Raw genomic sequence first — 288358 nt, 5'->3', positions numbered from 1 at the left:
TTGTTTTTCCCTTACTTTTACCTATTTAGAAAAGTTTTAAACTGTTAGCCAATCGGGTTTTAGTTTAAATTGTGTGGTCTGGCTCCAGCCAATGGAGACAGGACACAGTAGTGGGACAAAGTGTGTAAGGAATAAAAATTGCTTCCCTCCTTTGTTCGGGTGTGCTCTCACCATTATTCCATCTGTGATTAGCACCCTTTCTGCAGAAAGTAAAGATTGCCTTGCTGAGAGAATTCAATTTATGTTTGAGTGCTATTTCTTTGCAGCACCAGGGAAGAAGCATTTACATATAACATTCCCAGACTCAAGGGTCCGTCTATGTTTTATCGACTTGTGAGCACGTGAAATGTGTAAGGGTATGTTCAGGGTTAAGCTTGACAGACTGAAATGGCACCAGCGGATTTCTCAGCAGCAAACCTACTGGGAAACCGTGTGGACTTTTCAGAAGAGGCCGCTGCTGGAATCCCCACCACACCTCTCCTTGGTCTAATTACAGGAGATGTTCAAGGGATCTAATGTGAGCTTTCTTTGTAAATCAGGCTGCAGCTCCAGAGATGCTGATCTGAGTGTGCTGCGTGGTTAATTGTGGCTAACAGGAAGAGGGTGGACATATGCCAATATTTATGCAAATAGCAGAGCTGCTCGGGGACTTTACCTTGGGGGACTTCAGCTCAGCATGGCCAACATCCAAAGACTTCAGGCCCTGCTTTCACAGGGCAATTTGGATTGCTCTGCAGATTGGATGGAAATAAATTTTGCATATCAATGCTAATGGTGTCAAGGGTCCATAATCAGCCCTCGTGCTCCTAATTTTAGACCCAGCAGCGCATCTGTGTGAAAGAGCAAGTTGGGAATGCCGGTGGAACTCACCCTGCTGGGAGGCTAATAGCTCAGCTGTTCACCTTTCTTGGCATCAGGAGAGCTTTGTATAGGCATTGAAATGTGAGAACATCAAATCCTTAAGATGCAGTCTAACGCATCCCCTGAAAGCCTAGAGTTTGCAGATTCTGCAAAGCAACTGGCATCAGTCCGGAGCCCTGGAAGCATCAGTTGATGTATTGTGAGGATCACTCTTAAGAGATGGGGGAGAAAGATACGGTGTCAGGGGTGGGGTAAGATAGGGTGTCGGCAGTGGGGTAAGATAGGGTGTCAGGGGTGGGGTAAGATAGGGTGTCGGGGTGGGGTAAGATAGGGTATCAGGGGTGGGGGTAAGATAGGGTGTCGGGGTAGGGGTAAGATAGGGTATCGGGGGTGGGGTAGATAGGGTTGGGGGGGGGTAGATAGGGGGGGGTGGGGTAGATGGGTGGGGGGGGGGTGGGGGGGGGGGGTAGATAGGGTATCGGGGTGGGGGTAAGATAGGGTATCGGGGGTGGGGTAAGATAGGGTTCGGGGGTCGGGGTAAGATAGGGTATCAGGGGTGGGGTAAGATAGGGTATCAGGATGGGGTAAGATAGGGTATTGGGGGTGGGGTAAGATAGGGTATCGGGGGTGGGGTAAGATAGGGTATTGGGGGTGGGTAAGATAGGGTATTGGGGGTGGGGTAAGATAGGGTGTCAGGGGTGGTGTAAGATAGGCTATCGGGGGTGGGGGTAAGATAGGGTGTCGGGGTGGGGTAAGATAGGGTATCGGGGTGGGGTAAGATAGGGTATCGGGGTGGGGTAAGATAGGGTATCGGGGTGGGGTAAGATAGGGTATCAGGATGGGGTAAGATAGGGTATCAGGGTGGGGTAAGATAGGGTATCAGGGGTGGGGTAAGATAGGGTATAAGGATGGGGTAAGATAGGGTATCGGGGTGGGGTAAGATAGGGTATCGGGGGTGGGGTAAGATAGGGTATTAGGGTGGGGTAAGATAGGGTATCGGGGGTGGGGTAAGATAGGGTATCAGGTGGGGTAAGATAGGGTATGGGGTGGGGTAAGATAGGGTGTCGGGGGTGGGTAAGATAGGGTATTGGGGGATGGAGTAAGATAGGGTATCGGGGGTGGGGGTAAGATAGGTTATTGGGGATGGGGTAAGATAGGGTAGCGGGGGTGGTGTAAGATAGCATATGGGGAGTGGCAGGGGTAAGGGATAGAGCAGCTTCACTCTGGGGAATGCTCACAGCCACAGCAGTGTGAGTGCACCAGCCAGGAACGGGGCCAGCACGTGCAGCATCCACTGAGTCCTTGCCTTGTACTGTTCCAGTCCTCCACTTGCTCCTCACGTTAAATCCTCTGTCCAGACACAGCTTCCCTGGGACCCTTGCCAGGCACAGTGCCAGCGAGGGCTGTTCAGATGAAGTGCAGCCCCCATGCCACAGCCCACCCTAGACAGCCAGCTGCTCCTCGCCTGCCTCCTCCATCCTCCAGGCTGCATCCCCTGCCCCCAGCTGGCGCTCTTCCTGGGCTGGTGGCTCACCTGGTGGTTGCTGACTCTTGTCCCTGAGGGCTCTGAGCCTCTCGGCTCCGTGTCTTTGTCAGGCTGCAGGTGCAGCACTTGCCCATGGAGAGTAACATGAGGTATGGGGCAACCAGCACCTGCCCATGGAGAGTAACGTGGGGTACGGGGCAACCAAGGGCTCCAGTGGCTCATTTGAGTGCCTGCACTTTTCTCTCTGCCTCCACTAACTCTGGGGCTACTAGAAGATGAAGACAGCCCAGTCTTCTTATCAGTGTTGGCTGGAACACAGTAGTTCTGGAAATGCCTCCCGTCTCCTGCATTTTGGTGGATTCCCTGAAAGCAGAAGTTGTAAGGGAAGCTATTAGCAGGGTGTTAAGAAATGACAGTGAGTCAAGAAAGACAATAAAATATGAGCCTTTCTTTAAATGAGTGAAACAGGGCTGTGAGGGACTGAATTGTCAAACCCTTCCTGGGGAGCACCGAAGCCCTCCTGGGGAGCACTAGATGCCTTCACTCCTGGGGAGCACTGGAAGCCCTCAGTCCTGGGGAGCACTGGATGCCTTCAGTCCTGGGGAGCACCAAAGCCCCCAGTCCTGGGGAGCACTAGATGCCCCCAGTCCTGGGGAGCACCGGAAGCCCTCCGTCCTGGGGAGCACCGGAAGCCCTCCGTCCTGGGGAGCACCGGAAGCCCTCCGTCCTGGGGAGCACTGGAAGCCCTCAGTCCTGGGGAGCACTGGAAGCCCTCAGTCCTGGGGAGCACTGGAAGCCCTCAGTCCTGGGGAGCACTGGAAGCCCTCAGTCCTGGGGAGCACTGGAAGCCCTCCGTCCTGGAGAGCACTGGAAGACCTCCTGGGGAGACTTGCCGGGGCCCTGCTGAGTCCTTCCCAGCACCTGGAGATCCCACGTTCTCACTTCTGCAGGAAGATGCTGGCATGGCCCCCTGAGTGTCCATGTCTTCTCAGGGGACGGATGTCTCACAAGACGGGGAAGGGACATTAGGTGGTTGGGAAGGGGCCACACATCTTAATCATGCCCAGGAAGCCACAGGCACCACCAGGTTCCACAGGACACAGCAGAAAGGGCCACAAGTTCCTCTCCCTCTGATTTTCTCTCTCTCTTAGTCTCTCTCTCTCACCCCTGTCTCTCCACCTGTCACCATGGCAACAAGAGCACACACTTCCCTTTCTCTTCTTCACAGTGTCAGAGCACTTGTGTGGGAGCAGCTGAACTTCATCTGACCACCGATCCCTGAGGCCACCTTTATTATAACTATGGGAAAGAGGTCAGAGGATCGGGAGGGGGAAAGCCACCAGCTGCAGAGAACTCTCCGGGAGCCCAGCCCGAGGCCACATGCTGGGGCCCCCTGATGTTCTTGGAGCCACACCAAGAAAGGAGATTCTAGGAAAGGCCTTTACTGCAGCCCTCAGCCCCCATGATGGGTGGACATGCCCCTCTCCTGGTGGTTGAGGACCCTCAAGCTGCCCAAGGGAGCCTGCCAGGGTCCAGAGCATGCCAGGGCACTTGCTTGGAGGAGGCAGGTGGGTTCACCTGCTTCTTGGTCATGGTTTATTCCAGCTCAGAGGGGGCTATTAGTCTTTGGCAGCCTTGCCTAACAGTACCCAACAGGAAAGGAAAGGGTATCACCTCCTTCTCTTGGCATCTCATGAGGGAGACAGAGAGAGAAAGAAAGGGAGAAGAAAGGAGGAAGGGAGGAAGGAAGGGAGGAAGAAAGGTTAGGAAGGAAGAAAGGAAGCAGAGTGGGGGGAGGGAGGAGGAAAGGAGGGAGAGAGAGAGGAGGAAAGGAGGGAGAGAGGGAGGAGGAAAGGAGGAAGGGAGGAGGGAGGAGGACCCTCCTTTGGACTTCCTATCCTTCAGCATCTCACTCTGGCATTCTGGAAGTTAAACTTATAGATGAGAACTTTCTCCATGAGAAAAAATTCTATAGAAGCCACTGTTAAATAAGGGAAACAGGGAGAATTTGTAACATGTGCCTAGGAAAATAAGGCAAATTCTCTATTCTTTAACAAGCATACGTGTGTCTGCTGTGTGCCTGGCAGGTGCAGACTCTAGTGGTGAACAGCAGCCAAGGAGCTGCGTCCCCCACCTCCATGTTGCCTCAATGCAAACAGAAGACACACACTTGAAGTGTTCAATGTATCTTAAATTAATTAGGAGTCTCATAAAATGATGCAAAGGGCCATAGGTTCTTCATAATGTTTTTTACTTATTCAATAGTTTGCTATTAAACACCAAGATCAGTCATAGATTCGTCTCAAATCATCAAGAAACCCAGATAAATCTGTATTCTTTCCCTATTTGCTTTAAGTCCCGTCCCAGCCTGGTTACACATCCAAGAGAAATGAATTTGACTCCAAACGCCTTACAGTGTAAAATAAATATTCATTGACAGCTTTCCTCGGGGCCTGTGAAGAGAAGTCCCATTATGTACCACATAGCAAAATTGTCCCCCAGTTCCCACATTAATCTTCCCATGGTCCTGAACCATGGGAAGCTGTCCGAAAAGCCCCTTACACACACACACACGCACACGCACACACACAGTCCACACAGTCCACACACACACAGTCCACACACACAGTTCACACGAACACACACACAGTCCACACACACACACACACACACACAGTCCACACACACAGTCCACACATGCACACACAGTCCACACAGACACACATATGCACACATGCGTGCACACAGTCCACACACACACGCATGCACAGTCCACACACGCACAGACACACACATGCACACACGCATGCACACACACAGTCCACACACACAAAGTCCAAACACATGTGCACACACACACAATCCACACACGCACACACAGTCCACACACACACACAAAGTCCAAACACATACGCACACACAGTCCACACATGCACACATGCACACACACACACAGACACACATATGCGCACACGTGCACACACACAGTCCACACACACACGCACACAGTCCACACACCCACACACACACACAGTCCACACACACAGACACACACATGCACACACACACACGCACACACACATACACAGTCCTCTAAATAACAACCCGTCCCTCAATTGCTTCTCTCCTCTTTCTTCCCACACTTTCTGGCTGACACCATGAACCCTTAAAGCACAGCCAGCCCCTGACCTCATGGGAATACATCCTCACTCTGATTCCCGGGGTCTCCTGGGGAAGAAGGAGAAGGCAGGAGACAGGCAGAGCACACCTGGGCTGTCACACCTGGAAGGGACCCGTGTTCCAGGGCAGGATGGGCTTCCAGGATGCACCGCCAGAAGGCTGCCTTTTCCCCCTGAGGCTGGGGCAGAAGGTCACAGTGTGGCAGCCCTCCCTGCATCCTGGGTGCCGAGTCTGACCCTTTCCCAATGCACGGCAGCCTCACCAACAAAGAGCCTCTTCTGGGTGAGCAGGAGGGCCAGGGAGAATTCTGGAGAAGAAAACCATAGAAGACATAATTTATTACAACCAAGTAGGGATTGTGAAACCACATTTGCAAAATGATGACAGCAAGAGAAAGGCAACAGAGTTGAGTCCATCTTGCTTCTGACCTGCAAGCTGTCTTTGGTCCTTCCTCAGTGTAGGTCAAGCTAACTTTGGCAGGAATTTAGTTTAGTTTAACCTCAAAGCAAAGATGATAATAGCCCTTCCCAACCCTAAATTGCTTTTGTAAAACTAATGATAGGTCACGAGGTTGGGATGATGAGAAGGGTGTGAATTCTGATAAGCTGGGCATAGTGTCTGTAATCCCTTACTGCTCAGGGGCCATGTGGACGGAAGCCACAAGCTTCATGACTCTCCCCGCTGCTCCATTACATAACTCCACCCCTTTAGAACCTAAGATGGTTTTTTTTTTCCAGAGTTGTTTTTCAGACTTGACCCTACCTGGACTCATGACTCAGCTGATCCTGTGGTCCCACCCAAGGGTGGGCTCAGCACATGAGGACTGTTTTTCTCACCCCATTGTTTCATCTCTAATCAATCAGCAGCACCCCTTCCCTAGCTCCCTGCCCACAGACTTGTTCATAGAACCCAAACCTGTGAGCCTGCAGGGAGACTGATTTGGGTGATAAATCCAGTTCTCCCACGTGGGCTGGCCTGGCATCAGTTACACTGTCTCTCCTGCAATGCCGCCTTCTTGGTTGATTGACTTTTCCCGTGCAGCGGGCAGGAAGTACCTGCTGGGCCATTACAATTGTGCTGCTGCAGGGCCCATGCCCGAGTCATTTACTAGAGCTGTAAAGACTCAGAACAAGTCCACTCAAGCCACTCAGCTCCCTCCAGGTGCTCTTCACCGCCTTCTTCTTGTGCATAAAGTTAGGATTGCGAGATTCATCCTGCACACCCATTTATTAGGGAAGAGGGACCAGGGGGGAGCCTGCATATTATCTTATCAATCAGCATGTTACTTTATTTTATCAACAACCAGGCACAAGGTCTACCCTTTACAGTGTGTCTGGAGAAAACAAAACATAAATTCAATGGGTGTTGTCTTGAATCCTAGAGGTTTAGTTCAACCTACATGAAGGTAGGTGCCTCGCTTGAACTGGGGGCAGGGAGGACCCTGGAGGACAGGGCTGTCCGAGCAGCGGTGTCGATAGTGAGGGACCCTCCTCTCTAGGGCAAGAGGTTTGTGTACAAATTCTTTCCCTCTGGATACCTCTGGCCTTTATCAGTGTCTCCTTCATTCAACAAAAGACTCCTGTAGATGCTGGAGATGAAGTGGAGAGAACAGACCTAGTCTCGACGTGTGGACTTCACACACCACTGTAGGCATCAACTAAGCGGGTGGATGCCAGCACTTTCTCACACTGGGGAGGCCCCACCTTGAAATCGCTGTGATGTGCTTTACACACATTTGATCATCTGATCTTACAGGTAATAGCTTGGGGAGTGTGGCGCACATGCGGGGGCAGGACACACAGGTGTAGTGGGTGGAGCACACACATGAGGCTGTCGGTTATTAGGTAAGAAAGCCAGGACAGCAGAACCAAGGGCCCTGGATCTGGCTGGACTCTGTTTATGACCTCGTCCCTGCAGGGTGCCATCCTGGCAGGTGTGGGAGATGCTCAGGGACACAGGGAGAGCCAGGACCCTCTGTGTCCTGAAGGAGCATCACTGGTGAGAGAGACATGAGAACAACTGCACTGAAGAGCAGAAAGGAAACGCCAAATGAGAGTCTACGGCACCTGGGAGATGCTGTCGACTCCCAAGTCACAGACTCTCAACCTTCTTCCAATTTCAGTCCCAGCAGTGGAGGGCAGCGCCTGGAGCACTGCGGGAGGCTAAGGGCGTTGCTGACAGCCAGGCAATAGCTGTTGGCCCACCTACCCACAAGAACCCCTGAGCACCAGGGTGGTCTGCAACTTTGGAGTCACAGATGATTGAGGCTCAACATAAATGGGTAAGCACGGCCAAGCGCAGCCTGTAGGGACCCGACGCCTACGTGCACCACGTTTTGGAGCTGATCCCAGTCTCTGGCAAAGAGCAAAGCAAAATCTCCCCAATTACATTGTGGACACTGGTGATGATATTGGATACAATGCCAGTTGGGATGTAATGAAGGCTGTGGGCTCCCTGCCAACCTCTGCTCAAAAGTGAAGACTCATTTCTACTTACAGAAAAGCAAGAACCCTTTAAGTTAAAGGTAAATTAGCTTGCTCTATTTGAAACACTGCCTCCTTGCTCAGTGAGCTGATGAGAAGTGTTTCCACCCACCCCTACCCCCCACCCAACAGGTGCAGTCAGTGCTGGAATTCCTTTAGCATCACAAAACCAGTAATGAGCCAGCCCCTCCTCCCACTGCACCCAGCAGAGCTAATCCACCGCGCTGTCAACAGGCGGGGCACACTCCAATGGGCCCAGCAGGGAACAGAGGAAGCGCTGATTGGGGCCAATGACAATATTTTTCAATTACTCATTCCTTGTGCTTGGGTAATTCAGTCTAAGAGACCCTAGGGGGGTGCCTTGTGCTGTCTGGGTGCCTGGTCCTCCTCTCCAGGCCTTGTCTGGTTCTTCTCCCAAACCATTTCCTAGTCTGATTCTTCAAAGCAGCACTTTACTGGTCAGTAGAACTTAAGCAATAGAAATACAGTTCAATTTTATTTGTGATGTCATAATGCAAGCCACATATATAATTTAAAAAAATATTTTTCCACAGCCACATTTTTAAAATGCAAAAAGAAGCAGGTGATATTAATTTCAATAACATTTTATTTAACTCAATAGATCCAAAATATTTTTATTCCAACATATCATCAATATAAAAATTAGTAATAAAACAGTTTACTTTCTTTTATACTAAGTCTTGGGAATCCAGGGTGCATTTCAAACTTGAAGCAAATTGCAGTTTCAACTTGCCCCATTGCAAGGGCTCAGTAGCCTCACAGGTCTAAGAAATTGCTCTCCACAGTCGTCTGCTCAAGACTTTGCAGTGGCACATTCTTGCTTCTTTGGTGGAGAAGACAGTGGGTTGTGGAGTCACACCATGTGGACCAAATCCTTCCCCACCTAACAAATGGGGGGCCTGGAGAGTTATTTCACATTCCCATGTTGAGTTTCCTCACCCGTAAAAAGAATATGATACAGTCAGGCCTCTGAGCCCAAGCTAAGCCATCATAACCCGTGACCTGCACGTATACATCCAGATGGCCTGGAGCAACTGAAAACCCACAGAAGATAACATTCTACCATTATGATCTGTTCCTGCCCCACCCCTCTCTCCCTTTGCTGACTCCTTTTTCAGACTCAGCCCGCCTGCCCCCAGGTGATTAAAAAGTTTATTGCTCACGCAAAGCCTGTTTGGTGGTCTCTTCACATGGACGCAAGTGACAAATACTAGTTCTTCCTTCATGGAGCTGACGTATCATGGAGCTTACCTCATGGGAAATCCTCAAATGAGTGCTCCCAAAGCCTACGGGGCAAGACTAGGACATGGTTCTCCCACGTTCTTGGTTTGTGGACATGACAGGAAGCCCCCTGAAGCCAGGGATTCCAGAATTCATCAGTCCTCCTGTGCCCTGACCACCCTCACATTCCTCTGCTCCTCCCCAACCCCAATCATCCTTTCCACCTGCTGGTCTCATTCTCCACCGACGTCATCATTTCCATGTTGCCCTCACCCCACTCTCTGACCTTTCTCTCCTCCTATTCCACCCCCACAATTTATCTTGCTGTCTTCTCATAAGGAATTCATGTGACATCATGCCGACAAGGTCTTGAAGCATGCTGACAGAACCCTACATCTCACCTCTGTCTGTTGCCTCATTCTCCACGTGTTCCAGACCACAGGGTCTCGGGTTCCATGGCATGGAAACTAACACAGGGACAAGCAGCTTTCCCAGATAAGGCTTTTATTTGGAGGCTTGTGCTGAAATGCAAGGGAGGCAGTGGAGGTGCAAGAATACTCCAGCTGGTTCCCAAAAAAGAGCCAGTGGGGATTTTTTTTAATTAGGCAAAGCATGGGAATTGACATCAGGAGTAGGGTATGCAGCTGGACTGGGCAGTGTCCCTGAGGGGTAGGGCATGCGGGTCAGCATATCTGGTCACTGTGGTTTTCTTGAGTCATGGGCCGCTTGGCCATCTGTCTGGCAGCAACAAGGCTGTGAATAAATCACGCGGCATTTCTTCCCGAGGTGGGACACTACACAACCTTGGTTCGAAGTTTGGATTTCCTCAGGCCAGTTTCTGGAATCTATTCGGTAAAAGGTATGGCTAAGCATTGTTAGAGCACAGAAGAACTTCTGTTTTCTTTGTGCAACTAAAAACTCGGGGTCGGTGGTAGAGTGTCAATGAGGTGCCTGTGTGGGTTTTGTGAAGAGAAGAAAAAAAGGAAAAAATACATTTGAAGGAGTAGTCACAGCCCCTCCTACTATCTATCTTGTATGTCTTTTAAACACAGGCACCTGTCCCTCCCAGGGGCTCCAAGGACTCTGGTGGATCCCACATCATTAATTACTGAGTCTGAATGAATGATGTACACAGGGTGCGGCATGGTGGTGCCTATAAACATTTACTGTTTAGGCGTGAGCTCCTGCAGATAGCATCTGGACTGAACACTTTAGTCACCATTGAGCACACAGAACCCACATGGCTGTGTCACTGGAGACAAAAATAGCAAAAGCCTGTTGGTGCAACTCTGCAGGACTGTCCTGGCACTGGCTGCCAGAGTTAGTACAGATCCCTGCAGGTCAAGGGCATGCCAGCTGCAAGTTCAGGGGTCCTCAGGCCACCCACACTTCTAACCAACTGGCTAAACCTGGAGGCTTCCCATGACCTTCTAAGGCATGATAATTCCCTGGAATTACTCACAGAACTCAGGTAAGTACTGTGCTTATGGTTATAGCTTAATATGAAAGAATACAAGCCAGGACTAGCCGGATGAAAAGGTGCATGGGGTGAGGGCTGAGAAGGTCCCAGGCGTGGGGCTTCTGTGTTCTCTCCCTGTGGAATCAGGATGTGGCCCCTCCCCAGCCCATCGATGAGTTCAACAACCAGGAAACTCCCCTGAGCCTCAACTTTCAGAGTTTGTCTTGGGGGTCCATCACACAAGTGTGATTAGTTGAATCATTAATTAGTCATTAACTGAGGTCAATCCAGCTGTGACTAATTGAACACAATCATCAGTTCCTATCTCTTTTTTGAAAGCCAGGCTGAGATACCTTCGCTTAAAGCTCCAACCATGTCATCACATGCTGGCCTTTCCACCATTGCCAGTCCCCCTCCCAAGACCATCTGAGCCGCTGAGTGGTCCCAGGGTCCAACCATAAATAACAAAGGTGTTGAAACTGCAAGAGGTTTCTTGCCCAATGTGCAGCAAGTCAATATACGGAGACTCCAGGTTGCAGTGGAGAAAGAGACTGAATCACAAGGCAGCTGGAGAATGAGACAGGAGGAAACCTCAAATCCACCTCCCCAAGGAGTTTGGGGCTAGGGATTTTAAGGAGTTTGGACAAGTACTAGGCTAAGGTTTGGCTGGGCCCAGTGGCTCACACCTGTAATCCCAGTACTTTGCAAGGTTGAGGAGGGTAGATCGCTTGAGCCTAGGAGTTTGAGACCAGGCTGGGCAACATGGCAAAACCTGGTCTCTACAACAAATATGAAAAAGTAGCCTGATGTGGTGGTGCAAACCTGTAGTCCCACTACTTGAGAAGCTGAGGCAGGAGAATCGCTTGAGCCCAGGAGATGGAAGTTGCAGTGAGCTGAGATTGCATCACTGCATTCTGGCCTGGGCAACAAGACTAAAACCCTGTCCAAAAAAAGAATAATAATAAAATACTGGGCCAAGGTTGGAGATGGCTGATGGGTCAAAGAGTGCAGGGTAAAGTGGTGGAAGGTGGTGAGTGAACTGCAGCGTCCTGCTGTTTTGGTTTCTCTGTGGGGGGTCTTCAAACTGCCTGGCATCAGCATTTTCTGCTGGAACTCAGGACCTGGAAAACATCTTCAGCAATTCGTCTAAGGTCAGAAATCCTATCTATAGGAACAACGGAGCTGCAAATCAATTCTGAAACAAAAGCCTTAGGACTCTAAGGTGAGGAGCCCTGTCTACAGAAACAGTGGGATGGAAAAGGCCAGAACCCAGTGCCACGGGACTTTTGGTTAGTAAACAGCTACAAAGGAGTGGGCCAGGGTGCAGCATCATTAATGCTTAATTATTTCTGTCTGGAATCCAAATGCAATTCTCGTTAACCTGTCAGGAGGGTTTCAGTGTCTACGTCTAACAGGAGACCCAAAGGGTTTAGAAACTCCCTCCCGGAACTGGGGATAAGCACCACACACATTATTTATTACACAGGCTTCAAAATGTATAGAAAACTGAGTTTTTGTTCACTCTCACTTCTAGTGTAAACCAAAAATGCAATCCTAAGCTTCCCAGTCAACTGAACAGACCTCCACTGGGCCAAGGGAAATCTGAAAAACCAAATTCCTGGCCATGACGGGAAAGGAGGTGGACAGGCCTCGTTAATACCCACTTCCTCTGGAGCTTAGGCACAGCTGACCAGGATTAACTTTAAAGTAGAGAGCATAAGACTGACAGAGTCTCTGTGACGATATCAAATTTCAACCTGACTATAGCATCACATGACAGATAGCGGGCTCCAAAGGAAATCAAAATACTTTACCCCCAAATCTATTTCTTTGGCATTTGAAATGGCCCTGCAAAGCCATCTCTTGTGGGAAATTTTCATCTGTAAAGAATCCCCTTCCCTTTCTAGGCCTTCTCCAGGTCCAGGAGAGATGGAACTAAGAGTCTGATACCTTTTAGTGTCTGAGACATTCCCCACCCATTCTCTCTGAAGCCTGCCACTTAGAGGTATCATCTACACAACAAGAATCTTGGCTTCCACAACATCCCTTATTTTAACTCAAGCATTTCTTTTTACTGACTTCTTAAGTCTTTATACAAAGCTTACTTCTTTCAACCAACTGATAGTCAGAAAATCTATGAATCCACCTAGGACCTCAAAGTCCCTCCCTCTTCTAGATATCCCTCCTTTCTGGGCCAAATCAAAGTACACCTTGCATGTAGTGATTGATGTCTTTGTCTGTAACTTCCGTCTGCCTAAAATGTGTAAAACCAAGTTGTAACCTAACCACCTTGGGTACACATTCCCAGCACCTCTTGAGACTATACCCTGGGCCATGGTCATTCATCGTTGGCTGAGAATAAAACTCTTTAAATATTTTACAGAGTTCGACGTTCTCACCAACACTAGTAAATCAAAAATTATAAGTTCTCAGTTCTCTCTAAATTTATGAAATAAAACTTACAGACAGGTATGCACATTTTAGTATTTATTATTAACAGTAATATTCCCAAAGTCATTGAGAGAACATAGTTCCCCTAAGTAACAGACGATAATGTTGCATCCCTTTATACAAATAAAAATAAGGAAAAGTTGTAGTTCACACATATGTGTGTGCAACAAAAGTCTTGTATAGAAAATTCTAATAATGAATATATTTTTGAGTCTAAAAACATTTCTCCCCCACATTGTAAATAAACATCTAGCAAATAAACATCACAACTACAAATAAATAAGATTGTGCTCCCATAAATATCTGGTGAGGTTATGAGTCAAATGGTTCCTATTACTACTTCATTTCACTGTGATCACATTATGAGAAAAGCAAAGGAAGAAAGAATTGGTGTAGGAGATCTGCAGGGTTCTTTCCTCTCAGAACCACCGCAGTTTAGAGTCTTATTTTCCTGTTAGAATGGAAAGTTGGATGAAAAATACTCTACAAACTGGAGGCTTTCTGGCAAGTTAGGAAGTTCTAAACTTTATGCCTTTTGATGATTATAATTAACATGTGAAATGTCTTTCAAATTTCCTCCTGAATATCCTTTATATTTGTCCTAAGGCTTCAGTCAAATCATTTTCGGTACAAAACACTAGATTTTCCAGCTTCTGTGACACAGCCTCTCTCTGTTTACAACGTTTGCTTTTGAGAGAAAATAAATGTCACTTTCTCAAGGCTCCAGTTTACTTGAGCTCCATTTCAAAGGATGTTTTTCTTGGTATATGAATATTATTCAAAACAGGAAAACAGGAGGTTTTTTTCCTGAGGTCTCCTGGGGGTATATACACTTACCTGTAATTTTTACAAAATGCAATGTCAAATAATCTCATTAATGTATGGTGTCTTCTCCATGCATGGGATGGTACAGTACAGAATTGGGTTAAATAACGATTATTATTGTCATGTCATAGCCTCTATAATCTTTTTGATCAGTAATAGGAATTTTTAAAAACTATTTTTGCTGTTACTGATGTTTTTCTTTGACATTTCTTGTAACATAATTGAAGTGAACAAAGAGAGGATAACACAAGTGAAAGTGTCTGTTGAATTTACTCCTATCCCTGGTGTAACGGTGGTCAAAAGGGCACAGCACTTTGGTTAAGGTTGTTGACTACTGACACATCAAGCAGCAATTTTCTTCCATGAATCTGCATAAATACATTGGGGAATATGGTCCTGTTCCAGGAATATTGGTCTTTTTGAAAACCCTATAACTTAAAGAAAATTCAGATTAAGCTCCTGGCAAAATTCTTGTCTGGAAACATCCTGCAGAGCCGAGCATCTGAAGCCAAGTCAAAGCAGCCACCTAAAAGCAGGAAACCGTTGCAAAACCCGGGGTCTTAGGAGGAAGCTCTGGACTCGTGGCTTGGACAGGAGCTGGGTAAGAGAAGTACTCCTCTCTTAAGTGATGCAGTCTTTTCTAGAATCACTAACATTTCATGTGCTTGTGCAAGCAGGTCATGCAACCAGGTGACTCTCCTGCTATCTCTTCATGCAGCCAGCACCTGCTTCCCACCAAGTTCCCTTCCGCCATCGTGGAATCCATAAGCTCATAAGCTTGCTGTCCTTCTCTTCCTTCTTTTTTAAACTTCAAAGGCAGTCCACAGCTTTATAATCGTGGAAAGTTTCTCGTCTGAGAATAACTTTGACTATAAAAGAATATTAGTATTCGATACGCAGAGCCCATGCTTCCTTGTCTGGCAACCCATCTGGCTTCGCTGCTTTGGTGTAAAAAGAAGACCCACCAGCCACCGTGTTTCCTTGCATTTGCTTTCAGATTATGCTCAAAGACTGTCATCAATAACCTGGAAAACGTCTCCTCTCTGACTGTGGAATTTATCAAATTCATGAGAGACAGTCTTGAATTACTGCCTTTCAAGAGATTTTTGTCATGAAATGAAAGTGGAATATAAGATTTTTCTCCACAAAAATTCTCTTGCTTTTTAGTGAGTGAGTTCTTAAGTGTTTGCTTGAACTTCATACATAAACTTCACTTTGGGGAAAAAAAAGAGGAACTTGTTCTGGGAACAATTTGACAGGGAAGAGGTAAAGTCCTGGCTCTCCTACTGAATTTCCTGGCATCAGGTGGGTTTGGTGAATTTTCTGGCATCGGTGAGTCACCTGGTGAATTTGCCGGCATGAGTGGGTCATCTGGTGAATTTCCTGGCATCAGGTAGGTTGCCTGGTGAATTTGCCAGCATTGGGTGAGTCGCCTGGTGAATTTGCCAGCATTGGGTGAGTCGCCTGGTGAATTTGCCAGCATTGGGTGAGTCGCCTGGTGAATTCGCTGGCATCAGGTAAGTCGCCTGGTGAATTCGCCGGCATCGGGTGAGCTAAGCAATGTGCTCACAGGCCGCACCATTCCACGCTGGCATGACTAAGACGCCCTCTGTGGAAAAGGCTCATCCTGCCCCAGAAAGTCCAGGGCTGCCTCTAATGTGCTTCCTCAGGCAAATGTCCAGGGACAAATTCTGAACATCCTTTTTAAGAAGGACTCTGGGACTCCCGCTTACAGAGAGGTGAAGTCGTCTACTTTTCCCTGTTCGTGACCCTGAGTACAAGCAGAAGCCTGCACTTATTGTATTACAGACAGAAGGAAAGCAGCGAGAAGAAGGCAGGTGACCTGCAGACTTTGGGATCTGGGGAGCAACACGGAGGTGCATTCCCTGTGCTTTCTTTTTGCCTCACGCCTCCCAGACGGGGAACTGGAGAAGCCAGCAACCCGGAAGTGCCAATAGGATGGAAAATAACTCCTCAGCCGGAACTTGCTCTCTTGTACCAAAGGATCAGGAAAAAGCAGCTGACCAAGACCCAGGAACCGCCTCGATCCTTCCCATGCAAGGTCAGGTGAGGGGTCCACCCTTCACCCTCACCAGGCTGCTGCGAGGCACCCCAGCCTCCCACTGTGATGGTGTCAGAGAAGGCTGAGCTGAGAGTGGGGACTTTCATCTCCAGCAGATATAGGTAATACCACTTTCCTCACCCAGGAATGCTGTCAGGGGAGACCATGGCTGGACTCCCACCACCCTCCCCAGCAGCAGGAGGGTGACATTCCCTGCCCTCCAGCACTGCGTAGTATCTGTGGAGGACTAGTGGAGAATAAAGACTTTTGCTGTTGCCGAGAGATGACCAGGCCACCCCCACATCCTGTACTGTCTGTAGAGGTCACATGAGGCCACTAAGGAGGAATGTCTATCTCTCCCAGGCACTGGGGTATCAATGAGCACCCCAGTGGGGAGCCAGGATTGCTCTCCTCACCTATGCTGTAATAAAGGCCCCCCTGTGTGTATTGATGGAGCTCAAGTGGAAAGATGGATTATACCCTCACCGAACAGTAGCAAAGTGTCTTCTCCTTCACCTGCTGGAGGGATGCCAGCTAAAACCAGCCAAAACAGAAGATCCAAATCATACACAGAATCTCATAATACCCCAAATGACCAGATTGCAGTAGAAAAATCACTCATAGGAAGAAAGAAGAATATTTCAAAGCAAATTAAAACACAAAATGTGTAGATGTTGAAATTGAGATGACAATGATGTTAGAATTACCTGACAAAGATTTTAAGTCAGCCATCATCAAAAATGTGTTTCCATTTATGCAATTGTGGACAGATTTAAGCAAAAAAACAAAAAACGAAACAAAACAAAAAAAACCCCAGAAAGTTGCAGGAAATAAACGGCAGATTTATAGAAGAAATAAAAAGAAATGTTAAGGCTAGAACATACAATAACAAAATGAAACACTAAACCACAGAATGGGGGGGGCAGAGGGAATAATCAGATGATACTGCACCTGGAAGACTGTTTGCCACTTGAATATAGAACAATAAAATTACCCAATCTAAATAATAGTCAGAATATAGACCAAAAAAAATGAACAGAGCTCCAGGGATGTAGAACAATAAAATTACTCAATCTAAATTATAGTCAGAAAATACACACACACACACAAAATGAACAGAGCTTCAGGGCCTGTAGGACAATAAGAAAAGTTCTAAAGTTTGTGTCAACAGTCCTGGAAGAGAAGACGGGAAAGGGTGGGTGGGGAAAGTACACAAAGAAAGAGTGTCTGAACACTTCCCAAATTTGGCAAAGGACAAAACTCTGGATTCAAGAAGCTGAGCAAATCTTAAATGGGATAAACGGAAAGAAATCCACATTAAGACACATCGTAGTTAAACTTATGAGAAGCACAAACCATAGTAAATGTGTAAAGACTAGAGACAACAAAAACATTTTAAAGGCAGCAAGAGAGCCAGACATGGTGGCTCACACCTGTAATCCCAGCACTCTGAGAGGCAGAGGCAGGTGGATCACCTGAGGTCAGGAGTTCAAGACCAGCCTGGCCAACATGGTGAAACCCCGTCTCTACTAAAAATACAAAAATTAGCGGATTCTTTATCAGAAGCCATAAGGCCCTAAGGAAATGGTTGGACAGTTTTCAAGCACTGAATGGAAAGAAACATCAACCCAGAATCCTATACCCAGCAAAATATATCCTTCAGGAACGAAGAGAAAATTAGAGTGTTCGAAGACGATAGAAAACTAAGAGAAAGTATTGCCAATAGATTCCTTCACAAGAATGATTAAAGGAAGTTCTCTAGACAAACAGTAAGCAATAGAAGAAGAAACCTTGGGACACTAGGAAAGAAGACAGTGTGGTCAGCAAGAACAAAGCAAATACAATAGACTGCTCAGCAGCTTCTTAAACAAAACAAAACATAACTACACATTTAATTGCTGTATGATGCAGTGCACCCTTGGACATTCATCCCAGAGACATGAAAATTATGTTCACATAAAACCTTGTACATGAATAGCCGCAATAACTTCACTAGTAATGGCCCCAAACTGAAACCACTCAAATGTCCTTCAGTGGATGTGTGGTTAAACTAACCGTGGTAAATCCATATCATGGAATACTATGCAGCAATGCAAAGGAATAAATTTTGTGGTTTTTTTTTTTTAGATGAGGTCTTGCTCTGTCATCCAGACTGGAGTGCAGTGGCACAACCATATCTCACAGTAACCTTGAACTCTTGGGCTCAAGGGATCCTCCTGCTTCAGCCTCCCAAATATCTAGGAGTAGAGCAATGTGTATCATCATGCCCAGCTATTTTTTTTTTAAATTTCATATAGACAAGGTCTCGCTATGTTACCCAGGCTGTTCTCAAAGTCCTGGCCTCAATGGATCTTCCCACCTCAGCTTCCCACTGTGCTGAGATTACAGACATAAGCCATGACACTTGGCCCAGGAAAAAATTATTGATACACACAACAACCTCCACGGATCTTCAGGGAATAATGCTCAAGGGAAAAAAAGCCAGTCCCCCGAGGTTACATATGGTATGATTCTACTTATACTTAAAATGCTAAAATTCTAGGTTATTGATTGCCAGGGGCTGAGGAGGGGTGGGAATGAGTGGATGGGCGCGGCTGCGTCACAGTATCCTGAGCTGCATCCTGTGGAGATGAAACTCTTCTGTGTCTCGGCTCCATCAACATCCATGTCCTGGTTATGATCCATATTATAGTTTTGTAAGATGTTACCATCGAGAGAAACAGGGTAATGAATACACAGGACCTCTCAGTATTATATCTTAAAATTGCATGTGAATCTACAACCATCCCCAAATAAAAGGTTTAGTTAAAATTTCAAAAAGAGAAGAAAAAAGAAAACAAATCTGCAGATACCCAAAAACTCTGCACAGCTCCTGTGATGGTCAGTTTGCTCAGATGGCATTGTACTGAAGCCTGTGTTTCTAAGCTGTTGATTCCTGGCAGGGTGTCAGTGAGGAGAACTTATCAGTGATGCCTTTACTGACCTAAGAACAAATAAAACAATTGGACCCATGCTGAACTCAGAGAACTCTCTTGCTCCTAGACTAAAATGGACTCCTGCCTGGCAAATCAAATTCTAGAAGCTCTAAGTCTATCGCAAATGGAAATTTTTGCAAATCAGCATTTTCAACACTTACTGCCACAAAAGGAAAGGCAGATCAATTGGATGTCAAAGGTGCCTGGTGGCCAAGGCTGAGCACCCCCGACTTTCGCCTCCCAGTTCAGCCCAGTCTAGGAGCCTCCTCATGTGCATTTTCTTGTGTGCATTACGGAAGTTGCTTTTCAGTTTTCTTGTCCCAAATCAGATTTGTGTCAATTATTTCACAAGATATGGGAATCAATTTTCACCCAAGAAAATGAAAGCAAAATGATGGCCTACAAAATGTAGTCATTTGTCTTTATTAAAGATATTCATGCCTGTTGCAATAAAGCAGAATTGTATGCACGTTGCTATGAGTATGACTAGGTAGATTCTAATTTTTCTCAGAATCTCTGAGGTCCATTATTAAAAAAAAGTGAAGAACCACTGCACTTCTAGCGTTTTATAACTTTTATTATCAAAATTTCCAAAAGGAATTATTTGCAAAGCACATTTTAGACTATCTAAATACTATGCACTTTGAAACAAAAGAGGACAAAGTTGCCGCAGTCCTCAGAGAACGAAGGAGTGATGCATTCGGTTTGGAGTGAATTTATGCAGGAGGCCCAGGAGTCCTTGATTAAAAGTGCGGCTCAGCCAGCACTATCCTAAGTACTCATCACCTTTCCTAGTGAGCACGTTCAGGTCTTCAAGACATTGACACCAGTCTCTACTTAAAAATGGCTCGACTATAAAATATCAAAAATGGAAAGCTTTAACTCTGGTAATAATTTCCCTTTCTTGAGTATGAGCTAAGGACCTAGTCTCCCTCAGCTATAAAATCAGGGGCCAGCTGAGTGATTACCAAGGTCTCCGGGTGCTAATGCTCCTCCCCATTACCTGTCTCAGAATGGGCCACCAAGCTCCTGCTGGCTCATTAAGCAAGCTGGAGTCAGGCTCTCTGTGACTGGGTAACTCTGCCTCTGCATTCGGAGGGCTGAGGAGTGAACCGTGGCTATGCTGGGCTCCATTTCAGAACACGTAGCTGCACCATTTCCTGAGTGTCGGAGTTTAAGGCGTAAGAAGATGGGCAGGCAGAGAGATATGGAGGTCGCCACTGCAATGGGTCAGCACGCCACCTGTCCCAGCAGCTACTGATAAGCACTATGCTCTCAGAGGGACAAGGATCAGACTCCCACTTCTCATCCAAAGGGCTCCTTCATAGAAGCCCCTGGGACTCCCCACTTCCCCCTGCCCATCCCTACACAGATATCCTGTTTCTCCCAGACGTATCACCCGGCCTGGACCATCTCACATCCCAGCCTCCTCCTGCAGAGCTGGAGAGCAGCTTGGGACACCCTCTCAGAGTAGAGAGGAAGGAAGGTGGCAGCTGGGAGTACAAGCATTCCTTAGGAATGCAAAGCCCCCACCCCCACTTGCCATCATGATCCCGGGGCACGCCAGATGCCTTCTCCTCCATCTCAGAGGCCTCTGTCTGAGCCTTGTGCTCCCACCCTGCGTATCCTGAAGCAACTCACTTCCCTGCCCATGTGGCCTCCTCGGCCTGGAACTCCTTGGCCTTCTTTCTGTCCACCTGTAAAACTCCTACATGCACCTTGAAGCCCAGTTCAAACACCACCTTACTTAGAAAGCTTTCCCAGATTACCCCGAGATGGCCCATGTCCCCTTTGCCACTTTCAGGGCATTCCACTCACATCCTTGCCACCTCAAAGAGCGTCCCTGAAGGCAAACACCTGTGAACAAACCTGACTCTGGCTCTGGACTCAGCACTCATCAGGGAGGGGTTCCAAGGAAGGGCTTCCAGGAGAGGCTCTTCAGGCGAGAGACTCCAGGTGAAGGTCTCAAAGTGAGGGCCTCCGGGTGAGGGCTTCCAGGTTAGGGTATTCTGGTGAGAATCTCCAGGTGAGGGCCTCTGGGTGAGAGCCTCCAGTAGCTGGTGTCTAGACCCCAGGCAGGAGCATTTGGGGTGTTCTCTGAAGGAAGGAAGGCCACTGTCCAGATCCCTGGAGCCAGACAGCACTACTGTGGCCAGCTGAGGCTGTGCTTTGGGGCTGGGGTCTGATTCTTCGCTGTCAGTGGATGTTCATGGAGGAGGCATCCTGTGTGAAGCATGCAAGGCCCTGTGAGCCTGAGCCTGCTCATGGGTCTAAACAGGGGCAGTTCCCTGCCTCCCAGGTCTATGGTGCAAACCACAGCCGTGGAAGCCCTGACTCCTGTGCCCAGCCCCAGTGCCCTCCTTCTTCCTGCTGAGACAGAGTCGAGGGCCATGGCAGGTCCCCGAGGCATCCCAGACAGAGGAGGGGCACGGAGGCCCAGCAGGAGGGTTTCAGAAGAGGGGTAGACCCAGGGGCTCAGCTCCAATCTCCCACCACAGCAGCCCCAGCTCCCACAAGCCTGGGCCTCCTCGCAGGGCTCAGGGGCTTAGTGACAAGAGCTGACCCTTCAGGAGCTGGCACTCAAGGCCCTTCCTTAAGAGGCACCTTTCTCTAGGTGTAACACAGGAGCCGCCAGACCCAAATGCCCCTCACTCTGTGCAGGACAGACTTTGCAACCAGGGCCCATCATCCCTCACGCAAGGCATGTGTTGCAGGCAGAACTGCATGTACAGACTTGGTGGGTGCAGGATGGTCTTGTTTTGTTCTCGCTGGAATCACAAGGCCACCAGCTGGTATCCTAGCAGTAGCATTTTGGAGGTTACAAAACAGTTTCCTATTTATTACCTGAATGAATCTTTGTGGTAATTCTATCCATTTTAATTCACAGGCAGAAAATGAGATTCTAGGCCATTGTCCTCCCCACCCCCACTTCAAGCCCTAGGTCAGAATCTACCCTGGGGCCTCTGCTCCTTGCTGGCTTCTGCTCAACCTCCTGTCCTCCTCCCAGGCTCTCATCATCCTGCCAGATGGATCTTCTCAGGGGAGCATGTGGCCACCGCTCCTCCGAAGGCACCTGGGCACCACCAGGCTCTTTGGAAAGCACAGCCCAAGCCCAGCAGAGAGACATAGTGGCAGCCCCAGAGGGACAGCAGTGAGTCCTTCTTTCCCTCCGAAACTGCCCCTTCCAGACCCTTCAGCAGCTGAATCTTCCGCAGGGGTAGATACTTAACTTCCAAGGAAGAAACTAAAACAAAACGGTGATTCCATCATCAGCATAAAATAAACAGAATAACAATAAACCGTGAAAGAGAAACATAGACTGAAAGAAGCAAAGATCTATACCTGTGTAATGATGTATAATGAGATGTTCCTTTAATCAATAGGAGGCAGAATGGAAATCTTGGATTTTTGCAGAGGCTGCTAAAGGCTGCCGTTCTGGTGGATGTGATTTACGCCACAGTGCTGGGGTCTTGAAGCTCTAGCTTGCAGATCCCCACTTTACCTCTTTATTTTAAAGAACTCGTATTGCTTTCTTTGTCATTACTCTTATTTTTGGAAAGTGATACATACTCATGTGAAAGTATGAAGAAGAAACATTTTTTAAAGACCTGTAATGCCATAACCCAGCGGTAAGCACTATTAAATCCATCTGCATTTTCTTTGTCTTATGCCATATATTTACATAATTGAGATTATACTGCATGTGCAATTTTATATCCTAACTTTTTTTCACTTAATATTGTGCTGTAAAATTTTCTACAAGTCGTTGACAATTTTAAAGAAACATTTTAATGGCCATGTAATTATCTACTGTATGATATAGCACACTTTAATTATTTCCCTAGTGTTGGACATAAGATTTTTGCATTTTTTCACTATTATGGGTAATATTCTGATGAGCACCTTTGCAAAGAAGACTTTGATGGCTGATACGGCTGTTTCCTTAGAAGAGATACAAAGAAACAATAACTGTGGAATCTAATTATGCAAGTCGAGAGAGTTTGAGGCAATTAACCATCCGCAAGTAGCAGGAGCTTTGCTTCCCTTCTCCCTAATGGGTAATGGCTATTATCATTACTTTAAAGTTTTCTAATTTAATAAGTAACAAGTATCTTACTATCATGATAAAGTGTCTCTTCCTAATTACCAGAAAATTTGAATAATTTTTATGTTTGTCAATAATCTCTTTGTAAATAACCTACTCATTTCCTTCAGTTCCTTTTCTGTTAAGAAAAACAAAATGCTTTTAATTTATTGATTTCTCTTGAGTTTTTGTCACTTAGGAAATTAACCCTTCTTTATGCCAATTAATGCTTTTATTTGGAATATTCATTTAAGTCCTATTTCCTAAGTCTGGCCCCTGGGTTGTAAATCTTTTAATATGTTTTTGAAGTGATATTTTAAGGATCCACTTAATTATATCCAGAAGACAATAATTTTCCTGTGATCTATTTTATTGTTCATGTACTTCAAAGAAATAAACAAAAATCAAACACAACATTCTTACCATCCATGTATCAGCTAATAATCTCCTAAATCACCTCATTTTGCTATTTTCTTTCCTCCTCTGTCCTGTGCTTTGCACTTAGTGCCATGGGACTTTCATTTTGGTGTGATAATGTGGTGTGAGGACTCCAAGCCACCCCCTTTTTAATAACAGCATTTACTGATATATTACATTGACTAATGTATCTCCTCCTAACTGATTTGTAGTTCTCTGATAGAATATTATGCTGCAGCTGGACGTGGTGGCTCACGCCTATAATCTCAACACTTTGGGAGGGCAAGGCAGGTGGATCACTTGAGGTCAGGAGTTCAAGACCGGCCTGGGCAACATGGTGAAACCTCTTCTCTATGAAAAATACTGAAATTAGCTGGATGTGGTGGCGTGTGCCTCCAAGCTACTTCGGTGGCTGAGGCAGGAGAATCGCTTGAACCCAGGAGGTGGAGGTTGCAGTGAGCCGAGATCACAGCACTGCACTCCAGCCTGGGCAACAGAATGAGACTCCGTCTCAAAAAACAGAAAAAAGAGTATGCTCCTGCAGGTAGCTGAGTCTATTTCACACTATTGCAGCTACCACAGGGTTACAACATTTTAAGACTTTTTTCATAACTGTCTCCAGCTGTTCTAACTGGTTCATTATTCAAATACATATTCTCCCCAGCCTAAGCAATCATCCTATGGGCATCTATGAAAGAAAGAAAAGAAAGAGCTTCACTTCCTCTTAACTGCATTTACTTTCTTATACCTGACTTGCAATTATATGGGAATGGAACATTTGAGACAAAATAAACCTTAAAGGCCATCCAGACCAACTCTTAAATAACATCCGACATGAAGCTTCAGCTGTTGCTGACCACCCCACTGGCTTTCTGCCGGCCAAGTGACCCACTCTGTCTTTGGCAGCTCTCACAGTGCTTGGGTCTTCCCTACTGCTCTGGGGCTATCCACACCCACCCAGACATGTGCCCTCCAGAGCCACGGAGAGTATGTGGATACCTTCTTCACGAGAACATGAACAAGATTCTATGGAACCAAGTTGGAAAATCCCAGTTTCCAGGATGGACTCTATCCAGATGCAAGAATCGTGCATGCTGGGAACTCTTTTGCTCCCTGTGAAGCAGGCTGGCTAGCCTCCTGTTGGGATCTGGTCTAGAGAAGAAGAACAAAAGCCCTTTACTCAAGCTCTAGCTCATCTAACTTTCAGCCAATCAGCAACAAAAGACCCTAGACACTGTTAACCACAAGTTCCTGCTTCCATTAGGACTAAAACTCAACTTATAGTTAGCCCTTCCTCATTGTAATGCTAAAAGTCACACCCAGAGGTGCAGATTTAAAATACTAATGCTACATACAGTGTATAGAGAAGTGTATTAAATCCCTGCCCAGGTGCTGAAAAGGATCCTCCTCTACATGCTCTGATGTCTCCCTTCCCTGTAGGAGAGTCCTATCTGCTTTCAGAGAGCAGCCCGTCCTTCCCATCTGCAGTGCTGACTCCATTGTGCACAAGCTAAATAAACTTTTCGCTAGTCTCTCTTGATTCCTATCCTGGGAGATTGCAAGAACCCAGGGCACCAGAAACACTTGTTCCACTTAGAAAATGTATGTCCATGACTAGAATCATAATTTACAGCATTTTTCTTCATCCAGGCAGTGCAATGATGGATGAGCCTGGGTAAGCAAATAAGGTTGTGAAAATGTTATTTGTAATAACAGAACGTAACAAATGCAAATATAGGCAGATGAGGAAATCACCCTAAGAAACCTCCAAGTGTTGTTTCTCATCAAGAAACCTGGACACACTCTTTTTTTTTTTTTCCTAGACAGAGTCTCGCTCTGTTGCCCAGGCTGGAGCGCAATGGCGTGATGGCTCACTGCAAGCTCTGCCTCCTGGGTTCACACCATTCTCCTGCCTCAGCCCCCTGAGTAGCTGGGACTACAGGTGCCTGCCACCATGCCTGGCTAATTTTTTGTATTTTTAGTAGAGACACGGCTTTACTGTGTTAGCCAGGATGGTCTTGATCTCCTGACCTTGTGATCTGCCTGCCTCCACCTCCCAAAGTGCTGGGATTACAGGCATGAGTCACTGTGCCTGACCAGACACACTCTTTTTAGAAGTCGACAGTGACATATACAGCTTATCTGTGTACTGTCTTCCAGCAATATCACTAACATGATAAAATCAATGCTGCTGAAAATACAGGAAGAAAGGTTGCTTATTAAAAAATAATTTAGAGACAGGAGGATTGCTAGAACCCAGTGTCAGGCCCCTGAGCCCAAGCCAAGCCATCGCATCCCCTGTGACTTGCACGTATACATCCAGATGGCCTGAAGTAACTGAAGATCCACAAAAGAAGTAAAAATAGCCTTAACTGATGACATTCCACCATTGTGATCTGTTCCTGCCCCACCCTAATTGATCAATGTACTTTGTAATCTTAAATACTTTGTAATCTCCCCCACCCTTAAGAAGGTTCTTTGTAATTCTCCCTACCCTTGAGAATGTACTTTGAGAGATCCACCCCCTGCCCCCCAAAGCATTGCTCCTAACTCCACCGCCTATCCCAAAACCTATAAGAACTTATGATAATCCACCACCCTTTGCTGACTCTCTTTTCAGACTCAGCCCACCTGCACCCAGGTGAAATAAACAGCCATGTTGCTCACACAAAGCCTGTTTGGTGGTCTCTTCACACGGACGCCCAGGAAATTTGGTGCCGTGACTCGAATCAGGGGACCTCCCTTGGGAGATCAATCCCCTGTCCTCCTGTTCTTTGCTCCGTGAGAAAGATCCACCTATGACCTCAGGTCCTCAGACCGACCAGCCCAAGGAACATCTCACCAGTTTTAAATCCGGTAAGCGGCCTCATTTTACTCTCTTCTCCAACCTCTCTCACTATCCCTCAACCACTTTCTCCTTTCCACTCTTCAATCTCTCCCTTCTCTTAATTTCAATTCCTTTCATTTTCTGGTAGAGACAAAGGAGACACGTTTTATTCATGGACCCAAAACTCCGGCGCCAGTCACGGACTAGGGAAGGCAGCCTTCCCTTGGTGTTTAATCATTGCAGGGATGCCTCCCTGATTATTCACCCAGGTTTCAGAGGTGTCAGACCACACAGGGATGCCTGCCTTCGTCCTTCACCCTTAGCGGCAAGTCCCGCTTTTCTGGGGGAGGGGCAAGTATCCCTCACCCCTTCTCCTTCACCCTTAGCAGCAAGTCCTGCTTTTCGGAGGGGCAAGTACCCCTCAACCCCTTCTCTCTGTGTCTCTACCCCTTCTCTGGGGAAGGGGCAAGTACCCCAACCTTGTATCTCTGCATTCTCTTCTCTCTGGGTTTGCCTCCTTCACTATGGGCAACGTTCCACCCTTCATTCCTTCTTCTTCTCCCTTAGCCTGTGTTCTCAAGAACTTAAAACCTCTTCAACTCTCACCTGACCTAAAATCTAAGCGTCTTATTTTCTTCTGCAATGCCACTTGACCCCAATACAAACTCGACAGTAGTTCCAAATAGCCAGAAAATGGCACTTTCAATTTTTCCATCCTACAAGATCTAAATAATTCTTGTCACAAAATGGGCCAATGGTCTGAGGCGCCTGACGTCCAGGCATTCTTTTACACATCAGTCCCTTCCTAGTCTCTGTGCCCAATGCAAGTCATCCCAAATTTTCCTTCTTTCCCTCCCGCCTGTCCCCTCAGTCCCAACCCCAAGCGTTGCTGAGCCTTTCTAATCTTCCTTTTCTACAGATCCATCTGACCTCTCCCCTCCTCGCCAGGCTGAGCTAGGTCCCAATTCTTCCTCAGCCTCTGCTCCTCCACCCTGTAATCCTTTTATCAACTCCCCTCCTCACACCCGGCCTGGCTTACAGTTTCATTCCATGACTAGCCCTCCCTCACCTGCCCAGCAATTTATTCTTAAAAAGGTGGCTGGAGCTAAAGGCATAGTCAAGGTTAATGCTCCTTTTTCTTTATCCCAAATCAGATAGTGTTTAGGCTCTTTTTCATCAAATATAAAAATCCAGCCCAGTGCATGGCTCATTCAGCAGCAACCCTGAGATGCTTTATAGCCCTAGACACTAAAAGGTCAAAAGGCCCTCTTATTTTCAATATACATTTTATTACTCAATCTGCTCACAACATTAAATAAAACTCCAAAAATTAGAATCTGGCCTTAAACCCCACAACAGGACTTAATTAACCTCACCTTCAAGGTGTACAATAATAGAAAAAAGTTTCAATTCCTTGCCTCCACTGTGAGATGAACCCCAGCCACATCTCCAGCACACAAGAACTTCCAAACACCTGAATTGCAGCGGCCAGGCGTTCCTCCAGAACCTCCTCCCCCAGGAGCTTGCTACACGTGCTGGAAATCTGGCCACTGGGCCAAGGAATGCCCGCAGCCCGGGATTCCTCCTGAGCCGTGTCCCATCTGTGCGGGACCCCACTGGAAATCGGACTGTTCAACTCACCTGGTGGCCACTCCCAGAGCCCCTAGAACTCTGGCCCAAGGCTCTCTGACTCCTTCCCAGATCTTCTCAGCTTAGCGGCTGAAGACTGACACTGCCTGATCACCTCGGAAGTCCCCTAAACCATCATGGACGCCGAGCTTCAGGTAACTCTCACAGTGGAAGGTAAGCCTGTCCCCTTCTTAATCAATATGGAGGCTACCCACTCCACATTACCTTCTTTTCAAGGGCCTGTTTCCCTTGCCTCCATAACTGTTGTGGGTATTGATGGCCAGGTTCTAAACCTCTTAAAACTCCCCAACTCTGGTGCCAACTTAGACAATACTCTTTTAAGCACTCCATTTTAGTTATCCCCACCTGCCCAGTTCCCTTATTAGGCCAAGACACTTTAACTAAATTATCTGCTTCCCTGACTATTCTTGGACTACAGCTACATCTCATTGCCGCCCTTCTCCCCAACCCAAAGCCTCCTTCGCGTCTTCCTCTCATATTCCCCCACCTTAACCCACAAGTATAAAATACCTCTACTCCCTTCTTGGTGACCGATCATGTACCCCTTACCATCTCATTAAAACCTAATCACCCTTACCTCGCTCAATGCCAATATCCCATCCCACAGCATGCTTTGAAAGGATTAAAGCCTGTTATCACTCGCCTGCCACAGCATGGCCTTTTAAAGCATATAAACTCTCCTTACAATTCCCCCATTTTACCTGTCCTAAAACCAGACAAGGCTTACAAGTTAGTTCAAGATCTATGCCTTATCAACCAAATTGTTTTGCCTATCCACCCCATGGTGCCAAACCCATATACTCTCCTATCCTCAATACCTTCCTCTACTACCCGCTATTCTGTTCTGGATCTCAAACATGCGTTTTTTACTATTCCTTTGCACTCTCCATCCCAGCCTCTCTTCGCTTTCACTTAGACTGACCCTGACACCCATCAGGCTCAGCAAATTACCTGGGCTGTACTGCCGCAAGGCTTCACAGACAGCCCCCATTACTTCAGTCAAGCCCAAATTTCATCCTCATCTGTTACCTATCTCAGCATAATTCTCATAAAAACACACGTGCTCTCCCTGCTGATCATATCCGATTAATCTCCCAAACCTCAATCCCTTACAAAACAACTCCTTTCCTTCCTAGGCATGGTTAGTGCGGTCAGAATTCTTAGACAAGAGCCAGGACCGCACCCTGTAGCCTTTCTGTGCAAACAACTTGACCTTACTGTTTTAGGCTAGCCCTCATGTCTGCGTGCAGCGGCTGCCACTGCTTTAATAGTTTTAGAGGCCCTCAAAATCACAAACTATGCTCAACTCACTCTCTACATTTCTCATAACTTCCAAAATCTATTTTCTTCCTCATCCCTGACGCATATACTTTCTGCTCCCGGCTCCTTCAGCTGTACTCACTCTTTGTTAAGTCCCACAATTACCATTGTTCCTGGCCTGGACTTCAATCCGGCCTCCCACATTATTCCTGATACCACACCTGACCCCCATGACTGTCTCTCTCTGATCCACCTGACATTCACCCCATTTCCCCACATTTCCTCCTTTCCTGTTCCTCACCCTGATCACACTTGGTTTATTGATGGCAGTTCCACCAGGCCTAATCGCCACACACCAGCAAAGGCAGGCTATGCTATAGTACAAGCCACTAGCCTGCCTCTTAGAACCTCTCATTTCCTTTCCATCATGGAAATCTGTCCTCAAGGAAATAACTTCTCAGTGTTCCAATCTGCTATTCTACTACTCCTCAGGGATTATTCAGGCCCCCTCCCTTCCCTACACATCAAGCTCGAGGATTTGCCCCCACCCAGGACTGGCAAATTAGCTTTACTCAACATGCCCCGAGTCAGGAAACTAAAATACCTCTTAGTCTAGGTAGACACTTTCACTAAATAGGTACAGGCCTTTCCTACAGGCTCTGAGAAGGCCACCACAGTCATTTCTTCCCTTCTGTCAGACATAATTCCTCAGTTTAGCCTTCCCACCTCTATACAGTCTGATAACAGACCAGCCTTTATTAGTCAAATCAGCCAAGCAGTTTTTCAGGCTCTTAGTATTCAGTGAAACCTTTATATCCCTTACGGTCCTCCGTCTTCAGGAAAAGTAGAACAGACTAAAGGTCTTTTAAAAACACACCTCACCAAGCTCAGCCACCAACTTAAAAAGGACTGGACAATACTTTTACCACTTTCGCTTCTCAGAATTCAGGCCTGTCCTCGGAATGCTACAAGGTACAGCCCATTTGAGCTCCTTTTATTAGGCCCCAGTCTCATTCCAGACACCAGACCAACTTAGAATGTGCCCCCCCCCCAAAAAAAAAAAACACTTGTCATCCCTACTATTTTCTGTCTAGTCATACTCCTATTCACCGTTCTCAACTACTCACACACGCCCTGCTCTTGTTTACACTGCCGGTTTACACTGCTTCTCCAAGCCATCACAGCTGATATCTCCTCGTGCTATGCCCAAACTGCCACTTTTAGCTCTTGAAGTAAATAAATAATCTTTGCTGGCAGGACTGTGCTGAATCTCCTTAGGCACTCTCTAATCAGATGTCCTAGGTCCTCCCAATTCTTAGACCTTTAATACCTGTTTTTCTCCTTCTCTTATTCCATTTAATTTTTCAATTCATACAAAACCGTATCCAGGCCATCACCAATAATTCTACACGACAAACGTTTCTTCTAACAACCCCGCAATATCACCCCTTACCACAAAATCTTCCCTTACCACAAAATCTTCCTTCAGCTTAATCTCTCCCACTCTAGGTTCCCACGCTGCCCCTAATCCCGCTTGAAGCAGCCCTGAGAAACATCACCCATTCTCTCTCCATACCACCCCGCAAAACATTTTCACCACCCCAAGACTTCAACACTATTTTGTTTTATTTTTCTTATTAATATAAGAAGGCAGGAATGTCAGGCCCCTGAGCCCAAGCCAAGCCATCGCATCTCCTGTGACTTGCACGTATACATCCAGATGGCCTGAAGTAACTGAAGATCCACAAAAGAAGTAAAAACAGCCTTAACTGATGACATTCCACCATTGTGATTTGTTCCTGCCCCACCCTAACTGATCAATGTACTTTGTAATCTCCCCCACCCTTAAGAAGGCTCTTTGTAATTCTCCCTACCCTTAAGAATGTACTTTGAGAGATCCACCCCCTGCCCCCCAAAACATTGCTCCCAACTCCACCGTCTATCCCAAAACCTATAAGAACTAATGATAATCCACCACCCTTTGCTGACTCTCTCTTCAGAATCAGACCGCCTGCACCCAGGTGAAATAAACAGCCATGTTGCTCACACAGAGCCTGTTTGGTGGTCTCTTCACAGGGACACGCATGAAACCCAGGAGGCCGAGGTTGCAGAGAGCTGGTATCATGCTATTGCACTCCAGCCTGGGCGACATAGCAAGACTCTGTCCAAATAATAACAATTAATAATCATAACTTAGAGATACTATATTCTGTGTACTTCCTCACTTTAGTTCACTGAAGGAAAATTCAGGGTTTACCAGTGATTATTCAATGTAAAAAAAAATGTTGAGAATTTTAAATGCAAACACTTTTACAGAAACACAGAAATGAGTAAGAGTGATTCTCTGCCCTTGTGTGTAAACAATTGAAAATAAAACAGAATTTGACTTTAAACTCCCTGGGGCAGGGTCCATGACTCTTGTTCAGTTTGTGATCCACAATTACTGGTATACGAAATGTACCCAATAAATACTCAGTGAATGAATAAAAAGTAGATTTCCTTATATAACCCAGATCTTTCCTGCTTACAAATGATGCCCACATCCATTATTTTGTTTGATTCTCCAGCAATGAGGTGGGAGGTATGTTTGCTATCCCACACAGACCATGATGCACAAGCCAACAGCAGCTCCATGGAGACCTCCCGGATCCCCAGTGGCCTCTGCCCTCACCCCACACTCACCAAGAATCTTCTGTGGCAGATGCGGTGGCTCCCTGGCATCCTTGCCATGAGAGGGGGCATCCGGGCAGTGGGTGGCCACATCCTTGGAAAGTCTGTTCAGTAAGTGCATGGCCTGGGGGCAAGTCAGCTTTGTGGGCTCATTGGAATGAGCTGTTCCTCTGCATCTGCAATTCTAGCCTAAACCTCTACAGAGCCTCAGAGTCAACCTTGAGGCTTCACCAAGGTGACACCCTGGCAATAGCCACACGGAGCATCCGGACCCTCCTTCCAGTAAAATCCCTTTCCAGGGGCTGTGTCCAGACAGCAGGGTTAGGGTTCAGGAGGCCCCTTCACATCGGGCTTGTCGTGGATGGGGAGAGATGGGCAGACAGAGTGCTGCTTCTTAAAAGCTCCCCCAGGGGCTCACAGCCCCAGAAAAGCAGGACAGGAGGAGAGGTGTGCAGGCGGATAAGGAATAAGCTATTGATCAGCTCCCAAACCAATCTCACCCCCAAGCACTGCTTTAAGAACGCTGGGGTCCAAGAAGAGCTTGTCATAAAAAGGACTGCACATAGCATTAAGTCTAGAAATTAACAACATAACCCATCGCCATCACTGAATTCTGCCCGCACGCAGACTCAGGCAGAAATAGCCCTGATTCGAATCCCCTGTTTTCCCCCGTATTGTAGGAGGGTGCAAGGCGGGGTGCTGTGCCCACGGCATCTTCATGACGAGTTCTCACCTGAGTGCAGGAAAACAGTGTCCTCGGAGCACGTCTCCCTCTGCCAGGCAGGCGCAGGACCTGTGCGTCCGCAGGTGAGACAGACGTGGCACTCATTTCCATGTCACCCTCTGTTCTCCAAGGAATGGGGCTGCCGGGGGAGTCTCCACGGTCAGTTTCTGGACAGGCCTGGGATAGCCCTGACCGAAGATGCTTTAGTCGTGGCTTCTCCAAATTCCAGCACCCTTTCCGATTAAAATAGCAACAAAAATGCTTCGTTAAAAAGGAATTTATAGTAATGTCCTTGGTATAAAAAAAAAAAAAATTATCAGCCCCAAAGCTAAGCTCCTACCAAACAGGAAAACCTATTACGGTAAGATGAGGCCCCAGTCATCTCCGGCTTGGCAGGCGCAATGGAGGCGTCAGCCCGTGCAATCAGACGGGGAGAAATAGAAGAGGGACAGGATGTAAACCCTTTCTGTTTGCAGGAGATATGAGTGTATTTCCGGAAAACCCAAGATAAAGGAGGATAAAACAAATTACTAAACAAACACTGGAACATAACCACACAAAAGTAAAACAAATATAAAAAATTAGTAAAGTATCAGGATATAAAATTAACATAATAAATCTTTATATACACAAACAATGACCAAACAGATGATATAGTGGATAAGAAAACACAAATAGCAATGAAAAGAAAAATACATAAAAGCAAGTTTTTAAAAACTCTACACTTATATGAGAAAAACTTTAAAATATTCCTAAAAATTTGGATTTCCCTGAATGGAGAAGCATCTCCTATTGTTGAGTAGGACTATTTAAAATTTGGGCGGGCGCGGTGGCTCATGCCTGTAATCCCAACTCTTTGGGAGGCTGAGACGGGTAGATCCACCTGGGGTCAGGAGTTCAAGACCAGCCTGGACAACATGGTGAAACCCCATCTCTACTAAAAATACAAAAATTAATCAGACATGGTGGCACACGCCTGTAATCTCAGCTACTCGGGAGGCGAAGGCAGGAGAATTGCTTGAGCCTAGGAGATGGAGGGGGTGGTAAGCTGAGATTATGCCACTGAACTCTAGCCTGGCCAACAGAGCGAGATTCTCTCTCAAAATAAATGAATAAATAAATAAATGAATTAAATTAAATTAAATAATAAAGATACTAGTTCTGGGGGGTTAATGTAAATATTTCATGTAATACCAATAAAAGTGCTAATAAATTTTCTTTTCTGAAACCAAACAGGTATATTCTAAATTTCTTATGAAAACAAATGCAAAATATCTTTAAAAAGTTTTAAAAAACAGTGGTAAAGTCACTAAATACAATAAAGCTTTTGTGATTAAAACAGTGTATTAGTGGGACATGAACCACCAGACCAATAGAAGAAATAAAAATAATTTATAGGCTGGGTGCGGTGGCTCACGCCTGTAATCCCAGCACTTTGGGAGGCCGAGGAGGGCGGATCACAAGGTCAGGAGATGGAGACCATCCTGGCTACCATGGTGAAACCCCGTCTCTACTGAAAATACAAAAAAAATTAGCCGGGTGTAGTGGCGGGTGCCTGTAGTCCCAGCTACTTGGAGAGGCTGAGGCAGGAGAATGGCGTGAACCCGGGGAGCGGAGCTAGCCGTGAGCCGAGATCACACCACTGCACTCCAGCCTGGGCAACAGAGCAAGACTCCATCTCAAAAAATAAATAAATAAAAATAATTTATAGAAATCCATAAATAAACCCAAACACATATGGAAGTTGAGCATACTATTAAAGAGGTCATCTCTCAAATATCTGAGGAAAATATTAACTTTTAAAAATTCACTAGAAAATCTTGACATTCACTTGGAAAATTGGATCCATGACTCACACTATTCACTGGACAAAAAGTAAAATGTAAAATATACGTGAATTATATACACACACACATACTAGGCAACAGCATGGGTGAATGCCTGTTTAACCTGGACAGGTGAAAAGCTTTATCTAATTAAGATCAACATTTAGAAACAATAAAAAAGGTTGATAAATGCAATGATATGCTTTTTAAATTGTGTGGTAAAAATGACTATAAGCAAATGCTAAAGATAAACATCGAACTGTGAAGAAATATTTACAATGCTACTCACGACAGGAGAACACGTGAAAGCTGCTTTTGCTGCTGTTTCTCACCTCTCAGATCGATGCCAATTTACAGCTGGCAGCACTCCGTGGGCAAGGCTGGGGGAAGCCGCCCCATGCAGTGCTGGTTGGAGCAGGGATGTTACTGCACTGTGGAGGGGAATGAGAAGACTTCTAAGGAGGTGACATAAGCATGTGCCTTTGACCTAGAGCTGCATGTCCAGGAATTTCCCTTACAGGTGAATGTCTCCAAACATCAACCAGGGCGTGCACAAGTGTATTCCTTGCAGCAGTGCTCTATGTTAGCAAAGTGCTGGGAATAGCCTGGAGAGCCACAGCGCCCTGGGATGGCGCCACTGCATGGAGGAGGAGCAAGGAGGGGTGGGCCCACACCAGCAGCAGTGGTCCTGCTTCACGCAGCCGGCAGTGGGACAGGTGAGGCCAGGCCCTTCTCGATGGGGAGTGATGAGAGGAGCCCAGCACCGGCAGGGGTGTCCAGGGCAGAAGGGCCAGCCTGGAGTGAGTCACCTCAAGGGAAGCTGATGATCCCAAATGCTGGGCTGGAGGTCCAAAGAACCAATGTCAGGAAAACAAAGGAAATGGGGAAGTGTGTGTGTGGGAGGGAAATTCTGATTTCAAAATGTCCATAGAAACCTGGTGAGCAAATGCAGTGGGAAAACTTGATTGGCTCCTGGGAGAAAAAGCATAAAAGTCATTGCTAAAAAAAAAATAGATGAAACTGGAATGTGAGCTATTTAGATGCTGTTGTTGAGTTAAAGAGTCTTCACCGTGACAGTGGTATTCTGGCTGGGTGGGCAAGGGCCTTTATTATCGGAGATGCACGCTGATGATGACGTATTCAAGGGTAAAATGTCGTGATGTCTTACGCTCGCTCCACATGTCTTCGTGAAAATGTACGTGTGCGTGTGCTTGTATGTACATATGGACATGTATAGAGTGCACAAATGCAACGAGGTTAAAAAGCATGAAGCTGAGAGTCTGTGAGGGTTCATTTTATTACTTGTCAACTCTTCTACAGGTTTATAACATTTTCTAAGTAGACACTAGGTAAGAAAGAACTATCATACACATTTACTTAATCATGGATATGAAAGGTGAGTCAGGGACAATTTGGCTTGGAAGGACAGAACCCTGCAGAGGAGCGAGTGTCTGCGGCAGAGGCTGACTCGGACTGGCAAGGCACCCGGTTCTTTGAGAAGATGCCGTTGAAAATGAACGCAGAGGGCTTCATGGCCCCTTCGAAGTTATCCTCTCCAGCCATAGGCCAAGCCTCCCAGCCCCAGCCCCTGGCCCACTCCCCTCAGCAAGCCTTTCCTGCCTCTAACCCTGTGGCTGGTCTTCAATCCCCAATTAGAGGTTCTTCAAAAGCATCCCCTTCCCTAAGCCATCTTCTTCTAAAATATGCTTGTAATATTGTTCACACTGACCCACATGCTCACGACTCCATTTACACAACAGCTACGTGATGTTGAGGTTTATGTGCTCATTAAAAATTTTTATAGCAAAATAAAATTAATATTTCGAAAAGAGATTATGCATTTAATAATATCTATACCCCAAATTATCGAACATTTGCATTTTCCGGAGTGGGCAGAAGTGGCGTGTAGGGTGTCACTTGCTGAATAAACACACGTCCTGGGGGTCTGTTTTTCCCGTAGTCAGAAAACCTCAAGTCTTGTCATGCTGTGGCCTAAAGCAGAACCTGGCATCTGAGTGTGGGTGGGTCCTCCACCATACGGAGCTGGTCCCCTTGCCGCCCAGTACACACACACACACACACACACACACACACACACACACACATGCACACACATGCACACACACACAAAAATACACATACACACATGCACACACACACACAAATACACATACACACATGCACAAGTACACACACCTGCACATATGCATATACACATGTACTTACATATACAAATATACACACATATCTACATAAACACACATGCACACATGCACACATGCCCATGTACACACATAGCTATACACACATATATACACAAACACACATATAAACATACACAAACACGCACATACATGCACATGTACACATACACATATACACACATACACATGCACACACATACACACATGCACATACACACCTGCACTCACACATCTACATAAACACACACACTCATGCACATGTACATACATACCTGAACACAGACACAAAAAACAAAAACACATACAACAACCTGCAACACATCACACGCACACACAAACACATCACAGTACATACTACACCAACATGCACCATACACATCTAAACACACACACATGCACATGTACATACATACCTGAACACAGACACATAAACATACACACGTACACACATGCACATGTACACACATATCCGCGGGCACACACGCACACACACACGAGTCCCTGTTCCTGTGTTACTCGTTTGTCTGCTGCATGTTTAGCCCACGTATCTCAGGCTGTGCAGCATCTGGTCCCTGTCCTGGGTCGGCTCATGCTGCCTGAACCCTCCCTCGCCTGCCCACTCTGGTCCTGCCTCCGCTGCTATCTACTTGTCCAGGCCACATGGACTGAAGTTTGTCTAGAAAAATGAGAAAAACAGAGAACAATCCTGGGCTGGGGAAGTCTAGAACACACGTGCCTGAGAGCAGCCAGGCCCCCTGGACGGGCGCAGTCCTGACCCCAGGAGGGGCCTGCCCTAGAGCCCCACTGAGCACGTGTGCCTGCCTCCATCAGGGCCTCCAACCTTGTCACTCCATCGGGGGAAAGGGGCCTCAACGTGTCCCTGTGAAGCAGAAGGAACCACTGCAGCCCCTTGGGAGCAGAGAGCTGCCTGGGCCGTGGACAGAAGAGCCCAGAGCCCCTCCGGATGGGCAGGATCTGGATGGGAGGGGCCTGGAGCTCACATGAGGGCCACACACGCAGCCCCCTGGCTGAGTACTGTCAGGCGTGTGGCCCTCCAGCTCCAGACCACTCCCCTCCAGCCTCACTCCCCCTAGGCGAATGCCCAGCCCCGTGTCCTCGGGCAGGCCCCAGCCCACTCTGTCCCGACTGGGCGGCCCTCAGCACATCCTTCCAAGGCCTTTCCGTGGGAGCGCGTGTGCTGCCTCACAGCCCTGGTGGCCCCAAAGCTGGAACTGGACTCTGATTCCCAAAGCTGGAACTGGACTCTGATTCCAGTGCTCCCCCTCCCCAAAGCTGGAACTGGACTCTGATTCCGGCGTTCCCCCTCCCCGGCCAACCCGACAGCCCTGAAGGCACCAGCCCATGGGATCCCTGGAGCCAGCCACGTGCCCTGTTCCCAAGGGGCTCAGGGCAGGGCTTGTCATGGGACAATCAAGAAACCCTGGCTGCCAGGAGTCTCACTCCCAGCCAGACCCCGGTCACAATGCAAGCTCCTGGGCCCAGAGGCTTCTGGGCTGCATTCCGTCCCTGCCTTCTGACTTCCCTTTAACCTAGCGTGCTCACAATGTGCCTCTCTTGCAAAGAAAAATAAAAGGAAAAAAAGAACTTACTTTCAAGTCATCGATATTCTGTGCAACAGCTCTGCAGGGTATCAATAAACTTGTCCAAAGCTGTAAACGTGTAAACTTCTAAAGCAGTAAAGCTGTAAAATCTTGTTATTGGACCTTCATTGCATTTTATATTTTGGGCAGCTGATTCTAAACTCCAGAAAACAATAGGAAGGCTGGTCGACACTGCGTGGTTGGAGGGTGGGAAGGAGAAACTTTGCTGACCAAGAAACCAGCTGAACCGTGGGAGGTTGGACCCAGATGGACCAGCGGACTTTGCACGTGGCTGAAATCTGTCTCACCAAGAGGGAGGCAGGTGTTGGCTCCAAATTAGTTTCATCTGGATGGAAACCAGTCTGCCCAGCATAGTGGCAACCTAAACAACCAGGCGAATAATGCTGGAAATGAAAAGAAATGTGGAACCAGTCAGCTCATGGCAGACGAGGTGGGCCCAGTATGCTGGTTTTCTGTGGCCCTCCAGGAGATGGAGGCTGCTGGGGGAGATGTGGTTTGGATGGAATGCAAGCTTCAGCTGCTTCTCACGTGACATCACCTGTTCTCACAGGGAACTAATGAACGCCATGGCTTATTTGAGCAAAGATGAAGTCTGGTCCCAGCTCCCCGAGCCATTCCTCAGACGCAGCTGTGCAGGGATGTTTGGCTGTGGGGACCTTGCCTTCTTTCTGCCATATCCCTCAGAGGCACAGTTGGAATGAACCAGGGGCAGGGCCTTCTTCCCCTGGAGACTCCCGCAAGGGTGTGAGGACTTGTGGGGAAATCCTTAATGAGGACTCCTTCGTGTCATCAGGTGGGCGATGGCTCTGTCTTAGCTCAGAGCCCTTGTCTTTGGTGGCCAACTCTGGGGTGCCCAGGGCATGGGGGCCGGGAGCCTGGGGTTGGGAGGGGTAGGACAGTGATGGAACTCAGAGTCTGGCAGCTCCTGATGTGGGAACCCAGGTCATTACGTTTTCTCTCCACTTCTACATGTTTGAGAAATTCTATCATGAAAATCCTCCAAGGCCCTCACTCCTCCCAGGCCAGTGTCCCATTGGGTAAACCAAAGAGTTGTCCAGAAAAACTAAGGATAAAGGTTTCAGATGCAATCATGACCTGGTCTAGGTCTTCTGCCGGTCAAGGCCAATCACTGACCTTCAGGGTGTCAGGCTCACAACCCCCGGGGCCGGGCTCCCGACTCTGGGTCTCCGTGCAGCCTTAGCTCTCCCTGCACTGGGCGCACCTGGGTCCGGGCTCCCAACTCTGGGTCTCCGTGCAGCCTTAGCTCTCCCTGCACTGGGCGCACCGGGGTCCGCTGGGCTCCCACCTCCCCGCACCTGGCCGGCTCCGATCTGGGTCTCCGTGCAGCCTTAGCTCTCTGCACTGGCGCACCTGGGTCCGGGCTCCCACTCTGGGTCTCCGTGCAGCCTTAGCTCTCCCTGCACTGGGCGCACCTGGGTCTGGGCTCCTGAGTCTGGGTCTCCGTGCAGGCTTAGCTCTCCCTGCACTGGGCGCACCTGGGTCCGGGCTCCCCACTCTGGGTCTCCGTGCAGGATTAGGCCTCCGTGCACTGGGCACAGCCCTTTCTTGCTCATGGGCCAGGGTGAGTTATTGCTCACCCAGCTAATCATGGCCTGATTAATACTCCAAGCTCAGTTAGTTCCCGAGTTAAGGAACCTAGAGGTAGTCAGAGCCCACTGGAAATGCAGCCTCTCCAAATCCCGGCCATCGTAAATCGCCAGTGCTCAGCCTGGGGGGCGTCCCCTCCCCTCCCTTTGTCTTTGCTCCTAAATGTCCTCTCTGTTGGTGCATCATAGCTGAAAAGCTGATCGGTTTATGAAACACCTACAGAGATAAGCAGGCTTCCTCTAGTTCTGTGCATTCAACAAGGCCTCTTGAAATGACCTTGTTTTCTTCCCCCAGTGACACTTGGAGGAGGTTAGAAGACAGTGCCCACCTTGCAGTTCCCACCGGGATGCCGTTCCCACCAGGATGCAGTTCCCACTGTCCACCTGGGCCCCTGTGCAATGCCTGGCTGGCCCTTTCCAAAGCAGCTCCACATGGAGCTCAGGATGCAGAGCTGAGGACAATGGCAGAAGCGGGGGCCTGGCTGCCCCCAAATTCTGCCTAGGATGGCCCTTCCACCCCTCTGCAACCCACTTCTGCCCATGATGGCCCCTCCACCCCTCTGCACCCCAATTCTGCCCATGAGGGTCACTCCAATTCTCCGGACTGCTTCTACAGAGCCAGGGGATGGGGCTAAACAAACTAAAACAAAAAACTTCTCCGCAGGCCCTGCATCATGAGTCAGGTGAGGGAGAATTTCCCAAAAGCCTTGCAGGAAAAGGCAGGAAGAAGCTGGGCAGCCTGGCTCTGGGGGCAGCTCTGGAGAGCAGGCTTTGGTGGAGGTTGGACAGAAAGGTGGGGTCTCCTCTGTCCTGGCCTGGGGAGGGCAGAAAGGGACCAGCAACTTGTATGGCCAGGGGGCTGGAATTGATCTGTGGAACCAGGCATTGCAAATGAGCAGCCAGGGGCGGACCTGTTGGTGGGCCAGGTGCTGAGCTTTCTAAGCAGCAGGTACAAGCTCTCTGTCCTTGCACTGTTTCTCTGACACAGAAGAAGTCTGAGAGCTGTCGTGTGGGACAGGCTGTGCGAGTTAGGACTCCCCCACGGAGGCTGCACCTTTGGGAGTGGTGAGGAGGGATCTATTTCAGGAGGTTGAGCCTGTGCCACTGCTGAGGCTGGTTCCACGATCTAGGTGCAGCTGGCATCACTGGGGCCAGGAGGCACAGGGCAGGCAGTGATGGGGGAAGACAGAGGGGAGTGGACAAAAGACCCCCTGGGACGCATCCATCTCTTTCCAACTCCAGCCTGCAGCCTGGACGACACAGCTGTGCTGCGTAGATGCGGACGTTCTCATCCCGGAGTGGAGCAGGTGCCTGGCCCGGAGGACAGGTACATTGATGCATGGAACCAGGGCAGCCAGGAGGCAGGACTGGCTGTTACAGGTGCCTACAGGGTGAGCAAGGAAGTCCATGGGAAGGAGCTGAGATGGCACCCAAAAGCCCAAGAGGGCCCAAGGACAGGGCAGCTCTAACCTTGCTCTCTGGGCAGGCACCCCAATTTTTGCCTTGGAGTGAGACTGAGTCCTGCCGGGGAGGAGGCAGTGCCTGCTGCTGGGAGGGTGCTGGGTGGGGATAGGGTGGGCAGGGATTCTGGGTCCCGTGAAGCCACCGACCTCCACGCAGTTAGAGAGCCTTTCGGAGCCAAGCTGTACCCAGTCTGGTTGTGCAGCTGTGCCGAAAAGTACTCTTAAGCCCTCAATATTTTCATGTAACTATGTCTCCAGCCTCATGCTAAAACCACAGGTGATCATGGAGGTGAACACATAGCTAAGAGGCTGATTTTTTTTCTGAAGATATTTTCATTATTTGATAAGGATTTAAACAGATTTTAACTACCTCCCTGGATAGTTCTTTCTAAATGTTTTAATTATAAGACCTTCCTGGCTTAATACATTATACGGTGCATAATCAGGTTATATATTTTCTATCCTATCTCAGCCTGAAAAAATCAGAAAATAGGATTATAATAATACCGCTGCAGGGGCAATTAAATGCAGCAATCATGGTGTGAAGACAGTGCCCTCTCCTCTCCACTCAGGCTGGCTGAGGCTGGCTCCCCATCCCCCATCCCCTCCACAGGCCCTGGGTACCAGCCACACCTGGGGAAGCCGAGAGCCCAGGGTTCTGCCCTGGTTCCATGCATCAGTATACCTGTTCTCTGGGCCAGGCACCTGCTCTGGGATGAGAGCATCAGCATCCACACGGCTCAGCTGTATCCTCCAGATTGCAGTCTTGGAGGCAGAAAGAGACAGATGCATCCCAAGGGTCCCAGCTCCTCATCCCAGCACCTGAGGCACCTTTTGTCCACTCCCCTCTGTCTTCCCCCATCACTGCCCACCCTGTGCCTCCTGGCCCCAGTGGTGCCAGCTGCACCTAGGCTGTGGAACCAGAATCCCGGTCCCTTCCTGAGTGATGATGACATGCTGGGGGACAAGCTTTCCACGTAGTCCCCAGCACATCCCAGAGCCCAGGTCCCATCCCAGGTAAAGATGATGACCCCCTTGGGGGACGAGTTTTCCACGCGATGCCCAGCACTGCCCAGCACTGTCCAAGCCTGGTTCTCTTCTCAGGTAATGATGATGACCCCTTGGGGGACAAGATTTCCACGTGGTGCACAGCACTGCAGAGCCCATTCTGTGCCAGCCATCTCCACAGGAAACTCCTCATCCTGCTCCTGCAGTCTCCTTAACACGGGCATCCTTCCCAGTGGGAGAAGAATCTGAGCTTCCAAAAGTTTACAGAACTGACCCCAGCACCCCTGAGAACCACTAGTGCTCTCTGACCCCACAGGCTCCACTTCTAAACAACTCTGACCCATCCGTGGGCTCTGGGGGAAAACTGAGGTTTAACGTAAGTGGTTCTGGGAGAGTCGCTTCTCCTGTCTAAGCCTCAGTGGGGCATATGAACGGCCCCCAGAGCATCATAAACGCTGGAGGAGAGGACTTACGGCTGTGGATGGACAGCCGGTGCCTGTGCATAGGAAGCTGTCTCTGGGGATTGGGCCTCTTGTATTATTGCTGAGGGGCCAAGAGCAGTGGCTGGATGTGCAGGTCCTCGAGGCAGCCTGTCTGTGTCTTAGCCTGAGCAATCACTGCCTCTCTGTGTCTCATTCCGCCTGTATATATAATGGGGACAGTCCCCTTGACTGTGCCACTGGTGTGCATGAGGATGACCTAAGTTAACACCTTGATCGCTTCAAGAACTGCCGGGCAGTGGGCCGGCCTTTGCACTGCAGAGCTGCATCGCTGCTGGTGTCCCACTGCCACAGGCTAGACAGGCTGAGCTAGGACGGCCCGGTGCTCACATCTGCTTTTGCTCTACTTGACACTCTTCAAGGGCAGAGGCCAAGTCAGCTCCATGTCTGACCCCAGAACATAGCAGGCTCTGGCGTTGGTCAGTGCTCAGTATCTGTTGTGCTAAATCGCCATGTGCGACCCCGTTGTTTGGCCGTCACAGAGGGAGATGAGGTGGAGGCAGGGAATCCAGGCAGCCAAGTGACCCCACTGGAGTCCAAGCAGCCAGGTGACCTCTCCTGGATCCCAGGCAGCCGAGTGACCCCACCTGGACAGCAGTTCCCTTGGTTGGCACCCTCGGTCTGCCATCCCGCCTTTCTGATAAATTGTCTTGGCTGTTGAAGTCCCATTTGGCAGAGGAAGAGTGGATGGAATGAGCCAGAATGAGGAGCAATTTACTGCCAGGCTGCAAGCGCCCACAGCTGTGGAGCAAGGGCAGAGCAAACTTCACTTCCAAGGCACTGAGCTATGTCAACACATTCATAGCGGAACGGTTGGGGCCTTTATGGGCCATTTCCATTTCTAAAATGCGACGTAAGTTGCAAAGTGATGATGCAAATGGGAAGAGATATTTACTATGTGTAGGACTGCAATAAATATTTCTTTTATGTCCTAAATAAAAGCCCCAAATTGTGAGTGTTTTGTGGGCCTCTTTTATGTCTTCCCATTATGGTCCTCGTCTTGTGATTTAGCCAGAATTTAGTGGCAGTGAACATGAGCTACAATGGAGCTCTCTCTGACCCTGAGCACGGCCATGCACAGAGCTTGTCTTTCTGCCAGAGTCCTGGAGGGAGCCCCACCCAAGAAAAACAGAAAACAGGACAGAGACGGGCGGCTTCTCAACATACAGGGAATGCAACAGCCACTGAATGCAATACGCTGATCTCTGCCCTTAGAATCCACGAGTAGATGAGGACTCCTGTTCTCATATCTCAGAGGGCAGTGTATTATATAAAAGATGAAGTAGGCAAAGACTGCGCATTCACAAACACATTGGAATCAAGAGAGCATTTGAATTCTGTTAGCCTGAGCTACAAAAAATTGAGGGTGTAGATCTCTGACTTTGTTATCCAATGTGCATTTTGGAGAAGTGGAGGGAGTTGAAATGGTAGTAAAAATGATTCATTTCTCAGCACACTTTGCCAGAAGGTGATTTATTTTAAAAAGCATATGGACGCCCACATTTCTCCACTTCTCAGGCAGAATTAGAGGACTGAAATGGAGAGATCTATCTCTGATGGACGTGGAGACGAATCAAGCAAAATCACCCACTGAAGCCAACGCTGCACTCTCTCTAAAAGTCTAGAGAAAGAATTTGTCCTCTCGTGGGGACAATCATCCGATTTGTTTCCATTTCCTTGACTTCTAACTGCTTGGGGTAGAGATTATCTCCCCAAATGATGCCAGGCAGGCCCAAGACCTGGTTCCCCAGGAATGAGTCATGGACAGAAGTTTGCGGAATTGACACATCCAGGTAGGGTTGCTGGAGATTCAGAAATGTGGAGGTTCTCATGCATTCTGTCTGTGATATGAACCCTCATGCCAGCCTCCCAGGGGAGGGTCTGCCTGAATAGGAGCCACTGGGGGTCGTATGTAGAGAGAGGCAGGCTATTTTAGAGCAGAGGGGCTGTTCAGAGACACACACACACAGTGCATGCACACCCACATGCACATACACACACACGTGCACTTACTACACACCCACACATGGTGCATGTTCACACGTGTGCGCGCGCGCACACACACACACATCAGTAGGGAGGGGCTCAGCCCCGGTGGCTCCGTGCTGCTTTGCTGGGCCGCAGCTCAGTTCCGGGAGCTCTCCCATCAGGCTGGGGATGCAGAGTGCTTGATCCCAAGCCCTGCCCTCGAAGGCACATAAACCCAAGAGGACATTCTTTTCTTGCTAGTCCAACAAAAACGTTTCTGAAATAAAAAGTTCTGTTTAGACAATCTTGGCTTGCAATCCCGGTGGGCAGAGGAGACGGGGCTGGATCCTAGTTCCAGGAGAGAGGGTGGGATGCTGGAGCAGGTGGCAGAAAAGTCGTAGTTTGGCCCCAAGCCTGTGTGCAGCGAGCTTCCTTCTTTACAGACAACCACCTCACAGGAAATGTGCCAGGTCGTAAGAGCAGAGAAAAAGTCAAAAGCAGAAAACAAGCATCGCTCTGAGTGAACATTCTCCGCCTGATCTGAGCAAGGCATGCATTCTCGGTGGGCGGGACAGTCGGTGCTTATGTAGTTGCTACAGACCTGTGAGTGGAAGTCTTGCTGTGACCCCTGTGTCTGGAACTCCAGCAGAGGGGTGCACTCACATGAGCACACATTCTGCAACGGGAGAAGCTCTGCCCAGGAGTGAACTGAGTTCAAGGCCAAGGCCAATGTTCCTTGTTTCATCTTCTCCCAGCAGATGGAGGCTGGCAGGCTCTGGAGGAGACGGGGCTTGGATTGGGCAGCGGGAAGAGATTCCAGCACGGGGCGGGTATTCAGACCCTTCTTGACCTTGACTGTCAGCAGGTGTCTCTCAGCCTGGCAAGTCCATGGGGCATCCCAGGGTCAGTGGCCCCCATGGGGCACCAGTCTGGGGTGGCCTCGCAGGGCAAGAGCTGGAGTGAGGCTTGCTGGGCCGACGGGGCTGGGAGTGTGAACACAACGCCTGAGTCTCTGGGCCTCTCATACAGGCAGATGTGGTGGGCACATTGGGCTCCTGGCCTGCAGAGCAGGAGGGTCACCTGGGCTGTTCCAACGAGCTTAGTGGCAATTCGTGAAAATGAGAAATCTGACCACGGCTCCTTTTTTCTTATTTTCCTTTCCTCTCTACCCCAATTCTGTCAAAGATTTTAAAACAGCAAATGGCCAAGTTCAGTGGCCAAAGAGCAACCCAACCACCTGTCCCCAAACTGGCCAGTTCCTGCGAGGGTGGCCGGCTGGAGCCTGCAGTCAGGACCTCCCGACCAATAGGAAGGGCACCTCTCTGCCTGAGGTCAGAAGCTGCGGGAAGATCTATGCTGTCCCCAAGAGGTAGTCCCTGCAGGCTGCCCAGCATGGGTGCGGGCGGGGCAGGTGGAGGAGGACTGGCCAGGGTAGAAGGCAGCACTCACCTGGCTGGAGGCTGGACTACTGTCAGAGGGCCCCCGGCCTGAGGCTTTGCCTGATGGATGCTGCTCCCTTTGCCTGATGGGCGCTCTGAGCTGCTCTGAATGAGGGCATCTGGGATGTTGGGAGTGAAAACCAGTGGCCGGACACAGAGCTTCTCTATGAGTAGTAGCAGGATTGTGGCCCGAGGCCGGTGGGGCGGCAGGTGGGGCGGCAGGGAGAGGACTGCGTCCTGTGTCAGGCTGATCTCTGCAAAGGAAACCCCCTTTTCCACTCTTGGGACACCTCAGATTCCCCCATCGTACCAGCCCAGGGATAAATTCAGGAAGGCCACATGGAAAACAGCAGCCCTGTAGTTTAGGCTCAGCCTGCCCATGTAGGAACACTCGTCTTACCCCTATGCCCCACCTCAGCTCCTCCTCCAAATTCTGGGAGCCTGGAGAATACCCACCATCATTTCAGCCTTTTCTAAAAGTGTCTGCTTTGGTTTCAGAGACCGGCTGCCAAGAGTTCAGCGGGCATAGGTGCTGCAGGCGCAGCGTCTGTCCGCGTTTGGGCAGGCTGCCCACTGACCTGGGCAGGACAGAGAGGATGTTGCTATTCAGCTGCTCGTTTATGGAACAGCTTCATTTCGGCACAATCTCTGTTTGTGGGTTATTCTAGCAGTGCCCAGAGCAAAATGCCTGCACCAGGCTTTGAAGGGAATGAGTTGGCAAAGTCATCTGACTACCAACTTTTATGTGTGGAGGAGCTATACCCGCAGAGCGATAGAGCAGCTGTTTTCATTTGTGGTTTGCAAACCAAGGTCGCGGCGGGTTGAGAGTATTTGGACGAGGCGACTGGGCTGGAAGTAATTCATCATTTCAGGATGGCCTGGGCCCTTGCTGCACATTCACACACTGCCTGAAACACACTGCATTGGAAAACCCCAGCGCCTGTGTGCTAAGTCGACAGAGAGACGGTACACAGCTAATTGGCTTTAGAATTCCCATTCCGCTCCAGACAGGGGTTTGTTAGATCGGGAATTAGGCTGTGTGGTGTCTATCTGGCCACACATTCCCCACGCAGGCAATGGATCCATTCAGTCACCCATGTGCCCTCTCTTGCTGAAGAGGTTGCTGACATCCCAACCACAGGGAATGGATCCTGTGTAATGGGATGCAGGGCAGGGGCCAAACGCGAGAATGACCCCGCAACTGCTCCCCAAACTCAACACGACATGAACTTGGATGGGATGGATCAGAGACGAGATGGCCCAGGTCACTGACAAGAGAAAGGTTAGTGACCTGCAGAACACAGTTCCAATGAGGCAGGAGGTGCTCGTGTATCTAAGGAGAGAGGCAGCAATGAGAACGGGAAGAGGGAGCTTTGGAAGAATAAGGGAGAAAATGGGGTAATTGTCCACAGTGCTGACTGAATTGCTGATCGGGGAACAGAACTGGCTCAACGGCTCTGAGGACATGGGCTCGTGGGAAGGGCCACCCCCACGGTAGAGACGAACGTCCCAGACCTCAGCTTCCTCTGCAATGACTGGAGACTCACAGGAGGTGTTGTCTCTGCTCTGAGCTCTGCTTGCCAAAGAGCCTCTGGGCGAGCCTTGTCTTCTTGTGAGGGTCTGTCTGCCCCTAGAAGCCTGAGCAGCCGTCGGTCAGGGCAAACCCTCTGCTTCCCAGACCACCAGCCTCCTCGTCGGAAAGAAAGTGCTCAGATTGCTCTGAGTGCAGTGTGGTGGGACATATCCCCAGAGAGCCAGAGCCACTCTCAGGAGGCAGCTGCGTTATGTCTGTCTGCCTGTCCAGCTAGGGGCCAGACCCCCATCAATTCAACTCCCCTGGGACAGACACTGGCAGAGGTGACTGGGGTATCCAGGGGACTCACCTCTGCAGTGCACTGGGCAAAGTCTCCACCTGATTTCATTCTCTATACCTTGGGAGAAGCTGAAGAGGATCATCGTTGTCAGCGGTAACCTGCTGGGCTATTCCAGACACGCTTCTGTATCACGCTCACCAGCGCCCTCTAAGAGGCAGAGCTGTGAGTGCACCCAACGCGCAGATGGGGAGATGGTGGCTCAGAGGAGCTGTGACAGCTCAGGCTCTCCAGCCCCAGGACCAACACCGGAAACCACCAGGCGTTTACCAGAGCCATGCAAGGCCCTGGGCAGACCACAGCAGCACGGGGTGATGTGGGCTGGCCCCTCACCCCCAGGAGGGAGGTCTGAAGATCACATTTTGTCTGAGATGCCCGTACCATCACTCAGGCTCGTCATGAGGGTGGGCTGCAGCCCCCAGGGGTGTGCCAGAGGGATTGTCTCAGCTGGTGACTCAAGGGAGGGGAAGATTCGCGGGCAAAGGCCTGGAGACGCCGTTTGCCAGGCAGCCACATACAGGAGCCTGCGTCCCGGCCTCTGCTCCCCTCATGATCCTCTTCTCGAATCATGTGATTTGCAGTGGCCTGAGCACGTCCCCCAAAAACTCACGTGTGAAACCAAACCCCAAGGTAATCGTGTGAGGAGGTGGGGCCTTTGGGAGGTGATTAAGTCATGAGGGTGGAGCCTTCAGGAATGGGATCAGTGTCTTATCAGATAGGCACCGAGAGCTCCCTCGCCCCCTCTGCCCTGCGAGGACACAGCCAGGAGGGCCCGGTCTATGAGGAAGGGGCCCTCACCAGACGCTAACCCTGCCGGTGCCTTGATCTTCGACTTCTAGACTCCAGAACCGTGAGAATTAAAGTCCTGTGGTTTTAAGCACCCCGGGGTAGGGTGAGGGGTTATAGCAGCCTGGAGTACTGTGCACTTGTCCGTCTGGTATCCGCCTGCCTCCCCAGGTCCAAGTTCCCCAAAAAGCAAGACCCGCACCATCCTGTTTCCTGCTGGAGCCTCCGTGTTGGCGACAGTGCCTGGCACATCTTAGGAGCTCATCAGTATTTGTTGACCAAATGAAGGAATGTGATCACTTACTGTACTGTCTCGCTTTCCATGACGTACATTGAAGGGATTTTGAGAAGCCCCTGGTTGGCCTGTGTCATGTCTCAGCTGTTCAGCATGGGTCCCGTGCCTTTCAGAGGCAGGGCACCAAAGATGCAGCTGACCAGATGCACCCTGAGGAAACGGCTGCTGCTGGCAGTTCCCTGGGTAGATCTTGTTACTGTCCTCAGAGCCTCGGTGTGAGCGGCCCCCTCCGCCTGGAAGGCTCTGCTCCTGAGTTCCCCCAGCTCAGCCTCAGGACTTGTCTGTCCCCCTCCCTCTCCCCACTTGCTCCCCTCCCACAGTCCCCCTGCACACTCCCAGGCAGCATGTGCCACCCCGTGTGTCAGTGGCTTGATGATCTCTGAGCCGCTTGAGGACCAGGCTTCTGAGGCTCCCTTCCAGCAGTGCCCGGCCCAGGAGACGCAGAGCACACGTCAAAGGAACAAAGGAATGAGCGCCTGCAGGAAGGGACGTTACTTCCCACAAAGCCACAGCCCCGAGTGCCCTGGGAGAGGCCCAGGGTCCAGCGCAGGGTGTGGTTTGCACATCTGGAGTCAAACAGACTTCTGTGCAAGTTCTGGCTGTGTCCTTACTACCCAGACTTTGGACAAATTGCTCACTCGTTCTAAACTTCAGAGTCTTCTGCCAAGTGAGAGTGGGAATAGGATTTACCTCAAAGGACTGTTGAGAGGACAAAATGAGTCAAGGAAGAAAGGACTGAGCTCCACGCCTGGTCCAGAATGAGCATTTGCTCAGTTCCTCACTATGATTAGTATTCGGATTATTTACAGATCAATGGTCATGGTCATTTGGAAATAGGAGCATGTTTCACTTACAATGACTGTGCACCAATCACCTGCAAACAGTGGCTTAAAACAATGACCCCTTTGATTTTGCTCCTGGGTGTGTTTGTGAGCCTTGGGCAGGGCTCAGTGTGGAGCTGGTGTCCGCCCGGCTCAGTGTCAGAAGGTGCCTTCAAGGGCTGGGAGCTGGGCTCCTAGGAGGCTCCCGCACTAGCTCATGTCACCTGAGGCCTCAGCTGGGGCCTCTTCATGCAGCCAGGGCCTCCTCACACTATGGTGGCTCCCACAGGAGAATGTCCTGGGCAAGGAGGAGCCAGGCAGAGGCTGCCTCCTTTCAGAGCCTGGCCTGGCAAGTCACATGCATCCTCCTCGTGCTCTCTGGTTGAAAGAAGTCACCGGTCCCTGCTGGATTCACGGGGAAGGAACCCAGACCCCACCCCTTGTCATGGCCATGGCAAGGGAAGCACGGGTGCTGTGGGGTATGTCCGTGTGTCTCTGTAAAGCACGCAGCGGTGAGGGGGGAGCACAGCCTGCACTGTGTGGATAGACACTGCTGGCCCCACACCTGGAGAAGCCACCAGAGCCCCAGGAGAGGCTGTTTCCACATGGCTTCCACTCCCTCACCTCCAATACAATAAATACGCATTGTTTTAAGATCCCCAAATGATTTCTAAGTGTAGTGCAATTTTTAAAGATTGAGTCTTGGAAAATAGAGCTTGGAGGCAGGAAGGGATTCAATCGAAGACAAAATCCCTAAAACTGTATGGAAACAATTCTCTGTTTGCTCTGAATTCTGCTCTCCCGAGCAGCTGTCCGAATCCCTGTTTCCTGTGCCCCCTCACCCCACTGCTGTCCTCTGTCCCCCACTGTCCCTGTTCTCATGGGGACGGTCCTCCCTCCTCATTGCCTGTGCCCGAGAGCACAGTCACTTTACCAATGCCGATCTTCAAGGGTCTCTTCACGTCGGCAGGCCCGCCGAAGGCACGACTTCATTATGCTGACAGCGTTTTAGAAATAGGAGTTTTTCACCTGCATCACACTTCACGTTCTTAACGGAGAAAAGACAATTAAAAAAAAGAAAGGTAAGTATTTTGGGGGCAATACAACTTCCTCTTATTATTGTTAATGGATTGTTTGAAGCAGATCATTCGAACAAAGCAACAAGAAAATAAACAGTAGCAACAATAAGCATTTAGTAAGAAAATGAATGGAACACTGAACCGCGGTGAAGGAATGTGTCCTGACCACCTGGGAAGAAACGGCAGGGGTGTGAGTCCACGCAGGCTCATCCGTCTCCATCACGCCACGTTCCTCCTCTGGTCACGACTGCTCAAGGCCAGGAAGGCCCAGGGCCCCCTCATCCTCCCTGTGGGGGCCTCCCCACAGAGCAGGGGGTGCCGGGGAGTGGGTGATGGGCAAGAGGCATGCTCTGATGTGCAGAGGGGCTGGCAGATCTGGCAGTACCAAGGAGGAGCTGAGAACTCTCAGGCAGAGAGAGGAGGCCGGGGTGGGGACGGGGTGGGCAGAGAACCCCTGAGCTGAGACCCCAGGGGCAAGTCCGAGAGAAGGGCAGAGTCTGAGAGGAGGGTGAGCGAGGAGCGAGGGGAGGGTGGCAGGGGTTAGTGAAAGGCAAGGGCCCCAGGAAGGTGAGAGGTGGGTGGGCCCAGCCAGCCGACAGCCGCGGAAGCTCTTGGGCTCTGGAGCTGGGAGGGAAGCTTCTGTCCCGTGACCAAGGCCAGCGACTGCCTCTCCTTCCGCTCTCTTGCTGGTCCTAAGTGGGATTCGGTGATTTCTGATGGACACTCTAATAGAATATTTTAGTTTCCTGCTAAATTCTAAGAGGTTATTATCAAGATCATCCAAGTTATGTTAGTGGCATTTAAAATGAAAGTGTAACATGGAAAAATGAAATTATAACCTAATACTGTTTTTCTATAGTATCTTAAACACATACTGAAACTAAAAAGGTTACTTATATCTACAGCTCCCCAAAGTAGGAGAACATTGGAAATGCACTCCCTATGGAGACCGCGTGGGGTTTCAGAGCTCGTTTTCTCCCTGAACACATCCCTAATTACACCCGCATTCCCCCTTCATCTCCACGGCATTGCTGATGGGCCCACAGATGGGCGTGCAGGTAGATACAACCGTCAGCATGGAGATAGCACCATCATTCAGCTAGCCACGACTTTAAATCATTTAATTCCCTTAGATTCATAATCACGGCTGTATGAACTAACACACAAGGCCCCCGAATATTCGGATGAAAAACAAAAATACCTGGGAGTTTGCCTCCAGGCCGGGGGCACCCGTGTATTCCTAAGCACTGAGAGAGTATGGATCCTTCCTTCCACGTTCATGAACACAGCTAGAAGCGTGCCCTCCCCGTGCGTTCCTGCTGACGTCATTTCCAGTGTACCTGTGCCTGGTCGTGAGCATTCGATAATTACCATCCGGGCGACTGTGGGAATGATGGCGGGGAATAGAGGGTCACGGCATTGACGGCCCACAGATGGCCACTCGCTAGGGGTGACGGAGGAGGCTTACCGGAGTGTGACCCCGAACACTGGAGCCGAGCTGTGGGAAGTCAGGGAGAGCAGAGGGCCTGGGAAAAGCCACCGCAGACGCTGCTTCTAGCCCAGGCCTGAAGGAGCGGGAAAGGCCGCCGTTGCCAAAGTCCACGTGGGCTGTGGCTGTAGGAACAGCTCCCCGACCAGAGCTGTGGCCTTGGGCAGAGGAAACAACTTGGCCAGGCAGCAGGGGAGAGGGGGAAGAGACACCCCAAACTCTCTCCCCGACACCCACCCCCCTGTTTCCTGCTGCTGCCTCCGTTGACAGAACCAGCCAAGAGCAGGAAGGACGAGGGCCCAGAGCCGTGGTGTGGGAGACTCTGGGGCCACAGGGCGGGGCAGAGCCCCCTGGGAGAGGATCTTTGGGGACGAATAGAAACTATGGAGCTCGGGCCCCTCACCCCACAGCGCACTCGCAGGCATTGGTGAGGACGGGGCCCCAGCCCCAGCGTGGGAGAATCCACGGAGGCGACGCCGCATAGTTGGCAGCAGAGACCCGGGGCAGTGGGCCGAGTGAGATAACGAGGGAGAGGAAGGGGGAGACGTGACCCACGGAAAAGCTCAGCTGCTCAGGTCCTACTTCCAGAGATAGCCATGAGCCCTCGGACGAGAATCACTGCTTCCACCTCCATCTCAGGCACCTTTTACCCAGAACCACGGACGGGTGAGCCAAGCTTGCTTTTCTGTGGGTTCCAAGTCTTCTCCACTCCGACTTTCTGAGTTGATGAGTTTCCTGCCGACCAGTGCCAAGCACTGAGTGGTACTGACGATGCCCAGCAAATCCCCCAGGGTCCAGTCATGGTTCTCCGAGTCCTCATCATGTGGAATTGGGAGAACTCGCCCCAGCCAGCAGAGCGGCCACCTTCTCCACCTCCTGCTTCAGAGCCAGGAGGGGTGCGCATAGCAGGAAGCTGCGATGGCCTCCAATTGAACAGAACCAAGATGGTGAGCGAACTCTGCCCTTGGGCAATAGGCTCTTCACACTCACCAGCCCGGGGCTGTGGGGATGGACATAAAGATTCCCTAAGGAGGTTACTGAGTCCAATGACCGAAGGGGCCACTCCCACCTCCCCTTGTTGCACCTGGTTCCAGGTTCCGCCTCTTGCAGGCTGCTGGGCTCAGGCAGGCACCATAACCCGCAGGCACCAGGCCCTCACAGGTCATTCCAGACTTTATCAAGGCAGCTGCTGTGGGGTTGGGCACATGGGAACACCACTGAGTTGGGTGGCTCTGAGCTCATGGTTGCAACGGCTTTCACTTGCAATGAATCCCTCGGTCAACCAGACATCCTGCAGGCAGCCCTGGAGATGGAGGCCATCTTGGAGGAATCTGGTCGTGATCACGGTACAAGTGCTTCAGTCAGGGAAGGAACATCTGCCCCTGGGGAGGTAATCGATTGCGAAGAAATTGCTTCCTCATTAATGAGACAATTCCACGTGATCAACCCAGCAAAGGGGCCATCGATGAGACTGAACATTGGCCTTTTGTGGCAGTAGCTCCACCCCCTCCCTGAGCAATTCTCCTAAAGCCCATGCAGCCCCTGCATCCCTGCCCTGTGGTCACTTTGAAGTTGGCCCAATGCGTAAGAATCAGGGTAGTGAGGGAAAGACACGGGCTGATGGCCACAGGACCATTGTCTTCTCCCCTGGTATTAGAGCGTGCCTGGCAAAGGGGATCTCCCAAGCACATGAGACCCGAATATCTCCACATTCTGTACCCCATCCCAACTCTTCCCAGATCTCCTCATCTCTTGCTTGAGGTGGCCACTCAGTAACCCCAGCCCATAAGCCGGTGCTCCCCTTTCACAGAGAGGAGGGTAAGGTTTACAGAGTGGTGGCTTCTACAGCCCAAGGGCACTCACTGAGACTCCTCCTTCACAACGGCCATCAGCACCACTCCTGACCAGGTCATGACTGGTGTCTGGAGCCAGCAGAGCTGGGGGCTTCCCCGTGAGTCCCGGCAAGCACCTTCCCTCCTCTGTCAGTGGGGGACAAGGAGCTCAGCAGGAGGCAGCACTGTGGGCAGGGGCGGGGCTGGGGCCATGAGTTGAGTCTCCCCGGACTGGTCAGGGCCTGCTCTGCCCATGCTGTGTCCACCGTAAGTGAAACGCTGCTGTGCACCTGCGGTTTCGTGTTGGGTGGATCGGACAGCAGCCCGGGGGCCACACAGGTTGTAGTCCCTGGGTATTCTGTGCTCGGGTTGTCAGCCTGTACCAAGGCAAGAAGCCAGCAGCAGCAGCTTTGCAAATGGATCACAGTGGGTGGCAGGAGAGGGCACTGCCTTCCTGCAAAACCCATGGGGTCCCCAGAAGCTTCTCCCTTTCAATCCTGCAGCCCCAACCTGACAAGTGCCAGCAGCACTCAGCGCCTGTAGCTTCCCCCACCCCGACATCCCTCCCTGGTGGCTCTGGGCAGAGTCCTCCTAATGAGACACACTTACTGTCCCCAGCACCCCAGAGTAGGGTTTCCAGCAAGTCCCATCACACAGCATTTCAATTACGCATCTCCTTACACCAAGCCACAGCTATGCCTTCTTCAAAGGGGTGCAGCCCTCCACTCTGGTGGGGAGGCCTTTTCCTTGGATGCTCTCTGGAGCCCTGGGGGCGCTGGCTGCTGCTGTCACCTGCTATCCCTATGCTATTCAGTGATCTAAACTCAGCAGCCTCCAGACTCCCGTCCCCTGGGGTAGATCCCTGTTCAAATCACAGGGAGATCTCGCTTTCCTGATAGCCCCTTGCTGATCCCCAATCGGCACTTGCTCCTCTGGAGTCTGGCTCTGGCAGCACCTTCATAGGTCCTTCCAACTCCACAGGTCATGGCCAGGTAGGAGGGCAGCTCGCATCAAAAATGGCCTAAGCCTGAGCGACGGCCCTGGAACCCCCAGGGGCCACCCAACACGGAAGGTGAGGTGTTAACAGCGACAGTGTTGGGACCAGGGCTGATCTCAGTGAAGAGTGGATCCCACCTTGCCCAATTACATCCTAATAAGCGTGGAAAAAAGTGTTCTCATGGGAACTAATTAAGAAGAAGGTAGGTGAGGAGGCTGTGCCACTGTTTACTAGGGGACAAAGACATTGTATCTGAACACAGAACTCCATAAATCTTGAAATAAATACATGGATGTTTAATAGTTTAAGGAATGCAATTAATTAGTGAAGGTTTTGCCAAACGTGCTTCCACCCAGGACTGCTAAGTATGTTGAAAAGTAAGATTTTGTGTGAGTGGCATTTTCACGGCCCCTACTGCAATCATCAGGATTTTTCCCCCGTGAATCTTTCAAAACTGGGTATCTTTAGTTGAAACACAATTTTGCTGCTTAAGATCATGAGGAATGTCTTAGTCACACGCGCACACACACTGGTTTAAAATATTTATTGATTAAAAAAATTAAAAATTTTTTATACAAAGGTGATAAGAAAAAATCTCATGCAAACTCTGGGCATACAATAAAAATAACTCAAATATTAACATGATGATTTTGTACAAAATAATTCTTTTGAAGTAGGACCGGTGGCAACCAGCACGGCTCCCTACTCCGGGCCAGGACGCCCCTCCGGGAGGAACGCGCGGCCACCCCTGGAAACCTGTAAGTGATCCACGGTCCGGGTGTGGGATGTTCACAGTTGTCACTATGATGAATGATGAAAACCCTATTGCTGCTACTCAGAAACGAGACTGAGACCTAGGGACAGAGTAAGGAATTCCTCAACACCGCGGGAATCCTGGAGGAACGAAGTAATTCACAAAGGTTTTCAGAAAAGTTTTCGCTAATCGTCTTAGGTGATGACACAGATGCCTTCAGATTGTTACGGAGGCTCCCGTTCCTGCTTCCCCATAGTCCTGCAGTGGATTGATAATTTGTGTATATTACAAGTAATTTGCATAATTAAAACAGTGAAGGGATCGACGTATCATGGTGATTAGAAATGCATCAAACTCTGAACGTACAAAAGAGAGAGCTTCAATATGAAACAGTAATCCTCTGAGAACGAAGACCCCGCAGCGCCGGTGCCCGCTGGGCCGTGCAGGTCCCGGCCGCCCCACGCCCGTGTCGGTCTCCACCGTGACCCCCTCGCCCCCGGCACGCCCAGGGCCAACCCCCGGGCTTATTGCATTTTTTCACGAACTCATCTCATTTTCCGCAGCCTTAGTCTGTTCTCCTTGTCCCGTTTCTTAAGAATAAGTATGAACTGGTTGAAAAAATGCTCCTGGTCCTTCCTTTTTTGAACAAGTCGGAACCTCTGATCCCGGCCGTATTTCTCCGCAAACTCCTTAAACGTGGTCCTGAAAAAGAAAGAGTTTCCTGAGACACCTTCCAGAGAGCAACTCTGGCCTCCCCAGAGATCCTGCAGCCGCGCTGCCTGAGCAAGCAGCCAGCCCTTCCACCAGGCCTGGCCGCGGGCGGCAGGGCACCTGCTGGGTGAGCGGCTCTGGCCAGCCGTGCCTGCTCCTCAACGGCGTCCTGCAGGGCCCTGACACACCCTCACTTCCTCACTTGCAGGACCACCTTGTCTCTCCTCTGAGTGGTCTCTGGAAATGAGTGGCCCCCACCAGCCTCCTCCACTGTCTCATGCAGCTGTCACTCCCCCACCAGCCCCCATCACAGCTTTGCCCGCCAGGTCTCCTCTGCCCCTCCCTTGCTGCCACCATGCTCTGCCTGCCACGGTCTTTCTTACACTGTTCCCTCCGCCTGGCACACCCTTCCCTTGTGTCTTCCCCCAGCTAGAGCTGCTCATCATGAGAAACCAGGCCAGGGCATCTTCTTTGGGAAACTCGCCCTATCTAGAGGCTCAGAGAACTGTGACTCCATCACAGCCCTCTTCACAGTGATGAACTTGTTAAACCTCACTTGCGGAATTGGACTCCCACATTCGAATGGGGGAGACATTATCTGCTTCGTTCTCCAATAAACACCCTGAATGTCCAGCCCAGTGCCTGGCAAGTAGTGATCCCCAAACACCGATGAGCGAATCAGAGCTGCCAGGCCAGGTGGTGCCCTGTAAGAAAACGCGAGTGACCCAGCCTAGACCAGCAAGGCTGTTCTCAAGGCTAGGGCAGCTCAGAGGGCAAAACAGGATGCGCCTCTGCCGTGACCAACGTGACCTTCGCAGGCACCGGGCCCTGCAACTTCCTGTTCTCTTAGCCTTGAACTTGAAGCCAGGAACAGGGACAGGGATAGAGGGCCCAGGCCTGGAGCCGCTGGCCCATGCAGATGCACTGGCTCGTCCAGCAACAGTTGGGCGGGGCCTGGCCTGGGCAGTGTGCTCTGGGGTGCGTGGAAAATGTGGACATTCTTTGTCGGGGGATTCTTCTTATTCCCTCCTATTTCTCTTTACAGAGAATTTTATACTTCCTTGCAGACACTGAATTATTGTGTTAAATTATTATAACTTAATAGCTTCTGAAATATACAAACAACAAGATTATGCCGACATGGCTGTTAGAAGACAAGACAAATAATTAGCAGACTCATGCTCGTTTTTGTCATTGAACAATTCGTCTCATTCCTTCCCCAAGGCGCTGCCGTCTCCCTGCTCTCCATCTATGGGGGTGCTTGTTTACACATCTCTGGCAAGAAAAGCGCTTCTCTCTGGCTTCCCTCTTCCTCCCTCCCTCCTTCCTGCCGTCTCCCCTGCCTTCCCTTCCTCCTTCCTTCTCTCCCTCCCTCCTTTTCTCCCTGTTCCTTTCTTCCTTCTCTCCCTCCTTCCCCCTTCCTTCCTTTACTGATGTAACAACCTTGTGTGCCGTGGCTAAGCCACACTCCACCCCTGACCTGCGGGGGATGAGCCAAAGGTCAGACTCACCTGGGCTCGTTCCACGCTCCCCTGGCTAGACAGGCATCTACACATTCTCAGTTAGGGGCTGGACAGGGGCAGCTGCTAGACAGGCCCTATTCTGGGCCTCTCTGAAAAGAAGTGTCCCTGAAAAGAAAGGGAGCCTCCCGCTTCCGTGGCCCCTTAGCCATGCCAAGGGGCAGCACCAGCTTTCTGCTGATGCTGACCTGACGAGCTGTGGTGTGAACTCACGAAGGTCAGCTGATTTACAGGCCCTGGATCTCTGCTCTCCCTCCACTAAGTGGGATTCGGGCCAGCCTGCCATGAAGGAGGTGGCTGCTGCAGCTTTCAGGAAGGAACACCAGGTGTCAACCCCACCGGGCGGCCAACACCACCTGGCCAGGACCCAGTTCCTGGTGGCTGCTCTCCCGAGAGGCGGGCAGGGCTGGGGCTAGGGGCTGTCCAGGAGTGTTCTGGACTGTCCCATCGCCACCATTCCCACAGGCTGCTCAGGACCAAGGCTGAGACGGGCGACCAGGATGGGATTGTATGGCTGTAGGAGGCCACACAGCCCCAGGAGGCTGCTTCTAAGAGGCCCACATGGCCTGCATGGGGATGTGCCTGGCTGTCCAGCATGTGGTCATTTGAATTGTACATGTTTCACTAGGATGCCTACAGAAAAGTAGACGGAAGATCTGGAAAAGTTTTTGAAATGTTGCAAACTTAGCTACTTTTAAAATAAAAAAAAGCTTTATAATTATAAAAGCAATATATCCAAGTGTAAATTTTAAAATAATTTGCTACATTATAGTAAGCATCTTATCTCTATGTGCCCTATAACATTATGTTGTATAGTTTAAATACATACAATAAAATTTATTTTTTAAAACAGCAGGCAATTAAATCTCATTTTAAAAAGAGTCAGTTTAACTCCCTTCTAATTTCTACCACTCGTTTTCCTTCTGTGTGTGTATGTGTGTGTGTGTGTATATGTGTGTGTATGTGTGTGTATATGTGTGTATGTGTGTGTACGTGTGTGTATGTGTGTGTGTGTGTGTCATCTTTTTTAAATAGCTCAATGCATTCCGAATATTTTTTCCGTTGTCTGCATAATGTATTCATGGGAAGGGGAGTATGTGGCTTATTGCTGCTATTTTATCAACAGAGAGAGAATGCTGGTCAAATGTCTTTAATGGTAATGACGGTCTCAATAGCAGTAATGACAGCTATCACTTTCGGAGCTCCTCCTGCCTGCCAGGCACCACTGGGGTCCCTCCCTGCAGCCCCTCACGCCGTCCTCCTAGTCACTTTCTGACGTGTGTGTGGTCATCCTCCCATTTGGAGGAGGGCTCGGAAGCACAGGAAGGTCCAATACTTACCCCATGGCCGGGATAAGATGGGCCAGGGCCAGGCTGTGAACTAAGGCAGAGAAGGGGCTCCAGCACCTTTTCCGAGCCCTTGCCTCCTCCGCCTCTGTCCCATGGCCACCTAGTGGGTGGACACAGCTAAGCCATGGCTAGAACCGAGCATTCTCATGACTGCTTTAACCATAGAAAATCACAAGTTGCAAGCAACGGGACACACATTTCCTTGTCTACATTAGCAATTGTGATGAAGATAATTCATGCTATTTTTTTCTCCATTCAGAAAGTACCTGTCAATAGTTAAGAGAAGTTTTATAAGGATTGTGTAACGAGCACTAACATAGGTCACCTAATTCTTGATCAACCACATCACAGGTCAAACAAAGGAGGCCTATGCCTTCACAGAAAGCATCAATTAATGTCCATTTAAAAACTGATGCTGGGCCGGGCGTGGTGGCTCACGCCTGTAATCCCAGCACTTTGGGAGGCCGAGGCAGGTGGATCACCTGAGGTCAGGAGTTCAAGACCAGCCTGGTCAACATGGTGAAACCCCATCTCTACTAAAAATACAAAAATTAGCTGGACATGGTAGTGGGTGCCTGTTATCCCAGCTACTTGGGAGGCTGAAGCAGGGAGAACTGCTTGAACCCTGGAGGCAAAGGTTACAGTGAACCAAGATCGTACCATTGCACTACAGCCTGGGTGACAGAGCGAGGGTCTGTCTCAAAAAAAAAAAAAAAAAACCAAACAAAAAACTGATGCTGCATCTTCCAGTCTAAAATAAAAATACATTGTTAACCATTTTTATGCTTACAAAACTTAGTTTTATAGTTCTAAAAGTAGTACATGTTCATTACTTTTTATTTATTAATTTATTTTTTGAGACAGAGTCTCACTCTGTCGCCCAGGCTGGAGTGCAGTGGCACAATCAAGGCTCACTGCAAGCTCCGCCTCCCGGGTTTACGCCATTCTCCTGCCTCAGTCTCCCCAATAGCTGGGACTACAGGCGCCTGCCACCACGCCCGGCTAATTTTTTGTATTTTTAGTAGAGACGGGGTTTCACCATGTTAGCCAGGATGGTCTCGATCTCCTGACCTCGTGATCCACTGGCCTCGGCCTCCCGAAGTGCTGGGATTATAGGCGTGAGCCACCGTGCCCTGCCCATGTTCATTACTTTTTAAAGATCGGTCAATTAAAGCTAATTTTTAAGGAAGAGTTAAGCTTATGTATTCTTCCAATTTCTAACATCTATTTTCTTGTAAGTGTGTCTTATTTCATGGAAATAATGCCTCATTTATTATTTTAGTAAGTTTTGGCAACCTAGTTAACTCAGTTCACTTGTCTGGTGTATCAAATCTTCATTTTACTCTGGGACCAACTGTTAAGACATCTGGAACCAAGGGGTGTGGTAGGGGTTATGGCGCTGTTGTTTGTAGTCAGCTTTGCATTTTTGCTTCTTGATCATTAGATCAGAAACTAGACCTCATGAGTGCTCACGTATTGATTGGTTATTTGGGTCAGTCAGGGCTGCTGACGTTTGAAATGCATGCAGGGTAGGAATCAAATGGTTGTGATGCATTTGGTTAGCAAATAGCCCACTTTCCCAGGACTGACGATAGGGACAGTTGGAGGCTCATGACAGGCAGCATGATAGAGGGGAGCCAGGCTGGTCTCACCGGCAGGTGTTCAAAGCTCACACTTCCGTGTCTGTGGAAGGCCGGGTTACACGATTTAACAAAAAACCAACCTGAAGAGTCCTCTTGTCATTGGTAAGTTCCCAGCCCCAGAAATCATCCGGTATATTTCTCTCTCCATACCTGGGAGACACTTTAGATTCCTCTAGAAGTTTCTTGAATTCTTCTTTGGCTAGCAGCAATTTACTTTTCTTTTCCTTGTATTCTTCTTTTATTCTTGTCTTGACAAACTGTTCAAATATCTTAAAACACAGACACAGAAGAAAAACATCGTGAAATTGCATATCAGAAATGAAATCTTGTACTCCAAGCACAACATGAGAAAGCAGCAAGAATCTATGGCAAAAGCTGCTCTTGTTCACAGCTGCTGGAGTTATGAGCAATAGCATTTCAGCACAGCTCTCAAGGATCCAAGCGGTCTGAATAATTAAACCTGGGTCCCCACACAGCCCAGCGTTTCTCTACATGCAGGTGCCATTTCTGGGTCAAATGTGAAACAGCCCTGCTGGAGAAACCCGGAGAATGACTTGGCTGCCCTCTCTGCAGGCATCTGGAACCGAGTGGCGGTTTGGAACCCGTGCTGTAGGCTCCAGTGGTCCTCACTGTGGCCTCTGAGCAGCATCCGTAATGTGCGGCGTCCCACTTTCTCATCACGGCCAGTGGCACCAGAACACAGCAGAGCACTTAGTTCGTGCTAGTCACTTCCTAGGGTGACGTAATTGACATTCGAGTCTCCCCAAAATGGCCTTAACTTGTGGAAAGAAAGTAAATTCTGCATTCTGATCCCCACTTGTGAACCTGGACGTCTGGCGCCTTGGGGAGGACTCAGGGCGCATAAGCGGTCTCTTCTGAGGTCACGGGAGGCCAGGCTGCCTGGGTCATCAGTGCGGAAACAACTGGCCAGGAGGCCTGACCCTCGGGCACTGGGCATGCCCCTGTCTGACCAGAAATGCATCTCAAATGCTGCCCCAAACAGGAAAACCCTGCTCCTCAATGGGAGGGACACACACATCAGCTGGCAGGCAATTCTGGGCAAGGCTCCAGGGCACTTCTCCTGGAACCTGGCAGCCCACATAACGAGATGCAATCTCTTTGTGACAGGCCACAGAACCTCTTCTCTGTCAGAGTGAGATGGATCATTGTTCTAACAAGCGAAAAATAGTCATTTATAGACTACAGAGTCAAAGAGGGACAAAGTTCTTTCATTCCTAATGCTACCCCAAACTCAAGAACGTTAAAAATAAACTGAAGATAAGTGTTTATGCAAAACATAAATAAAAATATCAAGAGAAAGTCCACATAGGATCCCACCAGGCCAATAAATAGCAACTGTGCACCAACCAACGGCCAGGCAGAGCCTAGAATGTGACCGAGGACCAAGCAGGCAGCTTCTTCTACACTCAGGCCAAGTGAGTGGGGACAAGAAAGCAAAGGGTGGGCAGGAGAAAGCCTCGACCCCGGCACCACTCAGCCCCTTCTCCCGAGCAGCTCTCTTCCCACTTGGTCTTATTGTTTCAGATTCCATGTCAGTCGTGGCAAAGCTTTACAGGATTACGAACACAAAATGCCACTGGTCCCCTGAAGATACAGCAGCAAAATGAAACATCCACAGATATGACTTAAATTGAGAATATGTGCATGTATATTTAAGTAAGAATATGACTGGCTTCTTTTTTCTTTTCTTTTCTTTTTTTTTTTTTTTTTTTTGAGACAGAGTCTTGCTCTATTGCCCAGGCTGGAGTGCGATGGCATGATCTCGGCTCACTGCAACCTCTGCCTCCTGGGTTCAAGCAATGCTCCTGCCTCAGCCTCCCAAGTAGCTGGGACTACAGGTGTGTGCCACCACGCCCAGCTAATTTTTTTTGTATTTTTAGTACAGACAGGGTTTCACCATGTTGGCCAGCCTGGTCATGAACTCCTGACCTCAGGTGATCCACCCACCTCAGCCTTCCAAAGTGCTGGGATTACAGGCATGAGCCACCACACTAGGCCATAATTGGCTTCTTATGCCTTCAAGGCAAATAGCAATGTAAGTTCTTAGTTATCTTATATTTAACTAATAAAAAATGAATGCAGGGTTATTATCCAAATAAAAGCATGTGGCTCCATCATTAGCTAGAGTTTTGCTCTATTAATTTTAGACCTAGAGAGAAAGCCTGGCTGGCTGTGGGGTCAGGGCTCTTCAGAAATGCCTGCTTCTCTTTCTGCCTAGAACCTTTTCTCCATCTCATCAAATGCTTCTCTCTTTCCTCTCGCTTTGCTCTGTTACTTTATTTTATGCTGCTATAATTTAACATCGCAGGTTTTGTTTTTCATCCTTAACAAATTATACCAGCTTTATCCAAAGTGGAGCATGACTTTTTAAAAGAGATTCCATTGGCTGTTGTATCATTGCTGTATGTTCTGGCGCAATAAAACAAAACACTATTTGTTGCCATAGAAACAGGCCTGATTCACACTCCCTCGACCCTGATTCTGTGTAGGATCACCCTCTCCTCCTGTGCAGCTCACCCGGCAGAGAAGGGCTGTGATTTTCACACCAGGGGCCTTAGCTTTCCCCATGAAAACGCTGTGTGACACTAGGGCCTGTACAGATTCTATGTCTGATACTTCTAACCCAATTTCTTCCTAAATAGGACCGTGGTCTTTGGATGGGGTCCAGCTATGATATCTTTCCATCCCACTCCTCACATGACCTGCCATGCTCCCCTTTGATGAGGCTGCAGGCACTTCTTCTGAGCGCTCTCTGGACCCTCCAGTGCACTGGCTATGGCGTGGCCTGCTTCCTCCTCTTTCCCACTGGACCTTCTGGGACCCAGTTGCAGGATGTTAGGACAGGCCCACAGTTTCCTCTGGGTGATTTCACGGGGACGTTTAAAGGTTTTCCCCAGGCAATGGGTACTTAGCATGAGCTATATTCTCATCTCAGAGGACCCACCCAGGCAAGGCCAGGGCATCCCAGCCCAGACAGGCCCAACCCCATCAGGGTTGGCATCTGCTGTCTCTGATGATGGCCTGAGGAAGGTCGAGCCTCACGGTGCTCCCTTGGATGAGCCCTGGGTGGGATGCCCACGTCCCCCAGACATCGGGGGGCCAGCCCTGCCCTGCCCATGAACCAATTCCACCCAGCAAGCAGACTGGGCCCCTGTGTTCCCAGTTGTTCTAAGAGATGTGCCTTAGCATTTAAACTAGAATATGTGCAAGGGGCTTGATCATAAACTGGAATTTTCTTTTTGCAGTGGGGATGATTTACTTATTCAATGTTTTTTAAAGGGACTAACGGCCTCAAAAGGTATCCACGGCACAGAGAGAGAACAACTGACAACAGCAAACAAGTCGGTGGTGGCACACGTGGCATGTGCCACGCACGCCACACACAACCCACACGCCACACACAGCACACATGCCACACACAGCACACACACCCCAGATGTCCTGATGAATTTTAGACACTGCCCGGTTTATGGCTCCTGCCTATGTCCTCCGGTGATTCTGTCACATAAAATCACAGGCTCCTTGTTATACTTTTTCACAGCTGATTTTTTTTTTTTTTTTTTTTTGAGATGGAGTTTTGCTCTTGTTGCCCAGGCTGGAGTGCAGTGGCGTGATCTCGGCTCACTGCAACCTCTGCCTCCCGGGCTCAAGTGATTCTCCTGCCTCAGCCTCCTGAGTAACTGGGATTACAAGCAAGCACCACTACACTTGGCTAATTTTTGGCATTTTGAGTAAAGACAGGGTTTTGCCATGTTGTCCAGGCTGGTCTCGAACTCCTGACCTCAGGTGATCCACCCACCTTGGCCTCCCAAAGTGCTGGGATTGCAGGCATGAGCCATTGTGCCCAGCCCATAGCTGAAATTTTTGGTTTTTAAAATTGCAACAAAAGGGTGAAATATGACCAGTTATTAATGTCTATGGTTTTCCTTTGCTATAGGAAAAAATATATATAACACCCAAACTCAGCTAACTGTATTGTGGCATTATTTTGAGACTGTGATAACATATTTCACATATTTTAAAGTATTTCTTTATAGAAAATGAAATTCAGCTAGAAGACAATAAAATATTATTAATTCCAAGTTCTTGAAAGGTTCAAGTTCTGTATTCCAAGGCAGTCAATCCTGGGAGTATGTCACACTGCCTGGCCTACCCCTGAGCCTGCTCCAGTTCCAATGAGCGGAGTGGGGGGTCGAGGCCTGGGAACGGGAGTGAGGACAGAGTGGGAGTTGGTTACAACGAGCAATGCGGGTCCATGTGACTGAGACTCTGTGGGTTCGTGCTTCACTGACACCATCTCAGGCATTTGCTTAAAGGGACCTTATGAGCAGAGGACGGAATTGAAAATAAAATGGCAATTCCCATACCCCCTATCTGGGGCTTTATCAGACTCTGCTGGTGTGAGAAATCCAGTGGACACCAACACGGGGGCCCCTGGTCACAGAACCCCTCCTCCCCTAATTAACTCTGGCTCTTCTGTTTTCAGCAGCTCTTCTTGATAGCTCACTTTCCATGTGCATCATTTCTGAACTCAAAGGGCAAACAGAGGGCAAGACATGACCACACACATGGAGTCTAACTGGGGCAGGAAAGTCCGGACCTTCCAGAGTCTATCTCAGGACCCTTCTCAGACGCGCTCCACGGGCCACACAGACCCAGGCTGTGCCCGCTAATGCTGTCAGACCATCAGTCCCTCTCCCAGCAACAACAGGCCCCTCCTGTGAGCCAACACCATCTGTCCCTCTGTCTGTTTGATATGGAAAGCAGTGTTGGCTCAGAGACCTACTTTGTGAAAAGCTAGGGCAGACCCCTGGCAAGTCTCTCCTTAAAATAGCCCCCAGAGAACCTCCTCTAATCAATTGTGTTTTCTGGGCGGTGTTCTGTAGAACTTCCACCCTTTACTGTGCTGCTATTGTTCTCTGGACCGCTCCTATTTCATCACTATTATTGTCAACCTGAAGAACAAGCAGAAAGAGGCTCTCTGAAATGAAATGGATGCTTATTTGGGAAGAGAGCATTGCAATGGGAATACACATGCCATCGTAAATGACAAGAAAATTCAGGGAGGTAAAAGAAAGACAATAATTTTTAAGGAAAAATAAATGAGAGGATTACATCACTGTTTTGAAATAATTATCTTTGGCTACAGAGATCCGTAACAGGACGAAGCCAGTCTGAGGTTGGACAGGCAGTTGTTGGGCAGGTGTCCTTGCAGAAGTGCTTTTCGTGTGTATAAGGTTGTGATGAGCCAGATGCGGTGGCTCACGCCTGTAACCCCAACACTTTGGGAGCCTGAGGTGGAAGGATTGCTTGAGCCCAGGAGTTCAAGATGAGCCTGCGGAATATACAGCAACCACATCTCTACAAAAAGTACAAAAATTAGCCAGGCGTGGTGGCTGGTGCCTGCAGTCCCAGCTACTCAGGAGGCTGAGGTGGGAGGATGGCTTGAGTCCAGGAAGTGGAGGTTGCAATGAGCCAAGATTGCACCACTGTACTCCAGCCTGGGCAACAGAGCCAGATCCTGTCTAAAATAAAATGTAATAAAATAAAACAAAAGGTTTTGATGGCCTTGTGTGCAAGACTGTGGTTCTCATAGAGTCTTTTTAGTTATCAGGTATACAAGTATGAGAACCCTCTCTTCATGGCCTTCCTCCATTCTATTTGTTAGGGGTTTCTTAACATTAGTGACTTCATTTTGATGCTGACAACTTTCATATTATGTAAGACTTTAAGCATATAAAACCTTAAGGTCTTATGTAAGACCACCTCTTTCACTATCTTTATATAATACCTTAAGTATTTCGTATTTTTAACGTATGATTTATAGTCATTTGGAATGAGGGTCGATGTTCCTAAAATTTACATGTTCATCTTTAAAAGTATTTGTCTTCCAGGGTCATAACCAAATACTGAGATAAGAATAATGACCAGAATAACAATAACCTTCCTCAGTCCCTCTAACTCTTCTGTTCACAAGCTCGCAGGCCACTGGCCAAATTTACAACATGAGGGTCTGTTGCTCAGCAATGAAAAGCTCCCCAGATCCAGGATGCAACAGTCGCTTTCATGCCGCGTCTCTGCAGTCAAAGTGCCTTCCCACCCCGTTACCTGCTTGCGTTCCTCAGAGTTGAGCAGGAGATAGCGTGGGTCAAACACAATTTTGTGTAATTCTTTCTCCCAGGTAGAAAATGCTGATACCTAAAGGAAGATATTCAATAGAGTTGCTGTTAGCATCTAATGCTAAGCCTGAAGCCGCGCTGAAATGATCCGTGCTTAAAAACAAACAAACAAAAACCAGCATTAAAGTACAGTAGATTCAGTGATGTGGTGCAGTGTAAGTGTTAAACATGTCAGACGTTCCAAGAAAATCAATACCTAGAACATCAGAAAATTTAATTTCTAGACTCGTGACTATTTCTTTCTTGGGTATCTTTCAGGGCTGTGTCCCCTGATCTGAAACCCCAATTGTATCTGTGGAGGCGTGGCATTCTGGAACACCCCATTTCAAAAGGAGAAATTATATTTGTAAAAATTTTCAGAACCCCTACAGACCATAACAAAGAGTAACGTCTTGAAAACAGGCTGAGTTTAGTTGATTTGTAATCAAAGTTTAACCTCTTTTAGGTAGGTCATTTTAAAAATAAATTATCTTGTTTGCAATAGTTTTAGACGTACTAAAAATTTGCAAGAATATTACAGAAAGTTACCATATACTCAACCCAGCTTCTCACATTGTTAACATATTAGTAGGCTAGATTCATCACCACTAACACTGACACATTATTACTAACAATAGTCTGCATTTATTCAGATTTCTTTAGGTTTTACCCAATTTTCTGTTTTTACCCAGGACCCCATCACATTTGGCTGCCATATCTCTTGGACTCCTCTTGGCTGTGACAGGGTCTCAGACGGCCCTTGCCATTGATGACCTTGATGGTTTGAAGAGCCCTGGTCAGGTGCATTGCAGGACGCTCTTCAGCTGGGATTTGTCTGAGGTCTTCCTCGTCAATAGTCTGGGGTTATGGGTTTTGGGAGGAAGACCACACAGGTAAATGGCATTCTCACTATGTCATAACGAGGGTACACACACTGCTGACATGACTCTTCACTGACAGTGGTGGCCGTGGTCAGCTGGCTGAGGTCTCCCCACTGTGAAGACCCCTCTCCATGCTGTCCTCTCTGGAAGGATGTCGCCATGCGCAGCCCACACTTAGGGGTATGGGTTGTGCTCCACTTCCGAGGAGGAGAAGTAGCTACATGAGTGACTGGGAAATGTCCTGGCGGGGATACTCATCCATGCCTCCACATTACTTATGTACTCAATCTTTTATTTATATTGCTATGGACTCATGGATATTTAGCCCATGCTAGGGCTGGACTCCAGTCATGAGTGACTGGGAAATGTTCTGGAGGGGTGTGGGAATACTCGTTCATGCCTCCACATTACTTATGTACTCAATCTTTTATTTATATTGCTGTGGAGTCATGGATACTCAACCCATGCTTGGGCTGGACTCCAGTGTGACTTTGCTTCTTTTCCTGCTCAGCTTCTTCGAGGTTGGCCTTGGTGAGCTCCCGTGGTGGGTTCCCGGCTCCTGTGTGCCTCTGACAGGTGCTCATCACTTGGCTTTTTGGGCATCTCCTTAATTTCTGCTACTAAAGATGCTCCAGGCTTATCTTCTGCCTGTCCCGCCTTTGCCCTTGAATCAGTCAATTCTCCAAGAAGCCCTGGCTCCTTTCCTAGAACGGTGTTAGAAACCAAGATCTGTGCACTGGTGTGTTCATTGCTAGTGAGGTGTTGTTGCTTCTAGACTCTCTCAGCTGATAGAGCAAGGGAATGTTTCAGCCATTTAGAACATAAATGCATTCATTTAAAAACATGGACTATGTATTCACTGTGCCTTGGGCCCCAAGCTGGGTGTTGAGGATCCTGAGAAAATAAATCAAGGAAGCCCATGGTCTAGGGTAGCGCCGCTGAGGAGGTAACAGACTCCTGAGATGGCACTAGAGCCATGGCGGAGACAGACCTGGACACTAGTGGGACCCAGCAAAGACCCACAGCAGCCTGGGGAGGTGGCTTCCAGAGTGTGGTGACTTTGGAACATGAATACTCCTTAGAGTTCACAAAGGGGCCTGGGGGGTATTCCAGGACCAGCTGGTAGTGGGGGCAAAGGCTGGGTCACGAACTATGGGGAATGCAGGAATTGCAAGAGGCTGAACATGCCTGGGGGTGCCAGAGCCCATGATCAAGGAAGAGGCAGCGGAGACGGAGGCTGAGGTGCAGGGCAGTCCGAGATGTTAGGAGCCTGGGCACTCTCTTGAGAGACAGGGGAGAGGAAAATTCAGATGGGGCGTTCGTTTCAGGAAGGCCACCCTGGGATCTGGGCAGATGAATACCTGGGCAGGGTCAGGGAGGGGAAGGTAATTGAAAGTTTATGAAAACAACACCCCATTCACATTCTTAAAATATTCTCCACAGAGGTACTATTTCAATAAACACATGCTTTATTTGTATATTGTAACAGATGAATTTTCTTCACTGGAAATTTCTATCTTTAACTGTCAAATTTAAGCTTTTTCTGTAATACCCACGAGCTCTTTTATTGGGTGGGATGACCCAGGGTCCAGCCAGGGATTCTCCTCCACAGAGTGAGAACACGGTGAAGCATTGCTGGGACTCAGGGCGAGGTGGCGACTCTGGGAGGGTCTCCAGGCAGAATGGATCCCTTTAGCTTTGACTGAGTGCCACTGCTGGGACTCAGGGCGAGGTAGCGACTCTGGGAGCGTCTCCAAGCAGAATGGATCCCTTTAGCTTTGGCTAGTGCACCTGCCCCCAGGAGCATCTGGGGCTGTTAGAGAAGCTGTGGGCAGCCTCCACACAGCCCAATCAAATGGCACACACCCACCTCACGGGGACCTGTGCACACCCCAATGGTCCCAGCTCTGTAGGGAGAGAGGATTAGACCCTGTGTGGCATAACGACACCAGTTTCTGGAAAATGTTGGAGTTCTAGAAGTATAATAAAATAATTTTTCAATTAATGATTTGTAGTTTTTGCCCCCGAAGGGATTTATAATCTCTATAGAAGGTCACATAAGCCATCTCTACAATGATTACAACTCATAATGATAAAACCAACTGTGTCATGTCAGGGACAGTTCAGGGAAGGGTGAGAGCACAGTGGCTGGGACCCGGGATGGAGGTGGGGGCTGAAGTGAAGGCTGCACAGCCATGGGTGAAACAGGGTGTCTTTCCCTGCCCTCCAGGTGGGCGCAGGACTTCTCCCAAAGAAACGGTCCTGACAGCTATGGGGACGAGGAGTCCTGTGAACTGCTCCTGATGGAAGCCCGTCGTTCTTGAGCCTGCGTGAAACACTTACGATGCCCAGAGAGGACATTCCATGGGGCCACGACTGCATACGTGTGTCTGACTATACACACACACAAGCACACACACCACACATACAAACATCCACAGAGGCGCGTGTACACATGCAGGTGCACACACATGCAAACACGTGAACACACCCAGGACACGCTAAGATATGCATACACAGGCACACAGGTACACATGCACATGTACATAGTTGCACAAATGCACAAAGATGCACACATTGATACATGCACATGAGTGCCTACACACACACACACACACACACACACACACACAGTATCACCACCACCACCACCAACAACGAAGTCCAACATTGTAGAACAACCAGGGGAAGAAAGCCCGTCAACTGAGCAGACAGCAAGCTACGCATCTCTCTTGAGTCTGTCTATGCCGTGGGACTGTTCTCTAAGTGGTCATGGATGAACCCGGCTCTCCCTGTTTCTGGCTGGTACCTCTCCAGAATGACTCGAATGCACTGGGTTTCCCTGAGCACCCACACCGGCTTGAGCAGACTCTCAGCAGGGAAGAGACCCCAAAGCACGGCCCGAGCCCAGCACTGTCCACGCCTCCTGCTGTGGATGGGCCAGGGTGAGCTCCTGCCTGAAACGGGGCACCTCAGCCCCGGGAAGGCGGCCAAGACCTTGGGTATAAAGAAAAAGGTCACCATTTATAAAACAACGCCAGGGAAAACTAGATCTAACTTCAGTCCCGGCTTCACCAGAAGCCTCTCTGGAGACTGAGAAACTCATCGTGCATTGTTCCAGTGGATATGTCAGCCCTGAGAAAAGGGGGTTCAATTCAAGTAAAGTGGCTGAGAGCTTGAGGATGGCTTAGCCACATGTGGGATGCCAAAGTCCTGGAGGTGGCCCATGCGTGTGGCGGCCCTCGGAGGTGGTCACGGACGGGACAGGTCTGGATTGGCAGGGAGCCTCCGACAGAAGCAGACCGCTGCCTTCAATCTCTAAAACCAAAAAAAGGCTCTTTCAACTCATTTTCCATCCTTGGATCATGGAAAAGGCCAGGGATCCTGATGACCTGATTAAAGGGCAAAAGCTGGCAAAAGGATGGCACCTGCCAAGTCCTGAACTGGAGGATAAAGCCCCAGCCTTGAGAGGGCCTCAGGTCAGGGGCGCGGTCCACGGCCTCTCCAAGGAAAGCTGGAGCCATGCACACTCCCACCCTGACGCTGGGGCTGGGCTCAGCCAGGCACACTCGTGTGCATCTGCAGAAACGTGTGTCTGTCTGTCTGCACCGTCCACCCCCGCCCACCCTCATGGTTCCCTGGTGTGGTCCTCAGGGTGTCCCAGGGACAGCAGCTGCAGTCTCTGCCCCTCAAGGAAGGCTGGGTCATACAGGGCCCCCAAACGTGGCGAACTTCCATCTCAAACACAAACCTGGTTACTTTTGTGAAAGTCCTGGAAGCTAATGTTTTGACCAAATTTGACTGTTAAACAAAATGTATTTACTTTTACTTCCTTATACCTTAAAATGGCCATAATAGACCGGGAGCATGAAGTGCTAACCGAATTAGAGGTGATTTTTCCTTCTGGCTTTTCTGAGTGCAAACGTCCGAAGGAAGGAAGCATCTGTCACAATTACCCTCGTCTCTTGATGACCCTGCTGCTGGACCTTTGAAATACGGTCACGATTTCCTCACACAGCCTGCCCTTCCCGTCGTCCATGCCCCATGGGCAGAGGACAGGCTGTGATTAGTTACCTTGGGGCCTGAGTGGAATTCACTCACGTAAACACATGAATAAAGCTCCTAGGTAACACTATATTATTTCATGTTGTGAAAACACAAAGAAGACAGACAGACAAGCCAGACTGCTCCAAGGTGTTGAGGGCGGCCTGCCCTTGCAGCTGCCAAATAAGACACTGGCAGCCGAAAGGCATCTCCAAGTCCCTTGGTCCCTAGTCATGGGCCCTGCCCCCCAGCCTCTCTTCTCAGCGCAGGCTGCAGGCTGCTTGGCCAGTGTCAGCACCCTCCCTCCCTTCCTGCCATCTTCATCTCTCCTGTTTCTTCCTGCCTCCCCTGGTCTCAGGAAAATTGACCAAAGGCCTCCGCTGGGGCTGTAGAAGTTCAAGACCCCTGAGAGTGGGGGAATGGACCCGGCCACACAGCACTCCCAGTGGCCACATGAAGAGGGTTCAAAAATCTCCCTGGGGCCTGAGCCCAGGGTCTCTGCTTCCAGGGCCGGGGGCTGAAGACCTGGGCCACACCCCTGTCCCTGAGCTCTGTCCAGAATTGCCTGCTCTATTTCTCCAGCTCTGACTCCCACACTGTTCTGGAGATGCCTGCCTGGATCTGCAGCCCACCCGGCCCCTCCTGAGCCCAGATGCCCCAACCTACCCCCAGCGGACTCCTTCCCAGGACTTTCTCCCCTGTCCCCCAGGCCGCCACTGTGCCTCCCATGAGCCCTAATGATGATGCCAGCTGCATGTGGACAGACTTCATTTTTGAGAAACTGCCTGGCTCTTCTCCTTCCCTTTCAACCTGCCCCCCTCTGTGGCCCTCTTCTCCTGGCTTCTGGACTTTGCCTGCTCGCAGGGATGGGGAACACTCCTGGAGCCTGTGGCTGTGGCTGCTCCAGAGTCTTCGACCATCAAAAACGCGGCAGCCCAGGGCAGAATGACCGGGCTCCCACCTCATCCTTGAAGATGAGGCCATTGCCTTAAGCTCAGATCCCTAAAGAAGCCATATGGCTGGCGGGCGCCTGTAGTCCCAGCTACTCGGAGAGGCTGAGGCAGGAGAATGGCGTGAACCTGGGAGGCGGAGCTTGCAGTGAGCCGAGACTACGCCACTGCACTCCAGCCTGGGCGACAGAGCGAGACTCCATCTCAAAAAAAAAAAAAAAAGCCATATGGCAAGGGCCCGGCTGCAGGCGTTTGTTTGGAAGGTGATTCCAGGCAGTCATGGGAATGGACACACGGAAGGAGAGGGGCCAGCAATGGAGGGTGGGCTGTGGGGCGAGGAAGGTGCCCAAATTTGCCCGAGAGGTATCCTTACCAAGGACTGAGAAGCAGGGTTTTTACCTACTGACCCCCGTCCCTCCTCAGTTGAGGGTTGCCCTTGGGGTGTTCAATCCCTAGTGTTTAGAGGTGGAAGTGGCCAGCACAGGCAGAATTCCTGTGAGCCCAGGTGGCCCCGGGTGGACCCAGGTAACTGTGGGTGAGCGCGGACGGGAGGCTGGGCCCACAGGCGAGGCCTCCATCTACATCCCTGTGTTATCCTACCTCGGGGCACATCAACACCTACCCCCATCTTCAGTGCTCAGAGTATTTTACTAACTTTTTGTTTTCCTTTTTGGTGAATAAATGCAATTTTACACGGTTATTCCACAATATAGCCAGCTGATTTCACTTACTTTTGAGGGTTACTTTCACATTAAGGGTAATTATAATCCCATTCCAGAAATTAGACGGGCAGTGCCAACTCCCCAAAGGCACCTTCAAGGATGCTGTCTGCACAGGCACCTCCCCTTCCCTGGCAGCCAGCCTAGCCCTGGCTGAAGGCCTGGTGAAGCTCCTAGGAGGCAGAGCTGCCTGTGTCTGAGGGGAGGGAAGGGCACCAGATGCTACTCATCCAGGGAGACCGACAGGGCAAGGCTGCCCTTCCTGCTGCCTGGGACTGTAGAGGCCTCTGCCTGGTTTGTACCCACTCACCCCACAGCCTTGCTGTCAACACCCATCTTAGAGCAAGGAGAAAGCACCACAGTGAAGGCTGCAGGAACCTTGCTCTGTGAATCCCTCGCTCCAGTGCAGACGTGCTCCCAGGGCTCTCCTGTATAGCCCACCACAGTGGCAGCCAGGGTCCCCGAGGCTGGGCATTGCTGGGAAGCTGGCCCAGGGTCACCCGCAGAGGGACCCCTGAAAAGGACCAAGGACAGCCCCTGAGTCCCTAAGTCAAAATAGAGTATTCTCAAAAGGACTTTCTCTCCTGGCCCCTGGGTGAGCATCACCTACTTGTGAGAGATACGTTGCAGAAGGAAAATATTCTCAATAAAATGTCTCTAATATATTTACCTAAACAGCAGGATTAAATTAATAACCTGCTGTTCAATTAAACTTGCTCCTGATGGACTAAAGTTTTAAAAGAAAGCTTCTTCGGGATTTGTACTAGCAAGGAAAAACACAAATAAAACAAAACAAAACAAAAAACAAACCTGCTGAACCATCATTTACATGCCACAAAACCACAAAACCTTCATCCCGCTGCCCCAGGGTACAGTCCCCATGGCAGGGCCCAAACTCTGCCCTTTTTAAACTACTAAAAACCGCAGGGTCCGCCCTTCATCACTCTACAAGTACATGAATTTCTGAACTGAAGTACTGAACAAATGCAATAAAAAATCTTAGTAATCACTCAGTCCACGAAAAAGTGACCTTTCTACGCCTCATTGTTAAGCAGCTAGAAACCTTCTGGGTTTAGCTATCAAATTCTCCTGAGCCTGAGCAAATCTGCCAGCATATTTTACAAAGCTGAAAAGTCACAAATGGTGGCATTGCTTTATGATATTAGCAGTAAATGTGGATTGATCTTTTCTACTCATGAGCTCTGTGTGTGGGCCACTCCTGAAAATCCTCATGAGACACAGAACTAGGCTTCACCCCAGTCCCTTTCTCTTGGGGTAAACACACAACCCGGTGGTCACTGCATCACATTCAGATGATTTTGCTGATTCCTGTATAATAATCTGAGAAGAAGAAGTTGAAACGAATCACCTACCCTAAACGGGGTAAAAAGGCCCTGAAAATCTCATTAGTAAAATCTCTCAACCAAGGCCATTTGGAGAAATTCAAGAGGCCATGTAAACTGAGTGCGTCAGCATCCCTGCCCAGGAAGGGAAGGCCAGCTTCTCCAGCAGGTAGGTTAGTTTAAAACTGTGTTGGTAAACTGGGCCTGGCTCATTTCCAAAACAAAGAGATGGAAAACTTGGATGTTAGTAAGATAAAAGGAATGTTTATTCCTATTTCCCAAATGTTCACGATGCCTTCATGTTTCAGCGAACACGAGTCATGTTTCCTGCCCGATAATCCAACCAGGCCAGCCTGGCTAGGCCTCTTCAGAAACTCAGAATCACCGCCATTTGCACAAGGACCACGCAGTCTGAGGGACACAGCAGTAAGGACTGGGAAACTGCCTGCACGTGGACCCGTGGGTCACAAAACGGCCTCTGCTGCCTCTCGCCCAATGACACCGCTGAACCTGACCCTGCTCCCAGGCAGGGCTCTCCTAAAAGGTGGCTATTTTGGTAAGACACTGCCACCAGGGCATGTGCCGATATAGGCCAAGTTTCCTGTGAGAGGGCCGCCTAGTCACTGGCTGGACACTTGGACATCAGGCCATCCACCAGGATAAAGAAGAGTCCGTGAAGGCACACGGTGATCACCCGGCGGCACCTCCCCTGGAGCCCCTCCGGGCAGGGCTAGAGTTTTTTACCACTCTGCAGAGACCAAGTTAGGAAAAACTACAACACAGACCCTCCTGCCAAAAGCAGGAGGAAGGCAGGAAGCCCCGGGGGCAGGAAGAAGGAGGGACTAAAGTCTTGTTTTAAAACAAAATTTGAGCCTAGTACAAATAGGTTTTAAAATAACATTTTTTGAAAAACAAACCAGCACCCAGGCGTCCACATCACGCCAGGGCCAGCTCCATACGCGCGCATCCACATCACGCTCTGTGCCCTTCAGCACATGTGTTAATTCAGGCCTGACACAGGGCATTGCAGTCACCAGCTCCCACGCCTACTTTTCCTTCTGGTTCCTTGAGGCCCAGGGCTGTGTTTTACCTTTGAGTAAATAGGTGCACACATTCAAATTCAAGAGGCTTTAGAGGAGAGGTGTCCCTGGGGGTGGGTGGGACCAGCTCCTTCCTCCATAAAATTCCTACGGGGTAAGACCTGCTCAATGTTCCCTGTTCCCCCAGGGCTTAACCCAGACCCAGGACAGCACCCCAGCCCTAACCCTGTGAGGGTTCTTCTCAGACCTCTCTGTTTTGCAGGGAGCTGGGTCCCCATGGCAGCTCCACCCCTGCCCCCTCTCCAGGACCCTGGGAGTTACCAGCTGTGGGAGGGCCAGGAAGCAGCCTGGGGGTGGGTGCTGGCTGCAGAGGAAACCTGCTCTGAAGTCTGAAAGGCCATTTGCGTGTTCATTATAAATATCCTCACACGTGGGGCCCACCACTGCCGTCTGCAGTCAGCCTTATTTTGTGAGGAAATCCAACCGGGCTGAAACACTGCCTCTGGCTCATTTTATACCCAAAGCCAAAGCAGGAAATGATAGTCATTGAAAGGAGATCTGAATACAAATCCCCCCGACCCCCAATTCAAAGTGAGATCTGGAAATCAGCTACACTGAAGATATCCTAATTTTATTTTAAAAAGTCACGTTCATCTGGAGGGGAGGGAGCACCACTAGGTAGGATGGATAACCCCACGGGGAAGCTGCACAGTGAGCTCGGGCACCCGACCTGGCCCAGCTCCTGCAGGAACCCCATCTGCGCAGTGGGTGCTGCCTCAGGCCACCCAGGACCTGGCCCTCCTGTGGACCCCACCTGCCGGCCTCTCAGACCTCACGCCCACAGGAGAAACCACAGAGGCACCTTTCTCCTTTCAGAGGCGAAGCAGGACCTCTCCACTTTGGCTGCCCCTCGGCCTCCACTCACTCAGCACCTGCCCCTCACTCAGCACAACCAGGAACTTAGAAGGGGGAGGCGTCCCTCAGGCCCCGGGATGGTCACTCAGCCTGAACAGGAACTCAGTAAGGAGGACGCATCATCTGTCAGGCCAGGACAGTCCCTCAGCCTGATCATGAACTCAGTGAGGAGGAGGCGACCCTCAGGCAGGGACGGCCACTCAGCTGCTGTTCCCCGGGGTCTGCCGCGGAAGTGCGGCCCCTCAGCGGCTGCGCCTTACCCCTCTTTCCAGCAGCATGTCTCGGAAGTGGGTCACACGCTCCTCCAGGGGCAGGAGGATCTGCGGGGGCGGCGTCCTTGTGCCTTTGTCCTCTCTCTTTGCCTCCTCTGGCTTGGGACTCCCGCAGCCTTCGGTCCTTCAGGGACACAAGACGCAGAGAGTTAGACACACTCATGGGGACCCAGCTGGTTTTTATTGCAACCTTTACAAACCCTCCTTAAGGTAACTCTTTCAGAAGCACAGTCTCCTTGACAACTCTTTATAAAGCCTGACGCGGTCTCCCGAGCAAAGGTGACACGTTTGCTCTTGGCAGGCATGGGGCTTGGCTGTGTTCAGGGTGGGAGGCTGGAATTGAAGCCCCAGCCCCAGGCCCGGCTGCGAGAAGCTGCAGCTCAGGTGCAGGTGGAACCATACACCGGCTGCCAACCGGCATGTCTCCTGGGCAGACCCTCACTCCAGGTCCCTGTGCCGCCCACAGCCCATGGCAGGGAAACCGGGCCTCAGGTGCTGCTGCAGAGATGGGGTCATGGAGGGGTAAGGAGCAGGCTTTTCATCCGAACAATCATTTCACTCACTCATGGCCCCTTCATTCTGGACAAACGCCTAGAAGACAGTTATGCGCAGAACCATCTATGTCCTGAGATCTAACCTCAAAGGGAAAATTCAGTGACAAAGGAGGAGGCTGGGACCCCTCCCCAGGCACAGAGGACAGTGGAGAATGGGATCACCCAGGGGCCCTGGAGAAGTTCCCTCCCGCAGCAGAGGGGTGGCCCCCGCCAAGGCTCTGGACACTGCGGGCAGCAGCAGGAGCTGCACAAGGTGGAACCCAGGGTGGGCAGGGAGGGAGAGACGCCACGAGCTGACCGTGCTGGGCTGGGCAGCTGACCAGCACTCCCTTCCGAACCACAAGGGCAGGGAGGCGGGACCCTACTCCTACGGAAGAAATGCTAGAGGCTCGCCTTTTTCAAGTACCAACTCTCCCCTTTGCATTATTTTAACTGCACGTGGATAGATCTCTTTATGGTTCTACACTGGATTCTAAGAAGCATCTAGAAATACCCTTTGGAAAAAACGAAATGTTTGCTGCTGGAAGAACGTGTCTGGCCAAATGCAAACGCCGTTCTTCTTGTGTCTGGCTTCCCCTCCTCCCCACCCTGGCCCTGCCTGGCAGCAGGTCCGTCGGCTGCCACCCACCTCTCAGGATGCAGCCCGTTCTCCAGGACGGGCAGACTCAACCCACGCTGGCTTGGCACACCCTCACTCTGACCATGCTGAACCCTGGTGGGTCTGCCCCCTGGCCTGGCCCTGCTCCCACACCTACCCATGGCATCAGACCACCCATTTGAGAGCTCCCTCATGTTCAGCTGCACTTAGGTCAAGCTCAGCCAGCAATCATGAAGAGCAGTCCTCTCACAAGCAGTGGCTTAGGGCCTCCTACATTCTGGGGGCTCCCTCAGTGCTTGGAAATGTAGGAATGGCGGGAATGTGCATCTAAAGCCTCACCTGCTCCTTTCAAAACCAGCTCACTCTGGGATCTGGATTGTGAGTTTCTCGAACCGTAGTCTGGGCTTTCTGATTTGGTCTAGAGGTAAGAGTCTCTCCTGGGCCACAGTCTCCCCAAGCTCCACTGAACTTTTCAGTAGGCCTAGGATTTTGAACTTCCATGCTCACCTTTGCATTACCCAATGTGACCAAGAGTCCTGCTAAACTGATGAGCCAGTCTTCCCTACCCTTCCCTTCATCTGCTCACCTGGACACCTTATCAGATTTCTCATCCTCTGCCATGCCCCAGATCTGACTCAGCAAGAATCTGCTGAGGTTGGTTCAGCCAAAACACCCTGATCCCTGAGGTCTACTCTTAATTTTCCATCCACTGACCCCCAACCCTGACCGTGGCTATCAGTTCCTGCTTTTCCATGCCAAATTTGGAAATGAGCCTGGTCTCTTTTCCTCCTTTGTGACAGTCTTGAATATAATCTGTTTTTACGGCTTTAACTACTGTCCAGTTCTGGTTTTGACAATAGCACTGGGGATGATTTTGCCCCAGAGGACATTTGGCAAGGTCTGGAGACATCTGTGGCTGCCACAACTGGGGAGATGTTACCAGCACCTGGAGTGGAGACCCGGGATGCTGTGAAATGTCCTGCAATGCACAGGACAGCACCCACCACGCAGGCTCATGTGGCCCAAGTGGGTCTCCCCCAGGAGGTTTGGATGCTAGGTAGAGATGACACTACTTCCTCATTTGGAGAGGAGGTAAGGGGGCAAACAGGAAAAGGTACATGTGGTCATCTAGTGGCCAGAGCCGGCCGTCCATGCCTCCCAACACGTGCCGAGCGAGAAGTGTTTCCTCATTGGCAGGTCTGTCCAAGGTCCTGGGAAATGCATTAGTCCCATGCTTAGGATGTGCTGAGAATATACGATGCCTTATGTCTAACAAGAGGTTTTCATTCACAGGGGCTGTAATATGGATTAATCCCAACGAATACAAAATGTGCAAAGAAACGAAAAGATTGCTCAGCCCATTAGAGAATTGTATTTAGAGACCAACTATTCCAGGAGAATTTACATTCTCTGCTTCTTATGCGATTACATGGAATTTTGAGAAAAGAATATTACCAGTGGATTTCCAATTGTATCATATTCCAAAGGGTATAATTAGGATTTCCCTGAAATAAATTTTTGTTAGTTAAAAATAGAAATGTGAAACAAGGCCTGTATTGTTGCAACTTGAAATAAGAAGAACAGTCGCGTTCTGACTGCGCGGTGATGATGTGTTGGAGCTTATTCAGCACAATCCTCCGTTCAGGACTGCTGCATATGCCTTCCAAATGGCTATCGGTTCAGTTAGAATCAGTCAAAAGCAAATGCAAACTAGCTAAATATATTTTTGATATTCTTATGGCTGAATGATTTCTGTACCTTTAACAAAAAGTAAATTCTAATACTTTTAGTAAAGATAGCTCAAGCCATGGTTTTCCTGCTGGTAGAGGCAGCGTCCCCGAGGACACACTAATTGGCGTGCACAAGCACTGCAGGTTGCGAGCCGGGGAGGTAGCCTTACTGCATCACAGAAGCCTCGTTAAGGTAACCCATGGATTTGGGAAGTTTTCCAGGTCCAAAGTGTAGGTTGAAAGGGGCCTGGTCTTGGCCAACCTTTAACCAGGGTAGGTGCTCCTGAAATCTGGGCACCATAGCCGTTTGCGGGGGTCCCTCACGCCCAGGGTCAGCCCCTCCCTTCCTTCTTCCCCTGTGTGGTGACCACCCTACCCCTAAGCAGGGGGGCTCTCTTCTCCTGGTTCTGTCCCTTCCCCCAGCCTCTGAGCTTGCCAGTTGATCTGTTAATGATTCGTGTGTGTGTGTGAGCCTGTGTGTGTGCACATGCGTGCATCTGTCCTGTGCTGGTAAGTCTGTAAAGCTGAGGTTTTCTGATTTTGCCCATGTGCAGAGGGCAGCACGTTATCCAGTAAAATACACAAATCCAAGACCCAGTGGAGCTGGGTTCTGGGCACTGTAACCCCAGTCATGATTTTCCCTTTGTGAACAAGACACTTTAATGATCCATCTGAGGCTGGGGGAACTCAGGCTGCTGGGCTGTGCACAACTGCTGTGGGCACAGAGCTCACCTCTAAACCCTCAGAGGCACTTCTCTCCACCCAGATCCTTTCTGCAGAACCATCCTGAGGTCAGAACCATTGCCCTGGCAGAGAAATGACAAACACCAAGCAGTTGTTGGCTCCAGGCTAGAGGAATGGGATGTGTGATATTCAGCTTCCCCAGCCAGGCTGAGGCACCCACCCATTCCCTCGCAGGCTGACACCCAGGTGCCTCATCACAGCATTACCCAGACGGATGGAGGCTCAGACAGCTCAGCTGGATGGATCAAGATCTAAATCTCTACGTGGGCAAATGCACTGATGCCTTCAGCCCCAGCATGCTCCCATGAGGTGGTCCTAGCACTCACTTAGAGCTTTCGTGTGGATTCAGTGAGATGGTCCACATCGACCTCTCAGAGCAACCCCTCCTGCTCCTTCCCTCCCTTTCCAGCTTGCAGGTATGGTGTGTCCACCCGTACTAGGCACAGCAGGGCTGTACCTGGAACAAGGAGCCCCTCACTGCCCAAGGATACTAGTGGGACATGAATTAAACAGTTACACACACACATAAAGCCTCAGCTGCCACAGGTGTGTCAGGGCTGAAATCCACAGTGCAGAGACTGTCAGTGCCAGAGGGGTCCCAGTGGTGGGCTTCTGGTTGGTGTTCCCGCTAACACAATCATTTGAGAGACTCTGCAGAAACAGCAGACATTCTAGTGGACCATGGCTCCAAGACAGAACGTGAAGCAGGGAAGAGACACAGACGCTGACACAGGTTGAGATGGTGTCACTCTGCCAGGTGCTGCCATGCGATGTGGGGAAAGTGTTGACATGTGAGTGCGGACCTGGTTCTGGAGAGGCCTGTCCGCAGATGTGATGAGGTCAAGGTGTTTCTGAGCCTCACAGGTGAGGATGACTTGCTGTACAACCTTGGCCAAAATATGGAAACTCTCTGGACCTCACTCATGGTAAGATTCATGCTTCCGGCCAGATGATCTGAAAATGCCTTGCAATACTGCAATTCTATGATGCAAATGTGATCCTGTTAATTTCATCCTGATGAAATATTTAAACATCTTGACTTTGCCATCAACTTATTAGCTCTGCCTCCCAACTTTGCAGTTCCTATAAATTTGATGAACAGGCCTCCTGCGTCTTCATCCAGCTTGTTCATAAAAATGTTCCACAGGAAGCGCCAGACAGATGCCTCTAGCAGGTCTCCCAGCTGCAGCCCTGCAGATGGACGGCTCCACACACCCATGCCCATAATGGGCTGTGAGGCCTGGGCGTGGGCACAGAGACAGAGATGCCCCCTCGGCCCTGGCCTGCCTCCCGTATAGTCTTGTCTCAGTCTGCAGGTGCCAGGTCGCCCAGCTGCAGCCCTGCAGACAGACAGTGCCACACACCCATGCTGGTGATGAGCTGTGAGGCCCAGGTGTGGGCACAGTGAGAAAGATGCTCCCTCGGCCCTGGCCTGCCTCTGGTATAGTCTTGTCTCAGCCTGCAGGTGCCACACCACCATCAGCGGTCCCTGCTGACAGCCAGTCTGTGGAGGTTTCCAGAGGCTGTGCCAGCCCTCACTCCAGTCTTGTTTTACTCTTGCAGCCTCACTTCTAACGAGTGACTGCACCACACCACACACCGCCAGCCACCCCAAGGGCCCTTTGGCAAAATGGTGTGCTGGGAAGAGTGGATTCGGAACCTAAAATGTTAGACCTATGATATAATAAATAATTAATCTGGTCTTTACTCTCAGTTCTTGGCAGAGAGCTCCAAAAGGTTCTTGGAATGTCCTAAGCACTAGAAATGACCTTTGGTATTCCTGAGGAAACCTCTCCACCATACCACACCTTAGCTGCACTAATGAGGCCACTCACTGGTTTCTTAGTTTCAAGGAAGGGGCTGGCGTGCCAGGAAACACCAGCCCTGAAGATTACAGGGTTGCAATGTCCAGGCCCACCCACCACCTGACATCCAGGGTGAGGAGAGGGGTTGGAGATTGAATTCAATCTTCCCGCCAATGATCAATAAATTAATCAACCATTTCTGTGTAATAAAACCCCAATAAAATCCTTGAACAATGAGGTTCAGGAGTGCGCTGGTTGGTGAACACATTAGCATACTGGCAGCAAGACAAATACAGGGGGACAGAGGCTCCTGCCCTTGGGACCTTTCCCAGTCTCACCCCATAAGTCTCTTCCATTTGGCTGTTCCTGAGTTGTCACCTCGATCGTAAAACCGTAATCATAAGCATATCACTTTATGTGAGTTCTATGAGTCATTCTAGCAAATTATCAAACTTGAACGAGGGTGGTGAGAGCTCCATAATTTGTACCCAAGTCAGACAGATATGAGGGTAGCCTGGGGACCCACTTGCAGCTGGTGTCTGAGGTAGGGCTGAGCCCTTCCCCTGTGGGCTCTGCAGTATCTCTGGATGGTTGGTGTCAGAATTAGACTTAATTGTAGGACACCCAGTTGGTGTCAGAGAATTGCTCTCAGAACTTGGGTGCAATCAAATTTGCTTCAATTGCATTCAGCAGGCATTTCCAAGGGGTCCTCCCAACTGTGGCAACCTGCCTCGTTTCTCTGAGCCTCCCAGGTTGTTCATCCATTACAGAACCCACCAGCCCCACATGGCTGTTATGAGACTGAACAGCACCGCTCACCTGCAGGGGCCTGCTGAGGGCTGCATGGGGCCCCTTGGTTAGCACGTGGCTGCTGATGTCTGCAGCAGACCCTGCTCCAGACCCCAGGATCCCAGGCCCCTGCCCTCACCAGGCTCACATTCTAGAGGGAGGGACAGAGAGTAACAATATCCAATACCACCAAGTAAGTAAGTTGGGTGGTGTATTCAAAGATGCTGGATGCTCAGGAAGTCACAAAAAGCAAACGAATGCAGCTGAGGGGAGGGTCTGAGACCATCACAAGGCAGGCAGGACACCCACAAGCACATCCTGAGAAGAAGTGAAGAGCCCTGGGGGTGTCTGGGAGAACATTCCAGACTCAGGGCTCAGCTATGCAAAGGCCCTAAGGTAGGAGCATCTAAGAATGTTCCAGAGACAGTGGCAAGGAGGCCAGTGAGGAGAGGGTGTGGGGCGCAGTGCTCAGAGGTTTGTGAGGGTCCAGATCCTGATGTCTCTTCACCCATGGCAGGGCTGTGTCCTTTCACTCCCAGGGACATGGGACCCCAGAGCCTCTGAGCAGAGTGACGCATCCTGGCCTCCGACTGCCCTGAGTTCTGACTTAGCGCTGGCTTCTCTGCTTGCCCAGCCAGGGGCCGCTCTGAGCCATGGAGTGCAGAGACAGCTCTGGGCAGCACCCGGGGAGCCAGGGTGGGAGCAGGTTCCTGCCTGGCGCTGCCTCTGGAGTCAGGGCTATTCCTGTCAGGACCCCACGGAGCCGAGACCCTGCCCCTGTCTTCTCAAACGCATTTTAGAAATGTTTTCCTGGACATCCAAGACTGCCCCGTGATGATTTCCTTGGTGGATTTTTGAAAATCATGTGTTGTTCCAGGTAGGGCATGAGTGAGTGGAGGCCACCTGGAGGAAAAGATGCCTGACCAGGTAAAGCCATGACATCAGGCTGTCCCCACAGCGGAGGCTCCTGGAGAGTGAGGGGACACTCTTCTGTCAATCACTGTGGCGTAGACCAAAGTGCTCCTTTCCTTGCCTCGCTGATGCTACAAGATGATGCACATCTGCACACACTGCCTGGCCCTTTGGTCAGGGTTTGACCATCCCATAGATCTCTGGCTTCTGACAGGTCTCCAAGGCTGTAATTCCGGGGCCCGCCGCCAGGCCCCTGAGCTGCAGGAGGCCCACCTAAGACCCAGTAGCATCCGATGCAGCGGGCTCCAGATTCTACTTTCTAAAGGAACAAGGGTCCAGGGTCTCTAGCCTTCCTCTCATAGCATGCGGGAGTCCTCATCCCCCAGGCTGGCCCCACCCCAGCCTTCGTCTTGGCACTGCAGACCTTGCCCTTCTGAGCGGCTTCTGGAATTTGTCCAGCATGGAATTATTGCCACATTTCTGTGAGTCTTCTGAATGACTGACCACCGAGTTCTACTCTCATTGAACAAAAGTGTCAGAAAAATTTATACAACAAGGTGACTTTTTGCAGGTGTGCTACGGTTTTGATATTTTCAGCTCTACGCCATGCAGGAGCGGAGAGCAAGACTTCGAGACCCAAGCAAGGCTGGACGCCGGCTGGCTTGGCTCATCATCGCTGCCTGTCTGTGGATGTGCACTGCACTGGCCTCTACAAGCTCCACCTTCTTTATTCCCCAAATGACAACAACAACAACAACAACAACAACAGGATCTGCATCGCAGGGGTGACCTGAGGAGGGAATGCTGGGCGCTAATGAAATGCATGGTCTCTGAGCTTGGAACCTGGGCTTTCCCGCTGTGTGCTCTGTGTTCTCAAGCACGTCTCTTCATTTCACCAACCCTCCATTTCTTCCTCTATAAAGTGGAAATAATAATAGTAGCAACCACTTGGGATTTGCTTGTAAGAATCAAATGAAATATGAAGAATCCCTTATATCCACGGATGGCTCACTGTGTCAAATCTCCTCCTCATTTCATCACCAGCACAACCCCACTGTCCAGGTGGAAAAACTGACTTAATGCATTTAAGGTATTTAACGCAATGGCTGGTCTAGAAATAGTTTTGATGACAATGATGGTGATGATGATGACACAGTGATGATGGTGAGGAAGATGGTGGTGGTGATGATGATGATGATGATATAGTGACGATGGCCATGAAGATGATGGTGATGAAGATGAAGATGATGGTGATGAAGATGAAGATGATGGTGATGAAGATGAAGGTGATGAAGATGATGGTGATGAAGATTATGGTGATGAAGATGATGGTGATGAAGATGAAGATGATGGTGATGAAGATGAAGATGATGGCGATGAAGATGATGGTGATGGTGATGAAGATGATGGTGATGAAGATGAAGATGGTGATGAAGATGATGGTGACGAAGATGAAGATGATGGTGATGAAGATGATGGTGATGAAGATGAAGATGATGGTGATGAAGATGGTGATGAAGATGATGGTGATGAAGATGATGATGGTGATGATGATGATGGTGGTGGTGATGATTCTTCACCTTCATCATCTCTGGCAGCTTCTGATCATCCACATCAGTTCTCTCCAGGCCGGGTTCCAGTCCTCTGTTCATCTGGAGGACATCTCATTATTATTATTTTTTATTTTATGGATGGGAAGAACCTGTTCTTTCTTCCAGCAAAGAGGGCTGGGAATTTATCATCAAAATACTGCCAGACTGTAAATCTGGTGTTAGACACAATGTGAAATTCTGCAGGAACCAAAGTTTCTGTGAATCTTTTGCCTTATGGGGCCTCAGATATTCTAACATGTGGTTGTAACAAATGGTCTTCAGATGAGACAAACTTTGAAAGATCTATACTCTCTAGTTTTTTAGCCTCGACACTGTGCAGTGCTGAAACGTGCCTCTGGCAGCTGTAAGGAAGATTGGCACATCAATCAGGGTGGGCTGCAGGCCCCTGGGTGAGATGGGAGCACAGGGGCGTCGGTTCCGCCAGCTCTGCTCTGCTCACGTGGATGGTCAGGATTCACAGCCAATGCCGGCGTCGAGATGGATGCCTCCCCGGGATTGATCACGGCCACCAGCAAAACCCTGGCTGTGGGGCTTGGCGCTGGCCCTGAGGAGGAACCCTGCAGGCAGCTGGGTGAACTCAGCAGGAGCAGCTGTTCCTCTGCTCTTACGCATGATGACACTGCCCAGTGCACAGAGATGCAGAGATGACACTGCCCAGTGCACAGAGATGCAGAGATGACACTGCCCAGTGCACAGAGATGCAGAGATGACACTGCCCAGTGCACAGAGATGCAGAGATGACACTGCCCAGTGCACAGAGGTGGGGCTCTAGGATAGGCAGAGATGCAAAATCCTCCTGGTGGAGTGATCGTGAGTTCCCAGCTGGGGTCTGGGCTGCCTGGAATCTCCAGGGACCTGTGCCTCAGCCACAGACTCCCTGTTGGCCTGGCCAGCTTGGTCAGCTCCTGACTGCCTAGCACCCCTGCTTATGCCCTGCTCGCTTCACCCCTTCCGGGAATCACAAATCAATTCCTGGCTCTGCCTAAGGCCAGACAGGCCCCACTGTGGCTGGACAGCTCGCTCGCAGTCTTCAGTGTGACCACACTCATCTGTCCCGTGTGCACTTGCTGTCCTTGTGGCTATGGCACATGGGCCATGCTGGGGAGAGGGGGCAGAATGAGGAGTGATCAAGCCATGGGAGCTATGGCCTCCTGGACCCTCCACCGCGCTTAGACGCAGGCTCACCAAGGCCTGGGAAGGGCTGAAGTCTCTGCCAGCTGAGGTTTATGAGCCACTCAGAAGGTGAAACACCTGCTGAAAAGGGTTTGCTGGTGGCCTCGTTCTGGCTGGGGGCAGAATCCCCGTGAGCAGCAAGCTCCAGCTCTCGGCTGCGGGAGGCCGGGCAGCTCTGTGCTGCAAGGCGGCAGCTCTGGCCTGAGCTCCTGCTTTGCGACAGACTCTGCTGGGGACCGTGTTCATCTGGCTTCAGTGCTGGCTGCCAGGCTTCCCCAGCAATTAATTAGTAGGCCCTTGAGCACCTCCCCAGGATGTGTTTCTGGACCTGTAACTTGTGCAGTTTCCTCATGTGGGAACTCACGCTGGTGGGTCCAGAGAGGCAGCACCTAACTCCACCCAGGGCAGCGCAGACACCAGGCCACGTCCTGTCCTTTGGCAGGTAGTTTTCTGGTAACATTTGCAAAATTACCAGAGCTCTCAACCTGAGATCTTTGTCTCAGAGCTCTCAAAACTCTGGACAGGGCCAGTCAAGAGCTAAGGGAGACAGTCAGGGCACCTTGACTTGAGAATTTGGGGCATAGCTGACGGAGGCTGATTAATCACTGAAAAAGCAAACCCACAACAAAAATCTATTTTCTTGTCTCTACTTGCTGCTTCCAGGTGTTGATTTTAGGTAATATTGAAGGAGACACATCAGCCCAGTCACAGGCACCTCAGGACACAGGATTCTAAGGAATTCCAAGATTTAAAACAAAAACAAATGGCAGGAAACTAAATACCACAAAGGCAGAGGGGAAGTGTTTTTATCTCCCCAGAGCCTAAGCACACCGAATTGTTAGAGTAACAGAACAAAAGGCCCACAGACAACATCTTCACACACTGATGGGTGAAGAACCTCCCCCTACAGGAACACCAGTGAGCGTGGGCAACTCCAGGCCAGGCCCTGACAGAGACAGAGACTGAGGCACGTCCCAGGCCCCGAGCACCAGCCAGCCCGCGACCCTGTCATGAGCAGCATTCCCAGGCTAGGAGGCAGCCCCCCGGCCTCTGCGGCTAAGAGGCTGATGGGAAGCAGAGGCAGACGTGAGCAGAAGCCTTCTGGGGTCCAAATCTCGGAGGAGCCCAGGTGGCCCAGGAAGTTCGAAAGGGCAGGGCCTGGGAGTATCTCATGCCAGATAAAACTGGGCCCTAAACACAGACTGGTGAGCTCAGTACAGCAGCTGCCTCAACACACAGAGATGCCAGGGAATGGAGGGGCAGGTCCAGATAGAGTGCAACGCAGAGTGAAGGGACAGGTCCCTAAAACACAGCCCCTGTCACAATCACAGACTCTAGGAGGGAGTCCCAGAACCACAGACCCGGAGACAGGTCCCCCAAAGACACAGCCCGTGTCACAACAGCAGGCTGTAAGATGGAGTCCCAGAGCCACAGACCTGGGACGCTGCCTGGGGCCACTGCTTTTATCACGGTCTTATCTAAACAGGGATGACAGAGAACCACCACGGTCCCACCCCACATACCACTACCCAGACCACTACCAGGAGGGACTGATGCTCAGAGAAACGTCCCCAGGTGGCAGAGGAACCACAGGGAGGCACACCCAGATATTGAACGACAATTCAGCTGACTATTCCAAAAGGAGCTAAATAGTAAAAGAAAAGATAGGTGTTATAAAATATCAGCATATGTCTTATTTTAAAATGAGTAAAAAAGAATATTGGCCAAAGTAAAGACTTGAAAAACAGTCTGAGAAAATCTGGGAAATAATTAGAAACGAAAGGGAAAAAGTGGAAATGAAGAATAAACTAGAGCCAACCCAAGAGTGAATAAATGTCAGAAATGATGTCATAGAAGGAATAGAAGGTGGGAAGCGAAGAGGAAATCCAGAAAGAGTGTAATGACAAAGCATCGACAGCGCGCAAAGGAGGCGACCCGGGAGGAAGCCGAGGGAGAACCAAACAGTTCACAGGTGACTCCAAGCCACGAAACAAAACAGACATGAAAGCAATTCAAGAAAATGCCCTTACGGAAGAAAGGCCTCCACCTGCATTTTTATAAGATACACCTCATATCTGGGAAAATGAACCAACAATCACCAAGGATTAGCTCTATCATTGTCTTCTAAAGGATAAAGATAGTAACTAAAATCGACTAAAACATCAGCTGTGTTTACATCCAATTCACAGTAAATTGGTCATCTTTCGAGGATACTGGGGGACTGATGCAGTATTTTGGAAATTGATATTTAAAGGAAAGAATCAAGTGTTTATCGTGTGTTTTCAGTTTAAACGATACCTTGAGGGAGCCAATAGTTTACGAGGTTGGGTTCCTCTTTATAAAAGTAGGCAAACTAGTAAATGTGAATAAAATGGCAGAATTAAGAGATTAGCACTTAGCATTCTCTAAGGAAGTCGTAGATCAAGGTAAATCATGTGCTTGCATCACGAAAAGACAGACGAGCCGACATCACCTGCTTCCTGATGGAAGGAACTCAAAGCCACCATTAGTCCTGCCAGAGCACTAATCAAACCTGACTCTGATAAAGCTCAGATATGACTGCAGATTCACCAAAAATACAGGGGACAGAAGAACAGGCCCCTAAACCACGCCCCAGGCATGATCTGTGTCCAAACCATGCTCCAGGAATGCGATGTTCTATGTCCAAATGATGGGAAATGCCAACACTTGTAAAAAATCTCTTGCTTCTTCAAAAACAAATGAAGAAAATAAAAATGAAGCGTAGAAGGGGAAACACCAGCAGATTAAAAGAGGCTTAGGAGAGAGAAGCAGAGGGCAATACCCAAAACTGACTTAGTCCTGATATGAAAGCAAACCTCTAAGAGAAAAAAAAAAAATCAAGGAAATTTAAACCATGGCAGGGAGCCCATTTGATGATGTTAAGGAATTATTTCTGTTTTTTAAGATGTGACTATGTTACCACGCTTATATTTTTAAATTCCTTATATTGTAGTATTATATTCTAGAATATTTACAAATAAGATTTATATGATGTTGGGGGTTTGTTTCAAACTAATCTAGAGGGGCATGGACTAAAGCAGAAAAACTCTGGCCTTGAGGTGATGTTGGGAAATGAATGCATGGAGGTGAACTGTGTTATTTCAGCTTTGATGTTGAACTTTTCCATAATAAAAAATTAAAAGTAGGTAAAATAACTATTAACACTTAATTGAGTATATTAGTTTTTTCATATATTTGTAGAGCCTTTTCAACCCAGTGTCAGGCAGCTAAGCACACACTGGACCATCTTACGCCACCTGTGTCTCCTATCACAATAGAACTGTTTGGCTTTGATGGAAATCACTCCGTCTCCTGGGATCTTTTGAACTGACCTAACCTGTTGTATTAGTCCATTCTCACACTGCTGTAAAGAACTACCTGAGATTGGGTAATTCACCAAGAAAGGAGGTGTAATTGACTCACAGTTCCGCATGGTTCGGGAGGCCTAAGGAAACTTTCAGTCTTGGCGAAAGTTGAAGAGGAAGCAAGGCCTGTCTTCCATGGTGGCAGGAGAGAGATTGGGGACAGGGGGGACTTCCACGAACTTTTAAACCACCAAATCTTGTGAGAACTCACGCACTATTATGAGACCGCCACGCAGGAAACTGCCCCCATGATCCAATCACCTCCCACAAGTCCCCTCCCCTGACACATGCCGCTGTCAGGGTGCTGAAAAAGACATACCCGAGGCTGGGTGATTTATAAAGAAAAAGAAGTTGATGGACTCACAGTTCCATGTGTCTGGGGAGGCCTCACAATCACGGTGGAAGGCGAAAGACGCATGTTGCACGGCGGCAGGCAAGGAGAGGGTGTGCATGGGAACTCTCCTTTATAAAACCATCAGATCTCATGAGACTTAGTCACTATCATGAGAACAGCCAGGGAAAGAGCAGCCCTGGTGATTCAGTTACCTCTCACTGGGTCCCTCTCATGACACGTGGGAATTATGGGAGCTATAATTCAAGATGAGACTTGGGTGGGGACACAGCCAAACCATACCACATAGGGATTATAATTCCAGATGAGGGTTGGGTGGACAGCCAGAGGCAAACCACATCACCTGTGTCCCCCTCACGTGACCATTCCTCTTTGGCTTCTCCCACCCTGGCTGTCCCCTCAGGGCCCACACCCCCGTGTCCCTCTGCCTGTCATCCTGTGATCTGCTCTGACCCTCTCTTCCTCCTCGTTCAAGTTGAGCGTTTCTTACCACAGAAGTGGTGATCACCCTGAAGAGTCAACCTGTCATTTCTCATAACACAGAACAAATATGTTCTCTTATGGGAGAGGAAACTACCTGAGATTGTGATAAATTTATACCTCCAAGTGGTGATAGAGTAAGCCAAATATTTGATAACCAGCCTTGTGAAGAAAGTACTGAGTTTTGGGGAAAACTGACTCCCCCACTCACTCAGTGATCTCTGCATCCCTGCAGGGATGGGCATCAACCCCCCGGCAAACCCTAATTACACCATAAATATGGGGTAACTGAATTATATGAAAAGAGTACTGAAAACACGCCCACCTTCTGGAGAGGAAGCAAATCAGTGGGGGCATTCCCGTGAGCACCCGTGCAAGCTACACTGTGCATTTCACAAGCCCTCGGCCACAGCCGCACAAAACAATCTGATGACTTAAGAAAATATATTTCCACTTCAAAACACCGCAGCAATTCCAGAAATCACAGGTGTGATTCGAGGCGCGGTGTCCAGGTTTCCGATGCTCAGGCGCTCATTCTTGGGGGGAGGTGGGAGACAACTGCAGTGATACCACTCAGCAGAGACTACCACCCTGCATACGTGAAGTCAGAGGGACAGGAGAGAGGGGACTGTGCATGGGATGCTCCCCAGAGCCCATTTGAAAGAGAGAGTTATAAAGTCAGAAGACCAAAGATCAAAGCAGGTCTGAACTAAGAAAAGACCCATTCATCAGAAGCTAGCAGCACCTCTAGGCCCTGAGCAGCAAGGGGCCGAGCGGTCATGAATCTATTTTCCAGTCCCAGGGAAGATGCATGGTCATCGTGAACGCATCCCTCTAAATAGTAAATAACAAGCTATTTGAAATGACACTCACCACATAGATTCGAATATTTCAGTAATTTGAATGCTTGTCATTGTGACATATTTCTCCTCCGAGAGAATTTCAGGAAAAGTTTCATGTGGCCCTGAATCACTTTCACAATTGATTTAATTCCATCTGTGCATGAATGCCCAAAATGTGTATCGATTGTGCCAGGGTTCACAAGAAATGTGGGGAGTAGAGACTGGTGTCCAAAACAATCATCATCGCAGCTTATTTGCTTGTTTCTTAAACATCATAACCAGGCTGCTGATGAGTCACACATTGCAGGAGAATTTTAAGTGCTCTTTGATGAGGCAAAATGACACTATCCACACAAAAAGGGCAGGTCCAAATGGACAGATTTCAGCAGGCCCCCTGGAGGCATGTTCTCTAACTATCCGGGTCAGATTCTGCGACACAGAAATACATAAAAGCAGCTAGGAGCTTGAGGAGTACATGGACCTATTGACAATAACCTTCCCAAAGAGGGATCAAAATGCCGCGCTGATGCTGATGGTTCACCCGGCCTGGGGCGATTTGCTCTGAGCAGGGGGCGTGCAGCTTGGTGCTCGGGAAGAGCTTTGGGAAAACCTGCCCTATGGTGAAGCTTCCAAACAGAGGGCACGGCTTTGTAAACCGGCTCATGAATGAATGCCCAGGACGGGATGGGCGTGCTCAGTCCTCGGGCTGGCTGCAGAATGAACGCCGAAGCATTTTCCTCCCAGATCTCAGCGGGGGCCCCAGCCTCCCCGAGAGTCTCCCTCTCCCACGGAATCTTCAAGGCTAGAACCAACATGGAAATGAACAGCTGCCAAAACGGAGGCAGCTCCATGCAAAACATCCGTGCATGTTTCAAAGTTGGTTTTCAATGACGGAAGTCATTCAGATGATTAAAACTAAACTTAGCGTTTCGATGTTGTTGAAATGCCAACTGTTGGGAACTGAGACCAGCCCCACGGGATGGGGAGTGCAGCCGGGTGATGAGGCAGACAGCCCAGCTGCTTCGGATTCCGCTGCACTTTTCCTCCCACACAAGTTCAAAATTCACCAAATCATGGCCACATTCCATGTTTCCTGTGCCTCAGGAAGCTCATCTTGTGTTTTAAATTAAGCACACATATCCAAAGATCAGCAGAGACCAGCTTAGCTGAGGTCCACGTGTGACGGTGAAATCAGAGAGGCTGCACCGGGCCCTTTCCTGGAGCCCTCGGCCCCCGTTAGAGGTGCTCCTTGTCCATCCCCTGTGGCCTACACAGCATCCTTTGGCCCCCAAAAGTGACTTTCTAAGGAGGAGATTTGGGGTATCAAGAAGACAGCTCTGAGATACCTGCTTCGGCAGGTGCCCAGGACACTGCTAAGACAGAACCTGAGACCTCTTACCACCTGTCCAGCGTTTGAATTAGCTCTTTGCTCATAGTCAATGTGGTCAAAATGATGCCTTTTCTTTCTATATCACCTGAGTACCCAGTAGGGAAAGACCCGCTGGGGAAGAGCACGGCCACCTACCGGTTCCTCTTGGTTTTCACATCTTGGTCTTCCCTGCCGTCTTCAGAACTGGACCCATCGCTGTTGTCAGCTGAAAGAAAATCAGATGAACACGGTTAAAGTTGTCAGCGCTCAGGGCTTTGGCAAAACCACCAGGTGACACTCACTTTCAAGCAGACTTATCTAGAAATTAAGACAACAGGCTTCTGTTAAAGATTGAGGTGAAGGCCGGGCGCGGTGGCTCAAGCCTGTAATCCCAGCACTTTGAGAGGCCGAGGCGGGCGGATCATGAGGTCAGGAGATCGAGACCATCCTGGCTAACACGGTGAAACCCCGTCTCTACTAAAAATACAAAAAATTAGCCGGGCGTGTTGGCGGGCGCCTGTAGTCCCAGCTACTCGGGAGGCTGAGGCAGGAGAATGGCGTGAACCCGGGAGGCGGAGCTTGCAGTGAGCCGAGATCGCGCCACTGCACTCCAGCCTGGGGGACAGAGAAAGACTCCGTCTCAAAAAAAAAAAAAAAAAAAAAAAAAAAAAAAAGATTGAGGTGAAATCCCACAACGAGTTTCCTCTTGGCACACATGCGTTTACATTTCAGCGGAACAGAAATCTGACTGTGCTGTTCTGCAGAGAGGTCCTCTTTAGATACTGTCTGTTTAGCAGGTGCTGGGCCTTCCAGAGGGGCTGGAGGCTGCAGAATTACAGGTGGGCTCTGCTCAGCCTCAGGACGACAGCCCGGGATGAGCAAATCTATGTCATGTTCTTGAGAGGGAACCATGAGACTGCATCTCTGCAGCCACTGCCCCAGGGAAGGGTGGCCCCCAGCAGCACCTCCAACAGGCCCACACTCAGCTCCTCTCCATCCACTGCAACAGATAACGAGATTCCCCCTACCCCACATGCTGCCGTGCCTCACTATGGACACCCATCTACTTCCAAAAGCCAAACTGATTTTGAAGACATGGTCCCTTATTTCCATTCTGAGGTGGTCAGCCCCGAAAATGTTTGATGAGCTTTTGGAATGAAAAAGTAAAAGGGTGCTTTGGTGTTTCCTATGGTTCTCCAGGAGGGAAGAGGAAAGATGAGCGTGCAGATGGTCTGGAGTGTCATTGCTTCTGCCCTGACAGGTGGAGTGACTTCCACATGCACCGAGCATCACAACAGCCTCCCACCTGCTTCTCATTCTGTGTCTACCTCTGGCTCATTCCGCCCCGCCCAGCTTGGGTGGCCAACTGAGCTGGGCTGGGCGAGGCTGAACTAGTCTGGGCTGGGCTGGGCTGGGCAGAGCGTCCCTCCATCTTCCCATCCAGCCTTGGGCCACCTTCCCAGTGACTGCTGAGCCTGCACCTCCTTCCTGGGAGGGTCTGTAATGAAAACAGTGCTCAGCTTAGGATGAGCGCAGAGTTGATGAGAAAAGACATCAGTTTCAACAACTGCAGGGGCCTCCGCACATTTTCTTTCTATAAAACCCGACAATTCTCCCTACATCTGTTTTTAGCATCCCAATAATGGCTCTGTTACCAGCTCACAGTTCAAATCTATTTACAGGCTTGTTTTCATTGTGCAGCGTGGGGCCTTTGGTAAGAGGAGAGGGTCAGGCTTTGGAAGCCCCGGCTCGCCACAGTCATGCTGCATCATCCTTGTGGGGCCTCCGCCACCTGAGCCGCCCAGGCAGCTCATGGCCGCCCCTGCCCATACGAGCCAGGGGACAACAGAGGCTGCCTTAGCAGGACCGGGGTGCGGCGTGTCTGCCCTGCACCTTCCAGCAAGGCTGCAGTATCTGTCATGCACACCCTGTGTGGCTGCTGCACCCTTCTGAAAGGATGCAGGCCTAGGAGGAAGGAATTCCCGTGGGCAGTGCAGAGTGGGGGATGAGCAGAACTTGGCCCAGGGAAGGCGGAGGAGCCACAGCCCAGGTGGAGCTTCCTGGCTTTTCAGCAGCCCCTGGCCCTGACCCTGGCAGTGCTGACTCCGGAGCTGGATTGCTGTGCCCTGGGGGCCGCCCTGCACCCTGCAGGTGTCTCTCAGCCTCCTTGATCCCTGCCCCCTCCCCACCGTGATAATGAAAATGCCTCCAGAAGTTCCCAGATGTCCACAGGGGTAAATTTGCCCTCCCCAGTTGAGAGCCACTGGTCTAGAGCCAAGACCATTGATGACAACCGAGGGGCCATGGAAGGGAAGCGAGGACACTGGGGGGTGTCCACTTCCTCCTCTCTGGCTGCCTTCTGCACGTGCTCCACAGCCCAACACAGCCCTCTAGGCTGGGACCCCAAAGGACACACTTTATGCCCCCCTGCTTCCCAAGCTTCACTCGTGCCAAGCCCAGCACCTCCAGGCATTTCTGGTTTTTTTTTGAGACAGAGTCTCACTCTGCCCAGCTTCAGGACGAGGGCCTGGGGTAAGCACTTCTACGTCATGTTCTTGAGCGGAAACCACGAGACTGGGGCCACCTCTGTGGCTGCTGCCCCAGGGAGGGGTGGCCCCAGCAGCGCCTCGCCCAGGCCCACACTCAGAGGTTCTCCATGTTCAGCCTGTCACCCAGGCTGGAGTGCAGTGGGGCGATCTCGGCTCACTGCAACCTCTGCTTCCCGGGCTTAAGCAATTCTCTTGCCTCAGCCTCCCAAGCAGCTGGAATCACAGGCACCCGCCACCACACCAGGCTAATTTTCGTGTTTTTAGTAGAGACAGGGTTTTACCATGTTGGCCAGGTTGGTCTTGAACTCCTGACCCCAAGTGATTCGCCCCCCTCAGCCTTCCATAATGCTGCGATTACAGGCGTGAGCCACCATGCCGGGCCACCTCCAGGCATTTCTACTTCCTGGCTGTGGGAACCCGCTCTTCCCATTCAAACTGAGGGCACTGGCCAGGCACAGTGGCTCACGTCAGTAATCCCAGCACTTTGGGAGGCCGAGGTGGGTGGATCATGAGGTCAGGAGTTTGAGACCAGCCTGGCCAACATGGTGAAACCTCGTTTCTACTAAAAATACAAAAATTAGCCGGGTGTGGTGGCAGGTGCCTGTAATCCCAGCTACTCAGGAGGCTGAGGCAGGAGAATCACTTGAAAACACAAGGCAGAGGCTGCAGTGAGCCGAGATTGTGCCACTGCACCCCAGCCTGGGTCAAAGATCAAAACTCAATCTCAAAAAAAAAAAAAACTGAGCACACCCTGGACACCCTGCTCCCTGCCTCAGCCTCTGCACCCCAACACCCTCCAAGGAAGTGCAGGACTCCTCGGCTGTGCCCCTGAGTCCTCTCCCGCTGGGGCGCTGGGTCCTGAGATCTCACTGTGCCCTCCTAGTTTTCCCTCCCTGGTGCCCTGGCTTCTCCCTGGTCCCTCCTGATCGTTCCTACCTGGGTCACTGGGCCTTCTGGCCATCTCATCCGGAGGCACCGGGGCCTCACAGAGGCTCTCTCAGCTTCCCCCGGGCCCCCCACCTGACTGCCTTTCTGCACCTCGTGGTGTTTGAAATCTTTTCCAAGGTGTGCCTCCTGCCTGCTGTGTCCAGGGGAGGGAATATTCCAGCTCTGCCTGGAAGAAGGCATGGGAGTGGCACCCCTCCTCCACCCACACCAGAACGTACCCAGGGGGCCCACGGGGGAAACATCCACATTTCTTAAAACTTAAAAAATGAGGTCATACAATTACACACATATTATTTAAAGTACCTGTGTATAATATAGGCAATTTTTTAGGGTTTTAAACATTGGTTTGTTTTGAATAGTTTCAACACGGGCAAAGCTTTCCTAATTACGACACAGACTCATAAATAAAAATATGTATAAATTTAACAGACTTAAAGAATACAAAACCAGAGGGGTTGCCGTGTACAACAGCGGCGTAGCAAGCTCTCTGGTTGGGTCTCCACCAAGACTGCCGTCAAGCTGTAGGGGGATTAGAAGCAAGTATTTCAGCTCTCTGGAAGCAGATCAGACACTTATAAAAGCTAGGGCTGGTGTAACACTAGTGCTAGAGGCTGAGTGCAATGGCTTACGTCTATAATCCTAGCACTTTGGGAGGTGAAGGTGGGCGGATCACCTGAGGTCAGGAGTTCGAGACCAGCCTGGCCAACATGGTGAAACCCCGTCTCTACTAAAAATACAAAAATTAGCCGGGTGTGGTGACACATGCCTGTAATCTCAGCTACTCAGGAGGCTGAGGCAGGAGAATTTTTTGAACCCAGGAGAGTTCAATTTTTTGAACTCTGTAGTGAGCCAAGATGGCACCACTGCATTCCAGCCTGTGTGACAGAGCAAAACTGTCTCAAATAATAATACTAAAAAAAAAGAATATCACTAGAGAGGCTGCCGTTCTCAGCTGACTGCAAAGACAAGGGAACAGAAGCTTCAGTCACCACACATGATGAGGAATACAGGCTTCATGGGCATCACCTTGGAAAAGACACACATGGATGGCTCCTGCCTGCACACGCCCACATCAGCGATCTCTGGGAAGCGGGAGAATCTGATTTCCATCAAAGTTGCCCCATTACAATGCCTAGTATATCTACTTTTCAACAAAAAACTCAAAAGCATGCAAAGCTAGGAAAGTAGGGCCAATTCATCTGATAAAAAAATTTGACAGAAATCATCCCTGAGGACGTCTATGTGTAAAAATTAACCCAAATGGAGTTAACCTTACAAGTTACAACTATAAAGGTTGTTGAAGAAAACATAAGGGGAAAATCTTTGTGACATTGCTTCATCATTGCAGAGTTTCTGCTATGGGTGAGGAAAGAGTTACAGGAATAGGTAGTGTTGACAGGTATACAACACTGTGAACATACTTTAACGCCACTGAATTGTACACTAACAAATGGTTAAATGGTCAACTTTGTGTTATATATATTTTACCACAATGAGAAAAAAAAATCAAGGACAACTTGTTCTATGGCAAAAAAATCGAAAGGCCAGTAAAATATTGTAATAATATTGTAGCCAGACACTGATAGCCTTGATTTTCAAGTCTAAATAACTCAGTAAGAAAGATAAGCAACACAAACACAAAACACACGGCCAACAAACCTGTGAAAAACTGTTCGATTTCACTCAAAATTAAAGCAATGCCAACTGAAGAAAAGAATGGCTTTAAGAATTAAGTCTGATGCTCTACAGTGCTAAGGAGATCATGCAGAATCTACTAGTACAAGTGTGAACCGATCAATCTCTTTGGGAGAAGATTTGGCAATACCTGCCCAAAATCTAAAATGCATGTACCTTTTGAGACAACAATTCTAATAATGGGAAATTACACAATCGATATGTTTGCAGAAACACTCCTAAGGTAAAAACCTAGGTACAAAAATGTTATTTCCAGCACTGTGTGTGTGAGCACAAAGCAGATGACCCAGATGTCCATCCAAGAGGAGGCTCTGAGGAAGTCATCATGCATCCAGACAGGGCAAGGGTGGGGGGACAGGAGATGGATAGGAGAGAAAAGCAGGGGATTGGAGGGAGAGGGAACTGGGTACAGGAAACAGGGAGGCTCTGAGTCTGAAAGATAGCCAAGACGCGTTACAGGTGCGGTGCAGACAGCGTGCAGCAGCGTGTCAATCTCTAACATGTTTTATTAATGCACACACACCAATATCTGTGTATTTTTTAAATGTATTTTTGCCAGCAAGGCTATGCATATGTACGTGTGTGTCTGTGTGTGTGTGTGTGTGTATGTGTCTGTGTGTATGTGTACGTGTGTGTTTCTGTATGTATATGTGTGTGTGCTTGTGTCTGTGTATATGTGTGTGTATGTGTATGTGTTTGTGTGTGTCTCTGTGTATGCGTCTGTGTGTGTATATATGCATTTGTGTGTGTGTCTGAGTGTGTTTGTAAGTCACTGAGTTCAGGGAATGTGGCTGGCTGCAGAAGGTAGTAAAAGTCCTGAGTCTCTGAGCCAGATGTCTTCCTTTCTGTGAGTGGTGGGGAATATACCTAATTTTGTCAGTCTTCTTAGAGAGGGTAGGCACAACCTTTGGTAAAACTTACTATGGAATCACAGGAGCTGAATGTTGGTGTGTAAGGCAGATTCGCATTCAGATGGGATCCTTGGCACACCTAAACTTCCCACTCATCACCTTTCTCTCATACGCAGAATGTACCCTACGAATACAGAGAGGTCTAGTTTTGGTATCTGTGGGTGCCTGGCTGGACCTGCTGGTGGACCCAGCCCCTGCACAGCCAGGCCTCTCACCTCCAGTGCAGGTGACACCTCCATCCCTGCTCCTGGCAGGAGCTCAGCTCCACAGGACCCTGCCGCCGAGTGGCCCTGAGCTGCGTGCTCTGCCCTCTCTGATGGGGTCTCCCGCTCTGCATCCTGTCCAATGTCCTACCTTGCTTGCTCGGATCCTGAGTCCTGAGGAGGATGGGGCTTGGTAGGTTAGAAGGTGGTGTCATCCTCCCTCCCCAGAACAGTTGCACTCAACCCTGCGAGTTGGATGCGAACCCCAGGTCATGCCTTAACCTCAGGTCCACCCCCATCTAGGCAGCACTCAGGCTCAGCATCTTCGTGGAAAAGTCAGTGTTCTCCCAGGACTGTGGCTTTCCTGGGCGCAAAGAGGGACACAGTGGGGGTTCCTCCTGCATGGGCCAGGACCCCAGAGAGCACCTTGCAGGAACTTGGCCAGAACTCATCTACAGGCAGGCAGCTGTGCAAGGGGTGCCCAGGAGGCAAACAAGGGCGGGCACTGGGACGAGATGCAGAGCAGGAGCCCTTGGCAGAGAGGGCAAGGCACACAACTCAGGGCAGCTGGGTCCTGTGGGGCTGAGCTCCTGCCAGGAGAGGTGGTGGGGGTGCCACCTGCACTGGGGGGCAAGAGGCCTGGCTGTGCAGGGGCCGGGTTTGATCCACCCCACCCCACCAGCAGGTCCAGCCAGGTGCCCACAGATGCCGAAACTGGGCTTCTCTGCATTCCTAGACTGCATCCTGTGTATGAGAGAAACGTGATGGGTGTGAAGTTTAGGGATAGAAAGAGCCGTAGCAGAGCTGCAACTACCCCGAACAGGAGATGGACCTGACACGGTCACTTTGCTTTGCTAGGCCTGGGCTCCCAGCTGAAACTCAGGGAGGAAGTTCTGGATTTGGTCAATAATCATAATGGGGAACCTCCCCGTGGCCACTTGGAAATGCCACACCACGGGTGCTGTGATCTCTGCAGGGCTTCCCCGAGCCTTCCACTCCTGGAGGCTCACTGGCCCCAGACACCCACCCTCCACCCCTCTCAGCTCAAACTCAAGCGCAGCTTCTTCCTCCTGCCTTAGAGCTCGATACACACCCTTCACCTCCCCTCCCTGGCTCCTGGGGTCCAGTGTGAGTGACCGTGCCTCAGGGAGAAGCCCCTGGCTGCTGCGCTGGGTCACCCCACTCCACCCATCCATTGTCGCTTACTTCTGTTCCCCAACCTGCAAGACAGAGCGCTCCCTGCCCAACATCTGCTCATCTTTCGCGTCCTGTGTCTAGCCCAGTGCTTGGCCAGTCACCAGTCCCTAAATAAAGGATTGGTTCAGAAGAAAATGAAGTTCCTCTCTTCCCTCCCTTCCCTTGCTCCCTTCCTTCTTTCCTTTCCTTTCCTCCTTTCTAACTTCCCCTCCCTTCTCTTTCCTTCCTTTGCTCCTGGCCCAGGAGGTGGGTGGTGGCTTGATGTCTTAGGTCCTGGGGGAAACTACTTTGAAAAATGCTATTCTAGCATCTCTCTTTCTCCACTGAATTCACTGGTGCATCCAGGAGCCTGGCTCAGCCCCTGCCCTGCCCACCCGGCCTCCCAGCTGAGGCCAAACACAGCAAGCTGAGGGGTGAGTGTGATCAGATTGTCCTAGAGACTCTCCAAGCCCCTGCATCCCAGCTCACCCCTTCCCTTGCACTGGCTGCCCTGCAAGCTCCACCCTCACACTCAACTTCCTGCACAGTCAACTCAGGATTCTGCAAGGAAGAGACACCTGTCGCAACTCACCTGCTTCATCTTGGCATCATGTTATAGAGACTAAACAAAGTGGGCACTAAAATGGAGCTTAGCAAACAAGCCACCTGGTTCATTCATTGTGCAAAGAGGAGGCTCAGGCCCTGGAGGCCAGCGGAGGGTGCCGTGATGTGAAGGCCAGGGTTCCTCCCAGGGAGCCTGGGGCAGGTGGGTTCCAGGTGGGCAGAGCCTCCCACATCACCCTGAATCCTCATGGACAGAGCCACACTAGCTCACCACCCTCCAGGGCTCTGGCATTTGTGTTTTCAGCGGGCCTGGGTCCCCCCAAGTGCCCCGGCTGCCTGAGCCCCTGGTGAGATAGATCCAGCGTGCGCTGTCTTCTCAGACAAACAACGCTTGGGAAAGTGACCCATTCACCAGTCACAGCTGTGTTTACTCACCGGACAATTTTACATCCTACTTGGTGAAATGAATGTCATTATCAATTTACATTGGTCTTGAATATAAATGGCTAAAGTGTTTACAGAGCAATTAAGCCCAGTGAAGTCCACGTCATCCGCCCGCACACTAGGGAGGGACAGTGTTGAGTGCGCGGCTGCTGCAGCTGCTGCCTGGTGAGCATGCACAAAGAGTCACCTGTGTCCGTCACAGGCTCATGGGGGCCTGGCCAGGCTGCCCTCAGGTCTGGCATCACACCCGCCGGGGTGCACATCCCCGTTCCCCTTCAGTAGAGGGGCGGCCCTGGGCAAGTTAGGTAAGCTCCTAAATTCCCTCTCTGTAAAGCAAGCCTGGGTCACCGATTAATGCCCCCCACCATTCCCAAGCAATGCTCACATCTGAATCCTGGAAGGTGTGCATACACTGGGCTACCTGGCAAAAGGGACGGAGGTTGCTGAACAGCTCCCCTTGAGGTGGGAGATCATCCTGTATCACCCAGGTGGCCCCACAGACCACAGGGACCCTTCAGAGTGGAAGCGGGAGGCAGAAGGGCCAGAGCCAGAGAGAGAAGAGAGAGGCAAGAAGATGGACGAGGGGGCCAGGAGTCAAGGAAATCTCCCCTGGATCCCCTAGAAAGAACACAGCCCTGCCAATGCCAGCGAGGCCTCTGCTCGACGTCTGCCCTCCAGAACTGTAAGATCATCACCTTGTGTGGCTTTTAGCCCCGTGGTGATAATTTGTTACAGCAGCAAAGGGGTCTCCAATGTTGATGGCACCTGCTGCATGGGACTGAGGAGGGGAGTCCACGGAACCAAGTGTGGGGGTTGCACACACCCAGGGTCCCTGCAGGCGGTCCCTCGCCTCCCCAAGGCAGTGTGAAGGCCCTCTCTTCACTTCTTACCCCAGGGCGCCTGGTCCTCCTCAACCCCTGGGAGGCACTAACAGAGACAGCCAGTCAGGAGGAAAGAGGCCAGGGTATGTATTCCCTCTCTCTCCCCTGCCTCTCCTCCCTCCACCCCAGAGGAAGAACCCGAGGGCCCCAGCTCCAACACTTCCCACCAGGCTGCACCAAATGTCCCAGTGAAGTGACAGGTGACCCCTGTGGCCAGGGCAGGCAGAGCGGGCCAAGGTGGTGGGGCTGCAGGTGCACAGCCAGATGGCAGGGGGGTTTCTGCCGTCACTATCAAGAGAGGGTTTGGCTGCTGCAGGGGAAGACAGTGAGAGAACCACGCCTCTGATAGGCCTGGGAAATGCAGGCACGGGTGGGAACACAACAGCCTGCACCCTCCAAACTGAAATGTTGGTAAGATCTCCGACATCTGCACGGCATGGGACGGATGGGGCTGGGGGTGAAGCCTTGCACTTCTCATTTTCCTCCAGTTCTACTGGCATTTATTCTCAACTAACAGCATAGTTACTACAGCTATAAAAAATCTGGATGCACTGCAAGGTAATTAGAAAATAATTCAAGACTTCGCTGGAATCCTTCAGCAGTGCTAACAGAATGAAAAAGCGGACTCTTTCCTTATCTGCGGAATGACGAGCGTCTCAGCACTTCTGGCGGCGCTGCATCCTGTCTCCCACAGCTGCCTGGCACTGTGAGCCACAACTTCCACGTCTCATATCCCCACTGAACACACACGCACACGCAGGCACACACGCTCACACACACACGCGCCCCTGAGACCTGAGGGCAGTTAAATGTGGCAGCCACTTTATGAAATTCTTTTACGTCATTTGCCTCTTGAAAAATAATGGGTGTCGACTGAAATGCTTAATTGTCCCATTGCGGATGACAAATAGGTATGAACATATTCAAATCTGCAATGACTGATAGTCGAACAAACTGTGAAAAACAAAACTCCCCACCCAGAGCCGTCTCCCCTAGAGCTTGTTATCATAATTAGGGTTAAATATCTGACGAGCCATCGGCCAGGGGGAAGGCCAGTCACTGCTGATGGTTGCAGGTCATCAACTCTGCTCCCTGATCATTAATTAACCCTCCAGAAACACCTCCTGTCCTAATTGTTTTGCTGCAAAGCTCCCCGTGTGCATTTTAGGGAATTAGAAGTTGTGCTCTTAGACGTCAATTCTACTCTGGCAACCAGAAGTTTAGAATCGAGGTCATTTGCATACCCTTAAGAGTCAGGTTAAAAAAAAAAAAAGACTGGTTGAAGACAAATCTCTTCCTCTCTTTATATGAGGAGGAAAGTAAGATTAAAAATCGTTTTATAACTACATGTAATTTTGTAATGTCTAAGTAGAGTACTTAGGTCTACCATAATAAAATGGATATCAGACAAAATACCATAACATGCTAAATCTAAATTAATCAGGTATTTCTGGTTGTAAAACCTTAACTCTTTACCTTTCAGAGTATAACATGAGATTCTTGTCAAAAGAAGGAGACGGAGCATTGAGCTATGAGCCGGGTAATGCAGGCCCCTGTCATCCACCCACAGTCCTGGCAAGCCCTGAGACCGCAGGTGGCCCAGTTGGGGCATTTGCAGACGCCTCCCTACCTCTTTTCAGACCTGACCTGATTTGGTCCAAACAACAGAAATGAGAGAGCAACTATGCATTGCCTTTAATAAGTTCATTTCTTTCTCATTACTACCAATTTTTTGGGGAGAAAATGAAACAGCACCAAATTATCTACAGGAACACAAGCTAAAGAAAGGAGTGAGGAATTTGCCAGCATGATCTGCCTTTGCCAAGAAAATAAAATCATTGTTAGGACAAACTGTGCCTTAATGTTTCTCGTGAGATCTGAGGGTGTCATGATTTCCCTAAACTGTGCACCATCCTCTTGTCCATGAGTAAGAACCTTGAGAGGGTGCTTTCTGTAATGATTTTAAAGCACTCTTTCAAGACGTACAAGGCCCCCTTTTAATAATGAATGTGACCTGATCGAAGGAGGAAACACAGTCGCCAAATTCAATCTTCATTGTCCCTAAATACAGCAACATTTTACAGATTCAATTCCATATGGACCTTGGAGATTTTTCTTTTCCCAACATCAGTGGATTCAGTCTCTGGAGAATGCTGTTACTATTTTAAGTGGAATAAACATTTTAAACGTGTGATGTCTCAATCTGAAAAGACTACCGCCATGTCTCTCAGCATATGGTTAAAAATGCTGATAACACTTTTATCATACTGTCTTCTAAAGCTTCAGTCAAATACCTCTGGATTTGACACAAAGTGTGAATTGCCATCATCTAGCATTAGCCCTCAATGATGTGAAATTAAAAATGCCACTAGGAACCCAATAGAATACCACACAAAACTAAAACAAAGAGTCAAGCTCCCATTTCACCAGCCTGGCCTTGCAGCCAAGAATCTCTGCCTCTCAAGTTGGCAGGGAGCTCCTGTTCTCAAATGTCTGCAGTGGAGTCAAGACCGTTTGAATCCACATGCTCCGGGAGGAGGGCTTTCCCAACGCAGCAGCTAATAAAATATGTATTAGATCCAATAGGAAAAGATCCTTTGTGAAAATGCTAAAAGTTCCTCTCTGTTTCTTGGCGAAACAAGATTTGCAGGCACTGTCAGCAACAACCGCCTCTGCCAAGCACCCCATTCCTCTACAGCTGAAGAAAATCTCTTCCCCTGTCCGTGACCAGGGTTTTATCGAATTGAGGCATCCATCCAAACACAACAACAGATCGATGTGGTGCAAAGGTCTAAAGTGAATGTAAGGTGGAAGAAAATACACTCCCATCTGTGGACATCTGGTCTCTGAAGTGGCATTCATAAGACATTTGGAACAAGAATAAAATGCTGGGTAACAGTGATGCTGGATGGAAGCTTTGAGGGGCTGATGGAATGAATGGCCGTCTCTGCATTAATCACCTTACATGATGCAAAAAGACAGCCAGAGCCGACTGCTTGGAAGGATCAAGGTTTCTGCAGGAAGTGCCATAAAAACTTGATTACTAAACTCTGCAATTGGGCACAGGATTCCTTAATAGTCAATTTTCAACATAACCAAGAAGAAACACGATTTCACTTTACATTCATTAGAAATAAGCAGCTTAAACACTTCAAAGGAGGTGTAAATAACCCAGTGCTTAGTTACTTGCTGGTGCCTCCAGCTTGCGTTTGTGGGGCGGGTCCTCAATGATCCTGTTGAGGTCTCCGCGGTCCTTCAGGTCCATGGGCTTCTCCCAGACAGACAGGTGCATCGTTGGGTTGAAGAAGAAAACTCGGTCATCGCCCGTCCAGACCACACACCTGTTTGAGTGGAAAAACTCATCTCAGTCGCTCTCGGAGACACTTAATTAGAAAGTCGTTAGCATGAACTCTCACTGAAAAAGCCCCTCACGACCGAAATCCACACATTTGCAAATCTTGTTTACGGATAGTATGAATACTAAAGACAAAGCATGCCTTTTAGGAGCCCTTACGGATCTGACTCATTTGATAACAGGTAGACATTCTTATCACCAGCCTTAGACCAGGAAGAACACCAACATTCAGAGAAGCCAAGCAGCTCGTCAAGGTCACAAGCAGGCAGAGCTCTCTCCAGCCCACTAGCTGTCACTGCCTCAGTGAAATTCCATTCCAGATGCAGAGCACTCTGGGGCACCTCTGGCCCTGGTTCCGGCAACAGAGTAATTCGGAGAGTGGCTCCCTACGCTTCCCCAGTCGAGCTCTGCATGGCCATCAAGCAATGCACACAGCCACAGGTCATCACCCTCTGGCAGCAGCAGAATTAAAAGGGCTGCTGTCATTAGCAACCACAGCCCCAGTGTCCTGCTCATTTGCAGATGGGCAAATAAGGAAGATTTGTGTTTTCATATATGGAAATTGAAGATATCTAAAAGGAATTATGTGCCATTTTTAAACCCCTCATCTGTGAAAAGTTATCAGAAAAGATTAAAAAGAAAAAAAATGAAGAGAAGAAAACTAATGAGAGGGAAGGAAAGGAAAAAAGTCCCTCCCTGAGGAAGGTGGGGCCGGGAACCTGCGACATGGAGGTGCACGGAAGACTCTGCACTCTGACACTCTGACCCCATGCTGTCCCCACGAGCGAGCGCGGCAGATAAAGGCCAGCAAGGCCGGCCTGGGCTCTGGGTTTAACCCCTAAGTGGTGTCAGGGTGCTGTAGAGATTGAGGCCTGTGCTAGCACCGAGGCCCGTTCCAGGTGTGGACCTCCCAGGAGGTTCCCCTGGGGCAAGCCCCCTCCCCTCTCTGACTTCAGAAGGTCCCTCTGGCTCCACAAGTCTCCTGGGACTTCTCAGATACGTAGGAATGAATGGGTGGGAACACCCACATACCCATCACTAGCTATTGACTTCCCTCTGAGGGAGGCCCCCGACCTGCTGGGGGTACTGTCGGGCACTGCCTGGGCCCCCGATAGCCCACTCACGCCTCACTCCGGCCAGCCTCACACAGGTTCTGGCGGAGCTGTGGATTCGTGCCAAAAGAAGCCACTCCGTTTTGCATGGAGAAAATCACTCCACGCTTCACTCAGCCAGGCACGTTCCAGGGGCCAGGCAGAGGGCTCAGGGCCTGGGGCCCTGCATGTCGGCACCCCTGGGCAGACCAGGACCCTTCCCAGAAATCACCCTGAGAAGGTGTGCCGGGTCCACTACTCAGCCCAGCCATGTTCATGAGTGTGGGAGCCAAAATGATGGCTCCAAAGACATCCACGTACTGATCCCCAGAACAGGTGTGCATCACCTTACATGGCAAAGGGTCTGTACAGTTGGGATTAGGACCCTGAGATGGGGGAATAGCTTGGTCATTCAGGTGGCCTCAAATGTAATCACAAAGGTCCTTCTAAGAGGAAGGCGGGAAGATCAGTGAGGAAGAGATAGGAAGATGGAGGCAGAGGTGTTTCACACAAACACACTCACAGAGACACACACAAACACACATACACACAGACACACAGAGACACACATGCACACATATACACATACACAGACACACAATACAGAGACACACACATAAACACACAGATATAGATACACATGCACAGAGACACACACATGCAGAGATACACACATAAACACACACAGACACATACACACACACACAGAGACACATGCACACATATATACACACACACAGGGTCACACATGCACACATATACACAGGCAGAGACACACACATGCAGAGATACACACATAAATACACACAGATGCACACACACAGACACACAGAGACACACATGCACACATAGACACACACAGAGACACACGTGCACACACACACAGAGAGACAGAGATCGGGAGATGCCTGGCCTTGAGGCTCAAGAAAGGAATCATGAGCTCAGGGTTGCAGGGGCCTCTGGAAGATGGAAAAGGCAGGAAATGGACCTCCCCAAAGGCTCCAGAAGGATCCAGCCCTGCCCACACCTTGACTTTGGCCCACTGAGACCTGTGTCAGACTTCTGATCCTCCCAACTCTAACAGAATCAATGTGTGTCACTGGAGCCCTGAGTCTGTGGGAGACGAATCAATGGGCTTCCCCCTTGGGGCCACTCTGTCCTGAGCGCCAGCATCTGGGAGCCCTGACCTGAACCCCAAGTGTTGAGCCTGGAGGCCTTGGCCACAGCTGGCCTGGTCATCCCTGTGGGAGAATATGAGCTGCCCTTCTGCCTGGCAAACTTTCCAGCTTCAGCCCTGCCCTTGACCTACCAGGTGATCCTGAGAAGGTCGCCTCCCCTTGCTGGTGGCCTCATGCCCTCAACCCTTCAGATGGGGTGTGGAATGGGAAATTGCTTTATCTGGACAGTGCACCCCACTAGGGAAATGGACCAAGATAGAGTGTATCACACTCCCATGCCAGGCCCTGCCCTCAGGGGAGGCAGGCTCACGGGCCCATACTGGAGGCTGGAAGATGAGGCTGGCCAACTGCAGCAGACTCCATGCCCAGGTAGCTGGATCCCTTCCTGCTCTCAGATCAGGCAGACCATTGTCCCCAGCAAGCCCAGGCCAGGGATACCTGACCTCTGGGGCCTGCAGGGAGGCTGTGGGTATGCACTTATGGTGCAGAACCCGGCTAGCATAGGACGTTTTTATTGAGTCTAAAGCTGAAGGTAATTACACTGTGCTGTAAATTATGCACAATTCAGCTACTGTATGAACTCTGCAGACAGCATGGGCCAATAGGGAACATAAGCCCAGGGCAGGGACTGACTCCTTTCCTCCAGACGCAGACCTGGTGATGGCTTGCTTCCCTGGTGGAGCTGTGAGTGAGTGGGCCACATGCAGAGCCTATTATTAGCTCCCCACGAGGCCTGGGCTCTTTGGGAACGCGTAGGACGTGGACAGTTTTACTACTGCGACATCGGGCTCTGTCTCCAGGCACTCCTCTTGCAAGGAATGCAGCTAGAGTCATCAGTGAGACGCTGATGCCAGCGGGGGTGCAGGGAGTGAAGAAATCCTGAGCCCACCTCCTCATGCTGTATGTCTCACGCCCAGCGTATCAGGACCAGAGCAAGGCCAGATCCGGCCCCTCATGGGCTTCAGAAGCTTCCATGACTGGACGGTGGCTGGAAAGGCAGCTCCAAGCCTGACGCTCCCGGCAGCAAGAGGGCCCATTTCTAACAGTATTGCTTGGGATGTTTTTTCTGCAACTGGCCTGAGTGGCAAATCCTAGAAGCGTCCTTGGCTCTCTGTGTTCCTCTCTAGCCACTTAAGACTTACAACATGTTGTGTAAACCCATGAAGGTCTCCTCAGGAGCCTGACCTCACCTGGAGAACACAGAACAACTTACTGTGACGTGGGTACAGCAGATGGATGTGTTGAGCACCATGTTTCTGGCAGGAGGCCATCCTGCCCCCATGGTTCTATGCACACCAGTGATCTGGGCATAGCACCCCAGCCTCCAACGGCCTCACCCAGAGCTGGGGGGTCCTATGTGCTCCCCTAGAGTCACTGAAGTGCGGGGATGCTCAGCCAGGGGCCAGATGCTCCCTGAGGCATCTCCAGTTCACTAAGAGCCGCTGGGTGCACACTGTCTGGCATTCATACTGCATTCCACAAGCAACAGGGCCGTGGGAGAATTATCCGGAAGCCAGAGGCCTCGGGACACAGGCTCAGACTGGCTGAGTGGCCTCATCCAGTCCCAATCCTCCCACTGGCTTGGGGAGCTTTCCTAACCTGGGAACTCACCAGCTTTCCTGAACACCTAGGGCTGAGCCCTGAGCCAGGTGAGGGCCAGAAGACTGGGAGGAGAAGAAGAAGCTGAAGGAGGTGAGAGGATGACCCATTGCCCGGCAGGGACCAGCAAGAGCTCTGTTCTGCCCACTGCAGAGTTTAAGAGAAACAGGACCTCAACTTTGGGCCCTGATAGCACATGTGGATCTCCTGTCATCCTGCACTAGGCTGAGGGCAGGTCAGTTGCTGTATGAGTCCATTCTCACATTGCTATAAGGAAATATCTGAGACTGGGTAATTTATAAAGAAAAGAGGTTTAATTGGCTCACAGTTCCTCATGGCTGGGGAGGCCTCAGGAAACTTACAATCATGGCAGAAGGCACCTCTTCACAGGGCAGCAGGAGAGAGAATGAGTGCCAGCAGGGGAAGTGCCAGACTCTTATAAAACCATCAGATCTCGTGAGAACTCACTCACTATCACAAGAACATCATGGGGGAAAGCACTTCCATGATTCAGTTACCTCCACCTGGTCCCACCCTTGACACACGGGGATTATGGAGATTACCATGAGGTGAGATTTGGGTGGGAACACAGAGCCAAACCATATCATTCTGCCCCTGGTCTCTCCCAAATCTCATGTCCCTTTCACATTTCAGAACCAATCATGCCTTTCCGACAGTCCCCCAAAGTCTTAATTCATTCCAGCATTAACCCAAAAGTCCAACTCCAAAGTCTCATCTGAGACAAAGCATGTCCCTTCCACCTATGAGACTGTAAAATCAAAAGCAAGTTAGTTACTTCCAAGATACAAATGGGGGTACAGGCATTGGATAAATGCTCCCATACTAAATGGTAGAAATTGGCCAAAACAAAGAGGCTATAGGCCCAATGCAAGTCCAAAATCCAATACGGCAGTCATTAAGCCTTAAAGTTCCAAAACGATCTCATTTGACTCCACATCTCACACCCAGATCATGCTGATGCAAGAGGCATGCTCCCTCAGCCTTGCGTAGGTCTTCCCCTGTGGCTTTGCAGGGTACAGCCCCCTTCCTGGCTGCTTTCACGGGCTGGTGTTGAGTGATTGTGGCTTTACCAGGTGCATGGTGCAAGCTGTAGGTGAATCTACCATTCTGGGTTCTAGAGGACAGTGGCCCTCTTCTCACAGCTCCACTAGGCAGTGCCCCAGCAGAGACTCTGTGGGGGCTCTGACCCCACCTTTCCCTTCTTCACTGCCCTAACAGAGGTTCTCCATGAGGGCTCTGCACCTGCAGCAAATTTCTGCCTGGACATCCAGGCATTTCCATACTTCCTCTGAAATCTAGGTGGAGGTTCCCAAACCTCAATTCTTGACTTCTGTGTACCCACAGGCTCAACACGTGAAAGCCACCAAGGCTTGGGGCTTGCACCTTCAGAAGCAATGGCCTGAGATGTACCTTTGCCCCTGTTAGCCATGGCTGATGCTGAAGCAGCTAGGATGCAGGGCACCTTGTTTCAAGGCTGCACAGAGCAGGGGGACCCTCCTAGCCCTCCAGGCCTGTAATGGCAGGAATTGCCATGAAGCTCTCTGACATACCCTGGAGACATTCTTCCCATTGTCTTGGTGATTAACATTTGGTTCCTTGTTATTTATGCAAATTTCTGCAGCCGGCTTGAATTTTTCCCCAGAAAATGGGTTTTTCTTTTCTATCGCATGGTCAAGCTGCAAATTTTCCAAACTGTTATGCTCTTCCTCCTCTTGAATGCTTTGCCACTTAGAAATTTCTTCCACCAGATACCCTAAATCATCTCTCTCAAGTTCAAAGTTCCACAGATCTCTAGGGCAAGGGCAAAAAGCTGCCAGTCTCTGCTAAAGCATAGCAAAAGTGACCTCTACTCCAGTTCCCAACAAGTTCCTCATCTCCATCTGAGACCACCTCAGCCTGGACTTCATTGTCTATATCACTATCAATGTTTTGGTCAAAGCCATTCAACAAGTCTCTAGGAAGTTCCAAACTTTCCCACATCTTCCTGTCTTCTGAGCCCTCCAAGTTTCCAGGAAGTTTCAAACTTTTCCACATTTTGCTATCTTCTTCTGAGCCCTCCAAGCTGTTCCAACCTCTTCTGTTACCCATTTCCAAAGTTGCTTCCACATTTTCAGGTATCCTTATAGCAGCACCCCACTCCTGGTAAGAATTTACTATATTAGTCCATTCTCACATTGCTATAAGGAAATACCTGAGACTGGGTAATTTATAATGAAAAGAGGTTTAATTGACTCACAGTTCCTCATGGCTGAGGAGGCCTCAGGAAACTTACAATCATGGCAGAAGGCACTTCTTCACAGGGCAGCAGGAGAGAGAATGAGTGCCAGCATAGAAAATGTCAGATGCTTATAAAACCATCAGATCTCATGAGAACTCACTCCCTATCAGGAGAACAGCATGGGGGAAATGGCCCCCAATTACCTCCACCTGCTCCTGCCCTTGACACATGGGGATTATGGAATTACAATTCAAGGTTAAGATTTTGGAGGGGACACAGAGCCAAACCATATCAGTGGGTCTGGGCAGGTGAATCCATTAAGAGGTCCTGGGCAGGCAGGCATCAGTGTTAGTGGGTCCAGGAAGAGGTGCAGCAGAGAGTCCCACTGAAGCCTCCCCAGACACTAGGCTGAGTGGTGTGTGAGGATGGTGGGTGCATGGCCTCTTCTAGCAGAGGGAGGAAAGGGCAGGGCTGCTTGGCTTAGATTCATCTCCAGCCAGGGCCGCAGGACCCACCTGAATTTCCCCGGATGTCCTACTTTTTACAGAAAACCAAAGCACGTTCACCAAAGGCCAGGGCAGCGTGAGGAAGCTGGGATCCCTTGCTCCTCTGCTGGGCTGCTCACCCTAAGCCCCATGTGCTCATTCCCGAAAATCAGATGCACTGAGACCCTAGAAACCTGTGTTCCAGAGTCCTGGTGGAATGCTCCAGGTGGGGCCCTATCCAGTGGGCCTCATCATTTTCTCATCGACTTTCTGAGGGATTTTCCCAGCTGGCCTCCAAGCTTTGCTATTAACTTAAAGAGGCTTTACATTTGGGGATTTATATTTATTCAGCCAAATTTTCCCCAGATCCTAGGCCAACATTTGTTGTAAGTGCAGTGCCTGAGGATGCACTGACTCTAGGTCCCTGGTTCTCAGATGCAGAGACACCCAAGGTGCATTCGGATGCTGGGAGCAGCCAGTTTTCCCAAAGTGTGGGGAAACAGCTCCCAATTCCCAGCGAAGAGTGGAGCTAATTAGGACTTCGTAAGAGATTACACCCAGGAGGAGGCTGAGTGACGGCAACTAACACGCCACCCATTTATATCTAGGCCACAAAAAGCCCAGCTCCTGAGCCCTGGGGAAATGCATGGAGTCGAACCAGAGCAGGTATGGAGTTGAACCAGAGTGAGTAGCTGGTAAATGAATGCAGTTTCCCCAGAGAAATCCACCCATCCACTCGTTACGGTTGGCTTCCACTAGACGGGGCCAACTGTAACACGCGGGAATAATTTTATGTACCATTTTATGCCCATTCTAAGTGATATGCACGTGTTCCCCTTCTTTAATCACACTGTATGATTTCTGGATACCTGCCATATTCCCTCTTCTCTCTAACTGTCCCCAAATCCCAGAGGATATAGTTAGTGCATCAGTGTTATTTAAGTCTGATACAGTACATCCACACCAAGCAGCCGCAATATAGGAAGATCTGGGTTTCACTGAACGAACACTGGGGTTGTTGCTTTGTTGTATGAAAGGATTCCCACATTCGTCCTGCAAATAGCAGGACCCCAAGCTTCAAAATCAGCTGGCTGGTGGGGAGGGAATGCTCCCCTCCCAGTCCCCCACTACACAAAGGCTCTCCCTGGATCCCTGTCTCCACCCATCTTTCATCCCTGAATGCCCTGTTCCAGGAGTGTCCTGGAGGATGGACAGAGCCACACACTCCCTGGGGCCGGGCCACCAGGGCTAAGCTCTCAGAATGAAAGGGCCGCACCCAATGCCCTTTGGCCTCTTCTGTCCCTCTCCTGGTCCTCCCCACCTCTTCTGGGGTTTTGTATCTGGGAGGGGCCCAACCTGGGCAGGACTGAGCGGCCCAGGCCCATCCACCTGGCAGCTGGGTGAGGGACTAGGGCTTACAAGGACTCCAGGAAGAGCGCATGGAGCCCTGCCTCCCGCCTTCCTTCCCTCCTGAGTAGGTTCTCCAGCCCAGCCGTGTCTGGCCGTGGTTGCCACCACCACCAACGCTTGCTTCGAGAAGAAGGTGCGGATATGCAAGACAAGGACACGAGCATGCAACAGGCGTGCTGTACTGGGATGGAAGGGGCAGCCTGGGCCGGGCACCTGCCGCGTGACTGTGTGGCCTTTCCGCTACAGGCCGTGGGCCGTCTTGCTGTCCTTTCTCAAAAATCGACAGGGCTAGTCACACTCTAGACAGAAGGTGGTCCAGACGCTGGCGGCGGCTGCACGGTGACAGTCCAGGAGCCTGGGGACACAACCTCGGCCTCCCAAGAGCACGGGCTCCCCTACTTCCTCCTTTGAGGTAAAAAGACACCAGGAAAGAACACCAGGGAGAGACTAGAAGTGAGACAGCGGACAAGCTGGGTGGGGACGTCCCTGCACAGCACCAACAACAGAGGCTTTTTGGCTGAAAACAAAATTCCCCTTGCCCTGGGCTCAGGTGTCTGTGCTCCTAAAGGCATCACTGTTAACTTCTCGGCATAACTCTTAAAAGATTTTACCAATCCATCTTTCGTTATTTCACACAAATGGATTTTGTCATTGTTAAATCATGAGCCGCAGGGAAAGACCACTCCATAGTCATGCTGAGCCGAGGCCACTCGGGGCCCTGCCAGCTCTGCCCAGCCTTGCAGCGCAGACGCAAGCCCCCGGAGGCTGGCCGGGAGGGCAGCATCTGGCCCAGGCAGCCCCTGAGAGCACAGGTTTCCACCGAGAGCTGGGCTCCACCTGGGCTGGGGGTTGCTGGGAGACCCTGTCTTATGGAGTTCGAAAGGGGTGTCGCCTGCTCTTGCACCCAGCGGAGTCCCAGCTTTCCTCAAACCCAGGGACTCATCTGATTTCTGATCTCCCCGCCAGTCGCCAGTCGAAGATGGATAGAACTGCCACCTGCCCCATGCAGGCAGGGGGCTGACAGCACGTCCGGGAGCCGGTGGCTGCCTGGGGATGAAAGCAAGGTGGCCTGAGGACCAGTGAAAATCGGCTCAGAGGGAACTGGAGGTGGCACAGCCCACGGCCCACCCCCCACTCCCTGGGCTGCTCCCGCCAGACCTCTCAAACGTGAGCTAAATGGCAGCTTCCCCGCCAAATCCTCCTCTCTCACTAAACCACACTGACATTTAATTCAACATTAGATTTAATTCAACATTAGAGTCCCCTCCCTGACAAGTGACTCCTCCTGTCCCTTCTCTGACATAATAAAAGGCTCAATTCTGCAAAAGGGCCGAAGTGACATTTGGTTTCTCTTCAGCACTACTTACTCAAAGAAGACGGATGCGTCATCCCTCAGCTTAGTGAGTGCAACTGCAAGTCAGGGGACGGCGCACGGGAGAAAGTGACACAGGCTGATGTGACCGAGCCCCGCATCTCTGGTAGTCACCATCATTTCTAATCACCTTTTTCTTCTTGAACATCATCCACATGTATTATGTCTTGGGAAATTTTCCTTTCTTTTTAGAAAAGTTCTACTAACTTCATCTCAGAACATGATTTTGATACTAGTTTTTCAAAAGTCAAACATGCTCAATACCTGTATTTGGAAAATCCAGAGAAACATTTTTTTAAATGTCACGCCCAATAAATAATTATGAACTAATACAAAAAGATGTTACCCACAGGTACTGAAATAGAAAATGAAGTCAGAATTAAGGACAAGTCATTAACATAAAATCAGGACAACCAAAGCATGTCCCCGGGATTTGAAAATAACAAAACAGCCCTTTGAAAGATGCTTATACCTACAACAGCTCACAAAGCACATCTCTAGGCTGGTGTCTGCTCATAGATCCTACCTCTCCAGGCAGAAATGCAGAGTCAGCCCCTGGCTTCTGGGCTAGACACACTTACTAACATCAGAGGAATGCACAGTACTCATTTGGATAATCTGCCCCACACTTCTTACCTTTTAACGACTTTTGCCTCTTAGGATAAAACATGAATCAGCTTTGCTAGAAAGTGGCGCCTTCCGACACTGTCAACTTCCTAAATTGCACTTTTGTAGCTTTCCAAGCCATCTTAAAAAGAACTTTGATCTGTGCTATTAACAGACCATGACATAAAACCTGCACTGTAGCAATCTGAATTTTTTAAGAAAATAATATAGTGTTAAAACCAATATTTAATATATATTTTTTAATTTCACAAAAATAGCTAACTACTTGTAAATCTATAGTCTTTTAAATAATTTTAAGATGCTGATTAATCATCGTTTTTGACATTTATTGTCATTTAATCCAAAAGCTATGGATTTTACACTTTGTCGAGCAATTACTGTTGAAATTTTCCCATGTCATCAACTCTCCAAAAACATTTTTATTGCCAATAAGTGGGAGTGGTTTAATTCCCTCAAAATTACTATTTGTGTCTAAAGCCAAATTGCAAAAAAAGAAGATACAGAACTTCCAAAGAATAAAATAATAATAATGCTATTCTACCGTTAACATGCCTAAAAGTTTAAAGAAGAAGATTTGAAAAAAAAGTAATTCAAGTTTCATTGCAACTATTGCCACAACACAAGTTCTGTCTTCTCTAGAGGAGGGTCGGATTTCACCTGGTATGAAAGTAAACGCACTGTCTTCATCTCCTTTATCCTCCTTAAAATACCATGCCTGGGACATGGTATCCTTGAAACCACCCAGCAGTAGAATGTGGAATTGGTTTTCAGACAGCAGAGTTGGCTACAGAAGTTACTCTGTACTTCGACACCATGATTAATGGTTAAACTGGCCCAGGCCATTAGACAAGAGTGGGTAGATGGCTCTTTCTTCATTTTTATTCCCTGTTAGGATGTTAATTTTGCATTTCTCAAGTGCTTAGCATTACATTAATGCTTTCAAGGAGGCCCTGCATCTGGCCACCTCTCGGCAGCGAGAACAGCAGAGAGACTCCCACGCAGTTAAGAATAACTAAGAATGCCACCCGTCTGCTGCCGGCGTTCTGTATGGATTCACTGCGCTCTAGCAGGGAGCACCAGCTCCTGCAGGGAATGGGAGAAACATCACCCTTCTTCTCTCATCACTTTTAAACCAGTTTCTACCACCTCATTGCTTTCTAAGATGCTTTCCCAAGAGCAGATGCAAATCAGAAAAATGCTGGAGGAGTTTCACCTTTGAAAGTGAGTTTCTTCCCTATAACTGCACACAGGAGATGGAGGGTCTTATTCAGTGTGCTGTCTTCTCAAACACTCCATTTCTATTCAAAATGTGTTTAATAACTACATGAAAAAGTTAACTACAAGTAAGACTAATTAGATTTTCGTTGCAGATGTGTTGAGTGGATTCCAAAACTCCTTGCCTCCTTTATCATCCCAATTCCAGCTGCCCCCAGATGGCTCTGTGATATGCAAGAGGAACTCTTTCTGAGCCTGCTTTAGCCCAGCCTGCTTGGCTGGCCCACCTATGTGGAAACTTCTAGAAGCCAGGTTTCCTTAGGAGAAGGTTGAGGTCTACACTTACGTAGACAGAGGATCTAATTCTGGGATCTGACCTGAGCTGACAGCCTGGACCATCACCTCTGCCTGGCTGAGGGCGGCCTGGTCTCTGACTGCCAAGTGGACCATCACAGAGAGGATGCACCGTCATGGGACAGACAGAAGGAGGTTCCCTGAGACACAGGCAGCGAGCTCTGGGCTTGGCCATGAGAGGGAGGAGCCAGCTGGAGCCACCAGAGCTTCCTCTGCAGCCGTGCCTGCTCACCCTCCCACCGGTTCAGCTGGTAGTGCCCGTGGGGTCCCCCAGGTGACCCTGAACTGGCCTTCTAAGACTCGACCCCTGCCCACCATCCTTCCCACCCACTTCCACTGCAGCCCCGAACCCCAAGCACAAGGCCTTTCCCTGCTTTACACTCGGCCACGATACCCTTCTGCAGCGCTTGCGGGTTCTCACTCACGGTTGGGGGCCTCAGCAGGAAAAGGGGCAGTGTACCACGGGGAGAGGGCTCCTTTCTGTCAGCTCAGGGCAAACAGGCAAACCACACTGTGCCCTGACAGCCATGTGTCAGAGACTTACAGAGCACCGTGGGCTTGACCTCTCAGTCTAAGCATTCCATGGCTGAGATGAAGACCAAGGAGCTCGTCTATTTGGGCAGGGATGGGCTGTTGTGCCTCTGGCAGAAGCTGTCACTGGGGCCCCTCCCCAATGCCTCCTTAGTCCTGGGGGCTCTGCCAAGCTCCCCCTGAGACCCCCTGTGGTCTTCTTAGAAAGTTCAAGGTGGCCACAGTCTCAGACATTCTCTGTCTGGGCAAAGACACCCTTTCTAAGCATGGGTTGTTTCAAATGGGTGAGGGAAAATGAGACAGATGAAAGGGCCCCACTCCTGTCCCTGGAGCTCCCAGTGTGTCTCCATGAGACCCTGGCTGACTCGGGGGAAAGGCTGACTACTAGCAAATCTCTATAAGCGAGATGGAAGCAGATGATTCAGCTAATCAAGTGAAATAGGCATAGACGACCCCCAACCCCACCCCACAGCAGAGAGAGCTTTTCCTAGATGCAGGCTGCAGTGTGAGGAGAGTGTGCTGTTCCCAAGCCTGTGTGCATCATGCTGACATTAGTGAGGATGTCACATCACGAGGCACACAAAGCCCTCCTTGGCAGAGCACGCGGCCACAGGAGAAGCTGAGATCTGGAGTGGCCCCTTCACTCTGCAATGTCGAAGGTGCCTCACCTTTAAAGGTAAGTGCAAACCCACCCTCTGAGGTCTGGTGGCGGTCTGCCAATGCTCACATCCTTATTCCAACAGCTGCTCAACCAAGCCTAGGCTCTCTCTGCATTCAGGAGGGGCTGAGGTTAGACTAAACATGAAACGAGAAATGCAGTGAAGCAGCAGCCATCTCTCCCTCCCTCTATGATACTGCACGGGTCCCAGCAGGCAAGCCTAGATCTGATTCAAGAAGTGTGCTCCCCGCATGAAGCTTCTCCATCTACTCCAAGGTATTACCTCGTCTTGTAACACAGGAGGCGCCCATCTGGGGCTCCCTGGAGAATTCCCTCTCATCCTCATGCTTGCCAGTTAAAGATGACATGGCCAGGAACCCACACTGCACCTCCGCCATAGTGGCCCCAGTCACTGTGCAGACCAGGAAGGCCTGTAGGTCCTGTGGGACCTTGGCCGTCCTTCCTCTATGCTCCCAGGCCTAAGCCTTCACCCACCTCACCTGAAACCCATGGCCCTACACCCTGCCACTCCCTCTGACCACAGCCACTCTTACTTCCCATCCCCAGCACCCGCCATTCATTCCTTCATCGGCGAGTACCCCCGGCTTAGCTGCTCCACTTTCAGAAACCTACAAGGACCTGCTGAGTCCTCGTCCTGCATGGGGTCTGCCCTCCCACGTGAGCCAAGCTCCCTTGTTCTGCTCCTGCGCCCGCCTGCTGCAGGGATGGTGCACTTCCAGGTGAGATCACACAGCAATCACATGGTCTTGGGGAACGTTTCCCAACCCCGCAGTGTGATGTGCTGCAGAGTGCCTGCCTTGGAGACGTTGGAGAGTTTGCCTGTAGAAGCTCTCGAACAGTTCGTGGCATCGTAAAACGTATATGCAGTCATGTGCCACATAGTGACATTTCTCTCAACCATGGACCGACCACACATACCATGGTGGTCCCGTCAGATTATAATATCAAATTTACTATACTTCTCACGTTTGGATGTGTTCAGACACACACATCCCCACCACTGTGTCACAACTGCCTCCGTGCAGTCAGCGCCACGCAGTCTGCAGCCTGGGAGCCACGGTCTACGCCATGCAGCCCAGGCGTGTGGGAGGCCGTGCCACCAGGCCTGTGTGAGCGCACCCTGTGATGTGCACAAAAGGATGTCAGATGCCACTGCCTGAGGATGCGTTTCCAGAATATACCCCTGTCGTTAAGCAGCAGAGGGAGGTATATGGTCTTTGTTCCAGATTCCTGACACAGAGCTTCCCAAACTCTTAGAATTTCCTGAGCAAGGAGAGCATCTTGTTATTCCTACCAAGTCCCTGACCTGGTAGGAATAACACCTGTGCCCGAGGCTGCGCAAATGAAATGACTTCAGGACCCCGAGTAGCTTCAGGGAGGGTGCTGGTCTCCAGAGACACCAACCACGTGACTGGAGGACCGTCACTTTCAGCGCTGCCCAACCCTCTGAGTCCTCTCACTTGGCCGATGATTTCATCAGTCATGCCTATGTCGTTACATCTCCATTAAAATTCTAAAACAGTGAGGTTCAGAGCGCTTCCAGGCTGGTGAACGCTGCAGCACCGGGAGGGTGGCGCCGGCGAGGCCCAGAAGCTCAGTCAGGTCCACACCTTACCCTGAGCATTGCTTCCACTGGCTGTTCCTGAATTGTATCCTTGATAAGACAACTGTAATCACAAGTAAAGCACTTCCTGAGTTCTGGGAGTGGTCCTAGCAAATCACCACTGAAGTGGAGAGGAGGTCATGGGAACCCCAAATCTGTGGTCAGCTGGGCAGATGTGCGAGCAGCTGGGGGACCCCATTTGCAGTCAATGTCTAAAGCAGGGCAGCCTGAGAGACTGAGCCCCAGCCTGTGGGGTTTGACACTAACTCCCAGTAGGTAGCATCAAAATTGAGTTAAATTGTAAGGGTTGGAGAATGGGTGGTTGGAAAACAGCATAATATTAATACAAGGAGGCCTCACCCCGAGGCACTCCCAAGGTGCAGAGGAGCTTTAGCTGGAGGTGCCAGGAGCCTGCCACCGACACTGACCATGGCATACAAGGCAGGGGTGCCAGTCTGTCCAGATTGGAGCCAAGTTCACCCCAATAATCAGAGGGCCAGGGCATGGCACAGCAGGCCCAGTCAGCAGGCACATGCTCACTCACTATGCAAGGCTGGCTTAATAATCAGAGGGCCAGGGCATGGCACAGCAGGCCCGGTCAGCAGGCACATGCTCACTCACTATGCAAGGCTGGTGGGGGCCCTGCGCTCCTTAGCCGGCTGCCTTCTGTACCTGGCTGGCACATTGAGCTGACACAAGTGGCTGCTATTTCTGTTCTTTAAATTAGCTGTGCCTCCCAGCTGTATACTACACTCTCATCTTCAGGCTTTAAACTTAATTTTTACTGTAATAACCTTTTATTCTGCTTCCAAATGACTCCATTATAAAAGGACATTTTTAAAAACCAAAAACTGTGGCTCCCTCGTGGAGGGTGTCTGGAGTGTGGCATATTCCGAGAGCAGGCGGCCACGCAGGGCGACAGAGAGAACAGGCACGTCTTTAATTAACAGCCATTCAGTTACGATTCTTCTTGGAGTGGAGGGAAAACAGATCTTTTGAAGCATAAGGCATGCTACACTTTCTTCAGCCACTGCCTTTCACTGATAGACATGCAACAGCATTATCATTTTAATACATATTCACAGATAGATCAGAGCAGGATAGCTCATTGCTTAAATGCTATTTTTTTCTTTCTGCAGAATGTGACCACAGTGCAGAATTATACCTGCCAGGAGTTGCAAGTTCATTTTTTTTAAGACACAGGATGCCTGAGAAACATGCAGTGTCTCTTTGGTGGCATCAGGCAAATGCCAGGACCAGACAACGCCATTGCTAGTGGCTCTCGAGCTTTGGGGTGTCTTACCAGGGGGATCCGGGCACCGGGGTGGAGGCCACCGGCCTGTTGCCTCTGGCTGTGCTGTCCTCTCCTCCCCCCAGCATCGGTGGAGGCTCCTTTCAACAGAAAGAGACAGGAGAGTGGCTTTTAATTTTAAACACTCACCTTCAATTACAAGCAAGGAAGGGAGGAATAAACAAATCTCCTGCAGGCAGGCTGCTTACAGTAGCCACGAGACAATGACCTTAGCACAGCAGCGCCTGGGCTGGGAGGTTCTGCTGGGAACACGGAATCAGTGCAGAGCAGACTGGGTACAATCATCTGGAAAAAGGCACCCCCTCATTGTCCCAAGTTGTCTAAGCTGCCTGCTTTTCCAGAAGCAGAGACGGTCAGAGGCAGCCAAGAGAGGGCATCTGAGGTCTGAGGTCTTTGGGACAGAAAATCTCACTGGCTTCATCCCCAGAAATGAGCTGACCCAGCGGTGGGAGACATTGTGCCATGAAAACAACAGCATTTAGTGGCAGAGAGCCTCAAAGCTGGGGCTGCCACATCCTGGTCCCGTTAAGGCGGGAGGAGGCGACAAACCCATATTCCTCAATAACGACTCTGCCACACAGAGCCTAGTTCCTCCCCAGGCTCCCGCCCTTCCCGAACATCCAGCCGGGGGCAGGGCTCATGGGGGCTGTTTCGCATCCTGGGGATGATTCTGATTCTGATGCTCACTTGGTCCACATTTCCATTAAGAAATAAGAATGTTTGAAATGCCGGGTGCGGTGGCTCACGCCTGTAATCCCAGCACTGTGGGAGGCCGAAGCGGGCGGATCACAAGGTCAAGAGATCTAGACCATCCTGGCCAACATGGTGAAACCCCATCTCTACTAAAAATACAAAAATTAGCTGTGTGTGGTGTGCGCACTTGTAGTCCCAGCTACTCGGGAGGCTGAGGCAGGAGAATCACTTGAACCTTGGAGGCGGAGGTTGCAGTGAGCCGAGATGGCACCACTGCACTCCAGCCTGGGGGACAGAGCGAGACTCTGCCTAAAAAAAAAAGAAAGAAAAAAGAAAAAAGAAAACGTATCACCTAGAATAAAATGAAGATTTATGCCCTAAAATTAAAAAGAGAGAAAAAATAAGCTATGGTTAGGACACTTGATCAGTATTCATTAGGAATAAAATTTGGAGGAAAACAAAAGTTGCTTGAGATTTAAAAATACGGCCCATCACAACTCTAACATATACAGAGGCCTACAATTCAGACGAACTCCTTTAGCCACATTGATGTTTGACAGACAGCAGACCTTTGTTCCATCAGTACTGGGCAAAAAGAACCAAATTCTCACCAGCAGAACCATATATCACAAACAGAAATAAAAAAATAAGTAAGTATCACCAGAATTTCAGAAGACTACAAGAAAGAAATAAATTCCCATGAAGTATAATAAATTCTAGTGTGAGAAACTTTTTTTCTTTTTTCCTCTTCCAGCTGTTTCCATGGTTTTAATCTCAAACTTAGAATGCTCTGATAGATTACGTTCTCTCTCTGGGAAAATTAGGTGGGATTAAGAATAGCAGTGCCTTATTCAGAGCAACAATCTGGTTCTGAGCTGAGAATGGCAGGTGCAATTAGAATACTCGACTCATTAAAAAAAAATTGAAAATCATCCTAAAATTTTAGAATCTCCGTTTCTACCATAATTGATGTTGGTACTTTATGAGGCGGTGGAGGTGGGAAGATGATTAACCACTCGACCAACCAAAACTAAACGAAGTCAAAGCTCCAAAGTCCTCCTGGGGAGCCCCCAGTGCAACATCAGCCACACACAGGAGGCTGGGGAGGCTGTACCAAAACCTAGCACATGTGGGTCCCTGAGGGCTGCACTGGGCCAGGGCCCATCTGCACCGTGTCAGCTGCTTTCAAACACGGCACTTAGGAGGGAAAGTGTTAATTACAGAGGCACAGAAGCATAAGATTAGAACAAAAATTAAAAGAATCTCAAGTGTCTATAAGAGACAATGGTGAGATAAAGCCCAAACGAGTCAGTCTGTCTAATGTGGCTGTTTGGTAGAACCATGGACAACAGAGTGAAGCCGCGTCTTGGTGACCGAGTTATCCAGAGTGAGTGGCCCATGTTGAGAGATACCAGCCCAGAGGGAAGGACAAGAAACACAGAGATTAAAGCGCTCAGCCAGAAGCATCTCGCGCAGTCTCCAGTGTGAGGGTGAACCTGGGAAGGGCATGTTCTTGAACATCACACAAGGGACTACCAGGAAGGAAGGGGTGGTCTGTTTACGTATGTTCATCCTGGTATTTTGGTATTTTACACATGATTTGTAATGTATATTATAATATTATCCTTAAGTTTGTAAGCTTACAAATAACATTTTTATAGGTTTTCTAGTAGTAGGAAATATCTTTGTTTCTTGTGAGAAAATAAGGTCAGGATAAATACTTGGCATAATGGAGCATTCAGAAACACTTGTCTCAAAAAATATATATTAAGACTAGAGCTTATATTACCAATCCAATTAGAAAAACTAGGGGGGACTTTCATTATGAAGTTAATTGAACAATAGAAACTCAACAAGAAGTCTCTGAGTGGTAGATTACCTCAGCTAATTATTCAAGCAAATAGAGTAGGATGTCATTTGTGACGGGGACTAACGTTTAAATTTGGCAAGGCTGGGGTTCTCTACTGCTAATTACCGAGGTCTTCTCTATGAGATGCATGCTGGTTATGATTTCCTGTTGGTGATAAAAATGGCTGATCATGGTATAAAACTCTTGTTCCACGTTGAAGTCGTAAAAGTGAATTAGACTTGAAGAACCACGTGATGAGGAAAGGAGTTATTTAAGGCACTAGAAAGGCTATTTGTGTAATTAATATGTAATTCTGGCCTGGATGTTAATCTGGAAAAATTGGAAAAATCATATCTCAGGGGGCAAAAGTTTAATTTGCTCTATTTGTGATCAATTTTCACCATTGAACACCTGCACCGATGATTGAGGAGGGGACGTGAACAACAGGGCAACTACATCCTGGAAGAACTCAGAGGAGAGACGGAAGCAAAACCAGGGAGAACAGAAAGCTCGCAGTGCGGCTTGAGGCAGAGAAATACCTTGGAAAGGTGAAGTAAGAGACAATGTTGACAAACAACTGAGTCCTACCAGCGTCTTCAGTGTATTTGACAGATGAGAGCAAATTAAGTGTGATTTGTGATTTTGAAATGCAGTAATAAAAATGACTCCCTTGGGTTATTGAAAGGAAGGACTGTACTACTGAAGACACAAAATGCTTCAAATGCACCGTCCTGGCCAGTCTTTAAAACGCCATTTGGCAAGCCAGTGAAGAGAAAGACCTGAAATTAGAATGAGTGTGTTGGCTTTTCAAAATTTCCTCTTGCCTAAGTGGTGTCTGAGTTTGACTACCTTGTGTGTCTTCTCTTCCTTCTGAAAATGGACAAAGTTCAAATGGAAGCCAAATCCTTTCCCAACAGCGTCCCCCAGGGAGCTCCAGACCCAGATCTGGCAGGACCAGCCAGGGCTGCATCCCTGCTCTCCAGGCCCCACCTGGCCCCTTCAGTGCCAGGTCCTGCTGCTTCACACAGCAGATGGCAGTCATTTCACAAACACCATACAGCAAACAAGCGTGAGGGTGTCCTGGCCCTGGTCCTCCACACCCAGGGTTTTGTGTCTTAAACACACACACGAGCCCCGAAACTGACCTTGTCTTCTTTGTCCCCAGCCCCGCTCTTCTGGGCCCGTAGCATCAGGGCAGGAGGGCGGGCCGCTCGGCCCCGCTCTGTCCTTGTATCTGTTGGGCCAAAGCAGCTGTCATTAACATTTCATTTGTTACAGTAGTTTAGAAAACCTAAGCAATCAAAGACAAAAAGTGGCCCTGAAGATTCAAATTGGTCAGTAGACACTGTGCATTCCACAGGAAGGTGGCATTGCCCTGTCCTTGCGTTGAAGTCTAGTGACAAAGTTCTCATCCCGAAGCCAGGATGCACCTGACGATGGGTTTGCAGGGGCCAGAGGCCTGAGCACACACATGCACCCCTGGACTCCCCGGCCTGACCTCCCGGCATCCCTCTCCTGTGCCTGTGTGTGCAGGCAGTGTTCACTCCACCCTGGACTCAGCCTCTTGGAGAAGGACAAGCAGGAAACAAGCCCAAAAGTGGCAGGCCCCAGACTTGGCTGTTGTCCATCTGGTGACAATCACCAGGGTGAGGCCGTGACAACCCTCGCCACTCCCAGCCCAGTGGGCCCAGGGTGGGAGTGCTGTGCCCAGGTGTGTGGATGACTTGAGGCTGCTCTCTCGCATGCTGGGGCCCCCAGTGCACTGGGCAGTCAGGAGCCTCCTCCAGAGATGTCAACCTGCCTCCTGGACTCCATCTATGCCCAGGCTGGGTGTCATCTGAAACACTGTTGGCCAAGCCTTGTGAACTGGGCCACGTGGGTCACAGATGAATAGGACACAGACCCTTTCCAAGAAGGACAAAGGGCCAGTGTAGGACAGCTGAACCAGCCTTGCTGAGTTCTGTCAGCTGGTGGCCACGATGGGCTGCCCTTGGTCCTGGCCACGCCAAGGGGACAGGAGGGGCTCTGTGCAGGCCATACCGCCAGTGACCATGGCTTGCTGGCCACCACGGTGGGCCCTGGTTATTCCAGGGTGCCGGACCCACCGCACTTGGAAAAGTGCTTGTTTCAGGGGAGGAAGGGATTCTGCAAATTCTCAAAGATTGTTACATTTTTGTCTTCTCCAAAGATGTCTAACTCTCAATTTTACAAGTAGATTCAGGGAAAAACAGTAAAGCAAGGCTGAGCTCTGTTTTAATACCAAGAATAAAAAGAAGGACCCAAACCATCTAACCACACGCCAACCTAAAGCAATAGGTAAGTTCTCAAAGGAAAGCCCCGGCCAGGTCTCATGGGTGTGCAGGGCAGGACCCTTGGGAAGCAGAGATTTGTTCAGCTTGATCCAGAGCTCAAGACTGGGCAGTGCAGTCAGGGAGGCCTGGGTATGTTCCTTCCTGGCAGAAGGGAGGATGGGGAATTAATGTAAATCACTTTATACGTGTGTGCACACAACACACAGGTGCGTATATGCACACACACACACACACACACAGAAAGGATGGCCCGTGGCCCCTTCAAGCTACAGTCTGTGCTTGAAGAGGGTGAAAGGCAAGACTGGGGGTCCCACTGGCGCACCCCACCTTCCAGCCTTTCTTCCTTGCCCCACTGCAAACTGGGCCCCTGCTGCAGCTCCGGGAAGGAGATCTGCACAGCCCTGCATAGGGCCGGCTGTCATGTCCTGTGTGGGCATTGGCACCTGTCTGGCTGGGGGCTGCCGAGCCAGGTGGTCTGCAAGGCATCCTTCCCCACAGCCCTTGGGAGGAAGCCCCTCATTTGAGTGGGGTCAGTCAGCAAATTTATTTCAGATGCGGAGCAGCAACACTAAGGCAGCCCGATGTGGCCTGGAGGCCTCCTCCCTGGAGGTGCTGAGTTCGGACGAGGCAGAAACACAGCATTCCACCCCCGACTCAGCTCCATCCAGTGAGCAGGTGGAAAAATGCCCAGCCTGTCTACCGCTTTCACTCTGCACAGGGCCCTGCCCTGTGTGCTCTCCCCAGGGCTAGGTGGCTGGTGTGCCCTTAGTGCCGGCTGCCAGCAAACAGGCTGAGAAGGGATCCCCGAGGGCGCCGGCCTCCTCCATCATTGCCACTCTGCGAGGGTGTCCACACAGTCTGCACTGCACACTCTTCCTTCACAAGAGGCCTTCCAAGGCCGACCACAGGACTCCCATACAGCCATGACCACCCCAAGAGACGCCCTCGGGCCTGGCAGCTCCATGCACAGGTCTATTTCGAGGTTGGCCTTGGGGAAGGGACTATCGGCTTTTCACTGAACCGGGTAACCAAACCTGAGTCAAGAAAAGATTTCAGGACAGTGGAAATATTTTATTGTCATTCAGGAAGAGAAGCAGAGTCCCTGGATTGCATTAAGATCTCCGGAACTCTGTAAGAATTACTCCCAGAGCCCATCCTTGTCAAGGTGCAGCAGTCATCAAGCAGCCTGGACACCGGATCTCTGTCCTGATCCTGCAGGGTCGTCCTGTCCCCACCCCATCTCTGCCTCCTCATCCACAAGATGGGATTAGCTGGTCACTACCTCTATGCCACAGAAAGGGGCTAGCAGATGGGGACACAGCCACACCCTGGGGAACCCTCGTTAAAAAACCCAGGGCTCTGTCCCTCTGCCTCCATCCTGCAGACACCAGAAGCAGCCCCCTGACTGAGGGACAAGGGGGCACACAAAGGAAGCTGAGCCCACCGTTCCCCTGCCCTCGCAGACCCAACGCAAAGCAGGCCCAAGCGACGGGACGAGTGAAGTTAAACTTGGTGATTCGATGACCCAGCACTCCACATATTTCACTACTGCTCTGAGACCTATTTTTTGACTGGATATGAGTGGATGGCTTTTTACTACCTAAGAATGAGCCAAAAGTGAATTGGTTTAAATTTTATCTAAAGTACAGCAAAGAGCAAGTCCCAGGGAGGAAGTCTGGAGGGGTCGTGCACGGAAAGCTGAGGTTGTGTTTTAATTTTATGCCATAGACTCTATGTTTTCAACACGGCGGGTGCCTATAAAACATACGGCAATCTCAGTAGCAGAAATGTATGTCTGTATCTTCTATGAGCACGTAAATAAATACACATTGTGAAAAACTGTCTTAGGAACACTGGCAGCCCGCGAGGAGGCCGTAAGCCCATAATACTGTTCTCAAATGACAGCATTGCCTAGTTTATTCCCCATTACCTTGAGAAAACATATTAAGATATTTTTCATATTGAAAACAGTTGATCTTTGTAAAAATCAGATCTTAAAGTCTGGCTTTTGAGATAAACGGATTTACATTGTTCCTCATGAGTGCTTCTTAGAGAAGGTATTGTTGATGATCATTTTAAAGCCCCCAGTCACAGATGCACATCCCGGAATACCTGCGACAAATGTTTGTGCCTTGCCCTAAATAGTTTTCTTAATAACCGGCACTCTTTAACAGTCATTGATTTTGCAGGTACCTTGGAGGTGCGTGGGTGGCACCAGGGGCTCACACACATAATTGGGTCTGCGTCTAGCCAATTCCACCGTGGAAGTGCTTATTCTACGGCTCTCCGGGGGCCACTTCCAGGGTCCACTCTGACATGCTTAAGTACTCTTTGCTTTGGGCCTCTCCACAAACTCTGATGATGTTGTCATAAAATCCCCCCTTGAGTGGCAGACAGAACTAGTTTATGGAGGAAAATCAACAAGTTGTAAGACCATGGGCGCTAAAGTACTTCGGGGAGCATGCAACATATTTCTACCCTCCGAGAGAGGCACGGCACTAATACCTTTCTGTGCAATGCCTCTATTGATCAAAACCAACTCTGAGATGTGAAGTGCTCCCCAGTGGCCTTCAATGTAATTTTCCTCCTGGCAGTGATGAGAGACAAAGAGAACTGAGAAGGTCGCATGGAAGTCTGGAAGGAAGCAAAAAAGGCTGGGCTAAAAACTCCCACGTCAGTCGCTGACAAGCATTTATTTACTGCTCTTATAGAATCCAGCACAACCCTCCTTGCTGGTGGGGAAGAAGTGACAGGATGTACTGTGAGCAATTAGACACTCCTCTCCTCCTCTCTCAAAGGGCCGCAGGCACTGGTGAGGGCATCCAGGGGAAAAGGTATTCAACACCAGCCTCTTGAAGTCAAATCGGGCAACGAAATATCTCTTTAAGAAAAGTGTGGAGGCCGGGCGCCGTGGCTCACGCCTATAATCCCAGCACTTTGGGAGGCCAAGGTGGGTGGAACACGATGTCAAGAGTTCAAGACCAGCCTGGCCAAGATGCTGAAACCCTATCTCTACTAAAAATACAAAAATTAGCTGGGCGTGGTTGCAAGCACCTGTAATCCCAGCTACTCGGGAGGCTGAAGCAGAGAATTGCTTGAACCTGGGAAGCGGAGGTTACAGTGAGCTGAGATGGCACCACTGCATTCCAGCCTGGGTGACAGAGCGAGACTCCATCTCAAACAAAAACAAAAACACACACACAAAAGAAAGAAGGAAGGAAGGAAGGAGGGAGGGAGGGAGGGAAAGAAAAAGAAAGAAAGAAAGAAAGAAAGAAAGAAAGAAAGAAAGAAAGAAAGAAAAGAAAAGAAAAGAAAAGAAAAGAAAGAAAAGAAAAGAAAAGAAAAGAAAGAAAGAGGGAGGGAGAGAGAGAGAGAGAGAGAAAGAAAGAAAGAAAGAAAAGAAAGAAAGAAAGAAAGAGGGAGGGAGAGAGAGAGAGAGAGAAAGAAAGAAAGAAAGAAAGAAAAAAGAAAGAAAGAAAGAAAGAAAGAAAGAAAGAAAGAAAGAAAAGAAAGAAAGAAAAGAAAAGAAAAGAAAGGAGAAAAGTGTGGAAAGAAAAACTGTGTCCTATCTCCTGGGCAAGACTTAGCTTCAGAAACCCTTGGAGCTCAGCAATCAATTCGCCCTGTTTCCCTGAAAGAAGTAGGAGGTGGGTTTGCTTGTGCCTGACCCGGGGTCAGGGTCCTGGAAGCTTTTCCGTATTGCGCTTCTCAGTCATTAATCCAGGCCCGAGGCACCTGTTCTCCTAGAGCGCCTGGAAAGTGAAGACTCAAAGATATTGTCATTACCTGCGGTCAGGCCTCAGCTCAAAGGCAGCACCAGGACGCTGGTCCAGTCAATGGCATGCCATGTAGTCATCACACACCCTAAGACCAGCAAATACTTCTTACATTGAATGATCAGGAATTTATTTATTTATTTATTTATTTATTTATTTATTTATTTAGAGATGGGGTCTCACTCTGTCATCCAGGCTGGAGTGGATTCACTGCATCCTTCAAGTGATTCTCCTGCCTCAGCCTCCCGAGTAGCTGAGATTACAGGCATGCACCACTACACCCGGCTAATTTTTTCTATTTTTAGTAGAGAGGGGTTTCACCGTGTTGGCCAGGCTGGTGTCGAACTCCTGACCTCAGGTGATCCACACGCCTCGTTCTCCCAAAGTGCTGGGGTTACAGGTGTGAGCCACCGCGTCCAGCCCAGGAATTTATTTTAACATTCAAAAGAGTTTGTTTCTTTAAAAATTATTAACATAAAGAACTACTCCAGGAAGTCAAAATTGTCTAACTTGTCAAAAAGTTATTAGAAATATATCAGTATCTCCCAATGAAAAAGGTAATTCTGAAAGTCAGTCTCATTTTAATTCCATAAATATTGACCTCCTTTGACCTCAGTTTCCTCATACATAAAATAAACTGTCTTGATTCTCTTCCAGTTCTGGGATTCCAAGTGTCAACATGGTATCTGGAAGCGTATGGAGTAAATCCCAAAGGAACCAGAGTTGCAGCCTCACCGTGAGGCTGTGAGAACATGCGTCTTCTGGTTTCCTGCCAGGGGAGGAGGCGAACCCCAGGAAGTGAATGGACCCCATGGGGGAGGAGGCAAACCCGGGGAAGTGAATGGACCCCATGGGGGAGGAAGCAAACCCGGGGAAGTGAATGGACCCCATAGGGGAGGAGGTGAACCCAGGGAAGTGCCTGGACCCCACGGGGGAGGAGGCGAACCTGGGGAAGTGAATGGACCCCACCGGGGAGGAGGCGAACCCGGGGAAGTGAATGGACCCCACCAGGGAGGAGGCGAACCCGGGGAAGTGAATGGACCCCACCGGGGAGGAGGTGAACCCGGGGAAGTGAATGGACCCCATAGGGAGGAGGCGAACCCGGGGAAGTGCATGGACCCCACGGGGGAGAAGGCGAACCCGGGGAAGTGAATGGACCCCACCGGGGAAGAGGCGAACCCGGGGAAGTGAATGGACCCCACGGGGGAGGAGGCGAAATGGGGGAAGTGAATGGACCCCACGGGGGAGGAGGCGAAATGGGGGAAGTGAATGGACCCCACGGGGGAGGAGGCAAACCGGGGGAAGTGAATGGACCCCACGGGGGAGGAGGCAAACCCAGGGAAGTGAATGGACCCCACCAGGGAGGAGGTGAACCCGGGAAAGAGAATGGACCCCACCGGGGAGGAGGTGAATCCGGGGAAGAGAATGGACGCCACCAGGGAGGAGGTGAACCCGGGAAAGAGAATGGACCCCACCAGGGAGGAGGTGAATCCGGGGAAGAGAATGGACCCCAAGGAACAGGGAGAGAGAATTCACCTTTTTATTCTGAAAGCCGAGAGCAGCCGCTCATGCCTTTGAAACCAATCTCCTCTGATGATTTTGGAACTAGGCAGGAAGTCTCTTGGGCTGAGGAGGGCGTTGACCTACAGATGGTCTCCACCACCCCGAGGCTGGAGGAAACTGGGAGGGCTTGGGGTTCTTGATTGTTGTAGACTGTTAGCCATTATGAAAAGGGTTCATGAGGGGGATCCATATCACGCGTGCTTCCTGCGCGCTGGCTCCGCACACAGCTGGGAGCAGACCCGAGACCAGCTCACGGGAGCCGTGCTTGGTTGGACATGCACGCCTGTCCCATCGCCTCCATTCTTGGGGAGAACACCCAGGCCTGTGCCAGCTATGATGGTGGTTGGGTGGCGGGAGACAACCGGGAGTCACTGGAGCCCTGTTTCTGTGTTTGCCACAATCTAGTGACCCCATTTCCTTATATGAATGGTTTCACCTCCAAGAGCATATAAGGTCTCATCCACTTGCAGAATTGTTGTAGAGAGAATAATAAATGATTTTTTTTTTTTTTTTGAGACGGAGTTTTGCTCTTGTCATCCAGGCTTGGAGTACAATGGCAAGATCTCGATTCACTGCAAATTCTGCCTCCTGGGTTCAATTGATTATCTTGCCTCAGCCTCCCGAGTAGCTGAGATTACAAGGGTCTGCCACCACGCCCAGCTAATTTTTGTATTTTTAGTAGAGATGGGGTTTCACCATGTTGGCAAGGCTGGTCTCGAACTCCTGACCTCAGGTGATCCACCCGCCTCAGCCTCCCAAAGTGCTGGGATTACAGGCGTGAGCCACCGCACCTAGCCTGAATGATATTTTAATCTTGCCTACTGCCTCCCTGGAAGCACCCTTCTAAAATAATTTCCAAGATGCTGAGATAAAGTAGGCACAATGATCTCATTTTACAACTAAGAAAAGCAGACTAGGTGAGCATTTTCTAGATTATAAAGTAACCCAGTAGGGAGGGCAGAAATTATCTGTCAATTTAACCGGTACTGAGCTCCTTTGAAAAATTTGATAATAAAATAAGGGGGAAATACAATTTATGCTTAAGATAATAAAAATGACACACTCAGGGCCCGTTGTATATGGTCCTAAATGAGGCGTGGTGACTGCATTGATTTTCCGAGTCAGCCTCTTCACTGAGAACCAAAGCATCTAAGGGAACTCTGTCCCCGGGAAGGTGCCTGCGTGCCATCTTCATGCTGAGTGTCAGATTCACAAGTTGCCGGCCCCGGAGCGAGGCGGAAGCAGGAGAGACATAGATTTAAGGGGTTAAAAACAAGAGAAGTACAGGCGACTGAGGAGCACTTGAATGGAAGGGGTGCCATGTAGTGCAGGAAGGTTGGTGGCAGCTGGGAGCAGAGAAGCACGGCCTGGAGGTGCCTCCTTAAATCCCCTTCTCCAGGGCCTGCCCCTCTAGACAGAACCTGGCACAGGGTCCTCCAGATGATGTCAGGAAAGCCAAATCCTGCTGGTGAGGAGCTGGTGAAAGGGGAGACTGTGCAGCTACCTGGACAGTCTCCTCCTGTCCAGAGCTCCCCCTGGCAGCTCAGGACTGGGAAGGAGGGAGGGGGTGGGGAGCAAACCCCTCAAGAAGCTCCTCCCCCAGCAGGGCTTTTGACTGCTACAGGAGGGGCTGGAGTCAGAGTGGCAGGTGCTCCCTAGGGGTCCGGAAGAGCCAGGGTTCTCTGGTCCATCCCCACATCTCACCACAGGATGTACAGGTGGTGGCCTTGCCCCCACCTTAGTGTCTGCTGCACAGACCTGCTGACCTTCCTGGAATATGAGGCCACAGTCAGATGCCTGCTGCCGCCTCAGGAAGACAGCACTGGGGGCTGCCGGCACCGGGGCAGGAGGGCGGTGGATTCTCTGACAGAGCACCACACCCCGGCACACAGGACAAGCCCAGCCACACAGGCTGAAACCCCACGGTGGGACCGTTTCCCTGGGAGCCTCCTTGAAGCTGGCACAGGTCTTCCTGGGCCCTGCTCAGTAGGCCAGGAGGACGCCAGCTGGCTGGGCTGCTGCGCAGCTGGAGAGGGCTCAGGTCCACCAGGGCTCCAGAGGTCCCCTGGTGGGGGCTGGGCTGCAGGCAGGGCCCACCGCTGCAGCTCCGCCCGCCTCTCCCTCTCAGCCGCCCGTTCCCCAGCAAAGGCTGGCTCCTGAGATCCCAGAGCACCTCGTTGAACTCCACTATAAATGGAGATAATTTTCATATAAACAGCAAATCATTTCTGAGTCCTCCTAAATTTTTCATAGGTAGTGATTTCAGAGTTGACAAGCTGCAGAGAATTAATTTTCCACCCATTTTTAACATCCTGAATTTCCCTTTGCAAGAACAAAGGGTTGTAAAACGCTCAGACCAGAGAACCAGAGCATGGCTTCCTCCCCAAGAAGGGGTCTCAGTACTGAGAGGCAGCTCCACCTTTTAACAGGACTCAGCCCTATACTGAGAATTTGCCTCATCATGGGACTCCACCCCTGCAACCTGAACCCACTCTGTTACCTGAACCCACCCCTCTAATGGGACCCCACCCCCGTAATTGGTCTCTGTCCTCCATCCCCAGCCAGAGTCCAGATTTTCTCTGTGGGTTCTGTCTGACCAGCAGATCTGTTTGACCAGCAAGAGAATCTGGTGTCACCGCTAGAGAGAATGGCCTGGGGAGGTGGTGGGACATTTTCAGCAGCGTGATCCAGGGCCTGGGGCACTCTGCTTCTCTGATGAAGGCAGGCTTCCCACAAAGAGGCCACCTCCAGGTTGGAAATGCAGGAAGTGCTGCACCCAGCACAGTGAGCTTTGGGATCCGAGGGTAACAGGAGTGGAGATGACGGCACCAGCAACCTGGTTGGCAGCAGAAGGCAGCGAGGAGAGCCCAGTCCCTGCCTCACCTGGTGCGGCACGCCTGCATGGAGGCATGCCTGCAGGGTGGCACATCAGGGCCTATGGGGAAAACCAGCTTCAATGCTCTGTCCCTCCAAGAGAGCTACTCCCAAGTCACCTGGGCACTGCAGCCCACTCCAGGGGCAGGCTTGTCCCGCTGGATTCAGAGGAAGCTGACACCCAAGCACCAGCTCTGCCCAGGGAGGGAGCCACAGAGCCAGCTCCCTGCCCACCTCTGGCCTCAATACACGTGTGTTTAAGGAGTAAATGAATGAGCTGATGGTGAATCCCATGCAATTCACAAATTATGCTCCAAGTTCTCATCTTTATCCAAAAGTAGGGATGTTAAAAGCAAAAGAGACATATTAAACCAGACAATTTCTATAAGAAAAGAAATGACAATTCCAAGCACTCTTGTGTCAGGTACGTAGTGAGCCAAGTAGGACTTTACCCCAACCTTGGACCAAGAAAAGAAGAGGTGGCTTAGATGGAGGAGGAGGAGAGGGTGGAGGCTGGGACAGAGACAGAAACGAAGACAGGGATTGAGACAGAGGTGCAGATAGGAAGTGGGGAGGAAGGCAGTAGAGATTCATGTGAACTTGTAGCCATCATTTAAAACATTTTCCTGAAACTTTTTTTCAAAGCATAAATCCATGTCACAGTACCAGGCTGAGTTATTTAAGCAACGCCCACCTTTCAAGGCAGTGCAAGAATTACAGCTGCCGACAGACGGAGCGCTTCAGTCTGCCGCTCTGTCAAGCTCTCCAGGTGCTAGAGCCAAGCACCCAGCAGTGGGTGTCCCTCCAAATGGGGTGTCACGAAAGTCACAGCTGGGCTCAAGACTGCTGTTACTCTGGGTGCTTGAGCTGGACCAGGGCCTCTGGTGCCCATCCGAGACACCAATGCTGCACACACAGATACCCGTGCACACACACAGAGACGCATGCACACACAGACACGTGCACACACACAGCCATGTGCACACACACAGAGACGCATGCACACACAGACACGTGCACACACACAGACATGTGCACACACACAGACACGACAGACACATGCACACACAGACACGTACACAGAGACATGCACACACAGACACGTGTACACACATAGACACATGGACACACACAGACATGTGTACACACATAGAGACACATGGACACACACAGACATGTGCACATACACAGACATATGCACACACAAGCACACATTATGAAGAGACACACACGTACACTACACACACACAGGCACACACATGCCCACACAGACACAAAGCACAGCTTGTGCCTGATGATGGCTTTTCGGCCACCTGTCACAGCGGATAAAGGCACTGCTCACAAACTCACTACTGAGGTCTGCTGCTCTGTGCCCTCCGTGTACCAGAAAAGAATGGAAGAAAAGCTGACACATGTACGTAAATGTGAACAAGCAAAATGTCTGTATTGTGACTTTTTCTAAAGGTGACATCAAAACAAGTTGCCTCTACGATGAGAACTGTGTGTGCCCTGCACTGCTCCTCCCAGCACAGGGCCATTGCAGTGCCCCGAAGTGCAGCATGCCCATCTGCAGTGGTAAGTCCCCTTGGCTACCACACTGTCCCCCCTCTTATGGGCGTTAACATGCCCAGCACATGTCAGAGGGCAGCGTGTGTGCTGGGACCCCCATCTGGACAGCTCCTCAAAGAGGCAGCCAAACACCCTCTTCCGAGTCCGGCACAGAGCAGTAGGCTCTGTGCAGATGTCAGCTAAGGTCACAGCAGGAGGCTGAAGGGGAGGCTCCTGGCACGTGACTCTGGATCGATGGCCCCCATGTCTCCCCGACCTCTGACTGCTCTAGATCCACAATCCAGCTTCTTTCTGTCTTGATCTCGCATGACGCTCGCACTGCACACAGGAGCCGTCAGCCCCCAGAGTCCCTGCTGTAGTTTCGAGTTTGTTTCCACTTTATTTTTTCTCTAGAAATGGACCCTGGCATGTTGCCATTTAGGTGGAAGCAGCCTCCACGCTCCGGGACAGTCACACAGGCTCTCCCTCCCTTTACTCCCAGGGCTTTCTCAGCAGTGGGGGGAGCCTGCCCACTGGGCATCAGCCAAGGTCCCACCTGTGCCCCCTGAGGACCCTGCCTCCCTGCTGAGCGCTCTGCAAGAGGCACCATGAGAGGCCCCGAGCCTTTGCCCAGCGAGGTTGCCAGCTTTACCTTTACTAGAATTGCAGGTTTAGCACAAGACAGTGACAGAGGTGACTCTGCCAGGTGCTTGGAGGGGATTTTCCCAGGAAACAAGGAAGCCGACTAGCATGGGGCCCTGGACGTACTAGCGTGGGGCCCTGGACGTACTTTTGAAACAAGACGAGGCAGGTTTGTATCTGAATGTCTCTTGTTCCTCTCAGCTGAGCTGTGATAAATGGGGTAACGAGTATCTCATGCCCTGAGTGGTCTTCAAACAGCTTGAAAGGTCTACCACATGGTGGGATGTGCTTCCAAGTCTCACCAAAAAAGGTGAGGCCCCCCAGCCATGCAGGTCAGGAGACATACCTCTCAAGGACATGCACCTGTCTGTCTGTCTGTCCTCAGGGCCCGGGAAGAGGCACAGGCCCTAACTTGAAAATTGGGTGTGGAGACCGTCATGCCTCTCCCAGACCTGAGGTCTCCCCAGCACCTGGGAGACACCTGGTCTCGCCTGTGGGTTCCCAGCAAGCGCTGAGTCCAGGGCCATCGCTCGCCCTGCCCCAGGTGTCTCCGGGATCCCTCGGGACCTTCTCCCCAGGCATCTGCCCGTTCTATGCGCTCCAGGATGAAGATCTGGCTTTCTGCACTTGATGAGCCTCTCTTTGATCAAGTTAAACAACAGAATCAACAGATGGGACTCCACTGTACACTCCGCAGAGCTGCAAATGAATTGTTTAATGAGAAGCAAAGCGGTTCCAGCAGAACCCCGCTCACTACTCGTGTGTGCTCATCAGCGCTCGTTCCATCCCTCAGGGACAAGCTCCTACGTGTCATCACGGAGGGTTCCGTCTCATGACGGCACCAGCCCAGCCTCCAGCCCCTCCGACAGCAGGGGAGGCTGAGCCCACATTGGCACCATGCTGGTGGAAGCCGGGGCTTCTGTGAACACACCTGCCCGGCTCTCTCCACGGGCTGCAGATCGGGCTTCCTGGATCAGGAGGTGAGCAGCACTCCCTGCCCACCCCCGCAAACTAACAGGAGCCGGCCAAGACAGAGCAGCGGGGGCAGCCCCCACGCAGCCACGTGGGCAGCACCTGTGTGTTTCCCAGGTCACAGCGAGAGGCCAGGCCACGCCCAAGTCAGGACCATGGGGCTTCTCGGCTTGAGTTATACATACAGAAACACCAAAACTCAGCACCATTCAGCTGCCTTTTAAACTTTTCTTTCAATCCAAGAATGCCCTAAATAGAAGTAGGAAGAACGTGTCCCACAGGGCACCACATCCCACGTGAGGCTGGTCTGCAGAACACAGCCTTGCCCTCCCTCAGTGATCACCAGAGTAGCCCTCGGTCCACCCTTGGGCACCACCTTTTCCAACCTGGACAGCAGCCAGGGGGACTGAGCCAGCCCAGCCGTGTGACCCTGCAAAGTTCAGACAAAGCCATTCCTACTGACACGACCACCATGGAGGGCTGGCAGGGAGGGGCTTCCACTAATGCCTTCTGGCCCTTGTGCTTTTGTTTTGGGGTCAATGAAAACATTGCTCTCCAGAGCCAAGAAGTGGAGGCTTAAACTTAAACTACACTTCACCATGACAGAAGCAGCTGCATGCGTTGCTGACGGTTTTGTCCCCTTGCAAATAGTGAGGGGTAGTAGGCTCTGTGAAGTTAAGGCCCAGGCACCTCTGAGTCCCCACACCCACTTCTGGGTGGAGAGAAGTGGCCACGGGCAGGTCTGGAGTCCTGGAATTCTCCATTCTGCTGCTGGTGACAGCAGTTGACTTCAAGACAAAGAGCTGGCAACGATTTCTTCATGTTTTAGTTAAAAATATGTGCCAAGCATTGCCCTGCTCTGAGCATGGCCTGAGACCTGAGGGAGGTCGGGAGAAAGACAGACATGGTCTTCCTGGTCTGGCAGGCAGGTAGTGACCAGCCTGCTCTACAGGGGACTCCAGCACACAGCTCAGAGGGGAGAGAGGCTCGGGGATGGTGACATTGAAGTGAGACCCCAAGGATGGGTAGGGATGGGATAAAGAAGAATCTATATGATATGGGAATGGCAGATAGGGATGCAAAGTCCCAGAGCGAAGACCACAGTGGCGTGGCTCACAGGCAGGGGCAAGTGACAGAAGACAGGCAACGCAGGAGCGAGGCCAGCTCAGGCCCAGCCGTGAGGACAGCTACCACTGGGCATTGCAGGGAGCTCTGCAAAGTACAAACTCTGAGGACACCAATGTATTGCATTGCTATGTCATATACAACATATATAGGATATCACATACTGTTTCATTAACATAATAAAAATGATGACATTTTATTTTTACGTTCACATTTATTTTTGGCTACTATCCACTGCTAATATTGTTTCACATTAACATTTATTTTAGGCCACTATCTACTGCTGATACTATTTTGTAGAAGAAAGAGAATTTCAAGAGGGGGCCTGTATTATTCCTAGGTGTATTTTGACAATGTTAACATTAAGTGTTGGAGCCATAACGTTAAAATATTGTATTTAACACATTCGTTATCTTAGCACACGCATTCAGAACTTCATATTTTAAAACCTCAAAATACCTTTTAATATAACCTTCAGTTCTATATGGAAGATAAATGCATGATTAAGTATATTCACATTCTAAATTACATCATTAAATTTTATCAAATAAGAACGTTTTTGTAAAAAAAAAAAAAGGGATTCAGTATTAAAGTGATTATAATATAAAAGGGAGACGTGTGAATCCCCACGCTTCCCATCGCTGACTGCATCCTATTATTAGCGACGCCTATTACCTTGAAGGGAAGTCGGGTCCCTGGTGTCTGGGTTTGATGCTGCTATTCAGGAGAAGCCCCCGCTGGCTCCATTCTCATGACCGGGGAGTTTTAAGGCGCAGGCAGGGAAGGGCACAACCCCTGCCGCTGCCCACCACGGACCATAACCCCCGAGTCCAGGCCTCCCCGCTGCTCCCTGGTCTGCGTGGTTGAAGCACAGCCTCCAGTTCTCCAGCCAGAGCTGGGATCTCCCCACAGTGGAGCCAAGGCCTGGAGCCTGAGGGCCACTGGGGCCAGAAAGAGGAGAGTGGGGCCAAGCTCAGCTAAGGTCCACCTCTCGCCCTTCACCTGGCCTGGGAGGATGGAAATCAGGCTAGGATGGGACAGTGCCACCAGCAACACCGGGGGCCGCGGGGTGTCTGTGCTCAGCACAGAGGCTGAGGTCTGCGATTGGGCGGGCCTGGGCACCGCACACAGCTCAGCTACTTCCTAGCCACAAAGTCGGGGGAGCATCACTTACCTTCTGAGATTAAATTTCTCCATCAAGTGAATGGGAAAAGTAATACCATATGGAAGATTCTGGCTATGGACAGAGACGCTAAACATTCAGTGCCATGCACAGGTGTGCCCATGGCAGGGCTCATGGAAGTAGATTCTAACAATTGTTTGGACAAGAGCCTGCTGAGCCAGCCTCATCTGCTGCCAGTGTCTGCCTGTGGCCAAGGAAGCAGGGAAGACCCTGGCCCGGAGGAGACCTGCAGTGGACCAGGTGGGCCAGGAGCAGGGAGAGGCCCTCTGTGTCCCCCCTCACCTCCTGAGCAAACTCAGCTCCTCTGGGTCATATCTTTGCATACCTTTGCAAAATGCACTTGTTCATCCAGCGGGGCGTTCCAAAAACTCGTGGTAGCCACTATTCTATTCTGAATATTTTAAGGGAAACCTTTGCAAACCTTCTCTGCAAATACATTAGGAACAACCATCCATCCCTCCCAAGGCAGCACTGCTCGTGTTAAGATGCAGCTTCGAATCACCGCAAAGAAATCAAAACCAATCTGAACAGCAATGTATCTGTGTGTGTGTACATAGCACTGTGTGCATGTGTGTCTTTGTGTACACAGCCTCTGTGTGTGTGCATGCATATGTGTGCACATAGCATGTGTGTGTGCATGGATGTGTGTGTGTGCACACAGGATGTGTGTGTGTATGAGCATGTGTGTGCACGTGCATATCAAATATTCAGGTCTCTTTAGAAGCCTTGAGTCCGCCGTGTGAGTAGGCATGGGAGAAAGACCTGAAGAATGTTCTCTTGCCTCCGTAAAAATGCATTTTGCATTGTCTCTGTGCGAAAGGGAGGAAAATGCACATTAAAGTTACACCAAAGACTGGGAGGTCCTCAGGGCATGGCCGCGGTCTTTGTGCCCCTGTGCGTAGCTGGGGAGCCAGCACTGGGAGGGCATCAGTAAGCAACTAATTTAAAAGAAATAAACATTTATTTAAAACATCCTCTTTGATAGAAATCAGGATTTGTGATAAACCCATCCTAATCTGACCCATCTGCATGATTTAAATGAGTAGATACTTAGAAGGGCACCTGCCCTTGCACAAAAGTGCACTAATGCTTCTTGGAACTCTGCATGACCAAAACAAAAGGTAACTTCAGAAGAACTGTATGGATCCCTCTGCCATGTGGTTATGGTAGCCTGTGACTTATATACACCCTGCTTTAGCATTTGCAGGCCTATTAGTCTTCAAAAAGCTCATATCAAATCGGTTCTGACTTTTTGCAGACTAATCTATGTGAAAATGCAGTCCTCACCTAACTGATTTATTTTCACATTTAGAAGTAATAAAATTAATAGTGCAGTTCTCATCTCAGTTGATAAAATTAACTTTTTTTTCTAACTAACTTCTTTCAGTTATTTTCTTTATTTCTAAAGGGAAGTTATTCCAGTCATTTGATACAAATGGCTTTAATTAGTTTAAGGCAAACATAACCTTTAATGAATCCAGGCTTGGGATTGCTGGTTGTGCGCTAAAGGATAAAAACAGTGCAGTGCTTATGGCATTGATTTGTAATGTCAGGCTGCACAATCCAATTTGGGTCGGCATCAAAGCAAACCACCCATCACTTGAAAGAATAATTCCTCTGCCAAGGCCAGCCCCGAATACACACAAAATGCATTTTTATGACAAGGGCAGGCACATCTTTCAAACGATGGGGAGGGGGAGACTCACCATAACTATGTTCTATTTGGCACTACCCACCATAGGGGCTTCTCTGACTTAGAGCATAGCAGACATTTTCTAAGGAACTTGCATTTTTAATGACTATTTCTTTGTTTTTGCTTTTAATTAAATTAAAACATTTAAAATAATCAATCCTATACTTATAACGAAGCAACTGATACAAAGAGACCCTTTGTTGGGGAATACTCAACTGAAGGTTCTCGTCTGAGATTTACCTTTTCCCAGTTCTGTTGAGCTACCCATCAATGGATCAGCCTTTGTCAACCAGAATCAGAATTTCTGGTCCATCCACCAGAACTTGTATTTGCAGGTCTGACCTTGGGCTTCTCTCGTATTTCAGTGGCCCCTCACCCTCTGTAGGATATAATCTAATCCCAGTTCTTCTTCCTAAATATCTCATTTTTCAGGAATACTCTACTACCTAAGACCGCTCCCAGAACAAGCTCAGAATACAGTTTTATGCACCCGCTCTCTCTAGAATACCCTACACCCATGCCTCGCCAATGACTCCCCCTTCATCTGAGCTCAGGGCCCAGACTCTCTGGACACTGTCCACACTCCCATGGTGGGGAGGGGGGACCCTTGTTCTGTCTTCTACTCTGTGCATTGCTCTTCTTCTTACACGTGATGCTAACATTACGGCACATGTGCCTGCCTCCGTCTTGGGAGACAGGCTCCTTGGAGGTGGGCATTGCATCTTGAGCATCATGTCTGCCACGCATTTGCAAAGGCATTGATAGCAGTGGGACTCAACTCACCTCCTCTGACTGCTCACTTCCCCATCTCAGTGACCAGCCCTTGTTTCCGCAGGGCCAAGCTTGGGGGTTGCCCTAGAACCCACCCCACTTTCTGTCTCTGTGTCTCCACCTGCAAGTGTCTATTTCTTGGAAGCTGCTCTCCCCTTTGCCCAACAAAGCCCTTCTCTTCTCAGTAGAGCACTCCAATACCCCCTTGCCTTGCGAAGCCCACACTTGGAGTGTGCACTAAGCAGTGACTTCCTTGTCCTTCCGTGTTTCCAAAAACGGGACCCATATTTCTATTCTAGCATATCACATTTAAATGACCCGTTTCTTATCCGCGAGCTCTCTGAAAACAGAAGTCATGTCTTTTAATCTTTAAATCTACTTTAAATCAACTGTGTGATTGACACAAAATAGACGTTTAATAAATATTGGATGGCTGACTAAATGTATACACAAATGAGGGAACAACTATCCGCTGGAGGAGATAAATGGGCTTGTCAATCTGCCCTTCCCACGCACAGAGCAATCAAACAAAAGAGAAACAAATCAGCAAATAAATTTGAAACTGCCCTGACCTAGCTGAGCTGCAACTACAAAACTGCCCCCAAGAGAGGATGCTGGGGCCAGTTTGTTCTCCTGGAGAGCTTTCATGACAGGCCAGTGCAGCTGGCACCTACTCGGCACTCCATCCTGCTGCCCTGGGAGGACTTGGTGTTAACAGACAGAAAGAAAAGTATCCTCTGCAGACGGGAGGGCTCCATGCGCCCTCACTCAGCGGCTGGGCCGGGTACTGCTCCCATGCTGCTGAGCCTGTGCCTGATGGAAGGGGTAGATTTGGAGCTGAGTCGCACAGAGGCTCTGCATCCTGGGTGACACTTTCTCTGCAGAAAGGCAGCCTCTCCTTGGCTTGGTCCCCAGCACACTTCCTAAGTGACAGCCGGGCAGGGCTGGGCCCTTTCCCTGACTCTGGTGCAATTAGAGCTGGGAGCACACTGCTGCTGAAAGAAGATGGAGGGCTTGGCTGTCCCAGCAGTTAATTGGCTGTGTTATTTATGTGCTTTGAATGCTTGTGAAGTTCCCTGCCTGTTTCTGATACAATTAGTCTCATTGATGGCGAGGTTTATGAATGGAAATAGCCGGTACTGAAGTGCCGCCTGACACAAGAGAACACAGTAAAAACGGGCATGCGCTCTTCGTTTCCATGCAAACACCTAGAAAACAGGCTTCCGAGTTTTTACAGGGAGATGAAAGATTCATCTTGCCCACACAATTACTCCATCCACACTGGAACTGTATAGACCACAGTCTGAGAGAAATGAACTTCTAAAACAAAAGGCCAATGTTTACAAAAGCAGTTTTATTTTGGGCAGCCTCTGATCTCTCATTAGTATAGCAGAAAGAAATCCTAATTTATACATTTCCATTACTCCTACATTCAACAATGGGCACACAATTAGCATTAATTCAGGACAATTATTATGGAAAATTTAAAGATATTTCGCACAAATTCTTCAGTAATATTGACGTGGGATTTTTTCGCATGTGTAAATTGTGTCTACACGTGGGCCATGACTTTGCACTTTTCTTTTAAAACCAACTTAATTTTGAATAGACCATATATTCACTATATTCACATGATCCAAATTTCAAAAGGTACAGATGGATATAATGTGAAATGTCTGCCTCCGCTCCTAAATCTGGGCACACAACTGTCGCGGAAAGTAATAAATGTCACCACTTTCTTATGCGAGTTTTGTTAGTTATTTTATGCATTTTCAGACAAATGTGACTATATATCCTTTCTATCCCTTTTTCTGTACACAAATGAACCATAGTATATACTTTCTTTGCACCTTTAAAAAATCTAGTAATATATCTTTGAGATACAGGCAAATAAAGCAGCATCCTAATTTTTAATGGCTCACAATATTTACTGTGTGGATAGACTAGCATTCATTAAACCCACCCCATAGGAACAGACATGTAGGTTTTTCTAGAAGTTACAGAGTTTTGTAAAAGAAAGTCTGCTTAGATTTGCCATTTATTATTTATTTTCCCTTTTTTATTTTTATAAATTTGTAGGGCACAAGTGCAATTTTATGACATGCATAGATAGGGTAATTGTCAAGTCAGGGCTGTTAGTGTATCCGTCACCCAAATAACACACAGCGTGCCCATTACATAACTTCCCATTATCCATCCCGCCCCCACTGCCTCACCTCCAAGTCCCCACTGTCCACCATCCCCCTCTCTATGTCCATGTGTACACATCATTTAGCTTCCACTGTGAGTGAGAACATGTGGTATTTGACTCGCAGTGTCTGGCTCATTTTACTTAAGTTGATGACCTCCAGTTCCATCAATGTTGCTATGAAAGACATGATTTTATTATTTTTTATGGCTGAATAGTATTCCATATTATATATATATATATATATACGACATTTCCTTTATCCTATCTTCCACTAATGGACACAGGTTGATTCCGTATCTTTGCTACTGTGAGTAGTGCTGTGATAAATACAGGAGTGCAGGTATCTTTTTGGTATATTGATTTCATTTCCTTTGAGTAAATGTCCAGCAGTGGGATTGCTGGATGGCACGGTAGTTCTCTTTTTAGTTCTTTGAGAAATCTCCATGCTGATTTCCATAGAGGTTGTACCAATTTACATTTCCACCAACAGCATACAAGAGTTCCTTTTTTCCGAATCCTCACCAACATCTGCTATTTTTTTATCTTTTTAACAATAGCCACTCTGAAACAAGAACAAACTAAACCTAAGGCTAGAAGAAGAAAAGGAATAACAAAGATCAAAGAAGAACTACATTAAATTCAAACAAAAAAAAAATGCAAAAGACCAATGAAACAAAAACCTGGTTATTTGAAAAAATAAACAAAATTAATAGATCATTAGCTCAATTAACCAAGAAAAGAAGAGAGAAGATCCAAATAAGTTTAAAAATGAAGCTGGAGGCATTACAGCTGACACCACAGAAATAAAAAAGATCATTTGAGACCCCTATAAACATCTCTATATGCACCAACTAGAAAACCTACAGGAAATGGACAAATTTCTGGAAACATACAATCCTCTTAGAATCAATCAGGAGGAAATAGAAGTCTTGAGCACACCAAAAAACAAGCAGTGAGATAGACTGAGTGATTTTAAAATTGCCACACAAAGAAAGCCCAGGACTGGATGGATTCACAGCTGCATTCTACTAGACATTCAAAGAAGCATTGGTACCGATCCTACTGAAGCAGTTCCAGAAGATTAAGAAACAAGGAGGCTCCCTAAATCATTCTATGAAGCTAGTATCACCCTTTTACCAAAAAAGGAAAGGACACAACAAAAAAAGAAAACTACAGACCAATTTCTCTGATGAATATAGATGCAAAAATCCATAACAAAACACTAGCTAACCAATCCAACCGCACATCAAAAATATAATTCCTCATGATCAAGTGGGTTTCATCTCAGGGATGCAGGGTTGGTTTAACACAAGCAAGTCATTTCAATAGATGCAGAAAAAAGTATTCAACAAAATCCAGCACCTCTTTATGATAAAAACTCTCAACAAACTAGGCATAGAAGGGACCTACTTCAAAGTAATAAAAGCCATATGTGACAGACCCACAGCCAATATCATACCGAATGGGGAAAGGCTGGAAGTATTCTCCCTAAGAACAAGAACAACACAAGGATGCCTAGTTTTGCCACTCTTACCCAACAAAGTTCTGGAAGTACTAACCAGAGCAATTAAACCCGAGAAAGAAATAAAGGGCATCCAAATTGGAAAAGAGGAAGTTAAACTATCACTGTTTGCAGATGATATGATCGTGTACCTAGAAAATTCTAAAGACTCCGCCAAAAGACCCTTAGATTTGATAAATGAATTCAGTAAAGTCTCAGGTTACAAAATCAATGTACATAAATCAGTAGCACTGCTAGATACCAACAAAGACCATGCTGAGAATAAAATAAAAACTCAGTCTTTTTCGCAACAGCTGCAAAACAAAACAAACAAACAAACAAAAAACCCTAGGAATATAGTTCATCCGGGAGCTGAAAAATCTCTACAAGGGAGAACTACAAAACACTGCTGAAAGAAATCACAGAGGACTCAAACTAATGAAAACACATCCTATGCTCATGGGTTGGAAGAATCAATATTATGAAAATGACCATACTGCCAAAAGCAATCTACAGATTCAATGCAGTTACCATCAAAATACCAACATCATTTGTCACAGAATTACAAAAAACAATTCTAAAATTCATATGGAACCAAAAAAGAGCCCAAATACCCAAAGCAATCCTAAGCAAAACAAACAAATCTAGAGGCACCACATTACTGGACCTCAAATTATGCTATAATACAAGACTATAGATACCGAAACAGCATGGTACTGGTAAAAGTAGGCACAAAGACCAATGGAACAGAATAGACAACTCAGAAATAAAGCCAAATACATATAGCCAACTGATCTTTAACAAAGCATAAATTGCAAAGGTGCTGGGAAGACTGGCAAGCCACATGTAGAAGAATGAAACTGAATCCCATTTCTCACCACACACAAAAATCAACTCAAGATGGATCACAGACTTAAATATAAGACCTGAAACTATAAAACTTCTAGAAGACAACATTGGAAAAACTTTTCTAGACACTGACCTAGGCAAAGAATTCCTGACTAAGACCCTAAAAGCAAATGCAACAAAACCAGAAATAAATAAATGTGAACTTGTTAAACTAAAAAGGCTTCTGCACAGCAAAAGAAATAATCAGCAGAGTAAACCAACAACCCACAGAATGGGAGAAAATATTTGCAAACTATGTATCCAACAAAGGACTAGTATCCAGAATCTATGAGGAACTCAAACCACCAGGAAAAAAACAAACAATTCCATTAAAAGGTGGGCAAAAAACATGAACAGACATTTCTCAAAAGAAGATATACAAATGGACAACAAACATGAAAAAATGCTTAACATCATTGATCATCTGCAAACTACAAATTAAAACCACAATGAGATACCACCTTACTCCTGCAAGAACGGCCTTTATTAAAAAGTCAGAAAATGATAGATAAACCCCCAGAAGGGGAGTGGCTGGATCTAGGATACACACCTTTGAGATTCTGATAATATTGATAATATTGCCACATAGGCCATCTCGCGCACTGTGCTGATTAATAGCCACACCTCCAACCCCCAGCGGTGTGCCTGGCTTCCAGCACTCCGGCCACACCACGTGGCATGGAGCTTTGACCCATGCCGAAGCAGTGGGGATGCATGTCTTAATAAAGGTTCGCTTTGCTTTTGGTTGCTCCATTCAACAAACATTGGGAAGCTACCATTTGCCAGGCACTGTTCTTGGCGGTGCAGAGTGAGTGAGGGAACAAACAGATGTAATTCACTGCCCCGTGGAACTTACACACTGATGAAGGGAGACAGATGATGTCCCCGCCATTGCCTTCAGCACCTTTCCAGGGATTAAAAAAGGCACCCGAATTCCTCTTCTGGAAGCTGCCTATTTATGCCTAGTCCTTTTGGACTGTGGGTTTGTTTGGGTTATAGAATTAGAGGGCCCTTTTGTCTAAGATAAGGTTTGTGACATGCTGTTCTCCTTTTGACTTTGCTTGTGATCACAGTTTCCACGCCTCAAATTTTTATTGTTAGGTTGTCAAATTTTCCATTATTTTCTATTGGAGCGTCCAGCTTTTCTGTTATATTGAGAAATTTCTTCACTCCAAAATTACTTGCTAATTCTCTCATGATTTCCTCTGGAAGTTTTATGGTTTCATTTTTTGCATGGTGGTCTTGTTTGCACATGGAATTTATCCAGGAGAAGGGGCGAGATGTGGATACACCTGTGTATTTCACCAGGCAGCTGCCCTGTTTTCTCAACAGCATCACCTGAATAATCCATTTCGCTTGTTGATTTGAAATGTCTTCTTCATCATAAACTCCGTGCCTATGGACATCTGAGTCCATTCCTGGACACATATGCACGTATTTACATATTAATTACATGTTTTTGCATGTATATACACACATGCTATTTTAAGATCAAGCAGCAATAAATGCTGCTGGTAATATTCGGCTGCTGATACACATGTGCCACTAAATCCAGCCCATCAAAGTTTTCACTGTTCCATTTGTTGAGGTCACTGGTTGTGGCCAGACCCTTTTAGTGCCCATGGACTCCTTCCTTCCCTCCTGGCCCAGGCTGTTCCGGCCCGAGCATGCTTGGTTCTTACAAGCACGAGGAACAGACGTGAAATGGGAAGCAGGTGAATATTTTTATTTCTCATCCTTTGATGAGAAATGGAGCATGACATGAGATCATCTTAGCAGGCACATCCAGGAACCTGAAACCATGTATGTGAAGCCTGATCACAGCTTTTACCTGCCTACACCTGGCCGGTGGGTGTGGCTGTCTTCCTTTTGCACCTGTGCACATCTCAACCCGGAGACAACAGACACAGGGACAGAAAGGCCTCGCTTATTTGGTTTCCCCATCTGAGAGGCTCGGGGCCCTGCAAAACCAGAACACGACTGTGGCACCAGATGGGCAACAAAAAGGAAGAAATCTCCGCTTTTCGAGGCTGACGGCTATCCACAGCAGGCCACAGCAGGCCAGCTTATCTCCAGGGAAGATGTTCCCCTTGCTGCTCTTCCCAATCCCCCTCCCCCACACCCCGAGAGCTTTCTATGAGAGGGGTCCAAGGACCAAAGCAGGATGGGAGGCCTCTTTCTCCAGCCTGATCGCACAGGACCTCTCTGCCGGGCCCAGGCTCCCTGCATGCTCAGGGCTGTGGTCCTGACACATGTGCTGCTTGAGGTGGTCCTTCCCTTGGCCTGCTGTGTCCCACCACCCTTCCCACACCCTTCTATTTTCTGGTGGACGCCCCTGCCATGGCCAGCCATGCTCAAGCATCTTGTCTTCTGCAAGGACTTCCAGGCACTTCTGGGTAGAGACCATGCTCGGCCTGCAGGGCGCGGCTCTCCTGGCTCCATCCACACAAGGCGAGGCAAGCACAGCCCCTGCACCCTGTCCCCACTGGCCTGGAGCTCCTTGGAAAACACAGGATGCGGGAAGCTGGTCCCCAGAGCTGGGCGGCGGGGCTGGCACTGAGTGGACACGCAGAGAATCTGTGAGTGACACACACTGGCTGGTCAGCCACCTGAACAGCAGTGAGTACCCCTATTGCCATCAGCCCCACTGAATATCAGTTCCTTTAGGGTCCAGTATTCACAGTACTCCCATTGCAGGGGACAAAATAAGAGAAATAAAAATTAACGGATCTTGGCTTTGATAAAATGTTCAGACACCTGTCACACACAGATGAGATCGGACTTCTGCCACTGGAGGTGAGATTTACTTAATCGGCGTGGCACCCTCTGTGAACATCCTCCAGCCACCACTTCTCAAAGAGTTCAGTGATTACTGTCCCTGCTTGAACCAGAGACACAGGTACATCTACAGCTGCGTCGCTCAGTGACCCTGCACATTTGCAGGGAAGGTTGGTGTGTCGGTTCCTTCCAAGAGAAAGAGGATTCAGGACGCCAAGACACCGCACGCCAAAGGATGCCGGCTCAGCCACGCTGACATTGACAGCCAAGGCCTGAGCATGTTCCAAGGACAGCCTCGAAGTGCAGGTGCTCCTCTCCTCCTCCAGTCTCTACCGCTGCTTGTTCAGTCTCTCCACTGTCCTGTCAACTCTGTGACCAGGGCCTGGACTTGCACAGGGAAAGACATAGAGGAGAGGGCAGGAGGAGGCCTGGAGCCCGGAGGCCACCTTGGCACACCTGGGGCTGCGGCCCAGAGTCTCTGCTTTCCTGCTGCCTTAACAGACTCCTGTGACTTGGCCTGACTGGCTGGAACACCACCACCAAGCAATTCCCTACAATGAATAAACATTCTACCAACAAAGTAGCATTGGCCTCTGCTGTCATCATGCGCTGGCTGCCATTCACCTCTTAGTACTAGTGGATACTGTATTTGCATTGCTGATCTCAGCTCTTCTAAGAGAAGGAGAATCAGAGAACGGGGTACTTAGGGAGGGCCCCTGACCTGCCCCCTAAAATGAGAGGCAGAACAAGGGACCCGGGGATCAGGTCCTTTGCAAGGGAAGGGTGGGCTCCAGGGAACCAGAAGGACAGGAAGAGGCTGGGGAGACCACGCCCTCCACCCGCTCCGCCCCCCTCACCCTGCCCTTCCTCTACAAGACACTCCCTGTGTGGTCTGTCAGCCCCAGGGACCAGAAGTTTTGTTGCAGCTTTCATCTGGGACCCTGCTCAGTTTTCTCTTCTTAAATAGGGCCAAATAATTTCCTTGTCTCCTCCATTTTTTTTTTTTTTTTGAGACAGGATCTCACTCTGTTGCCCAGGCTGGAGTGCAGTGGCATGATCTCGGCTCACTGCAAACTCCGCATCCTGGGTTCACACCATTCTCCTGCCTCAGCCTCCTGAGTAGCTGGGACTACAGGCACCTGCTACCACGCCCAGCTAATTTTTTTGTATTTTTTTTAGTAGAGATGGAGTTTCACCGTATTAGCCAGGATGGTGTCGATCTCCTGACCTCGTGATCCACCCGCCTCGGCCTCCCAAAGTGCTGGGATTACAGGCATGAGCCACCGCACCTGGCCCTTTTCCTCCATTTTTTTTTTCTGATGCAAACTTCACAAAGTGTATAAAGGTACAAAACACAAAATGAAAGAAATTAGCCATGTTCGAGTATCAGAAGGCAACTGCAGTAAACCCTGGGGAATTTTCACCACATCCCAGTCTTCACCAATAAGCAGGTCTACCCAGGCAGACGGCCCAAAACTGAACACGTGCATGCAGATAGCCGGGCGCACCAGCCAGAGCTGACCTGAGGTAAGGAGCCCTCTTTTAGAAAAATAGCATAAAATACAAAAGCAAAATTAAATACAAATGCGTATCTTTACCTTGAATGAGCAAAAAATCAAAACACATCCCAAATACAAAAAAGTTTAAACAATTGCAAACATCACATAATCGAGGAAATTGGCATAATCTTTAGACCAAATTCCTGTTATGTTTTAAATTATTTTTGCTCTCACATTTTGGGGCTGTGTCCTTGTCAAATATCTCTGCATACAAAACAATTTTGTAACATCATTTTCTATAGTAGAATAGATATTTAATTCAAATTTTCCTGTAGCATCTATGCTCAGAATTGCTGTTTTTTACAAAAATTCTTCATAATTGCTGCCCCTGAGGATGTTCTCACCTGTGGCGACATGCCCATGGGTGCAGCGCTGCTGTGTCTCTGCCCAGTGGTCTGGGCATCCTGGTACGTTCTATTTTGCGGGATTATCATGGGAAATGACAGCCAGGTGTGGTGTGTTCATCACTATGTATGTGGCAGGATCAAGTCTATTCTGACAGAAAAGAGCTCAAAAGTGACTAGTTGTTGAGAAATTACACATCCAACCTGGGAAGAATTTCCCAGACTGGCTTCTGGCTCTTCACGCTTCAAACCAGGTCCTCTGGTGACCCTTTGCCCACCTGCTCCTGAGGGCCAGGCCTCACGGGATGTGTCCCTCAAGACAGAGCGTCTGGCCCACGCCTTTTATGACAAGAGGTGTCTCTGCCCATGCTGCACTGCTGTAGCAAAACACCACTGGCTGAGTAATTTATAAAGAGCAGAAGTGTGTTCCGCACCGTCCGGAGGCTGGGAAGCCGGGGCAAGTCTCCTCCGGGTCCACCATCCGAGGCAGGCTCCCGGCTGCCCCCTCCAGTGCAGCGTTGCTGGAGCGGCCCCGCAGCTGCCCTCCCAGGTGGCGGTCTCAGGCCTGTGGCCCTCCCAGGCTGACGCTGCATGCTAGTGAGTCTACGGGTCTAGGGTCTTCGTGGGGAGCCCTGCTCCCATGTATCCACTAGGCGTTACTCTAGCGAGGGCTCTCTACAGGGACACCACCCCTGCAGGTGGGCCCTGAGTCTCTCTGAGGCATCTTTTGCCATCTGGGTGCAAGAAGCTTGTGCCTGCTCAGCTCACACACCCCGTGCACCTGCAGAGGCAGCGCCACGTGGACACCACCACGGTCACAGCTTGTACCTTCTGGGGCAGCAGGTCCAGCCTCTCACCTGGCCCACTTGAGCCACAGCTGGGGCGGCTGATGAGTGCTGGGTCAGAATGAGGGGAATGGAAACTTGAAGCAGCCCTGGGCAGTGGGCCCCAAGATCTCATGGGCACCCTGGGCCCCTCCCTGAGCCCTTCCACCCTCAGGGCCTGGCTCTCTGGGCCTGTGAAGGACTTGGCAGCCCCAGGCTCTCTGAAATGCCTGCAGGCTCCTGCTCCCGTTGTTTGGTGAACAGCAGCTGGCCATGGCCTATCTGTACTCACCCTTTGATCAAAGGGTGCCTTGGCTACCTTTGGTGCTCTCTCCCCAACCCCCTTCTCATTCTGTACCTGCCCAGACAGAGGATGTTCCAACTTTAAGCTCTGCTTCTCTTTTGATTATAAATTCCATCTTTCACTTGTTTCCCTCTTTTCACATTTTACTATAAGGTCAAAAGAAGCATCCTGAACCCCTTGCTGCTTAGAGATTCCTGACAAATGTCCTAGTTCACTGCTCGAAAAGCTCTGCCTCCACCAAGTCCCAAGACGCAGACATAGCTCATCCAGTTCTTGGCCACATTATAACAAGGGTACCCTTCCCTCAGTTTCCAATATCTTGTTGCTGAGAAAGAAAATAAACTTTTTATCTGAGGAATGCAAGCCCCTTTAAAGTAACAGGCCTGTTAAATGGGCATTAAAACTATGACAGCAGTCACGTCACACCCCCTTGAGCTAAATAATTACTTCTTGAAGCCACCTGCTCTGTGGACTCTCAACTGACAACACGCAGCCATAAAGGGCCACACGCCAGGCACCATCATGACAGCCTGTGGTTCAGCGGTGCACAGCCCATCACTAAACAGTGCCTCTCCTGTAAACAGTGGGAAATTCCACACCGAACAGCTTTGTAGCAGCCACCCCTTGTTCTCTTTCACCTTTAAAAATGTACTCAGAGCACTCCCCCACGCAACCTAGAGGTGTGTCCCGGCGGCTGCCCTCACTCTGGCTCTAGTAAAGGCTGTGAAACTACCTGCTGTGCCTCAGCTTCTCCCTTTAGGTCAACATTCCTCCTTTCCATCTGAAGCCTCCTCTGAATGGCCCTTCCCATCTATATCACTACTTTCCCGACAGCTCTCCCCTCCTCTGAGCTCTCACCAGGATTGTCCTTAATGCTCTGTTCATGGCAATGCAGGCTTTTCCCAGCATTCACTCCGAAATGATTCCAGCCTCTGCCTCATTCCTGGTTCTAAAGCTGCATTGACGTGTTCGGGTATATTTTATGGCAACAGCCTACTTCTCAGCACCAATTTCTGCCTTAGTCTCGTTTGTGCTGCTAGAAAAACGAGCTGAGGCTGGGTATTTTATAAAGAACAGAGGACGGAAGTCCAAGGCCAAGGCACTGGTAGCTCTGTTGTCTGATGCAAGTTCCTGGCCACTCCACCCCAAGGAGTGTTGAGGGCCCAGCCCCTGCTCCTGTGTCTGGAACATGGAGTCAAAGAAGGTGATTCTCAAACCTCAAGATGTAATGCCATTTGCATTGCTGGGTATTGAAATTACTTGGGATCAGCTTCTCTTTCCTTCTTGCCTATGTCTCCTTTTTGGAATGGAGATGTTTATCCTATGCGTGTTCCACCATCATATTTTGGAAGTGGATGACTTGCTTGATTTTGCAGGCTTTCAGCTGGAGGGAAATTTGCCTCAGAATAAATCACACTTTGAGTCTCACCCATATGATGTTTAGAAGACTCTGTGCTTTTCAGTTGATGCTAGAACAAGTTAAAATGTTTGGAATTACTGAAATGGAATTAATGTATTTTGCATGTGGGAAGGACTCAAGTTTTGAGGGTCAGAGTAGAATACTTTAATTGAATATGTCTCCTCTAAAATTTAGAAGTTAAAACTTAATGGTCATGTGAATGCATTAACAGGTGGGGCCTTTAGGAGTCACTTAGATCACAAGCGATCCTCCCTGGCAAAGGGGATGGAGGCCCTTATAAAAGAGGCTTCTCGCGCGGTTATCTCCCACTTGCCTTTCCCCCTCCTGCCAGTGCTGTGAGTACACAGCCTCCCTCCCCTCGGGTGGATACAGAATCACGGCGCCATCTTGGAGGTGGAGGGCAGCTTTTGTGGTCTAATGACCTGTTAAAGGCTGTGGCTCTTGACACCATCACATTGGCAACTAAGTTTCAACACATGAAACATGGAGGGGACACATTGGAACCATCACAAGAGGTGAAAGAATTTCTGAGAGTCAGGCCTACCACCTGCATAGCTGGCTCTGCCTCCCTGGAAAGTGAGCCCCCAAAACACATCCCACTAAACTCAAACTAAATGAAGCACCTCCCTTCCCCCAGCTGGGTCCTGCCACGCCTACAAACACTCTACCACCACCCACAGGGCAGGGACAGCGACAGAAAGGGTCATGCTGGGAACAGACAGCAGCCTTCCTGGGGCCATCGAACATCCAGCAGATTTTACACAGACACGTGATCATGGGAGCACAGCGCCAAGAGTTCCCCCGGGTCTTGTAAGGCACCAAAAAGGAGGGTCCCAGTACTTCAGCTTCATTCATTCATTATGGACCCGTCACCGAAAATGTAGGATTGTTTGCTTTACTTACTATTTTAACAAACACCACACTCTTAGAAGCTCTTAATAAGCATGATTTAAATGCCTGCAAATAGGCCGGGCGCGGTGGCTCACGCTTGTAATCTCAGCACTTTGGGAGGCCGAGGCGGGCGGATCATGAGGTCAGGAGATCGAGACCACGGTGAAACCCTGTCTCTACTAAAAAAATACAAAAAAAATTAGCCGGGCGTGGTGGCAGGTGCCTGTAGTTCCAGCTACTTGGAGAGGTTGAGGCAGGAGAATGGCGTGAACCCGGGAGGCGGAGCTTGCAGTGAGCTGAGATTGCGCCACTGCACTCCAGCCTGGGCGACAAAGCGAGACTCCGTCTCAAAAAAAAATAAATAAATAAATAAAATAAATAAATGCCTGCAAATAAATAAATACATAAAAATAAAATAAATGAATGGCTGCCAAATACTTCCACAAAACATGGACTGCAATTGGCTCTGCTGCTGCTGTTGGGCATTTGGACTTCTTATATTTAATCTCCGAATTTTACACTGCACTCTGTGGGATGTCCTCATGCATCCTTCTCTGCGGGACTGTAATGACCTAAATGCTCAGCTGTTGGTGAGTTTTTCAGAGCTGCTGGCTTTGCTAAATATGGCTGCTCTTTTACCCCATGTCCACCACCACCCTCTGCTGATGGCACATCCATCGGCCTTCCTCAGAGACAAGGAAAGAGCCAGTGAAAGATGTTAGAAAGCTCTAACAAGTCCCAGAGCCATGTGGGGGTCACGGGGGCTGGTTCACTCCAGATCCTGTAATGCATTTCCGATGACTGCTCCTTAGGAAAGGTCCCATGGTCGGAACTGCTGGGTTAAACAGACAAACTAATTAAGAGTCTCGATTTATATTAATCCATTTCTTTCCAGAAGCATTGTACCAAATCGTGTGATCACCAGCTGCACATGAGCCTCCCACCCACATGAAGGAGCACAGAGAATGTACATGCTGAACTGACTGTAACAGCCCACGTTAGAAACAGCCTGATGCCCCCAAAGCAAGTAGGTAGGTGCATGCCTGCATCGTGGGGTACCACGAAAGCTGGTAAGGCTGGAACTTTTTCGCCGGGCGTGGTGGTTAATGCCTGTAATCCCAACACTTTGGGAGGCGGAGGAGGGCGGATCACCTGAGGTCAGGAGTCCAAGACCAGTCTGCTCAACATGGTGAAACCCCATCACCACTAAAAATACAAAAATTAGCCAGGCGTGATGGCGAGTGCCTGTAGTCCCTGATACAGGGAGAATGAGGCAGGAGAATCCCTTGAACCCAGGAGGCGGAGGTTGCAGTAAGACGAGATCATGCCACTGCACTCCAGCCTGGGTGATAGAGGAAGACTCCATCTCAAAAAAAATAAAAACAAAAAACAGATTTTTTCAAGGTCACTACATTTTGGTCTTTAAGGTACACTGCTAAGTAAAACAGTCACGTAGCGGAATTCAAGCCAGTAACATCCTCTCCACATTTTCAGGAATCCATAGGCTTGCAGGGAATACACTGGAAATACTCTGATTATCTGATTATCAATAGAAGTTTCCAATATCAGAAGAACAGGGTTGGGAGCAGCTTGATTCTGTATGCTTCTAAATTGTTTCCATTTTAAAAATAAAATGTTTTTTTTTTACAGTTTATTTAGAAAAAAGAAACACTTAAATAATTAAGTCTACCGTCTATGGAAACGTACACCTCAGTTTTGATTGATTCATGATTCATATTAACCAGGTGCCATCCTAAGTGGAAGTTTGGGTGAAGAGGTTTATTCTGGTTCACAGATTGTAGGGACAGAAGTCAAAGGTCACGCTGACACCGACGTGCTTGATTTATCACACAGCTGCCAGGAATTCCACTTACAAATTCAAGAACCATGGACAACAGCCCTCAAAGCTTTTCAATGACAGCAGTCACGTCTTCTCAGGAGTAGTGACAGCGTTCACGGATATGCGTATACCCGTCTTCAGACCTCCGAGCTGCACTCTCTGGGTTACTGAGCACAGTTGGGTGGTAGATGACCTCCCTTAAGACTTCCAGTATGTCACAGTGGTGACCTTCGCGGTCTCGTCACTTAAGATCAGCTCACTGTTTAATGAGGCTGATGACAAAGAAGCACCCTAAGACCTCTTTGACCAGACGGCAAACCGCCTCTGGTAGAACATCCAAGCTGGCCCCAATCACCTCGTCTCTATTTTAAGGGAATGCATGCGCAGGACTTCTCAGCCTCATGGGAAAACACCCCCGTCATGTCAACCGTTCACATTCAAAGATGGTGCGTCTCTCCCGTGAGGATGAATGTGGGTCATCGCAAACGATTCAGGGACACATCTGTTTCTGGTTTGTGGCCCTGCCATATCCAGTTTCAGAGAGGTTGGAATCCAGAGGCCAGTAGGGGCGGGAGGTGGGGAAGGCACCCTTCTAACCTCTGCTCCGCTCACATCCCGCTGGCGAGCGCTGACCCTGGGGGAGGCCTGGGAAATGTGATGGCAGCCTCCCCAGCCACTTTCCACTGCAGACCTCCTCCGAGGGGGGGTGGGCATCTTAAGGGGACAGCTGGCTGTCTCCACTGCAACCCAGCTGGGAGGGGAGAGGCGTGATGTCACATTAGGTTACAATAGGGCATGAATGCGTGAGTCCCCGCAAAACCCCAAAGTAGGAAGAAGCTAAGCCTCAGTAGGATGATATGAAGAGGTGAAACCTTTAGGAGATGTGAAGTGATGAGAGCAGAGCCCTCATGGATGGAATGAGAGACCTCATGGAAGGCCCGAAGGGAACCAGCTAGGCCCTCTTAGCCCCCGCTCCCTCCTGCCATGGGAGGACACAGCAAGGAGGCGCCATCTTGGAAGCCTGGTGGCTTGCACTGAGCCTGGGCCTAGCTAGGGTCTTGGCAGCTCTCATCAGGCACCAGATCTGCTGATGCCTTGGTCCTGGACTTTCCATTCTCCAGACCTGTAAGAAAAGCATTTCTCATTTCTACAAATTGTCTAGTCTAAGGGTATAGAGCAGCGGGAACAGACTGAGACAGGTCACAAACCAGCAAGTGGGCTGGCCCGATGGCCCCACCCACCAGGCGACCCATATCTCCCCATGGTTCCCAGACTGGAGCACCTCCAGGGACCCTCTGTCTCTACTGAGGCACAGCAGAGCCCCCAGAGATCAAATCAATATTTTTGGAGGAGAAAGTTAATTATAACCTCTGCTTTCAATTATAGTCATTTTAACCGGGTCACTTGGCCTTGGAGTGTCCCCACCCAGAGTGGATCTCAGTACCTCACAGAGAAGTGGGAGGTTTGCTGAGTCTGCAGTCGGTCTGTTGCAAAGGGCATTTTATCCAACTGTGTTTATTAACTTTTATCCCCTTTGAAAGGCTTTCCCCATCACTCAGCAACAGCGATGCTGTGGCCAGGCCTCCAACAGTAAAAGCAGCGTAAGCGGCCGAGTGTGCTCCCCTTTCTGGCTGTGCGAGAAGTCCTGCTAGGGCCCTGGCTGGCAGGGAGAGGCCACAGGCCTGGAAAGGTCGTCTCCCTCTGAACCTATGAAGGCTCCCCGTCTTCTGTACCCTGTGGGACCTGAGTGTGCTCTGGAGGGAGGGCGGTGAAGAGGTGGCCAGGGGAGCTCTGGAAACAGGTGCAGATCATGACCCTGACCTGCCACAAGCAGGCTCAGGAAACCGGCACCCGCCCCCCACCCCGCTGCGTCCACGTGGCCTCCAGATGCACAGCCTGAAAGTGGGCATGAGGATGAGTCCACCCACTCCAAATGCCAGCAAGCACCTGTTAAAGCCCTTTCCCACATAGAGCGGAGAAACTGTCCGTGATGGGGGGTCCTGGCTTCCCAGGAGCGGTGGCCACAGTCACTGCATGGGCTCCAGTGGGGCATGGAGCCAGCTCAGATCCAAAGGTGTGTGTCCTCAAATCAAAGGACATTTGTCCAGTGTCCTTCCACTAGAGGCTAAAATAAACCAATGAGCCTGCGGGTAAGGGAAGAATGTTTCTTGGGGCAGAAGACTCCCTTCAGGGAGAGGCCCCGACGGCAGTGGACTTGTCCTCTCAGCCCCTTCACAGCCTGGCCCCAGGCAGAACAGGTTGGCTGGAGGGGGGAGCCCACCTCTCGGTTTTGTGAACAGGCAGAGGAAGGGATCCTTGATGGAGGTTTCATGCCATCTCTGACCACAAGCCCAGTGGCCTTCCTGCTTGAAGTCCAGGGTCTTGACCATGGGGTCAGGGCTCACATGCTCTGCAGCTGGATATGGTCTAAGGCCCCTGTCCCTGGACCTGTCACACCCTCAACCCCTGCCACCCGGCTCTTTCTGGGGCTGCACTGAGAATCCAGCCTCTCCCAGACCAAGCGGCCCATGGCATCAATTCAATGGCAGCCTCTCCCGAAATCCAATTTCATTACACCTGGCTTTATTGCCATTGTGACTGGTAAGTGGTTCCCTTAAAAAGGGAAAAAGAACGTTAATCCTAGCAATTTATCCTTTTATCCCAACAGCTCTCCTTTATGGAATGCCACATAATTAACCAGTGATGTGCACGCCTCATTGTGAGGCACAAATCACACACATCCCAACTCTCTGCTGTGTCACTTACTTCAGAAATGTAAAGCTATGAAACCTAAATAGGTTTTCAATTTCTCCTAATGTAAAAAAAAAAAGCAATAAAATCAAAAAGTGAGAGAAAAAGGGAGAAAAAGTTAGACTCTGGAAATAGCGTCCTTCATGAAACTACATTAGATGTGAATTATTCCCACAATGATTTCTCTGTGGAATTGCCTCATTCCAGCCTGTATCTCACATTAGGAAATTTTGTAACAGGCCGAACTTTTATTTAAAAATGCTTCTCCTAAGTAGCCCCAGTGCAGCCCTGGGTAAACGCCGCCTTCCATGGCCTTCCCTTGGCAGGGCACGTCCTGGCCTGGGGTCATGGGACCACCCATGACCTCTCTGGCCACTCTGACTGCCACTTCCTGGAAAGGCAGCACGTCCGCAGCCACCTTGCTGAGGTCACCTGGTCTTGGAGGCTCAGCACGGCGGACCTCATCCTTCCTAAAAGGCTGCAAAGGGTGTTTTATCCATAGGATGTTTTATGCAAAGGGTGCAGGAGATGGGAGGCTGTGGGAGCCCCTGGGATGGACCCAGAGTCGGGAAGCTACGACAGAGGGCCAAGGTGGTGACTGCCCTCCACCCGGCTCCTGCACCAGGTCTCTGTGGGGTCCGTGGGCAGACGGCTTGCCATATGAGCAGGGGTCCACGGGCAGATGGTTTGCCATAAGACTACAGAGGTCTTACTGTAGCTCCTTTGTCTGGAAGGCCCTGAAAGTGTAGGCAAATGGATGCTGCAGACACGAAGCCCTCAGGATTCCCAGGCGGGAACTGGCTGGTGGCTCTGGAATAAGAAGTACAGGCGGATTTGAAGGATGTCATGGACAACGAATGATCTGCCAACCTGGTGTACGCCAAGGTCCGCAGAGGCAAATCCTCATGGAAACACCGCCTAGGATCACTAGAAGGGCTGGTCCTGCAGACCGGCTGGCAGCCCGGGAGTGGACTCAGGGCACTGGGCAGGGAGGTCAGCCCGGGACACACCCTCCAAGGGGGTGCTGGAGTGAAGACCGGTTGTGGGAGCTCCACCGAGGCCTCCCAGGCCCTGTGGCCCCAGACAGCCCAGGAAGGGAAGAATCCATCTGCATTGCCTGAGCCTTCCTGGAGCAGCCCTCAAAGGAAGGGGCATGAGGAGAGGCAGAATCGAGGGTGTTTTATCCATGGAACAAGCGCCCCTCCAGGGCAGCTGCCCGCCAGGCCTTGCACAGGCCCTAGGTGCAAAGTCCGTGCAGTCAGGGACCCCATGGCTGAGCTCAGTGGGCGGCACATGAAGGAGGGGCAGAGGTCATGTGTTCCCAAAGGGGCGACTGCGACGAGAACAAGAGCATTGTGAGGGGTGCAGGGTCCTCCTGGAGCCCAGAAGCAGCAGCTGAGCTCAGCCAGGGTGAAACAGGGGCTGAGGCAGCCCCAGCAGGGATTTCCCAGGGATGCAGGGTATAGGGCAGGGAGGCCTGGTCCTCCTTGAAGAGGGCAAGATCATGAGGAGAGGGTGGGGTCTGTCCAGGGAAAAACCAGATGCTCCTCTGGCCAAGCGGGTGGTGGGGGAGGACGTGGAAGGATTTGGTACAGTCACTTCACTCCCAGAGGGGCCAGGGAAGCAAATGGTCTTTGAAACTCTCTGTCTGTTCCTAATTCTCAAATAGGCCTTTCTTGGCATCCCCATGGCTGGTCCCCTCCATCAGTTCCCCTCTTCAGAGCTGAGCCTGAATCAGAAAGTGCTTTGTCCTTGTCAGCGAGCGTCAGAGTAGACGCAACTCTGCTGGCCACTGGCAAAGAAAGCTGCATGGAGATCTTCAGGGAGGTCCCCACCCCAATCCCCTCACTTGCCCCGATCCCCTCCCCCACCCCATCCCCTCCCCCCACCCCATCCCCTCCCCCACCCAATCTCCGGCTCCAGGCACAGCGTGATTCCATATCTCCAAAGGGAGGTTCTGTCCTTGCAGACCCCAGAGGTCACAGGAGCTTTCCAAATGGGCTGAAAGCCAGCATGAGTGACACCTGGTTTCACGCGCAGGCCTGGTGGACAGGCGTCTTGCTGCCAAGGCTTTGCTGCCCAGGAGGGAGCCTGCAGGGCCGGCACTGCAGCGATGCAGGGCAGAGTTCAAGTTCACTGTTTACAGGTGACACAGCGGCTCCAACATGAAGACAGAGGTTCCCTTGAAGTGGCACTGCCAGCTTCTCCCTGCAGTTCTCTCTTGCGTCCATTGCTACCATTTTGTTATCCCCTGGCTCCAATTAGCAGACCAGAAACAGCTGCATCAGGTTTAAGAACATTCATGGGGCAAAGCCTTAATATGGAGAAAGCTGCCCCCTTGCCCTGGAGGCCTCATGCAGATTGGGAGATGTGTCCGCTTCCTATGAGGACAGCGCGGGTCTCTGCAGCAAGAGGAGGGGTGTGGGGCCGAGCTCCATGCGACCTCAGACGCACCAGGCCCAGGAACCAGGACCGCCCTGACAGCTCAGGCTTCCCGTCAGCCTTGAAATACCCAGCAGGTGGTCCCCGACAACGAGTGGGTCTTAGGAGGACGAGCACCATGGAAGGAAGAAACGGTTCCGGGTTCAGCCGGCAATAGGCTGTGTCAAGAGTGAGAGACCCAAGGCCCTGGGTGGCTTCAGGGAGGCAGGCAGGGGAGGCTGTGCTGAGAGGGAATCAAGGTTCCCCAAACTCCACTTCCACAATGAGCCAACCCACCTGTACCACCAAGGGACCCTAGGGACCAGCCCAACCACAGAGAGGCCAGCCCTGCCTAGCCCACCAGCCCACACGAGGACTCCAAGGACCAGCTCAAAGGCCAAGACAGGCTGGGACTAGGTGGAGTCAATATGACCGTCACAAGTCACCTGTGAACTCCTTTGATGCCTGAGCTGAAGCGGTTCCTCCAGGCGAAATCTTCCAAATTTAACACCCCTCCTCCATGACGGACGCCCAGGTCACGTCACTTGGAGAAAGCTCCCTCTCATGTGACATGAGGATGCCTATCATCTGTGTCACCCTCTGGCCACAGAGTGCGAAGCCTCAGAGGGGGCCTGTGAGCCTGGCTTTCCCTCACATGGCCGCTCCTTGGCTCCGGAGCCCACAGAGCTTGAGAGAGATGCATGTGAACAATGGTGAGCTGCGGCGAGACCAGCTGCTGAGAGCGCCCGCTTCACAGGCTGCTTCCACGTCCTCAGCATCCGCTTCTCATGTTGTGTTTGAGCAGACAGATGTTCGTAGCTGGAGTTAAATGATAAATCAGAGCTCATGTGCTAATGCTCTGCTATCTGTCCCCTGCCCCACTGTTTCTAGGGAGGGGGAAGCCATTGCCTTTCTTAGGATGTAGGTTGAGCGCTTCTAACCAGAAAACACACAATCCAAAATGCTCCAAAATCGGATCTGCTGACCCCAGAAATGCTGACCCCAGAAGTGAAGAATTTCACATCTCACCTCATGTGGCTTGTCTCAGTCAAAACACAGTCAAAACTTAGCTGGGCGCGGTGGCTCACGCCTGTAATCCCAGCACTTTGGGAGGCCGAGGCGAGCAGATCACAAGGTCAGGAGATCGAGACCATCCTGGCTAACATGGTAAAAACACATCTCTACTAAAAATACAAAAAAATTAGCCAGGCGTGGTGGCGGGCACCTGTAGTCTCAGCTACTCGGGAGGCTGAGGCAGGAGAATGGCGTGAACCCAGGAGGCGGACGGAGGTTGCAGTGAGCCGAGATCGTGCCACTGCACTCCAGCCTGGGTGACAGAGCGAGACTCTGTCTCAAAAAAAAAAAAATCGCAGTCAAAACTTTCTTTCAGGTACAAAATTAATGAAAATACTGCATAAAAATGACTTTCAGGCTATGTGTAGAGGGTGCATAGGGAACATCAATGAATTCTGTGTTCAGGCTTAGGTCCTAGCTCCAGGATATCTCAGTGAGTATCAGCAAGTGCTCCCAAATCTGAAACACTTGTGGTCCCAAGCATTTCAGATCAGGGAAACCAAAGCTGGAAAGCATTCTTTCTCAGCCTGGCTCTGACAGAGAAGCCAAAGTCTGGAAAATCATGAGTCATTTAAATAGAAATGTGGACCACATTTACTGATAATGTCTAGTGTAGCAGTAAGGAGAAAGTGGATACCTGTATACTGTAATTATGATTAAAAATAGGAGTTTTATTTTAAAAGCATTAGGGAATCACTGTTAGAACTTTAATGAACAGGTATTTTTATATGCACACAGCATGACTAGTAAAATAATTCTTTTGCCACAAAGTAGATGTCTTAGATAAATGTACTTATAAATGTAAAATTTATATAGCCTTTGCCATTTGTGAGGCCTGCTAACCTTCTCCGAATAACCACTCTAATTCTATAGGCTCTGGGAGCTGAATGGTCTCATCTGTCCTCCTACCAGTGACACAGTAGCATCATAGGGCAATAATTATTATATTTTATAATTAAGTAATTTTTAAAATAAATGATAAAATAAAGCATTTTATAATTATCTAAATAAATATAACTATTTAAATAATTTTAAGCTTAAAGACTTTGTAATATTAATTTACAAAGATAATGCTTTTAAAATGTTACTTTTTAATATATCAGAATCTTGATGTGACACCCAAAATAGCAAGGTTACAAATATATTTTACACCTAGAAATAGAGGCTTCACTGATTAGGCTGCATTTTGATGCTGTCGTAATTTCCCTGTGCCGATCGTACCAAAAGAAGCAAGAATGTAAGCATCTAGAGGATACTTTCTCTAGCTTACAAAAATGAATGTTTTTTGCAATACAAGGAACAGGAAAGACATAAAGATCACCTGGAGAAGAAGAAAACACTCAACATGAAATCCATTGCAGATTTTCCGGCATTTTGTCATCGTCTCTCTCTCTCTTTTGTTATTACCATAACTTCAAGAAAAATAACGGGAGCTGTTGCTGTGCCCATTTTCCAGATGAGGAGACTGACAGAGGGATCTGGCTCTCCTTGAGGCCGCCCAGCCTTGCAGACAGTGTCAGCTCAAGGACCAAGGCCACTGACTCCAGGTTCCTGTGCCCACAGTCTCCCCAACCTCTGCCCCCACGGCCATCCTGGGCAGGAACTAAGAACCTGCCCACTTGCCTCACTTTTGTCCCTGCTGGAAGAGAGCCAGCTCTGACCACATCCACTTGCCAAAGACCCTCCTGCAGGGAGACTCCAAATGACCAGGACTCCATGGGCAACGCCAAGGGGAAAATAAAAAGAAAGAATTATCTGGGAAAAATTCCAGGCTTCACCATTCACAAGTGGCACAGCTTTGCCAAGCTGTTTTCACCTCCAGACTGTACAACTAAGAACTCTTAGGCATTGCAGGAACACACTACATGTCTTGAGCTGTCCCACAGGCCCGCCCTACTGGAGCCAGCCCCCATCTCCACCCCTCCCTGTTTCCTCCCTCCTCTCCTCCTCCTTCTTATTCCTTCTTTGCTAACTACCCCATCAGGCCCACGTTACAAATATATTTTGCTTATTAGTAATAAATTATATCTGCAGTCAATAACTCATTTTCCAAAAATTAATTTGGGAGCAACAGTACACAGTTCCCCATGTAAAATCAGGGAGGTATGGCAAGCCACCGAAACAGCAAGTCATCACTTCATGTCATTACTATTTCGTCGTTTTCCTCTAGTGAAGATTTATACCTTCCATGAGGCGCTGCCATGCACTTCAATGTGAGAATCAAAATCAAACGTCTGAGGACATTGTCCCATCTCCCCTTCTGTCTCACCCACCTGGAGACCTTCTGCACATTTGTTTTCTGAAGCTGCCTGCAGCCTGTGCATCTGTGCTTTGGGGACAGCAGCAAAGGGGTGTTGGGATGGTATCTGGGTGGTAGGGCACGGTCAGGGCAGCACAGCTTGGCCCTCCCTGCTGGAGGCACCATGGCTCTGGACCCAAAAGTGCAAGAAATAGGTCAGCCTCTCAAAGGAGGACTGAGGAGGACTGTCCCTGGCCTTCAGACCCCCAGCAGATGAGGCTAGAACTGGATCAGATGCCTCACATCAGGAAGCATGTGGTGAGCTGTGGCTAGGGCTGGGCCCCTGAGCACGGGGCTCTGACTTTCCCTGCCAGATTTCTCCACGGTGTGGCAAAGGGCTTCCTACTACAACCCCCTTTCCGGTGTTCTGGGCCCATGCTGTGGCCGGAACTAGATGTGCTAGAACCCCTTCTATTTAGTTACACCACGAGAAGTAATGTCCCAGGATGCACTGACTTCTCCATCCACATCCTGGGATAAGTGAAAGCAAAGCTCCAGCCAGAGAGCCAGTTTCAGCCAGAGAGCCAGTTTCAGCCAAAGGAGGAAACTTGCCAGAAATGTCGTAGGCGGCTCCTTTCATGACGGCAACCTATTTTATTAACACTTCAACCTTCAAACAACATAAATGCAGTGTGAAAATTGCACACGTGGAGGAAAGAAGCCACTGGGCGGTGGACTCGGGCCTGAGAACGAGCTCCACCCCAAGGAGCACCAGAGCACCAGGCCTGCGGGCCAGTTGCCAGCGTCACCTCTAGTGCAGACAGCGGCTGGCAGCATCCATTTCTGTGATGGAAAAGGATGATGTAAGACATATAAAGCGGAAAAACAGTCAGATAAACAGAAGTTTCCACAGCATGAGTTCCTATCTAAGATCATCTTTACGCTGTTGCTGAGTAGACACGTGACCATCCACAGATCTTTTCTTATTTCTTCTCCAGATGAACAAACAAGAACTAATGATAAAATTGGGGTGATTCTAAGGTTTTGTGACTCAACTGTGCTATGGGGCCACATTATCCTCATCTCCCACATGGATGAGAGTTAATCTCATCTCCTCAGGTGACGGTATGGGAACCATCCCTGCCCAAAAGCGCAGGCTAAGGTTGTGTCTGCCTTTTCATTCACATACTTCACCCCCGGCACCATCTCAACTCAGACTCAGACCCAGGGCAAGAGAGCAGGTCTCCCACTGCCTTCAGGCCCATGCATAGTTGATTCTGCAAGGCTGTAATACAAAGGTCTTGAAGGGAGCATCCTTTTTGGTGTCCACATCCATGGCCTGAAGTTAAGGGTATACCAATGCATGATCAGAAACTCCATTCATCCAGCCCAAATGCATGATAGGAAACTCCATTTATCTAGAACAAATGTATGATGGGAAACTCCATTCATCCAGCCCAAATGCATTATTTGAAACTGTTCATCTATGCTCGACATCTGTAAGCTCAAAATGATTAGACCTTACCTAAAGCATCTATAATTAAAAGTAGAATGGTAAATGAAAGAAGTGAGGGTCCAGGTGATTTTACAAATATGTAAAGACAATGCTTTGAAGGGTCTTAGGTACTCTCCTGAAGTTAATATCTCTAGTTTGCACATCCACAAGTCTACAGTTCCAAAATTCTCGATTAAACCTGAGACTACCAAATTAGTTCTATTTGTGAGTGGCTAATAAAACAACGAATTAACTTGTGAATGCTAATAAGCAACCACAGATGCAAATAAAACCTCATTTTACAGTAACAGAGGAAAACAGCCAAGGCATGAATAGTTTAAAACAGGACTGTGGATGCAGCTGCCCCATGTGATATGCAGTAGGAAGAGTGACACAGGCATTACATGGGGCTAGCACCGCTGGAGTGCTTCTTACCCAGAGGTTCCCCACAAGTGCTTCTCCCACAGCTGCGGATTGACCTGCACAAGCATACTGAATCTGAAGACTTTAGTCATCCATCAGCTGAAAATGACGCTCTCTGCCCCATCAGGCAGGCAGCCAAGAAAACTGTTCCCTCATCAACCTCGATCAGAGGCTGTATGAGCAATGAGGGGGCTTGTGTTGGCCACACAGGGCTGAGGACTGGCTGCAGCCGCCAGAGGCTATGTGGGGCCTCCCTCCCACGGCTGCCTGGTGACCAGAGGACAAGAGCTCTGTCAGCCCTGAGCTCCTGGCACACGGGAAGATGGCACATGCCAAGAAGGGAAAAAGAAAGGCCCAGACTCATCAGAACCCACACCTGCACCCAGGCTCACCCCTGAACGTGGGAGGGCTTGAAACCTGGGACTCACTTCCTGGAAATGTCTACGGAAATTCACACACAGAAAGGTTTGACTGGAATAAGACTTCATGTTATAAAATTCCTCTGCACCAGGACCAGATATTAGGAAATATGATTCCACTCTTCAAATTCTTAGTAAAATATCATTGAGCAGCTAGGCACGTGGGATCAAGACACCCCACAGCCTCCGTTCGGATTCCAGCTCAGCTGGGCCACTCTGTCAGGCCCGGCTGTGCCTTGGTGTCCCCATCTATGGTATGGGGACAACCCAAGCTGTCTCCAGCACTGCTGTGGAGATGCAGCTACTTAATTATGCAAGCCGCTTCCATCAGCCTCAGGTTCCAGGCAGGCCCTCAGCAGGCACAAGGTGGGCCTCTCCCTGGACCCTGCTCTCCTGTGTTTGCTGAAGGGACTCTTACGGGCAAGGGCACTGACACACACAGGCAAGAATCCCACTCAACCCGAGCTTAGGGCCCTGTGCTGGGCCCTGCTTCAGGAACTGGGAGAACACAGGAATAAAACAAGAGCCCTGCCCTAGCCATGGCCCAGCAGGGAACCCTGTGTTTCCCAGGCCCTGAGAACATCCTCACCAGGATCAGGCCGTCCTATAGTCCTGCCAGTTCCAATGGCTGTGGAAGTCAGTCAGTTTAACTCAGCGGAGGCGCACTACTTATCCGGGGATACAAACATGCTTTTAATGTTACACACACACACACACACACGCATACACACTCACAATAGTTACCACAATGACTAACTGGGCAGTCATTTATGAATTCACAAGCCCTTGAAGAACGTAGAAATGCACAGGCCTCCTGACATCCTCTGCGGGTCCTCAGAGAGTCTGCCCAGGGAGGGGTGGGAGCCTGGGGTGAGGCTCCCTGGGAAGCTTGTCCTAACCTGGCTGCAGAGTCCCCTCCCATCTCCACTGCACACACTGCCCCCTGTCCAGGGCACAGTCCCTATGGGACCCTCAGGGAGCCTGGATGGGCCACACATGCTCCCGGCTGCTCATCTCTTCCCTTCCGCAGGAAGTTGAGTTGAGTTGAGATTGTTCCATATGGTGGCATCTCAGCCACTCTCACAGCCATCTCCAATACCTCTTTAACTCTTGATTAGCAAGCCTACCCTACCCCAGAGTTTGGAACCCCTTCCAAGAAAATTAGAGTCTTTCTATATGCTTTTAAGAAAAGGCTCATCATCATCATTTACACCTTCTATTTTCACTGAACCGTGAGCGTTAATAGGAAAATAGCAGCTTCTCCTGCGTTTCAGCTGCTCCCACAATGCCTGACACCCAGGAAGTGACAGACGTGGTTCAGAGAGGCAGCTTCAGTTCCACTCATACAAGGATTTCCAGTGTTCCCACTTATCTGAAGGCGGAGCGGTGCCGAGGGAGGCGGGTGGTGTCCATGCAGTGGGAACAGGCCCCTGGAAAGTTAGCTCCACAGATGCCCAGCTGGGTGGGTCACACCTGCTGACCATGTGCCCACTGAGAAAGACATTTGACAGTGAGAGCCAGCAAACATGTACTGATACACTGATACTGAACTGAATTTATTTATTTAATAAGCACGTTAAATACTTCTTCTGTGCCAAGGGCTCCTCTAAGGCCTTTGTGAAACTCATCTCATTCAATTTTTGCTATGGCCGTGTCGGGGGCCCTGTTTCTGGCCCCACTCACGGGTGGAAACGGGGGCACTCGGAGCTAGTTGGCCACTCACAGGCGGAAACAGGGGCACTCGGAGCTAGTTGGCCACTCACAGGCGGAAACGGGGGCACTCAGAACTAGTTGGCCACTCACAGGCGGAAACGGGGGCACTCAGAACTAGCTGGCCACTCACAGGTGGAAACAGGGGCACTCGGAGCTAGTTGGCCACTCGCAGGCGGAAACAGGGGCACTCAGAGCTAGGTTGGGCGGTCCCCGAGATCACAGGGTGAGTGGGAGGCAGCCCAGGCCAAATCCCACGCGTGTACTTCCTCGCTGTGACGCACTCATACTCTGATACTTTCTACTCAGTGCCACTTTATGTGAAAGCAGTGCTGATCCTTACCTGCTAATGATCTCCCTTCATCTGAAAGCCTCCAGACCACAAGTTATCCAAGGCTCACCCCAAGCCTGACACCCATGTTTCCCATATTGAATCCACGTCACCCCACAGGGAGCCAGAAACGAGTGGCTCATTAGAGAAGATAGTCCTTAAGTCTGAAGAAGCATTCTAAATGGGGAACTAGCCACTGGATAAACGTATCAACTGCTGAGAGAAAATTACCTTAAAATGTGTATTTAAATATAAATGGAAATTTTCAATCCAATCCAGTTGGATTAAAATGGAATCCACGTAATCGGTAAAAGCCTGAGTCTCGGCAGAGGCTTCCTGTTCTTGGAAGAGATGAATGAATCCAACCCGAGGAAACTCGGAAACCTGATCGGCACCCGGCTGGCGGAGCAGACCCCAGCCTGAGGTCAGAGTTCCCGGGACAAAGGGATTTTGGGAGAGTCAGGCTCTGAGGATGCCTGGTCCAGCCCATGGGAGGGTGTTCGGCTACAGCCAGAGAGAGGGGCTGTGGAGAGGGAAGAGGAAGGGAAGTCAGCCGCCTGGAGCTTTGGATAAAATCACTAAGGACAGGGAAGAAAGTCGTTGCGGCCAAGGGTCTCTACCCTGACGCCTCATGGAGCAGTCCCCAAAGAAGTGTCCACAGAGAAGGACAAACTGATCGTGCTGAAGGGAGACATAAAACCGTTTTCCGTGGAAAATTACATAACCAAGAAAAAGAGTGAGCAAAGTAGAAACAGCAACCAGCTTGCCGCTTGTGCAGAAGCTCGAGTCTGAAGCGGAACTCACCCACGAACGCGCACTGTGGGGCGGCCACAGCTGAGCCATGCTGCCCAGACTCCCCATGACACAGGACCTGACCAGCCACAGGGAAGGGGGGGCAGGTGAGCAAATGGCCTTGTCCCTGCATCAGCCTGGACATCAGAAGCAGACTGGAAGATAATCGATTAAATAAAAACAGTCTCACTTTAGCAAAATCCAGCCAGGTGTCATCAGCTAGTCAGTTTCTGCTCACTCTGCCCTTGTTGGAGATGGAGAAATAGAAAAATCGTCTCACTAGTACAAAGCCCAAAGAGAGGAGGTGGAGAGAGAAGTGGGTCAGATGTAAGACAATATGGAAGGGTAGAGACTGGGGCAAAGAATCACTTTGGAAGCATCAAGCCGAGAGCCTTGTACCATCTACTGCCGCAGATCCTACAACTGCCTGCCCTTTTCGCTACAGTGAGGCCTTCAGTTTGGACAATAACTTGCCTCTGTTGAGGTTGTTTTAAGAATCTTTGGAGAAAATGGGGATAGATCTGGTTTGGAAACTCTATGGTAGATTTTACCATCTCATCCTTCCATATTACAGAGGAGGAAACTGACTCTCCTCAGAGCCAGGAAGAGGACAAGGACAAACTTTTCTGAAACTCAGTAACTACCACTTCTTTTTTATTTAAGCTCTAACCAGGGACAGAATTGGCAAGGAAAGAAAACATAGCTAAGAAAATAGCCTAAGAATCAGCCCAGGACAGCTGGATTTCACTTTCACTGACTACAGTGGGCAAATAGATATTGGTGGCATTTATAAGAAGATGTGTCTCGGCCGGGCACGGTGGCTCACGCTTGTAATCCCAGCACTTTGGGAGGCCGAGGCGGGCGGATCACGAGGTCAGAAGATCGAGACCACGGTGAAACCCCGTCTCTACTAAAAATACAAAAAAAATTAGCCGGGCGTGGTGGCGGGCGCCTGTAGTCCCAGCTACTCGGAGAGGCTGAGGCAAGAGAATGGCATGAACCCGGGAGGCGGAGCTTGCAGTGAGCCGAGATTGCGCCACTGCACTCCAGCCTGGGTGACAGAGTGAGACTCCATCTCAAAAAAAAAAAAAAAAAAAAAAAAGAAGATGTGTCTTGTGCTTGCTGTGGACCAGGCATGGGAGTGGGGTACACACAGGCATCGGAGCCCCCCAGCAGTCCGCAGAGGGAAGTGCCCCTGTGGCAGCTGGGAGAGGAAGAAGCTATGGCTCAAGAGACCACGGGGTGGTTCCCAAATCCCACTGAAACCAAGGGTGGCATCTCTACCCAGGGCACGGGACCAGGCTGGCCATGGTTCATCCCTTCTGGCTGCCAAGCTGTCTCACTCCTCCTCCATCCCGCACCCACAACACCCACAGTCTACAGGGTTGATGCCCCTGGCTGGGTGGTGGATGCAGGAGAACAAGGGTGATATGGTTTGGATCTTGTCCCCACCCAAATCTCATGACAGATTGTGGTCTCCAGTGTTGGAGGTGGGGCCTGGTGGGAGGGGATCGGATCCTAGGGCGGATTTCCTGCTTGATGCTATTCTCAGGACAGTGAGTGAGTTTTCCTGAGATCTGGTCGTTTAAAAGTGTGTGGCACCTCCCCTATTCTGCTTCTCTTCTTCCTGCTCCAGCCATGTAGCACGCCTGCTCCTCCTTCACCTTTTGCCATGACCGTAAGTTTCCTGAGGCCTCCGCAGAACACCAAGCAGATGCGGCCATGCTTTCTGCACAGCCTGCAGAATAGTGAGCCAACTAAACCTCTTTTCTTTATAAATTTCCCAGTCTAGGGTATTCCTTTACTGCAATGGCAGAACAGACTGATACAAAGGGGAAGGCAGGACTCAGCAGCAGAGGGCTGGATCCCAGACACAGGCCTGGTCAACAACAGGGCAGTCCAAGGAAAAGCCTCTCATCCAGCTACCCTGCCTGGCCAACAGCAGCCGCTGTGTGCCCAGAAACCAGGACGGTGGCCAGGCGAGGCCCAGGGAACACTGGGAAGCTCCACTCCTTCCAGGCTGAGTCTTGCTTCAATCTGACCCTACACAGTAGCTGGCTTTTTTTTTTCTTTTTTTTTTTTTTTTTTGAGACAGCCTGCACTGTCGCCCAGGCTGGAGTGCAGTGGCACGATCTCAGCTCACTGCAAGCTCTGCCTCCCAGGTTCATGCCATTCTCCTGCCTCAGCCTCCCAAGTAGGTGGGACTACAGGTGCCTGCCACCACGCCCAGCTATTTTTTTTTTTTTTTTTGTATTTTTAGTAGAGACGGGGGTTCACCGTGTTAGCCAGGATGGTCTCAATCTCCTGACCTCGTGATCTGCCCACCTCGGCCTCCCAAAGTGCTGGGATTACAGGTGTGAGCCAACGCACCCGGCTGTAGCTGGCTTTTAAGTTAAAGGACGCACAGTGCCTGCCACAAGAGTAGGAGCCACAGCCAGTCCTGGCGGCCCCAGCTGCCTGGTTGGACACAGCCCAGCTTTTCCCATTTGTGTCCCTTCCTGTTCTCATTACTGCATTTCCTGGTGCGTGGCTTCTGTTCATATTTCTACATAGAGTACCATAAGTGCTATGTAAGAAAGCACCAATACATCTAACCGATAGAAATGCTGTTTTTAAAACACAGAAACAACGCACAGCCCTGTGGAAACGCCGCATGACCCTATCAGTTGTCCATCTCCCACAGTGGCCCTGCAGTCCTTTCTGGCTTGGGTGGTGTGACCTGAGTGCATGTTGATTCACAGCTTACAGATGGCAACTGAGTAAGTCCAGAGCCAGATTGCTTCTGCGATCCTTTTTTCTATTTATTTATTTATTTGAGACAGAGTTTCGCTCTTATTGCCCAGGCTGGAGTGCAATGGTGCGACCCTGGCTCACTGCAACCTCCGCTTCCCAAGTTCAAGCGATTCTCCTGCCTCAGCCTGCCGAGTAGCTGGGACTACAGTGCACCTGCTGTCTGCCCATAAGCAAGTGACTGGAGATGAAAGGAGCGAAGTGGATGTGTGTCCTGAGCCTCCGGGAATCATCTTGAATCATCTTCCCTTTCCTCCGGGAAGCAGCCGGGCTGATGTGGGAAGGGAACCATGGTGCTGGCCAAGGGGGATCCTTGCAGCTTGGTGACCTCCATGTCCTGAGACCAGTGTGGGGCCATGGTCCTGTGGCCACCGTGGAGGCCAGCCGTGCCCTGCTGTGACCTCTCCTCCTCCCAGGCAGGGGCCTCCAACACACAGCAAATCTGATCACAGCTCCCTCCAGCCCCTCAGAACCATCCTTCCTGCCTTAGCCAGGGCACCAGCCACTGTCACTCCTCCTGGGTACTGGTCACCAGCTCCTTGCCCAGCTCACACCTGTCCAGCGGTCACGGCTGGCATGGCTCTGCCAGCAGCTCCAGCCTCCAGGACTCCTCTCCATCCTGGCTCTGCCTGCAGGCTCCATCCCGCAGTCATGATGGCCCTTCATGGCCTGGCTCTGCCCATGTCTCAGCCTGGCTGCCATCGCCCTTGCCCCCAACTTCCCCATGGGGCCCCTCCAGCACACAGGGGTCCCTGAGCCACAGGCCAAATTCAGGAGCCTCTGCTTCCAGGAGAGCCCCTGTCCCCTGTCCTTGAGCCAGGTAGGTCCCATCATCCTCAAACTGTTACTCAGCTGTCACTCCCCAGGAGGGGCTGACCCCTGGCTGGCCGACCCAAGGACCACCAGCTCTTCGAGTTGTGGACCTGCTCTTGCCCCCAGGCCAGGAGCAGGTTCTGTGGATGCCGGGCTGTGGGTGGACCCTTAGCTTACCCCTATGGAGCCTAGCACATCGCTGGGCTCAATACATACTTGCGGGAAGGTTGAGTGAGCATCTACAAAGGCCACTCTAAAGTCCGTGGTGACCTGCAGGCTGCAGTGCAAGGAGGCTGCCTCCTCACTGATCCTTTATCCATGTCTTGCGCCTCCCCAGGGAAGGTTGGCCGGCCCCAGGGCTTTCCCTTCCAATGCTCTGAGGGGCTTCCCTTCGAAGCTTACTGCGGCATCCCTGGGGCATTCGGGGCTGGATATGGGCCCTGAGTGTCCTGAGGGACCATTTATCCCACGCTCAGCAATTTAAACCAGGGCTGTTTACAGTACAACAGTGTTAACTAAGGGACGGGAAGGTAAAGTCAGCATCCAGTGTTAAGGTGGGGTGCTGGAGTGAAGCTCGCCTTCAGATCAGTGTGGTTTGCTCCCCGGCTTGAGCTCTGAAGCCTCCCCGGACCTACCAAAGTGCATAGAACAGAGGGGCTCCATTCTAAGGGTCCTTTTCCTGAGAAATGAGCCCAACAGCAAATGAGCCAGCCTACGACCTCTGCCTCCCTGAGGTTCCAACGCGCATCGTGGGCCCTGGACCTGGGCTGAGCTCCACCCTGGCACCTGCGTGGCCTTTCAGAGCCTCCAAGCCTCATCCTCAGTGAGGCTTCTCCTGTCGACTGTTCCCCGCCATGCAGAGGGGATAGCCCCCACAACATCCCCTGGCTCTCAGGCCTATCACCCCCAACAGCCTGGAAGGGGAGACCCACCCAGGTGCCACAGATGCCGCAGGTCAGGAGGGCTTAGTGGGTCCCCACTCACCCCAGCCCCATCCTCCAGGGCTCTCGGCTTAGGGCCCAGGTTAGGGACCAGGGAAAGCACAGCCCTCGGGCCTCTGGCTCTGTGTGCAGGGCGCAGGACTGACCATTCAGAAACCCTGGTCAGCGTTTCCTCCTCCTGGCGCCCTGACTCACAAGGGGATCCTCACATGGGGATCCCAGGGCTCCGTTCCTGCATTCTTTGGCTTGGGCCACTCAACTCTGGCTTACTGACCTTACTTGGTGTCTTGTGGGGCAAGGGAAATGGGCTCAGAGAGGAGGGGAGGAAGGGACATGGAGACCCCATGGGAGCCACTCTGTGCTCCTGCAGAGCTCTCAGAGCAGGGAGCTGCTCCCAGGACCCTGCCTCAGCTGTAGGGAAGGGCTTGCCTGAGGCCCCCGCGTGGGCAGCCAGGCCGGACCAGGCTGGCAGCAGATCGCTGAATCCCCCCAGCTCCTCCGCCCCTGCAAAGCTGCCCAAACCACTGGCAGTGGTCCAGAGCCAGGAGGAGGAAAGGGGGTGGGGGTGGAGAGGAGCACCTCCGGGGCCCCGAGGGTTTGCAAACTGCTGTGCCCAGTCCCCCAGGCCCTCGTATGTGTGGTCTTAGTTCTGCCTTGGGGCCAGGGCCACCATCATCCAGGGGCAATGAGCAGCTGGGCACCCGTGGTGTGGTCAGTGAGGCAGCCCATTCCCGAAGCAACTGGACACCTGCAGTGTAGCCACTGAGCCCCCCTCCCCCGCAAGCAGCTCAGCACCTTCAGTATGGTCACTGAGGCAGCCTCCCTGAGCAACTGGACACCTGCAGGGTGGTCACTGAGGAGGCCCCCATCCTTGCCTGCAAGGGTCTGCCTCCTCTCCAACTCCCTGCAGGCCACAGGGGCAGCCAGGAATGGCAAGTGGAAAGCATCTCCCACTCTGAGAGCCGCAGCTCCCCTCCCTGCTGCTGTGGGGTAGGAGGCCCCTGGCCATCCAGGAAAGGCAGGAGGAACTCTGTGCTCAAATCACCGGTGGAGTGGGAGAGACTCAATTCAGAGATGGCAACACCATCAAATTTCCTTCTCAATATTTTCTACAGAAATCTCCAAGAAAGTGCCCAGTGGGAGGTGGGTGGGGGGGTGGGAAAGGAAGTGGAGAAAGACCCCACCTAGGGTGACAGCACCCTCTCCCAGGAAACACCCTCCACCTTGAGCAATCAGAAGTCAGCGAGGAAAGTGGGGGTCTTCTAACTGTGCCACGAGGCTCCAAGTAGGAAGTTTCTGGAAGACACACTGAGGGGATGTGGCACTCAGAAGATAATACGCTTTTTAAAGGTGCCAGGTGTATGTGTAAAATTGCGTGCGTTATCACCGTTTATTGAACACAGATCCCAGCTCCTCTCTAAATGAACTTGTTTAGCACCATTTTTTGCAGCAGGGGAGGTGCCCATGCTATGACTTAGCCACATGACAGACAGCAGAGCACGTCGTAATCACATGGAGGGCAGCCCGGTCTGCTTTTCTGTGGTGTGAAAGTCATACAGGAGAAGTGGCGTCTTTCTGCAGAGCACTGTCCCGCCGCCGCCTCCACGTTGGGAGTAGCTTCCCGCACAGGGCAAATGAGAATCTGAGTGGGCATCCCAGCTATAGCCACCGAAGCTCTAGGTGATGGACGAGGCAGACTGCAGTCATGAGGCTTTCATTTTCACTTGCTTACTGTGATTTGCCAAACTCTAAATTCCTATTCCTCCAGGGAGCATGAAAACACACTAAGTGTCTCCAATTCTTGGGGTTAATCCACATTTCTCAACAGTCCCAACCAGAAAGAGAACAGCCTCCCTCAGTCTAGCAAGCCAGTGAGTAACATATTACACCATAAATATGAAATGGCCTTAGGAGTTCCAGACCATTAAGGTGGCCGCTTCTCCACAGCATGCGAGTTTAGCTTGAGAAATACAACTATTCATCAAGAGTGAATTATTGGTGCATACTGAAGTATCCTGAGTGCCCCACATCTGACAGATGCTTCAGAGTTATCCATACATGATATTTTGTGCGGACAATGACGGCTGCGTTTTGAACCAGGCTCTGCTTACTATTCGTGGATGAATTAGTGCTGCCCCGAGGGGCCATGAGTTAAAAAATGTGTCAACTTCTGGCGCAAAATTCAGCACCCTGCGAGGGATGCATCTCTCTATTGGCAGATGTGAAACTCAGTGAAATTTCTCCACCGAAGTCAGAAGGCAGCCGCCACACTAGTGTGAGCGCCAGCCGGGTGCTGGGACTCCCAGATGGGAAAGGAGAAAGTTCTAGATTTTCACATGGTTTCTTCAGCAAGATGGATTTTTCAGCAAGGCTCCCTGAACTGGCCCCATTCAGAGGGTCCATGAGATAGTGAGGATATGGCCGAGCCTTTCTGGATCACCCTACTCAGGAAAGACTGTCTAAGCAGTCATGGCAATGGCCTCATTAATGTGGCCCCTTCCTGTCCCCTCTCACATGTGGTTTAGAAGGTGGATAAGGCCCCTTTCCAAGCCACCGCTCTCTGGGGAGGGTCATGAGAGAAGGCTAGGGCCTCTCCCAGCCCCAGCTGCCTTCTAATTGCTCAAGGCGGAGGGTGTTTCCTGGGAGACAGTGCTGTCACTCTAGGTGGCTGTGGCCGGTTTAACCCCTGCCCCGCCTGTGGGAAGTCTGCACAAGATAATGGCCTCGTTCTGGTGGGGACGGTGAGTTCCACCCCTGATGGTGACTTTTCCCTTCCCTGGGGTTCACGGGACACAAGCACCGTTCTTAGTGCCCCCAATCAACCGGCGGGGACAAGATCCCAGAGAATGCCGGTCAGCCTGCACGTCGAGTGAGCAGAGGCTAAACCTGGGATTCAGGCACTTCCTCGCACCAGGAGACCAGGAGACCTGCACCTGCACCAGCAGCCGCTGGACTGTGCAGCCTTGGGACCCCATGGGAACTGAGTGCCTCTCTCCCTCGGCCCCCAGGGCAAACGGCAAGCCCAGCCGTGTCCCCACCCTGGTGCAGACCCCAATCCAGGCGTCCAGGTGGATGGGACCGCACGCTCCACGGCCTGTTACCTCCAGGTGGGATGGAAACCCAAGGGGCTTCTTTTGGTTGCCAAAGCTTGGTTTGCATTTTGCTCCAGAGAGAGCTAAATGCCGACCCATCCTGATGATTCAGATACTGTTGTAGGTCCACCCTTTCCTGTATCTGCCATTTCTATTTGTTGTCTCTTTTCCCTTACATTATAAACATACTTCTGTGCCTTTTAACTTCAAAACCAACAGCTACAAAAATAAAACAAAGCACATGTGCACACACTCACCCACATGCTCACACACTCTCACCCACCCACATGCTCACACACTCTCACACACATGCTCACACACTCTCACACATGCTCACACACACTGACACACATGCTCACACACTCTCACCACACACATGCTCACACACACACATGCTCACACACTCTCACACATGCTCACACACACTGACACACATGCTCACACACACACATGCTCACACACACTCACACACATGCTCACACACACACATGCTCACACACATGCTCACACACAGATATGCTCACACCCCAGAAGCCTCTGGGGTTCATCACTGCACATCTCCTTCCAGCTCAAGGTCCCTCCCTGAAGTCTCTTTTGGCAAGCAGCTCCCCACCCACCCACGAACCCTCCCCTGGCCCTCCCCCTGCCCACTGTACATGAACATCTTCAGGACGCAGCTCACTAATAGATCCCAGCTTGACCTGCTGAGCCCTGTCCCCTCCCCAGACCACATCCCCACCTTCTCCCCTCCCACTTCTCTCTCTTCACTGCATTCCCCGTGGTGAGAAGCAGCCGCTCCATCCAACCAGAGCTCCATCCTGGAGGCCTCATTGTCACTTCCCACTGTTTCCTTTTCAGACCTGAATTCCAGTCGATTACGAATTCCTGGAACCTCCCCCCCCCCCACCCCCCGTCCCCTTTCCCCTTGACCCATCCTCTCCCTCTCTTTCCAGTTATCCCCTTTCATCCCAGCTGAGACCTGAACTCTGGAAACTCTCACCCCATCGTTCCTTGGGGCTCCTCTCCAAGCCTCAGATGATGCCCCTATATGCTCCTGCCCCACACGCCTTTCCGGCCAAAGTGTGCTGACCCTGAGGTCGCTGCACGTCCCACTGGGAGTGCCCTCCAGAGCCGGCCTGGCCCCACTGTCCCATCCTCCTGGCTCTGCTGCCTCCTGCACTCCGGCCTCTTGAGTCCCCTGAGCAACGAGCCACATCCCTGATTCAGATTTACCCACTAAAGTAGCTTTGTACGCTTCCCTTCCCCTAGGCTCTAGGACCTAGGGAGTCAGGGGTTTTATCTAATTCACCAGGGATCTTTGGTGGGTATCCCAGTGTCTGTTGTTTGATTGACATCGAGATGTCTGTGGCTAAGTCAGTCACAACTGATGGCATGTCCTCAGGGCTGGACTAAGCTGTGTGGCCTGGGGAGTTACCTGAACTCTCCAACTTCAAGACCGAAGTCACGTCCTCCTTCACTGGACCCTTGGGAGGATGGCACAGGCCAGGCCTGGGAAGTACACGGCCCATCGCAGGCTCCTGTGGCCCCTCGTCCCCCAAACCCCACCTCCTACTCTCCCAGATAAAACATGTGGGAAAACACTGACAATCTATGGAAATGAAAAATAACAACCTCTGGCAAGATCTCATTTTGATGAAAACACACTTTATACTCTAATTAGCGCATCTAGACGTTAGGAATTCTGAATGGAATGGTAAGTAGAATGTCTCTCTTTACTAGTGGAGGTAATAACGTAGTTTGTAATCATGACCATCAGCCCGCAGTGTGGACCTGCCGTGTGCTGAGCACTGGCCTGGGCACTGAGGCTCATGAGTGCCGTGGATGCACTGACTGAGAAAGTCCTGAGTATCATCTCGTTTTGCAGATGGGAACAAAGAGGTTCCCACTCCCACCCCGTGCCAGAGCTTAGGTGCTCTTCTGCATCACGCACTGTATTAGTTTATCGGAGGAAAACAATTAAGCACAGAGTAAAAACGCTACGACCTGATGAGGTTTCTTCTAGGATGGGCCCTACAAAACAGATATCAACATCCAACTGCTAAGTCCAGAGAACAGACGCACAGCCCTGCCACACAGGCTGGAAAAGCACACTACAGCCAGGATCACGCAGAAGGACCTGAGAGAAGCGGCTTAGGGAAGACCATTGCACCTGTGTTTGTGAGTACACGATTCTACCCACGTGAGAAAGGAGGAGGACAGAGGCATTTCTCATTCCTAAAATCAAAAGGTATCCAGGACACCAGCCGGAGGTGCTCCTGATGCCTCCGCGGTACCCACACTTCTGGATTCATCTCAGACCCAAGATGCATTTCGACTGATTTCAAGACCAAGTCCCCATTTAATGCTGAAGGAAAACCCCACCTGAAGGGAGACCCCAAATCTCACGATGGCTCCAGAATCGTCCCACTGAAGTAGCAGAGCACACAGACCACGTGGAATGCAGAAAGAGAAGGCTCTCCACGTCAAGGCACAGCCTGCGCCTGGCACCCCCAACGTGACCCCCCCAACTCCCTGCACGCAGCGATGCCCCAGGCTGGGTTTCCGATAAACACGAGTGTGGTTGGCCTCACAAATGCAGTTTCAAAATTAGCGACTTGTGTTCAGTCATCTTAATGACATGAAATGACTTGAAAAATACCCATCTCAGAGCAGCATGCCCTAGATGCCAGGGCCAATTTCCTTTACTTATTTATGTATTTATTTGAACAGGGTCTCACGCTGTCATCCAGGCTAGAGTGCAGTAGTGCCATCATAGCTCGCTGTAACCTTGAATGCCTAGGCTCAAGTGATCCTCCAGCCTCAGCCTTCTGAGTAGCTGGGACTACAGGTGTGAGCCACCATGCCCGGCTAATTTTTAAATAGTTTTTTTTTAGAGATGGAGTGTCACTAGGTTGCCTAGGCTGGTCCTGAACTCCTGGGCTCAAGCAATCCGCCCACCTCCGCTTCCCAAAGTGCTGGGAATACAGGTGTGATCCTCCACACCTGGCTAATTTTAAAATAGTTTTTTAGAGATGAAGTGTCACTAGGTTGCCCAGGCTGGTCTTGAACTCCTGGGCTCAAGCGATCTGCCCGCCTCCGCCTCCCGCAGTGCTGGGAGTCCAGGTGTGAGCCTCCATGCCCAGCTACCAATTTCCTTGAAACATTTAACCTGACCAGTAAGTTTTCTCACTCAGCAGAGCTCTAGTCTGTCCCAGAAACAAGCCACCACCTTTCCAGAATAGCAGAGAATCCAGGAAATGATTGAGTTTTCATGTTTTCCTTCAGAACCATAAAAATTAGGATTACAGCCATGACGATTAGCATTCAGCAGAAGCAGGCTTTCTGCTCTGCAGCATGGTCTTAATAAGCAATGAAGGAAGGGAGAGACCGTCCGTGGAGCAGCTGGCGTGAGGGAGGGAAACACAGCCCCAAATCCAATTGCAAGGCATTCAAGGTAAATTAGCCACATAGTAAATACGTGTAATCAAAAATAATTATAGTTTAGAAGTGTAAACGCCCAACCAGCAAAAACTGGGTTCATTTTGAACAAAACAGGATCCTGTTCTTGCCTGGGGGCAGACGGACAGATAAAGTGCTGTGTTTTCATGTTTGTGTAGAACTTGGAGGAAAACGAAGTATCCTGCTTCAACCAAAAAACAAAGAAGCAGAAAGGGAAGCAGAATGTGGGGGCCCTCCCACCTGCTGGCGTCGCTGTCAGCTCTTGCAACACAAGAGCAGCTGCTCAGGGCCAGGCGGGCTCTGGGCAGGGAGGTGGCCCCCTCGCAGGCACTCTCCAGCCCTGCTCACAACAGCAAGGCTGAAAATCGGTTTCGCCCTCGGCCCTCACAGGACCCTGGAGAGAGCGGCACCCCATTCAGAGACTTGTTCTCCATAATGTCCCATAGGGCATGGCCGTGGGCCCTAGCAAGGGAGCCTTTGTTTAATGTGGCACTTCAGCCACCACTGGAAGTGACCAGGGCTGGCCGAAGCCCAACCCCGTGCTGGTCACCATGGGAGGCCCCCAGCTCTATGCCTGCAGATACGTGGTCTGAAAAAGGTGATCCCTGGTTCTCCTCCCACAGCTGGGCTTGGAGCTGGCCAATCAGAAGAGTAGAGTCCCCTTGGGTGGACACGCGGTGTGGGCGGAGCTGGACCGAGTCATCGGCACACAGCAGCCTCAAGTCTGGCTGGTTCCAGGGCAGCCCAGCTTTCCCTGCTGTCAGGGCTTGGGTGAGAGAACAGCCATCGCCTGCCCCCTTCACCCCAACCCACACACCTAATATAGACCTGAGATAGCAAACACCTGCCAGGAATGTCCCACGCAGACCCCGGAAAGGACCGCCCAACCCGTGCGCCTGCATCCACACCAGCTGGCCCTGAGTTCTCTATGCAGCAACTGTCAGCTCAGCCTCACCTCCAGGTGAGCCGAGGGTTTTCCATCAGGCGAGCCAGCTGCCCCATCGAAAAGATGAATGAGTTACGGACATGGGCAAAGAACCCAAGATACACGTTTTGATGATTACAAAACTGATCACAGGCACATTCATTACAATATTGATCACTTATGAAGAGTGTTCTCTCTTTCTCATTTTTTAAACAGGAAAGGGAACCCCTTCCCGTGGTCTCTGTCTAATATTTAAATTTGACCTGAGCGCAACTATCTTCTGGGTCAATATTCAGGAGCTGTGGGGCTGCGCTCAGGCGTCTTCAGGCTCCCTGGCTGAGTGCATTTCCGTCTCTGCCCTCCTCACCCCACCCCTCCTCACCCCCAGCACCTGACTTGGACTCTGTCCTCCTTGCCCAGCCCCCCTCTCTGTGCTGTGTTTTCTCAGTGGCATTGCAGGGGTATGTTTCTGGACCTCCGAGCCCCCGACAGGCATTTCCTCAAGGCCTCGCGAGTCTCCCCTCCTGACAGGCATTTCCTCAAGGCCTCCGGAGTCTCCCCTTCGGCTTTGACTCTGGGCCATCCTCAGTGGCTGTTCCAGCCCAGGCCATTCTCCTCCGGCATCCAACTGTCCAACATCAAAGCCCGTGGTGCTAAATCTGCCTTCAGAATTCCACTCAGACTTTTTAGTTCTTTCCAACAGATGACAGGGGAGGAAATGAAACACCTTCAAGACCTTTCAGAAGAAACCCCAGCCGTCAACGACACACAGGTTTCATGCTTCCTGCCCACATGTGGGTCTCCAAAATGTCCCTGGAACATTCAGCTCCTGGCAACAGGCTGCTCAGCACCACCATTCCAGTAGGCGAAGGTCAACGTGACAGTAAAATATAAGAAGTATCAAGTATAAATACCAATTACCAATTAGCGCAGCCATCAACTTCTGATTCTAGGAGGTAGATGAAATCCCAAAATAGCCCAAGACACATAGAGATGCAGAATATTTATCTCCTAAGCATATAGAATATTTACTTCCTAGGCATATAGAATATTTATAGAATATTCACCTAAATATTTAGAATATTTATAGAATATTTACCTTCTAAATATTTAGAATATTTATAGAATATTTACCTCCTAGAGGTAAATAAAAGTTTAAAAAGTAGTCATAATTGAGAATAAAGGCATAGGGTGAGTAACCTTAATAAAATTTAAAGAAGTGATAATAATAATCGAGAATAAAGGCACAGGGTGAGTAACCTTCTGAACGGAGCGCCGAGGAGAACGTGATTTTGTTTCACTACACTTTTCCCTTGTGTGGCACTGTACAAGGATGAGGCAGCTTCCCCTCCACAGAAGCCGCTCTGAGCACTGAAATTTCCTGAAGCAAGGAAGGGAGCAACAGGCATGGGTGCCCCAGGCACTCAGCTCTCCACTGCAACTCGACTGTCCCATGAGGATTTCAGCATGACACAATTTTCACCTGCAGCCTCCCAGAGTGCCCAGCCCGGCTCCATCAGGTGTCAGAGTGCCCAGCTCGGCTCCAGCCAGGGGTCAGACCACCAAAGAGCAGAGGGGGCAGAGATGTCCCCCAGGACAGCAGATGCCCTCCCTGGACCCTTGTGTTTCATTTTATGAGGACAAGGCAGCTTCCCCTCTACAGAGGCAGCTCTGAGCTGCTTGCGCCCCCCTCTTGGGTGCGCTATTCCGAACAGCACATGCTGCTGTGGTGATCACCGTGTGCCTGTGACTCAGCTTTCCCGTGCCCCCTTCCGCCTCCTGGGTGACTGCAGCAGGTGCAGGCCCCTTGCTGCCACCTCCAGTGTCCACCCCGGAGGGCACTGGCTGAAGCAGTGGATCCTGGCCAGTGCTCACCAGCAGCAAGTCCCAGCACACCGAGGGACGCTGGGGAAAAGAACCATTGTGCCAGAGACAGAGACATCTTCCTCCCACTGATGAGCCTGGCGGGCCCTGGTTACAGGGGAGGCTGCGCCGAATCATGTCTCAGCTAAGCCTCGGTGTGGATGTGAGACAATGGGACAGTGGAGATGGGTCTGTGGCTCGGGTCCACTACTCCATGTGTGACCAAGCTCAGGGCTAGAGAAAAGCATGGATCTCAAACCTCAGGTATCTCCAGGGCCACGCACGGCCACTCACAGCCGGACAGCCTAGGAGCGTCTCTGGCACCTGAGTTCCATGTGCCAAGGGGAAGAGAAGCTGCTGCTACCGGCTCCAGGCAGGCGGCTCTGGACAGATGCGTGGCCGTCAGTCCCCGAGGGGGACAGCGTGCCCCTTGCAGGCCGGCACAAAGGGGCCTCTGCAGGGCACCATGCCAGGACTAGTGATAGACTTCGTAATTGTTTAGGGACACATGTCCTGAGCCCCCTTAATTGTTTAGGGTGCCCCTGAGCACTGCTCCTGGAAATATGAAAGACTAGGATTTGGCCTGAACACTGCATGACTGTTAGTGTGAGGACCTGGAGGGGGCAGTGGCCGTGTTGGCCTGCCCGGCCTAGGTGAATTCGCCTCCAAGTGCACCCGAGTTCCAAGCGAGTGGGTTCTGAGCAGGCCGGTGCCCTGAGCCTGCCCGAGGCCCGCCACTCTGACTGTAGCATGGCGGACGCTGAGGGTTCCTGACAGTGATGAACCAGCAGGTTCCGGTGCTTCTCAGGATGGCTCCTAAGCTGTGATCATAGAGCTATGCCGTTGGAAAATGAACGTAACTGACTCAGTCACGAGTGACAGCTTCTAAGCGCCTACCGTGTGCTTCCTCTGCCTCCACAGTCCCACCCTTCCCGGCCCCTCCAGAGGCAAAGGTCGCCAACCCCAATTAGAGAGAAATGACTGAGGCTCCAAGAATTGCAGCCCTGGAGCTGGCTGGCATCCCCTGCAGCTGCCGTGGCGCTGCCTGCGGAGCTCTTGGCTCTGCCGAATCCTTCTGAGGTGCAGCCTCAGGAGCACGCAGATCCGAGCCCCTCCGGCATCAGAGGGGTTCAGAGCAGGGAAAGCCAGCACATCATGAGGTCTGCCACCGCCTTCCCCCTTTGCACTTCTATGCCTGTGACCTTCCTCCTGCTTCAGCATCCAGCGCTGTGGGAGAGAGAGCCAATGAGGCCAGCATGTGGGGGGAAGTCAGTGCTAAGATTTTATCCAATAAAATACAATTTTACTTCCACTTAACAGAAAAAGACCGGGACAGCTGAGTCTCAGGGCTCAGTGCCTGTGGGGACAAGGGGGGCTCTCCCTCTCCACATCTGGGAGTCTGGTGGATACGGCAGAGCAGCTCCAGCCACTGCAGAGGCTGAGGGTTCCTGCTGAGTGGTGGCTGATGCAGAAGGAAGGCCACAGGAAGTTGAGGAAGCTGCTTTCCGTGTGTGAACAATGGCAGAAATGGCCCCCGTTCCTCCCATCCCCCAGGCCAAAGCTTTGTCCCTTAATGCTGCAGTGTCTGCCCACCCTGGAAGGGGCCATTCTGCTGCCTCCTCGACTCCAGTCCCAACAGTGTGCTCAGGGCCAGGGGTGTGTTAGCCAAGGTGATTCATTGGGACTCCAGTCACTGATGCCATCAGGCCCATTCATTCTCACGCACTGTCATGCCCATGAAAACATGGCTGAGTGGGCCTGGGTGGGACGTGAGTAGCACAGGTGAGTGACCCCATCACTCCATATAGGCACTCCAGACCTCACAACAGCCAGGCAACCCCTGAGCTGGGAGGAGCCCAGCAGGATGAACAGCTGCCGTCTCAGCAGTGGCACACGCCGGGGGCACTCCCTGGCAGCCGCCTCCAACAGGCTGCTTTTGTTTTGCAGGAGCGCTGGCAGAATCGGTAGCTAACAGGCGGTGCACACCCCAGATCATACACACACACGCTCACCTGGCAGAGATGCCCCAAGATGCCTGTTTCACTGAATCCATCTCATGCGCTTTGGTCCATAGCCAATTTGTGTTCAAAAAAATGGGTAAGGGAGGTTGATGAATCTGAGAAAAGTTTTAAAACAGATTTTGTTCTTTCTCTTTAAAATTGCAATGTGAAAATTTCCAAAAGTGAAGTTTTCACATTCCAACAGTGCGGGCAGCTCAAGGAGTATTTGGGATTGAGAGCCCTTTCCCAAAAGCTGCTAAAATGGGCACAAAACCCCTCCCCTCCTTGTTCCACCACACAAGTGCCCCCCAACCCTTCAGCTCACAGAAAGACAAGGGCCTGGAGCCAGAGACTCCTGCCCTGAAAATTCCCCCCAACCCCACCTGTCTCCAGTCTCTACATCCTCAAAACTCAGGGTGTGGTCAGCATTCGGTGTTATCCCATAGTCTTTGTAAATAGGTTTTTACAAAAGGCTACACAGAGTTACTTCAAAGAATAGTTTATACACACTACTATTGGAGATGTAAGCGGCTGCCAATTTTAAATATCACAAGTAGGTCTGGCTAGAGCGAATGTCCCGTATCACAAAGCTAAATTCCCTGAGGGAGAACTGTTGGTCAGACGATGTTAGCATATGTAAGGCTCAAGACGCAAATTCCCAAAGTGTTTTCAAAAGGAGACTTTTTCTATTAGCGTGTCTGCAACTCTTCTTACCACACCTATTTTAGTACAGGTCATACATCACGAGAGACAGGAAGAAAGGAGGGAGTGAGAGAGAGAGGGAGAAAAGTGTAGTAAAATATTGAGATCTTATTGTTGCAATTTGCTTTCTTTGATTATTAATGAGGTCACACTTATTCTGTGTTTTCATTAACACGTATTTCCTCTTTTTTGGTCCCTTTAATCATAGCCATTATATTTTTATTAATAAGGGATGGTGTTCTTGAATATCCATTACACACACACACACACACATCCACGCCCGCACACAGACACACACACAGACACGCACACACACACATGCACACACAAAATTTGATGATGCATTGTGGCTTTTCTTTCATTTCTACAGTCTACTAGTCCTTTTCCCTCTGGATATTTTCCCTAGTTAGCACTGATTTTTAATATGTAACTTTATAATCCACCTTTAATGCTACATTAAAGCATACATTTTGAAACTATCAAAAATATATTGCAGTGAAAAGAAAATGTCATTTTAATCTCCATTAAACGTTTAAGAAGTTACTTAACTCCTGCTATGCTTCAGCTATGGTTTGTCCCCACCAAAACGCATGATGAAATCTGATCCTCAGTGTGGCCATGTTGGGAGGTGGGGCCTGGGGAAGCTGGGTCAGAGGGGTGGATCCCTCATAAATGGCTTGATGCTGTTCTCTGTAGTGAATGCATTCTCACTCTGGACAGACTAGATTACTTTTGTGGGAATCGATTAGTTCCCTAGAGAGTGGCTTGTTATAAAGCCAGGGTGCCTCTTGGCCCTTGACTCTCCGTGTGTGTCTACTTCCCCTTTGACCTTCTGCCACATTGTTGCACAGCACAAAAGCCCTGGCCAGAAGCCAAGCAGATGCCAGTGCCATGCTCTTGAACTTCCCAGTCTGCAGAACCATTTCATTTATCAGTTACCCAGCCTCAGGTATTCTGCTGTAGCAACACAAAACAGACTAAGACAGCTTCTTGAAAATTCTTGGAAGAAGATCATCAGGTATTTTTGTTTTGATTTTATTTCCTAACCTAATCAACCCCAACACATTGCATCTGTGAGAGTCCCAATACCTTTTAAGTAAGCTGTTAAAAAGATACTTCACAGTAACATAGGCTAATTTTACTAATGTAATTTCATGAATCATTGCTATTACAAATAATATTTTTTTCAGTTTATCACTAGCTGTTAGGCACACCAAATTCTCAAAACGATGGAACGCAATACAAAAGCTGTGGATAAAAGCTATTAAAACCTTTTTTTCTTTAAAGAAAAGTTTGGAATAAACTAGAGGCTCATGGCTTGAAGGCAGGATGGCTCCAGGGGTCATGAGAGCTGACTTCAGATGAGCCCATAGCTTATACCATGAGAGAAAGAGTGCACTCATTTATTCTCGATCCCAAGGGCAAAAAATAACCAACACCTTGGAGGAAGTCATTGAGAAGCATGTGTGGTTCACTAAGCTGAGGATAATTTTGTTGTTGTTGTTTGTTTGTTTTGTTTTGTTTTTCTGAGATGGAGTCTTGCTCTTTCACCAGGCTGGAGTCCAGTGGCGTGATCTTGGCTCACCGCCACCTCCGCCTCCCGGGTTCAAGCGAGTTCCTGGGACTACAGGCGTGCGCCGCCTCAGCCTCCCGAGTTGCTGGGACTACAGGCGTGCGCTGCCACGCCCAGCTAATTTTTGTATTTTTAGTAGAGACAGGGTTTCATCATGTTGGCCAGGATGGTCTCAATCTCTTGACCTCATGATCTGCCCACCTCTGCCTCCCAAAGTGGTGGGATTACAGGCGTGAGCCACTGTGCTCAGCCGGATAATTCTTTTAAGCAGAGGGCAGCTGCCACGTGAGGTGGTGAGCCTCTGGACAGTAGGAGAGTTCAAACAGCACCACAGGGCCCAGGGTGCCACAGGCAGGGTCCCGTAGGTGCAGGAGGGTCGCTCAGATGGCGCCCCAGGTCGATTAAAATTCTAAAATCATCAACCATGAAAATGCTTATGCCTAATGTAGTTTACCCTTACCACATGTACCAACAAAGTAGTTTTCTAAGGCAATTTCAATGATGATGACAGAATGAAAGACTGATATTTCACGTTGGAGAAGAGTGGAAACAGACAACTCTAGAAAATGAACATGCAGGGAATGGCTCTTTGTTGCCAGCGGTGACCGAGGAAAGTCTGAGCCTGGCTAGAAAACCACAGGGCAGCATCTATAAAAGGAAGAGGGGTGTTATTTTGGTCCAACAGTTCCATTTCTAGGAGTCTCTCCTCAAGATACTGCAAATAAGCACCAAGATGTGTTTGCATCATTTCTAATGATAAAGAACAACTAAAAACGATATTGATAGGCAACTACCATAATTTAGTAAAGCACGACAGCTCAAAATTATGGAATACTCTGGTGCATTAACAGAATTAGATCAGTTTCTATCTACTGATACAGAAAACATTCTCATAAAAAGACAGCTAAGTCTGAAAAATCAACATGTAGAACAACATATATAATATAACCCTGTTCATGCAAACCAATCAAACAGATCTGTATATGTCTGTGGGACAGAAAGAGATCAGCCAGGGGCCACCAAAGGCAGACAGGGAAGCTAGCACCAGCAGGGGCTGGTGGTGGCCAATGAGCATGTCTTGCTCTGTACTTCTGTTGTGTATAAATCTTATAAAATGAAAACGCATTCATCTATTTCTTTGAAACAATAGGCAAATCCCTTTAAAACAATAGATAAATCCCTATAAAATGTCTTTATATAATTAAAGAAATACACAGTAAATACAGTGCCTGTAATACAAACGGTGCCCTCTACATGAGCAAATTCATGGAATTACACTACATTTAGGCTCACCTAGTGTGTGTGCTAGGCAGAGTCACCCTCAAAATCCTCATCTGAACTCCACAATGCAGGATGACTCTTGCACTCTCATCTCCAAAGACACTGTGTGTCTTGCCTATATGCAAACCATTAGCCTTTTGATCTTGTTATCCCAGTGGGGGCATTGGTCCTCCAGTCCTCTATAAGAGGGGATCATATGCTCCAACCTGTGATCTATGATCTAATGAATTTGACCATCAAAACCACCCAATTGTTCTCCATAAATTGGCTATTACTACCTTTTTCCCCCCAAACAATTTGATTGAAACAGCCATTTGTTCATCGGCCATGGAAATCAGCCTCAGAAAGGCAATGGACCACATGACATGGCCATGCTGACTTTCCAGGGTCACTGAGCCTGGGGCGACAAACCGCATGATGTGGCCACATCAGCATCCCAGGGTCACCATGCCCTGTGGCTACCGCTGCTCACAGAACTGTCTTTGAAGGTGAAGTTCTACATTCACCAACATCACTGAATCTTGTGGCACATCCCCTCATATTTAGATCGTTTGTAGTTAAAAATGACATCTATTTGATTACAGCCATCCCCACTGGGTTGAAGCCCTCTGAATCTTATCAGTTCTCTCCCTCCTTGGAGCCCAGCTGGTCCTATCCAGGGGTGGGAGGCTAAAGAGGGGTAATTGTCTTTGTAAGGAGAATCTACCAGGAGCCTCTCCTCTGAGAAGGAAGGAGTAAGGCAAGTAGGTAGGAGCAGAGGAACATTAGTCCCTAGAGGTGGGTGAAGATCCAGCATTCATCTAGTCTAGGTGTTTTCTGAGAATGGACCATCCACTGTCCCCACACAAGCCACCCATTTAAGCTTGCATCATCCTTTGCCCTAAAGCCTTATTCTCAGTAGCCAGAGGGACACTTTTAAAGCCATCCAGCCTCCCATGGTGCCCCTTTGCTCCAAACCCTGAGTCATCCCATTTCACCTGGTCTCCCCAAGGTGGTCAGAGCCTACCCAGGAGCCAGCTGCAGGGCTGCCCACACTCAAGGCAGCACCGGGGCCAGGGAACACCCCAACAAGCAGGGACCGGCTTTATTTCACAAGAGGCCACAAGGAAGCAACGGGCAAAGCCTCCCGGGAGGGAACACCTCCTGGAAGTTATGTGCTTTCCTATTAGGAACCTTCCTCCATGTTCATTATTTCTGGTGCTTGTTCAAGCTTGCTGTGGTTCTTTGTGAAATAGGAAGTCGCCCTTCCATGTGCAGCCCTGGCAAAGATTGTTCTCGAAGGGCTGATGGTCTCGGGCTGGAAATGAGACCTGGTCCTGTTGCCAAATGGTCCAAGCCACTTGCCCATCACGCGGGCAAGTCTGAAGGGGAAGAAGAGGCTGGGTCGCAGCTTTGACCCAGTGCTCAGGCATCTTCTCTGCCTGGCAGTGCTGGGAAAAGGTGCACTGTGCAGAGGGGGATCTGTCCTGGTCATGGGTGTCCCAGGCAAAGCCTGGTCCGTGCCAACGTCCCTGTGCAGCGGGTGGTGTGCCTGCTGCTCTCCTGCCTCCCTGCCTGACATGGACTTAAACTCCAAGAACATAAAAGCCAAAGCCCCAAGTAGCACATGTGCATTTTCATCAGCTGCAAACCAAGCCGAGTGCTGTTCCCAAGAGACAGCCCATTTGAGGCTGCTGAAGCCCAGCCAGCTGGGTGGAAGGAAGCCCAGAGCTGGGCCTGGGACCCAGCCTTGCACGGGCACCCAGCAGCAGAAGGCAGACCTGCAGTCTCCTTTCCCAGGTGTAATTCCACGCCTTTGCTTGAATGCAGCCTTTAATGCACATTTAAAAAAATAAACAATCACCCATAAATTGTTTGCTGATATGAGAACCAAAGATAAACAGATAGAAAAGAGCCTGCTGCAGAAGACGTTGATACCGATGCCAAGAATGAGAATGAAATGTCAGCATGTATCTTATCTCCTAAAAATAAAGGCATGTCAAAAAAAGAATATGTTCCCTTGTTATCTGCTTATTTATTTATTACCTCAAAGAAAGCTTTTTACAGATTTTGACAACTGGTCAAATAACGAAAACAAGTTTGGTAACAATCAGACATCTCAACACCACGCTGCACACTCCAGGTGTTTGCAGGGACTCTCAGATGCATCGGCCCTCAGACATCCATCGCACCAGAGTCAGAGGTGAGGAGGGGCCCACAGGGCAGTGCAGACAGAGGGGCTTTTACAGGATTGGCCCTGAGGGCCTCAGACACTGGCTACACCCGTGATAAATTGCTTCCGGTGGTACGGAAATCTCGCCACTTGGCCTTCTGCTCAGGCTCCTGCATAAAGGGGATCGTGTCCTTTTCCCAGTGTACACAGACACCCGCGCAGCCTCTGGTCAGAGCCAAGATCCTCCCAGGCTCCCTCATGGCCCCTAGAAAGCGTGCATTATCTCACTGCGGCCCCTAGAAAGGGTGCGGTGTCTTCCTACCGCATCTCATAATACAGAGGAGAGTGGTCCTTCTGGGGAGCCACTTTTGTCTGTGGGGTGCTTTCTATCTGCTTGTTCAGGCACACACCCCGTGGTTTCAGGAAATGGGATGTCTGGACTTGGTGAAGAAGCCCTTCTCCCTGGACCCCGCTGACTGTGCTGGTCCCTGTGGTGGGACATGACCCCTCCCTGATGAAGACCGTCCCTGGGAGGACAGTGGTACCTAGTCATCCCCGCTGGCTTCCATTCTGTGCAGAAATGTGTATTCTGAGCCTGACGCTGTCCTTTTCATGCCCAGTTCTGGGCATTAAACGTGTGTGGAGCAGGTGCTTGGCAGCTGAGCGTCAGACCCCCAAAGGCAGAGTCCATGCCATGTGGCCAGGCACTGCATTATCCACACAGGAACTCAGAATGGTCCCTCCCACCCTGACATTTCCCCATTCATTCACTCATGCATGCATGTATTGGGTACACTTATGGAGCTGCTTTATTTTATGATCTGTCTCCTATTGTACCCCATAAGTTTCCTGAGAGCAGGGATTCAGGGCTCTTTTATAATTTGACCATCCAAAGCACCGACCACAATCCCTGGAACGCCAGAAGCACCCAGTGAGTATCTGAGGAACTAATGAGTGAGTGAGTGAGTGAATGAGTGAGTGAGTGAGTGAGTGAATGAGTGAGTGAATGAGTGAGTTAATGAGTGAGTGAGTGAGTTAATGAGTGAGTGAGTGAATGAGTGAGTGAGTGAATGAGGGAGTGAGTGAGTCAGTGAGTGAGTGAATGAGTGAGTGAATGAGTGAGTGAATGAGTGAGTGAGTGAGTGAATGAGTGAGTGAATGAGTGAGTGAATGAGTGAGTGAGTGAATGAGTGAGTGAATGAGTGAGTGAGTGAATGAGTGAGTGAATGAGTGAGTGAATGAGTGAGTGAGTGAGTGAGTGAGTGAGTGAGTGAATGAGTAACTGAGTGAGTGAGTGATGAATGAGTGAGTGAGTGAATGAGTGAGTGAGTGAGTAAGTGAGTGAGTGAGTGAGCATCTGTTCCTAAGGCCGGGCCCGCTCCAGGTGCTGGAGACGGGACAGCACCCGCACAGGGTTTATAGTCTTGCAGACAGACCTGAGCCACACGTTTTCTAAAAATACGGCACAGCCTGGTACTTCACAATCCCAGGGGAGGTGACTGAGTCAGTGTCCATCCTGTCTGAGGCTCCTCCTGAAATATGGATCCAGGAAAAGTGAGAAGGGGGAGGAGGGGAAACGGAGAGACGCCTCTCACAGATGAGAGAGAACCACAGGCTTCTAGATGGTAAGACCCAGAGGGAGTTGATTGTGAGATAGGAGAGGCGGAGACACCGGCGTGCGGGTCCCCTGCGAGGGGCTGCAGCGGCATCAGGGCCTTTGGCTCAATCCCAAGAGCAAGAGACTCATCCATGGCAGAAGGCGGCCAAACCAGCTCCCAGGCCTCCTCCTTCACTGGGAAAGCATGGCCAGGGTCTATGAGGTGGCAGTGAGAAGACATCGCAGCAAGAGCGGAAGACTGAGATCTTCAGAGAGAAGAGCTCACCCCGGAGACAGAGCAGAGAACTCAGGGCACTGCACAGAAACGGCAATGAAACAAGACAGTGTGGACGGATCCGGAGAGTGGAGGAGCTGCCCGCAGGCAGAATGGGGAGAGGGCTGTGGAGAACATGAGGCTGGGGGTGGGCAACACAGGAAAACTAGGAGGTGAAGGAGGTTTTCAAAATGTCAATAGATTTAGAAAACAAAGTTAAGGAAGTCTACCAGAATGTGGGAAAAAGTCAAAGAGGCAAACACAGGAGAGAAAAGAATAAGAGACAGGGAGGGATGACTCCTGACGCCTGGGAACCCGTGGACAGGAGCCCCAGGAACTAAGTGCATGCGGAGGAGGAGTAAGCACCTGTGACATGTTGTATGACACGCAAAACATCGTGCATACGTGACATATAACACAGTGGATAGTGTAGTATAAAAACATAATAGAGGACATGCATGAACACAGTGGATAGTGCAATATAGAAACATAACATAGAAGATGCATTAACACAGTGGATAATGCAATATAAAAACATAATATAGAACACGTATTAACAGCAGGTATGTCTCTGTGTGCATATGTGTATACATATGCATCTTTGGGTTAAAAATGCCCATGGAGGTTTCCACAGAATGAATATTTTAAAAAGTCTAGATGTCATTAGAAAATCACTGAACATCCGAGAAAAAAGGGTCACAATTATCGCAGCATTTCTACAGAAAGAAAACACAAGTCTCCTGTACAGTAACACAAACTCAGTGAGTCTCTCTCATGGTAGGGTCAGATTTTAAAAGAGAGTAGAGCAATTCCTTTAAAATGTTGAGAGAAAACAATTCAAAGTAACATTGTACAACTTGGCAACTTATCAATCAAGTTTGAAGGGCAAGAACAGAATTTTCAACACCAAAGGGATCTGGAATACTTTTATTGGGAGGTTGTTTTTGGCTGTGCTCCAGCAAGCATGACTGTGAACTCGGAAAGGTGGAGATAATACATTTGGGAAATGTGGCTCCCAGCCAGCAGAGTAATGGCAGGAAGCTCCAGCATCGCAGCCCTGTGGAGGAGCTGCTGAGAGTGTAGACATCTAGAAGATGGATGCTGTGAGGAGTGAGAGGCCTCCAGGGAAAAAAGACGAGAAATAGAATAGAAAAGTACAGTGAGGAATGTGAAAAACATCTTGGCAATGTGTAAGAGAAAGAAAATGGGGACTGGCCGGACAAACAAGCAGAAGTGCACGAGAAAGTCACCATCTGATCTTTGGCAAACTACAGAGTGGCATGACTGGGAGCACGCAGAGAGCGGTCAAGGCGTGGGTTTCACTCTGATATTAAAACCCGGCACCAGCGACTTCCAATGGAATGACATCTACTTAATTATACTATTGAAAACCTATACAGTGAGTATCCCTTACATGAAATGCTTGCAACCAGAAGCGTTTCAGATTTCAGGGTTTTTTCCAGTTTTGAAATATTTGCAGAAATACATACTGGTTGACCATCTCTAGGCTAAAAATCTGCATTCCAAAATACTCCAAAGTCTGTGCCTTTTTCAGTGACAGCAGGATGCTCGAGGAGAAGCTCACTGGAAGCTTCTGGATGAGGGCACTGCACCTGTGTCTGTGTGTTCGTTTATTTACTCATTAACCTGTAGGATCAGTCTAGGAACAAAACTTGAAAATCTGGTGGTCCCTGTAAAAGCGAATATAATTATGAACACCCTTGAAAACAGAAAGGGAAGAGTGTTAACTGACAGAAGTTAGGACTCAGAAAGTTGAGGAAATAGGGACGTCAATCTCCACGTGTTATAAAAAAGCAGGTCACCATTTTGTGAAACGCATCATGTTATTGAAGAAGAATGAGGGGCTTAAATGTTTTATTTACATCATGATTTATTTAAAGAATAGTTGGTTTTGAATGTCTAAAGTTAGAAAATACCATTGCGTGGGGCTGGGCAAGATTTTGGTTCACCTGCACAATAATAACAATCGCCAACTCGCTCGTGCCTTTCCACACTCACGCCCAGTGAGTGTCCCTCCCACGCTGACCCTGGACTTCACCACGGACCTGCACTGGCCAGTGACACAGGAGCAAATGTTACATAAGTGGAGGCTTAAAAACTGCAGGCACGGCCAGGAGGGCTCACACCTGCAATCCCAGCATTCTGGGAGGCCAAGGTGGGTGGATCACTTGAGGTCAGGAGTTGGAGACCAGCCTAGCCAACGTTGCAAACTCCGTCTCTACTAAAAATACAGAAATTAGCTGGGTGTAGTGGTGTGCACCTGTAATCCCGGCTATTTGGGTGGCTTGAACCCGGGAGGCAGAGGTCGCAGTGAGCCAAGATTGCGCCACTGCACTCCAGCACTCCAGACTGGGCAACAGAGTGAGACTCTGTCTCAAAAACAAACAAACAAATAATGTACACGCACACGGGGGCTGTCCTCTCTGTGTTCCTAAAACCAACCCTGCAACCTTGATGTGAGAAACATGGTCCTGATGTGAGAGGCACGTGACCAGACGCCCTCTGTTCACCAAGACGCATGTAAGTGATAACCACCTTCAGCCAGTCAGCTGCCAGGCAAAATAGCAGCTGACCTGATGCACAAGGGACACGTTATTAGTTCGTGACTTGTGGGTCAGCAATTTGAGCTGGGTTCGAAATAACAAAATCATGAGATAGATCGCTGAGAAAAGCCCAAGAACTGTCCAACTGAGCCCAGCTCAAATTGGAGATTCACAAAATCGTGAGCTACATAAACAGCCATTATTCAAAACCTCTCTATTTGGGGATGGTTTGCTATCCCACGAAAGCTACGGTTTCAGCTGTGCAGCAACAGACAACAAAAACTATCTTCCTCTTTCACAGGATGTCAACAGCCATCGTCTAAAATTGACACACCTGGAGATCATGATATCAGCTGTGTAATTATAACGGAAAAGTTAACTCACAAAAGTGCAAAACATAAAATAAAAGTTGCATCCATCGGAAGAGGCTGCCTGGGGGTGGGGGCCCAGGGTCCTGGGGCAGGAGGCCCTCGCTCATCACCAGCTATTTCCCTCCATGGGTACAGGCACATGAGTAAAAATAAGTATGAAAAGGTGTGACCGCGAAGCATGAGAAATGCCAGGAGCAGGAGTGTCAGGTGCACCCACATGGAACAGGCATGTGCTTTCATCTGGGGGTTCAGGGAGTTCATCCAGGGGAAAGGGAAGTTTACGTTCAGAGCAGGCAGCCCTGGGGGAGTGGAGCATGCAGAGTGGGTGTGTTTTGGAAGTAGGTGGGGAGGGGCCTCTCAGCAGCTGGCTAAGATTCTTTAAGGTGCACTGGAAGAAACTGCAAGAAGTGTGATGCCCCCATGGTTGAGATGGAGGGGGACAGTTAGAGTTTGTCTCCAGAGTAGACAGCAGTGAGCTCTCACTCCCTGTGGTAGCCCCTTCCAGCCATGGCCAGGACTTTGGTCTCAGTAATGCCCAGGGTGCCGTGGAACTCCCTGGGGAGGGTCTGCTTAGGACAGCCAGTTGGGGAGGGCTTCCAGAGCTCACAGCCATTGAAATCCTGGCCCAGGCTAAAAGAGTTTTACCTGTGGATGAAGTCACCTGCGCACTTTCAACAGTGCCATGGACTAGTGGTCCAGGTGTCCCCCAGGGAGAGAAGACATCAGCAGCTGCCTAGAGTCTCCATGCCACCACCCCTTAGATGGGCAGGGGACTGTGAAATCCCATATCCATTAGCACAGGCAGGACCAGGTGTCTTCCTGCCCAGGACACTGGGGAACAGGAAGAGCATCAGTAACAAAGGCAGATGCTGCAGGGGGACTGGGTGGGAGTGTGCTGGGCACAGGGGAGTGGGGGAGCCCCTCAGCTGCTGGACGGCACCTGGGCAAAGCCCAGCTCCACCCAAGAAATGGGCTTGCTACGGTGCCCCTGGCCACAGATCTTGGCTGATGGGAGCCTGGTGGGACCTTTTGAGCTCCTGAAAGGGTCTCATTGGTATTGCTGCCACCAGTGTGCAGAGCAGGGCACTGTGACCCGAACACACACCAGAAAAAGTGTCCGCAAAACCTAATTACAGAGTGAGATGAAAGGAGCCTGCAGGCGCAATGTTAATTACAGCATTTAAGCCACCGGGCAGCGTGGCCAGGCCTACCTCTTTGGGATTCTCTGAGTTTGTTTATGATAAATTATTCTGGGGAATAACAGCCAACATCATAGCTTGTTAATTGGTTTAAAATAATAATTTTTTTTAAAAATACTGAGAAGTTGAAGTCGACGTTAGCTTCCTAAGAACCCACAGCCACTTCCCTTGAAGAGGGCTTCCCTCCCTGGAGCCTTCTGCATTTCCACCCAAAATGAGGGGGCGGCTCTCCAGAGGCAGGGGCGGGAAATGTGACCAAGCCCGCAGCTCACGGTCCTCCCTGGGAAACCACGTGTCATGCCCACAGGCCGCCGCCACATGTGGCTCTCTGGTAACCTTTAGTGGTGATAGCCCAGCCCAGGGAGGGACCTTCCCGAGGGGCTCCTGCCACTGCTCCTAGGTACAGGCTAGTGTATCATCCTCATAAAGAGCTGGCTGAGTTCAGAGCTGGAGGGAGGGGTGCAGTGGGTGGGAAGTGTGCATGGGTCTTTGTATCAGAGCTCCCTGGGGTGGGCTGCAGGGCCTCATGGAAGGGCTGGCCAGGAGTCCTGCAAGGGCCTGGGCAGCAGAGGCCTCGGGTGGATGGGAGTGTAGGTGGGAATAGTTCCCAGAGCAGGCAGCTCCAGGGAGCAAGGCCCAGGGCCCTTGGCTGAGTTGACGAGAACGACGGGGTAAACAGAGGCCGAGAGCCCCCCAAGTGCTGGGTCCTCTGGAAGCACTGAGGCTCTGGTGAGACACAGAGCACCAGCCCTGCTGGGTTCACGAGAGCCACAGCCTTGGTTGGGCACCTCCTGGGTGCAGGGCCCATCCCCTGGCTGGAGGGGGGATTGCACCTCAGCCAGGCCGCGTGGCTCAAAGCCTAGCAGGGAGATGGCACCTCGTGCATGACAGTGGCAGAGGGGTGGCTGCACTCAGTGAGGCTTTCTGGGGGTGGCACCAGCAGAGTGCTGGAGGATGAGCAATTGTTAGCCAGAAGCATGGCGAGCACCATGAGGGAAGGCTGGGGGCCGAGAGGCTCAGGAAGGGCTGAGTGAGGAGAGAAGAAGGGCAGATGCGTGCTGGAGAGGGTGGCCATGCTGGACCTGGAGGGGTCTGCTGGCCAGGCCGGGTGGGACCCAGTGATGGAGGCTGGAAGGTGGGCAGGGCAGGCCCCACATGACTGGGATGGCACACTACAGTCTCCACGAGGATGTGGAAAGTTATGGTGAGCGGAGGCATTTCCCAGTTGGAGAAGGACGGCAAAAAACAGAGGACAAGTTAGGGGCTTATGAGTCTCCTCCTCCCCCTCCCCTGCCCCACCCCACCCCACAGGGAGCTCCTCCTCTGGTGGTGGGTGCCTGTCTGAGCCAGAACTCTGGGGCCACTCAAGGTTGCAGCAGAAGTCTGTAGCAAAGGAGCTTGGTCCAAAGAGGAGGAACTGGGCAGCCACCTTCCAGCCTTGAGGCTGGGGTATCCCCAGGTGTGAGACGGCCTCCCAGCCACACCCCCACAAGGCATCCCCCTGCCAGGAGCATAGAGTTGGGGGTCACACACTCAGGGGACAGGACTATGAGACTCAGAATTCAAACCAAATAGCCAGCACCCTCTCACCCACGACCCCGGAGCTGCGGCGCAACAGATTCCCAAGCTGGTGGGGTGAGATGTGTAGGGAGGGGAGTATGCCAGCTCGTTCAGCAGCCACCAAGCCCAGGTGCCACAGTGCCATCCCAAAACAGGGAAGTAAACTGAATTACACACATATGCACACACATCCACATCACACACAGCAGCGAGCACATTTTGACGGGAGGTGGTTGCCCACGCTGTGCCCACTCAAAGGTACCCTGTGCTGGGCAGACACAAAGTGGCTTGCACATGTACACTAGTTTCTATTAATTACTACAAATTGAATATTAGATATTCGAGTCTTACACATTCGCCACAGCAAATTATATCCTCACCTCTCTTTATACCATTATCACATTCTGAAACAGGCATATGTAGATCAGCATTACCTACCAGCCCCAGGCTGTGTTTAATTCCTATTCTGTCCCCAGGAGCTCCTTCCTTAAGTGTCCTCAGTCAAGAACCAAATGATCCTTGAACTCCAGCAAGACCCGCCCCTGGTCGAGCCCCTGGGACTTATGAACGTGAGATAAGACTTTTGTGGCAGAGGAGTTATCAGATGGTGAGAAGGACAAGATAGAACAGATGTGGTGAAAAGAACCCTGGATGAATAACCACCCTCAATGGCGGCAGCACACCCAAGAGATTTTAGAGGAGATGAGCTTTCCCTTCTCTGTCCCCATCGTCCATCCTTGATCAATTCACACACTTGGTCCATTTACCCTTTTCCAAATGATTCTCGAACCTGATTCTCAAACAAGGCTCTCTCTCCATCCCCACCACCAGCAGCACCACCTCTCCCCTGCCTCCTGCCATGGCCTCAATCAAATCACTCACTCACAAACACTGTAAATTCACACCCACACGCCCACATGACTCAGGTGCACACGCACGCACACACACATGCATACACTGACACACACACACACAGGTAAACTCACACACACTGTAAATTCACACCCACATACTCACATGACTCATACGCATGCACACACACATGCACACACACGACTCATGCATGCACACACACATGCACACACACGATACACACACTGGTAAATTCACATACACACGACACACAGTCACATAACGCTGGTAAACACCCACACACCCACATGACTCACACACATGCACACACACACTACTCACATACACACAACTCACACACACACGACACACATACTGATAAACTCACACCCACACACCCATAGGACACACACACACACGACTCACACACACACGACACAGATGCCATCCAGGACTGGACCCAGGCCTTGGCAGGAAATGTCAGAGCCAGGACAATGACAGAAAGGTCTCCATGTCCCTAGCACTGAGGCCGTATAAATTATGAACTTGAGAGAGGTCAAGTCACAAAGCAAACCAGGCTGATCTCCCTCTCTCTCTGCCCTCCTTGGCTCGGAGGGCCACACTCCACCCATCAGCCACACCTGGTGCCCAGTACCTTCCCATAGCCTTGCCTCCCCCACACAGGCCTATGGCCTCTTCCCGTGACCCTCTAAACTGTCTCTGCCTTGGCCTGTGTCTGGCTGGAGGGCCATCTTAGCCCAGTTTGGGACAGGCAGGAACACAGGGAATGAGAGCCCCCGTGCTGCCCTCAAATACATGCAGCTGAGAGTCAGTGGGAAAAACACAGCTTTGCTCCTTGAGTGGGACACTCTCAACACGCGCTAGGCTTTCTGCCCAAGTCTCCGGCAGAGCTGAGCCCCCGGTTCCATGGGGTGTCATGCCTGGCAGAGGCTCCTTCCGCTCCCATCACAGTCCCCCCAACCGGTGCTCGCATCCAGTCTTTGTCTCAGAGTCGGCTTCTGACTGGGGGTGCCCGGCCCTCCAGGTCATGCCCATCCCTGGAATGGTGCCCTAGGCCAGCCCTCGGCAGGACCAGCCGCCCCGGGGAGAAGCAGGATGTGATGGAGCTGACCTGGGGCACTGAGTCCTCCTAAGGGAAAAGGTTTCCTCTCACGCTCACTTGTAAACAGCCAGAACCCAGCCTAATGCTGGGAATCCAGCAGGGACTCAGCGAAAGTGGGGCGGCTGACGGATTCATCAGGTGGGGGCTGGGACAAAATGATTTATTTACAAAGCTCAGGTTTACTCTTCGCATGGTGCTACAGTCCATTGTCTGAAGCAGATATAAGTGATTGTTCCTGCCTTCTTAGCAGAGGCAATATCACTGCTGCAGAAAGAAAAACAAAGGGAATACAGCAAGCTCTGGAAAGCCACCCAGCTACCCCAGCGTAGGAGCTTCCACGGCCCTGACTGTGGCTCTGCTCGGTCCCCAGCAGCTGTTTAAAGCGCATCCCTGAGTCCCTGGAGGACAGTGGCCCTCTCCAGCCATGGCAAACACACGCTGGGGTCCTTACCGCCCAGCAGCATGTTTCTTTCTTTCTTTTTTTATTGTAATTATTATAAATTTCGTTCTTTTTTGAAAGCCTCAGAAGTAAGCTTTCTTTCTACTTGTGCAAACTTTCAAACTATACATCACCAGTCAAAACTGGAATCATGCATCTGCTCTCCCGCTCCTAAGCTCCTGGTTCTGCGTGGCTGGGAGCTCCATGGGTGTGACAGCCACACTCGCTGGCTCACACATTACTGGTGTGCTTAACCTGAGCAGCCAAGGCTGTGTTCCCCTCCTTTTCAAATCATTGCAGGAAAGCAGAAGCATTCCGCCTGGCAAATAAGAACCTGGGGAGAGAAAGCACTCTCTGCTTGTGCACAGAATAAATCACTGTCTCCTCCCAGCAAAGAAAGCTCTGCTCCCTGAAAGGAGCACACACCTGCCCCAGCATTCAGAAAGAACACAGGAGCAAACACTGTTCGGGGCAGCCAGGGACACCCTGGAGGAATAAAGCCGCATGATTTGAGTCACAGGGCACCAAGGAGGTACCACGGACCAGGCGGAAGCCCAGCCAACTCACATGAAGCTGCATGCTGCGTGCACGCCTGACGGGGGCTGGCAGACCCCACCTTGCCCCCGTGCAGATCCTCCCAGAGGCCGTCCACGGAGAACCGCCAGACGCTGAGACTGGGTGGGGTTTCTGCAAGTGGCCTGGAGGTTCATAATCTTAAAGAAGTAAAATGAAATTACAAGTGCTTCCTACGAGATGTGGACTCACAGACGCAGGCTAATCTGTCACTCACACGCCGAGCGGGAGCCTTTGAGAGGTTTGCAGATTTCAGTTGAGGTGGAGGATTGTGGGCTATTGTCCTTTTCTTATTTATGCTTCTCCACTTCTTTCCTCGGGGTTCTAAGTCAACACTCATCATTTTAATAGCATCAGACCCTCCACAGGGAAAGGTGGCCGGCATATCCTAGTTGGGGAATCTCATTCCACGAACGCAGGGAATCCTGAGGAGACACACGTGGGTTGTGAACCGAGTCCAGGCCGTCACTCATTGCTTGCCTAGATGTGAGTGGAGCCAGTGTTGAGCCACAGCAAGGATGTGACAGTGAACTGACGGACAGCGGCGCCTGCCCGGGGCCTGCCCTAAAGCACCCTCTTCGCCTCTCTTCCTCCTAGCCCGGGAGCCCAGTGCCCTGTTAGTTGACTTCTTAGGGAGTGAGAAGTTCTGCCTGCTATGAGCTCACTCAGCCTTCTGGTCATCAACACTGACTAAACTTTCAGCTGCCCGCAGAGCATTTGACACATGGGGTCTCCTTAGCTGGGCGATCTCCCAAGCCACATTCCTCTTTCTCACGGCTCCCTGTGACATAGGACATGCCAGACACATAAAGTCCTTCCCTCTGCAGCTCTCTCATTTCACCACCGACACTGGGCTCCGCTTCCCACCTGTGCTTCTAGATGGCTCATGCCTGGGAGAGTTGAGGCCCAGCCAAATTCTCTGGCTTGTCCAAACATCATCACACTCTCAGGCCGTGGGTCCGTCTCAGGGAACCCACTCATCTTTGGTGTATGGTGCCCCTTTCAAGACACTGAGAAATTCCAGGAAACATGATGACAGCAGAGGGGTCCAGATTCCACGCTGCCACCTCCTCGTTCCCCTGGAGCTCTGCCGTGGCCCTGACCTCTCCCATGCCCCTCTGCCCAGGCCAGCAACCCTAGCTCACTGGGCTGCCTGTGCTGGGAGCCAGTCCTGACTCTCTGCCCCCTTCCCCCCTGCCCCTCCTCCCAGCCCAGCTCAGAACAGCCCCTCTCCCTCTGCTGCTTCCTTCATTGCAAATCCTTGCAGTCACAGACCTTGGGCCAGCCCCCAGGCCCTGCTCTCTCCTCCTCTCTGCAGACCCCACCCAGTCTGCCAGCCACCTCCAGAACAGCACATGCGCTTTGCACCAGCCGCCCTCACCCAGGCTGCCGGGCCTCCTTTCCTGTTCACAGCTCAGCTTCTGCTGTGTTCCGGACTGCTGATGTCGCCAGAAATCCGGTTGCTGGAAAGGCTGTTAGCAGAGCTGATCAAAGGAGATGCAGAAACGGAAGGCACCATGAAGGGTATAAGCAGTAAGAGGTTTTCACTGTTTCTTACTTAATGCTGTTCTTCCGACCCTCTCCAAGGTCCCTCAAATAAACTTCATTCATGTGCATATGAGGACACACCTCCTTCTTATTGTTTTTATTATGGTAAAATATACATAACATGAAATTTACTGTCTCAACCATCTTGAAGTATACAGTTCAGTGGCATGAAACACATTTGCAGTACTTAATGCCAGCCGTCACCACCATCCACACTCCGAACTATTTTACCTTCCCAAACAGAAACTATCCTGGTTCAACAATGACTTTCTGTTCCCCTTCCCCTAGTCCCTGGCAACCACCCTTCTACTGTCTGTCCCTGTGAATCCGATGGGGGACCTCAGATAAGTGGAATCCTATAGGCTTGTTTCACTGACAATCGTGTCCTCAAGATTCATCTTTGCTGCAGCAGGTGCCAGCAATCCTGCTTTTTTAAGACTGAATGATATTTCACGATATAGATATGCCACATTTTCTTTATCTATGCACCCATCAATGGACGCTTGGATCACTTCCACCATTGGTGGAAAAATGAATAACGCTGCTATGAACATGGGTGCACAGACAGACATCTGTTTGAGACCCTGATTTCAATTGCTGAGTCACACGGTAACTCTGTGTGTAACTGTTTGAGGACCTGCCACACAGCTGTCCACAGCTGGAGCTACTCTGAAGCACCAATGCTGCTTTAGGGATGTTTGTTCAGAGCGACTCCCACACGGTGTCTAGGAGTTTAAGGATGGAGAGCAAAATGTCAGCTTTCTCTCACCCAGATCCCTGGATGGAACATGTGCCTGAATGTCAGCTTTCCCCCATCCAGACCCCTGGGCAAACACAGGACTACACACTCCTGAACACAGGCCATCCTCCCCTAGGGCATGGATCTCATTCATGCACCAAAGGGGTCTATTTGAGTGTTGGGACCGGAAGACTCTCCAGCGTGAGCTGCAGACCAGCCATCTCCAACGCGCGCCCATCAGGGACCGCCTCCTCCACCGAGTCCTGAAACACGTGTCACTCTCCCCACTTCTGACAGCCACCCACCATGGATACTATTCCCAACAGTGCTGTCATCACAAATTAAATAAAGTGGCCTGGACTGGGAAGCAGCTGCTGCTCCTGTTGCAGTGAGTACACCATGACAATGTCCTGTCTGTGGCTACAGTAACATGATCTGCACAGTGACCAGTCTCCTTGCACGATGCTTTCATTAAAGCAGCCATGGGTGACTCCTTCCTCCCTGATCTGTCTACAGACCAACTATTTCCCCACCCTCCTTCCAGGCACACTTCTGAATCTGGTCCCTGCTTGAAGGCCACAGGGACCCCCGGGGATGGCAGCACGTACCGCCATGTGCCTGAGTGAAGCCCTAGCTCCTTCTCTGCTGGGCTGGTCACAGACTCTCCCTGAGGGTCCTCGGCACAGCAGGCATCCAGCCTCTCACGGGCTGTTGGCCTGTGCCTGCCAGGCGGGCACAGCTGAAGTTATCCAGTGTCCCTTCAGTGTCAGGAGCCCGGCCACCATCGCAGCCACTGGGTTATTGATTTTAGCACAGTGGCTCCATAGACGGACAGGAATTACAGCCGGTGGGTGGGATTGACAATGGTGCAGAAGAAGGACATTCTGGGAAAATCCTTGGAAAAGGACTGCTGAATTCCACCCTCACTCTGCCCCTCACTTGTATTGGGATTTAGGTAAACTGGTCTTCAGTGGCCTTCAACCCTGCTCCCCCCCCAGCTTTAAGTAATGGAATCGGTTGCCCAGAGTCCACAGGCCTTTCAGCTTGAAAATCTTGGATTCTGGGAAATTCAAATCCCTAAAGATTGTGGTGACTGGGGCACGATCACTTCACTCTCTGCCTGAGCTTCCCATCAGAGATTCCGGTTAATGCTGAGCTGACCAGCACATTCAGCGGCTGGGTGATGTGGCATTCCACCGTGCTGAACGCTTCTGACTATGTTTGTCTGTTTGTTAGGATTGGGCTGGGTGGGTGTGGGATGAACGTCTGTGGAGTAGGGCAGCCATCTCTGCCCCATTTCATAGAGAACACAGAGAACTGTCGACCAAAATCGCAGAGAATCGTTGAAGAGGGTCCTAACCACAGTGCACAGGGGTGGCTGGCTGGATGCTGTTCATTCAGCAAAGAGTCAATGAGAGGTAACTTTGTCCCAAGAATTGTTCCTGGCACCAGGGCCTCAGTGGTGACTAGATATGGGAGGACCCTGCCCCTGATGGTCTGACATGCCAGTGGGGGAGAGAAAATAGGCCAGGAATTGACACCGAAGAGAAGTGCAGGCGATGACAAATGCTGAAAAGCAAACACAACAGTGAGGAGAAGGAGTTCATTCCAGGGGCCACTTCAGGATGGCAGGATTCAGGCCATGTGCTGGAGCTGAGGCCTGAACAGTGGAGGAACCACCGGCCACATGAGACACCAGGGGGTGGAGGAGAGGGTCCAGGCAGAGGGGCCGGCCGTGTGAAGGCCCTGGGGCAGCCCTGGCCTCACAGACTGGGGAGGCACCATCAGGCCTGGGGGACAAATGGAGGGCTGCTCAGGAAGTAAGTGTGCAGGTAGGTCACACAGACAGTGACCCCAGACTCCAGAGGAGTTGGGATTTGTTCTAACCTCCATAAGAGGCAATCACTGGATTTAAATATCTATATGTACATAGGTCAGTATTGATTTAATTATTTATTTTTATTTACTTATTTATTTTTAGAGATGGGGTCCCGCTATGTTGCCTAGGCTGGATTCTAATTCCCAAGCTCAAGGGATCCTCCAGCTGCAGCCTCTGGGGTAACTGGAACTACAGGTGGTGCCCCTGCACCTGGCTCCTTGAGGGTTGTAAGCAAGGGCAGGCTTGGCCTGACAAAGGTCCTTGAGAAGTGAACTCCGGCTCCTCTGCAGAAAACAGGGCAGAGTGGAAGCAGAAGTACTAGCGAGAGCCTCAGTCCACAGATCTTGTTGGTTTGGACTAGGAAGGTGGGCAAAGAGGAGGAGGCACCGTGGACTCGGTGTGGGTTGGGAGGAGGACAGCAATGCCGAAGGGCTGGAGAGGAGGCATCAGGCAAAAGGAGGCGTCAGGACGACCTCTGGTATGAGGCACGAACTCCTGGGCACATCTAGGGCAATGTACTGAACTGGAGAGTCTTTGTGGCAGGGGGTGAAAAAGGTTTACTTGAAAGACCGAGAAACGAGTGTTTTTGTTTTGATTTTTATAAACAGAAGCATGGGTTGGGACATCAACACTTCCTTATAGAGCGGTGAGGCTTGAGGGGTTCATTGGAAAGTGGAGGTAGTTGCATCCAACAACCCAGAGCTCCAGGAGGAGGCAGAGGCTGGGCTGGAGACGGCCTCATTCTTATCCATGGAACATGGGGGGAGAGGAGGGACCGGGCTCCAGAGATCCGTGCAGAGATGCCCCGGGCGGAACACCAGCAGGGTGTGGCTTCAGAGAGTCCTGAGAGGATAGTGCTTCCAGCAGGAAGGAAGGGACAACTGAGTCTGACCTTTCAGGTGGCAGGAAACATCCCCCACTGGCAGAGGGGACAAGGTGTTATATGACTTCATACAAACAAATGCTGCAGAAAAGTGAACATGATGGTACCACCACTGCACATACCAGCAGGGACGACTTTAAAGAAAGCACATATCTGAGTGAAAAGGCCATCGCAGAAGAATGCACAAACTATGTTAACATGTATGTGAAATTAACAAAAACTAAAGTATGCAATATATTGTCTAGAGATAATGCATATGCATATGGTAAACATATATCTTTAAAAATAGCAAAGGAATGATTGGCACATCTTCAGCGGAGCAGTGACCTCTGGGGTGAGCAGGAGGTGAGGCTGGGGGCGGGGGCTGGGGTACTGGGAACGTCACGTTTCTCAGGCTCAGAGGGAGGCACTGGGTTTCTATTGCATTAGTATTCTCTACGCTGAACATAACCTTAGGCATGCTGTGGCGTGCATGATATATTTCCACATTTTCTCTTCAAAGAGAGGGTGAATTGGAGCTAACAGTAGAGATGGCTAACGTAGTTAAAGTGCAGGGTGATTCTCAGGGAAGGCACAGGGAACGGAGCAGCTCAGAAAGAACGAGAGGTCCCAGGAGCACCGTTTTCTAGACGAGTGAGCCAGACCTCGCTCATAGGAGTGATTTCCCTGTGAAAGCAGCTCTCCTCCTCAGAGCCCAACAATGGGAAAGTCTGCACCTTATACGCCTAAATGTAATAATGACAGCTCAGATACTTGTAGTTGCATTCTCAGTAAGAATTCACTTATCATGCGTAACAAACTATACAAAGGGGTTTTGTTAGTTTGTTTGTTTAAATCCAGTAAGTGTTCCACTAGAGGTAACTCAATCCTCCATTAGAAATGAACACCTCTTTCCCACACACGCCCGATGAGTTTCAAGAATATTGAGGTATAAGCAATTATGTTGTTACAGTATTTTTGTCTCTGAAAATCTTTAAAATGTTAATATGTATTATGACATTTTTGATTACAGTGGAGGAGGAAACAATTCCTGGATGATTTAAAAAAAGACCTTTTTCCCAAATGTCTGAATTACTGTTGTTACAGAATCTGTTTCAGCATCTGCAGACTTTGCTAATGAGGAAAGCCGACAGCCACATGAAAGGCTGCGTGGTAGAATTCCGGCTTGGAGACTTTCTGACTTGTTATGTAGCTTGGCAGGTAAGTTACTGATAGAACAAAAAACAGTCACTTCCCAGCTGTTCTGTGGCAGGACAAAATGTTACATTTAAACCATTAAATAGTTCTGGAAGCAAAGGACAGGTGGCAAATGGCTTCCCAGGCAGATGGCCCTTTTTAATCTCTGTTTGGTAGTTACCTGCTCTGCCAGAGACTGAAAGTACTCACTCATATTTCACTCTTCTCGCCTGGACACTTCAGTCATGGTGGGCCAAATTTTACAAATAAATGCTGTCTTTCTTAAAAGAAGAATCACTTTGGCTGAGCACAGTGACTCATGCCTCTAATCTCAGCACTTGGGGAGGCCGAGGTGGGTGGATCTTGAGGTCAGGAGTTCGAGACCAGCCTGGCCATGGTGAAACCCCGTCTCTACTAAAAATACAAAAATTACCTGGGCATGGGGGTGTGCACCTGTAATCGCAGCTCCAGAGGAGACTGAGGCAGGAGAATCACTTGAACCCAGGAGGCAGAGGTTGCAATGAGCTGAGACCACACCACTGCACTGGGCAACAGATCAAGACTCCATCTCAAGAAAAAGAAAGAGAGACAGAAAGAGAGAAAGAGAGAGAGAGAGAAAGAAAGAAAGAGAGAGAAAGAGAAAGAGAGAGAAAAAGAAAGAAAGAAAGAAAGAAAGAAAGAAAGAAAGAAAGAAAGAAAGAAAGAAAGAAAGAGGAAGGAAGGAAAGGAAGGAAGGAAGGAAGGAAGGAAGGAAGGAAGGAAGGAAGGAAGGAAAGGAAGGAAGGAAGGAAGGAAGGAAGGAAGGAAGGGAAAGAAAGAAAGAAAGAAAGAGAAAGAGAAGAAAAGAAAAGGAAAGAAAGAAAGAAAAGAAAGAAAGAAAGAAAGAAAGAAAGAAAGAAAGAAAGAAAGAAAGAAAGAAAGAAAGAAAGGAAGGAAGGGAAAAGTTCTGTGAGTGAGTGGAATAGGAGCAGGCTCTGCCCAGCCTGTCAATGCACAGAAGGGAGCGATGTCCCTGGAGTCAGGGGAGTTGCTGTGTTGGGTGCAGGCAGGGCGGGGATGGAAAGATGCAGCCTCTGCTGGAGACCGCTGCCTGGGAGGGGCCAGCCTGGTAAACAGACCCCCGTGAAGCAGAGGCCAAGGGACACAAAGGACACCCCGTCCCCTGGGAGGGCAGCAGGGACCAGCCTTCCCGCCAGTGCTGACACCACTCTGAAAGAGAAGCCCGGTTCACGGCTGAATCTGGACCTGGTCACGGGCTCTGTAAGTATTATGTGGCACCTTAGTTAAGCTAAATCTAGTGCAAGGCACCGAATTCAGTGCAACCTCTATGACTGTGGGCTCCTTCCAACACCGAGCCTGCTACTTCAGGGTCAGGGTAGTGCCACGTTAACTCTCCCAGATGAGCTTATCTGGGTACCCAGACAGCTTTTCACGGTGCCTTGAGCAGAGTTCTAACGATACAAACCCAGGTTTCCCCACAGAGCCACTATCTATACTTTGGGCCAGATAACTCTCTACCATAGGGGCTGCCTGGGGATTGTAGGACTGTGGCATCTTCCCTGGCTTCTACCCACCAGATCCCAGTAGCAACCCTCAAGTCATGACAACCAAAACGCATGGACAGTCACACTGCCAAATACCCTCCGGGGTGCAGAACTGTCTCCAGTTGGGGACCATTAAGATAAACCACGTGGAGCTCTGAGGTTACTGACTTTTATATCAAAGTCAAGGATGTAAGTAAAACGGTCAAGCTCATTTATATAAAGTGGGACTTATCTTCCAAATAAAAACAGGATTATTCTTCTGTAGATAAATTAAAGGTCACATCCTTTTATAAAATCAGTTTGAATACAGAGCAAACTGGAGTGAGCTGTATTCTTCTGAGTCCATCAGCACCTGCTTTGCCTTGATGTCCTTCTATTTCCTCTCCACCAGGCAGGGGCCACTCCCTCCACCCACCCCTCCATGGGATAGCTCATCCTTGTCCTGCCCCTGCCCAGTTCATCTATTTTAAAGGGTGTCAGAAATATCCTAGGGGGCTGCCTGGGCATTCGCTGAGACCGCCCATCAGCAGAGACGACGCCTTGCTCCTGTTGTTCTGGGGGGCTCTTGCGGTGATTTAGAAAACAGCCTGAATGGTGTGGATGGACCAGCTCTCTATCCCATCTCCGTCAAGTCTTGGTTTTCCAGGGACATGTTAGGATGGTTTTCTTCATGGGCATGACAGCCTTGCCCCCGAGTCCAGAGGAGGCCACCAGGACAGCACTGCCAGGCAGTCCCACCTCCCAATGGAGGCCTCACCAGGGGCACCCCTGTCAGCACCGCACCCACCCGTGAAGCCTGGGTTGGGCCACGCTGCTCACAGCTCAGACCTCAGACCTGCTCATCGCCGGTCCAGACCCAGCCTCCTGATGGTATTTCAACTTCAACCTGCACCCCCTCCTGTGGGGCGGGGTTTCCAGGTTGGATACCCAGCCTCCTGATGGTATTTCAACTTCAACCTGCACCCCCTCCTGTGGGGCGGGGTTTCCAGGTTGGATACCCAGCCTCCTGATGGTATTTCAACTTCAACCGCACCCCCTCCTTGGGGCGGGGTTTCCAGGTTGGATACCCAGCCTCCTGATGGTATTTCAACTTCAACCTGCACCCCCTCCTCTGGGGCGGGGTTTCCAGGTTGGATACCCAGCCTCCTGATGGTATTTCAACTTCAACCTGCACCCCCTCCTGTGGGGCGGGGTTTCCAGGTTGGATACCCAGCCTCCTGATGGTATTTCAACTTCAACCTGCACCCCCTCCTGTGGGGCGGGGTTTCCAGGTTGGATACCCAGCCTCCTGATGGTATTTCAACTTCGACCTGCACCCCCTCCTGTGGGGCGGGGTTTCCAGGTTGGATACCCAGCCTCCTGATGGTATTTCAACTTCAACCGGCAGCCCCTCCTGTGGGGCGGGGTTTCCAGGTTGGATACCCAGCCTCCTGATGGTATTTCAACTTCAACCGGCACCCCCTCCTGTGGGGTGGGGTTTCCAGGTTGGATACCCAGCCTTCTGATGGTATTTCAACTTCAACCTGCACCCCCTCCTGTGGGGCGGGGTTTCCAGGTTGGATACCCAGCCTCCTGATGGTATTTCAACTTCGACCTGCACCCCCTCCTGTGGGGCGGGGTTTCCAGGTTGGATACCCAGCCTCCTGATGGTATTTCAACTTCGACCTGTACCCTCTCCTGTGGGGCGGGGTTTCCAGGTTGGATACCCAGCCTCCTGATGGTATTTCAACTTCAACCGGCACCTCCTCCTGTGGGGCGGGGTTTCCAGGTTGGATACCCAGCCTCCTGATGGTATTTCAACTTCAACCTGCACCCCCTCCTGTGGGGCGGGGTTTCCAGGTTGGATACCCAGCCTCCTGATGGTATTTCAACTTCAACCTGCACCCCCTCCTGTGGGGCGGGGTTTCCAGGTTGGATGGATCAATTCCAGCAATGGGAAGGCAATTTTAGGAGCTACCTTCTGAGTAACGCCCCTTTCATCTTCCTGTCAGTCCATTTTTCCAGTTATCTACAGGACAGATAACGTTGGTGCTGGCCTCGTTCTAACTGAATGCGCATTACAGCAAATTTGATCATGGAACCTTATAAAAGGCAAATAAGAGAGGATGCCTAATTGTTATGTCACCTTATAAATCATGTAAGAGATACACGGAAAGTGAAGCTGCCTCTGAGGTACATAGCTTTTGGTTCTCAGATTAATTTTCCTCTGAAAACAGTAAGTCACCCCTAATACATGTCAAAGGACTGGTAGGTTTAACCAAATTCTTGACACAGCTGTAATTTATGTTCCACATGGAGATTATCCATGTGTTTTATTTATTTTCTCCATCATGCCCTAAATGCATGTTCACTGACATGCTGAAATAGAAATACGATTTTGATCTTGAGAATACAATATCCTACTTATCAACTAATTCATCAAGCCAGCATAGAAATAGCAAACGCCGAAGGTCCATTGTTGAAAAAGACCACATTAGATTTACTAGCAACAAAGTCAACAAACTGCAAACACTCCAAAAATTGGAAAGTCCTGGAACTAGGCTGTTTGTCTTTCTACCATAAACTAGTAGGTATATATTTATGTGTGTGTGTCTATCACAGTCTAGTGATACATTTCCTGCTACTGGTAATCTAGCAGTTAATGATATGAATACAATCTTCCATAGAATTTCCCTTCAAGTTTTACCATCTCACACGAAGAACTAAAACCAAAATAATAGAGTAAATCCTCAATTCCTGGGAGTTGGCACTGTCATTCCAAATTAATGGTGCTGTTGCTAAGTTTGAAGAAACAGGTATTTCACAAGGATGTCTGGGTCATGAAGCGTGCAGGTTACAGTTAATGGACAGACACGCATGCCTGTGAACATGTAGGGACAATAGAGCTGCAGATGGGACCCAGGGCCTCCCATCTACTCCAAGTGCCTCATCAATGCATCTCACACCTCTCAGGACACCAGAATGGCCACCCTCCCGGCCCCTGCCCTGAGGACATCTCAGAAAGGGAGCACGTCTACTGCATTAATGAGCTCAAATGCCTTTGTGGCAGCCCAAGCCTCTCGTACTCCAGGCTGTCACGGTGGGTGGGACCCCAGCCCGTGTCCAGCCCAGAACCAGAAGGCATGCCAAGTGGGCGGCCTGGGGGGAGCGGCACGAGGCTTGGCTCTGAGCTCACTCACCAGGCTCCACTCCAGCACACCAGCCTGCACCTCCCCCGCAAGAAAATCACAACTTCCTGGGGTCCTTGCACTCCCAGATGCATGCATGACTCCCCCTAAATTCCAGTTAGTAAAAAGAAGTCTCATTTCCTCAAACGGAAACTTTCACCTTGGTTTTATGGCAGGAAGTGCCAGGGTGGACCTGACAAGGTGGCTCAGTGGAGTCAGGTCCATTTGCAGGGTCTGAAGTCAAGCAAAGCCCAAACGGGCCCCAGCCGAATGTTTCCCTCAACCGGAGCCGGGCTTCAGGTCCCACAGCGCCTGGGCCCAGGCCAGTGGCATCTAACCAGGAAGCCTCCGCGCCCTCGCTAAGGCAGCACCAGGCGTCGGGACGGCACTCTGAGCCTACCTGAGAAGGGAGACGTCCGGAGGGGTATTTCGATGGGTGCCAAGGTCAGGAAGTGGCGCGGCTGCACACTGGAGGGGGACGGGCCCCGGAGGCTCTCAGGGTCCACGGAGACCATGGCAGCGGCGGCGGCGGTGGCGATGGCGATGGCGGGGCTGCTGGTCGGCTTAAGGCTGTTATGGCAGCCACCTGCGGAAGAGGGACGCAGAGGGTCAGCAAGGGGACGCCCAGGGCCATGGGTGACAGATGCCCATCTCGCTACCACACGATATCAGCCCCCAGAAAACAAGGGAGGGGGGCACTACCCCTCTTTAATGGAAGCCCATGGTATGTGCCACCGTCCGCAGAACATATGCTTCTGATGAGTTCTCCATCAGTCAAACGCTGACATGCACCCGGCGCACACACAGGGCCGTTAGACGCTCAGTGAGCCGCAAGGCTTACAGTCACCAGGGGACGAGCCAGGACCTGGGTGGCTTAAAGAGAAACCGCTTGTCCCTGGTGCCAGTGTGCTAAGTACCTAAACAGAAGGGACCATGAACAGCACGAAGTGATTTGGAGCAGAAGCCAGTGAAGGCCCAGGAGTGCCACATAAAAAAGTGGGGGGTGGTTTGGAAGAAGGGGCAGCTGTGGGCCAGGGTGGAGAGGTTTCCAGAGGGCACCAGGCTCAGCTGGGCCCTGCAGGGAGAGGGTGGAGAGAGGTTTCCAGAGGGCACCAGGCTCAGCTGGGCCCTGCAGGGAGAGGGTGGAGAGAGGTTTCCAGAGGGCACCAGGCTCAGCTGGGCCCTGCAGGGAGAGGGTGGAGAGAGGTTTCCAGAGGGCATCAGGCTCAGCTGGGCCCTGCAGGGAGTGGCCGGTCACCAGACAAGCTGCTGCAGGGGAGAAACCCACACCCAGCTCAGCGCGTGGATCGCTTCCTGAGAGGAGTCAGACTGCAGGCTTGGAATTGGGCATCTTTTCTGACGTCAATGGACGCATCTGAAAGTTTGCTTCTTCCTCTGTCTTTTCAGTGAAACATTTTTTCTTTTAAAAGACTCCTCAGTTCCCCACATAAATGTGGTATCTAAGAAGTATTTTGTAGGTGCCATTTTACATGGATGGTGGAAGCTTAGTCTGGCCAGCTCTGGACAGAAATTTGGAAATATGTTTTTAAAACCTTGATATAATTCACAACTCTTGATCTGGCACGTCCTGTCCTGTGACCCACCCACATGCCCAGTGCCTTAGGATACAGGTGTAGAATGAGGAGCTAGAAATATCAGCAAAAGCTGGACGGCTGCACGAAGGATGGTGCGCTGTGCACAGGACGGTCAATGGTCAGCACGGTCACATCAAGGAAGATCGTTAGTGCCACAGCGATGTCTCATGATACAGTAGGTAAGTAAAACAGGCCAAAAATCATATAGATTCCTACAATGTATGGTCATTCAGTCAACCAGTCTTTATTTAGCTGACAAGTGCCAGGCATTTTCCAGCTCTAGCTCTTTGGGACAGAGCAGCGTACAAAACACTGGGAAGGCTGGCCTTTGGGGAAGGCTCCTCCTGGGTAGGGAAGAGGCAGGGTGTTCATTCTTCTTGTTGATTTTCTGTACCTTCCAGGCTGGTGGGCACTGTGGGAAAGCAGGGAGAGGGCATCTAGCCTTGGTGTGTGGGCCTCAACTGTGACCAGGGTGGCCAGGAAAGTCCTCACTGGGAAGCAAAAAATAGGTAAAAGTCTGCATGAGGCAAGGCAAGGCGCCCTGCTGACCCCTAGAGAAGAAGCAGGCATGCAAAGGCCCTGTGGCCGGTGCCTGTGTGGTGCCTTCCAGGAGCTGCAGGGATGAGGTGCAGTGTTCAAGGCACAGAATACAGGGAGATGAGGAAGTGGGGGGCTGGGGGACAGCCAGGCTTTGCCGGCAGACACAGGCAGGGGATGACTTGGGTTTTACTCCAAGTGATGCGAGCCACAGGAGGGAGCGGAGCCTGTGGAGCGGTGGAGAGGCCAGCTCTGAGTCTCATCTCAATGTCTTCATCCTGCCTGCTTTAATGGGAACAGACGGGCAGGGGACAGCATTCGCTTCCAGATGGGCTCAGTGCCATACCCTATAGAGTCCCTATTTCAAGGAAGACATCCAGGCTAGAGCTGGAAATTTGGAGGCATATAGGAGGTACTTAACACTATGATGTCAGATGTGGTTAAAAAATAGAAGAAAGTCGTGATAATGAACATATCTAGATGGCAGAATTATGGCCAATTTTCTCTCCTTTCTTTTGGAATTGCCTATGATGAGCATATACAGATATCTTAAATTAAATATAATTTGTTATAGAGCAGCTTTAGGTTTACAGAAATATTGGGTAGAAAGTAGACAGAGTTCCCTAATAGATGCCTCCACTCCCCTGGTTGTGAATATTTGGCATCAGTGTGGTGGGTTTGTTACAGTTCATGAGATGACAATGGCACCTTATTAACTACGGCCACGGTGTTCACTGGGGTTTACCCTTTGTGCTGTGCATCCTATGGGTTTGGACAGAGGCATTGTAGGATCATACAGAGCATTTTCACAGCCATTGTACCACCACTGTGGTATCATACAACACATTTTCACAGCCCTAAAACTCCCCTGGCCTCCACCTGTTCATCCCTCCCTCCCCCCAGCCCCTGGCAGCCGCTTATCATTCTATGGCCTCTCTAGCTTTGCCTTTTCCAGAAGACCATTCAGTTGGAACCAAATACTATGTAGCCCTTTCAGACTGGCATCTTCTGCTTGGCAATATCCATTTAAGGTTCCTCCATGTCTTCTCATGACTTGATAGCTCATTTCTTTTTATTGTTGAATGATACTCCATTATCACGATGTGCCACAGTTTAGAAGCACAACTGTTGGATTTTATGGTAAGAGTGTGTTTTGCTTTTTAAGAAACTGCCAGACTGTCTTCCACGGTGGCTGTGCCATTTTGCATTCCCACCAGCAGCGAATGGGAGTTCCTGTTGCTCCACATCCTCAATCAGCATTTAGTGATGTCGGTGTTCTGGATGTCGGCTTTTCTAAAAAGTATGTCATGGAATCTACTTGTTGCCATAGACAGATTTGAAGTCAGAAAAAAATAACCACTATTCAAAATGTCATCTTAATAATAAAACACTTTAGAAAATTTATAAGATAAAGTAATTATACGGATAAAAAGTCCCTCCTGAACTCCCCCACTGAACACTGTCCATCTTTTGTTATATTGCAGTCGTTTGGCCTGGCTGTGTTGGAAACATATCACAATCACACCAGATCTGTAGCTTTTTCATGAGATGCTAAAAAACGAACACTTCCTTTATCATTAAATGGCCTTCAAAAGTCCCACTATGAACCACAGCCTTGTATCCCAAGGAAGGGACATGCCGCATACATTTGCCATATTGTTACCCACCCCCATCATAATAGGTGCTGTTCTGATAGATAACAACATAAACAACTGTCTGCAAACAGGTTCATTTCTGTATTTATTGCTATGCAGTAGATTGCAGGGTCCAAATAGTGTAAGCATGTGGGGAGTGCATGTGTCAGTGTAAGGAGGGAATTTTCCAGAAGTTTTGATGCACTAGAAAGCCCTACACAAATTTATTAGCAATGGCTTCTCCCCTTAGGATCTCTGTTTGCATGCTGCCTCCCCACAGCTGTTTCCACTGGAATTTAACCACTTAGTGGTTAAATTTAACCTGCTTAGGGGGCCTCTGAGTGAGCGCAAAAGTTAAAAGTCCTTGCTGGGAAGTTATTTCCAGTTGAGGAAGGAAAAGATGGTATCAGAATGACCTGGAGGAGTTTTCCAAACCCCAGGAACCATTGGGAGCCCCAGAAGGGCAATGGGTGGGTGGGACGGAGGGAGGGCTGTAAACATGCAAAGCCCCTCAGGCCACTGTAACATCCCCCCTGCACCCCCTTACCGCACCCCTTTCCAATGCCCGAGTTCTGCCCACCCAGAAGCTTCTCCCTGGTCTCAGCCCAGGCTGACCTTCCTGCTGGGGATGCTCTGACTCTCATCCTTGAAGCTCCTCCTACCCAGCAGAGAGGGACTGGGGCAACACACCCTGCCCTTGCCACTTAGCAGCCCTGCCAGAGCACAGGTGCAGCAGTGCTTGTGATGAGGCCCAAGCTGTGGGCTCCCAGGTCAGGGAGGGGCTGTCCAGGACCACCCACCCACAGGAAGGAAAGGTTGGATCTCTGTACGGTGTGATATGGGTGGAAACAGATACAGAGAAGCCATACAGCTTGGTACTTAGTATACAGATTTGCACCCGAGGAGTCGGGCTTCTGGTTCAAAGCCTGAGCATGGTACATTGGGCCTGACCTGAAGGCTGCACTGGGCAGGTCTCAGGGGGAAGCTGCATCCCACACCCGGCTCATGCTTAGCCAGGCATGGCAGGCTTGAGGGAGCAGCAGGGAAAGGCTGGGGCCCTGGGGCCAGTCACACTCCCAGCATATCTGCACCCCTATCTCAGGGGCACCTTCATTCTCAGGTCTCATTATCTGGGGCCTCAGGCAGAGGCCCTCCAGGTGCCTCTGCTAAGACCTCCTTGTTGGTGGGGGAGGGCAAGAGCTTAAACCCACCTCTATGCTCTGACTCAGTTCCCAGGGAATTCCCACTCCAAGTCCTTCCCAACTCCATGACTTCAGGGCCCCTAAAACTGCAGGAGCCTTTTGTTCAGGGCTCCCTGACAACGAGAGGACCCCACGTCTGTGTAGATTGCTCTGGCTCTAGATCTGTGTGCTGGTCAGTGGGGGAAAGAGAACGGGGAGTTGACATGTCCTCCGACTTCAGACTCTTGCCTGTTCCAGCCGAGAACTTAATTAAGAAGACAGGACCAAACTTCACAATCCTGGTGAGAAGCCACCAAGTCAATTTTTTTTAACGAACTCAATCTGTTGTTTGAAATGAAGATGGCCTTTAACAATGAGTGAAAAAGTGACTAATGGTGTTTTAAAATAAACAGATACTAAGGTGAGTGTGGTTTGTATATGAAAGTGAGAAAATATGTTTACCACCATGTGATTTTGTTGCAAAAAATCACGGGTCAACTAAACAGAAAAATAAATAAGGAAACTTTCCTGTCTCTTTAAGAAAAATAAACTCGAAAATATACTTTTTAACCTGCTCTGAGATCATATGGTTCCATATGAAATTTTAACCCTCTGATTCATTCACAGAGTCAGCTGAATGCTATCAGTGAAGGTAGAAAGTTAATAATCATATCAACAGAATGATTTACATCATTGGTAGATGAGATTGAAAGAAGAGGCCCTGGTATTATTGTAAGACGTCTGCCCAGCTCAAGGCCCTTGTGAAGGGTGACGTTCAGTCACGACAACCATCAGAACTGACTACCTGCAAACCTCGGAGATAACACAGATTCCATTCCAGACCACCACAATGAAGCAAACATAGCGATAAAGAGAGTCAAGTGAATTTTTTGGTTTTCCAATGCATACAAAAGTTATGTTTACACTATACTGTAGTCTTTTAAATGTGCAATAGTATTATGTCTAAAAAAGTACATCCCTTAATTTAAAAATAGTTTATTGCTAAAAAGTATTAGAGATCATCTGGGCTTTCAGCAAACTGTAATTCTTTTACCAGTGGAGGGTCCTGCCTCGATGTTCATGGCTGCTGACTGATCAGGGTGGTGGTTGCTGAAGGCTGGGGTGGCTGTGGCAATTTCGCAGAAGACGACAACAACGCTTGCTACATCGACGGACTCTTCCTTTCAGGAAAGATGTCTCTGTAGCATGCAATGCGGTTTGACAGCATTTTAGCCACAGCAGAATTTCTTTCAAAATTGGAGTCAATCCTCTCAAACCCTGCTGCTGCTTTATCAACTCAGTCTATGTAATATTCTAAATCCTTTGTTATTATTTCAACAACGTTTACAACATCTTCACCAGGAGTAGATTCCATCTCAAGAAACCACTTTCTATGTTCACCCATAAGAAGTAACTCCTTATGTGTTAAAGTTGTATTTGAGATTTCAGCAATTCAGTCACATCTTCAAGCTCCACTTCCAATTCTAGTTCTCTTGCTGTTTCCACCACATCAGCAGTTACTTCCTCCAAAGACGTCTTGAAACCCTTGAAATCATTCATGAGAGTTGAAATCAGCTTCTTCCAAACTCCCATTAATGTTGATATTTTGTCCTCTTCCTACGAATTATGAATGTTCTTAATGGTATCTAGAACGGTGAATCCTTTCCAGAATGTTTTCCATTTATTTTTCCCAGACCCATCAGAGAAATCACTATTAATGGTAGTTATAGCCTTATATATAAAAAAAATACAAAATGTATTTCTTAAATAGTAAGACTTGAAAGTTGAAATGACTCCTCCATTCACAGCTGCAGAATGGATGTTGTGTTAGCAGGCACGAAAACAATTCATCTCATCCCCATGTGCGTTGTCAATGAGTAAAAATGTTACAAAATCTTTGGGGTGTTGCTTTTCTGGCTGGAAACCTCTGTGGCCAGTGGCACCTTGGTCTGACTTCTTGAGTCCAGAAAGAATGAGGTACACAGACAAGTGGAGGGTAAGCAAGACAAAGAGGAGCTTTATTAAGTGTTAGAACAGCTCAGAGGCTCTCAGCAGAGAGGAGGCCCTGGAATGGGTGGCTCATCTCTGCAGGCAGGACATCCTGATGAGTGTTCAGCTCTCAGCAGAGAAGGTAGCTTCTGTCTGCAGCTGGTCGACTGGACATCTGCAGCTCTCAGCAGAGAGGAGGCCTTGGAGAGGGCAGCTCCTCTCTGCAGCCGGTCATCCCTACGTCTGCTGCTCTCTGCAGCAGATAACTCCTCTATGCAGCTGGTCATCCTGGCACCTCTCTGTCCTCTGCTCTGCTCTGGCTGAGCCTGGGGCTTTTATGGGCCTCAGAGGAGAGGAAGTGCCTTCCAATTGGTCCATGGGCGGCCATGAGAGGGCCTGGAAAAGGCACAAGTCCCTACTCCAGTCCACAGGACTGGCAACCTGGCCCCCAGCCTTCAGGTCCTCCCTGGCCTGAAGGTGCAGCCTCATCTGGAACCCACTGCTTCACACCCAGGAGGCTGTCTGCCTCCTGCCACCACCCATCGTGCCCAGGCCGCTTGCACCCAGGGGTACCCGCAGGCCAGTGCTGAGTTGCCACCAGCCCCATCTCAGCCTCCCACCTGTACTCATTGGTGCCCAAAGTCCAGAGAATCTGAGGCAGCAGGGCACTGCACATGAACACTGCCCTGAGTGTGCACACACCTGGCTGGACTGCAACAGCACTCAGGCTTGGCCCCAACCCTACTCTAGGATCAGAGTAAGCACTGGAAGCAGGGAGAGGCCAGGCAGCAGGAGCAGATACCCCCAAGCCTGAGCTCTGAGAGCACCGGGAGGCCCAGGCCCACAGCTGCAACCTGGGTGGCTGCAACTGAGCCTCGGGAGCTCCCACACTGCCAACTTGAGGGGGGTCACGGCCCCTGCCTGTCCCAGCTCTGCAAGGTGAGCAGACCTGGCTATGCCCTTCTCTGCATCTCCCTCTGCCGCAGTGGTGGCCCCTGCACAAGTGAACCCGATGTTCCTGGGGCTGGTCCCATGAGTCCTGGCTGCAACTTTGGCCAGGTGCTTATGGGCTCCCAGGACATGGCAGAGTGTGAGGTTGAAGCTGTGGCAGAGGTTCCAAGCCTTGGAGCATGTCCTGCCCAACCATGCAAGGGTGGAGGTGGCACAGTTGGCTGCCTTGGGGACATGGAGCACAGGGGACCCCACTGCTGCTCCCACCGCTAGTCCTGCTGCCCTGTCCACCTCCTTGCAGACTTCAGTGGGGGCTCCAGGGCCTTGCCAGGCCCATGCCAGAGTCCAGGGCAAGGGTGATGTTGCCACAAGTTGCCCTGTGGCCCCATGCTCGGGGTGGTCCAGGGCTCCCCTCTGCCCAGCTCACAACCCTGCCAAGGTTGGCTCCTCTGGGAACGAATTGCAGGCCCTGGGCCCAGCTGCCAGGAGTGCCAGGCTCAGCAGTGGGAGCAGTCACTTCTGAGCCTGTGGGGGGCAGGGAGGGATTCCCAGGCCCCTAAGACCACAGGAATGCCCTGCTCCATAGCCGGCCTTGGGCAGCTGCAGTGGTGCTTAGGGAGGGCTGGGCTCCTTCCTGCTCTGTGGAGTGGAAGACCAAGCTGCGCCTCCCTGCTGCAGCTGGCATCTTGGCAGCAGCCACTCTAGATGGGCTGCTGCTGCCATTCCTAATATTTTGATAGGAATCTTTTTTATTTTTATTTTTTCTGAACAGTAGGTCTCAATAATGGGCTTTAAATACTCAGTGAACCATGCTAGAAACAGAGGTGCTGTCACCCAGGCTTTGCCGTTCCATTTATAGCACACAGGCAGAGTAGATTTAGCATCATTCTTGAGGGCCTTAGGATTTTTTTAATTGTAAATTAGTCTTGCCTTCAACTTAAAGTCACAAGCTGCATCGGCCCCTAACCAGATAGTCATCTGTCCTTTGAAGTTTTGAAGCCCATCACTAACTTCTCCTCTATAGCTATAAAAGTCCTAGATGGCATCTTCTTCCAATAGATGGCTGTTTCATCTGCACTGCAAATCTCTTCTTTGGCGCAGCCACCTTCATTAATGCTCTTAGCTGGGTCTTCTGGATAACTGGGTGCAGCTTCTTCATCAGCACTTGCTGCTTCAACTTACACTTTTACGTTATGGAGACAGCTTCTGTCCTTAAACCGCATGCAACAACCTCTGCTAGCTTCAAACTTTTCTCCTGCTGCTTCCTCACCTCTCTCAGCCTTCACAGAGTTGAAGACAGTTAGGAGCTTGCTCTCATTAGGCTTTGGCTTAGGAATGTTGTGCCTGGTTTGATCTTCCATCCACACCATAAAAACTTTCCCCACATCAGCAATGAGGCTGTTTCACTTTCTTATCTTTTTGTTGTTGTTGTTCACTGGAGTAGCACTTTTGATTTCCTTCAAAAACTTTTCCTCAGCATTCACAACTCGGCTAACTTGTTGGTGCATGGCACCTAGTTTTCGGCCTATATTAGCTTTCAACACACCTTCTTCACTCAGCTTAATTATTGCTAGCTTTTGATTTAAAGTGAAACATACCACTCTTCATTTAAACACGTAGTCGCCATTGTAAGGGATTAATTGATACAATTTCTATTTGTTTGTTTGTTTTTTCATATGGAGTCTCACTCTGTCACCCAAGTTGGAGTGCAGTGGCACGATCTCAGCTCACTGCAACCTCTGCCTCCCAGGTTCAAGTGATCCTCCTGCCTCAGCCTCCCGAGTAGCTGGGATAACACGTACCTACCACCACGCCTGGCTCATTTTTGTATTTTCAGTAGAGACAGGGTTTTGCCATGTTGGCTAGGCTGCTCTCAAACTCCTGACCTCAAGTGATCTGCCCATCTCAACCTCCCAAAGTGCTCGGATTATAGACATGAGCTACTGAGCCCAGCCTCAATTGATCTAATTTCAATATTGCTATGTCTCAGGGAAGAGGGAGTCCCAAGGAGAGGGAGAAGGATGGGGAAAGGCTAGTTGGTGGAGCAGTCAGAACACACAGGACATTGACGGATTAACCTCCCCATTTTATACAGGTGAAGTTTGTGGCTCCCCTAAACAATCACAATAGTGGCATCGAATATCACTGATCATAGATCACCACAACAGACATAACAATACTTAAAAACTCTGAAACACTGAGAGGTCCCAAAATGTAACAGAGACATGAAGTGAGCACATGCTGTTGGGAAAACGGCACCCACAGACTTGTTCCACCTGGGGTTGCCACAAACCTTTAACTTGTAAAAACACACTATCAGCAAGGCACAAGAAAGGGAAGCACAATAAAGAGAAGTGTGCCTGTGCCTACTGGGCAGGTGAAGGCTCGCACCAAACCCACAACCCATGGAGAGCCCACAGAGCACGGCAACCCCACGTGCACATCACAAAGGCAAGAGGAGCGCACTTCAGGATACCCAAGCCCGTTTACCGATAAACATGCAACGGTAACACACACGGAGCCCAGTGTTGGGAAGAAGAGGTGTGGGTTCCTTTGTTTTCCTTCCTGTGTCCTTCTCTGCACCCCATAGTCAGACATTTATGAAGCCAGATGGCACCTGGCTCTGGGGCTGGAAAGATGATATAACGTGGGCACCCAGGCAAGCAGAAGAGTGCCTTTGGGTAGGAGTTGCCTGAGGACACCAGCCAGGAAGGGCGCAAAGCCAGCCAGAGCCTGGGGACGCTAGCTGCTCCCCTCGGAGACGCCTCCTGAGCTGAGTTTGAAGAGCAGCAGGCACTCAATACACTGCGTGGATGGATAAATACCATAACTAACTTTCCCCAAAGGACCACAGAGAATCCCGTAGTTGAGTAAATAAACAGTGAGATAAGACAGGTCCAGCCAAAGAAAACTGCTAAGCCAGCTCAGAGATAAGCCAGAAATGCTATCCCACAAGGATGGCTTATAAAAATCAGTATTTTAAGCAAAACAGTAATTAACCATGTGCTTCCCTTGAGGGCAGGTTGAGGAGAGGGTGCAGAGCCAACGTCTCCAGAAAACCCGCGTGTGCTTGATGCCCAGCCCCGCATGGCTGTTGCCGTTGCTGGCGTTTGCACTGTTATTGCCACTACCTTCTTCTCTGATTATCAAACTTGCAAAAGAGGTTTGCTTGCATGTTTTTTTTCAAACACTTCCTTTAATATCCACATGCAGGCAAATGTCCATTGCCCCTGCGTGTCGTGGGAGAGATCAGGCTTGGTGAGGTTTACAGAACCTGCACAAAAGCCTGCAGTGATGATGGTGCCGACATTCCTGTTCCAGTGTATCTGGCCTGAATCCCACCCTGCCAGGCTGGGGCCAGGCCCCCTCTCCACGCTGGCTGAAGTCGTGCCTCGTCCATCTGATGCATCTGAGAGGACTAGGGCTTCCCAGAGACTCTCCTGGGCCTCACCAGGTCCCACCCTGGGGCCGTGTGCACTGAGGCATATTGGCCGGGCTCCACATCGTGACTTCCTGAAGACCCCACCGGCCTCAGCAATACCAGGAGGGCAGCTCTGCCACTGCCTTCTCTGCTCGGAGGCAGACCAGCTGTTGAGACGCTTCCAGAACCTGCCTCCAGAACCTGGCACCCAACCAGCAGCTGGATTTGGCTTTTCCTGGGACTCAGTAAAGAGGAAGGAAGAAGAGGGACAGTGGGGTGGGAACTGGGTGCAGAGGCAGGCGGCTCCAGAGTATCAGGCCTAGTGGGCCAAGCCCCACCGTGCCGGCTCAGCACACCCCCACGCACCTGGGCGGCTCTCCAGGCTTTCTCCTCCTCTCTGGGCACACCCTAGGTTGCAGCCAGCCTCAGTCCAGGACGTCAGTCTCTCCCTGCACTCTGCAGGGGAGGTGCCCACAGAAGGCACGTGGCTGGAGAGGCCTGCTGACCCCAGCCAGACCCTCCCTGCCTGGCCCAGGCATCTGACCACTCTGCTCAAGGGATGCTCACCCAAAAGGAGCATGCTGGCGTCATGGGCACTGGGGCCTGAGGCTTGGAAGACTTGTCAAAGACTAAGCTGGGAATTTTGCCCACCGGTGGGGTGCAGAACAGATAAAATGCTAAGCATTTGCCTTCTGCATCTTCAGCAGAGATCAGGAGGAAGGCCAGGACAGATCTGCCTCTGAGAATGCCCATGTGGAGGGAAGGCCTGGAGACCTCCCAGAGGGCAGAGGGTTTTAGGCAAAGCCCAGGATGGCTGGTGAGGGTCCCTGTGACCGAAGACTGAATCTGACAAACACCAGCTGCCATGCTGTCTGTGCTGAGCAACACATTCAAGAAAACAAACAACCATTAGTTTATTATGCCTGTTTAGAACGGTCTTCAGCTCCAGCGGAAATCCTTCAGGCGCTGTAGCCACCAACTATGCCAGAAATAATGGGTAACTATTTCTGCAGAAATGACTCTTTGATCAGGACAGTGACTTCAGGCACAGAAGACAGGCCCAGCGAGCTTCACGGGGAGATAAGCCTGGGTCCACAGCAGGCACAGGGGGCTCTGACAACACGGTGGGCAGCGGCGGAATGAGCTGGTGCAGAGACTCCGTCAACAGCGCGGGTCCTTCCCTCCGTGTCCTCTGAGAGCACCATGTCTTCAGCCTCCCCACGCAGCTCCCCACACAGCTCCCCACACACAGCTCCCCACACGCAGCTCCCCACGCAGCTCCCCACGCAGCTCCCCACGCAGCTCCACACACAGCTCCACACACAGCTCCACACACAGCTTGCAAGAATCAGCAAATCCATCAGGAATGAACTCTGCTCCTTTTGGAAGACCAGCGCTGGGTGTTTGTGTATCTGACTGAGGCACCCTGCAGATTCAGGACACGTGCGTCGTTTGAATTGCTGTTGGATGAGGTGGCCAGCATTTGCAATTTCTGGTGTTTGTTGTTCTGGTTGTTTTCTGAAAGGCATCCAATGCCTGCTATAGTTGCAAGTTTTGAACGTGCCAAATAAATAATCCTACAAACTGGGCTGGATCATGGCCCAAGCTCCACGGGCCCCTTTCAGTTCCTTGCCATGTTAGGTGTTTGACTATCTGGCTCTTGCTGGGTGGTGGAGTCCCCAAGGGCCCCCACCATTCTTTCTTCCCTGCCAGCCTGTGCCTGGGGACTCCAGTACTCAGGAAGTGTCTGTCTGTGTGGAGCCTCGCCTGGCCGGTGGGAGAGACGACCCTTGGCAACCCTTCCTTCGTGATCCTCCCATGCCGCAGCCTGGTCTGTGAACTGTGCCATCCAGCTCGGATGCGGGTAGAGCCCTTGGCAATCTCCCCACAGCAGGGAAGCTCAGGCCCTCAGTGCTGCCCACCCTGCAGGGATGTGGAGGCACCAGCCGTCACCTCAGCAGGCTCAGCACATCGGCTTCCACGGGACCTAGAGGTCACAGAGGCTCCTCGCCTGGGTTTCTGCATCTGTGGGGTGGGGAGAGTGTTGTTTAGAGGACCAAATGGATGAGGTGCCCAGCCGGGAGCTCTGTAGCTCCCCTTTCATTCAAGGGCTGATCTGGCGCCTTTGCTGATGGGGAGGGTCTGTCCACGGAGTGAGGCTTTGGAGACTGTTCTTCAGACAGAGCAGCAGGGAGTTGGGGTCCACAGTGTAGTACGCCCAGCCTCATCCTCAGGCCTGGGGCCCCTCACTCGGGCAGCGCCACCTTCCACTCCCCAAATTCCTTCCATTACCCTGGCCTAGTTCAGGTCCCTGCCCCATGGCAATAGGTCCTGGACTCCCAGGGGCTGCCCGCGTCACAGCCTGGGACCCCCACGGTTGTCAGGACATAGCATGGATGGCCAGAATGGAGGCCCCAGCAGTGACCACACACAGTGGTGATTCTCAGGCAGTGTCTGTTGGGGGGCTCAGGCACGTCCAGCTGGCCTCCTCCCTGGGTCTGGAGTCACCAGGAACCCGGTTCCCAAAGCACTCGCCTGCCTCCTGGGGAGTCCCTTGGCCAAAGCCCCGGGCTTTGCTGCCAGAAACTCAATGGGGAGCCTGAATCTCTGCCATAAAACACCAAGGAAAACTTTCTGAGGAATGAGGCTTTGGGAATTGTCATTTAAAAGGTGACTCTCAAAGTGAAATGCAGTGGTGGGGGCTGACCCCAATGAGGCCTCAGCTTTCCCGCCTCCATCCAGGCCCCTGGGCTGACCGAGCCTCCCTCATTTGCCAAGAGGAGGCTCCAGGGCAGAGGGCGTCATTTCCCCCAGGGGAGACGCTGCCCACACCTACCCCATCTTCGCAGTGGGTGGCGCTGGCCCAAGGTCTCCAGAGGTCACTCTGAGTGCTCCCAGGAAGCCCCAGAGCCAGGCTCTGGGCTTCCAAAAAGGCTCTTGGAGCCAAACGGAGCTATGGTGAGTGCTGGCGAGTGGATGCCGGGAAGCCCCACTTCTCTGGGCTTTCCAGAAAATATGGAAATAACAAGATTTACTCAAAGTGAAAGTCAGGAGTGAGAGAGAAACTACTCCCCAGTGAAAAGCTTCCCAAATTGAAAGAAAGTCATTTGTCAGGGAACACGTCACAAGAGAAATGAAACTGCTTGCTCGGGTCTGTTCTCTTCTCTTCTGTTTGGCTGAGAGAGGAACGGGGCCTGCGCGTGTGACGGAAGCACCACTGCCGTCGAATGTCTGCTCAGCGCCCAGGAGTAACGTGTCCTTCCTCTTCCTGCTCTGCTGTCTTGCACTCAACTCATGGTCACTGATTCCACAGACACGGGAAAGGAAAGATTCTCGTAAACTGCATTTCAGAAAATATCCACCTTTTCGTATTCTAAGAGGATCATTGTGTTTCTTCAAAATGAGATTTAGCAAGCAGAACACAGCCTTTGGGCGGCGGATGGCGCCTGCACAGCAGCTGTCCTCCAGAGTGGCACCTGCTCAAGGCAGCCAGGGCCAACGCCATTCCCAGCGGCACTCGTTCAGTTTTGCTCAGCATCCCATGGCCATGAAAACTGAGATCAGCCGACGTATGAGTCTCGGCTTTAGGACCCTTTCTCCCTCTCCATCCTTGAAGGAAGTGTGAAGGTGACTTTCTCAGGCACATCCCTTTCATTTCATCTGTGTGAATCTCTTCTGCTGATGTCACAGGTCGGTGCACCAAGACTGCTTTGCAAAGGGCTTCTGTCACTCTGGTTGTTTCGTTAAAACTCCCTTAGGGCCCAGCTCCTCCAGCACAAGGCATGGCTGCTGCATTTTGTTCATGATCTGACTCTGCACAGGTACTCACAGATGCCAACTTACCCCAAGCTTCCTCCCAGGCCCCAGGAGGGGAGGACCCACCTGACCCCTGACATCGCCCTTGGGCTTTTCTAGCCGAGCTAAGCCCAGGCTGGGTGACACCGTCCCTTGGCATCACTGCTCCACTTAGCAGCTACAAAAACTGTGGAAATGGCCCCATCCAGTCTGCCTGCCTCCATCCACAATCCCAGTTCTGCAATTTGGATTGTCACATCAGGTGGAGCTACGCAGGCTGGAGATCTCAGAATGGAGCCTAAGGCTGTAGGCACAGACCTGGAAGACCCCAAGACCCCACATTCCATGACTGATGCTCCTCTCGGGCCACTGACTCCTGATCCATGTTCAACGGTGCCCACATTGCCCAGCTCTCAGCATTGAAGGGATGCTGCCAGGGTTCACGCTCTCCCTCCACCCCATGACACAGTGCCTGGCAGCTGGGCCTCCTCCCACAGAGCTAAGGAGCTAAGAGGTGCAGCTTTGGCGTGTGTCCACGGAGGACCCTGATGATGTAAGCTCAAAATATCCACTGGGCCCCACCACATGGGTATGAACAAGCAGCCCTGCTCCCCACACACTGGATAGAATGTCTAATCATTGAGTCACCGGAAGTCTACAAGCATGGACATCATTCTCCCTGCCTCGGCAAAATGGACAGATACAAGGCGAGGACGTATGTGGTACTCTCACTAAGAACCGAGAAAATTCACTTAGCTTTGCACGTCAGTTTAGGAATACTAATGCATTGTTATTATTGTGATTTCATGTAATTCGTTGCACAATAATTTGAATATTCATTTTATTAAAACTAGAGATTAATGACACTACCCAGGAGAACAGATTGCCATGAATACCTGGTAATGTAAACGTCCTGATTACTTTAAGGAACCAGATTAGAGAGGCAGAGAGGGGGAAAAGGCAGGCAGCAGTTTCCATCATTAAGAAACAACGGACGGGTTCCCTAACATTCCAGAAATCACCCCTCAAAACTTACCCATGTAACCAAAACCCACCTATACCCCAAAAACTACTGAAATGAAAAAATTAAAAATTATCTTTAAAAAGGAAGAATGGATGGTTTTAAAGTAACTTCCAATGAGCACCATGAGCCCAGCCTTTCCCCCTGTGCCAGCATCAGCTGGTGGGGGAGGTGGCAGAGGGCTCTCTGGAACTGGAGATCCAGCACAAGGTCTGGACGCGGGCGCCTGGGCGTGACAACACACGTGCACCCCAGGTTGGCTCAGAAGATCCCTTTGCCTCCCCCAGACCCACTTTCTATCAGAATCCCAGACATGCCTGCCTCCACCACACACACACAAACTCGTCAGGCAGGATCCTGCTCCAAGGCCTATACTGTGTATGCAGCAGGTGCTTAACACATACATGTTAACCGGGTGGCTGCTGGACAGCATTCTCCTCCTGAAAGATCCATTCAATGTGTGGCTTTCATGAATTAAAAGGGTCCACAGCTTCCTCAACTTCTAAGGGTCCTCCTGATATGGGGTTACCGTGGGGGGAACCCAGCAACATCCCTCTAAGTACAGTCCAGAGCGTGCATCTGTTGCTAAAAAGATTAACCCTTTGCCCTAGAATACATGTGTTTACATCACGAAAGCTGCAGCAGGCAGATTCTATTCCCAACCAGCAGCCCAAGGCTTCATTGACCTTGAGAGGAGGACAGAAGCCTATTTGTTTGCACAACAACAAAAGTTGTGAAGAGGTTCTTTAATGCATTAAGCAAAACTCCGCTGTTTATCATTAGGCAGCTGTTTTCAAACCACTTCATTATGTTCAACACACACGCAATATACACTCACCTCTCACCTGCCTCGTCATATCCCTTGGCAGTAACAGAGCACAAGAAATTATTCTCAGCCCATGTCTCTCTCTTCGGAGACACATTTAGACAGCGATGCAATCAGCCAGCTGACAATTTTCAGGGATTCTCCTGCTTTGCTGAGTCTATCTTGGTTATGAAATTAAGATGACTGAATGCCTCATCATTGAGATACCAAATATGCTTTTCTGTACACCACCTGCCAGGGTGGGTTCTGTTCCTGAATCTCCCCAGGAAAGTGCATGCTGCTTCCTTCCATGACTGTCTGGGACGGCAGCAGGTCTTCAGTGGATCGCGGATAAATGTGTCCACACTGATGACTTTATTCCTTAAAACTCGGACACTCTCCCAGGAAATAGCCTCTGGACCAGGATTCCCTACAAACTCCAGAATGAATATGTGCAGTACTGGAGAAGGAAAAGCTAAGACAGAAATGCTCAGAAAAAAATTCTCATCATATGTAGCTGCTGTTGAGTTTTCATGTCAACATGACATAGCAAGACACGATCATGCCTGTCCTTGTAGAACTGCTATCCTAAGCGAGATAAGAGTTTGAGATTACACAATCAAGGCATTGGTGGGGACTGAGGAAAGCAACATCACCACTGAGCTAGGAGCTGTGAGGAAGAGCAGAGACCAGGCTCGGGAGGGCGGGGCCACACTCAGAACCGTCTGCTCCTCCCCGCCACGAGTGAATGGTGACCATGGAGGTCACAGACGGCTTAAAGCTGGAAGATGGATTGGCGAGGTTCTGGAAAGTACAAAGGAGATTTGAGTTCATTCTCTGAACACAGCCCCTGGATGCTGAAGATTCCTAGCAGTGCACGCCTACCCGAAAGCACTAACAACAGGAGCGGTCACTGCAGCTGCCCAGATGGACAGCCAGGATATCTCCCGCAGGCCTGCGCCGGGAAGATAGTGGCCTGGCCTAGACATAAGCCACATGAGAGGGCTGCTCCCCACCTCCTGGCAAGCACGCTGATGCCCACAGTCATGTCCACACACTTGGCTACTTAATGACGTTTTTGGAACCCTCCCAGGCGCAGGCACTGTCCAGCAGACAGCCCTGCCCATCTGGCTCAGGTTCTCATCTGGGGAGCAGACCACGGACAAGCTAACAGAAAGCTCGAGGGTGCAAAGTCAGTGCTGGAGAGGACAGTGCCCATGGCAGAAGGATAAACACAGAGGCAGGCACGGGCCTCTGAGGTCAGGTCTCAGCGCAGATCTCAAGGAAGCAGGGATGGGCCCTGAGGACATCTGGTCAAAAGGTGCCCGGAGGAGGGCACAGTGACTGCCCAGGCCCCAGGCAGAGGCCTGGAGAATGGGAAGGAGCCAGTGGCAGGCGCCTCCTGAGGTGGGAGAGCCACCGACTTGGGAGGGAAAACGGCCAGGCGGCCAGAGCAGGGGGCTCTGGGGCCATCATGAACTCTGGATTTCATTCCACACGTAGGGAGCTTCAGCGATGCCCCAAAACAGGGCCTGGAGGAAGTCTGAGGAAACCCAGCAGCATCTGGGAGATGGAAGCGGAGGGAGGCAGGGGCTCCCGGCTCCTGCCCCCTGCCCAGGGCCCACTGGCCTCAGGAACAGGAGAACTCGGATTGACCTGGGCACCGGTGGGGCTCCTTCACCCGACTGTGAAACCCCAGGCCGAGCCGCGTGACCCCGGCCGAGTCACATCCTCTCCTGGAGCCTGCTCGGTGCCTGCTCGGTTTCCTCACCTGTAAAATGGGGCAGCAATGCCTCCAGAGTTCACTGGTGAAGATGAGACGAGGCCACTCCTCCTGTCCTCTCCACTTGAGCCACATCATCTTGTCTTTTCTTTTCTTTTTTTTTGGAGGCAGAGTCTTGCTCCGTCAGCCAGGCTAGAGTGCAATTGCCTGATCTCAGCTCACTGCAACCTCTGCCTCCCAGGTTCAAGCAATTCTCCTGCCTCAGCCTCCCAAGTAGCTGGGATTACAGGTGACCGCCACGATGCCCAGCTAATTTTTTTTTGTATCGTTAGTAGAGACAGGGTTTCACCATGTTAGACAGCTTGGTCTCAAACCCCTGACCTCAGGTGATCCACCTGCCCTGGCCTCCCAAAGTGCTGGGATTAGAGGCATAAGCCACCGTACCCAGCCCACATCGTCTTTTCAAGATATGAGACCAATCATGTGTCTTCCCTAGCGCAGAGTCACTTCCTGCCAAGGCTGGCCTGGGTACCCTTTGCTGTTGGTGTCCTCGCCTGCCCAGGAGTCACCATCAGGCCCTCGAAGGCCCCTGCTCTCTCCCATCCTGGGGCTTTGCAAGAAGGAAGTGCTCTTCCCTCCCATGGGAGCTCTCCTGGGCTCATGGGGCCTCGGGTCCCCTGAAAGTCCTCCCTGATGACTGCTGGACCCCCACAATCCTCCTGCATGGACTTCACCCCCCACACCTCCCTCCAGGCCCTTCTGCTGCCACTGTGTGTGCCAGTCACATCTTTTAAGTCTATCTCCCTCACAGGCCCCCAAAGCTCCAGAAGCCCAGAAATCTCGCCTGATTGGGTTCAGCTCTTTCCTTCCTGAGCCTAGTCTAGCCTCACAGCTGCATGTGCCCCCTCAGGCAGAGACAGGGCTACCTGGTTCATCAGAGCCCTAGATTAGATGAGATGAGATGGCACACAACTCATCAGTCATTTTCCTTTCAATTCCAAGGCATTCTAAACATGGGTTGACTTTACAAAGGGACAGAGGAAAGGTGAGAGGGGGAAGAAGGAAGGAGGGAGGAGAGGGAAAAGGCCTGGGCAGGCAGGTGGGCAGGAGTGTAAGACGCTCAGTGCCATGCATTGCCTGCAATTGACAGTAAGCAATGCTGCTAACCTTCATGACTGTTTAGGACAGCAGACGGATCTTTTCCAGTGAGCCCGTTCCAGCTTCACATCATGCCCAGAGTCTCTAGGACTTAAAGCCCCAGCAGGGGCCAAAAACATCCAGCCCCATCAAGAGCCAAGTGCCAGAACCCTGGAAACAGTGACATCCGGCAAGACAAGCTCCTGTCCCACCATCCAAGGCGCCCAGATAAAGAGAAGACCATGGGCCATGCTGGCCGGCAATCCAGAAAAACACAAAGGAGAGAGAAAGCCGAGAAGTATCTGGAGGAGCACAGGCCACCCAGCCGCCCCGAGAGGATGGCCACATCTCCAGCGACCCTTGACTGAGCCAGCAAAATGTCCCCTAAACATCTGTAGGGATGGGAAACGCTTCCGGGCCTTGGTGGGTGACACTCATGGATGCTGAGACACCCAGAGCAAACCCTGCGAAAGCCACCCATAGCTCCTCACTCTGCCTTTCGCTGCAAAGGTCCAGCTACTCTCTCGGGGGCACACCCTCCTCTCACCAGCAAATCCCACAGGAGTGACAGGTGAGAGTTTCTCCACATGGAATGTGACCCAGCAGAGCCAGCCTACACCCTTTCGTGAGCCCCCAAAATCAGAGACAGGTCTCAGTTAATTTAGAAAATGTATTTTGCCAAGCTTGAGGATGCATGGCTGCGACACAGCCTCAAGAGGTCCTGATGACCTGCGCCCAAGGTGGTCAGAGCAGTTTGGTTTTATACATTCTATACATTCAAAGCCAAGGTGGGAAGACCTGAAGCAGGAGGGGGCTTCCAGGTCAAAGGTAGATAAGAGAGGAATGGTTGCATTCTTTTGAGCTCCCAAAGAGCCTCTCCAAAGGAGGCAATCAGAGATGCACTTATCTCAGTGAGCCCAGTGGTGATTTTGAATAGAATGGGAGGCAGGTTGGCCCTAAGCAGTTCCCAGCTTGACTTTTCCCTTTAGCTTGGTAATCAATCAACATATGCAAGATGAACCTTGGTTTGGTCTGGAAAGGAGGGACAACCCAAAGCTAAGGTGGGAAGACTGAAGCAGGAGGGGGCTTCCAGGTCAAAGGTAGATAAGAGAGGAATGCTTGCATTCTTTCGAGTTCCTGATGAGCCTCTCCAAAGGAGGCATAAAGAGATACACTTATCTCAGTGAGTCGGTGGTGATTTTGAATAGAATGGGAGGCAGGCTGGCCCTAAGCAGTTCCCAGCTTGACTTTTCCCTTTAGCTTGGTAAATTTGGGGGCCCCAAGATTTATTTTCCTTTCATGTTTCAGTATTAAGCTACATGGCTCATCTGTGCCTGCCTAAGATGTGCATGCACACACACACACACACACACACACACACACACCTGTTCTCTTTGTGGTTGTGCTTCCTGCAAACAGCCACACATATACCCAGCTAGTCTTGGAGATGCACCCGACAGGCTCAGGGTGGACAGCTCTGAGCCTGCACCAGCGTCCCCACCACCCCAAGCCAGGCCCTCCTGGGAACCCAAGCTACCGCCCTTTTCACCTGTCAGGTATAAAGCGAAGAAATTTTGCTATCCATGGGATCTGATCAAGCCTGTGGCCCCGCCTTCCCCCTCTGACTCAATATTCATCATTTGACCTTTTAGAGTCAATCACAAAATGTCATTTTTAAAAGGCATTATTCAAGTTATCACTGTGGTCCACGATGAAAATTCTTTTTCTCTTATCCAAAGCCCGCATCAATGTTTATATGCCTCTTTCTCATAATCTCAATGGCAATAATCTACTAGCAACAGTCATTAAATTTCCCACTTCTACTGCAAATTGTACAATACCACGCTCTGCATTCCAGATCACATTCAATCTTCCTTTCACGAAACCAGCAGACATTGCCTGCATGTCTATCACGGGCAGCCTTGCAGCTGAGCATGCTGAGGAATGCCCTGCACGCCCCGTGCTGCCCTCTGAGCGTGTCGACCATGCAGCTTTGTCTTTATCACAGAACACCAATGCACATGGACTAATTAGATCAAAGGAGATTCAAGGTCCATATTCCAATTAAAAAAAAATCCATTGCAGTAAAGACAATGCTACCTGAAATGAATGCTTACTTTCCTCAAGAGTGAGCACCACCTTGTCCATATGAAAGGCATTTGTGCTGATGCAGGAAGGAAAAGGAAACTTCGAGTGAAGCCCAAGCCCCCAGATCCTTAGGGCAAGAGCCAGACACAAGGTTTGGCCACTGGGAGCTGCCTCTTTCTATTCTTCCCAAAGGCAAATCCTCTCTAGAGCGAATGCAACTGAACCTCCAGGGTCCTCCCAACAGACTCTCCCGATGCTCTGTCCTAAAGTCCCTATTGGCAATTTTGTGTTCTTGTTCTTTAAAAGGACCCTTACCCATCACAATCTGAACACCAGTCATTGTCCAAAAAGCCTGATCCGCCTCCTGCTTACCACCTCCAACACCTGAAAGTGAGGACTGCTTGAGACCAATGAAAACCCTTCTTCTGGCCGGGCGCGGTGGCTCACGCCTGTAATCCCAGCACTTTGAGAGGCGGAGGCCGGCGGATCACGAGGTCAGGAGATCGAGACCATCCTGGCTAACACGGTGAAACCCCGTCTCTACTAAAAACACAAAAGATTAGCCAGGCATGGTGGCGGGCGCCTGTAGTCCCAGCTACTTGGGAGGCTGAGGCAGGAGAATGGCGTGAACCCGGGAGGCGGAGCTTGCAGTGAGCCAAGATCGCGCCACTGCACTCCAGCCTGGGCGACAGAGCGAGACTCTGTCTCAAAAAAAAAAAAAAGAAAAAGAAAAAAGAAAACCCTTCTTATAGCTAGGTATTTAGACCCCACGCTTGTTAAACGTCTCAAAATTATATTGAAGTCACATTTTCAGGAATTCAAAAAAACCTTCTTATGGGAATTATGATGGTGACATGCATGGTGTTTTAGGAACAGACATTATTTTTTTAAGAGTCCTGATGCAATTGTTTTACAAAAATGTGTAGTGGTTAGTGATACCGAACAGGCAGATGGGAACTAACTCTTCCCTATAGAAACCAGCGAAAGTAACCTCAGCCATAGCACCAGGAAGACAAGCGCTCCCTCTCTGAAAACTTTTCACTAGAAGTTGACTAACTTACTAATACAAGTTAATATACTAAAATGTTAACAAAATAAATCACTGTAAAAACCTGTGGAAGCAGGTTTTAAAAATAACCCTGTTTTGTTCACACCTCTATCCCCCAGCACATACACCAGTACATGCTACAGAATAGGCACTCGATCGTATTTGTGATATTGATAATTGATTCGATATTTATCAGGCCCTTGCTATACCAGACACCTTGTCAGGCCTTGGAGAACCAGCAGTAAATGAGACAGACACAGAGGGCTTCTGCTCCCCAGGAATGTACATTCTTACCTGAATGATGTTACCAGAGTTTTAAAGGGAAAAAAATGTAAAGTAAGCGGAATATTTAATTTTTATCACAACATTACTTCTCGTAAGTTCATTTCTTATGGGTCTTGACCCTAACTTTCTAAGAAAATTAAAGTTCAGGTGATATCTGTAATTCAATAGGAATCTGTTGAATCTATTGAGTTGCATAACTTGAGGGTATATAATTTGAGACAAAAATGTATTTTCTCGTAGAAAAATATCTCTTATTACACAATTTTAGAGCTAAGTGCATGTAGGCTATAGAAGCTGAAGTGAGTCATGTCTGCCACAGTGCTGTGAGCAAGGTCCTCTGAGAGGCTCTCCAGCTACAGTGAGGAATGGCCTTAGACAGGATGCATTGGTACGGTTGCCAAAGGTTGATCAGGCCTCCAAGAATTCGACTTCTTTCCATTTCCCAGGAAACCTGTCTTAGGTCTCCCTGAGAACCAGGCAGCAGTGACGAAGGAAGCTGAGCACAGGATTTTAGAATGAAACAGAAGCTGTGCCTTCACGGGGGACTGGTCTGCTCCTGGGTTGATGGTGCCCCTTAGTTCTGCAGAGGCAAATGTAAGGCCTCTTTAGTGAAAAGCATAACCAACTGAGCCTACTTAAGTTCCGCATATTAAGAGGAAATGATAAGCTCAAAGTTAAAGAACACCGGATAAAAGAAGTAAACCACCATACAGAGAGCCAAAAATAACAAACAACAAATTTGGACCCACAAAAATTAGAGATATAAGAATTTTCATGTATAAAATATACTAATTGTATATGAAATGTTTTCAAGAGGAGCAAGGACCAAGATGTTATAATGAATGAAGAAAAACTGGAAAACGAACATGATAAAATTTCTAAAGATTAAAATAATTGTTGAAATGTAAAACTTCATAGGAAGTTGAAACAGTATATTTGACATAAATGAAGAGAGACTCAGCAACTGGAAAACACAGCTAAAGAGATTGCTTAGAATAAGCATACAGAGCAAAGAGATAAACAGTATAAAAGAAAAACTGGCTGGGCGCAGTGGCTCCCACCACTTTGGGAGGCCGAGGCAGGCAGATCACTTGAGATCAGGAGTTCGAGACCAGGCTGGCCAACATTGTGAAACCCTGTCTCTACTAAAAATTCAAAAATTAGCCAGGCATTGCAGTGGACACCTGTAATCCCAGCTACCTGGGAGGCTGAGGCAGGAGAATCACTTGAACCCAGGAGGCGAGGCTGCAGTGAGCCAAGATTGAACCACTGCACTCCAGCCTGGGCGACAGAACAAGACCATGTCTCAAAAAAAAAAAAAAAGAAAAGAAAGAAAAAGAAAAAGAAAAGAAAAACTAAGAGATATCAGGCCATAAATCAAATCTCCACACATTTCAGAAAAATTGTTTTATACAGCCCACAGTTTACTTCAGTTACAAATGAATAAGAAAATTTTAAATCTGCATACATTAGAACATTAATTGAATGGGAATTTCTTTAAAAATCATAGGATATAAAACTACAATGCAAATTTAAAATTTAAATATGAAACTGAGTGATAACAAAAATAGTACATTAAAAAATTTACAGAAAGCAGTGAAAACTGTATTAAAGAGAAAGGGATAGCTTTAAATCTTTTATGAAAATAAAGACAGATAATTAATGTGCAAATATACAGCTTAAGGATTTGGGGAAAGAAAAAAACAATACATCTGAAGAAAATGGAAGAAAATTGAGATAAGGGCAGATTTCAATCAAGTTGAAAAATGTACCAAAAATGTTTTTAAGACTAAAAGTTGTTTCTTTGAAGAACTAATAAAATGGACAAACCTCTAGTGGAAATGAACAAGTACATTTTTTTGAATGAGGAGGTGCAAATAAGCAAAACTGTATATTAAAGAAAGATAACTATTATTATAGCATATGAAAAAGATAAGTAGGTACAGAACAATCTTATACCAAAGGCAATTTGCAAACTTAGATGCAAGTATAAATTCTAGAAAAAAAAATATAACTTGTGAACCCTACCAGAATAGGAAATAGAAAGCATGCATAGTCATATAACAAGTAAATACATTATATCAGTAGTTAAAAACCTTTCCACATAGGAAAGACGAAGTTTTTATATTTTAAGAGGAAAGTTCTACAAATTATTTTTAAGGAATATTCCAATCTAACATTGTAAAATTCTTCCAAAACATTAAAAAAAGAGGAGCCACTTCCCAGCTTCTTCTATGAATCTAGTACAGCTTTCACACTAAAGCCAGGTGAGTCTAGTAAAAGAAAATGAAGCAGCCAGTCGCAGTGGCTCACACCTTTAATCCCAGGACTGTGGGAGGCCAAGGCAGGTGGATCACTTGAAGTTAGGAGTTCGAGACCAGCCTGGCTAACATGGTAAAACCCTGTCTGTACTAAAAATACAAAAATTAGCCAGGTGTGGTGGCTCATGCCTGTAATCTCAACTACTCAGGAGGCTGAGGCAGGAGAATCACTTGAACCCGGGAGGTGGAGGTTGCAGTGAGCTAAGATTGCACCACTGCATTCTAGCCTGGGCAACAGAGCAAGACTCTGTCAAAAGAAAAAAAAAAAAAAGAAAGGAAGGAAGGAAGGAAGAGAAAGAAGGAAGGAAGGAAAAGAGAAAGAAAGAAAGAAAGAAAGAGAGAAAGAGAGAACGAAAGAGAAAAGAGAAAGAAAGAAAGAAGAAAATAAAATGAGACGGCAGGGCGGCTTCACACAAGAACGTGGATTAAAGACCCTAAACACTGTAATAGAGGTAAGTGCAGCATTGTGTATACGAAAAGGGCAATTCAACATGAAGATTTTGGGTTGATTCAAGAAATATAAGTGATTTAACATAACAGTTTAAAATATCATACACCACAATAACAAATTAAAAAAAGAAAAATGTGGCCATCTTAATCTAAAAAGGTAAAACATTTAAAAAAATTCATCCCTAAAATATGATACCAAGAAATGAGCACCAGGAAACTCAGATGGAAGGAATGTTCTAAGCCCAGTGGCGGATGGTTAAAACCTGAAAGCATATTAAGAACAGCACACATTTGAAGCATCTGCTCCAAAACAGGACCAGCATGGGGAACCAGCCATCACTACCACATCAGACATTGTACTGAAAGTCCTAGATAATCAATATAAAAATAATATTTTAACATTTTAAATTTTAAAAAGCACAAGAACGGAAATGAAGAAAGAAATCTCACTCCTGAACGTTAACACGTCCGTGGCTCTTGCACGGTAGTCTTCTTTTTGTCCCTTAAAACAGGGGAAATACTTGGACAACTTGGGTTAAGAGGCCTTTAAACGTCTGGGAAGTTCTTATAACAAAATGATGCTAAATGCCTAAAAAGTATTTAGGCACTGTGAATGTTTGGAAATAGTTTTTTCAGTGTATTTATGTTACGTAAACTCTGATTCATCAGCTGGATTTTTAAAATTTATTAAAGATGGCATAATAATTTATAATATCATGGATCAATCTACATTAAAATATTAAGTCAGAAGTGAAATACAAAACTGCGGTTACAATACCGCATTGCGTAAGGTAATGCACCAGCATACTAGCCTTCTTTGTAAACATTAACCGAAGCTGGGAGTGACTTTTTTCCCTTCCTTCCACATTTTAATAATTTATAAATGTTTCATATCTAACAAATATGAATTATTTTTATACTGGAAAAAATAAAAGGCAAATCATTCGTGTATATAAATACTATATACGTTTACACCATTTCAATACCGTATATGTAGATTAAAATGGATCCTTTAGCTATTCTTACAAGATTAAAGAAATAGAGAGGTCACATTTGGGTTCCACTTGGTAACAAATGGGCATGAAGTAAATTTCTTTGAAATGCTGTCTTTAGGCCTCACTGAATTATCTATAAACTATACTCACAAATAGATCTCTGAGATCTTCGCCAATGAGCTTGGTTGTTACCTTCCGGCACTGCCGTTCCCACACGGGAAGCATTAGCTCCATGTGGCCACAGAGCCCCTGCCCTGGGCTGGCCCACATCGAGACGTGTTGCGAATATCAGATATACACTGGATTTCAAAGATAATATCAAAGAAGGAAGGCAAATATCTCACCCATAACTTTTACATAATTACACGCTGGAATAATAATGTTCTGGATATATTGAACTAAATTAACAAATTATTAAAATTCACTTGTTTTGTTATACTTTTACAAACACGAGTGCCAGAAAATTTTAAATTCCATGTGATGTTAGCATTATATTTCTGCTGGAGAATGTTACTTTAGAATAGGTATCAGAGACTGGAAACTTCCAGTAAGAAGAAAGTGGGGGAATAACAATCTCTCATTTAGACGCTAAAGTCCATAGTTATCATGGAATTCTGACCTCTCCATACTTACTTTCTTAATAGTCTCAACACTAACACAGTGATTCTGTATCCTATCCGTAAGTTAGAATTTTAATCTTTTGGTAAATTGATTCATTATTTTGTGGCTTGTCATTCATAAATTCAAGGAATATAATGGTCACCAGGACAGATTTCTAGTTAAAATAATATGAATTATGTTGGTAAACACAAATCTCACTTAATTTCATTACCTACGCAGTCTGCCCATTTTAGTTGATGTCTGAATACTTTGCCAATGGGTCTGGGGACATAACTATTTTTTACATAAATGGCACCTTGAAGTACAGTCCAGATATAGAGAAAATATAAAGTGATCCAAAGGTCTGTCTGACTCACTAGATTACTTCCAAGCCAGCGTCCACCTCCTTGCCCTCCAGAGCGGGCTTAGTCAGGGGGCAACTATGGGAACGGTCAAAATAGGCCGGGCATTGCCGATACCACACAAGCAGTGGCCATTCACACCAATTATTAAAATAATCGTAATGCAATTAATTCTTGCAATAATCCCACTTCACAGATGAGAACACTGAGGGACAGGGGTGCTCAGTCATCTTCTCAAGGCCAGGCAGCTGGCGGGTGACAGGCCATTTTGAACCCGGCAGTCTGTGGGCAAAGTCTGTGCTCTCAGTAATGATATGATGTCACTCCTCCAACAACAATTTTAAACAACAGACTAGAAGGTGGCTCTGGACAAATGTTTTCCACACACAAGTATTTTCTGACTTCTTCCAGATGGTGTAATTTACAGTACTTTTTTGGATGTGCTTCTCCATAGCTTTCTCTGGAACTGGGGACCTGTGACGATTCCAGCGGGATGAGAGGCAGAGCCTGAACCGGCCACCACAAGCCTGCCAGTCTCTGAAGGCTTCCCCGTGATGGTAAAATCAGCCTGTTCTTCCATAACATAAAAGAAGTGTTTCTCCCCCAACTCTCTAAGGAAAAGTGCAGATTCAGAAGGATTTATCTGTTCATCCTACAACTTCAGAAACCACTCGGCACTGGGCACCCAACCCGGTTTGAGAAATCGAGCCCACGGTTTAATTTCCTAGTAAGCAGGTGCTTCCTCTTGACTAGGAATAACTAACCACCTGCATTTTACTCTCCCACCCCCATCCCATTATGGTCACCTGGATGCAGACCTTCAGGTGGGACCAGACCGACCCTCTCAGGACAGATGCACTGTGGGACGCCCGCTGCGCCGGGAGGTGGGTGCTACCCCCCAGGGCCTGCCCTCCACCCCAATATCAACAAGGTTCTCTGCACGAAGAAAATGGAAGTCCCCATCCAGACATCAAGCTCTGTGCCTATAAAAATTACCTCGGAACAGGCCCTTACTTGGAAGTAGAATCTTTGCGGATGAAATGAGTTAAGATGCTGTCAGGCTGGATGAGAGAGGGCCTTACATCCAAGGCGTCCTTGTAAGAAAAAGAGAGGCCACGCAGAGACCCACAGAGAAGGCGGCCCTGTGACCATGGAGACAGAGGTTGGAAGATGCAGCTCCGAGCCAAGAACTGCCCAGGAAGGCCAAGGACACCAGGAGCCGGGGGAGGGCACCGGACGGACCCTCCCTCGGTGCCTCGAGCGGGAGCCAACCTGGGACTTGGACATTTCCAGCTTCTGGCTTCCCGAGGGGGGGGGGGGGGGGGGGGGGCGGACCTCCTCGGTGCCTCGAGCGGGAGCCAACCTGGGACTTGGACATTTCCAGCTTCTGGCTTCCCGAGCTGAGAGGGAACACGTTTCTGTGAACTTCAGCCACACCATCTGTGGAGTTTTGTTACCGCAGCCCTAGACACGGAATCCACTATGCATTCCCAAAAGTGATACAAAATTTCAAAAGTCAGGGTTACAGAATTATTAAAAGCTCTTCCTATTTCCTGACATAACATGATTCAAATAAACTGAATTTTAAAAACAGATTGCTTTGCTATAGTAAAAGTCTTGATTTTTTTTTTTAATCAAGCATCGCCTTAGCACAGGCGTTTCTTTTCGGAACAGATGGACAAGACAGCATTATCTTCATTTCGTGAGTGTCAGGTGACTCAGAAGAGTCTCTAACAGCAGGTGATACTCTCATTTTCAACAGCATAAAGAAAAAAAGATGCATTTTCATATCTTCATGGCATGTTTCTGATTATAAAAGTAATACACTCATTAAATACGAAAAATAAAAGATATGATATAGTTGGAAATAAAAGTGCCCACTTATCCCAGCATCCAGCAAGGCACACCTATGGTAATGTGGTGCACTGCCTCCATCTCTTATCGGTGTGTGTGTGTCTGTGTGCACCGCTGTGTGTGAGCAGGTGTGCACTGCCTCCATCTCTTATCCGTGTGTGTGTGTGTGTGCACCGCTGTGTGTGAGCAGGTGTGCACTGCCTCCATCTCTTATCGGTGTGTGTGTATGTGTGCGCCGCTGTGTGTGAGCAGGTGTGCACTGCCTCCATCTCTTATCCGTGTGTGTGTGTGCACTGCTGTGTGTGAGCAGGTGTGCACTGCCTCATCTCTTATCGGTGTGTGTGCATGTGTGTTCACTGCTGTGTGTGAGCAGGTGTGCACTGCCTCCATCTCTTATCCGTGTGTGTGTGTGTGTGCACTGCTGTGTGTGAGCAGGTGTGCACTGCCTCCATCTCTTATCGGTGTGTGTGCTGTGTGTTCACTGCTGTGTGTGAGCAGGTGTGCACTGCCTCCATCTCTTATCGGTGTGTGTGCGTGTGTGTTCACTGCTGTGTGTGAGCAGGTGTGCACTGCCTCCATCTCTTATCCGTGTGTGTGTGTGCACTGCTGTGTGTGAGCAGGTGTGCACTGCCTCCATCTCTTATCGGTGTGTGTGTGTGCACCGCTGTGTGTGAGCAGGTGTGCACTGCCTCCATCTCTTATCCGTGTGTGTGTGTGTGCACTGCTGTGTGTGAGCAGGTGTGCACTGCCTCCATCTCTTATCGGTGTGTGTGTGTGTGCATGCACTGCTGTGTGTGAGCAGGTGTGCACTGCCTCCATCTATCGGTGTGTGTGTGTGTGCACTGCTGTGTGTGAGCAGGTGTGCACTGCCTCCATCTCTTATCAGTGTGTGTGTGAGTGTATGTGTGCACCGCTGTGTGTGAGCAGGTGTGCACTGCCTCCATCTCTTATCGGTGTGTGTTTATGTGTGCACTGCTGTGTGTGAGCAGGTGTGCACTGCCTCCATCTCTTATTGGTGTGTGTGTGTATGTGTGCACCGCTGTGTGTGAGCAGGTGTGCACTGCCTCTATCTCTTATCGGTGTGTATGTGTGCACCGCTGTGTGTGAGCAGGTGTGCATTGCCTCCATCTCTTATCAGTGTGTGTGTTTATGTGTGCACTGCTGCGTGTAAGTGTGCACTGCCTCCATCTCTTATCAGTGTGTGTGTTTATGTGTGCACTGCTGTGTGTAAGTGTGCACTGCCTCCATCTCTTATCAGTGTGTGTGTTTATGTGTGCACCACTGTGTGAGCAGGTGTGCACTGCCTCCATCTCTTATCGGTGTGTCTGACAGTGTATGTGTGCACTGCTGTGTGTAAGCAGGTGTGCACTGCCTCCATCTCTTATCTGTGTGAGTGTATGTGTGCACCGCTGTGTGTGAGCAGGTATGCACATGTCTGACATTGTGGTACACTGCCTCCATCTCTTATCGGTGTGTGTGTGTGTTTATGTGTGCACTGCTGTGTGTGAGCAGGTGTGCACTGCCTCCATCTCTTATCGGTGTGTGCGAGTGTATGTGTGCACTGCTGTGTGTGAGCAAGTGTGCACTGCCTCCATCTCTTATCAGGGTGTGTGAGAGTGTATGTGTGCACTGCTGTGTGTGCAGGTGTGCAGTGCCTCCATCTCTTATTGGTGTGTGTGAGTGTATGTGTGCACTGCTGTGTGGGAGCAGGTGTGCACTGCCTCCATCTCTTATCGGTGTGTGTGTGAGTGCATGTGTGCACCATTGTGTGTGAGGTGTGCACATGTCTGACATTGTGGTACACTGCCTCCATCTCTTATCAGTGTGTGAGTGTGTGCACTGCTGTGTGTGAGCAGGTGTGTACATGTTCACACGGATATACTGCTCTCCAACTATGGATCCTATTGTTCAATTTGAAGCCTACTTTTAAAAACTTAACATTAGGCCGGGCATGGTGGCTCCCGCCTGTAATCCCAGCACTTTAGGAGGCTGAGGCGGGCAGATGACCTGAGGTTGGGAATTTGAGACCAGCCTGACCAACATGGAGAAGCCCCATCTCTACTAAAAATACAAAATTAGTCGGGCGTAGTGGTGCATGCCTGTATCCCAGCTACTTGGGAGGCTGAGGCAGGAGAATTGCTTGAACCCACGAGGCGGAGGTTGCAGTGAGCTGAGATTGCGCCATTGCACTCCAGCCTGGGCAACAAGAGTGAAACCCCATCTCAAAACAAAAAAAAAACAAAAAACAAAAAAAACCTTAGCATTAAAACAAAACAAGAGCATTTTCTTCTGTCACTATAAGTAATGTTCTAAGTGTAATTTTATTCATGACTGAAGGCCATCCATTTTTTAATGTAGATGTATCATAATTCACGTAAACACTTATCACATTGGAGGTTTTATTTTTCCTTTTGGCATTATGAATAATGTCACGTGCTACCACGGTTCACACACACATGCTCTTTCTCTAACCTCCCTGGAGCTAGGATCACTGAATGAAGTTATATTGGCTTATTTAAAGTATCTAAAAGTTACGCTGCAGGTGTGGCCCATTGCATCCCACTTCTCACAGGGCACGAGAAAGAATTCACTACGGCATTGCCGCGAACGCTGAGTAAAGAGCCAATGTGTCCTCATATCTGTGCTAATTCAGGAGAACATTCCACTTGATGGTTTACATTTACATTCCTTGAATGACTTATGAGTAAGCCACATATTACACAAGGATCATTTATAATTATTCTGTCTTCCGTTTATGTCTATTTTTATTATAATATTAGAATAAACTGTCATATATAACAATGCTTGTAAAATTCATTACATTGACCTATGTGTAGATTACTATGTCAGTACCACATATTCAAAAAACTGATGTAAGTTTAGAATAATTTTAATCCCATATATTTCATATATATCTGGGATCCTATATAGCCAAGATATATATAGATAGATACCTTTAATAATCTCATGTGTATATTCCATAAACAGCATTTCTAAATGCACCACTTTCCCATCTAAGACCATAGTAACTGTAAAAAAAAAAAATTACTTCTCAGAATGTTCTTGTCGTTTTCTGTTTAGATTTCCACGTAAGTAAAGGTTATGATCCATCTACCTGTGTTGATAGCTGTTCACAGGTATTTTGTGCAGTTTTCTATGCTATGTGAATACAGTATTTTCTTCAACATCTAAATAAATAATGACTAAGACGTAGAAAATATATTATTTTCATATGCTAATATTTTATCAATCCATTTGTTGGTCTTTTAATTCTGAGTTGTTAAGTTGACCGTCTCCAGTTCTCAAAATGTACAAGTATATAACCAAGTAGGAGTTCATATTTCTACTTTATTTCTTATTGCATTGACTAGAACTTCCTGAAAACAGCTTCAGTAAAACGATAAACAGTGACTCCTACTATCCAAGGACTGGTAACAGTGTGGCGGTTTTTAGCTAATTATTCTGTATCCGGTTCGCCTTCATTCTTTAGTTTTCTGACTTTTTAAACGGCTGTTACATTTGCATTTTTATCAAATGATGCATCTTCCTGTGGTCGATTGATGGGATATTGTTTTTCTTATAAACACACAGAGATGATACTATTGTCACTGCCTTTCATAATATGCTGTTGATGAAATGCATATTCTACTGGATTCTTACAGATATTATTGTTACTGTTCTGATACATGTTCCACAATACTTTGTAGGATTTGTATAGCTATCTTTATGACTGAGATTTGTCTGTATAATTTTAGTTTCCGTTTTTTCTATTTTTAAAAAACACTGGTAATCAACTTCTATTTAGAGTTTCACCATATTCCATGTTTGGAAACAAGCTCTCTATCTTGAGAACGTTCTCCTCGGAGTCTGGGAGATTTTACCACTGAAACCTGTGGCGTCTCAGGTGCAGATGGAGCTTTTTATGCAGCTGCCACATCATGGTTCAAGTTGTAATGCCCATCGTGTCTCCCAAAATAGTTTATCTAATTACTTAAAAATTACAAATGTGCAGCAGTTATAGCTCCATTTCTTGTGTTTTTTTTCATGTAATTTGTTTTCGTGTCCATGAGAATTTTTAATCATTTTAATTTATTTCTGGGATTTTTTTTTTTTTTTTGAGACAGAATCTTGCTCTGTTGTCCAGACTGCATTGCAGAGGTGCCATCTCGGCCACTGCAACCTCCACCTCACAGGTTGAAGCGATTCTCCTGCCTCAGGCTCCCGAGTAGCTGGGATTACAGGTACACGCCACCACGCCTGGCTAATTTTTGTATTTTTAGTAGAGACAGCGTTTCGCCATGTTGACCAGGCTGGTCTCAAACTCCTGGCCTCAAGTGATCTGCTTGCCTCAGCCTCCCAAAGCGCTGGGATTACAGGCATGAGCCACCATGCCCGGTCTTACTTCTGTTTTTAAAATCATCAACGCCTGCCTTTATTTTTTATCATATGCTTTCCCATATTTTCCTTTTTCTCCTTGAGTTTTCTAATGCCTGGATTTGAAAGCTAATTTCTGAGTGCTGACGGTTTCATGTTTAACATCATCATCATTCCAGGCTTTAGATTTGCAGTACTATTTGACGGTGACAGTACAGGAGTATCGCCGTCTTGGACAAGCACCACCATACTAAAGTTCACCTTGATCAAAAACCACCTAAATCCAAAGGGCATCAGCCTAACGGCTAAAGTCAGCAGGACCATAAACCACAAATAACATCTCCTACCAGAAACATTCCAAACTCCTCCCCATCAGAGACATGCCAGCCCTGAGATAACCCCGCTCCGGCTGGGAAGATGTCAGCCCCAAGATAACCTCCCCTCTGCCCAGAGACATTCCCACCCCACCATAAAACTTCTCCCTCACACAGAAACATCCCAAGCTTGTGATAAGCGCCTTCACCCTAAAACCAATATATACTCTTAGTCTGTAAGTGAAAGTGCTCCTGACCGAAATCCACCAGAAGCCCCTCTCAGGTCTATTTTCTCTAAAATAAATCTGTCTTTAACTGTTAAGCCACATTTCATGTTTCTTTCCTCTTTAACTCTTACAGACAGCAAGTTATTAATTCTAACAGAAGCACTTCAGGTTGGGTAATTTTATTTATGAGTTTATATTTGTAATTTTTACTTCTGTTTCACTCATTATTTTTTTGTAGCCTTTTAACTTCAAGGATAATAGGCATTTCCCTATAGTCCATCACTGTCTTTCTGGTTCAGACACATGGTGGCTGTAAGTAAGGCCCAGGCAATTGCTCTCTGTAATTTCCTGAGTGTACTTCCTGGTGTTATGTAGAATCTCATTTTTTACTTTTTTTAACTTTTATTATGAAATCTTTCAACAATAGTAAATCATAGTGTAAGGAACCGGGGTCCCTGTTTTCACAATGTGGGAAGAAAAAAAACAAAGGAAACTTTGTATCCGAAGAATGGGAGCCCCTTTAAATGATCAGGCCCAGAGAGGTTTTGGAATGCAACAGCAGTCACCTCCCTGCCCCCGAGCTAAATCATGGCCTCCTGAAGCCACCTGCTGTGTCACCAAGTCTCCATCAAAGGCCATACAGTCTACAGCGCCACACGGTGTAGCCCATCACTAACCAATGTCACTTCTGTAACTGCCACAGAATTTCTGATGAGCCACTTCTGTAACTGCCCCGTCCTGATCTGTCCATTATCACTTTAAAAATCTGAGCCTTTCCTTCATTCTCCCGAGCACTCCCCAAAGCAACCTGGAAATGTTCCACAGGGCAGCTGTCCCCAACCTTGGCCCAGATAAACTCTCTGTATTAATTTTGCCTCAGTTTCTTCCTTTTAGGTGAACACCACCAACCCAGCTCCCACGCCAGGATTATTCTAAAGTAAACCCATGACATTTTATCTCCATGTTTCAGAAAACATCTCTAAATTATGAGTTCTTTTGAAAAACATGAGCATAGAACTCATCACTCCAACAAATTAACAGTAATTACTTAAAATTACTAAATACATAGTCAGTGTTCTCTTCTATTGTCCATTTTTTTCTTTGGTTTTATTCAAACCAGGATCAAACAAAATCCTGGCATTTTGTTGGGTATGTCTTTTAAGTCTTTTTTTTTTTAAGTTAGATGCACTCAGGTGCTATTTACATTCAGTGTATAGTCCTCTGCTTTTAACAAATGTATACAATTACGGAACCACTGAGGCCAGATAAACGTCCACCATCCCCAAACCTGCCCTCTGACCTGTTGTTGTCAAAACCCTTGTCCTACCCCCACCTCCTGGAAATCACTGAGGTATTGTTTGTTCTTATAGTTTTGCTTTGCCTAGAATGTCACAAAAGTGGAATAATATATGACATAAATGATCCTGAATGCCTTCACTGGCATAATGCTTCTGGGATCCACTCACATCATTGCACATGTAAGAAGTGTATTCCTTGTTACTTCTGTGTCACAGTCCATTATTTGGATCTAACCAAGTTTGTTTACCCATTCACCAGCCAAAATTACTTAGGAATAAAGCTACTACAAACATCTGTGTGCAGGTTGCCATGGGCATCTTTTTATGTTTCTAGAACAAATACGTAAGAGTGAGATTATTGGGTACTAGGATAAAGGTGTTAATAACAACTGCTCAATTGACTTTCAAAGTGACTGTTCCGTGTTGCATTCCCACCAGCAAGTTATGAAAACTTCAGCTGTGCCACATCTTCACCACCACGTGGTATTGCCAGGTTCTGTCTTTGTTTTCGTGATCGCCATTCTAGTAAGTATGTAGGGACTCTGATCATGGATTCAACTTGCATTTTGCTAATGAAATATGATGTTGACCATTTTTTAAAATTTTATTTAATTTTCTTTAAACTTACATAAAATAACAATACATATTCCTGGGGTATATAGTGATAATTTGAGCCATGTGAAGTCTAGTGACCAGATCAGGACAATGAGCATATCCAGCATCCCAAACATTTACCATTTCTTTGTGGTTGGGAACATTCAATATTCCAATAACCCTCCTTCTAGCTATTTGAATCTACATATTCCATTGTTGTCATCTGTAGTCACCCTACAGTGGTAACGACCTCTAGAACTTATTCCTGCTCTCTAGCTGTAATTTTGTAGACTTTCACAAATCCCTCCCTATTTCCTGTGCTTATGGGCAATCCATCTTTCTTCGTTAGTGATGTGTCTGGTCATATATTTTGTCCATTTCTGTTGGATTGTTTTTTTTCTTATGACTAAGTTTTGAAGGTTCTTTGTATGCTCTGTTCTTTATCAGATATATGTCTTGTGAGTATTTTTCCCACTATGTGGCTTTTCTTTTTCTGTTATTTTATTTTATGAAAAGTGATTTCAAAGACCAACAGCTTTTTTTAATTTTGATGAAGTTCAAGTCATCAATGCATTTTCTAATGTGGTTCATGCTTTTGGTGTCATGTATTAAAAATATTTGTCCAGTCCGAGGTCACAGCATTTTTCTTCAATGTTTTCTTCAGAATTTACAGTTTTTGGTTTCACAACTCGATCAACCCTCTATTTTGAGTTCATTTTTATATATAGTAAAATGTATTTTGATCAAGAATTGATTGCTTATTTTGAAGACAGATAGATGTTCACTTGTTCCAAAGTCATTTGTTGACAAGATGGTCTTTTCTTTGTTGGTTTTTCTTTGTACCCTTGTAAAAAAATCAATTGGCCATACGTGCATGTGTCTACTTTTGGATGGTCTACTACGATGTTCTATTGGTCTTTATTCTTAGGCTTTTGCCAATTGCACAAAGCCTTAGTTCCTGGTGATTTGTCATCAGTGTTTGGATCAGCTATGCCTGTGTCCTCCACAGTCGTTTTCTTCATCAGAACTATTGTGATTGCACTTCCTTTGCCTGTCCATATTAATTATTGCATGGGCTTGTCAATTTCCATGAAACTGGGATTTTGTTTCGGGTTGCATTAAACATGTAGATCAATCTGGGCAGAAGTGAGATCTTAACATTATTGAGGCTTCCACTCTATGAATACAGAGTATCCCTCCATTTATTAATGTCTTACCTGATTTCTTTCATTAATGTTTCATGACTTTCACATATTTTGTTAGGTTAATCCCTAAATACTTCATGATTTTGGTTCAATTTTAAAGGTACTTGTATTTTATTTTAACTTCCAATTGTTTATTACCAGTAATTCAGGGGTACAATTGAATTTTGTACATTGACCTTGCATCCTGCAACCTTGCTAAACTTCCTTATTCGTATTAGTAGCTTTTGGTAGACTCTTTGAGATAGTCTATCTCTTCGTTTGTCTGCACATAGAGACAGTTTTGTGTCTTCCTTCCCCGTTTGTACGTCTTTCTTTTCTTTTTACTTTTTGCCTTGTTGCACAACTAGGGCTCCTGGCACAAATCCTTGCCTTGCTTTTCATTGTAGAGGGAAAACATTATCCTTCCACTATTCAGTTTGATGTTAGCGGTAGATCTTCCTTAGATGTCCTCTGTCAGTTTCAGGAAGTCTCCTTTAATTCTTAGTTGACTTACACGTGGTTTTTTGTATTGTTTTGTTTTTAATCTGAATGGATGGTGAATTTGACAAATGCATTTTCTGAATCTATTGAAATAAACCTATTACTTTTCTTCTTTGTCTTTTGATAAATAGCATTGATGTATTTTCTAATGTTGAACAAGCATTGGATTCCAAAAAAATAAAAAATAAAAAACTCTCTTGGTCATAATATATTATCAACTTTAAATACGGCTGGATTTGATTTGTTAATGTTATCTTGAGCCTTCTTGCACATATGTTCAAAAAGTGTATTGGTCCGCTATTTTCTCTCTGTAATAACCATTCGGTTTTTGTGTAAGGGTAATGGCTACCTTAGAAAAAATTACTTAGGGAATATTATTTCATTTTATTTTCTGAACAAGTTTATTTTAATTTGTGTATAATTTCTTCCTTAAATATTTGGTAGACCTCACCAGTGAAGCTGTCAGGGACTGAATGTTTTCTTCTTGGAAGAGTTAAATCATAAACTTAATGTTTTTATCAGATACAGAGTTATTCATGTTTTCTATTTCTATTTCTATTCATGTTTTCTATTTCTATTTCAAATAACTCATTTCATCTAAGCTGTTGCATTTATGATTATAGTTTATATTTTCCTATTGCACGGTTAGTGTTAAGATCCATAATAATGTCTTTTTTTTCATTCCTGACATCAGTGATCTGTGTCGTCTTTCCTCTAATTCTTTATAGCCAGGGGTTTATAAATTCTATTGATCTTCCCAAAAAATGAAGTTTTGTTTTCATTGATTTTCCTTATATTCTTCTGTTTTTTAACTTTTTAATTTCTGCTGTTATCTTTACTATATCCTTAGATTTAATTACTTCTCCATTTTCTAGTTTCTTAAGGTTAAGCTTAGATCATTAATTTGAGGTATTTGTTTTTTTAATATAGGCGTTTTAATGCTATAAATGTCCATCTAAGCTATGTCCCACAAGACTTTTTTTGTGATATTGATTTTGATTTTCTTTTATTTTCATTTTCATTCTATTCAAAATATTTTCTTATTTCCTCTGTCACTTTTTCTTTGACCTATGCATTACTTAGGAGCATTCTGTTCTATTTTCAAACATTTGGAGGTTTTCCGGATATCTTTGTTACTGATTTCTAACTGAATTTTGTTGCGGTCAGAAAATAAATTGTGTATACTTTTTTTTTTTTTTGAGACAGAGTCTCACTCTGTTGCCCAGGCTGGAGTACAGTGGCACAATATTGGCTGAGTGCAACCTCCACCTCCTGGGTTCCAGTGATTCTCTTACCTCAGCACATGCCACCATGCCCAGCTAATTTTTGTCTTTTTAGTAGAGACGGGGTTTTGCCATGTTGGCCAGGCTGGTCTCAAACTCCTGACCTCAGGTATCTGCCCATCTCGGCCTCCCAAAGTGCTGGGATTAGAAGCATGAGCCACGGCGCCCGGCCCTACTTTTAATTATTTAAAATTTTTTACTTGTTTTATAGCCTATAATATGGTATGGATGAATGTTTCATGTGCAGATAAAAATATATACCCTGTTACTGTAAATTAGAATGTTCTATACATGTCAATCATGTCAAGTTGTTGGACAGTATTACGTAAGTTTTCTAAATTCTCACTGATATTCACTGATGAGCTTTCATGCTGCATCAATTACTGAGAGATGTTGAAATCTCCAATTGTAAACACAATTGTCTATTTTTTTGTTCTGTTCTATCAGTTTCTGTGTTTTGAATTGTGAATCTTTTATTAGATTAAATTATTAGATTTTATTATATTAAATTTATTTGATTAGATTTTAGTAATACTTTTTGTTCTGAAATCTAATTTGTCAAATATTAATACAGTCATTTCAGCTTTCTTTTGATTTGTATTTACATCTTATATCTTTTCCAGACTTTTGCTTTTATGCTCACTCTGTCTTCTTATAAAAAGTGAGTTTTTTATAGATGTTGTATATTTGGAACTGAAAACCTGAAAACTTCTGTCTATTCATTAGGGAGGTTAGATCTTTATATTTAAATCTACCATTTTACAGTTTTTAAAATATTTGTTCCAACTTTACTTTGATCCTTTGCTTTCTTGTTTTGTCTGCTTTTGGGTTGTTTATTATCATATCATTTTTATCTCCGTAATTATTTTACTAGTTATAACTCTTTTTACAGTTTTAAGTGTCTACTGCTCTACTGCTTTATATCTTTTGAAGATATCTTATATCTTTCACAGATAAAGTATATCTTCATCTTAGAGGGAAAACATTATCCTTCCACTATTAAGTACAATGTCAGCTGTAGATCTTCCTTAGATGTCCTCTGTCAATTTGAGGAAGTCCCCTTTAATTCCTAGTTCATCTATAGGTAGCTTTTTGTATAGTTTTGTTTTTAATCTGAATGGATAGTGAATTTAAAGACATACTTATATCTTATATTTCAAAAGGTATAAAGTATGTCTTTAACTTGTCACCTTCAAATAATACTATAGCACATAATGTATAGTACAATAGCCTTACAATTCCACACTTCCAATTCCTTCCTTACATTCTTTGTGAAATTTTTGACACACATTTTTATTTTGTGTATAATTTTACGCATTATATAACTATCTTTTGCTCTTTATACTGTCAGTTATCTTTTAAAACAATTAAAAACAGAAAAATATATATTTTACCTTAACGTATTCCATCTCTAGCACTCTTCTTTTGTGTAGAGGTAACTTTCTCTATGCTAGTATATTATTCCTGACTGATAAGCTTCTTTGTAATTTCATGAACTGCAAATCTACAGAGAACGAATTCTTTTCAGCTTTTGTTTGCTTGTTAAAAATCTTTATTCCACTTAGCTTTCAATAATTGTTTCTGTTTCGTATAAAGTTCTTTGAATCAGAAGTTTAAATATGATTCATCCAGTTTTCAATTTCAGCTTTTTCTTGTTTTTACTATTTATTAGTCTTATGGTTTGCTGAACTTCTTGGATTTATAGTTTCATAATGTCCATTTTTATCTCCTTTGTTCATTATGTCTTCAAATATTCTGTCTTCTATGTATTCTCTCCTTGCCCTTTTCAGACTTCAATTATACTTAAGTTAAACCATTTGATATTCTCTCCTGGCTCTGGAAAAGGGCGTTCCATGTTTTCAGTTGCTTTCTCTTTTTGTTACAGGTCTGTCGATCTATCATTAATTTCACTAATTCTCGGCTGTATCACATCTACACAGGAGTTCATCAAAGTTCATTATGCCATGTTTCATTTTTTCTGATATTTTAATTTGACTTTCTTATATTTTTATGTCACTGATGAAATTCTCCTTCTGTTCATTCATGTTGCTCTCCTTTCCATGAGTTAATTTAACATGCTAATCATGGTAAATCATAGAACTATCTGATAATTCTAACATCTGATTCTGTTGATTATTTTGTATCTTGTCAATAGTTTATCACTTCTTGCTTGGTTTGTGTGTCTTGTAACTTTATTTATTAAGTGCTAGGCATCATAAATAGAACAATAATGAATGAGATAAATATGGTTTACTCCTGGGAATGGGCACACCCCTTCTTATGTCAAGCTGTTAGTTAATGCAATTTTGTCAGTGTATTCAGGGGATGGACCTGGATTTGGATTTTGTTGTCATGGTTGCCTTCAATGCACCACAAGCTTCAAATCCTTTAAAAACGTATTTTGATTAAGACAAATTCTGGCATGTATGAAAATCTTTTTCAGTATTTGTACCCTTACCCCAGCTTTCAGCCAGCCTTACATCCCTGCACCACAGAAAAGGATTCCTATATGTCCCTCTCCTTCTACCAGTGATAGGGTGTTATTGCTTTTTACTCAGCACTTGCAACTGGTTAGTGGGAAGAAATCCTTGTCAATTTCAGTCCTGGGTAACTTTGTTCATTTAGTCTTCAAGACTGGTGGTTTCTTACTCCTTCTGCTTTTAACAAAAAGGAAGGATTTTTAAAGGCTTTATACTCTCATGATCCTTCTTTCTCATCTCCTCAATTTTACTAACAAAATTTATGTATCCAGATTATAATTATCATAAAAAACTCTTGCAAATAAAAATATTGCTTTAAATTTTTCACTCATTCCTGCAACCAAATTAACAAATTTTCACATATATCCCAAAGGATTAACAGAAATTGTTGATAATTGCACATATTTTGAAAACTGACATCTCCATTGTTAGTTCTTGTTTTAGCTGTATTTATCACTTACCTGAGAAAATTAAAAGAAAAAATGAAATTTGATAAAATAAACTTTTTCCAAATGTCTCATATTTCATAGAAGAATTCTAAAGTAATTGTGTTTCAGTGATTTGAAAACTGAGAAAATGTAACCTCAAGTCTGCTTTTTAAAAAAAATCATACTGATAAGTGCTTGAGAAAATAGGATCAGTGTGAACACATTCAAAATAACCACATAAAACAAAAGTAAACAAAGTGAAATAAAATGTAAATGTCACCCACAAAAATAAAAACAGAATAAATCAAAAGAATAGCAAAAGAAAATAAAAATCAGAATGTAATAATTACAGATAAATATACATATAGTAAATTAAATATAAATATGCCAAACTTCATTTTCAAAAAGCAAAGGGAGACATTGTACATTTAAATAATTGACCTGAGCTTAAAAAAAATAAGGCAAAAGTTGATAAGAAGAATAAAATACAAGATGTAGACAGAGCAGCAGCAACATTAATTTTAGACAAAGAATTTGAGGTGAAAACATTAGGTGTGGTAAAGTCAACTGACTGCTTTTCTAAGAACATCTTTTCCATACTAATGCATTTGTATGACTTTCTTATGAGGCATAAATTGCTTCAACCACAAGATGCTTTCCTCATAACCCTCTAAACTTTTCCCCATGAACCAAGCTTGTCTAGTACTGCAGAATGGCCTGAAGCTGTGTCAGCTTCTGTGTTCTTTTAAGTAGTGCCTCCAACATTCATAAAATGCCTCCAGGATACAGTGAGCAGGATATATGGCTTGCTTTGCCCCATTTACTACTTCTGCTGAAATTTGTTTTTGTTTTTTTTTTTTTTTGGAAAGGGGAGATATATATTTTTTCTTTTTTTCATCAGATGGGTTTTATTTAACCTTATGTATATTGACTTATTTTCCAACCTGACTCTGGTATAACCTTATGAGACAAGGAAGAAAAACCAAAATCTTTTCCCCAAAACATCTTTGCGGTATCTTGAAACAGCCCTGCAAGCCATCTTTGGCGGGGGAAAATTTGCATCTGTAAAGAATCTCTATTAACATAGCTAGATCTTTTACTTCCAGGCCCTCCCAATTTTTTTTTTTTTTTTATACTTTAAGTTCTGGGATACATGTGCAGAACGTGCAGGTTTGTTATATAGGTATACATGTGCCACGGTGGTTTGCTGCACCCATCAACCCATCGTCTACATTAGGTATTTCTCCTAATGCTATCCCTCTCCTAGCCCCCCACCCCTCCACAGGCCCTGGTGTGTGATGTTCCCCTCCCTGTGTCCATGTGCTCTCATTGTTCAATGACCACTTATGAGTGAGAACATGTGGTGTTTGGTTTTCTATTCTTGGGTTAGTTTGCTGAGAATAATGGTTTCCAGCTTCATCCATGTCCCTGCAAAGGACATGAACTCATCCTTTTTTATGGCTGCATAGTATTCCATGGTGTATATGTGCCACATTTTCTTTAACCAGTCCACCATTGATGGGCATTTGGGTTGGTTCCAAGTCTTTGCTATCATGAACAGTGCTGCAGTAAACATACGTGTGCATGTGTCTTTATAATAGAATGATTTATAATCCTCTGGGTATATACCCAGTAATGGGATTGCTGGTTCAAATGGTATTTCTGGTTCTAGATCCTTGAGGAATCACCATACTGTCTTCCACAATGGTTGAACTAATTTACACTCCCACTAACAGTGTAAAAGCGTTCCTATTTCTCCACATCCTTTCCAGCATCTGTTATTTCCTGACTTTTTAATGATCGCCATTCTAACCGGCATGAGATGGTATCTCAGTGTGGTTTTGATTTGCATTTCTCTAATGACCAGTGATGATGAGTTTTTTTTATATGTTTGTTGGCTGCATAAATGTCTTCTTTTGAGAAGTGTCTGTTCATATCCTTCACCCACTTTGTAATGGGGTTGTTTATTTCTTGCAAATTTGTTTAAGTTCTTTGTAGATTCCGGATATTAGCCCTTTGTCAGATGGATAGATTGCAAAAATTTTCTTCCGTTCATGAAATCTGTGTTTTTAAGGAGGTCAAAGCAATATACGTTTGTTGTTTGCTTTCTATTTTACACAGATATCACCTTCTCCCACTGTTATGATCTGATTTTCACAGTCACATCTATTTATGCTTAAGAATCTTTCTATGTTGTCTTCTATCATCAGATGCATAATTAGTTCTTCTCTTCAATGATTTTAGTTGCTAGTTTTCAAAAGTTTCCTTGCATTCTTTTCTCATTTCCTCAAACTGTCTTTTCACATTGGCCAACTCTCTTTTGAGTTTATCTTTTACTGCTTTTCTATGTTCTATTTTCTTTAACCTATTAAGATAGGCAAAAGTTGTTTTGCCTAAAATGGTTACTAATTCCTGTGCAAAATCCATTTCTCAGATATGTTTCTCTTCTGGAGCTTTTGAGCATATGAATCTTTTATGAAGCAGAATACTTCAGATGCCCTCATCTTCCACTTTCTCTCCCTGTCTCTCTCTTAGTCATCTTTGAATGAAGAGAGGTACAGCCAGTGGTTTGTTTTGGTTTGGTTTGGTTTGCCCATCATGGTGTTTGTTGGTAGAATCAGGCTCTTTGATCTTAAGCTGGCAGGCAACGGGACATGGACAACTTTTACATAAATCTCTAGTTTCCAGCAAGATCCTTCTATTTCATTTGCCTTTGCTGGACAGAAGCTGAATTAACTACTTTCTCCTCTCACTGCTTGATATTCTTGATATAAGTTCTTTAATTCCTGAATGGCTTGAAGGATTCCAAAGCTCTTATTTTCAGAAGTAGAAAACAGAGACTCTTTGGAGGGTACTCTTACCACCCAGACCCTTCTCCATGTCTGCCTGTGATGAACCACATGTCCTAAGATATAAGGTGAGCCCCTTCTTCCTGAGAAGAAGAGGGACTGGCAGGACTGCAGGGAGTAAGGAGGTGTTGACAGAGATGCGGCAGCTGATGCAAAGGCACTGCTGAGGAAGAGGTGGCAACTGTGGGGCAGGTGGCCTCTCCCTGCCTGTCCAGCCCTGAATCAGCTTCTGAGGTCTGGGAATCAATGGGTCCTAGATAATTTCTCCATTCAACCCATTCACAATGATCAGGAAGAATTTCTTTGAAAGCTGCAAAATTATTAATTGGAGACCTTAGTTTCTAGTGCAGGTGTAATTATTTGCATGCTTGGATGTATTTGTCTGTGAGAAGGCTCTGCCTCTTCTGTGGCTCCTCTGCTTCCTGAGAACAAGTTCACACTTTCCTGGAGGAGCCAAGAATCCTGAGTGGAAGAATGATGTAAAGTCCCCCAACAGTCCGTGAGGATCCAGGGGACTGACTCACGCCACAGGTCTCATGTGATGGGTGTTGTTTGAAGAGGCCCCAGAGCCCATCACTGCCACATCTCCTCCAGCAGCCCAACCACACTTGGCTACTTGGAATTGCCTGATCACAAAATGCTCCCCTTGATTTTGTGTCTTTGGACATTCTATGTCCTTCATTTGGAATTCCTTTGACTCTTCCTGCCCCAAGGTGGCATCAGCCTCAGAGGCCTTCCCTGAGGATCCCCTGCTAAGGTTCTCCTCAAACACCTGCAGAGAGCACACGCCACTTGCATTTCTCCTTCAGGTCATATGTTGATGGGCTAGCCCCCGAGGTGATGGCATGAAGAGGTTGGCCCTTTGGGAGGCTCAAAAATGGCCAACAGGCTTATTTACAATGGAGCGTGATAACAGGCGAGCATCATCCTCGTGGTCACGAATGAGTGCAGTGTATATAAAAATGGGGTCCTTTCTAATGATTATTAAAGCTTAGATAGCTTTTCCAAATTCATCCAAATTGTGCTTATATTATCTGAGACTCTGTGCCATGCAGTTAATTCTTAATCAACAGTAAGTGAGGGGTGGTCCGATATTAGTCTCACTCCCATCTCTACCAGACAGATTCCAACTTAGTTCAACAAACGATTCAGTTCATTCAATCAAACCTGCCTTCTGGGTTACATCATTTGAGTTCATAGTATAAATTGCTATTATCCCTAAAACAGCAGTGCAAATTTTAAAAGTACTTAAAGAATGATCATTACAGAAAAATTACTACCTCTCCAAGAAAGGAAAATAAGCTTAGCTCACTAGACCTGTTTAAAATGAGTGAGTTTGATTCACTCTTCCAGCTCTTTGGGGGCTCTAGTTCTGTTTCACTGATTAACTTGAAGGGGATCGATAAAATATATTTGATTCTAAGGCCACTTATTTCTGAATATAAAACTTTATAACAAGATTGAGCGATATAACTATTATATAATAGATTTATACATTATATATTTTATATGTAGTACATGCGTATATTTGTAAATGCATACTTTTATATATTTGTGATACATATTAACTATAATATATAAATTTATCAATTCATAATAGGATATGAAAACTTAATAGCAATTTTTAGCAATTACAGCATATATGAACATTTACGTGAGTGTCTTTAATAAAGTTGTATTTTCTCATTAACTGCAGTAAAATTAAAATGATTTACCCGAATTCTTAACTTACTCGGAGCTTACCCTACCTACCACCTTTACTTGTCCCAGTTCTTATCCCAGTTCTCTGTTAAGCAGTTAGTAACACATAAATAACCCCTTAGATGCTTTCTTTGGCCTAAGAGACATTCAATATGTGCATTCCAAAGTTGGGTAAATTCTAAGAATTCTGAAATTTATCAAAAAAGTAAAGTTTTCATGAAGCAACTCAGAAATTACCATCTCAAAACAAATACATTTGATTATTATTAAATAACCTTTGGTGTCAGGTACATTTCTCCCCAAAACATAATTAAAATTGTAGGTGTTATATTCATATATGATCCATAAATTTAAAAAAAGGGCAGAGAAGAGAAAAATCTAAGCTTTGTTGAACAGTAGACTAGGTTAGAATGAAAGGTTATTCTGCTATTTTTCATGTTTATAAGAAATACTATTTTATTTTGTTCTTAAAAATAGATCCATTAATGGATACCCCATTCTCCATGATGTGCTTATTTCACAGTGCACGCCTGTGTCAAAACATCTCACGTACCCCACAAATATATACACCTACTATGTACCCACAAAAAAATTGTAAAAATAATTTGTAAAAATTTAAAAAATAGATTCATCCAAAAATCAAAGAAGGTAAAATCAATACAAATATGTTTCTAATGAAGAATTGCATATTTGCCACACAATAGTAAGTAAACGATGTCCATAAGATGGAAAATCTATGAGAGGTGGCCATAAGCTTCTCCAACTAAACAGATACTTAGCACATTTATATATGAATTTCGTAAGAAGAAGGTGAAGGCATGGTGGAAAATGTCTATATTATACTCAGGGGTGAACTGAGAGAAGGAAAGTTCACATAAAGACTTTGTAGGAACGGGTGAGCTGATTTCACCATTTTTTAAACTACATTTGCTGGTTATTTTCATGACCGTTACTGCCAATGCATTAGGAAATTAAAATATTACCTTTTCATATACCAAAAGAACCCTCCAAAGTCATGTCATCCTCATATAACACATGCCACTGAATCACCTTTTATCATCATTAAATTAAATAGGAAACATGATCATCTTAGTGTAAAATGTTTATAAATGTGTGCATGTACCATGCTCACTCAGATTTCAATTAATCCCTAATGCATAATTACAAGGACAAGTTGCAGTCAGAAATCATTTAGGCCTATGCGAAACACAAATAGTTTAGTTGTTCTTCCTGACTTATTACTAAACAAGATTCATAGCAAATTGGAATAAATGTGTAGGCAAACAGAGGACAAAATAAATATATCTCCTAAACCAGCACTGCATCATCCACAAGAACATCTTATTACTAAATTTTAGAGACACATATTGAGACAAGCTTGGTAGGTAGGAAATTACAAGAAGGTAATGTAATTCTGAAGCCATAAAATATTCCATAATGGAAGGTGTTGCATGACAATTTTGGCACAGGCAGCATTTGCTTTTATAAAATGATCCACATGTTAAGGTGATTTTAAAAATCAATTTAAAAATTCATAAGATGATTATATTCCCCTGTTACTATATAGGTTTATTATACAATCTTTCATCCAGGCATTGTTTCATGGGAGCCTGTTCCAGCACAAGCGTTCTTTCAGGTCACTAGACTCCAAAGATAGAACAAAATCCATCTTTCAAAGAGGGCATTTTATAGTCCATCTCACTATCACCCGCAATGTGAAGGCAAAATTCAGAGACCACACATGTTCCTGTGTCCTGCAGACCAGCAAACATTATTCCTTGCACCTCGCCAAAGACAGGCAACATTTTTTAAAGAGTAGACTGATCAATTAGTGCCCCTATTAAGAGCTATCAGCAGGAAACCTGGTCCAATCCTAAAAACAGAGCACTGCAAATACAATTCTGTGAAAACCCCTTTAGCCATCTCTTCATTTTAACATCAGCTCTCATACCCACCCACCCCAGAAAAAAATAGTGGATAAGCTATCCAAGACTAGTTTTATTAAAAAAGCTTCATGCTTGTCAAAAGAAATTATATTTTACCAAGATAATTGTTTCATTAAAATGATGAGTATGGTTTTCATATCTAAAACTAATTTATGATTGAAGCAAAAATGAAACACACATTGTCAATGTTATTTGGGCACCAACCTGGGATGGGCTGAGGTGCTAACACCACCGTGGGGAGCGGCCTGGAGGCAGGAGCCGGCCTGGACAGAGACACAGCTACTTGATTTGCCAGCAAACGAGGCTTTTCATGTCCAAGGAAAAATCTTGACTCCTCAGGATGTATCCACGTTGAGTCCAGAGCAAAGGAATTATTAAAAAAGATCTGTCCAAAAATAATGCAAGCATAACATTTAAGGCAAGATGCATGATAAAAGCTGAACATGACTACGAAAATATTTATGTTGCCTTACGTTGATCCAACATTGAACATTCTATTATTGGGGACTCTATAAAAACATCATTCTAAAACTTAAAGAAAGTTCCACAGGGCTTTGATACCAATCACCATCTAGTTCGTGTCTTCTGGGCTGGCCTTCAGCTATTGACTTGGTCACTTCAGCCCAGCAGTTCAGTTCACTGATTGAAGAATCACCCCAATGAGATAATTACTGAGCTGTACAACAGTCACTAATTTACTTAAGTTTCCTTGTGAACAAAATGTAGTCAGTAAATTTGAACCCGAAAGCCAAAACAAACCATCAGAAAGATGAAAACTTAAAAGCATCATATGAAGAAAAACTGACTTTTAAAACTTAAACTGGTATTGTGTAATGTTTAAGTCTAGATTTTTGATCAATGGTTACAAATTTAAAAACAAAAAATTTTTTAAAAAGACTCTGATTCAAAAATTGGAAATTTTACATTGCCCTGTGGAATCCAAATATCCTAAACTAAAACAAAATGCCCCCCACCTGCTGATATTTCTGAACAGATCAATCTAAAACTGAAATGATTTCTTTCTATACCTAGATGGCCAATTTATTGCAACGAGAAAATACATGGGTATTTTTGTTGTTATGGCGATGTTCAACAACCTAATCATTAAAAGCCCCTTATCCAATTAAATCACTTGCGTTTTTACCTTACAGTTAGGAATCCTTTTATCTATCCAACTTTTCCCAATAGGGGCTGCAAGAGCAGAAGGGCAGAGATGTGGGAAGATGGGCACCAGCTCCACTGTGGAAGAGGGGGGCAGTCCTAGGGATGGAGAATGGCCACCAAACAGCCACTGCAAGCCAAGCAAGAAAAGACAGCTGCATTAGCCTGAATCCATCCACTCGACTTCATGCCAAAATATGCTGGAATAACTGCTTTGAAAAGGGAATTTCAAAATGCACGTATTTGATTATCAGATAAATTTCCTCGAGAAAAACTATAAATATTTACCAAAGAAAAAATTACAGAAGTTTTCATAACTGAATCATCACAAAGCATTACCAACATTGCATTCTTCAATACTGAAAAAGAACTTCTAAGCACAAAACCACAAGCACGCAGTAAGAAATGGGTTTCTGCTCCGAGATAATGAGAAACCACCATGAAAAAGAGAAATGCTGGGTATTCCTTTTCTATTCTTAAATTATTTTTATAAGCAGGCTTAGGGCTGTATTTTATGATATTCCTTTCAGTATTGTATTTTGTATTAACTACTTCTGTCATTTTACAAACAACTAATACTTTCAAAATGAAAATATCTACGAAGTTAAGATTCCAAGTTTCACCAATACAAGGTTCACCAATACAAACAGATTCTATGGCAAAAAAAAAAAATCTAAGCATCTCATAAGTTGAAGATCTCAATGCACAGAATAAAACATCAGTCATGGAAAGGGGCTGGTAATTCAGGACACCGTCCCTCTAATTAAAATAACTGAGACCTCATAAAGCACTAATAAAATGCATTGCTCAATGACATGGAACATTTCAGTACCTATTGTTTTAAAATCATAAAAGCATTTGTGATGTTCCTGTTATGTGAAAATTTCTTCTGGTTCTACATACGCTTACTTTACAGAAGATGGGTAGCACAAAAATATTTAAAAGATTAATGCTAAGGTTTTTTAAATTTTCTTTTAAATTTATACAAGTGGAAAAAATGCAGTTTTTTTAAACAGAATTTTAAAAATGTAGTTCCTTGACATTATATACCTCTAGTGGCAGCACTCTGATATAACACCCCTCCAAAATATGGCAAAAACTACCAACGTTTACTGAATAAAATCCAAAATAAACTGCATCACACATAAAAATACAATATCCAGCGCTGCATATGTGATGTATCATTAAGTCTAAAGACCAATTTAGCAGGAGTTTAACAACATCTTTTAGAAAAGCTCACAAGATAATATTGGAATTAAATTAATCAAATTGTGTATTCTAACATAACACCATTTGAATATGCTAATGAGGTCAATCCTTGGAATAAAAGGCACGCTATTCCCTGATTTAAATGCATCTGCATAGTTAGCTGACAATGAATCTTGCCCAAACCAGCCCGCCTAGCTCCGCTGCACCATTTATCAAAGGTTCAGTCACTTTTTCTTTTTAATTCCATGTCTTAAAAGCTAAACTCTTCTAAAAGTGTGGCATTAGCAAATGTGGTGGACGCCGGCAGGCCTGGGGCGGGGGAATCTCCCGCAGCATCTCTCAGTACCGAAGGCAGGATTTCCCGGCCACTTCCATCGGTTGGAATTCTCTTAAGCATTGCCCTGAGTCTATTTTCCAATGAAAGGGGGGAAAATCCAAACCAGATTAGAATCTGAAACAGCTATCGATTTCCAGCTTGCTTTCAAGTCTGGCAGAGACTGTGAAAGTCCTAACTTCTCCGCGATGTCAGCCACGGCCCGCGGCGGCCACGGAGCCACTTCAGCACCTCGCGGTTGACGGTGACCCCCGGCCTGGCGCGAGTTCCCTGCGGTCCCCACGCGGGCCCGGGCGGCGGGTCCCTCCACGGCTCCGTCCAGACACCCGGAGGCACCTGCCAAAGCTGCGGAGGTGGACAGCCCGGCGTCCAAGCATGAACTTTGTCGCCGAGGCACGGCTGCCGGGCTGCGTCCTGAGGGTTTGGGGCGGCGAGGACCGCCGGGGAGGAGGGCGCGCGAGCCGGAGGCCAGAGCCGGGCCGGGCAGGGCGCGCCCAGGAGCGGGGGAGCCGGCGACCCGGGCCGAGGCGGGACGGGGACACGTTACCTGCCCGTGGAGCGCTGGGAAGGGGTGCGCGGCGGCGGCGGCGGAGTCTGGCGCAGAGGGCAGCGGCAGCAGCGGGAGCACCGGCTCGCTCGGGGCCGGCCAGCCGGGGAGACCGGGGAGCAGCGGGGCCGCGGGCGGCGGGGCCGAGGCGAGCAGCACCGGGGGAACCGCGACCCCCGCGCTGAGCCGGAGCAGCCCGGCCGAGCCCGGCACCATCCAGACCCAGGGCAGCGGCGGCGGCGGTTCGGCGTCCATCGGCCAGAGGAGAGGCTGCCCCCGCCGGGGCTGCTGCTGCTGCTGCAGCTGCCGCCGCCGCCGCTGGAACCTGGCGCCCGCCTGCATCCTACATCCCCGCGCTGGCGGCGGCGGCGGGGACCGGGGCGGGCGCCCGAGAGGCTGGGCCGGCGGCGGCGCGGGCTCCGGAGCGAACTCACTTGGTTCCGCGGCGCGGCCGCTCGCTCCGCCCCTGCCCCGCGCGGGGAGCTCCTCCTCCTCCCGCCCGCGCCGCCGCCGCCGCCACCGCCCCCGGACCTGGCCCCCGCCCCGGTCCCCGCCCGCCCGCCCGCCCGTGCCCCTCCCCGCTGGACCCCGCCCCGCCCTCGCGCTCCCTGGCCCTGGCCCTGGCCCGGGTCTCCTCCCCACTGCGCCCCTGGACCCGGGCGGCCGCGGAGGACGTGGGTGGGCGAGGGCCGAGGGCGCGCCCGGCTGGGCTCCCGCCGATGCCGCCCCCGTGGTGGCCTCTGGCTCTCGAGGACCCAGCGCACCGCGAGGGAGGCTCCGGGCTCCGCACTCCAGGGCAAGCGGAAGCCGAGGTGGCGGCGCCGGAGCCAGGCATGTGCCGCTGCCCAGCGCGGGGCTGAGGGCGCAGACGGGGACCGCGCGGGCCGCTCTCTACCTGGCCTCCTCGGAGTCCAGGGCGCGGGGCCGGGAGGGTACTGGGCTGCGGATCCCGGCGCAGGCGGTCCCGGACGCTGCCAGGCGCGGGCGGATTTCTGCTGCACAAATGGGCCAAACACGTTCGTAAGGACCCGCGGGTCCCCTGGCCCGGAGGTTGAGCCGCGGGTGCCTGGTCTAAAGTTCCGCGCCCCACAGTGGCCCGCGGGCCTCGGCGGCTCCTGCCCTACACCCTCCAGGGCACCAGGCAGGTGGCCCCAGGGCCTTTGCCCACGACACCCCCTGGGTGGGGCAGCACCACCCCTCTGTGAATTCGTCCTGGATGCCCCCAGGCGCAGTGTGCACTCCCCCCTCCCCCAGCACAGCCTCTGACGCTGCGCGCCGAGCTTCCTGGGACCCAGGACGAAACCGGGCTCCGAGGACCCTCGCTCCGCCCGGACCACACAGGCAGGCAGCGCCGGCCGAACCGAGCCTGGGTCCGCACTTGCCACGCGCAGCCACCGCCAGACGGCGCTCGCCCTCCCCCGCTGTAGACCCCGCTTCGGAGGCCGCCAGCGTCCTCCCCATCCCGGGCCACAGCTTCAGTCCAGCCCCTGGGGACGCGCGCGACAGCTGGGCAGAGACTTCCGTGCGCTGTAAACCCCTTAGGTCGCTAAACCCAGGAAACCCAAGCACAGCTAATGCCAGCGCGAGACCAGTGCTTGTTAGAGGCATTTGAAGGGGCTTTCTGGATGCAAAAGGCAGCATTATGATCCATGCATTTAAGAACTTGCATGAAAAACCCTCTCTGACCTGGATGGAGAGCAGGCATCCACCCACCTACCGGCACAGACACGCCTGGTACTCCAAACACGTGTTCGCATCACCTCCCACCTGTCCACTGCCAACCTCCTGAGATGGACTAAAGCACCCGAGTGCTTTTAATTTGCATCTAGGGTTGTTTCCTCATTATCCTGATTTGCTTAATTTCCTCTTGGCCTGGCATGATTTCTTTTAGATCTGGGCATATGCTGATTTACATAGCTGGCGCCTCCATATTTTCCTCCACGAAAACCAGTTTTCAATTAGCAAGTTTATCTCTCTCTTTGATGCAAAAGTACTGGCATTTTTTTTATTCACCTAAAATCAGAAAGCTCTGCAGATTAGAAGGCTGTTACTATTCACTTACACTTAATTTATGTGCATATATTAGTATGTGCACATGTATTATAAATGTGTTAGTTTAATGGTCAGAGCCAGATCAGGATATTGGGGAGGCGTCTCCAGGCAGGCTCGCATGCCCCCGCCACCCCCTGCCACCCCCCACCTCCCCCACCGCATGGTCCCTTTTGAACAGGAGATTCTCCTCCCTTCTGCTTGGAGGCAGAGACAGAAGGCCAGGGGTGCTGGTGCCTGGCTTGCATGCTGTTCTCTGCAAAAGCAGGGTTTCGCGTGTGTGGCCCCCAGGTTCCTGGGAAGGTAGGGTTGGCCACAGTCTGTGGGAGCTGTAGCACTCCTTTGGGGAATCCCATCCCCATCCCCACTGTCCTAGAAAGGGTTCTGCTGAAGTCAGTTTTTGCCAGCGCGCCTCCGGGCTTCCTGACGCTCTGAGCTCAGGACCCCTTGTGCTCTGAAGAAGAACTGGAAAGTTGAAAGCAACTCTTGACTCAACCACAAAGCAGCCTAAACTCTTTTGCTATTTCCTGCCACAAGCTTGACTCTCCTTTTGTATGACAATGCTTGGAAACCCTTTTCTGTACCACTCTGTATGCTAAATTATGGGAAAACAGCCCTCGACGACGCAGGCATGGCCATTTCCACTAATCGTTGCTAGGGCCAAGGACCCAGCACAGGGCTTCTCCCCCTCCTCCTGGCTCCCATTTCCATCAGATTCTTTTCAAGGTTTGCCTCTCTTCCCATTTAACCCGGGAACCTTCTACACCCTCATGGGTAGGAGAAGCCCCCTCATAGACCCACTCATTTCAATGATTGTTTAGAAGGACTCCCTCCATGAACCAGTTCTGCAAATGTCATTTGTACATCTTGAGGATGGTTGAAAGAGCAAAGGCAGAGAAGATGCAAAGAAGACAGCTGTCACACAAACAAGCAGGATGCCACCTTCTTCCTGGGGACCAGAAGCCGGGTGAATGTCTAGCTTTGAGCTGAGACTCTCTGCCAGAGAGATGTGTGCTGGCAGGCACATCTCCAACCCTGTGAGTGTCCCCAGAGGTCAGCCTTGGGCAGACAGGTGGCTGGCACCCCATAAACTCACCCTTTGTCTCCCTGTAAAAATCAGTGAGAAATTTGCTTTATAAAGCATCTTATATACAGTCTAGTCTCCAGCTCTCCTATCCAATAAAAACAACCTTAAGTCTTTCCATGTTATTTGGGCAAAACCAGCAGAAATTTCCTGCTAAGCTGAGACAGGATATCACCTAGGAAAAGGAGATCCACAGCAGAGAAAACATGTGAATTACCTACATGTGCTAATGAGTTCCCGATTGTTTATTACCTTTCAGGAAAAAATCATGTGGAAGGTTTCAGAGACATCAGTGGAATAAGATTTTGAAGCCCATAGAAGATTTTTTTCTTTTTGGAAGTTATTTTATTTTGTTTTTCTAAGTAAAACCTAATAGAATCCCAAAATGGGAGAGATGAAAACATTTCCTTCCAGGCCTGCAGAGTTAAAGTAAACACCAGGGAAACAGGAGGGAAGTCAAGGCCCTGCATATCACCTCGGTGGCTCCCTGCACCGCCCACCGCCCACGCTGCCAGAACTTCTTTCCAAAGCAATTGCCAATCAGACCAACTCCTTCTTTCTGAACACTCGCCAGCTGCACGATGATGAGGCCCTGAATGAAAGCCATGCCAGCGAGGACCCAGAGAAGGAATCGGCAGTGTGACACCTAACTCAGTGCAGGGTGAGGAGGAGGAGGGTGTGAGAGCGGCTCCCCCTGTTCTGTGAGACTGGGGAGAGCCTGGAAAGTCTGTGCTCAGAGATGAGGAGCCCTCTGGGATGCACCATGGGCCAAGAGGTTGGCGAAGACGTGCTGACCTGCAGGGCTCCAAGGTCCCCTGGAAAGACCCTCTTCACAGTTGAAAACTTCAGCCTGGAGCTCAGGAGCAAGGTCTTGGATGGAGCCACAGAACGGAAATTAACACAAAAATTGAGAGTGGCAGCTGTCCGTAGTGATTGTGATCAAAGATGTGGATGGGATCGCCCAAGGCAAGCACAGAGTGGGAAGAGGAGAGGCCACTCATGGAGTCAAGTGATGGGAAGTGAGGCTCCCAGTTAAAGAGAGAACGAGGTACACGGGGCCCGCAGGCTGCCTGGGCAGGCAGGAGCACGCTTGTCTGATAAAGGCTGTTATTATTGTTATTTTTGTTATCAGTGTGTTACTGTAGGAATCTGGAAAATACTGCAGAGCATTATAAGTAAGAACCTCTCAGGGAGAAGCAGTGCTAACCTTTCGGTGACCTCTCTACAATCATTTTTTCTCCTCACTTCTCTCTCTAACGTGTATACGTGTGTGCGTGTGTGTCTGTGTAGTATGAATAATATATTGCATCTTGTAATACAGTATTACATTTTATATTAAATTGTGTTTTATAATAAATAGCTTTAATGCAGCCTGTACTATATATAACCTTAAATCTTATTTTTCACTCAGTATCACAGCATAAGCATTTCCCCACGTTAGTTAAAAAACTTAGAAGAACCCACTTATCAATAGCAGAGCAAATACCCCACTGAGGACAGATGGAGGTTCAGGTCGGGGGCCCTGTCATGTGAATTCGCACCCACTGTCAGGTTGGGGCACGCTGTCGTGTGAATTCGCATCCACTGTGCCAACTTTCTGCAACTTTCGAAGGACCGCACGTGTGAAAAGAGCCACCCAGTAGCTGGTGCAGAGCAGGCGCTTAATGCACGTCGCTCCCCTCAAGCCTTCACCAAGGCAGCTGAGTAGCTTGCGGCCTATTTGTTTAAACAATGTGCGCCTGTGTTCATAATTGAGCGACAAGGACCCCCACATGGAGTCAGGCAGGAAAAAGGCAGCTGCGGAGAGCCCCTCGCCTGTTTGGCCTGCGCCTCTGCCTACCTGGTTTGTACCCTCCGGGTCCTGGGACTCCTCGGCCTCCACGCACTCACTGTAGTCAGAGACAACACCGCTGGCAGCCAAGAGATCTTTACTGGGGAGGTGGAGGTCAGGTCGCGCGGGGAAGGAAGAGAAGAGAGAGAGGGAGGGGAGGGGAGGGGAGGGGAGGGGAGGGGAGGGGAGGGGAGGGGAGGGGGAGGGGGGAGAGGGGGAGAGAGGGGGAGAGAGGGGGAGAGAGGGGGGAGAGGGGGAGAGGAGGGGAGAGGAGGGGAGAGGAGGGGAGAGGAGGGGAGAGGAGGAGAGAGGAGAAGAGAGAGAGCGGCTGGTGTGCTGGGTTTTATATCCCTTGGGCCTACGGGGGGCGGGCCCAAGGGAAGGCGGGAGATGCTTCTTTCTGATTGGCCCTCCTTTGGCGGGTTCAGACAGTGCCCGGTCAAGGAGGGGAGAAGAACCCGGAACCGGCGCCATTAAGGTACCCCTGTTACCTAACACACTTTTCTTTCCAGGGCAGCTACAGGCCTGGAGCCAGGAGCCCTGTGGCCTCGCATGCTGCGTTCAGGTCCACGTTGGCTGTGTATCTTCTTAAGCGTCTTTATGTTTAGAAATGCATGTTCCTCGGCCGTCAGGAATCCCTTCCTCTGAAGCAGGTCTCCGGCCTTTTTGGGGCCCAGCCCATGTGTGCACGGAGCAGCCCATGTTGGCTGAGGGACCCTGAGCTCCATGGAGCCCGCTTCCCAGCACCCTGTCCCTCCGCCAGCCTGAGGCTCCCCGCACAGTCGCTGCCTGCCGCCTGCTGCAGCCCTCGCTGGTCTGGCCCTCAGGCTCTGGGTAGCACCGCTGCCTGGACAGACCCAGTGGAGGCAGGACTCCTGGGTCCCTGCCTGCTCATGATGCTGCTGCCCAAACCCTGGTGACGTTTCTGAACACATTTCTTCCACCTCCCCTGACAAACATACCTGAAAGAGGCACCAAACTTCCTTCAGTCTTCAGCACTCAGAAATGCAATTACAGAACAGCCCGCTCCAGATTTCCTCACACGCCTCACTTTCCCTTGGCGTGCTCAGGCTCCAGCAGCCGCCAGCCCCAAAATGTCCCCCTTCCCCTCTGCCCCAACATCGAGGTCCTCTTGAGGCCTGACCGCCTTCATGAGGCAACTTGCCCAGGCTCTCCGCTTCCTCCTCTAGTCCAGGGTGCTGGCCACAGACTCAGCGTGGTGGGGTGACTGTGTCCCCCTCCAAAAAAAAAAAAAAAACTGTCTACTCTATAACTGTGTTCGAAAAAACAGACTTTGCAGATATAGTTAAGACAAGGATCTTGAAATGAGAACAGGCTGGTTACCAGCGTATCCAGGGATACATTTAATGTTAACAATTTTTGAGTATGTTGGAATATTTATTTTCTAGTATAAAAACTATTTATAATCAAAGACTGGTGATATAAATGATAAAATATCTATATGATAAAATACTCTCTGCCATGAAAGTCTTGTTACAGAAGAATATTAAAGTGAAAGTAATTACATATTCTATTTTTAAGTAAAAAAGTTAATCACCCTACCTGTCTACCTATCTATAGATCATCTGTGAGACATACAAGAAATGTCCCAAATCATGGAGTGGGCAGAGGGTGCGTGGGGCTGGTGTGACTGTGATGAAATCAGACACCCCAGGCCTGGGCTGCGGCTCCCAGGATGCTCAGATCGAGATTGAGCCCCTGGTGGGAACAAAGCTCCTCTCTTTACCAAGCCCTCCACCATCCATGCCCCTATTCTCTCATCCCCCACCTCCCACCCTCCACTCTCCAATTACCACTCTTCTGCCCACTGCCTGCCTTCCCATCCCTCACCCTCCATAAGACGCTTCCCAAGGCCCTCACTTTGCCAGGGTCCTGCCACATATGTGCCCCTCTGTCTGGTTCGGTGGAGAGGCCCCGGATGGCAAGAACCATGTGTTCTTCCTTCTTCTCTTCCACTGCACACTGTAAGAAGTTAATAAATGCTCAAGGAAGGGCACAGAAGAACCCTCGTGCTGTAGGGAAGACCCAGGCCAGGATCCCTGGGAAGCTCATGCCTGAACCCCGTGGATGAAGCCAAGAGAAAACTGCCTTATGTCCACGTCCACCCAACAGAAGTGGAGTGAGGCTTTGCAGGTGCGCCCTGTAGGGGCTTCCTAGCCAAGGGGAGGACAGGGTCCAGCCAGGCCACTTGCCCAGCCACGCCCGGTATGGGGATGTGTCCACCTAGAGGGCACCTTTGTGAGAGTCATATCAAGGCAGCCTGGGGATGGATCCTAGCAAAGCCCAGCCCCTGCCCATTCCCTCATTTGTTCTGCTCCTTAGACCTGGGAATACCTGGGAGGGCAGGGAGGTGGCAGGGGGAGGGAAGAAGAGAAGGAAGGGCAAAAGCCTGTGGGGAGGGGGCAGGAAGGTCAGAGGCTGAACGGTAAGCTCCTGGCTCTGAGGGGGGCACCCTGAGCCTGCCGCCCGCACCCATGACTGCTTCCTGTGCCCTTTACTGCTGCACTACTACCTGGCAGCATCCAGCTGCTAGAGGAGGGGACGGGGGCCTTTAATCTTATCCGAAGATGACTTTTGGGACATCAAAGGGGAGAAAGGACTGGGCATAGTTCGAGGCATTCTGACAGCCATGCAGTTCCTCTGCCTCCTAATCCCTGCACACACATGGTGGCATGATTTGTGGGGTTTGGTGACATGAAATCATTTGCATTTTCTCTACAAACCTTGTGCAAATAACTAGAAAGCTGCACTGATTCATGTTAAGCAGGCATTCACCAGTCAGAAAACACACAAACTTCCCATTTTGACACAAACATCTCTACTTCCATGTAGTAGCTTCTGGTGCAGGAGCCTGCAGATCCCATGCGGATGAAGCCACTATGTTAGCCCTGCTCCGATCTGTCCTGCTGCAAGGTGCACCTGCCTGATTTCTTACCTGGAGCTGAGAGGGCGATGTGGCTCCCTGCCTCCAGATTCCATCACTCTGTGGGCGTGTCACACCCGGACACCTAAGAGGGGCTGCATTGGGAAGCAGGTGACAGCAAAACCATTGCTTGGAAATAATTCAAGAAGAAAAGTGGCTTGGTCCAACCTGGGGGAACTGTCAATGATCGAGTGTGTTTTTAACATAGTTTCACTGTTTGGGGGCAAAACTAGCAGCACAAGGCCCCCAGTGGCCAAGGAGAAGCCTGCTGTGCCTGCTCTGAGCAGGTGGAAGCTTTGGCAGAAAGTGCTCTGTAAAGTGTCTGCTTCTCTCTGGAAGCTAATCAGCTTCCTCTGCACACGGATTCCATTCTGCTAGGAGACCATTATCACCCTACAGCCCCCAAACAGTGGAGAGGCAGATTCCCACCAGGCTCAAATTAGCAAATCTCCAATGCACAGGGTCTGAATTCACGACTGAACCCCAAACACATTTCTTTAGAGGCACCAGAAGAACGAAAGAGTGGTCTGGACATTTCTGGTAGCTCAGCTTCTGCAGCCTGTGCTTGAGCTGATCAGAATTCTAAAGATATTCCTACACCTCCCATTCTGCCAGTGGCATCTAAGCTAGCAGTGCCCGTGGTGCAGCCTGGCTGTACAATAGGATTATCAATGCCCCAATTCGGCCCATAGTGTGTGCTGTGGATGGGAGCTCAGAGCACAAAGAATAAGAGTGGAAGAGGTGTTCCTTCAGCAGACCCAGCTATCGATGGGCCTCATCAGGCCAGGATGAAGCCCTCCCTCTGTGTGTGCAGGAGTCCCCAAGAGCTTGGTTTAACATTTGGTCGTGATATGCGCAGATGAAGGGCCATGTGGCTCGTGGTCATTAGACATGCACATAGAAGCCAGATATTATCCTAAGCTATTACACACATCATTTTACTAAATCCATCCCAAAGTGCCATGAAGACAGTATGTTCCTGTGCCTGTGTGAAGGATGAGAAACCGAGGCAAAGAGAAATTTGGCAATCTGCCCAGGACTCCAAGATTGATCCTTAGCAGGGGCTGAGATTCAGACTCAAGCAGCCTCCCACAGCCCAGGCTTTCTAGGAAAGAAGGCCAAAGGATCAGAGTGTTGCTGAGGTGATGGGGACACCTGGTGACCAAGGACTCGTCCATACTGGCCCTCTGTACACGCTCCCACTCTTCCCTTCTCTTTGGAATCACGTCTGTGACTGTGGAGCTGCACATATTCCCAGGAGGTGGCAACTCTGGATGCAGCAATCCTAATCCTTTAAGCCCCAATCTCTACGTCTCTACTCTCACTAGTAAATTTTGTCTCAACAAAAAAAGAGGAGACTAAGTATGTTCTCTGCACCATTGACTGTCTTAATATTTTTCACCTTGATAAAATAGTCTTAGGGTAAGAAAAAAATAGAATTTCATAAAAGGTAGTCTATTTTTTCTTTCCTGAAGAGTTAACTTAAATAATTCTGTGCATTCAGCGAATTCTGCCTCTTAACCTTTCCTCTGACTCTTCCAGCTCATTAATAAATACATTGAGATATGCTTGCCTTGGGACCAGTCCCTGAGGCATCTGACTTCTGACCTTTTTCCATGTTCAGAATTAGATGGGGCAAGAGTTTTGATTATCTAAGGAGCTAGGTGGTGAAATAGAAACACACCCATGAGACCGCGGGTCCTGAGAGAGAATAGGGTTTCACGGGGATCTGGGAGGGTAGCGGGGCCATCTCAAGCTGAATCACCTGCTCTGTGGCTTCTGTGAAACCAGACAGGGTGGGAAGGACTCCAGCAAAGAGCCAGACCCCTCCCTGCACAAGAGCCAGCCCATAAGACGTCCTTACACCGTTGAGGGAAGATTCCCAGTGGCTCCAACTTCCAAGCCCTCAAGACAGATCATAAGGTTCTGCCTCTGCTATGAGCCGGGAGTCCATGGGCCGGGTCCAGGGTGTGTCAGCCTCGACCACCTCCCTGGGGCCTTAGGAGAGACCACTTTTCCTTGGCACAGTCAGAGAAAAAGGCCCCCCAAAAAAAGAAGAAAAGAAAAGAAAAATGTAAAATGTAAAATGTCCAGGACAGGGAAGAGAGTGAAGCCTGTTGCACCCCATGCTCTTTATCCTGAGAGAAGTGTTCCTTTCACCCAACCAGACACAGCCTCATTCATCCCACAGCCGAGCCCCAGGCTGGTACTGAGGCTGGCAGCTGCCGCAGGCCTCAGCTTTGTGGGCCAGAGCACTGCAGGCGGGATTGAAGCCCACCCACAGGTAGGGGAGCTGTGGGAGCTTCAGGACCCTTGGCTTCTCAACAAACTCCTGCTGCTGCTCCGAGGGGCTGGCCTGGGGCACCCAAGGCCACTCAGGCAGCTGAGATGGGGCCAGGATCCTGGGCCCCTGGGCCCAGTGCAGTGCTCTTCCTTCTGTCAGCAAGACGAGGACCAGTCACTGCTGGACAAACTGATTTTGGAAAGAGAGGGCACCCTTGTGGACAATCACACATAAAGGTCCTGTCCCTGCCAGAGCCTGCCAGAGCCAGCCAGAGCCACCTGGGGTGAGTCCACAAGGAGTGCAGCATGAGGGCTGCAGCCTCTTCCCAGCAGGTCCCAGCACCCACCTTTCTGCAAATCCGCCTGCTTGCATTTGGGAAAGCACTCATAGGAAGCAACAGCCACGCTGCATCTCAATAAAGAGGTGGGAGGGGAAAGCCTTCCTGTTATGCACCTTCTCCCCAAAGCCTTCTGAATAAACACAGGGAATGAATAGAGGGAGAGAGCCTGTTCCTGGGAGGCTCCTCTGCCCTCAGGGCAGCCTGGAAGCAGCCCCGCAGGGCTGAGCAGGACCGAGTTTTCTGACTTTTAGCAATAACCTGCTCACTGCCTGCGTTCCAGGCACCAGACAAGGCACCTTGTGTAGCTCACCCTGGCCATCTCGGGGCCCAGGCAGCCATGGAGGAAAGTGGGCTGCAGTAGTCAAGGAAGTTAACTGGGGCCTGAAACTCCTGCCTCAGCTACACAAAGCTAGTTTATGTGTATTACCAACAAACCAAGTAAACTTTAGTGCAAGAAACATTATTTGAGATTAAAGAGGGCAGCACATAATAAAATAACAGGAAGATGTAAGCGTTCAAATCGTGCATGTACCTAATAACAGAACCTTAAAATATATGAAATAAATATCAGCAGAAGTTTTTTTTAAGTAGACAAATTGATCAATTTTCCTGGTGGGTTTGAATTCCAGTGAGTCCGATGTCCCACGGCTCTGCTGCCCCTTCCCTGCCCGTCAGGTGCCTGCTTCTCCCCTAACCTTTTCAGAACGAGGAAAGAGAGAGGATTTCTTTTATCCTTCCACTCACACCACTTCCAAAGATATTTTTCCATATCCTTGTCCTAGTTTTACTTCTCTACAGTTCCAGGAGCCAGCCGGGTCACCGCACGCCCTTCCCCCTGCTGGGAGGGGAGGCTTGTTCTTCTCTTCCCCCTCCCCAGCAGGGGAGCCCAGGCGGGTGCCGGGGCAGCCACTCCCCTGGCTGCCACTCGGGAGGGAGGAGAGAAAGGCAGGCATAGGCTAGGGGTCGGGGGCCATCCAGAAACCCCTCCCGTCCTGCCCCGAGAATCACTGAAATGTGAGCTGCACGTGGCATGCTGTGGCTGTGTCCTCAGAATCTGGGAAACGACAGACTGGCACTCCTATATGCCCTTGCTGAATGAGGATCTTATCAGGTACATGTGTTGAAAAACCTTTCCAGTATGAAACAATTTTTCAATGATATGGTTACAATGTTTAAAAAGTACAAGGCTGAATTGGCCAAGAAGAGGAGATCCTGAGGGAAAACCTACAATAAAGACAGGCAGTGAAGCGGAGCCTCCATCCAACCAGCGCAGGTGCCAGCGCCTGGTGACCGAGCCCTTGCCAGGGCAGGAGGCTGCCCGGGAGACCCCCAGGATCCCAGGAAAGCAGAGTCCTCGTTGTGGGCCAGGAGAAAATGCTCCACAAAGGAAGACAGGAAACGTGCCCAGCACTGGGCGGAGGGAGAAGCCTCTTGCAAAAGGAAGAACCACAGACCGTCCACATGTGATTTTGGAGTCAGTGTTCACACTACCTGTGTGAAAAAAAAAAAAAAAAAGTGGTTTGAAGTGGTCCCTGGTGGGAAGTGGCCCCAGGCAGCTGACAATGAGGAATGGAAAACCTCTGCAGGGACGCATTTCAAATCCAGTCCCGAAGAGACTCCATAGAAACCGATCAAAGGGACACATTCATATTCGGAAGCAGAAGCCCAGGAGGAAAGAGGCCCCCATGACTGAGGCTTACAGGAAAAAATGAAAACGGAAGGATCAGACTCCAGAAGACAAATGGTATTAGGATTATAGGACACGGGGTATCAATGTGTGTGTTTGATATGTTTAAATATAGTTTAAAAGTTTTAGTGTGCTTGCTGAAGGGTGTATTCAAATATTTTAAACTATGTTAAAGTTAGGATGGAAGGCTGAGCATTTCTAAAAATAACCAAGTGAGTTTGTAAATGAATAGAATAAACCTTTTAGAAATGAAAGACGCAGTGTTGAGGTTTGGAACACAATGTGTGGATTACAAAGTAGATTAGACACAATGGAAGAGGTGATAAATGGACTAGACAAGAGATTTGAAGGAATTATTCAAAAAACATCCCACAGAGGGAAAGCGTTTGGGCAACGTGAAAGTGAAGATGAAGAACACAGCGGCTGAGGTAAGAAGAGCTGGGAAATGTATAGAGAGAGCCACAGATGAGCTGAGAGAGAAGAGACATGCCCAACGCAGAGGGAGAATGACCAAACGTTTTCCAGAATTGATGCAAACCCCCAGGCCCCAGCTTCTGCAAGTGTGGAGAATCCGCAGCCCAGCCCGTTTCCTGTGTTCTCTGGAGATGTGGTTCATCCTCAGCCCAGCCTGTTTCATTTCCTGCATTCTCTGGAGACGTGGTTCGTGGCTTTCATCAAGGAAGCAGGGACACAGCCTTTGGGAGGCTCTAAGGAAGTCAGTGCTGAGGACGAGACTCCTGGAGTCAAGAGGTAGCGGGCGCCACGCCAACAGCATCAGCGCTGCAGAGGCCAGGAGACCCACAGGGTCTCCTGTGAACAGGATCCCAAGGGCCCTGCCACTGTGAGTCACAACAGGGTGGTCACCTTTTTGTCATGTTGGGAGATATGAAATCAGCCAGGAATGGTGCACTTGATGATAAACAACATGAAGAGGGATTTCTGGACCTGAACAGGAGGAAATGGTATCTGGACACTGGGAAGAATCCCCACACGCAGAGATTCACCCAGTGGGTGTGGAAGGACCCCCAGGACACTGCTCAGAGAATCACCCAGTGGGTGTGGAAGGATCCCCATGTGCTGCTCAGAGAATCACCCAGTGGATGTGGAAGGACCCCCAGGACACTGCTCAGAGAATCACCCAGTGGGTGTGGAAGGATCCCGACGAGCTGCTCAGAGACTCACCCAGTGAGTGTGGAAGGACCCCCATGCGCTGCTCAGAGAATCACCCAGTGGGTGTGGAAGGATCCCGACGAGCTACTCAGATAATCACCCAGTGAGTGTGGAAGGATCCCCATGTGCTGCTCAGAGATTCACCCAGTGGGTGTGGAAGGACCCCCCCCAGGACACTGCTCAGAGAATCACCCAGTGGGTGTGGAAGGACCCCCATGCCCTGCTCAGAGAATCGCCCAGTGGGTGTGTCCCTCTGCTCTCCTCCTCATTCTAGGTCTTCAGGGATAAATGATGACACCCTAGGTGGACCCCTGGATCTTCTGACACATTTTAAAATCAAATTATTTCTCTAGACAGGGGCCTCATGTAAAAGATTTGCACAGGATCTCACTAACACTGGGGGCAGCTCTACACACAACACTAGGAAAAGAAAGCTGCTGTATGTATATTAACAACAAACCAAATATATTTTAGTGAAAGAAACATTTTTTGAGATTAAAGAGGGCAGCACATGATAAAATAACAGAAAGGTGTAAGTTCTAATCGTTCATGTACCTAATAATAGAACCTTAAAATATATGAAATAAATATGAGCAGAATTTTTAAAAGTAGACAAATTAATCATCATGATGGTAGATTTTAATGTAGCTCTCTTAATAACAGATAGTATAGCCAGATGAATACATGCATCTGCAAGTACACAGAAGATACACACAAGAGGGTAATTAAGTTTACCTTTTAAATAAATGTTCAACACAGTACCCAACATCTGCAGAATATAAAGGCAAAGGCAAAATAAAGAAGTGAAGAGTTAAAAAAAAACACAAAAAAACAAAAACAGAGATTTACTCCAACGGACTCTCACTAACTAATGTTATAATGCAGTTCTAGAGAAAGAAAAAAAAATCATCCCAAGAGAAAAGTTAGATGCCTGCAAGAATAGTGAGCAAAGAAAGCACTAAATATGGCAAAATATGAATCTGCCTTGATCTATGAACAAACAATAATGAAGGAATACTCTGTGTGGTTAAAAATTAAGACTAAAGTGCTGGACAAAAACAGCAATAAATTTGGAGAGAGGTAAACAGACTTATTAAATTTTAACTGTCAAATTAAATATGCATGTTAGTATTTCTAGAATAAATAATGAATAAAATAGTTTGGCAAGTTAAAAAATCAGTATATAACTGTTATTTGCATTTCTGTAATACATGCAATAAAGGGAGCACACAATGTAAAAATATATAATATTTACAAAGGTAACAAAAAAGATAAGGGAGATTCCAAAGTGTAATCTAACCAAGAATGTGCAATTTATTTAAGGTAAAGTTTTATAAGTTTATTGAATTGTTTAAAAACAAACTAAAAAGTGGGGAAATAGGCATTTTATGGATAGAAAGACTCAATATTTTAAAGCTGCCAATTTGTCCCAAATTTATATATAACTTTAATGCAATCAAAACAATCGAAAGGTTTTTTTATAGAACTTGATATACTCATTCTCAAATACATTATGCAAGTGCAAAGGGTACAAATAGTTAATAAATTACACATTTTTCAGTAGGGAAAGAAAGGTCTTTTCAACAAATGGGATTAGAATAAAAATATGAGCATATAAGAAACAACAGGATTGAACCCCTACTTCATACCACATACAGACTGTAAAGCAAAATGTATCCTAGAACTAAAATTAAAAACTAAAATGTATAAGTCTCTAGAAGAAAGTATGCTTGAAAATCTTCCCAACCTTGGAGCAGATAAAAATATCACAACACAGGGAAAGCCTGAACTGTAAAAAGAACAACGGATACATTAGCTTTCAACAAAATGTGGAGCTTCTCCCTTTGCAAGATGCTGCTTTGAAAACAAAAAAAGCAATGCACAAATCAAGAGGAAAAAAAGCTCGTAATTCAGATGTCTGACAAAGGGCCTGGCGTATAGAAAGAACTCCTATAAATCAATAACAAAAACACTAACAACCCAATAAGAAAAGACTCGACTAGCTGTTTCACAAAATAAGGCATTCAAATGGCTAGTAAGTATGTTAAAAGGTGCCAAACATTATTAGTCAACAGGAAAATTGCAAATTAAAAACCCCTGAAAAATGTCATTTCATACCCACAAGAATGGCTAAAATGTTAAAAAAACAAAACAAAACAAAACAAAGGACTGATGGTATCAAATACCAGTGAGGCTTGTGGAGTAACCAGAGCTCCTATACATTGCAGAGGAGAGAGTTACATTGTCCCAATATTTTGGAAAGCTGTTCGGCAGTTTCTTGTAACGTTAAACTGCTGAACTTGCACCTGTCCTGTGATGAGCTCTTCTGCTCTGAGGTACTTAGCTCAGATGCATTAAAACATATGTCTGCAATAAAACTTGTACAAAATGTCTTAGCATATTTAGTATTAATAGGCCCCAAATAATAACAGCCCGTAATAGTTTGCCAGAAATGTCATAATAAAGTACCACAAACTGGGTGGCTTAAACAACAGGAATTTGTTTTCTAAGTTCTGAGGCTGGAAGTCCAAGGTCAAGGTGCCAGTAGGCTTTGTTTCTCCTGAGTCCTCTCTCCTTGGCTTCAGGTATCCATCTTCTCCCTTTATCTTCACACAGAATCCCCTCTGTGCATGCCTATGTGCTAATCTCTTCTACCTATGAGACGCCTGTCATGTTAGACTAGGGCCCACCTTATTAACAACCTCATTTCAACTTTATCACCTGCGTACAGACCTTATCTCCAATTACATTAAATTCTGCAGTACTTTTGGTTGAGACTGCAATGTACAAATTTTGGGGGGAGACACAATTCAGTCCATAACACACCCCAAATATCTGTCAACAGGAAAATGGAGAAATGAATTGTCTTATGTTCAAACAGTGGAATACTACTCAGCAATAAAATAGTCTAAAGAGACACAGATTAGTATAACATTATGTTGAGTGAAAGAAGCCAGCCTGAAAGAATACATACTGGATTATTCCATTTTTATTAAATCCAAAAATAGGCAAAATTCATCTGTATTTCTCGAAATTAGAACAGAGGTTGCTATGGGGAGGGGGATTGACTTTTCAGGGGGTGATGGGAGTTCTCTGTGTCTTGGTGGGATGGGGGTTACAGATGCATACATTTACCAAAACTCACCAGTTTCCACTTCCAATCTCTGTCTTTCACTGTATGCAAACTTTATCTCACACAAACAAACATAGATATTTAACAGGGGAGACATTATCTGTTAACACTTAAAAGCATTAAACAAGTGTCTTATGCTTTTAAACATTAAACCTTTCATTTGAAATTATTGCGGATTCACAAACAATTGTAAGAAATAATACAGAAAGATCTAGTGTATCCTCATCCAGTTTTCCCAGTGCAAAACTGTAGGATCATATCACCACCAGGATATTGGCATTAATATAGTCAAGAGAATGAAGATTTCCATCCCCACAAATTCCTGATGTTGTCTTTTATAGCCCCGTCCACTTCAGTCCCACCCCCATGCCCTCCTTAACCCCCAGCGAATACTAATCTGTTCTTCATTTCTATACTTTGATGATTTCAAGAATGCTATATAAATGGAATAATGCAGAATGTAACCTTTTCAGTTTTACACTCAGTATCATTCTCTGGAGTTTAATCCAAGTGTTTTCATACATGACGGGTTTCTTCTTTTTTTATTACTAAGAATTCCACAGTAAGGATACACCACGGTTTAAACCTTTATCTTTTGAAAGGCATCTGGATTGTTTTGAGTTTTTGGCTCTGACGAGTAATGTGTTTATAAGCATTTCTACACATTTTTATATGAACATTAAATTTTCTTTTCCCTGGGGAAAATGTCTAGAAGAGCGACTTCTTGGTTGTATGATAGTCGCATGTTCAGTTTTGCAAGAACTTTCTAGAGCGGCTGTACCGTTTTGCATTCCCACCAGCGATGTATGAGAGAGCGTTTCTCCTCAACCTCAGGTGCATTGAGTGTTGTCACTGTTTCAAGCCATTCTGATGGATATGCAGTGCTTTCTCATTGTGGGTTGCATTTGCCTTTCCCTAATTTGCGATAATGTTGTACGTCTTTTCCTGTTGCCTCTCTGCCATCTTTATATCCTCTTTGGTGAAGTGTCTCTTTATACCTCCGTTCATTTTCTAAGATTATTTGACTAACTTTTGAGTCTTGAGTGTCCTCTATGTGTTTCAGATAATAGTCCTTTGCAAGATATGATGTATGAATATTTTCTGAGTCTGAAGCTTGCTTTTTCATCCCCTGGAGTCTTTCACAGAGAAAAATATTTTAATTTTAATGCAGTCCATTTTATTCTTTTCCTTTTTTGACTCATACTTTTTGTGTCCAGTTTAGGAACTGCTTTCCTAGCCATATACCCAAAAGTTTACTCATATTTTTTTCCCTTTCTAACATTATACATTAAATCCATGATTCATTTTGAATTAATTTTTGTGTAAAATGTGAGACGCAGGTCAAGGTCCAGTTTTGTTTCTTTTGCCTACCAAAGTCCAGTTGCCCCAGCGCATCTGTTGAAAACGCTCTTTCCCACATCGAATGGGTTTTGTACTTTTGTCAAAAACTAGGTAGGTAGGTGGAGATAATCAAGTGTTTATCAGATGAAAACGTAGGTGGAAGGCGGTGGGAGCAACCAAACGTTCGTCAAATGATGAATGGATGAGCAAAATGTGTTATAGCCATACCTGGAGTATTATTTAGCCTTGAAAATACTAAAGTACTGATACATATTACAACATGGATAAACCTTGGAAACATTCTACCTTTCACTAAGTGAAAGAAGCCAGTCACAGAAGAGCACATGGGATTCCATTTATATAAAATGTCAGGGCAAATCTGTAATGTTTGCTTAGGGATGGCAGGGATGTGGTAATGGGAATTGACAGCTAAATGGTTAGGGACTTCTTTTTGAGATAATGAAAATTGTCTAAAATTGATTGTAGCGATGGTCGCACATATCTGTCAATATATTAAAAACTTAGGGATTATACATTTTAAATGAGTTGCATGGTGTATCTCAATAAAGCTGTTAAAAAATCAGTCAGGGAAATCTCTGTGTATCTAGTTTGGAGATCTCTTTCGTTTCATTCATTCAATACCACACTGCTGACTACAGTAACTATATAATTATAATAAATCTTAAAATCAGGTACAATGATTCCTCCCACTTTCTTCTCTTTTAAATATTATTTTAGTTATTTCCCTTATCCCTTCCATATAAATTTTAGACTCATCTTACATGTATCTATGAAAATCTTGTTGAAATTTTAATATGAATTACGTTAAACGTGTATATCAATTTGGAGAGGCTTGATATCTTCATTACGTTAAGTCTCCCAATCACTGAACATGGTTATTTAGATCTTTGTTTTAGTTCTCTCGTCAGCATTGTATAGTTTTCAACATACAAGCCCTGTTCATGTTTTCTTAAATTTGTCCTTAAATATTTTTTAATTTAATTTAATTTTTTTTTTTTTTTTTTTTTTTTTTAGATGGAGTCTTGCTCTGTCACCCAGGCTGGAGTCCAGTGGTACGATCCTGGCTCACTGTAAGTTCCACCTCTGGATTCATGCCACTCTCCTGCCTCAGCCTCCCAAGTAGCTGGGACTACAGGCACCTGCCACCACGCCTGGCTAATTTTTGTATTTTTAGTAGAGACAGGGTTTCACCGTGTTAGCCAGGATAGTCTCAATCTCATGACCTCGTGATCCACCCACCTCAGCCTCCCAAAGTGCTGGGATTACAGGCGTGAGCCAAAGCGCCTGGCCAAATATTTTATTTTTTAAGCAGTTGTAAATGGTATTGTATTTTAATTTTGATGACCATGTGTTCATTGCTAGTATATAGAAATAAAATTTATTTTAATGTATCTTGCAATCTTGATGAATTCACACTCAGTTCTGGGAAGTTTTGTTTGATGTGTGTGTGTGTGTGTGTGTGTGTGACTTGGTATAATAGTTATACAGCTTCATGAAATTAATTAAGAAGAGTTCTCTCCTATTCTATTCTTTGGCAGGTATTGTGTATAATCAGTATTCATTCTTCTTTGAAGTTTTGATAGAATTCTCTAGTGGTTTTGATAGAATTCTCTAGCAAAACCACTGAGGCCTGGAGATTCATTTTGGGGATGTTTTTAAAGTTATAAATTCTATTTTTTTAATGATTATAGGGCTATTCAAATTAGTTGTTTCACACTGGGTGAATTATGTTAGTTGGTGTTTTTTAACGATGTGGTCCAGTTGATATAAGTTGTCAAATTTATGCATGTATTGTTGTTCTTAGTATGACTTTATTATCCTTTTGATGCCTTCAGGGTCTGCAGTGATATTCCATATTTTGTTCCTGATGTTGGTAATTTACATCTTCTCTCTTTCTCCTTTGTCTGTCTTGCTAGTGGTTTATTAATTTTATAGAGCTTTTCAAACCTCTATGTTTCATTTATTTCTCTGTCGTTTTCTGTTTGCAAGTCTATGGATTTCTGCTTTTATCTTTGTCATTGCCTTCCTCCTCCTGGATTTGGGTTTACTTTTCATTTTCTAGGTTCTTTAGATGTGAGGTTATGTTATTGATTTAACAGTTTTCTGCTTTTCTAATTTTTGTATTTAGTGCTCCAAATTTTATTCTCATCACTGCTTTAGCAGTGTCTCACAAATTTTAATATGTTGTATTTTAATTCTCATTCAATTCAATGTATTTTTTAAAATTTCTTTTCAGATTTTCTCTTTGACCCATGGATTATTTGGACATGTGCTGTTTTGTTTCTAAGAGTCTGTTGATTTCCCTATTATCATCTCTAGTTTGAGTTTATTGTGGTAGAAGAACACACTCTGCCTGACATCAATTCTTTTAATATATTGAGATTTTTGAGGCCTAGGACAGGGTTTATTTTGGTATATGTTATGTGGACACTTGAAAAAAATGTCAATTCTGCTGTTGTTGGATGAAATATGCTATAAATGTCTATGAAATATATTAAACCTATTGGTTTAATTGGGTTATGCAGTGGTGTTGAGTCTAATTGGTTTGGGTCAGGTGGTGTTAAGTTCTCCTCTATCTGCTGCTTTTGGTTTGCTTTACCAATTGATGAGAAGTTTATTTAATTTTTTTTTGTCTGTTGTTGGGAGAAGTTGTTAAAGACAAATTGTGATTTGTCTATTTCTCTTTTCAGTTCTATCAGATTTTACTTTACATGTTTTGCAACTTTCTTTATTTGATGCATACACATTTAGAATAATAGCTGTGTTATCTTGGTGAATTGACTCTATTATCATTATATAACATCCTTCTCTGGCTCTGGAATTTTTCTTATTTTTAAGCCTATCTTATTTGATTTTACTAAATCCACTCCTGCTTTCCATTGATTAATCTTTGCATAATGTGGCATTTCTATCTTTTTACTTTCAATCTGACTCTAATATGTTTGAAGTGAGTTTCTTACAGATGACAGCATATAGTTGGGTCAAATTTTTTAATCCACTCTGCCAATCTCTGTCTCAGAATTAGTATATTTAGGTCATTTACATTTAATATAATTGTTGATATGTAAAGGTTTGTCTGCCATTTTACTTCTTGTTTTCTATTTGTTCTCTCTGTTTTAGCTTTCTCTGTTTTCTTTTTCCTGCCTTCATTTGGGTTACTCAACTATTTTTCTTTAAGAATCCCATTTTGATTTACTTACGGTGATATTGACTCAATATATGTGTTTAGCTTTTTAAGTGGCTGCTCTAGGGATTACATTTTATATACATAACATCAAAATCTACCAATATTTTTATTTTACCAGTTCAGGTAAAGCATAGAAATCTTATCTCTCTTACATCTCTTCATTTTCTCCTATTAAATTATAATTGTCTTAAATATTCCATCTACATGCATGTAGAGCCGTATCAGATAATGTTATAATT

At 48.7% G+C, this 288358-nt stretch overlaps 1 protein-coding gene across 1 annotated transcript; it reads right to left on the bottom strand.

Annotated features, from left to right (window-relative positions):
• Positions 1-55992: 55992 nt before the first annotated feature.
• TCERG1L (transcription elongation regulator 1 like) lies at positions 55993-267493 on the bottom strand. The gene is made up of 12 exons (XM_030805273.1): positions 267049-267493; positions 264942-265088; positions 264002-264182; positions 215227-215412; positions 126239-126327; positions 122543-122631; positions 106688-106842; positions 94287-94356; positions 77772-77907; positions 67570-67659; positions 61591-61709; positions 55993-56919 (listed from the first exon to the last, which is right to left on the bottom strand). The coding sequence occupies exons 1-12, from the start codon at positions 267388-267390 to the stop codon at positions 56763-56765; spliced, it is 1761 nt and encodes a 586-aa protein (XP_030661133.1). The 5' UTR covers positions 267391-267493; the 3' UTR covers positions 55993-56762.
• Positions 267494-288358: the final 20865 nt, after the last annotated feature.

This window comes from Nomascus leucogenys, chromosome 3, assembly GCF_006542625.1.
Source record: "Nomascus leucogenys isolate Asia chromosome 3, Asia_NLE_v1, whole genome shotgun sequence".
Taxonomy (NCBI): domain Eukaryota; kingdom Metazoa; phylum Chordata; class Mammalia; order Primates; family Hylobatidae; genus Nomascus; species Nomascus leucogenys.
This window is presented reverse-complemented; position numbering and strand designations above follow the sequence as displayed.

What these genes read in the sequence shown, in the direction of transcription:
- TCERG1L (XM_030805273.1), bottom strand. Translation starts at nt 267,390, where the DNA reads ATGCAGGCGGGCGCCAGGTTCCAGCGGCGGCGGCGGCAGCTGCAGCAG. An exon ending in TCCCAGCGCTCCACGGGCAG is followed by an intron (nt 265,089 to 267,048) that starts GTAACGTGTCCC and finishes CTTGGCTTGCAG; the next exon opens with TGGCTGTTTGGTGGCCATTC. An exon ending in CTGGGGACAAAGAAGACAAG is followed by an intron (nt 122,632 to 126,238) that starts GTCAGTTTCGGG and finishes TTCTGTTGAAAG; the next exon opens with GAGCCTCCACCGATGCTGGG.